The sequence below is a fragment of the Mustela nivalis genome (genome assembly GCF_964662115.1).
Source record: "Mustela nivalis genome assembly, chromosome: 5".
NCBI classification, from domain to species: Eukaryota; Metazoa; Chordata; class Mammalia; order Carnivora; family Mustelidae; genus Mustela; species Mustela nivalis.
The window spans coordinates 34,366,791-34,655,148 of NC_139024.1; the positions used below are offsets into that span (position 1 = coordinate 34,366,791).

General features: G+C 35.0%; 1 protein-coding gene and 1 pseudogene across 7 annotated transcripts; one reads left to right on the plus strand and one right to left on the minus strand.

Moving 5' to 3' along the window:
• Window positions 1–4,475: 4,475 nt before the first annotated feature.
• On the minus strand, window positions 4,476–203,616 carry FUT9 (fucosyltransferase 9). Of its 6 annotated transcripts, none has more exons than XM_082732121.1 (4): window positions 203,471–203,616; window positions 202,831–203,120; window positions 98,360–98,448; window positions 4,476–7,291 (listed from the first exon to the last, which is right to left on the minus strand). In XM_082732121.1, the coding sequence occupies exon 4, from the start codon at window positions 7,281–7,283 to the stop codon at window positions 6,204–6,206; it is 1,080 nt and encodes a 359-aa protein (XP_082588247.1). In that variant the 5' UTR covers window positions 7,284–7,291; window positions 98,360–98,448; window positions 202,831–203,120; window positions 203,471–203,616; the 3' UTR covers window positions 4,476–6,203. The 6 variants fall into 6 exon arrangements, with proteins under 6 accessions (XP_082588247.1, XP_082588246.1, XP_082588248.1 ...); XM_082732120.1 differs by having other exon boundaries at window positions 203,375–203,616; XM_082732122.1 differs by lacking the exons at window positions 202,831–203,120; window positions 203,471–203,616 and adding an exon at window positions 99,390–99,426.
• Window positions 203,617–234,273: 30,657 nt separating this feature from the next.
• On the plus strand, window positions 234,274–234,773 carry LOC309864420 (large ribosomal subunit protein uL23 pseudogene; annotated as a pseudogene). Its single transcript has one exon. The product of its transcript is annotated as a large ribosomal subunit protein uL23 pseudogene (transcript).
• The last annotated feature ends 53,585 nt before the right edge of the window (window positions 234,774–288,358 follow it).

Here is a 288,358-nt window from a genome sequence, read left to right on the forward strand (position 1 = left end):
TGGCTGTAAAGGATCTTAGTAATTGGATAGTCCAATTTTCGTGTTGCAAAATACAAACATACATTTAGAACCCCAAAAGAGAATGAGAGATATTTTTTCAAGGTATATAAACTTTTCTTTTCCTAGTAATACCTCCAGGCCAAGAATTGAACAGGTCTTTTGTGTCGACTGCTGGTTCCCAGAGATAGCTCCACATTAGTGTAATCTAAGGTGTCTTTAGAATTGTTGGTCTCTGGGTCCCATTTCAAACCATTCAGATCAGATCTCTGGAGATGGAGTTTGGGAGTCCACAATTTTAAATCCTCTCCAAGGGATCCACACATCTAGACCTGAGAAATACTGCTATAAACCAACCACAACTTAAAAGAAGATTTGGACACTGTAGATAATCTGCCCCAAATTGAGGGATTAGTTAGCCAGCACCATGCTCATGCATGAAATAATTAGGCAAATAAAATATCTTGGCTCTTAAGGTAGAGAAACACTTTACTGACATATCCAGGACGATCCCAAGTGAATTAAAGACATTAGCTTCTATCAGTTCAGAATACACTTCATTTTAGAGGTGGTTATGACACAGACCTCAAACCTGACAGCACATCAGAACTATCTGGGGAAATTTTTAAAATACAGATTCCAGCTCCCATTTCAGACCCAGAGAATCAGAAACTGCATATTATTAATATTTTTCCAAATGATTCTTACACAGCCGGGAAATTCCAAAGACATGTGCGTGTTCAAGAACCACTGGCTAAATTAGGATGGTTTATCAACTACAACATGAAACAGACTAACTTAGGAAGTATATTAAAAGCATGTTTTTTTTTTTCTCTTTTTTTGTACTTGTTCAGAGAGAATTGCCTGAGCAGGGTCAAGGAATCAGTATTATTCATAAATACCTCTGGTGATTCCGGGTCTGGCGACCCAGGTTTCAGGCTTTTCAGTTACCTTGACAAAGACAGCTGACATTGGAGAGAATTTTTTTTTTTAATTTTTTACAATATTTTCAAAGTAGATCAAATGAAAAACATATGGTAACTATGAATTAAGAATAACTAAATTGTTTGGATATATTCAATCTGGTTTACTCAAATGAGGCTCCTTGTTTCATTGTCACCTGGGGATTTGCAGTGTGCCTCCACTGCTTCCTTGAAACTTTTGCATTGATAAAAAAAAGTTTTAGATTATTGTAATAAGAATGTGGATGATATAGAAAAATCAATAATATTTTAAAATAATGCTCATTATATGGTTGGTTTTCTGTAGGCAATTAAGGTCTCCGTGAGTCATGAGTATATGAATTACAAAAGGTGAGGTAGAAAATGAAGGGGAAGGAGTTAAAGGAATAAGTTCAGTTAATTGAGCACTTGCTATATTCTAAGCACAGGGTTAGGTTCTTTCCACATATTAGTTGAAATTATCTGTTTTACACTTTAAAAGTCTATTCAGAGAAGTAAGAGGGACATCCATTTGAAATATTGACCTTCAAAAAATGATATGGTCATTGGAATTTCATTTGCAAATACACGCATATTGTCAGTTTAGATCTTAGATGAGAGAGTAACAACTCCAGAAGGAGCCTTGCAAACAAGGTCCGGAGAGGTTAGCTGGATTTCTGAAAATGAGTTTGTTAAACCAATAACCCAGCCGAGCATTGTCTGGTTTAGCTGACTCTCTCTCATTTTTGTTCTGTTAACTGCTCTGTATAATGCTTATGAATATGGATGCATTCAATATGAATTACTGAGAGGGAGAACACTTTGGATTGTAGTTGAGCTTACCCATTTGCAAAATGCTACAAAATCTTTAGATGAGAGGCATCTAGAAAAAAGTATCATCTTAACTGACTGATGTTTGCAGTACAAAGGAGTGCAGTTAGGTGAGAAAGAAACTGCATTTTCCTCCGTGCACAGTTTGGTAATAAATATGTGCCCTTCACAGTGCTCGCACTTTATATTCTCCTCAAATACTAATTGTCTTTCCTATTAGAAACAATTGGTATTCATATTTGAATAGAATGTTAACAAGTTCTAAATCCTTTAAAATCTTTCTTGAAATGTTACTTCTTTTGGGTTGCTAGGATGCAGGAAGATTGGAAGGACATAAAGACTTCCTTTGCATCCAGTCAGTAAATTGACCAAAGAAATAAATATAAAATATAATCTCTAACTGGTACCAATAAGCTAGAACTGTTATCACACTTTAATAAAATTCTGCATGACCTCCAATGCAATTTCTTTATTCACTGAACAAATATTTATTGAGATCCCTCTCTGTGATAGGCACCGTGCTTATCTTTAAGATGCTGAAATTTTTATATTTAACAGTTCAATTGTAATTAATTTGTTAAGAAGCTCCCCTAAATGAGATCAGAGTTCAAGGGGACTCAAAGGTATGGTTAAGGTCATAATGTCACAAGGTCATAATGTAAGGACCTAAACCTTGTTTTGGTAACATTACTTCATGCGAAGACATTTTCTAGACAAAGGCAAAGGCATTACCTTAAGACTCATGGAATCTAGTTTGAAAATAGGCAATCAAAAAGATATCAATTGTATAATTTCCTATTCTTACCATATTTAACCTCCAATTGGAGGCAAGAATTTAAAGCCTCAGCAAATAATTCCTAAATATTCTGTCACTTTATACATCAAGTGCTCCGAGCTTTCTAAGCCCTCACAACAGAAAGCATTTCTGCACATTCTAGGATTATCAAGACATGTAGTAAGTGCAAAATTTTAAGCTGACATTGGTTTCCCACTAAGATAATTTTTTTCCAGTCTCTACTTCTAAAATTTATGGCTGTCATATAATATGACTGTCATGTCTTTTTTTTTTTTTTTAAGGAGTTTAATACTGTTGGATATGGAGAATTCAGTATATATTCTTACAAAGAAGACTTGTAATAATATTTATATATTCTTACTAGTAAGGCCTATAATAATTAACATTTAATATTCAGACTATTAAAGATTTTTTAAAAATGGAACAAAACTTTTTAAGTTGTCTATTCTGTTTTTATATCCACAGTTTATCCCCTGGCATAATTATTTGTTTTTATAACCAAAAGCAAGCTAATTTTGTTGACTCCATATCTTTCACCAGGAGATATCCTTTAAAAGAATTGCAATTCATGGTATTTATTAATGGAGTGCCTCAGAACCATACACCATCTTTGAGGGTCACATTTCACTTAAAGTGTAGTCAAAATCCATTTCCTTCTGCTAAAGCTCATCTCCTAAAATATTTAAAACAGAAAGAATGCTAACAATTTGATGTTTTATTTACTATATACTTTTTTCAAAAGTCAAAGTGCTTCCACATAGAGTGTACCATTCCTTAGGCCTTAACTAGACCAATAAGGCATTCACATTTTTATGAATTGAGACATACTTCTATGGTTACATGAGAATACAATGAAAAATAACATAGCATTGAGAGATAGGGCACCCTTATATTCAGTCTTGGGTATGTCACTAGTTGTGTGTGTGTGTGTGTGTGTGTGTGAACATATTTCTTGAATAAAGGTTATCTCTGGATCTGGTTAATCCGTAAGTAGATCAAGGGATTGGTTTGTAAACATTGCTATAATACCATCTAGCCCTAAAACTTACAAATAAATACTCCCAGAACTGATGGGCTAAGTTGACTCATTCATTTTGGCACTTCAAATTCAGAAAAGTTATTCTTCTGGGACCTGGTAATGGGTTTTTAATATATAGATGTGTCAGTTAGTGACATAGTATTATTGCCTTGGCTTGAGTCATATTATCAGCATGTGATTATACTCAGTCTAAAAAAGGGACCAAATTCATATTTGGCAAGAGAGGTGATGCCCCCAGGTTTCTTAGTTCTTTGAAATCATGGGCGCCCACCACAGCCAAGATGGGTTGTCAAGACACTGAATGCTTCGCTACTTTTGAGGAAAGCAGGTGCTTTCTAAACATGTTAGCCATGCAAACTGTTTAGAACTCTACGCTTTTTGTAGATGACAAAAGGATGACAAAGTCTGTGTAAATGTATGAATTAGACTTTTTAACCTGATGAAATAAATGTAGGTGAGATTTGTCTTTATCTACGAGGGCATCCACACAGACACACCACTTCTTGATGCGATGTGTTAGAAGACATAATATGGAGGGGACCTACATCAGGTCAAATGAGTGAACAAAGTTTGCAGCTCAGAAATATGTCAAATCCCTGAGCAACGGGGGAAATAAGCTCTCTTCTTTTCATTGAATCAACAGTGCCTCATATAAACTCCATCGAGAGGAGTATGTGCATTAACACAGACTCAGAGAAAGCTTTCATGTACCTCTCCACTTAACTGTAAGCTCCTGTAGGGCAGTGACAGGAACTTGTTCGTCTTTATCTCTGGTTAGGGCATTGCCTGACACAAAATGCCTGCTCGACATGGGAAAAGAAATGAACCTGAGGATCAAACAGGGGGATCAAACCTGAGGATCTGGCCATCTCATGCCAGAATCTTCCACTGGTCCACTCCTCCTAGAGCTCCAGAGAGCTCATTCCCACACAAGGCAGTCTGGGGCAATGGACATATGTCTTACTGAACTCAAGTTTGTCTCTATCTAACTTCCATTTGATGTAGAAGATGGTGGATTTGTATTCTAATAATGTTAACATGTAACAGGACTATTAGAATATGTCACAATTAGATCCAAAAAGATGTCATCAGAACACTCCAGTTCTTCTGATGGGTTTTTGGCCTGAATGGAATAGTCATTAAAGATTCTTTTGGGACATGTTTTTCTTGAAGAATCCTTAACATCCCATCTTTTTTCACCTACTAATCTCTGCTTATCTCCAGCTCTTAACCTTACAAAGGAAAATTGTTTTGTACAACTGTAGGTTCAGGGATGAATCTTCCAAGAACTTAGTGTAATGGCAAGTTTATTTTGGTTCTGTAAAGCTCTGAGGGCCATGGTCACAAGTGCTATATATGAATAATTATGAAAATGAAATAAAGAACATCATCTCCAGTTAATATTTCTACGCTAGAACTGTCACTTTCTTGAAGCAAACAAAAATTTTCCCATGATTTTCACTGACATTCATTTCTTCATTCAATAAATGTGCATTGAGATCATACTCTGGGTTAGAACTGTGTATTTTCTATAGATCCCCACTTTATTGTGTTTGATATCTTCTGCATAACACCTTAATGATAATTTTATTTCGGTTCTTGTAATGTGAGAGCAAACCTTTAAAATGTTTTGTCTATTTATTTGTCCACATGGTAAAATGAAACTTTTAAATATTGGGGCTTGGAAAAAATATTTAAAATTTTATGTTATTCAAGATTATACATAAATGTACCGCTTGTAAATATGATTTGTACCTATACACATTCTTTTCCTTTGTTATTTGAGGAAATTATTTGTTTTATTATAATAGTAAGTATAAGGATTGGTAAGAGAACTATCCTAGATATTCTTATGTATTGTCAGGATTATTTCCCAAGTTCTACAAATCCCCCCAAGTTGGATATTTAGAAATACTTGAATAATTTCACTTAAGATCTTGAGAACCAGTGGTTTCATTTGTAAGACTGCTTAATGAAAATTAATGAAAAGTCTAATACCTTCCTGAAAAAAACAGTTCAGCTTCACTATCTTTTTTATTCACTACATGAATAATTCTCCCTTCACAAAAAATGTGGTAAGCAGGTAAAAAGTATATCTAATAGAGACAGTTACACACTTTGTTCACTTTGAAGTCAAAGAGGTTAGAACTCTGTTAAAAATACCTTTCCTTTGTTATATTATGCAAACTTGGAACTAGAGATCATGGTATTTAGTGAAAATATTTCATATTTTAAGATGCGCATTGTCATCTCCCAAATAGCTTGAATAGCTGACCAATGTAGAAACAACAATCATATCATGAATGTACATTATAAACAACTACCAAAATGTGAAAAACAATGTTTACAAATGGTAGCAAAGAATAAATTAATTTTCAGTGCACATAATTAGGTATATACAGGATAATTTAAAACCAAAGGGAGTGATTGCTAGTGCTGAGCTCTCAGAAATCTCCATCAAAGTGTACATGTTACCCAAGAGAGAGTGATAAAAATAAATTGTGACACAAAAGCAGAATGTTGTCTCTCTTCTTATCCTCAAAACTTGGATGATAGCTCATCAAAATAATTTTTCCAAGTGTGCAAATGATGGAAAACTTTAATTCCAAAACCATTTCTCTAAATTACCAACAGATTTATATTCTTGATGCCTTTTCACGTGATCACAAGCCAAGCATGCATGTGATTCCCAAAATCGTGGGAGATTCACTGTGAAATCCTTCCTCCAGTTAAAGTAACTAAGGTATAACTTATTGTTTTTGTCAACTTCTTTCAGATACTTCGCTAGCTCACTGGGAGAGTTATAATCTTCCACATGAATGAATGAATCTGCTGGAATATAATTCTCATAATTTTCCCTAGATGGCCCCAGAACAACAGGTACAGAGCCAGCTAAAAAAGCGTTATAGAGCTTTTCTGTGATGTAATCTTTGTGGATTGAGTTTTCAAAAGAAAGATAGAATTTGCAAGTAGATATGGTAGGAATCAAATTTTTATCATTCACATACTCTCCAAATGCTTGCCCATACGTATGGATTTCAATGCTTTTGCTTAGCTCATTGTAATACTTGACCCTGGCATGCTCAGGGTTCCAGTTACTTACAACCCAGCACACTAACTTCTCTTTGCTTGGCACTTCAAACACGAAGGGGTTTGTGCTCACCGTCAAGAAGCCGTAAGGCACTTGAATATCTGAGTCGCGGCGGTAAGTCAGAGTCAAGTTGAACAGGTGCTCAATGCCACTTTTTTGGGGCGTGTGAGTTGGTGATTCCAAATTCATCCAAATCCATTTCTGGAAGGGTGGCCTAGCCTGCTGAGGTAAGTTAGTCAGATCCCAACTGATGTCTCGGTGATGGATCAGAACTGCGTGAGATTTGTTGTACAGAGAACGGTCCGTTGTGAGATGGCATCCTTGGATGTTGAACATTGCTTGGCAAGATGTAAGGTCAAAGGTCTGCCCAAATGGCCACACCCAAATCAGGATAGTAGTTTCATTAAAATAATCAGTTTTGGTGGAGAAGAAGTTTTTCATTTTCAGCACTGAGCTGGCTGACTCCATTGGACTGAAGATCCAGCTGTTGGTAGGCTTGATGTAAATGAGCAGACAGGCCATGAAGCAGCCCAGGATAATGCAGACGATTAAAAATGGGCGGAGAATACCTTTGGATGCTGATGTCATAATTTTTTCTGTGAAAGAGAACGATGGAGGTAGGTAGAGGTAGTGATGAAAAGCTAACCATAAATACAATGTGAGGTTAACGGGTGATACATTTCAAAATATACTTAATCACAAAACCAGATGCATTTTCCTTTTTTAGTGTTACTAAACCATTAGAGAAATGGAGCTTTTATTAAGCCAAGAAACTGCCTTCAAAGGAACTTTCCCTTGAACTCCATAAATAATGCATCAGAATTTGTTAGAAGTCTGCCTGCATATTTTGAAGCCGGGTTACATCTGTTTTCAATGCCACCCTTACCTGTTATTTTATTTGTTTCTAGGAAGCTGGCACAAAGACTGGCATCACCAAGGCTATGACTAAAATTTTTTGTACTTTGAAACCACATCAGATCTGAGAACATTCCTTAGTTTATATGACTATTATTAATTATATATAATCACTATAATTATTTACTCGTGCATTTTTGAGATTGTAATATAACTTTGCAGTTCAGATGGAATTCAGTAGAAAACCAAAATTTTTAAAGAAAAACTTTTGTTTTGGTTTTTTGATATAAGCTCATCTTTACTGCCAAAAATGCATCACAAGGGGTCTCTTATAAGAAATGGCAGCTCTTGGTTTGATATCTGTTATTTTGTTTTGCTTTTAAGTAAGTACACGGGTGCAAAAATTTGAGAAATTAAAATCTCTTTTTTAATTTTTAATATTTATTTTTCTTACAATTTTTCTTATTTACTTTTAATAATCTGTTAGTACACCCAAGATCTACTAGGTTGCGATAATAAAATGCTATAGTGGCATTAGGAAAACATTCTCACATGGTATCAGGGCATTAAAAAAAGTTTTTCTTAGCACTAAAATGATATTAGTATAATAAAAATAAATGGATTCTCAAAAGAAAAGAATTGTGTTTCATGGAGGACAAAATTGATCTTGTGAATTATAGGAGATTGCAGCTAAAAAGATGAATTAAGGCTTTTTGATTTTTTTTTTAATGGAAGAGTCTTCAAGGTTTTTTCCTCTTTGACATTCATGTCTTCTTATGAATATGAACACAAAGATAAAATATGTAATATGTTTGCAAAACTGTCTTTTGATCAAATTCTTACTGATCCTCTGAAATTCATGATTCTTTTCACCAAAATAATGTGGTCTATTATTTCAGATTCATTAAAATATTTTGAAGTCTTGATCAAAAGCTAGTGTACAAACATGAGCAGTTTCCTTCCAGAAAAAAAAGGGAGAAATTGTTCTTTATTTAATTACCTAAATTTATGTGAACATTTAAAAAAATCACTTTTTTTTTTTTGCTGTTATGCAGCTTTTCTTAAAGCATATGACATATTCTATGTAGTTCCCTTGATTTTATGAATCCAAAGATTCTGGATATTATATCCTGGAGAACTCCCAGAAGAGAATTATTGGAATCAAGGACTGAGACTTACCATCAAATTTAGCTTCAGCCCCATCCAGTCAATAACAAAAGGAAAATAAAAGAAGTGTCTACCAAATATGTTCAGAAACTATTAATCAACTCCTGAGCTACGGAGAAAATAGAAAGGAATATGAAAGAAATCTTAGCTGTTTAGAACTAAATGACATTGTTGACTCTACATGTGAGATTTTGTGGCATGTGTCTAAAACAGTACTTTATTTAAAGGAAATTTACAGGTTTGCACAGTTTGCGGTAAGTTAGTTAACAAAATTGCCAACTGAACAAGCTGGACAGAGAACAATGGCCAAAGCTAAAGGAATAAGAAGTAAAAAATTAAGATAAGGATTGAAATCATTGAAATTGAGAGCAGAAATTAGAGAAGACTAATAATACCGCATGTAACTATGTGAAGTGATGAATTAACTAAACTTATAGTAGTAATAATTTTGTAATATCGACATATATCAAATCAGTATGTTGTACCGCTTACACTAATGTAATATTACATGTGAAATATAACTCAATAAAACTAAAAAAAATCCAGAGACAAACTTCACACAAGAATAATCATGAAAAAAGAAAATTAATTTTTTTAAAGAAATTCAGTTTAAATATAAAAAAAGAGCAGATGATTATGCAACAGAAAAAAATAAGAAATGACTATATGGAGTAATTTTATGTTCATGAATTTGAGAAACTGATGAAATGGATGGTTATATATCTGTACAAATAGAAAAAGGCCAATTTTAATGAGAATTTCTTATTAAACAAATAGCAGTTAGTGAAGTGGAATTGATAAATGATATTGAAAACAAACAGTAGACCTAGGTGGCTTTGTAGGAGTGATATCAATTGTTCAATAAATAGTGAATATTATTGTCACTTTTTAAAAAATCCAGAAAACAAAAAAAAGCTTAACTCATAACATGAAGTCAATTATTAACCTATTACTAAAAGGAAATATAAAAAGTTTAAAAAGGTCTATTTCACTTATGAACACAGATACAAACATTGAGCAATAAAGAAAATTAAAATATATTATGACATAATTCAAGAGTAGGCTTATGTAGGTTCATGTACATTTGATCTTACTTTATAAATTTGACTGGTTGGATAATCTATTTCTACACTCTGAGAAAAGTTACTGGAAAGATCTCTCTCTTTTTTTTTTTTTTTTTAATTTTATTTATTTGTCATAGAGAGAAGCGAGAGCAAGCACAGACAGACAGAGTGGCAGGCAGGGGCAGAGGGAGAAGCAGGCTCCCCACTAAGCAAGGAGCCCGATGTGGGACGCTGGGATCATGACCAGAGCTGAAGGCAGCCTCTTAACCAACTGAGCCACCCAGGCGTCCCGGAAGATCTCTTTTTTAATGGAGTAATAATACTAACCTGTAATATACATGATTTGAGCAATGAAGTGTTTTTCTCCTGTAAGACCAATGTTTAATGGTATTTCGAAATGTTTTCATTGATAGGGTGCCGGGGTGGCTCAGTCAGGTAAGCATGTGACTCTTGATTTCAGCTCAGGTCATGATCTCATGGTTGCGATGTTGAGCCCTGCGTTGAGCTCCACACTGTGTCTGGAGCCCCGTCAAGATTCTCTATCTCCCTCTTTATCTCTCCTTCTGCCCCTTCCTCCACTCATTTGCACTCTCTCTCCCTTTCTCAAAAGAACAAGGGAAAAAAGAGAGACAGAGAGGGAGAGAGAGAGAGAACTGTTCTCATTGAAAAAGTTCCCTTAAATCCTTTTTGAATTGAAATGCAATGTCAGTAACTAAATAAATAATGTCAATTCATTGCAATAAGTTATAGCTTAAATAGCCCCTGTTCAGTAAATGCTCATTCTCAGCTAGGTCCTGTGCAGAGCACTTTGCATACACCATTTCCTTTAATCCTCATAGAACTTCTATAAAGAAAGTCTTTTATCACCTTTGATGAAAAAAACTGAAGTCTGGGGTGCCTGGGTGGTTCAGTTGGTTAAATGTTTGCTTTTGGCTCAGGTTATGATCCCAGGGTCCTGGGATTAAGCCCCAGATCCGGGTCCCTGCTCAATGGGGAGTCTGCTTCTCCCTCTGACCCTCTGACCCTTCCACTGCTCATGTTCCCTCTCAGACAAATAAATAAAATCTTAAAAAATAAAAAGAAAAAACTGAGGATCAGAGATATATGCAACTAGCTTAACCATTGAGTTGTGCTCTTTCTTGCCTTCTACAATCTTCTTTGAACAAGTAATACAAGCCTCAGTTGTCTATTTAGGTGCATTTGACACTTCTGGTTTTATTGTTTTGGTTTCTCTGGCCTCCACCCTTTATAATTGAGGATTACTTATCCATGCATTAAATTTTGAGCAATTTCCTTTAACAAGAATACCTGACACTTATACTTTCTAGTGTCAAACATTGATTTTAGCACTTACGTTAACACACACACACACACACACACACACACACCCATGTATTACCTCATTGGAATCCTATTTTATTGATAAAGAAACCGGCTTCTAATGGTTAAGAAATTTGCCCAGGGTTACCCAGTTCAGAAGTGGCAGAGCACACTTTCAAACAAACCCAGGTCATTGGTTCTAGTTTGAGTCATGAACACTACATTTTATGTTCACTGATTCTCCAGGCTGCAGCTAGAGAACCAATAACCAGAATGTAAGCCCTATGAAGGCCTTTGTTTCTTCACCGCTTAATCCTCATCACCAGAATACAGTAGGTGTTTAATAAATGCTATATATGTTGCATGAATGAGTGGGTGGATTGCCTAGTCCCTACCCTGTGCAAGGTAAAATGCTAGGTAACTAGATAAGCAAAAATAAGCCAAGTGTGAGTGAAGAAATAGATACTTAGTTGCTTTCTTTGTGCATTTAACATGTATACTTTCAGAAAATAACTACCATCACAGTTGGCATACAGATATTTCTACCACTAAATGAGCAAAATCCCCTAGCTTTGTCATGTGTCAAAGTTGGAATCTATCTAGTATACTTTAATTTAATAACTCCTCTTTTTGGCCAAATGAGGGGATGGGGGAAGGTCACTAGGCAAGAAACAATGTTCCTTTCACTGCAGGCCTCTCAGTTTTTCTGCTTCCTGGACATTTTGTATTGAGGTTCTTTTTTGTTAACTCTCCGCACACCTCTCCTCTCAGCTTTTCATTGCTGTCGGGGTCCATTTCTGAACAAAAGGGGCAGTTACTCAGTAACCCATGCTTTGTATAGAAACTGTCACGAAAGTTTGCCTCTTGGAGCCTAATTGACATCCCCTTGACAGGAACCTTTAAACTTACTTCTCATAACTAAAATTCAGTTGGATATCCAACACATCTTGAACTGTTAATTGATACAACTTATTTTTAAAGCACCCATAGCCATGTAATTTTGCTCTCACTAGAGAGAGCAATAAATTTATAGCATAAAGCAAATTATAACCATAAATAGTATAATGAAAACTTCTCAATTATTTTTGATAGTCTTAAGTGCCATAAAAGAATATAAAGACATTAGTATTAATAATTAACAAAATCTTTTGTAAAAATGTAACTTGATGGGACTTGGTGTGCATACACTTCTGCTTTCCATTAAGAGACTCCCTTCAGTGTCACGCCTTAGGAATCTCCACTGAGAGTTAGAGAACAGAAGGGAGCCTGGAATAGAAAAGGTTCAAGCGCAATACTCTCATCATAAATATGCTTCAAGGAATTAGGGAGAAAAAATGTGAAACCAAAGTGATTAAGAGGCTTCTCTAAGGAATAGTAATTCTACTTTAAGGTTTTGGTCTGTGAGTGTGCACATGCATGTGTTGAATTCTTATTTTACACTGAAAGAAATGGGTATATTTAGAACAGAATTCAATACCTGCCTGAAACTTATAAGACAGAAGAGGACAGTTGGGCTTTAACTTGCCCCTTTAGACTTCACTTAAATAGCAGCCACCCCCTCATTCTTCAACCCACCTCTCTGGTTCACAGTAGCAGGCATGTGGGACTGGAAGAGAGTTTCCCTATGCCCTCTGGAGGTCTTGAGTCAACATGTTTGCCAATTGTTGTGTGGTACACCTCTTCTCTATTTGTTGTGTGGGTGCACAATGAGCGCATTCCTGAAATGGTAAGACTTTTCATCCATGTAAAGAAATAGAACTTTTGATCCACTTAGGGATCTTCAGATCAGTTCAGACCAGCCTCCAAGAGATGAATCATGGACAAATTAAGTGGATTAAAATTAGAAATATTTAAAGAAAATAAGTGATTGTCATTCATTGTGACTTTTTCCCTGTTACAATAAAATTTGTAAAGTGCTTTTGATAGTGGCTGGACCAGAGAAAGAACTATGTAAGTGTTTGCTATTATATTATTACTCTCTGTTGCAGTCAAGAATCTGAGCTTTCACCATAGCTGAATTTCTTTTGGAATAATAAATCCTTCTTATGTCTATGCAGATTATTACCATTTCTTACAAAAAACACACACACAATCTCCTCTAAGTTCAAAACATAACCCATTATTAATAAATTTTGGAGAAATATATAATATACAATTTCTAATGAATTTAAACATGGTCTTTCAATAATTCATGAAGTCACACTTTTTACTAAAAGTTACTCTATGAGCATATTATATTTAAAGGATTCTATAGCAGGTATTTGTTAGTTTATAGTGTCTGGATCAATCTTCCTTCTTCTGATAATACCACCCTAATTTCCTATTGGGCTATTACCTCTCCCTCCTGTATACAATCTTTGGGATTGCAGAGAATGTTATTTCCCCCTTTCCTAAACCACATTGGGCAGAAAATTCAGATCATGCAAACTCTGACTCTGGGACTTGGAAAGTTGAGTAGAAGGGTCAGGATGGAAAATGTTGGAGCTGATTAACCACAGTAGGGCTTCCTTATAAGATAATTATATAAACTCTACTACCTGCATCCAAGGATCTGCTTGGGATCCTGCCTTCCTGGGCTGGCCTCTTCAGCTATTGCTTCAGTTCGAAGAACTACTCTATAAACTTGCAATAATTTCCTTTTTGTCTGTTTCAGTTATAATTGTTTTTATTACTTGAAACAAGCAAATCCAAGCAAACAACCCTACAACAACCCACAACAAAATAAACCTAACCAAGGAAACAAACAAACAAAAACTCAACTAATTATCTCACCTCCTCTTTTTTTCTTCATGCAGGTTAGGAAGTGTATACCTAGAATCCTTCAAAATATGTCCATAATTATTTGGATTAAAAAAAAAAAAACAAAAAACTATAGGGGCACCTGGGTGGCTTAGTGGGTTAAAGCCTCTGCCTTCAGCTCAGGTCATGATCCCAGGGTCTTGGGATCGAGCCCCACATGGGGCTCTCTGCTCAGAGGGGGGCCTGCTTTCTCCTTTCTGCCTGCCTCTCTGCCTACTTGTGACCTTTGTCTTTCAAATAAATAAATGAAATAAAATAAAAACTCTATATAAATTCTCAAAACAGCAAACCTATCTCTTCATTTTATTTTAAGCTGTAGATGCCATCCAGAATTTAGGTATTTGGTGGTAGGTGGTATTTAACTGAGCTATTACTTATCTGTTTGTTCAGGCTCAAAGAACAATGGTGTTCCCCATATATTCATTATGAGGTTTGGTGTCATGATATCAATAGGATTCTGCAAAAGTCTTCTGAATCTTTCCCGGAATGTTCATATTTTGAATTGCCTACCTTTATTTATTTTTTGGGTTGTTTGTTTTTGTTATGATTTTGTTTTGCTCTCACTTCTTCCTATGACTTTTACAGTTAGATCCTTTCCAAGAATAAAAATGTCTTATACTTTCAATATCCTATACCAAATTATATTCTGCCTCAAGATTCTGTAAGACTTTATATATTCATCACTTCAGTTTCGAAAATTCCCTTGACACCTCACAATCCACTGAATCTTCCTCAGGGGCATTCCTGCTCTGAGTTCTCACTATTCTCCCCATTAGGTCCTGAGCCAAATGCCTCCTGTCTTTGGGAGAGATGCCATTTACTTTTTGGCAAGAAGACACTGGCTGATCTCTTGAATGCTATCAAATTTGTGTTCGCGAGCCTTTCTCAAAGACCTTTGGGAATTAGCTCTGGTATTTCCATGGGTGAGCCTCTTTTATTTCCTCCAAACACTGGAGCAGCTTCCACCAAAATATGCCACTTTTAATGATTGACTTTGCTTTTCCCGAATATTCCTCAGATTGTGCTCTAGCACACATAAAAATTCCCTGACTTATTTCTCCTTTGGGATATTACCTCTAAAATGCTCAGAAATGTCTCTCTTTGTTTCCCCCTTCTCATTTTTGTCTCACACATTGGTTTCCTTCAGTGTGCAAACTGCCAATGGTGGCTTTTCCTGCATGGCAAACTTCTTCATCTTAAGCAGGTTCTATATTCATTCTCTTTGAAATTTCTTTCCAATTCAGAAATTAACCTTTTTCAGTTTGATCTTTTATCTGCTTCTTTCTACTCATAATCACTTGTTTGCAATCGCTGTCTTTATTCATTTTAGATCTATTTGCCCGCCTTAGCTATAGCTAGAGCAATCAGATCTGACACTGAGCCAAGTGTAACTTGGCTCCTGTGCTACCTTCCCAGAGGGAATACCACAGACAGGGCCAGGGATGCTCTCTGGCAGCTACCTAGAACATGCTTTCTGGTGTTCCTTGAGGCTAGCATTCTTTCATAATTTGGCTGTCAACACCAGTGCTTTCTACTATTATTGTCAGGTATAGCCTGTAGCAGCAGCCAATGAAGGTCAAGGGAGCCTTAAAAACAACAACAACATGGTTTGTCTCCCTCCCAATCCCATCTTGTTTCATTGATTCTTCTCCTACCCACTTAAGCCCCCATGTTGCATCACCACTTCCTCATATCAGGGAGATCATATGATAGTTGTCTTTCTCTGCTTGACTTATTTCGCTAAGCATGAGGGTTGCTGGGGGGAGGGGGTTTGGGAGAAGGGGGTGGGATTATGGACATTGGGGAGAGTATGTGCTTTGGTGAGTGCTCTGTGAAGTGTGTAAACCTGGTGATTCACAGACCTGTACCCCTGGGGATAAAAATATATGTTTATAAAAAAAAAAAATTAAAAAAAATAAAAACAACAACAACAACAACAAAAACCCCCAAATCCTCAAACTCTCATTTTGAGCTGATGTATTACTATGTGTTTCCAACTCTGACGATGAGAATTTTTTCCTTCCAGATGACAAAGTAGAGTAGCTCGTTCCTGACATCTCCTGTCCTTCAAATCCACACCCCACCTAGTACTATTTATGCCTCCTATATAGTCCTTAGATTAGTTGACTTCTTTTTACTTCTCCAGGTCTGGCATCTGTCTCCTCTGTTATAGACTGCTACTCTCACTTTCTCAGTGGTACATCTGGCATTCGCTTTTGATGCATTCAGTTGATTCACAAGGCAGTAGACCAGTGGTTCTGAAAGTGTGGTCCCCAGAGGAGCCACATCATCAGCGTTGCTTCGGCTTGTAAGAAATGAGATTCTCCCACCGGAACCCAGAAATAAGGAATCAGAAACTGGGCTGCAGCCCAAGAATCTATCTTAAAAAGTCCTTTCAGTGATTCTGAAATATTGCATGTCCCTTCTGCATTTCCAGCATGGCCATGGTTGGCCTTCTTTCACTGAGGAAGTCACTGGACCAACTCTTCCCTCTCCCTGGAGCAATTTCCCTCCTGTCTCTGTTGATTTCCTCCTTTCTGCTCCACTGGCAGTAGATTCTGGAAGGATTCCTGACAACCTCCCGACACCCACCCCACTACATACACAGTAAACCAAAGGCCCCAAGTACACGTCTCATGGTTCTATCTGTCATTTTTACAAAGCACTTACCACAGTAACAAGGGTACCTATATTTATGTATTTGATTTGTGTTGTTGCCTCTGTTTGGTTGTAACTAGGCTCACATAATAGACATTGGGTTTTTTCCTCAGTATCCAATTTCTCGATCCTAGTCAGATGTATATATCCTTGCTTTCAACAAATGCTTTTTTGAGTGACCAAGTAGTTAGCAATTATTGAGCATTTGCAATGTTACAGGAACAAGGCTAAGATTTCAATAAATTTTATCATTTTATTTTCAGGAAAAAACCCCTTTTTTTGTGTATTTGAAAAACAAATACATCTCACTTTCTACATGCCAAGCATGATTCTAAGCACTTAAGAAATAATAATTATTTTAAATCCATAATGATGAGATATAATATACACTATAGTTACATTCATTTTATTGATGAGGAAACTGATGCACATTTATCCGTCCCATGTCACACCAGTAAGTGACAAATCAAGATGTGGACACTAGTGGCTTGGCTTTTTAATGTGTTGCTCTAAAAATACAAGTTAAGAATTGAGAATTCCAGCTTGCAATTGCAAAACTGTGAATTCTGTGAATTATAGGATAGAAAATTTATTTTATGACATATATTGCTCTGAGGTTCTTGTTCATTAGAACAAACTAGGTCACCAATACTTCATCTCTACTCTTTTCCTGGAAACCAATGACCAGAAACAGAATACTAGAAGTTTTAGATAATTCTCTTCCTGTCCCTGAGAGAGTGCAGAAGGGTGAATTAGCGCAGGAGAGAAGTCTAGCTTTGTTTTATTATCAGGCTGTTTATCAAGCAATTCCAGGAATACAAAGAATAATTGACACATTTGGAGTTGGTAATCACTGGCTTCTGATCATTGTATTCCTGATAGCTACATTCTCTTTGAGGTGAATCCTTATGTGCTTCTTTGTTGAGCCAGCTTTGAAAACTGACCTCAAAGAGCCACGTAGACTAAAAACAATAAAGGTAGAGAAAAAGAACCTCTATAAAAATTTCAGTTTTATCCCAGAGTTTGTGCACACAATGTCATCATTTAAAGATTTAAAAACATTTAAAAACATTTAAAGATTTTACATGTATTTAACCATTACTTAAGACAGAATAAAAATTTCTTTTCTCTAAGTTTTACATTCTAAATTCCGTTTCCCAGCAGACTACTACATAAGGTCTTTTTCTTTCGATGATTATGCTATGATTGTTTGACCTTCATCAGCCTTACTACCAATAATCTCTGCAAGGAGGTCCCTCAGTTGCTTTTGTAAATGACCTCGGGAGGGAGTTTCCTATGGACCCAAACTGGTCCAGCAGCAACAGTCCCCATCCATTCCGTTTGTCCATCTTCCTCCTTTGGCTACTACGGGTCTGACAATCCAACCAATGCAGCCGCAGCCTCGCTCTGCTCCTACCATCAAATGTGTGGGTTTACAACCTCAAAGCCGGCTGTCCCCTGACCCTTGTTTTATGTTCCTTGGCTCTTTCTTACACACTTTCTCCAACATTAAAATTCTTGCTTTTTAAGTCACAGAAACAAAAATGAAAGAAAAACAACACACCATCGTGCATATCAAAAGATGTTAACAGATACTAAAAAGAAGGTTGCCATAAAAAAAGAACATATCTACCTGTAGAAGTAAACACTATATTAGATGAGGCATTACCATGACAACGGTTTCTGGATCACACCAAATTTTACAGACTGATCATCTTTTGAACTCATGTGAAGCTAATTAGCACCAGCTTTACTGGGATTAAATAAAAACACATTGCTGTAGTTAGTGAGAAGATTCTGAAACTTCAAGTTAAATCTACAATAAGAGAATAGGCCAATAAGAATCAAAACACAAAGGATAAGCCACTAAGAAACCAACAGCCTAAGAGACACTCTGATAAAAGTGTGGCTAAAGAAATTTCAAGAAAGAAGAAAGTTCAATCAACTTGCAACTGAGTAATCTGAAAATGAACTGTTTGATTAAGATACTTAACAAAGATGATATTAGAAGAAAGGTAAGAAGGAGGAATTTAGAAGTAAAAGATGCAAGAGTGAAAAATCCTTAAATTTAAGATACAAACACTCCAGTCCTTGGGTGGGGGAAAGGGGAGGCGGGGAGGACTTCCACTGAATCACCATTACTGGGCCTGCCCCAGTGGCTTCTTTCTCCTCAGGGTCAGCTAACATTCCTATTGTGATTTCATTCCTAATAAATAATCTTTTGAATATTCAGTTCACCAAGTAGTTGAAGACTCAGAAGAAAGTACTGTATTTGGTGAACATAGTAGAGAAAATGAAAAGAAAGTAGATTAGTAGAGAATCGTCCTAGGTCCTCTTCTCCCACCACACAGGAAAAGACAGCTGTCTTGTCATGAAAGGCTGATTCCTCCTCCTTAACTCTGGAATCTAAGTAAGTCAAGTGACCTCATTATATTTATTATCTCTGATTTTTCCTAATCTTCAATTTCTCTGTCTCTGATGGTTGCTTTCCATTAGGATTTAAATATAATCATAGTTCTTGTCTTCTATTAAAGAACCTCCACTCTCCTAAATACTGCCCCTCTGTTTTCTCTATTCTCCACAGATAGCCACATTATTCATATACCTATCTAAGCCTCTGACTGGAAATTATTATTTATTCCTTCAACTCCTTTACCCAATATCTAGTCAATTATTACACTTAATCAATTGAAATGCTGTAGTGTTTATAAAGTCTCACTCACTTTCTCTATTGTTATGTCATGGTTTAGGCCTGCTTCACTTATTTCCTGGATTATTATAATGAACAACCAACTGTTTTCACTGGTAACAGTCTTATTTTCATACCATTTATAGTAAACACTGTGACTCGTTTTCTTCTTTTCAACTTCTCCCTTTCAAAAAAGTTTTGTTGTAAAGCAGTATTGGGGAGGAAAGCCTCAAAGCAGCTAGCCTATGATCCCTCCTTATTACCAGGGGGATGTTCTGGGGAGTGGCAGGTTAAGGAGGCAGGTGATCTGGCGTGGTGTTTTTGTAAACATGATAACTTGACCTTCAGGCCAACAGACGACTCACATTTGCTGGAAGGGAGAATTCTTATCTATGAAATACTTTCAGTAAGATGTTCTTGGTTTAGGATTGCTTATTGTAAATGAACCTAAACTTGGATGGATTTATGAGGCATGACTTCCTAGAGAGCATCACATAAGCTATAAAACTCTCTTAAGTATAAAATAAAGATGTCTTACAATTTTAATGCTCCCTACTCTGTGAGTGACACTGGGGACTTCTATTATTCTTGACCAGAGACCAGGTATGATGCAAAAAGGAGAGCTTATAGAGACTGCAAGGATATTTCAGACTTCTCCCTGACTCATGACTGATTGCGTCCTTAAAATATTGGCACTTTGATACAGGGCACAATTTCTGACAGAAATGAGTTTCTTATGGCAGTCTAATTCTTTGTATTAGTTTAATATTTGCTACACAATTTTGAAAATACACGAGTGCAATAAATGGAAGCAGTCTATAAACCAATTCACAGAAATAATAACAATATTTTGTGTGTCTTTCTACTCTATCATAGAGATCTATTTAGCTAACTATTCACCCTTCTAGTTTCAATTATCAAGTGTTTTTAAACAATAATGAGAACGAATAGATTCAAATATCTTTTTTCTTCTGGCTTTTTTTTTTTTTTTAACCTATCTTTAAGTTGTGATCATTTGCTCATATCATCAAGAAAAAAAACTTGATTTTTCTTGGAGGGGGTGAGGGGCAGAGGGAGAGGGAGAAAGAGAATCTTAAGAAGGTTCCATGCTAAGTGTGAAGCCTGATGTGGGACTCAACAGGGGGCTCAGTAGGGTGTTTGATGGAGGACTCAAGCTCACAACCCTGAGATCATGATCCAAGCCAAAATCAAGACTTGGACACTTAACTGACTGATCCACCCAGCGGGTCAGAAAAAAACTTGATTTTTAATGGTCAAATAACCTTTCATCATATGAATATACTGTTAATTAATTCACCACTCATTTATTTTTGGTCATAAATACCATTTTCACTTTTTTCTAATGTAATTGTTATCACGTTATATAATTTATACAGTGAATCTATGATTATGTTTCTGATTATCTCCCTAGGATTGCTTTATAGAAGGGGAAAATTGGATAAAAGAGCATGAACAATTTCAAAGCCATATATCCATTAAAAAGACATAAGAACACATGTATTTCCAGACATACTATTAACTTTTAAAGTATATGTGCTTAGTTTTCCAAATTACATTTACTGTGTAACTTGTTAAGTTGGAAGAACTTTTTTTTTTCTTTTTAAAGATTTATTTATTTGAGAGACAGAGCAAGCAAGAACAAGTTGGGAGGAGGGGTAGAGGCAGAAGCAGACTTCTTGGTAGTAGGAAGCCCAATGCAGCACTCAGTCCCAGGACCCCAAGATCATGACCTGAGCTGAAGGCAAAAGCTCAATAAACTGAGCCACCCAGGTGCCCTGAATTTTTTTTTTTTAATATTTTATTTATTTGAAAGAGAGAGAGAGAGCATGTGGGGGAATAGTAGGGGTCAGGAGGAAGGGGCAGAGGGAGAGGGAAAAACAGACTCCTCATTGAGCAAGGAGTCTGAGGTGGTTTCAATCCCAGAACCCCAAGATCAGGGCCTGAGTGGAAGGCAGACACTTAACCAACAGCCACCCAGGTACCCGTAAATTGGAAGAAATTTTTATTAGTTATATGTAATGATATGACAATATCTTTTCAATTACATATTTCAAAGTTTTTAGTAGGTTGCCCTTTGATTTACATTTGACATTTTTAACATACAAAGTTGTTAAATTTTAGGGGTGCCTGGGTGGCTCAGTGGGTTAAGCTTCTGCCTTTGGCTTAGGTCATGATCTCAGAGTCCTGAGATCGAGTCCCACATCAGACTCTGCTCAGAAGGGAGCCTGCTTCCCCCTCTCTCTCTGCCTGTTTCTCTCCTTACTTGTGATCTCTCTCTGTCAAATAAATAAATAAAATCTTAAAAAATAGAATTTATAAAAAAGCAAAGTTATTAAATTTTATACAGTCAAGTATATATCTCTTTCTCCCTTTGCTTCTGTTTGTATTTATACTTAGAAAGTATATCATAACTAAAGATCAGTCAAATCACTATGTTATTCTAGGATTTAATTGCTTATGTTAACTGAATATATAAGTGAATATATTTTTAAAATACCCAACCAATTATTCCCAACGATATTTATTGCATATTCTGTCCTTTGCACACTCTTTTATAGTAGTTTATTTATCAATTTCATGGGGCGCTTGGGTGGCTTAGTCAGTTAAGTATCCGACTCTTGATTTTGGGTCAGGTCATCGCCTTGGGGTTGGCGCCATGAGGTTGAGCCCCAAGTCATGTTCCGTGCTGGGTGTGGAGACTGTTTGTGATTGTATTTCTCCCTCTGCCCCTTCACACACCCTCTCTTGAAAAACCCAGACAAAACAATTCTAGGTTGCGTATATGTCTGGATTTATCTCAAGGGCATGTATTCCATTCCATTCATCTGTTGATTGCAGTGTTTATAGGATGCTTTAATATATTACTTTCCCCCATAATTACTTTCTTCAATTGTTTATCACTTGTTTATTCTTCCAGATAACAAAATTATTTTTGTCAAGTCCATCTCTTAATCTGATTAGTATATGGAAGAAATATCTCATTATTTTTATTTAAAGTATTTGAAATAATGGATACTGAATGTATTTATTCTTCTCAATGAAAATGTACTGTCATTATACTAAAATTGTTTATATCTCACACTAAAAGTTGGTGGTATCTTACATACATAGAATATTTATTTTTTCTGAGACATTTCATGTTTTTATTGTCCTTTGTTATTATATAAGGCATCTTCCCCCTTCCTATATGATTATTTCTGAACAAAACTAATAATTTTCACTTTTTTTATTTTATTGGAATACGGTACAGAAATCTTCATATTAATTTAAAAATGTTGTGCTTATTTTATTAAGTCTTTAAGATACACATATAAATCTTTTGTAAATAATAATGTTTTTCTTTACAATTTTCAGTAGGTGGTGGCTTGAAGTTTTTGGAATTCTGTTAAATAGGAATGATAATTGGCATCTATGGCACATTTTTACTTGTAAGAATTGTCTCACCTCTGGTTATGTGTCAGAGTACTATTTATTTATTTTATTTTTTGAAGATTTTATTTACTTATTTGAGAGAAAGAGAGAGCAAAGGAGAGAGAGCACAGACTTGGGGAAGGGGCAGAGGGTGAGCGAGAAGCAGACTTCCTCCTGAGCATTGAGTCCAACATAGGACATGATCCCAAGACCCTGAGATCATGACCTGACCCAAAGGAAGACACGTAACTGACTGAGCCACCCAGGCAACCCTAGAGTACCTTAAAAAAAAAAAAAAATTATTTGAGAGAGCGAGAGAGAGAGAAAGGGCACATATGCATGTGCATGCATGAGTGTGGTATGGGGCAGAGGGAGAGAATCTTCAAGCAGACTCCCTGCTGAGTGTGGGGAGTCCAGCACTGCGCTAGATCTCAAGATGCTGAGATCCTGACCGGGGCTGAAACCAAGTGTCTGGACACTCAACAGGTTGAGCCACCCAGGCACTGTGAAATATTATTCTTACATCAAGGAAATTGTTTTCTACTACACTTAATTCTTTGTTTCCTTGCTTTAATTAAATGTTTTTTCTTCTACTGTATGTGTCTATCGATAGGTCTTTGATGTGTTTTGCTGTTATTTTCTTAGCTAATCTTTCTTAGTTAATTCTTCCTTAAATTACTGCTTGACACTATTTTTCCATTAAAATTAGTGCTGCTATTGATTTGGGTATTTTTACACACATATCTAGAAATGATTATGTATTTTTTGTTATGGGGCCTTCTTAATTAGCTTTTGGTATTAAGGCTAGGATACCCACATAAAAAGTTAAATGAAATAAATACAAGCATTGTACAATTCCAAACAAAGTGTAAATGTGAAATAAATGTTAAACAATGTTATTTATTTTATGTAGCAGATAGTATTAGTGAAAAGATTTTGTAACACTAGGATTATCTTTCCTTGAGTTTGAATCCTGCTGTTGGTCCTGCTCCTTGTCTTTTTTATATTATTGTACTACATTATATTGGTAATATTTCCGATTTCTTTTATTCATGTATTTGAATTTTTGATATTACTTGAGTTAATTTCAATTATTTGTATTTTCCCAGAACTGTCCACAGCATTAAGATTTTCAAATATATTAACTTATTATTGCATATGGTACTTTAAAAAACATAGGAGCAGCAAAGTGACAATAGTAACCTCCTCTGATTTTGTTCTTATGTCACTTCCCTGGGTCTAGTTTTATTCACTTACCCTTAAAGGAATTGGATGCAGCATTACCTCCTGTTATGGACTGAATGTTTATGTTCTCCCCAAATTTCATATTTTAATGCCTTAATCCCTAGTGATTTTGGAGATGAAGCCTCTAAGGAATTAATACAGTTAAATTAGGTCATTAGGGTAGGATTCTAAACTGATAGGCTCAGCATTCCTAGAAGAGCACCTTGTTTTTCCCCTTGTCCCTGCAAACCCACAAGGTCATGCGAGCACAGAGCTAGAAGGTGGCCATCTGCAACCGATGGGGTGAGCTCTCACCAGACACCACCACATCTTAATCTTGGAATCGCAGCCTCCAGAACTGTGAGAAAATAAATTTCTGTTGTTTTAGCCACCCAGTGTGTGGCATTTTATTGTAGCAGCCCCTAGCAGACTAATGTACTTCCTCATCGAAGTGTTACTTCCACAGTACTCTTACTATGAATGTCTGTCACAGCTCTTACTTTATTGTCTTGCTCAAGAAATATTTCTTATATAAACGAAAGCAACAAAAATTCATATACTTCTTCCTGAAGGGATGAACTCACTATTCAGTTAACTGTGTATATGTTAATGGGGCTGATTATCTCTAGGTGTAATGATGTACATTACGTCATTTATATTCTGAAAAGCAAAGAAATAAATCCTGACTGTCTTCCCTTTGGTATCTGAGCCACCAGTAGATCTTCTCCAATAATATCTATTGGTCTCTCTCTAAACTTAAAATGGTTTAGAGTTACAAAGATAACAATATTCACTCATAATGTGTTCAACTGACTCAAACTTGTTTTTTACTTTGATGCTATATGAAATAAATGCTAGATTGTATCTTTAAAAATTATGAAAAAGAGGACCATCAACTGGCTTCTGGAAGATGCAGGACACATGGCACATGGTTCTGTGACTGAAAACATGTGCTCTGGACACAGAGTGCCCGATTTTCAATCCAGGATCTACCTTTGGCTCTGTATGAAATTCTCGGGCAACACCTTCAACTTCTCCAGGTCTCAGTTATTCATCTAAAAAATAAGAATACCTACCTGCCAGATTTGTGCACGTATGATTAATTGATACATGTAAACCATCTGGAACAGTCTTTGGTGCATAGAAAGTATTTGGCAATTATCAGCTGTGGTATTTACTACATATACATGTGTCCGGCTATCCAGTATTTCTCATTACTGGATATGAAACTGCCACATGTAGCAGTAGCGGGAATAAACTTTGCAGTTCGTCTGAGTCACAGAATTGCAGGAGATTTTACATGGAATAACCGAGTCACTTAACCACTGGTCACTTCTCAGAAAAAAAACAAAGTGGCATTTTGCAGCATGAATGTGTCACTACTTGTCATTGGTCACGATGCAAAAAGCAATTTGCTCCATTTTAATTTGATTTTGTTCCATCTTTTAGAGTAATTACCAGACAATTATTTTGTCATAAAATGTATGCTCAATAGGCAAATCTGGCTCCATGAGATTAAGAAACTCATTTTCTCTGATGTGCTTTGCCCCTCTTTGACCTTCAATTTCTGAAAACATATTTTTCAGGTGTTCTCTTCGGGAGTAAGTGATTTTTCAGTCATTTTCATTTTCTTAATTTTCATTGTTCTTATGTGTTGAAATTCCATTTTTTTTCTACAACCAGCAAACTAACTAACCCATGGTTTTGTATATAACAAATGCTCATAAAATATTTTTGAAGTTTTTATGTTTATGTGACACAATGTTATAAATGGATATTACAACAATATATGTAAGCTCCCTTAAGGAACTCACAAACCAGAAAAACAAGTAGCAAAAGAAGATAACAATCCTGCTCAATAATATACACTGTAAAAGATATTATCTTAATATGAAAGACTTCCTCCTCTGTGCTCCCATAGTTGCTGTGTATCTCCCTAACTGGACACTTGTATTATAATGAAGTCAAGGTTGATTTCCTTGTGTTCCTTCCATCTTAGACCCTAAGCTCCACAGAAGCATGAACCAAATTTATTCTGACATCCTATTATAGTTACCTAACACAGTCTCAGGTACATGGAAGGCGTAAGTTTCTTCTAAATGAGTAAGTGAATAAATGAATGAATGAATGAATGTTCAAGAAAATGTTATGAATTTATGGCTTTTTCTTTCTTTCTTTAGAGTGGAAAGAACAAATTTCCAAGGTCATATGCATTATGAGACGATGATACTCAAGCTCCCACTCTCTGGAAATTTCCAACCATAACAATTTCAGTGCTTTTAAGATAGTGGTTTTCTGCTCCTGTGGTATAAAAGAAGACTCGGATGCTTTAGAAATCCCGAAGCTAGGGAAACTGCAAAAGTTTTGTTTTGCTAAATGACAACTCTGTGAAATCTAAATATAAATGAGATCCTTAAAGCAAAAGAACACAGTATTTAAATGTGATTCCGTGAATTGCTGACAATACAGTTGATGGGAAGCAAATATAAGCAGCTTGAAGCCAAATCACCTGCTCTCAGAAGCAGTGAGAAGGGAGATGGAAGTTCTTTACTGCTTATTATATTAAATGATTAACATATTGATAGGGCTGGGAAACCCTTAGTACTATATTTCATGTTCTTTCTATTTATATTTCAGTTAAATAATAAATTGTATGGGAAATTGAGACTCAAGTAATTATTTCTAAAAATGATGGCATTATTCAAGGCCTGGAGTTAGAGTCTCCTTAATTAATGATTGTCAGGTGGTTGACAATGGAAATGTTTGCAAGACTTACATTGACTGAAGATGAGAAGATTTGTGAGCATTTGTGTTGAAGGCAATAGAAAATAATTAAGAAACAGTTTTTAGCTGGGAGGCGTCTTTGTGATAATTTAATCTGACAGCCTCATTTTATAGCTTGATAGCATTATGAAATAGATATGTAAAAGTCAAATTAGCACTAATACTACATATTTGTGACACAATAGGAACTTGAAGCCACATAGTTTGACTTCCAGTTCAAGACTTTTCATCATACAATGGCTCTTCTCTTCATGAAATGAAGAAACTGTGATAGTAATAATTCAAAATGAAAAAGAGTCCAAAATCAAATCACTGAGTGAATTAAAATGAAAATAATTCAAATAGAAATGTAAATTGAACAGGAAAGTCTTGCCTGGATATTGAATGGAACTAGTAGCTTGTCTTGGCCACACTGCTACACATTCTTTTACTGTCTCCTCCTTCAGGGCACTGCATCGTGTCCCAGACACCTGAACCCAGGGAGGTTGGGTAGAAAGGGAACCCAAGCCAAATTTATTCTTTAAAAAAAAATTTTTTTTTTTAAGATTTATGTATTTGAGAGAGAGAGAAAGAGAGAGAGAGAGAGATAGCTCCTGCATGCAGGAGTGGGGAAAGGGATAGAAGGAGAGGGAAAGAAAGAATCCCAAGCAGACTCTGGGCTCCAGGAGAGAACCTGATAGTTGGGGAGAGATCAACTGGGGGGTTCAATCTTATCATCCAGAGATCATGACCTGAGCTGAAACCAAAAGTCAGAGGCTTAACAGACAGCCACCAAGGTGCCCCCATAAGTTTGTTCTTAAGTCTGGTATTCTTTTAGTCCTTTTAAAGTTGGAGGATCCCTTATCCTGCCCCACACTATAAGAAAAAAAAGCTTGCCTATAAAGAATTGCTTCTGCTCTGGGTAAAGAAAGTTTCTGGTGGGTATGGTTCTAAGAGAGTATATATTTAATTAGTTAGTTAGTTAGTTGAAGATTTTATTTATTTGAGAGACAGAGAGTAGGTGTGTAAAAGAGACAGAAAGAGGGAGAAAGAGTGCATATGAGCAGTGGGGTGGGGGAGAGGGAGAGGAACAAGCAGACCCCCTAGTGGTAGCAGATAGCCAGGAAGCATGGCTCTGAGGCTGGAAAATACCAGACTGGAAGATGCTTCCCCTCTTTCTCTTGGATTTATCCAAGGTTTGGAGAAAAGCAGGGGAAAAGAGAGAATGCCAGAGAGAATAAACAATTTAACATAGAATGGATAAGGAAGATGTGGTCCATATACACTATGGAGTATTATGCCTCCATCAGAAAGGATGAATACCCAACTTTTGTAGCAACATGGATGGGACTGGAAGAGATTATGCTGAGTGAAATAAGTCAAGCAGAGAGAGTCAATTATCAAATGGTTTAACTTATTTTTGGAGCATATCAAATAGCATGGAGGACATGAGGAGTTAGAGAGGAGAAGGGAGTTGGGGGAAATTGGAAGGGGAGGTGAACCATGAGAGACTATGGACTCTGGAAAACAATCTGAGGGTTTTGAAGGAGCAGGAGATGGAAGGTTGGGTACCAGGTGGTGGGTATTATAGAGGGCACGGATTGCATGGAGCACTGGGTGTGGTGAAAAAATAATGAATACTGTTATACTGAAAATAAATAAAAAATAAATTAAAAACAAACAAACAAACAAAACAAAACAAAAAAACAATTTAACATGAACAAAAGAGACTGTTTCAATCAGGGGCTGGCAAATATATGCCCAGTGGCCAACTCTAACCATAGCCTGTTTTTGTAAAAAAATTTATTGGAAAACAGATACATGCATCTGTTTACATATTGTCTAAGGCCACTTTTGTGCTATAATGACACAGCTGAGTAGCAGTGGCAGAGACCTTTTGGCCCACAAAGCCTAAAATATTCACCAACTAGGCTTCTGTGGTAAGTTTGCAACTTCCTGGTTTAAAGCATCAGGTAGAACTCATTTTAAAGCATAATGTCTACTTATTTATTTATTTATTTTTCTTGATATGCGATGGCACAGGTAAAAAGCCCGAGTAGTTTTAAGCAACAAACTCCACACTTTATTGCTGGTTAAATCTACATGAAACTTCACAGTCAAGACATTTGTATGTAAATAACCATCACTATTAGCCACAGTATGGTTTAACTTACAGTAAGTTTTCTCTGCTTGCTTCAAAGTGACCATATTTCTTATAGAATTCTTAGCAGGCAATGTAGTATTGGCAATGTACTTAGTTGAGACAGAAGGTGGGAGTGAGGTAGCAAAGAAATGAAAAACAGTTTCTCACCTTTACTTAATAGAGGCAGAGCCTCTAGATGGGAAGGTGATGGAGCTGTGGCCTCAGAGAGGCACAGCTGTTTTTTCTGGTTGGTGAGCTCCTAGATTTGTCTCCTAAACTTTAGCTTTAGTGAAATGGGATCCTAAAAGGCATTTATTTAGCTTTAAATAGTCCCAGAAAGAGTCTCAATACCTTGCTGAGACATTTTCTCAAAGTCCAGTTTCAAGGAAAAAAGTCCTGCAATCTAGCTAATCTATGCCATTGTTACAGCAGAGCAACACAGTTGAATTAGTCCACCAGTGTATTTAGTGTAAGATCCCAAAACATTTCAGAGTCAACCTCCCCTCTGGAATAATGAATACTTTAAAATTTATAGTATTTTTTTTTAAGGTAGAAAGAAAGAAGAAAAAAAAAAAAACAAAACAAAACATGTGTATAAAATGGTTTGCATTCAGTTTCAAAAAAATTTTGCTTGGGATGTATTCTAGATAATTTGTCCAGGACTTCAGAACTGGGCATATATAAAAGCCCACGGGTTTTCTAGTCACAAATCATTTTCTGTGAATTCTTCCTATCTTCCCCATTCATTTTCATCTTTTTCAACCTCTATAACCTAGCCATGCTTCCTGTATTCACTTTACCATTTATTTATTTATTTTTTCCTGGTTTCAAATAAAGGCATAATGATGAAAGGGGAAACATAAGATTATGATGTATATATCTTGTTATTGTGGTAGTGGTCCGCCTTTTTTATTTGGGAACCCTTGTGTCTATTTCTTGCCAGGAGAAAAATCCTGGCAGATACTATCTTGTTTAACCTCTGCCTCCAAGTAATTTTATACCTAACCGGTGAAAGATGACTGTTCCATTTCAGTAGCCTTCTCCAGTGGAGCACTTTTTTTAGGTATAATTTACATCTTTCTTGTTGTAATTTGCAACCATTTAATTTGATTCTGTTGCCATGTAGATAGAAAACATCTGGTCAACCTTTTTACAAAGCTTTTTATATACTTGAAACTAGTTATTAACAACCCTCAGCTATCCTTTCTTTAATAGTAATCTAAGTTTCTTTAACATTTCTTCTTTGTATACAAAGCTGTGATTGTTAGGACACTAATTTGGATTGTTTCTTGGAATGGTGAAGAGTTTGCATTTATCCAATCACATTTCTTTTACTTCAATCCCTAATGTGTTGCTTGTGCACCTTTAAGTAGTGATCTACGACTTCAAAAGCAAGTGAGATTTTGGGCCACAGAATTCCATATTTTCTGTCTCAACCAGTGGAGGAAATCCCTCATTTAACAAGTCTTAATAAACACTTCCTGTGTTTTCCTCAGTCTTGAGTCACAGAATAAAATCTCACAGTTTTCTTTAGAAAAACTAAACAGCAATCCAAACAAATAAATTATTAGATACTTTGTTATGCAAATGATTTCTTAAAAGACATTTTTAATGACAACAATGTGACAATCACATTTTTTTAAAAACTTAAAACTCTTAGCAATGCCATCAGATGGTGTATCTCATTAAATAGTGTTAAAGAAAACAAAAGAAAATCTGTGGGATTTATATGTTAAATTATCATATTGTAAATATAAAAGACCAGGTGTTCCATCTTGACAAATTCATAACTTTGTAGGACAGACGCAAACATATTTTATCAGATAAAATATTCATCATTTTTTTCTTTTGTTTTTATTGAATAGATTTTAAATGAAGCAAGAACATAGTCAAGGAAATCTCTAGTGAACACAAAGACTTTGAGAGAAGGACAGCTCAATTCTCATCTCCCACCAAGAGAGAAATAAGATCATGTGGTCTTATGAGGTAGACTCAGTTCATTCAATAAATACAATGTTACTGACTAATCTTGAGTGCTATTCAAGTCGCTGTTGATACAACAGCTGAAGAAGACAGACAAGTTTTCTTGTCTCATGCAGCTAACATTTTAGTGGGGGCATGGCAGACAATATAATAAAAAGAAGGAAACAAGACAGTATCAATTAAAGTAACTATTTTTTTTTTTCTTTTGGAAGATTTTATTTACTTATTTGACAGAGAGAGAGAGAGAGAGAGAGCGCACAAGCAGGGGGGATGGGAAAGGGACAAGCAGGCTTCTCCCTGAGCCAGAAGGGAGGGTTTGATCCCAGGATCCTGGGATCATGACCTGAGTCAAAGGCAGTCGCTTAACCAACTAAGCCACCCAGGTTCCCCAAAAGTAAGTTGTTTGAAGAAAATAAAATACAGTAGTATAGAACGACTAGTGCTTACGTAAGTCAAATGATATGTATTTAAGAGGAGACCCGAATGACAAGCAAGAGCCAGTCCCTCAAATGATCTGGAGAAAAAGCAACATAGAGAAACTAAAGGAAACAGAAATATGCCCTTGTAACTGGACAAAATGCTGTGTGCTTTGCGAAGCTGTTCTTGTATTCTTTCCCACAAGGAGTGCATTTTTTGCCCCTCTCGATCAATTCAAATTCAAATCTCCCATTTTCTACAAATCCTCCCCCAGTTCCATAAAACCATCTATTTTGACTCCAGTCCTTAAGATTTTTTTTTTTAAATATTTCAGTGGTACTGGGAAACTTCATACCTAGTGATAGATTATATAAATGTTTGTGTCTCATATGTTTTCAGAATACATGGTTATCTTTGTGATGATGAGAATTGTGTCTCTTTATTTTGTCCTCCATAGTAACAATCCTACAGACAAGTGATATTGACTAAGGAAGAATCTTGAGGCTTGCTGAAGATTTACTAAGGCTTGCCACTTGACCCTGGAATTGTGATTTACTCTTTAGATCTTCTACCTCTAAAAAGGGTTTTATTTACAAAACAACAACCAAAAAAGGAATGCTTCTGGGATAATAACCATAGTAGCTTGCCCAATAGTGACGAAAGTACGTTAAATAAGAGTAAAGTAATCAGAACTGCTCTCGGATTAGGCACATTTTCTAATTTATCCTAGAGAATTAATCTTTGCTTAAAGGACATAAGCCTGATTCTTCACTTCTAGTTGTCAGTTCTTAGCCTTAATCTTTCAATGACTGTCCATTTTTATTCCCCCAAGTAAAAAGTGTCCTTTATTTATTGTCTTGACTTTTGGTAGCAATCTTTAAACATTACTAATACTATGCAGAACCCATACTGTTGAGATTCTAATTTTCAAGAAAGAGGGCAAAAGATTATAGGAGCTGTGGCGTTAATACACTGAACATGTTGTGGTGCCTGGCTGGCTTAGCTGGAAGAGCATGTGACTCTTGATCTTGGGGTCCTGTGTTTGAGCCCCACATTGGGTGTGGAGATTACATAAATAAGTAAAGCTTAGGGGCGCCTGGGTGGCTTAGTGGGTTAAAGCCTCTGCTTTCGGCTCAGGTCATGATCCCAGGGTCCTGGGTTCAAGCCCCACATTGGGCTCTCTGCTCAGCAGGGAGCCTGCTTCCCCCTGTCTCTCTGCCTACTTGTGATCTCTCTCTGTCAAATAAATAATAATAAAAAAAAAATCTTTAAAAAAATAAGTAAAGCTTAAAAAATTTTGAACATGTCTCAGTGATATAGTGCTGTTTTCCAAATAAATAATGATTTGAGACCAAATAAATAATGATTTGAAATTATTTTTAGACCCACACACAATCAGGAACAAATATTTTGGCAGTAAAAAAATGCATATAAAAATGCATATGGTAGTAAATGGCGGAGTCCATAAGAAAAATGTGAAAGGAAATCATTCATTCCAGTAAGTTCACTGATTTGAGGAGTTATTTTCTGCCTCTAGAATTATCAAATGACATTCAAACCAAAAATGGTCCTAAGTATTAGAAAATTTTTTATTCTGCTAGGTGTTTCAGGATAGAATCTCATGATGGCATTTCAGGTCACTTGCTTAATTTGAGAGTTGAGATGAATGGAGGAAAAGCAAGAATGGGCATCACTTGAGTTGATGAGAGCCCTTGAATATGGTAGAATGACAAAATTTTGCTATATGAAAGCTGTCGTTTAGATTTTTAAAGTACTTAGTGTTAAAGGTATCCCTATTCTGTTTTTACCTGGCTCCAGAAAAATGAAGGTCATGCAACTGAGATACAGAGAATGGCAACAGGAATAAGTCCCAAATGTGGAGCTTAAAAGGATCTAGACTGAATGAGAAAGAAGAGTGTGTCAGACAACTATTGTGCCCCACCTCACCCTGCTTTGAGTCCCACTTGTTGCTCCAACCTCTGTGGCAGGAGGTGACCATCTCCATGCATCCTTCCACCAGCCATGGCAGGTGCAACCCAACAGTGCCTTTCTCTGGGTCATAAGCCAACCACTTATTGCCTACAGACTTCTCAGATGCACTGAATGTGGAACATTCTTGGGAACCTGCAAAGCATTCAGAAGTGCTGGGCAGTTAAGATCTGAGGAGTCAACCTTGTCCCAATGGAAATAGGAACTGATGGATAAACGCTCTTGTCTCTCATCCCCTAGGGCAAACAGCCTTGACACACTTCATAAAGCTCTTCAGAATCTGTCAGTGCCATGGACTTGAGTGCCAGTCACCTGTTTGGTGGTCAACTTGATAATGCATCCTGAGATAAACTTCTTTGTCTTTCCTTTTTCACTTGTCCTCTTCTGTGCTCCTATTTCTTAGGATTAGATGTTCCTCAGAATTATTAGTCATCAAGTCTTTGTCTCTACTTTTAGGATCTACTTTCAGAAGGACTGAAACTAAAACAGTGGGGATTTAGGGGGAAGAAAGAAGAAAAGGGGCAGGGAAGTGAACCATGTATTGTCCCCCAAACAGTAGACTGTTAACTGATTTATATGCTAAATCAAGGCTATGGGTAATCCAGAGTAAGTGAGAAAGTTTTACAGATAACCATAATTGTTTTGAGTTTCTATTTGACTCGGAGCACAATCCCCAAATGTCCCATTCTCCAGGGTTTCAAATGTGTTGTCTGAATGGAGATCTAGGAAAAATATATTTCCTTCTAATCCCAGGACAGTAGCTCTTTGTCATTATTACATACTTTATGGAGTTTTATTAACTTACATAAAGAAAACCATAGGAAAACCATTATCTTCAACATCTAAGGCAATGATTCTAAGTGATAGTAATATTATTTTCTTATATTACTCCTATTTGATAGTATATTTGTGTAGGTTTGTATGTGTGTATGTGTAAGAGAGAAAGAGATTTTGTTTCAGTTTAACTTCTTTTAACTAGTTCATTGGCTATTCTGTTTTAAAGGAAAAAAGAAGACAGTTTGATTTTGATACAATGTAGTTCATGATCCTAACATTAAAATGTGGGTGTTTTCAGTTTATGGTTGTTATAAATCTCTGCTGTTGACATTAAATCTTATTTATAAGCTATTTAAACTTCTGCCAGAGGCAATCTGAAGGTTCTGCATTTATGAAATAAAACATTTAACTCTCATGAATCACAATATCAATTCAACCTACTGTGTACATTGTAAACTACTCATGCTCAATTCCTGTGAAATTTAACATCTCCGTAAGATTTGGGTGGAAACTCATTTTCCTGCATTACTTCATACCATTGACTTATAAATAAGAGAAAACTTAAATTGGCAAAGTGACTTTGAGCTTCTTGAGATGTTATTTATGCACATACATTTCCTTCTCTGATCAAAGCTTTTATCCTTGTTCTTTGAAATATTATATTTGTAATTTCATTAGACATTTCAAAACACATCAGAATGCAACCATTTTTCAGTATCTAATTTAGCTGAAACTGCAAATGAGTCCTATTTGTTTTCAGGGTTGGTTTTATTTCATTAAGTCAGAATTACTTGTTTTATAATTACATGTGGAAATAAATAGCCTTTTCACAAGCTAATGAAAAAAATCACTCACTCAACTTTATTCCAGATTTATCAGGCTGGCAGAATTTCAAGTAACCTTTCACTCATCTTTACCATAAGAAATTAATTTCTCTTTCTCAACACAATAAAAATGTTAATTGGAATTTTCCCTAATTAGTTAAAAGTCATAAAATTTTTGAAGAATGAAGGAGAAAGATTTGGTAAACACATAGCATTAGAAAGGAGATTTGGATATGACAGAAAAAAAATTTTATTTATAATGCCTACTCTTTTCAAAATAGTTCTTCAACTGAAAAATATCTAAAGAGAGAAATAAACTAAATTTGAAATGATTACGTACTTTTTAAATAAATAAAACCTTTTCCTGAGGGAAAAAGTCAAATTCTGGCTAAGAGCTATGATTTTGTTCCCTTTATTGAACTTAGCTTGCATTTATTGAGTAGGTACTCTATGTTAAGTTATGTATACTGTTTCACTGATAATGGTAATTATCCTCCATGATAATGGGATTATTTTACCATATATTGCTGAGGGTGAATTTAAAATGCAACCAAAACCATCAGCAGAGCTTAATTTGAAGTTAGAATTGTCATGATCACATTTGCTCCACATTCATCAGAATCTCCATGGGCAGTACGAAATTACATATCAGTTATTCATGTCTTGGTGGTCACAGTAATAAACATGGTGGGACACTCAGCTACTTCCTTTAGGACTTTGGCACTCACTCATTTTCCCAGTTGCTGGGCCTATTGGCTACTGGCAGTTCACAGTTGAGTCCCTTCATCGCGGAGTGCCTCTTCCAAATCTGCTCCTACATCACTGTCTCATCAAGGAGCCAGTACAAAGGCTCAAGCCCCTTGCCACGGTGAGCCCTCTGAAGGGCCATCCCATCTCCAGGGCTCCTTAGGATCATGTAAGGCCCCCTGGAGGGGCTTCTTGGCAGAGCTCCCCTCCCTTTATCCAATATTGCTTCCCTCACTCTTATATAGATGCTCCCTAAACACTCCCCAATACAGCTTTGTACACACTTTCTCTCAGTGGCTGTTTCTAAGGGACTGGAAAAAGACTGGCAACGGTTTTGGTTATCGCATGTGTTACAGAGTGAAACCACTCTAAAAAGTTATTTTTGTTTTGGTATATGGATTGATGGTGAATATTTTGAAAATTTCTCAGATTCAAGTGAAAGTTTCTATTGTATAGAGAAGAAAATTCTTGAGTCTTAGCCATGTATTTTAACTAAGCATCTGGAGACGTTTCAACCTTTTATGAGAAAAATATTGGTTTTGCCTAAAATCACCCTTTTTAGTACAATCTGTGGAAAGTAGGCAGTCGTGGTGTAAGGGCCAAAGAAAAAGCTAATTTTATTCCTAGGAGCAGGAATTCTAGTAGATACATAAATCAGACCATCTCTCTCTCTTTTTCTTAGAACATTTCAATGGCTCGCCAGTGCACTAATTTAAAAAAAGAAAAAAAAAATCCAATCTTCTTAAGATAGGTGTGAGATTTGGTCATTATCAGTTTCCCCAGCCCCATTTCGTGCCAGTCTCCCTTCCACTCCACATCCCAACCACACTGGTGTCCTCACTATTCCTTCAATGGGCAAAGTTATTGTCTTCCTAAGGGCTTTGCATTTCTTAGAATGTTCTCCACTTTTTCAGAGGGTTTGATTCTCGTTTTTCAGGTCACAATTTAGATGCCACCTCTACCAAGAGAACTATGTTGACACTATCTAAGCTAGCACTCCTCTCTGCAGGGACTTTCACTCATGTTTTCCTACTTATTTACATCATAGACATGATTACCATCTTGTTTATTAATTTGTTTACTTGTTTACTATCTTTTCCCTTTAAATAAAATGTGAACTTTGTGAAAAATGCACTTCATATTGTTTCTTGTAGTATCTCTAGCATAAATATTTACATAGTATTTATGGAGGATCTATTATTAAGAATCTTTATTAGAGATGGAACCATCATTTTGTGATGCTCTTAAAAATGCCATTCAATAAGATCCTTTATGAATTAAAAGCCCCTTCAGATTGACCCCTTGAGAACTTGAGAGCCAGACTTAAAAGCTTCTTACCTCTCAGTACTAACTTCCCCGTAATAAAGAGCTCATGAGTCACATCTCCAAAACTGTCAACAATGCGTTGCCCAGAAGTGTCCTACCAACAATCATGTGAGGCAATATAACATGGTAGCCAGGAGGAAAGGTTTTGACATAAAGTCAGATAGCTCTATCATTTATGAATAGCATGATCCTGGACAAGTTACTTGTATTCTAAGAGCTGGATTTTTCATCCGTAAAGCATGGAAAATAAAAGCATCCACCTCAAAGCCCTTCTGTTAGGATTAAATGAAATAACGTATGTATAGAAGTGAAAGCCAACAGATTTCTGCTACTTCTATTCAGACATAGCAGCGTTCATACCATTATACCCTTCCTGCCTGTTGCCAGAAGTGAGTTCTCCTTATTAAAGTCAATCTCTTGATTTGACAGTAAATCCTATTCCCTTTTGCCTAACCAAGAATTACTGAGTCCCTTTCTTTCATTATCATTAATTTTTGACTTCTGTAGCATTATTTCTATCACAAGGCTAAGAAGTTTCCCATCTTAAAACAAGTAATCAAACAAACCTCTTGATTCTGCTTCTGGGCCAGTGACTCCTCCATTGTTGTATTCTACTTTGCAGTAATACTTTCCAAACTAGTTGTCTATTTGTTCACTTTCTTCATGGTTTCTGCTCGTGTTCCATTAAGTACATTCCACTCAGGCATCTTCCTTTGCTACTTCATGAAATTGTTCTCCCATTTGCTAAACTCAGTGATGAATTCTAAGTCTTTATCTTACTTGTACTTTACTTAGAAGCAATATTTGATAAAATTGCTCTCTCCCTCAAGCAAAGAGTTTCCATTCTTGTATTAAATTACCACATTCCCGTAGTTTTTCTTCTTTATTAGTCATTTCTTCTCTGCTCCATTCTTGGTTACACCCATTCTTCCTAAGCACTCAAGATTCAAGTGTCCCAGAGCTCAGGACTTGTTTTTTTTTTTTATTTCCCACTGTTTAAGGAATTTTTTTAAAGCAAGAATTTTATAATCTAAATTACGTTTCCTTGCTCAGTTATCAATTCTGTTGTTTAAAACAGAAGTGACATTCTGGGCTATTCCACAGTAAAGAATTACAAAATTAAAGAAAGGAATGCTTTAAATTTTTTTACTTTGCTGAATACTCTTTTTCCCCGGGTCTATAAAACATGAATTTGTTTTTATATTTTACTATTTTTGTGTGTTTTCTTTGGTTGTTTTTAAATCAATAAGCAATCTAGGACTAGCATTATGTTTGCTAGACCTGGCATTTGCTCGAGGACTTGGTTTTTATAGGTTCTTTTTTTTTCACAACTATGTGTAAATTACTAAATGTATATATTTAGATGAGACCTCACCCTGAACTCTAAATTATTTCAAGCTGTTCTTGATCTTTCCATCTGGATAACCCGCATTATGTTTAATCTTGGTCTTTTACCAGTCTTGTTCTATCTGTTGCCTTTCCCATCTTACTTGATGGTAAACCCCTGTTTTCAAGTTGTGCAAGTTACAGCCTTTCAGAAGGAAATTCTGCTGACTCGAACTTACATATAGAATTTACTACTTCTCTCCATTTTCAAGGATACTTTTAAATGAAGTCATTGTCATTTTTCTTCTGGAATATTGGAATAGCCTTCTTCTTGCTTATATTTTTATGCCTCTTACAGTCTCCCAGAAGCCAGAGATTTAAATTATAAACCAGATCATTTCATGTTTCTGCTTAAACCTTTTCCATTGGCTCTCTGTGAAATTTATCTATCTATCCATCTATCTATCTGTCCACTGCAGTTCCTGGACAGTACTCCTAGGATTCTTGTAATTTCCTAAGTGATAAGAGCACTATGAATATCTTTTGTTCTAATGTTTGGTCTTTAACTGTAGTTCCCAACACAGAGCTCTTAAATCCCTTGGAATTTCCTGCTTGATTGGAGAATCTTTTGTTCTAATGAGGTGATTCTGGATGAATGCCTGTTTGGGAGCTGGTTTCCAGAAAGACTAACCCATGATTAGACATTTACAACTTTCACCCTCTACCTCCTACCCTACAGGAAGTGGAGAAAGGCTGGAAACTGAGTTAATGATCAATCATGCCTATGTAATGAAACTTCTATAAAGACCCCAAAGATACAGGGTTTGGGGAGCTTCCAAGTGGGTGAATATGTGCAAGTACTGGGAGATTGCTGTACTCAGTGAGAACAAGAAAGCTCCATGCTCTTTTCCACATACCTTGTCCTATGCATCTCTTCATTTGGCTGTTCATCTACATCCTTTATCATATCTTTTATTATATAATTAACTGGTGAACACAAGTAAGTGTTTCTTTGAATTTTGTGAGCTCTTCTGGCAAACAATCTAAACCAAGGAGGAGGAGGCCATAGGAATCCTCAAGCCAACCTCCAGGATAACCTGACGATGAATGACTTGGGATTGGCATCTGAAGTGGGGTGGGAAAAATCTTGTGGGAATGAGCTCTTCATCTTTGGGATCAGACACTTTCTCTAGGTAGACAGGGTCAGAATAATAAGTTGTAGGACATTCAGCTGGTGTCCTAGAGAATTGTTCGGTGTGAGGAACCCCCCCCCACCACATCTAATGTCGGGAGTGTTTTGAGTGTGGTAATAATGTGAGTAAAGGGAAAACACACAGGAATAGTGTAGGTTTTTTTTTTTTTTTCACGCTTCCATTTTATTTAGATAAAGTCTTATGATCCTACTGTTCCCTTCTTTACATCCCTGCTCATTACTGGCTTTATTGACTCCTACATATATTTGCTCTCAGGTTGCCTTAGGCATTGATTTAAGACCTTTCAAGATCTTTCCTTTTTATTTTAATTTTCAAAACTAGAGAATTTACAGTTGTTTATTAGGAATTAAGGATCACATCCAATAACTTCCAGTCCCAGATGTAGTCTTTAAATTCTTAATTATGTTGCCTCTCTCAAATTTAAAATAACCATTTTACATTTTCAGGATTTTTTTTTTCCAGGCTCAGTAATGAAAATATTTAAGCAGAAAGAAAAAAAAGTCACAAAATGTGTGGTTTGAAATATATAGATTAGGTTTCTGGCACTGGCTCAAATATCATATTTTAAAAACCAACAGTACAAGAATATATATATTTTTTTCAGTCAATGGTATTACAGGGCTACTTGTTCCTATTTACTGATAAAATTAAAACAAAAATTAAGAGCAAATGGGAAACCTTTAACTTTCACTTAAAAAAAAAAAGGTTGTTAAAAATGAATCATTATGGCTCCTATAGGTAACACAGAATACCATGCCAAACGTTTTTTTTTTTTTTAATTTTTTATTTTTTATAAACATATATTTTTATCCCCAGGGGTACAGGTCTGTGAATCGCCAGGTTTACACACTTCACAGCACTCACCAAAGCACATACCCTCCCCAATGTCCATAATCCCACCCCCCCTTCTCCCAACCCCCCTCCCCCCAGCAACCCTCAGTTTGTTTTGTGAGATTAAGAGTCACTTATGGTTTGTCTCCCTCCCAATCCCATCTTGTTTCATTGATTCTTCTCCTACCCACTTAAGCCCCCATGTTGCATCACCACTTCCTCATATCAGGGAGATCATATGATAGTTGTCTTTCTCTGCTTGACTTATTTCGCTAAGCATGATACGCTCTAGTTCCATCTGCAAATGGCAAGATTTCATTTCTTTTGATGGCTGCATAGTATTCCATTGTGTATATATAACACATCTTCTTTATCCATTTATCTGTTGATAGACATCTAGATTCTTTCCATAGTTTGGCTATTGTGGACATTGCTGCTATAAACATTCGGGTGCACATGCCCCTTCGGATCACTACATTTGTATCTTTAGGGTAAATAGCCAGTAATGCAATTGCTGGGTCATAGGGCAGTTATATTTTCAACATTTTGAGGAGCCTCCATCATGCCAAACGTTTTTAATTTTAATTTAATTTTATTATTTTATTTCATTTCATTTTAGTTTAGTTTTAAGATTTTATTTATTTATTTATTTGACAGAGAGACAGCAAGAGAGGGAACACAAGCAGTGGGGAGTGGGAGATGGAGAAGCAGGCTTCCTGCTGAGCAGGGAGCCCCATGTGGGGTTTGACTCCAGGACTCTGGGATCATGACCTGAGCCAAAGGCAGGCACTTAAATCAACTAAGCCACCCAGGTGCCCCCAACCTGTTTTTATAAGTCAAATGTAACATTATTCTGGAAAAATAAAAGACATTTAAAACCATTGTGTCATGCTAGTAAGATGATTTTTGAACTTAGAATGTATAGAATATGCCAACATTTCTATGCTTCCCTAGTCTAATGTTATATTTCATATTTAACTGCCAGTAGTATAATTACTCCAAAGATTTGATTCATTAAACCTGTCACTTACATGAAATTCTTTAAAATGAAAAGTATGAAAGATCTGATTTTTTTTATTGTTTCCAAAGCAAAGGAATTCTATGCTTTCTCTTTCTCTCAGTGTCTTTTTCTTTTTTACTTATTCTTTTTGATTTTATGCTTTTGAAATTAATCACCATGCATTTTTGAGGCATTTTTTTATGTACTTAAAATCACTAAAATTTTAGCTAATTAAAGTTTCTGACAGGTAAAGAATACAAAATTATATAAAGATAGCTTTAAATCCACATGTCACAGTCACTTGCAGATAATGTAAGTTTGGCTTTAGCTATGAATGGAAATATGAAAAATCTTTCAATCAGGGTGTGTCTTTTTACAAATGTTAGGGTATGACTGGGTCTCAATTCAGATTTTTGATCTCATTGCTAGGCTTAGGTAGAGATCACATCATATCTTGATACCATAGACTATTATTGTTCAACTCTTTAGTAATATCCTTCATTGTGGACTTTTCTGTCATCATTTAGTGATTATTCAAGTGAACCTGAGACAAAGATTTACTCTCTCACCCTAAAATATCTTACTTTATACTGACCCATTTTGTCTTGTGATTCTAGCTGTCTCATGAGATTTCTTTAGAGAATTTGTCTAGACCAGTTCTGTCTAATAGAACTTCCTGCAATGATGGAAATGTTCTATATCCATGCTGTCCCATATGGTAATCACTAGTGACACATGGTTATCGAATGCTTGAAATATGGCTAGTGTGACTGAGAAAAAGAATTTTAAATTTTTAAAATTTTATTTAAATTTATTTAGTTTACCTTAAGCTTAAGTAGTCACATGTAATAATTCTGGCTTCAGTTACAATATGTAGAGAACTTGGACACTGTCACTCCTGGCTTTAAAGCAAGGGGAAAGTTGAACAATTGAAAATCAATGACTTTCTGGACTCACGGAAGAATTAAGGTCAAAGAGCAAACCCGCTACCCCAAATCTAGAGAGACAGCTGAATTTTTGAGAATTGCAGCCCAGGTCTCCTTACCTGGAACTGAAGCTGCTGGCAGGGATACTTAGATGGTAACTTTCATGAACTGTTGAGCCCGAGTGTGGATTAGCCTGAGTGCCTAACTTGTAAGGGCTGCAGTCTTGGAAGACCACTACATTTTCTTGGGTTCTACCCCCATAAACGCTACCAGTTTTCCCAATGAAGAGCCAGTATCCCTCTCCTGATTCTGGTAGGGAAAGGAGGGAAAAAATAATTATGAGATATACTTAGGATAATCTTTATAACAAAGACTTTCTCTCCAAGAGAAAAGACTTTACCAGAGCCTTATCTGACCTGGAGGAGGTGTATTTTTCCAACAGCAGATGCTCTAACTTTCTTACATGACCTAAGAAGAAATAAAAAGCTAAGTAAGTCTCATGAAGGTCATAGCCTAGAGACATAAGGCCACTGAAAGACTTAGATTTAATCATAAGTTTACAGCATACATTTCCACCATCCACACCTTACCACTTTGCCAACAGGACTCTGGTATATAAACAGTGGATGCAGCTGAAAGAACTACAAGATGCAGGTTCTATACCAGGGAGAGTGCTCAGGGAACTCTAAAAGAAAACGTCTAAGAGAAAATGGAGCACAAAGACAGCAGTGGAGGCAAAACAAGGACACTAGCAGAGTGTGATGTCTCTGGTACCTACAGCTGTAACAATCATTAATCACAGCCCAACTGCAAGCTGGATTAATAGGAAATTTCCCACTGAAGTCCTATTTAGGGGCCCCTGGGTGGCTCAGTTGGTTAAGCGTCTGCCTTCAGCTGCCTGGGACCCGAGGATGAAGTCCCCCATCAGGATCCCTGCTCAGCTGGGAGTCCGCTTTTCCTTCTTCCTCTGCCTGCTGCTCCTCCTGTTTGTGCTCTGTCTCTCTGTCAAATAAATAAAATCTTTTTTTTTTTTAGTCTTATTTACCTCAGTTCTTATTAACTGACACATTGTTTCTAGTTTTTGACAAAAAATTATAATATATGCTGAGAGTCACCAGAAACACATCCTGAAGAGAAAAAAATAAGCATTAGAACCAAACTCAAATATGATACAGATTTTGGAGTAATCAGACAGAGAATTTAAAATAACTATGATTAATATGTTAAGGGCTCTATGGAAAAAAATAAATGACATGCAAGAATAGATGGGTAATTTAAGCAAAAAAAAAAAAAAAAAAAGAAAAGAAAAGAAAGAAAGCTCTAAGACAGGATCAGAAGGATTCAAAACCACTGTCACAGATATGAAATATGCCTTTGATGGGCTCATCAAGAGACTGGACATGGACAGGAAAGAATCAGTAATTTTAAACCCATGCATATCATTTTCAAATTGCAGAAAACTGAAGATGGAGATAAAAATCTTGAAAGGTGCCTGAGGAGATTAAAAAATACTTTATCTATAAAGAAACAAGAATAATAATTATAGTGACTTTTATCAGAAACCATGCAAGCATGAAGAGAGTGGAATGAAATATTTAATATAAAAAACCCCACCACCCTAGAATTCTAACTCAGAGAAATTTTCCTTTAAAGTGATAGAGAAATAAAGACTTTTCAGCTGAACAAAGACCAAGGCAATTCTTTGCAAGCAGACCTGTTCTCCAAGAAATGTGAAGTGTTTTCAGGGGTAAAGAAAATGATATTAGAAAGTTCGATCAAAAAAAAAAAAAAAAAGAAAAGAAAAAGAAAAAGAAACTTGGATCTACTTAAGGAAGACTGTCAGAGAAGGAATAAATGAAGGCAAAATAAAGTCTCCTATTTTGCTTATTCTTAATCTAAAAGATAACTGCTTAAAATAATAATAATGCATTAAGTGATTTTAGTGTATATATAAAGGAAATTAAGAAAAACTTAATTAAGAAATGAACTTAAGAAATTAAGAAATTAAGAATAATAATTAAGAATAACTGTGTCCTAATAGATTGAAGGGAGGGATTGGGAATTCTCTTAAAAGCTATGTTCAGGGGTCATCTGCGTGGCTCAGTTCATTGGGTCACCAACTCTTAGTGTCAGCTCAGGTCAGTTCAAGTTCTCATGGGTTGTGAGTGTGAGCCCTGTGCAGACCTCTGTGCTCAGCAGTGGTGGTGTGTGTATCCTGATTGAGGATTTTCTCCCTTTCCCCCACCCCCACACTTGCACACTTGCTCGCTCTCTCTCAAATAAATAAATAAATCTTAGAAAACAAAAACAACTATCTTTACTACACACCAAGTGATACAGTGGTATTTGAAAGTGAACTTAGATTGGTTAAAAATGTATATTGCAAACTCTAAAACAAACACTGAGGTTTTTTTTTTTAAGTATAATTGGTGGGGCACCTGGGTGGCTCAGTGGGTTGAAGCCTCTGCCTTTGGCTCAGGTCATGATCTCAGGGTCCTGGGATCGAGCCCCACATTGGGCTTTCCGCTCAGCAGGGAGCCTGCTTACTCCTCTCTCTCTGCCTGCCTCTCTGACTACTTGTGACCTCTCTCTGTCAAATGAATAAAAAATATCTTAAAAAAAAAGGTATAATTGGTATGCCAAGAGATGAAATAAAATCATAGAAGATGCTCAGTTAATACCACAGAAGGCAAAAAAAGAGGGAAAGAAAAAGAAACAAAGAACAAATGCAATGAACAGAAAACAGAAACACATAATGTATAAATTATTCCAGCTAGATCCATAATAATTTTAAATGTGTATGTTCTATATACATCATAAAAACACAATAAAAAAATGAGACCAATAAGATGTTGCTTACACAATCTTACTTTGAAATATAAAGATTCAGGTAGTTTAAAAGTAAAGGGATAAAAGAAATGCATACCGTGCTAGCAGTAACTAAAGAAGCCTGGAGTAGCTCTCTTAATTTCAGACACAGCATACTTCAGAATAAGACAGGTTATCAAGATAAAGGTGAACATTATATAATGACAAAGTGGTCAGTTCTCCAGAAGTCATAACAATCCTTACCATGTATTCATCTAACAATAAATTGTCAAAATACATGAGGTGATAATTGATGGAACTGTTGGGAGAAAAAGACTAACCTATGGAGTTGAAGACTCCAACCCTCTTGCTTCAGTAATGGATAGACCAAGAAGGTAGAAAATCAGTAAGAATGTAATTGATCTGAATAGCCATAAATAGTCACCTGTGGCTAGAGGGTGCCATATTGAACAGTGTAGCCCTGGCCTCTTGCTAATCACAATGTGGTTTTTGGACTAGCAGTATTGTTTTGTCTTGGAGTTTTTTAGAAATACAGGATCTCAGGCCACAGCCAGAACTACTAATTCAGAATTTTCATCACTAGCAAAACAGCCAGGTGATTGGTATGTATATTAAAGTTTGAAGAGCACTGCGATTGACTATCAGAAAAACTAAACGCTCTCCATGATTAGACTAGTATATCTATTATTACTCATCTTCCCACTCTGATCATTAGCACTGTCTACTGGTAACTATCATCAGATCATATTTAGAAATAGGAAATAGTTAGAGCATGGTGGTATTGTCATCCTCTGGAAACTTAAGTCAACACAACTTTACTTCTAAGGGCAATCCAATGCAAGGTTCTAAAAGTATTTCTGCCCCAAACGAACTACAGCTGTGCCTACAGTAGATTATGAGCAGACTTTACATATGTTCTTCATGCTCAAATCATAATATTTTGTATGTGATAATACCTCCGATATATGGAGTGTATTTTCTGGATAATTACACAAATCCCAAGTGATTTCAGAGTCTGAGAAGAGTCACAGTTGTGGTCATGGAGAACAGGAATTGTAATAAAAACAGGCATCAGTTTATAAGAGATTATGCATTAGATAGAGAAATGTAGAAGAGTAGATGCCCCAAATAATATTCACATGTGACATCAATGAATAATTGCCCAGACCAAAAAAAAAAAAATCGTATTTTAATTTTTATTTATTTTAAAGTTTTTAAGATTTCATTTATTTATTTGTCAGATAGAAAGAGAAAGAGAGAGAGCACAAGCAGGGGGGAAGCAAGCAAATGGAAAAGCAGACTCCACTCTGAGCAGGGAGCCCTACGCAGGACTTGAACCCAGGACCCTGGGATCATGACCTGAGCCAAAGGCAGACACTTAACCAACTGAGCCACTGAGATGTCCCCCCAAAGTGATATTTTTATAGTAAGCAGTTATAAAAATCCCCTCAGTGAGAAGAACCAAGAAAAAAACAGTCCTAAGATAAAGAATAGAGGAAAAAAAGAAAAAAAAATTGTGGCATTTGTGCCCCTCACTAATAGATATAATATAGGAAAGAACAGTCCCTGAAAATCTTTGGTGAAAGAAGCAGAGTAAGTCTTATTAGTTCCTTTGTCTCAAAGCACATCGCTGCCTTCAGACAGCCACACTAAGGCTGCTCTGCTAGCCGACCCCTGGGCCGTGTGCAGCACCGTAGTGTATCAAGCACCCAGCCTGTTCCCTCAGCACCTCAGGGCAGCAAACTCTTCAGAGACACCATAGGATTCCAAATTTTTGCCAAAGATTTTTTTCCCCAAAGATATTGATAACAAAATAACCATGAGCCTATGCTCGTGGTTCTATGGTGGCTTTTGTAGTCTACACTGAGACTTCCTTTAGATGCTTGGTTATGCCAGCCGAGAAACCATCAGCAGATCATGAAAACACAGAATGAGACCTCACTTCTAAATATAGTGCCCCTAACTCGTAGTACAATGCCGAAGTATCCAGTCTGGAAAGAACTCTTTAAACATTCTACCCTCGCAAAAATTTATGAGTCAACTGTTGTAAGTTTAAGCAGAAAGACTGGTTGGTACTTGAAAATGCGAATATTTTTGTCTTCAAAAAATACATTTATTGACTGAAAACATTTCATCATCGTGGATGTTTGACATATTTTACCTGGGGTGTAGTGGATATAAGCAAATGATGAAAGATGAAGATATTTTTTTCTAACTGGTATGGCAAGTTACTTGTGCCCCAAATAAAAGATTCTGTTAGCAGGATACTCCTGTTTCAGTTCGGTAAGGCCATTCTTTTGCCACGTCAACTGGCGAGCGTGTCTGCAGGAAACAATGCTAGTGCTTTGTGATATTTCAGAATCTTGATATATGACCTCATTGTTCCACCTGTATACCTAGATGTCACTGAGAATACATAATTTTACTACAAAAGATATTTAATGGGAAAAGAACACATCATGCAGACAATATACAAAACTTTAGAACATTAACACACAATCTTCAAACGCTGCTTGTACCTGGGATTCTGTTTGATTCAAGTACTAAGAAAAGTCTGGAGAATCTTGGGATTTCTGGGTGTCAAGAGAACTGTCTCTTTTATGATTTTAAAAAAAGAACAAACTTCATATAAAAATGCAGAATTTCAATCATTGAAACACATAAAAAGAACCAAATGAACATTTGGTTGAACTGAAAATATACTGTCTGAAATTAAGAACTCATTTGATGTGTTTAGGAGTAGATTGATGGGAGGAATAAGAAACTCAGGAAATCTAGCACAAATTCTTGGAATGTTCAATGTCCTTTCTTCATATTCCCATGGCGAAAGGCATAGGGGAGTAGTCACACTTTCTTAGAGATATCTGGCATTCATTCTATTCATAATACATAGTCACATGGTCTACAAAATGTGGTTTTTATTTAATGGAAAATGAGAATGATGGGAGAGCTACATATGTGAAGCTATCTCTAGTTCCTATAAATATTTGTGTGGTCCATGAGTATTCATATCCACATTCAGGCAGTCACCTGCAGTACTGAAACTATTCACTACTCATTCCAAATAAATGAAATCCAGACTGTCTATGTCTGTGTCTGTGTGTATGTCCATGTCCATATCTGTATCCAAAGTCAGATCCATATCCACATCTATATCTTTGTATTCTAGGTATAGATCTCTCTGTAGCTATATCCATATCTAAGTCTCTACATCTGTATCTATAGCTAGAAAGCCTCTTCCTTGAGTACGGTCTTTCTTGTGCCAATCATTATTTCTACTCTGATGTTACAGAATTAAATTAATCCATATTTTCCTTTACTAAAGGACTGTAGCCTTTTTAATTTACCCTACAGAAGTATATGGAAGTTATGTGTGATTATAATTTGCCTTTCCATAATCATAATTTAGGAAAATATTCAGTCTTTTATTTTCTTTTTCTTTTCCTTCCTTCCTCCCTTCCTCTCTTCCTTTCCTAACCCACTTTTCTCCATCCCTCCTTTCTTTCCTTTTTTCTTTCTTTCTCCTTCTTCTTCTATCCCCTTCTTTTTTTTTTTTTTTAAGATTTTATTTATTTATTTTACAGACAGAGATCATAAGTAGGCAGAGAGGCAGGCAGAGAGAGAGAGGGAAGCAGGCTCCCTGCTGAGCAGAGAGCCCCATGTGGGGCTTGATCCCAGAACCCTGGGATCATGACCTGAGCCGAAAGCAGAGGCTTTAACCCACTGAGCCACCCAGGCGCCCCTATCCCCTTCTTTTATGCATATGCACACACATCACTCCTGATCATTATTAATTTTTCATCATCATTATATTTATTTCTGCCACATTCAGTAAATAATAAACATCAGTATGATAGCATTTGTAATGCAAATGTATTTATAAACAGATCCGCATTTTCATTTTCCCATGCTATCACCAAAATCCATTTCCATAATTAATTAAGATCTAACTGTATATGATGATAAAATTATTCAAAATCTTCAATATATATTAATAGGTTGTTTTTCCCACATTTTTGGACAGACATGAGGGAATTTGGTGAATCATCAAGTTGGACAAAGTTTTATTACTATATGTAAACAATTTAATAAATAATGCCTTGACAGTGTATAGCATTGTATAGCTTTTAATAAAATTTTATAGGCATTTTTCCAATTACTGTGCCACTTATGTCACTAGATTGATCTAGGTGACTATTAGCCAAATCAGGTAAACAAAACCCTTCTTATTCAACTAGAAACACAGTCAGTGATAGAAATTAAAGCTACTTATTCTGCAAACCCAGAAAACATGACTGTAGCATCTTTCACCAGCACAAATAACCTAGTTGCCGAACGGTTTGGAAAACCCAGAACCTCATGCAAAGTACCCCCCTCACTCCTAATCCCAATTCTTCATAGAGCCAAAATCCCATAATTGACAGAGATTCCAGAATTCCCAATTTTAATTTCAGTATGCCGAAGACCTAAATTCATGGTGTCCACACCATTTTAAGCTTTAATCTATATTTTATTTTATTTAAAAATTTTTTTAAATTTTATTTATTTATTTGACAGAGAGAGAGAGAGATCATAAGCAGGCAGAAAGGCAGACAGAGAGAGAGGAGGAAGCAGGCTCCCCACTGAGCAGAGAGCCCAATGCAGGGCTCGATCCCAGGACCCTGGGATCATGACCTGAGCCAAAGACAGAGGCTTAACCCACTGAGCCACACAGGCGCCCCAATCTACATTTTAAATTGGAAAACACAGAGCAGTATTTTTAAAGCATCAGTCACAAAGCTTGTATGTAACTACAAGGTTTCCAGATTTTCTACCTTTCTATAATTTTATCTGATATTCAACCTAATTCATTTTTTCTTTTTATATAACATAAATTTAAACCAGTGAGAAAATATATCCAATGACAATAAGAAGTACCTGATGTTGTAACAAAAAGTATGTATGTTTAACTTTATCACTAAGAAAGAATGAATTAGTGATACAGTTCATCAAGAGTATTCATTACTTCTAACATTAAACTGATAAGCATGTAAGAAATCCTGTTGATACAAGGCTCACTTATGAAATTAGAACACTGGATTCATCCATTCATTTATTCAACAGATCCTGGCTTCCCATTGGGTCCTAGATTAAAGTACTATTCTAGGGACTAAGATGATGGAGACATGAATAGAATTTGGATCCTGACTTCAGTAGAAGATAGTTTAAGGTACAAAGAATAATGTGAAATACCATGGGAAACTTTATATAGTATAAGAGAACAAGTGAAACAGATTTAGTCAGTGTAATTACCCTGGCTCTGAAAACCTGTGTTGGGAGACATTTCTATAAATTACACTGTTTTAAATCATCTTACAGACCAAATGCATTTGGTCTTATACAACCCATCTTAAATCCTAATTTCTCATGTCTTACTCCATGCTATGATTTTTGGAAGGGAGTTCTAGAGAAGAGTTTCTTTTAGTAATTTTTTTCCTCCTTGGCTCAACTTAAGAATTAGTACATCATTGCTCCAAGTGCAAGGCCAGGGACAGCAGATATTCTATGAGGAAATGCTTAAAAAGAAATTTTACAAATGATGCTCAAGTTCTGAGGATGCAAGCCTCATTGGCTGATACAGGATGAAGGAGAGGGAGCTTAAATTTTAATCACTAATAGTACAGAATGAAGTCATGGACATTTGGGGTGAAGATGAGTCAGCAAAACTAATGCCATGGAAACAGAAGAAGTGGTTAGAGATTCTTTACATCTCCTCAGAATATTTGATCCTCAAAAGAACATGGTAAAAAACAAACAAACAAACAAACAAAAAAACATGGCAAGTTCGTTGTCTGAAGACTGGTCCCTAGAGTCACAAAAGGAATGATGAAGGAATTAGAGAACAATTTCATTTGCCTTGTTGCAAATGGTTTCTACTTGAGAAATTAGTAACTCCCCTTGCCAGGTCATGAATTCAAATAGATTAATATTTGATATCTATAACATATATATTTTAATTTATACAATGTTTACTGCCACAATTTTATACATTTATACAGTGGAGGAAACCCTTCTCTCCAGCATGTCCATTATGATATGAGGACAATTAAGGGCTATTAAGATATCACCTTGTTTTGAAAATATATATTAAAAATAGAGTCAGCAAGAGTGTGTCTTATTGTTTATTTAAAACATGACACATGAAATATAAAGTTAAGGCAAATAGCATTGTGAAAATTATGGTAAACACTAATCATATACTTTTCAAACAGCAGGTTGCAAAAATATAATTTAAGAGTCACATTGTGTGTTCTATTAGTAATACTTTAAGACTGGATAATGAAATTAATATAAATGAAATTTCAGATTTTTTTTTTAAACATTTTTTTTTTTTAAGAAATTTCAGATTTAGAGAGAAAAATAATTGCATTTGCCAGAAATATATTCCTTTCATTTACAATATACCATTATGGAACAATCTCTTTGTTTCTTTAAGGAGCTTTTCTCTAAAGAGAGGACAGTCATGAATTTTGAAGACAAGTGATCTTTGGGTAATCAAAGAGAAAAATGTAAGGCAAGGTTGTTCTTTAATAATATGTTATAATATCATATAGTATATATTATATATATAATATATAATATAACATAATAATATGTTAAAATATCAAAATATAATTTTAGGCCTGAGTAGTTTTTTCTAAGAAGTGGATTAGTTTCCTGTTTTGGAAAACATGTATATTAAAAATAGGTTATATAATATTTTGAATTCCTTAGTTGAATTAGCTTTATAGTCTTCACTGACATTTCTGAGATATGACTGTTTAAATTCTTCTACATCGTTTTAAAAAATTTATTAAAGATTTTATTTAATTTTTTTGTCAGAGAGAGTGAGAGTGAGCAGAAGCAGGGGGAGTGGGTGACACAGCAGGCAGGGGGAGAAGCGGGTTCCCCACTGAGCAAGGAAGGAACCCAATGCAGACTCAATCACAGGACTCTGGGATTATAATGTAATTCAAAGGCAGACGCTTAAATGACTGAGCCAACCAGGCATCCTCCTTCTACATTGTTTTTGTTTAATTTAAAGAGTTTTAAAATCTTGGTTCATTTTTTAAATGTCATTATTTGTCTAGAATTATTCTAAGCTAGAACTTTCCTCATAATTAACTTAAGCATCCCCAAATCTTGGAGAATTGTTTATTCTGATTCAATGCACGTTCCCCAAATAGTTTTATTGGGCAATCTCTTTTAAGAGAAAAACACAAAAATAAATTCATCCAAATAATAGAAAGATCATAAAAAGATCCACATACCTTACATTTTACCATATTTAACATTTATTTAACACATTTTGAGGAGCCCAAGGCCCTTTTCTGTGATATTTTCAGTGATTTTGGTAACAGACTTCTGAGTACTGTGGACAAAAGAATTGTCACATCCATTTCACAATTATATGAGGAAGTAAAGGTAAAAGTAGCAATAACATATAGAATCAAAGAAGAAATAGAAATAATCAGATTTTTTTTTTTTTTGAAATAATCAGATCTTATTTAGCCTTCTTAGCTAGTCTTGATTTCATAATATCTTTCTCTAGGCCTAGGCATAGTTAATGAAATTCCTTTAGGGATAAGGTTCTACATAGAAACTCCCTTTCCTGAAACAATAAACTAACCCAACTTTAATGAGAACTGAAGGAAAAAAAAAAAGAATATTTCAAACTAGCATTTTCTGTCATTATTTTATTTAATGGAAACATATTTCATTTCCTTTGTTATAGGCAGTCACAATTTACACATTCAAGATCCAAATTATAACCACAGTAAAAAGGACATATTCTATTTATATTTTATAAGAATTGGGCTTATGGTGAGATGAAATGAAAAGAGCTATAGTGTTTAAAACAGACAAAAAAACACAAACGAACAAATAACCACAACAAAACAAGCCAGAATATTCCCAAGGCTCCTTGGGGAAAAGGTGAGCTAATAACAATGAAATGAGAAAGGTAACATTGTGATGGGTATGCTGGCTCAGAGATTTGATCCTCAAAGTATCTGCAGGTTGGAAGGAAAATTACCAGTCCTGTACCAGTGTAAAAATTTAAAAACCTTCTAGTACTATTACCTATTTGCCTAGTGAAAAAAAAAATACATCAGCCTCATCAAGGATGAGTAGCAACCGAGTGATGATTACCTTCTGTGAAATCAGCTCTCCTCATTGCAACCACAAAACCCTAAATTAAAAATTTGGAAGAGACAGTTTGGCTTTATAGTCTCCAAAGGGATACAGTTATATACAACAACAACAGTAAAAACAAAAGTAACCAGTCACAGGAGAAAATCTTAGATCAGAAATAGAATGTACATAGCAAAGGCATGTTATGAAATTAATTGTTTCAACATTTAGGCACTTATTTATTTATTCCTTTGTTTAAAAAAAGATTTTATTTATTATTTGACAGAGAGAGACACACTGAGAGAGGGAACACAAGCAGGGGGAGTGGGAGAGGGAGAAACAAGTTCCCTACTGAGCAGGGAGCAAAATATGGGGCTCAATCCCAGGACCCCGGGATCATGACCTGAGTGGAAGGCAGACGCCTAATGACTGAGCCACCCAGGCACCCCTAATTTTATTTTATTTTTTTTTAAGAGGGAGAGAGAGAGAGCACATGAGCAGGGTGAGAGAGGGTCAGAGGGAGAAATGAGAAAGGTAATATTGTGATGGGTATGCTGGCTCAGAGATTTGATCCTCAAAGTATCTGCAGGTTGGAAGGAAAATTTAATATGCTTTAATACGCTCCATGCCCAGTGTAGAGCCAGACCCGGTATTCTATCTCATGACCCTGAGATCATGACCTGAGCCGAAATTATGAGTGGGACACTTAATTGAACCAGCCATCCAAGGCACTCCAACTAGGTATTTAATAGTACAAAAAGCAAACAACTTTTTGTATCACTTTGCTAAGGTTGCCATGATAAAATGCTGTACACTTGATGGCTTAAACAACAGAAATTTATTTTATCACAGTTCTAGAGGCTGGAAGTCCAAGCTTCAAGTGCTGATAGGGTTGGGTTCTTCTCAAAGATCTCTCCTTGGCTTGCATATGGTTACATTCTTGCTGCCTCTTCACATGGTCTTTCATTTGTGGATGTCATGGGTGTTTCTTCCTCTTCTTCTTTTCTAAGATTTATTTTTAAGTAGTTTTTGGACCCAAGGTCAAGTCTCAAACTGACAACACCAAGATCAAGAGCTGCATGTTCTACTGACTAAGTCATCCAGGTGTCCCTTTTCTTCTTATGAGGACACTAGTCCTAGTGGATTAGGGCCACAAACTAGTAGCCTCATTTTAACTTAATCACCTCTTTAAGGACCGTATGTCCAAATATGGTTATATCTGAGGTACTAGATAAAGTAATTATGGGACTTTATAAATTTGAGGGGAGGACTCAATTCAGGCCATAACATAATCCCTCTACCCCAAGACAAGAGAGTGCTTTCATAATAAATCATTCAACACTAAACCGTTTTCCCCTCCTAACTCCCAATTACTAACTTTCTTGATTTCAAAGAAATTCAGAAATCAGGTTTAAAAACTTTATAAACTTGCTAAAAGCATTAAAAAAAAAAAAAAAAGCAGGTGCTATAAGAAAGTAAACCACAACTGCTATAGAATGGAGATGTTCTGCACTCTGCTGATTGTGGGCCATTTTTTAATACAACACAGAGAATGCTTTTGGGATTTAAAGAACATATGGAAATGTTGAGAAAGAATGGTTCTTCAGCATGCAATACACCTTCCCATACTGCACACAACAGTCAAGCCCTCTGTAGGGTTGACTGACCTCAGGAGAGAATTTCCATGAAGTCCAACTCAGTGTCAACCTCTGTTTTCCAATGTGCATAGACAAGATTTGTACAGTCACAGTGATTGGTTCAGAAGTGAACACATCAACTAATTGGGCCCAAGGAGAATGAAGTGTCCAAATTTCTATTTGGACAATGTACTGTGTGGAGGTGATGCCTACAATGGCATGTAGACATTTTGCAATCATGGGGAAAGTAAGTCTAAGAATGAAGATTTTCCTGGAAGAAAAAAAGAGCTGGTGGAGTTGTAAAGAAACTAAATTAGACTTGATCAGACTGTACCCAGAGCTCCTATTTCTGGACTCCTAAATTATGTAAGCTAATAAATTTCTTTTACTTTTTAAGAAAGCATAAGGTATGTCTCCTATTATTTACAACCCAAACTATCTTTATTAATATACCTTATAATTTCCAACGAATGACCCAAGTACTATTTGTTTGCCTTGAAAAAAGTATTGTTGTAATCCAAGAAAAACTATCATTTTAAAAAGTAAAATTTGGCCAGATAATTGTGGCTGAATAGACAATTAAGGATTCTAGGACTGAAAGTTCAGTATTCACAGAAATAACCACTTGGGTAAATGATTTTATTATCCCCCCATATTTCTTTCATTTTTGCTCCAAGATGCATGTGAATGTTAGTAAGATAATAACTATAAAATACTGATTTCTGATTTAGAGAGCAATATAAAGTATATCATTAGATATACAAGCAAGTCTGGTACAAAATGAGATTAACCATTGGATTGAAATCATCTATTCAACTCATTCCCATTTGTCATGCTGAAAACTAGTTGTGAAATGAGGTTAATGAGGTAGAAACACACAGTCTGATAATCAAATCTAGAAACAAAAGATACATGTAGGAGTTATCCCTCCAGGAAAATTAAAAATTCAGCCATTTCCCACAAAAACAGACACATAGATCAGTAGAACAGAATAGAGAGCCCAGAAATAGACCCTCAACTCTATGGTCAACTAATCTTCGACAAAGCAGGAAAGAATGTCCAATGGAAAAAAGATAGCCTCTTCAATAAATGGTGTTGGGAAAATTGGATAGCCACATGCAGAAAAATGAAATTGGTCCATTTCCTTACACCAAACATGAAAATAGACTCAAAATGGATGAAGGACCTCAATGTGAGAAAGGAATCCATCAAAATCCTTGAGGAGAACACAGGCAGCAACCTCTTTGACCTCAGCCGCAGCAATATCTTCCTAGAAATATTGCCAAAGGCAGGGGAAGCAAGGGCAAAAATGAACTATTGGGATTTCATCAAGATCAAAAGCTTTTGCACAGCAAAGGAAACAGTTAACAAAACCAAAAGACAACTGACAGAATGGGAGAAGATGTTTGCAAATGACATATCAAATAAAGGGCTAGTGTCCAAAATCTATACAGAACTTAGCAAACTCAACACCCAAAGAACAAATAATCCAATCAAGAAATGGGCAGAAGACATGAACAGACATGTCTGCAAAGAAGACATCCAGGTGGCCAACAGACACATGAAAAAGTGCTCCATATCACTCGGCATCAGGGAAATACAAATCAAAACCACAATGAGATATCACCTCACACCAGTCAGAATGGCTATAATTAACAAGTCAGGAAATGACATCTGTTGGTGAGGATGCTGAGAAAGGGGAACCCTCCTACACTGTTGGTGGGAATGCAAGCTGGTGCAACCACTCTGGAAAACAGCATGGAGGTTCCTCGAAATGTTGAAAATTGAGCTACCCTATGACCCAACAATTGCACTACTGGGTATTTACCCTAAAGATACAAATGTAGTGATCCGAAGGGGCACGTGCACCCAAATGTTTATAGCAGCAATGTCTACAATAGCCAAACTATGGAAAGAACCTAGATGTCCATAACCAGAAGATGTGTTATATACACACAATGGAATACTATGCAGCCATCAAAAGAAATGAAATCTTGCCATTTGTGATGACGTGGATGGAACTAGAGGGTGAAATAAGTCAATCGGAGAAAGACAACTATCATATGATCTCCCTGATATGAGGAAGGGGAGATGCAACATGGGTGGTTAAGAGGGTAGGAGAAGAATAAATGAAACAAGATGGGATTGGGAGGGAGACAAACCATAAATGACTTCTAATCTCACAAAACAAACTGAGGGTTGCTGGGGGGAGGCGGCTTGAGAGAGGGGGTTGGGGGTATGGACATTGGGGAGGATATGTGGTAAGGTGAGTGCTGTGAAGTGTGTAAACGTGTCAATTCACAGACCTTACCCCTGGGGATAAAAATATATTATATGTTTATAAAAAATTAAAAAAAAAATCGGCCATTTCCTCTAGGATCAAGATGGGTTGCTGGCCATTCCTGGCAGAAGAAATATTTCTGAAAGAGGCAGGAAATTAATTCTATGGCACATAAAAATAAAGACATTCTATTTTTTTTTTTTTAATGACAGTAGTGATTCTCGGATTCATAATTGAAAACCATAAAGAAACAGAAAAAGTGAGATTCAAGACATAATGATAAATGACCTCAGGAGTTGAGATAGTATTTCCCACAGTCTCATTTAATAAGTTACTATTTCTTTCTTGTTTGAGTGAAGAGCTGTGCAGTGAAGATCTTAGTAGTGATGGTCATTATCCACATGGAGACAACTTTCTAGTATAAATTGTACTTTCTTAGCTTAATTCTGTCTCATTTCTTTTTTCAGGATATTTCTCAATTTTGTACTTAGAAAGGTATTTGGAAAGTATTTACAACTCTTACTTTGTCTACTTACAGGGAACCCTACACACTTTTTAAAAAAATGATAAATCAGTTTTTCTAGTTCCCCAAAATATAGATAAATGCAAGCCATCTGACAATGCCTAATGTCCTGCTGTGATTTAAAGAAGCAAAAACAGGGAGAAATAAAGCAGTGGCTCTGACATGATACAGAGCACATTCTGGATAAGTTGAGAGCAATTAATTCTCAGATGGTCTGACTTGATGGTCTTTAAAAATTGTTTACAGGTATTTATAGAATTTAGATTCTTGAAAATTTATCCCACAATTACATACAACAGTTAAATGCTTTTCCACCAGCTTTATTGGGCTATAATGGACATCTAACACTATGGACATTTAAGGTATACCCCATAATGATTTGATTTATATGTAGATATTGCAAAATAATTACTAAAGAGAGGTTAGTTAACATGTCCATCAGTTTACATAGTCACAATTTGTGTGTGTGTAAGTATGGTGAGAACTTTTAAGATTTTCACGATTAGCAACTTTCAAATATACAATATAGTCAAATATTTTTGTAAGCACTCCAGTTTGATAACTGGGGAAAAAATGTTGGGCTTGATTTAAGGCACTATACTTTCTTTACTAATGAGAACTAATAACTTCTCCATTATAATAGCTATAATTGCTATGCCCTTTATTGCTATTCCTAACTAGATTGCTATAGTGTCCCTGGAAGATACCCAGATGAAGTTTGCCTATCCTCTGGGAGGCAAAGCCCAGCTTTCACTAAACTTCACATGTGGGAATGAAAACACTTTTCATATTATGCTTTTCAGGTATTGCTTTTAATACATTTTAGCAACATTCTTCTGAAAGGCAATAATTCTCCATTTACAACTCTATCAACCGACTGGGCAGTAATATTCAGTTGTTTGATCTTGGCAGAACATTCATTGGCAAAAACACAACAAATCATTGTCTAAAAGGACAGTACCTAGTACTCAGCATTCTGTGACCCTAAGGAGATCAGCGCGTAGATCAGTGTCAGTGCAATCCCTTCATCTTAAATGCTAGTGGTTAGATAGAAGATTGCATCAGGATATTTTATGAAAGTACAATTATCTAGAGCTGTCTGGTCCAATCCCATTGACCCGTGTATTCAAGAACAGCTGTATAGACCAGGACCTAGGCCTCCAAGGATGAACAAAACAGATACAGCCCTAGCCGTCCCCACCTCCGGCCCAGAGAGAGACTGGGAGTAAAATGAGCACTCAGACTCTCCGTGGGGAGTGCCACCAGAGTGCCAGATGCCTGTGGGATGGACATCTATGGTTTAAATCTAGGTCATTATTCAAATCTGAATCTCAGGGATCAGGTCTGGACTGAACTTATAGACCTGAGTGACACCAGCATATATGGTGTGTAATAAGCAAAACCATGACCAAGGAGGAGATAGCCCATAGAAGAGCCAGTGTCCAAGGACAAAATCCTGGGTCATGCCAGCCTTTAAAAGATAGACCCTTTCCTAGGCTTTTTCAGATCATGCTGACCTCCCTCTAAGTAAAGATGGGAACAATTTCAATGGCACTAAATATATCTCTAAAATGTTTTCTATAGACTCTGGCATCAAGTGGACCTGTGAATAAGAGACTGTCCTCTGATCTCTGTTTGAGTGCTTCTCAACTTCAGTTTTCTAATTTGTTACTTGTCTTTATTCAAGATTGCCATTGTTTTCTACCTCAAATGATGAGCTTGAGATATCCTTGGATAATGAGGAGTAGGCTCTGGTGATTAAAAATAGTTTCAAAGCTCACAGTGAGGTCCTGATTATGTAACTTCCATTGTATTAGATGGTTGCTTCCTGGAGAAATCAAAGGATGAATTATTCCTTAGGTCCAAAAAAATCCTAGCTGGAACTCAAAGCTCATGAAAGATGAGGAGAGTGAATCTGTATATAATAAAACTCTGTTCACAGTTCTGGGAAACAGGTCTCTTGAGGATGTAGGGGAGTTTTGTTCTGTTCTGCATACCTTTGTCAAGTGACTTAGCTGTGGTCCTGCTGTGAGACCTTTTCCAGGGCACTGCAGCAAAGAGGAAGGCAAGACTGATGTCTTTACCTGATCAAATCTTTAAGGGAGGTTAGTCTTCTTAAAGTATGTCTGGATTTGATCTGATAATGGACAAACAATTTCACTTTACCTTAGGCAGCAAAGACAAGAAAAAGTATAATTTCTCACATTCTCTTTGATAGATTTTCTTCTCTTTCTGTTAAAATGAGATTTTCTTTTTCAGACATTGTAGTATGGGGAAAAAGTCCAAATTTCTATTATCAATACTCCACAATGGCCTGATCCATGGAGTAAGTCTCAGCCTGAAGTAGAAGTTACCCTAAGGATGACTTGCTATCAAGTTTATTCAAAGCAGTTAAGCTTCAAGAAAAGCAGGGCTCTCTTCCCTTTCCTGTAGTCTAAATTTAACATCAATTTTAGCCTTCGAATGGCTTTAGGTTAAAACATTTTGTTGCGGTTAGCAAGTGTGCTAACTTTGGTAATCCTACATCCAAGATATCAATTAGCATTCTATTTGGTATCTGAGAATCTAAATTACAGAATCACACCTTTCCTTTTTGTAGCCACACTGATAACGATAATTAGAAAGCTGGTATCAGTGGCATAGCTCAAACCTCAAGATGAATTAAATACTTTGCTATTATAAAATTTCAAAACCTAAAACAGGAGCAAAGTGGGGGTTGTTAGAATGTGATCTTGCCTCTACCCGCAATCCTAGGGAATTATGTATATCTTTTATTATCATTATTGTTACCAATAATGGCCAGCTGCATGCAGCTCAAGTACAGAGAGGTGGTAATTGTTCACAGATCTGGGATATTCCAGAAAGAGGTAGTCTTTCTATTGTGCATTACTGCCGCAGGTGGAAGACAGATCGATTTTCAAGGGCACATGAATTAAGTGCTACCGCTGTGCTGTTGAGCTGACATCACCTCCTTCAATCCAACTTCCACACTGCTGCCAGAATAAATCTCCTGTTCTGTCATTCCCTGTCTTAAAATCCTCCGTGCCTCGTCCAATGTGATAACTGTAGACCATGTCAGGCTTCCAAGGACCTCCGCTCTCTAGTGCCTCATAGCCCCCTGCTCTGCTAACACCCTGGGAGGCTCGGTGAAGCATACATACAGTCTCCCACCACCCTCACCCCTAGCTTTTCCTCACAAGACTCTCTATATATTTGGAAGCTGGTTCCTCCTGACCTCCCAGCCCCGAGTCCCACACTTTAAAGTCCAGGCCTACCACCGATGCTATTTTCTTTACAATGACTTCCTGATCTCGGATTGCATCTTCTGAATGTTCATGGTATTTTATCAGAAAGTCTCTAATTTGTGCCATTTTCTCTCCTGTCTTGTAATTATTGGATATGCCATATCTCTCCTAAAAAGAACAAGGTCCAGGTAGGCAGAAATTATCTTTTGCCCTAGAAGTATAACGCTTTAAAATTCAGGCAAAGAAAGATGTGCTTTGGATGGGACTCAGAGCTGTGTTTTTTCCTAGCAATGTCCATATTTCAGCAAGGTTCATTTTCATTTCTGCTGATGACTGTGACTAATTACGTTTTGCTTGATGTTGATACTCTAGACCTGATTGGAGGAAATCGAGTATCTGTAATTTAGTGAAAGAAGAGTGCTTTTTTAGCAAGGGTTGTTCTGAGAAGGCATTTGTTTTAGGCATTAAAATATTTAACCATTTTGGGTTGAAAGCATCATGGGATAGTTTTTAAGTCAATATTTTAATTTTATTTTCAAAATGTTCCATTGTGGTTTTTAATACTCTTATTGTCGGTCTTAAACTCTATTACATGTCATCTAATTAGCAATCATGTTCCTCATTAAAACAAACACACGCACTCTGGTGGTGGTAGAAGAACTAAATTCAATTTAACAATCTATACTGACTGTGTAAGGAGATTGTAGGGAATTATATAATGAAAGCAGTCTATTTGCTCAACTAGCTCAAAATCTAACAGTCCAAATTTTAAGGCACAGTCACAAAAAAGCAGTTGGAGAACATTTTTGGGGGGATTCATATGTACATATAGAATCAGAATAAAGACATCAGATTTGTTTAAATATTCACTTATTATACCACTGTAGTGGTATAATAGTAGGGTTAGATATCTTTTTTGTTATTTTAACGTTTTTCTCCACCTTTTTGCAAAATATATAATTGGAGCAATATGTAGCTTGGACAATACAAAATCATTACAGTCTCCAAGACCTCTCCTGCCTTAAGAATATTTAACTGTTCTCAGAGGGTCAATGAAGTTGTCAAGAACCCAGGAACAAGTAGCCTTCTTAGCTTTTCTAATTGTGCCCTGTTATTTTTTCTGAAAGCAAACAGTAAAATTTGAAAAAGTCTGAACTTGTTCTTGATGTACTACAGAGCACTTATACTTTATCCAACTCATTGAGGAAACTTTTTTTTTTTTTTTTTTAGATTTTATTTATTTGACACAGAGAGAGAGATCACAAGTAGGCAGAGAGGCAGGCAGGGAGAGAGGGGGAAGCAGGGCTCTATCCCAAGACCCTGAGACCATGACCTGAGGTGAAGGCAGAGGCTTAACCCACTGAGCCACCCAGGAACCCCAAGGAAACTTTTTTGATGATTATTTATTCACGTTTTGATTATCTGGTTTTTGATGGTGGTTATTGACTGGCTTCCATCCTCTGAACTCTTCAGAGCTCTATGAGGCTCTTACAATCAAACAACTTTGGAGATAGGAGGGACTTGGTGATCCATCCAGCCCTAATTTCTCATTCTCCAGGGAAGAATCTGAGACCTAGAGTGGCTAATTGGCCGATGTCATTCAGTAATTTAGTAATTTACGATGACTAGAACCTAGACTTTCACATTTCTTGCTTAGTGATTGATTAGTCCACTATGAAAAGCAGTTAGGAAGAATTCTAGTTGTCATCAACCTTGTGAGGTCTATGGCAAGTTCAACATGATTTTTAATGAAGGACTGCCCTTTGATTAATTGCACATGAGCTGCTCAGCTTCAACACTTTTTCTTCCCAACATAAATGTTTCTTTGAAGGATTCTTTTTGTAGTTGTCTCTAAAACTAATTTTCCCTTCGGTGTTCTTCATCCCATGTTCAGTGGTTCTTTTACTTTATCTCTGATGTGAAACCATATCAAATGTACTTTTTTCCCCTAAAATATTAACTATATCTCAGCCCCTAAATATCTTTTATCTAGAATGGCTGTGATATCTTCAAAGAATTCCTGCAGATTAGTTATGCAAGCCTGAATCTATCATGGCTAGTATTCATCAAGTGATGCTTTAGTGCTCTGCATGAGATGATTGTCCCACCACCCCCCTGGGGTCTTCCTCATTTCAATTAGCACATGGATGAAGGATGGGGAGAGAAGAAATCTTCACTCTGGGTGCTCCTAGTGGCAAATATCCTCATTGCTTTTAGATCTATGAAGAAGTCTTACTTCTGTTTTTAAGATCTGCAATTATATGCTTCCCGAAACTTACCTTTTCTCAGAGAACACACTGACGTCTCTATTCTATATCGCACAGTTGCAGTTGCTTATCCTTTTCTTTTGCTTTAGAATAAAAATGAAGATAATAGCTATTGTACAAGTTGGGAGAAAAGATTGTGCTACTCTGATATTGGATAAGAAAAAAAGGGAGAGTGGCTTTATCTCTTATGTGAGAAGGTAATTGTGTTTATACTGATTGTTATTCTTTGGCCTGTGAATTCTTTGCACTCTATTTAATTTCTGGAAGAAAGGCATTTACGTGTAAGATATTTTATATTTCATTATGAAATAATAAGAGAGCTAAAGCAAGCTTGATCAAATTATAGCTATCCAAAGATAGAGAATTTTTAGTTCCAAACTACTGTTGTACAATAGGGCTTGTCAATTAACAGCAATAAAAGTGGCTGGAGCAGACCCATGAGCATAGTTAGCTGGCTCTTGGAAGCATTCTTTGCAATAAATTTAAAATTCACTTTATCATTTTATAATAAAAGAAAAACTTTCACCAAGTAGTAATGCTCTTTTTATGGTAACATGGAAAAGAATGAGAAGGTACATAAAATAGAAATATAAAGAAATCCCTTCAGCTTCTTTCTGCAACAAAATGGCATTACAGAATTAATTTATTCCTCTTTAAACATAGTTCCAAAGAGGTGAAGCTAAGAATATTTACCATATGACTGATGCATTAAGAGAATTTTTTTACTTTTATCGAATTAGACTATTTTTATGATGTTTAGATATTTAAATTGGATTATAAAGATATGACCCCTCATGTTTTCCTTTGCAGTTTCCAGATGTGTCATTTTTTGTGTTTAAAGGCACATTTTTTATTTGGTTTATGAAAGGTAACCAGCATCATTGATAAACAGTCAGTGTTGACTGCATTCTAGATAATAAATGAGATTAAAAGGGTTCTTGAGTGTCTACAAACCAGGAAAATGATAGGACAATTGGAATTGTTTTTGGAACTATGTTTATTTAAAACATATTTCTGAACCCTATATAGGAACCATGTTAGACCACTTAGGTGAGGGTACAAAGCTAGGTGGTCCACAGTAGACCCTGCCATTTATAAACTCACATCTAATGAAGTAAGGCAAGTTATTTCTTTTCTGCTCAAAACCGGTTTCTCCTGTCACTCTAATTAGAAATCAAATCTTTATGGTGTCCTAGTGACCTCGAAGACTTAACGGAAGAGGCACTTCCCACTCACATCCCATCCTTGTCACTGCTCTAACATGCTTTTTTAACATAAGCTTTCTTACTGTTGCTCCAGAAAGCCTGCCTCAGGGCTTTTGAACATCTGCCTAAAGGCTTTCTCAGATATATACAAGGGCAGCTCCTACACTTCCTTCATTCTAATCCAGAGTCAAACTCTCCTTAGTGAAACCTTCTTTGACCACCACCTCTAAAATCAAAAGCCATCCCCATACCTCATATATTCCTCCATATTTACCTTTCTTACCATTTATTATGACCCAACACATTATATACTGCGCTAATTTATTTATTACTTGCCCATTCTCAAATAGGTTACGAAATCTTTGATCTTGGGAAATTTTGTCTTCTACATTCCTTACAGTGTGCCTGAAAAGAAACACTGTCTGCCACACTGTAGATGCTCAGTAAATATCTGCCAAATGAATGAATAAATTATAAGACAAAGAGATTGTGTTCACTGATAACTATGGCATAATAAAGCAATTATAAATAGTATAAGCAGAAAATTGATATAGTCTTTAAATTGTGGAATTCTCCAGACCTGTGTTTTGGGATGGCCTTTGCAAGTGGAATTCTTTTAATCTATTGATTTTTCTGTACAATGGGTTTATGTGGTTAATAAACTACCTTCTTTCTCCCATAAATGTTAACAATAGAGTCCTATTATTTCTTTAGTTTTCTTTTTAATTTTAAAGAGAAACTAGGAATGTATCTATTCTCTTCTGTTAGTAATTATGAAAATACATCAATTGTTAAGAATAATTCCACTTTAAAATATGCAATGTTTGATAATAGATCTCAAATATGAAATTAATTTCTTCTTTTCTAATCAGCCTTCTCTTATTTGCAGTCTTAATAGCGGAAATAACAGATATCCATTGTGTTTTTAATCAAATTAGCAGGCAGATTTCCTCCTTTATTGCCCTTCTATAAAAATCTATTTAGCATAAAATAAGGATGCTGTAACATTTCCAGGCAATATTTGATTATGTACAGACTTAAACGCTTCCAATTCTAACCAATTATTGGAGGGTGCATCTAATTATATCTTCACTTCTAATTCAGCAATCTGTTTTTCCAGTTGTTTCAATCTGGCATATCACTCTTTTCTCCTATCAGCAGGAAAAAGAGATACAATAGACCTGCCTAGCATTGATCAAGCAATTTCCCTAAATGAATAACTGGTGTTCTTTATGAGCAACACTGGAAGCTGCAAACAAATATCATCACTCGTTCAACTAATCGGGGGAAAAATCACTAAGGAAGAAAAAGGATTTAAAAACTAACTTTCCACAAAGATGAGAGCCAGAGATGATGTAATAAAGAGGTTGCTGTTAATGAGTGTGTGCATGTGTGTGTACAAGGTGGGATAGCATAGACAGGTGAGAGTACTGAAGGGAACAGAGCTAAACAGGAGACCTAACTTGGACAGGAAGAACGCATTGATTCATAGGTACAGTTCACTGTTTATCTGGAGAACCTTACCTCTTCCCCCAGTAAGTTGAGGCTTTCTGAGACAGGTGCACAACCAGAGTACAGTATTGCCAAGGAGCAAAAGCAAAGCAGATAGGTGTAGAGGAGTGGGGAGAGGGAATATGCTTAAATTATTGCCCTCTGTCATATGGTCCCTTTCTGGTTTCTTTCTTTCTTTCTTTTTTAAAAAAATTACTTTTATTTTTTTTTCAATGTTCCAAAATTCATTGTTTATGCACCCTTCCTGGTTTCTAACAAGGCAATGTGATTCCCACTTATCTCCTTTGTTCAAAAAGACACATGACTTGGCTGTCCTGTCTAAAATTTCAATCCACCCACCAGATTCATGTCTTTATATTCTAAAAGAATCTTTTTGAACAAATAAGGGTAGTAAACAGTCACGAATGGCCCCGTGTTCAGCACTGACCTATACGAAGGATATGGTGTGCCTGAGGGTTGGAAATTGAGGCCTAGGGAAAGGGTGTTACAAAGCAAGAAGGAAGGTAGGAAGAATGGGAGGGAGGGAAAGGGAAGGAGGAGAGGAAGGAGGGGGTGGGGGAGAGAGGGAGGGAGGCAGGAGAGAACGAATGAAAGAACTGTGTGACTCACCTGCTTTGAAGAAAGCATCTCCTTCTCTAACCATTAATTTCTATCTTGTCAGGACCCTCATCACCCTTACTTTCTGGCCACACTTGACCTGTGCTTACTGTTTTCTTTCTTTTTTTTTTTTTTTTTTTTTAAAGATTTTATTTGTTTATTTGACAGACAGAGATCACAAGTAGGCAAAGAGACAGGCAGAGAGAGAAAGGAGGAAGCTGGCTCCTCGCTGAGCAGAGAGCCCCATGTGGGGCTCGATCCCAGGACCCTGGGATCATGACCCGAGCCGAAGGCAGAGGCTTTAACCCACTAAGCCACCCAGGCACCCCTGCTTACTGTTTTCTAAGCAGCTTCTGTTTCGTCATCTCTCTTCACTTTCCTCTCTCTGTCTGGAATGCCACATTTTAGGACCTCTCTGTGTTTGATGCCTGCACCGCCCACTCTCCACTGTTCCTATCTTACTGATCGAAATCCATTTGTCAAGCAGGTGTTTGTACGTGTACTTTCTTTCCTTGGACAAGAAGCCACTCAAGGCAAAGAGTTAGATTTTGTGTTCTTGTTTTTCCAGGAGCTCACCCACTGCCTGGCAAATACTGTACACTCAGGGAAGGCTTATTGAATGAATGCCTGTGAAGAAATCTCTCAACGTCCCCAAATTGTTCGCCTATTGCATAGACCAAATAACAGTGTAGGCAGTATTTGTGAGCGCTTCTGTGTCCCTCAGCACTGAGGGAAGAGGTTCGGTTCCATACGTCATTTCCTCTTCATAGCTAATTAAATGGCTTTCAGTACCTGCATTTGCCTGGCATGGAGCTTGGAACATAGGTGTAGAGAGGTTAAGGAACTTGTCCGAGGTCATGCAATTACAAAAAAATGCACAAAATCAGATCAGGAGGCAATGTAGTAGATGAGAATTCTTTCAGGTTATAATAGTGCTGGCGCCATTTCTAGCTGTGACATTGACTGTTTATGCCATTTAGGGGAGGACCTCAAACTTCACTTTATTCAATTTCCCTCTTTCTGAAATGCAGGCAAAATATCTGCTTTGTCAAAATCACAAGACTTCTATGAGGTGATATGACTTAATCCATGTGAAAATATTCTTTAAAATAATATGTTGCTATGATTCTAAGCTTATTATGATAAAAACTTGATAATTCTATGTGTTCTCCCCATAGCTATGCCCTTTCTTAGGTAAAAATAACACTAACAGGAAAATAATAACAATAATGAGAAACCTGCATTAGCACAATATACAGCCATAGAGTGCTAATATGTAAATACTATTCTCTACACATCGTATGTATATTTTAATGGGATTTTTGAGGATGCACAAATAAAATAATGTATCTGGATCCTTCAAGTAGCTTTTCTTTTCCGTAGCAAGACAACCTCTGATTGGGGATCAGATTCATTTGGTGATACTGTGTTCCTTAATGATGAACCTTTAAATAGCTCCTAATTCAAGTCTGTTTTAATTCTGATCATTTTCTCTCTGTAGCTCTCTGTAGATTTGGTCTTTTGCTCACTTTTGGCAAATTGCTTTTTCTCTCAGACTACTTTAGATTGGACACTAACATCGTCTAGCCCTTTACTGGTCATGTTCTTATTTATAACTTCATCATGTTTCCCTTTTTCTTATTTAGGGCCAGAAGGAAGATAATTTAAGTACTGCTACTGTCACAGATTTATCTTGCCTTTAGTACCACTTGTTATTATAAGTAGGAGCTGTACAAAGGAATTTAAGAACTAGAAACCTGCCTTAGGACTAGAAAATTCTACTGGGATCGATTTTCTGTGCCATCTTCCTATACTCGGTTTCATCTCTGAAATCACAAGTTTTTAAAAGAGTTTTATAGATTCTTAGACAAATTTATGAGTAGGATACGCATGTGTATCAGCTGTTTGTTTTACCCTTGACATTAAAATATCATTTCACATATAAACATGTATTAGTTAGATATGTTTGGGCTAATTAATCCCTGCAGAAGGGCTGGAATGTAAAGTAAAGGAGGGATACAGTTAGAATGGGAGAGGTATGCCCAGCAGACAAGGAGAATGGTTATATACTATAATAAACGTAACCAAGTTGTAGCCAGCTAAATCTCAGAGAAGACAATCAGTATCTGGAGAGGTACCAGTCAAGGACCAGTCTACCCCTGTCAAATTCCCCCAGGTTTCCTGGGTTCTCAGCTTGTAACACAATTCTAGAGCTCTCTCTGAAAACTCAGATACCATGATTCCACTCATATGTGGAATTTAAGAAACAAAACGAATGAGCAAAGGGAAAAAGAAGAGAGAGAGAGAGAGAGAGAGAAGAGAGAGAGAGAGAGAGAGAAGCAAACCAAGAAGAAACTCTTAACTATAAAGAACAAACTTGGGGTTACCAGAGGCGAGGTAGGCAGGCGGTGAACTAGGTGATGGGGATTAAGGACTGCACCTGTGATGAGCACCGGTGCTGTTTGGAAGTACTGAATTACTGTATTTTACACCTGAAACTGAAATTACACGGAATGTTAACTAACTGGAAAGTGTTTATTTTTTAAAGGTTTATTTATTTTTTGAGAGAGAGCTAGCGGGAGCCGGGGGGAGGGGCAGAAGGAGAGGCAGAGAGACAATCCCCAGCAGACTCTGAGCTGAGCACGGAGTCCAGCGGCGGGCTTGATCTCACAACCCTGACATCATGACCTGAGCCAAAACCAAGTATCTGATACTTAACTGACTGAGCCACTCAGGCACCCCTAACTAGCAGGAATTTAAATAAAATCATAGGAAAAAAAAATTTCTACCAAGCTATCTCCTTTGTCATAACACCTTGAAAAGGCAGGTGAGGTTTGTTACTAACTTCTTCATCTCATTTATTTCTAGACCTTCTTCAATCTGGCTTGAACTCCAGCCACTACTGAACTTCTCCCATTGAGGTCACTAATAACTGCCAAAATAGCAAATCCAGAGTTTTTTTTTTTTTCTTTTTTTTTTAACATAGTAGCTTTTTGATATTATTTATATACCATACAATTCTCGCTTTTGAAGTGTACCATTTAATGTTTTTTACTATACTTACGTTGAGCTCACATCATTATAATCAACTTTAAAAAGACATATACACTGAAACTATAAGAAAACTATAAGCCATTCAAAATGTAAATAAATAGAAAGATAGTTTATATTCATGAATTGGAAGGAATACTGTTAAAATGCCCATATTATCTAAAAAAATCTACAAATTCAATGCAATCCCTACCAAATTTCCAATGATATTTTTCACAGAAGTAGAAAAACAAATCCTAAAATGTGTATGGAGCCACAAAAGACCCAGAAAGCTAAAGCAACCTTGAGCAAGAGCAACAGGACTGGATGTATCATGCATCCTGATTTCAAACTGTATTACAAAGCTGTAATCAAAACAGTGTGGTATAGGTATGAAAACAGATAAACAGATCAATGGTAAAGACTATGGAGCCCAGAGGGGTGCATGGGTGGCTCAGTAGGTTTAAGAATATGGAGCCCATAAATATCCTACACATCTATGATCAACTTAGGACAAAAGAGACAAGAATATACAATGGGAAAAGGACACACTCTTCAATAAATTGTGCTGGGAAACCTGACTAGTCACATGCATGGATGATGAAACTGGGTCCCTTTCACACAAAGATGAAACCAAAAGAGAATAAATACTTGAGACCATAAAGCTCCTAAAGGAAAACAGGTGATAATCTCTTTAGCATTGGTTTAAACTCTGCTTTTTTTGGATCTGACACCAAAAAGCATAGGCGACAAAAACAAAAATAAACCAGTGGGACTATATCAAACTAAAAAACTTCTGTGCAGGGGCGCCTGGTTGGCTCAGATGGTTAAGCATCGACTCTCTGTTTTGACTCAGGTTATGATCTCATGGATCTAGCTTGAGCTCCAGGACAGGCTCTGTGCTCAGTAGGGAATCTGCTTGAAGAATCTCTCCCTCTGCCCCTCCCTTCACTTGTGCTCTCTCTGTCTCTTAAATAAATAAATAAATCTTGGGGGGGGGGGAAACTTCTGCACAGTAAAGAAAACCATGAACAAAATGAAAAGGAGGAAATATTTCAAATCATATTTCTAAGCAGGGATGAACAATAAAATATATAAAGAAACTCATACTCCCTCTTTTTTGATCCTCTACACTTAGGTTCCATGACTCTGCTCACTCTGTCTTTCTTCCTGTATACTTAGTCATCAAACTCTTTGTTTTTGTTGTGCTCTCCAGATTCCACAGTCTGACTATTGTCTCTTGACTGCCTTGATCAGTTTCCATGAATTTACCACCTATTTGCTATCTGCCCATGGCCTAGGTCTTTTCTTGAATTCTGCGGTTCTTCACCCAACTATATACTAGAAATCTCTCCCTTGATTTTCTATAGGTACCTCAAACTCGACTCATATGAAAACAGATTTTCCATTTTATCTCACTGAATGCTGATGCTCTTTTTATGTGCCTGATCCTAGTAAGTAACTCTAACATGCACTAAACACCCAAACCATAAACTTGAATCACTCTTGAATTCTAATCTCTGACACTCAGCCAATCTTCAAATCCTGCCATTTCTCTCTATTTTTAATCTTTCTACTTCTTTTCAGTATGATTGTAGCTACTTTTGCTCAGGTTGTTCTTGCTCTGATTTGAAGAAGTTTTCTAAATAGTTCTCTATTCATCCTTCACATTATTGTTACAGTGAACATTTTAAAAAGAAAATTTGGAAAAGTTCCAAACTTTTCAGGAAGGCATAGAAGATTCTTCATAATTTGGATGCTGTTTGCTTCCGCTGTCTTACTCCTACTGCTCTCAAAATATTGTTGGCAATCTTTCTAATCTTTCTACAAGATTTACCAGAACCTTTCATATGTTAATGAAAAGAAACTTAGAGGAGACTATGGCAGGCAACATTTCTGAAATTTATTTGATCATGGAACTCTTTTTCTTTTTTCATACAATAGTTAATAATCTCTTAGAACTAGTACTTTTCCAATATTTGGGAAAATAATCTATTAGCCTATATATTTTGTCTAGATCTTATTATCAGGATCAATACTGTTAAAGTATAAAAATCAATAAGAAAAAGACATTTTAGAAGAAACTAATCATTAAAGCATAGCTTCCATATTATGCTATAGATAACCTGTCACAAACATAATACTTTTGAGATAATTTGAAAAATCTCTTTAATTCTAACCAAAGAAATAAAAATAAACCCGTATTTGTCTAGATTTGGCAAAGAAAACTTGGCATTCTAAAAGACTGAAATGTTTTATTGTAATTATTACCCAATTCTAAGGTCAATATAGGATAGAAAACATTTCTTTCATCTTTCAAATGTAACTGCATTTCTGTTAAGATTTTAAGTATATAATGCATGGCATACCTTAAATATCTGAACACTAAAATGGCAGAATATGAATATCCTCAGTGATGAAAATAGCTTATAAAGCAAAAGTCTTATTGTCCAGCATATATACTGTTAATTTCCAGCCAGTAGGTGATTTGTTTAAACATGGAGATTAAATTGAATTTTGCGTTTTCCACACTGAGGGCAATCAATAACTGGTTAATGAATTTTTCTGGAAAAAAAATGACCTCTGCTTTAATGGTGTCTAATTATTGTGACACTTTTTCTCTGAGGCTTTTACCTGAACACTTCAAACTGTATGTAAGTATTCCTGAAAGAGAAACTTCTGCTTTAAAAGAGATAACACATGCTGAAGAAAGGATGGGGTTTCTTGATTAGTAGAATTCACTTACAGATTGTTGAAAATGTCTGAATATTAAAATGACAAGTGATATAAGAGGCAGACAGGAAGGGAAAAGATGCTTTGTTAAGGAAGTCAACTCAGTCCTGACTACTTCTATATTGCTGACAGACTATACACCAATATAATTTCAGGCTATTAAGTGTATCCTCAACCTTGTTGCTAGCCATCTGTGTTAATTGCTTTTGTGCATGCTCTCTCTCTCTCTCTCTCTCTCTGTTTTTTGCATTAGGAAGTGACATTTCAAATTTCACTTTCCTTATAAAATAAGTAAAGTGTTAAAAAAAGAACACATAGGTGTTTCAGTGCTGTTACAGAAGAATATTCTGTTGCATGGCTTTCTTTGGAAGCTATCATGTTGCATTATCTGCATGTGGATCCATTTTTATAAGACAACAGATGAAAAAAAAATAGAAGCACATGAAAGAAAGAGTAAAGGATAAAAATCAAGTAAAACCTCATCTTTGTTGAGATTATCCTTCCTCTTTCATTTAAAGATTCTTTCTCTAAAAGCCTTTTTCCCCAAAGATAGTAATACGTACTTCTGTACCGGAAAATTATCGCTGCCCTCTTTTTTTTTTTAATTAAGAGAGGACAGAGTTGATTCAAAACTGATAATGTCTATGCCTTTTGGTAGTTTATTACTGAAAGAGGAAATAAGAACGGAGACAAGTCTGGAGAATATCCATCAACAGAGTAAATTGAGAGGACGATTCAGTAGTTCAACAGATGAGCAGTCATTAGCACACAGAGACCCACCTTCTTCTTTTAGTTATCCCTGAGAGGCTCCATAGATCTCCTCACGTTATAGCTCCAGGTAGCCTGTTATATATAACATTTAAAATAAACTTTAAATATTTTTCTGCACTCACAGTTATGTTGCAAATATAGGACAGAGGGATTTTGTATACCCCAAATCCAGTTTCCCTATTGTTAATGTCTCATGTTACCATGATTCATTTGTCACAACTACTGAACCAATACGGACACATTATGATACACCAAACCCCATACTCCATTCAGATTTCTTTAAATTTTTATCTGTTAATTTTCTTCTGTTCCAAGGCCTCATCCAGGTTAATATATTAACATGTTCCATTAAATGCAATTCTTTGCAGTGACAGTCTCTTTGAAGTTTCCTTATTTTTTTTTTAAAGATTTTATTTATTTATTTATTTTTTTTAATTAATTTTTTATTTTTTATAAACATATATTTTTATCCCCAGGGGTACAGGTCTGTGAATCACCAGGTTTACACACTTCACAGCACTCATCCAAGCACATACCCTCCCCAATGTCCATAAACCCACCCTCTTCTCCCAAACCCCCTCCCCCCAGCAACCCTCAGTTTGTTTTGTGAGATTAAGAGTCACTTATGGTTTGTTTCCCTCCCAATCCCATCTTGTTTCATTGATTCTTCTCCTACCCACTTAAGCCCCCATGTTGCATCACCACTTCCTCATATCAGGTTGAAGTTTCCTTATTTTTAATGACCTTAAAGTATTGAGAAGTATTGGTCAGATATCTTGTGGAATATCTCTCAGTTTGGATTGTTTGAGATTATTCTCCTGGTTAGACTGAGGTTATGGGGTTTGGGTAGGAAGACCAAAGAGAGAGATGAAGTGCCATTTTTATCACATTTTACCAAAGATACATGCCACCAGCATGACTTCCCACTATTGCTAACATTCATCACCTGACTGAGGTAATATTTATCATGTTTCAACACTGTAAAGTTCTTCATGTTCACCATTTCCATCTGTAGTATTTGGGAAGAAATACTACATGGGGCTCACACCTAAGACGCTGGGGGTTAAGCCCCCTGTCTTTGAGGACAAAGTATTTACACAAATTATTTGGAATTTTTCTGTATGAAAAACTGTCTTTTCTCTCCCATTTATTTATTTGATCATTTATTCAGATAAATATTCACTGGTGAATATTCATTTTATACATTGGGTTACACTGTAATACTACAACATTTACTATGTTGATAAAATTATTCTATTTCACTTTACTCAAAATTGGCCACTACAAGTTCTTACAGTTGGTTCCTTTGATAGGCTCCCATTCTTTTATTTATTTATTTATTTTGAACAGTTCCTTACTTCTGGCAAATGAGATCCTTCAGGCTCATCTTGGGTATACCTTGCTCCAGCCCTGAAACCAGCCATTCCTTCAAAGAGCCCTGGTTCCACTTATCAGAGAACGGTATTAGAATCCCTTTACGTTTTTTTTTTTTTTTTCCTTTACGTTTTGAATGGAACAAGTATTGACTGAATGTTAGGGAATGAAAAGGAATCTGGAACTGATTTTTGTTAAGGAATACAACTGGCAAAATAAAACAAAACAAAACAGAACAAAAAAAATGTCCTTTGGCAAATGGTCTGAACACCACCATGTAAGATCACTATGTTGCCTCCCTCCCCACCCCAAATGAAAACACATGTGAAAGGAGAAATTTAGAACATGAAAACGATGAAAATAAAACTACCAAGTTTGAAGAAAAAAGTCACATCACATGCGGTCCATCCCTGCAGTACCTTACAATATGCCCTGAATTAATAAGTTCTTAATAAATATCTGTTGATTGATCTAAGATAGCCATGAATCTAAATTTTGGCTTGATGCCTACAGAAAAGGTAAATGTCAGAGGTTTATGAACTGTTGTGTTTCCATGTGCCCATATACTATTCTATTTTTTCAGTATGTGCTCTTTTTGCTGTAAAGATCAAGTCTGATTCACATCATATTAAAATTTTATATTCATAAGTCATGTTAAATTATTTGTGAAATGTGCTAATAGCTTTTGATTTGGAAGTATGATCATAGTCATTTCTTTTTTCCTATTGCTTTAAACCCCCACAATGTCTCCAACATCCTACCCATACAACTTCAAAATACTTAAATTTCTTTATAATTCTTTGGAGTTAAATTTTCCCTTTCTGAATGTAAAAAGCATTAGGATAATGTACAAGGGCTGTGGAGGAGATATTGCTAAGCATGACATCAATCTTTCAGCATCTGCAGACCACTTAATGGATACTTAGTATGCAAAATGACTGCCAATTTTAGGTACATTAAAATGTTTATCACAATTAAAATATAAAGATAAAATATGATAAGACATTATATAATCATTTCATAACTTCAAGAAGATACTGTTTATATCTGACTCAAGGATAAATTGGTTCTAATGCATTCTGTTTCTTAGTAAAATTAAATCTAAACTTTCAATTATTTCTATTAAGATTTACAGCAAGCATTCAGAAGCTTTGTTAAGTAGTTTTGAACGCTGATATATTTCTCCCTAAATCGAACTTCTGGTGCTTCATCAGATATTAAGTCAACATATTATGCTCAAAGCTAAAAGGTTAAATGATTCAACTCATTCAACTATTCAGAAGTCAAGGGTAAATGATTTTTTAATTTACTCTTTGGTGATATTTTACTCTGAAATGATTTCTTCATGATCTCATACTGCATATGGATGTGATTTTTAAATATGCTCAATGATATCCCATCCATTTATATCAATATATTAATAAAAATACATCGATATATTCCTCAGACAACTAGGAGATAAAGAAAATCATCAAATATTAGAAAAAGTCACTCTATAAGTGATCAGATCTTTTGCAGGATTCCATGTTGGTCTTAAGGGACTCTATTATGTTTACCTCAGATAAGTCATGCTTCTGTTAATGAATAAGTGGTTTTGTCTATGCTAGCCACTGTATGCATCACTGGGATTTGCTGCTTGAGGAAGTCACTTGAAATCACAGAAATGAAAGTATGGTTTGGGAAGAAAGGTTTGTTTCTTCATCCTCATTTCAAAATTACCTTTCTGTTCAACCACCAGCATACTGTCAAAGAGAAAAGTAGAGTTTTATGTTTGCTGTGCATACTTATACACTTATAATACACTTATACATACTTATACACTGTATACTCAGTGTCCATAATCTTTTCATATTTCCATGCTCATTATCTCTTTTGATGTTGAACTATGGTCAGAATTAATTAGATTGGCTGGCCAACTGGTCTCTGGCCGAAGGCAGTTTAAGTATTGGCATTAAGGTGAAGCCTCTGGCCATTTGCTTATTAAAACCCTTCCCTGGGGCACGATAACTGATGCTTATTCATCTCTAATCCCAGTAGAATATTGTCTGAGGCTACAATATTTTTCCAAAGAATAATAAGCAGTAACTAAAGAAATATCTCTTCTCTCCTAGCACAAATTTTTAGGGAACAAAATGTCCTTCATATATATGAACCATACACATGTTAACACTTGATTATCCCACACACATCTGAGTTTTTTGGTAACTATAGACAAAATTAAAAGATCAGCCAAAATACTCAGACAATAGTTTCCTATTGACACTGTCTGCAGTTCATATTATGGGGCATTCAGTAAAGTCATCTGACAAAGTGATTTTGCCAATAATGTGTTCTTTTTCTTTCCAAGCAGCATATAAGTTCTTAACTTTGCAACTGGTTTTACAAACTCCTCGGCAATTGCACATTTTGTCCCTTTTTGAAAATGCCATGAGATTTGAATGTGTCCTTTAGCTATTTGGCAAGATTCTACAGTAGACAATGCATTGGGGATTAGAACAACTGAATTGCTGTTGTCCCAAGAAATAGAATTTAGGATATTTATGAAAAATTAATTTAAAATTTCTGGAAATCCTAACAAAACTTAAGATGTATCTACCACAGAACATAGATAGTGTAGTGAAATAGTTACACACATGAATCAATTTGTATAGGTTATAATTCTAGCTTTAGGTGGACTTCTGTCAAGTTATTTGTCTGTATTAATCCTCAGTCACTCTGTTGGGTAAAATGACATTGATGATGGTACCCATCTTATAGGATTAATGTAATAAGTATATGAAGTCACATGTATATTATGTATTTTATCTGTAAAATGTTCTTACTGTGATTGTCACACTGCTTTCATACAATAATAGTTCTCTACATTTGAGAACTGAAGGAGAAGTATTCAGAGATGGACACAGGGTGTTTTGTATAAGGATAGAAGCATTGTTTGCAATCTCTAAATATTAGATATAAAGCAAATGTTTTTGAATAGGGGTTAAAAAATATGGTCCAAACAAAGGATAGAATACTACACAGTTAAAACAATACTGTCGACTTATATTTGTTGACATAAGAAATACACAAGATAGAGTCACAAGACAAAAGAAACTTATAAAATTCTCGGTATGGTGTGATCCCATTGACAGCAACAAAAAATTACTAGCTGTGGATATGCACAGAATATACCTTTAAAACCTCTACACCAAAATATTAACATAAATATTATTTTTATCTTTTGGTATTAGCTGCAGTTTTATAATGAGCATATGCTAATTTTATAATGAGAAAAAAATTTATTTTAAAATGCATTTTCCAATCTGTTTATATCTCTTCTCTTTACTTCTCTCTTTCAACTTTCTCCAAAACTTATATATCTGGTATTTTTTAAAAATTTATTTATTTATTTATTTATTTATGAGAGAGACAGCAAGCAAGCACAGGGAGAAGGGCAGAGGGAGAGAAGCAGGCTTCCCATTGAGCATGGAGCCTGTCACCGGGCTTCATCCCATGACCCTGAGATCATGACCTGAGTTGAAATCAAAAGTCATCGATGCTTAACTGACTGGGCCACCATGTGTCTGATAGTTTTTAAAAAACTTCTCAGTCTGTCTGGCATCTCGGTGGCTCAGTTGGTAAGCATCGGCCTTTGGCTCAGGTCATGATCCCAGAGTCCTGGGATCAAGCCGCCATCAGCCCCCTCCTCAGCGGGAAGCCTGCTTCTCCTTTCCCCACTTCACCTGCTTGTGTTCCTTCTCTTGCTGTCTCTGTCAAGTAAATAACTAAAATCTTAAAAAAATAAATAAAAACTTGTCAAACTCATATTTGCAGGAACTTCTCTATTTAGGAGTCATGAAAAGGGAAGCACTTAAATATATCTGTCTGAAATAATTTTAAAAATCACTCTTATTTAGTTCACCTATTAAAATTCTACAGTAAAAATGAAGTAAAGTAAAATTATAGCTGTCCAACATAGGACCGTAGAAACTTACAAATAAATAATACCTCTCAAGGATCAAAAAGCAAAATACTATTGTTTCTGCAAATAATTTTTAACAAGGTATGATCTATATAAGCATACAAAACTGGATAAAACAAAATAAAACACTATGTGGTCAGTCTGTAAATCAGTACTTTGTAATCCCTTCAGCACAGCTATAGAACTAATAGTTAAAAGTTGTTGAAAATGTATTACATGTGAGGTACTAAGTCCCATTTATAAATTACACAGATTAATTCTGTTAACTATCTTAGAAGAGAGGGGGTAGTTTTATCTTGATTTCATAGATGAGGATGTGGAGCCTAGTGTGGTTCAGTAACTTCGTTCAGGGTTCCTCAACTAGCAAGTTGTAGTGCTCAGGTCTGAACCTTACTGGTCTGCTTTTCCTGCTTAATAACTGAATTTTAAGAGACGCTTGTATTATTTAAAAAAATTAATTAAAAAATTGAATACTCAAGGGTTTGCAATGATTTCATTAGTATTTCCCTTTTTGGAGTTTTGTTTTATCCTTGTATTCTTCTTCTAGCTGCTTTCATAGTTATTTAAGCAAAGCACCACAGAAATGAAGGCACTATTTTGAACAAAGAATTGGGGTCTGAGTGTGGGAAAAGTTTCTTGAGAGATCTACCTCTCTGGTGTTATCATTTTGGGCAATGACATTTAAAGTTTTTGTGACTTACAGTGAGACACACATCCAATGTACATGCACACAAATGGTCTGTACTGTTCACATATATGCAAGAATATTAAAGAATGAAAAGTTGTCTGAATCAGACAAAACAATACGCTTCTTGATTATTTGTCTTGCATTTTTAGAACAAGAGATTGTAAATAGGACTTGCTCAGGATGATTGTTTCATAAAGTTTTTGAGAGAGATTATGGGAACTGATAAATTCTTCTTACATTTTGGAACAGTCTGTTAAAGTATCTCGAAACATACTATAAAGTATTTCCTCATATCACAAATGAATGTTTTGGGGCACCTGGCTCATTGGGTTAAGCATCTGCCTTTGGCTTAGGTCATGATCCCAGATTCCTGAGATGGAGTCCCATGTCTGACTCCCTACTCAGAGGAGAGCTTGCTTCTCCCTCTCCTTCTGCCCCTCCCCCTCCTTGTGTTCTCTCACTTTCTCTCTTTCAAATAAATAAATAAAATCTTTTAAAAAAATTATGTCCAAAAAAAGGGAGAGAGAGAGAGAAAAAAAAAGGATTGTGTCTAAATCACCAAAAGCAGAACATAACAAAACAAAATAAAGTTGAGTTAGCAGAAACAGCCAAAAAACAAAACAAAACAAAAAAAAACACGTGTCTCGGGTAGTACTGACAATCTTCCAAACTGCTACCCCTCCACCTTTACTACTAGTTCAGGGATAATTTTCAACATTTTTGTGAAGATATCAAAGATATTCTCCTATACCCATTTTCTATAATCTAATTCACCTCTATTAACTGAACCATGGTTCTGCTGTGGAATGTACACTGACTCAGGATAACCAGACTATAACATGTGGCTGAAACTGAAGAAGGTCACATTCTATTTCAGGTAAAGGAATCAACATTTTGCTCATTTTCAGGAGCAGCTTAGAGATGGTTGTTAGAAAAGAAACAGGAGATATGTTAAATTCTTTCAAACTTGATTTTTACTCAATTTTCCTGAATGATGTTGAATATTAAAAAAAAAAGTGTTTAGTAAAGAAGGACAGTTCTTATCCTAAATAAATTATTAGCTTTTGTAGGAAGAAAATATAGCAAATAACATAAAAAGGAAAAAAATTAATATTTGTTCTGTCATCAAATGATGCCAATGTAGAAGACATTCAGTTGGCTAATAAACACATGAAAGGATCATCATCAGGGAAATACAAATCAAAACCATGATGAGCTATCACCTCACACCTGTCAGGATGGCTAAAATCAACAACACAAGAAACAACAGGTGCAGAGAGGACCAGAGAAAAAGAAACGAGAGGATGCAGAAAAAGGGGAACCCTCCTATACTGTTGGTAGGAGTGCAAGCTGGTGCAGCCACTGTGAAAAACAGTATGGAGGTTCAAAAAAAGTAAAAAATAGAACTCCTCTTTAGGATGCAGTAATTGCACAAGTAGGTATTCACCCAAGGATAAGAAAATACAGATTTGAAGGGGTACAACCTAATGTTTATAGCAGCATTATCAACAATAGTCAAATTATGGAAAAAGCCCAAATGTCCCTTGACTGATGAATGAATAAAGAAGATATAGTGTTTGTGTGTATACATACACACAATGGAATATTACTCAGCCATCAAAAAGAATGAAATCTTTTTTTTTTTTTTTTAAGACTTACTTATTTATTTCACAGACAGAGATCACAGGTAGGCAGAGAGGCAGGCAGAGAGAGAGGGGGAAGCAGGCTTCCTGATGAACAGAGAGCCCAATGCAGGGCTCAATTCCAGGACCCTGGGATCATGACCTGAGCCAAAGGCACAGGCTTTAACCCACTGAGCCACCCAGGTGCCCCCAAAAGAATAAAATCTTGCTATTTGTAATGATATGGATGGAGCTAGTGTATAAATAAGTCAGTCAGAGAAAAACAAATACTATATGATATCACTCATATGTAGACTTTAAAAAAGGAAACAATGAATATATGGGAAGGAACGAGGAAAGGAAGAGAGGGAAATAAACCATAAGAGACTCTTAATAGTAGAAAACAAACTGAGGGTTGAGGAAGGGAGGTAGGTGGTGGGTGGTGGGTGAAGGATATTAAGAAGGACATTTTTTTATGATGAGCACTGGGTGTTGTATATAGGTGATGAATCACTGAATTCTATTCCAGAAATCAATATTGAACTGTATGTTAACTAAGTGAAACTTAAATAAAATAAACAAAATGATGCAAATGTTAGTGTGGAAAAACATACTATATCATGGGGAAATGGGAGATTTTGTAGTGAGTCAGGAGGGAATTACAATTAATGGCCAAATGGCATCATTTGCTTCTGCTCCATTTCATGCTGGGATTTAGGCAAGTCTCTAACCTCTCTGAAACTCATTCAGATGAGAAATGGAGACTGTATTACCATCTTCATAGGACTGTGATGATAGCCAAAAATAATTCTTGTAATTTACTGATATGTTTTAGGCAATCTGTAAGTTTTAGATCACTTCCTTTCCCCTGATTCCTTTTTATATAGTAGATAAATTCTTTGTTTGGGAATAGGTGAGAAACTTTCCATGTCATAGACTGGAGGAGAAAGATGACTACTTCTGGTTTCTGTACTATCTGAAACCAGAATGGGAATTCTGAATGGGAAACCTTTGCTCCATCTTGATTTCTTTGGGGGATTTGTGGATTGACTCCTAGAGGAATCATGGAATAGATGTGTGAAAGCTGGGATTCCCTGGCCAATCTAAGGTTACTAAACAAGCACATTCCTCCTCTAAAGGTGAGAAGCAGTAGAATGAGAAATAAGCTGTCTTGATAGAGCATCCTTTCCAGATAATTTGGAGCAAATGCCTGATTTCTCCTCTCAGTTAAAGAATTATGATTAACTTCAACAGTGATCTGAAACAAAGGATTTATTTGTGTGTAAGGGGGGGGGTATGACATCACCATACTTGTAGTCTGCACAACTTCACTAGTTACTGCAAGCAGTCACTTAAAATGTAGATATGGAAAAGAAGGAAAGAAAAAAGACATTGAAGTGAGGAAAATCAAGCCATCCTTTCAAGTGTTATTTGTGCAATGCTGGGTAGCTGAATTTTTGGAAATAGTCTTGATATGTTCTATTTTTGTTTTATTTTGTTTTAACTTTTCTTCACACAGGTGGTTGGTATGTAATTGAAACAACATCAGATTTAAGTTAGAAAAGAAGCAAAGTATAGCAGTTTGTAGTGATATTTTAGAATAAAAGAGAAAATAGGGATTCACAGAAGAACAAAAAAACACTAGCTGCTCATATTTATTAAGGGCTCCATGTAATCTAGGTACTGAGACTTGCACTAACATACATCATCACATCATCTCTTACAATTCTCAAATAAGGGCAATGAGGTTGGTGCTATTATTCAATCAGTTTTACAAGCAGAAATAATCACTATGTTATCTCAATACCTTGAAAAGAGACAGGGGAAACATGTTAAATTTCAAAGAACTTCTAAAATAGAAAATTCCAGAAATGGCTATAAAATAACAAGCAACAAGGTTACCTTGTCACAATGATAAGAAAGCCAAAGTTCCAAGAGTTTCTTCTGACTACGGAAGAGATAGTTTTTGAATGGGTTAGAAGGATAATGAACAACTGTTCTATCCTTATACTAAGTATGAAAACATGTATATGCAGTTCAGTTTAAATTATGTAGAAGAAAAATATTTTAGTGCCTCACCCTTATGGAAAAATAAGAATTATTTCCATACCATTTGAGAAGGAATATGTAGAGCCAGGTTGGATATTAGTAACGCAACAATTGAAGTGACTGAAAGTTTCACTCAGGTTCATTCATTGAAGGGAATCTACAACATTTCTTCCTCCATTTCTTCCCTTTTTTGCGAGGTATTTTCACAAAAGAATAGAGGTCTATTAAGTTTTTCAAGCAACCCATGGAGACTCAGAAATTGTGTTACTGAGCCACTTAAGGTGGATGGTAGGGAGGACATGTAATTGGTGGTGTATGCCACACATTTCTACTGAGACATTTGTATCCACCCCAGGTTCTATGTTCCTTCCATCTTATTTAATACAAGTGCTGAACCTACATGGGTACAGAGTAAGTCTCTTTAAATGTTTTATAAGATTACCCAACAAGATTTTCTCTTCCAGGAGAGAAAACCTAATTTTAATTTTTTTTATTCTTTGTTAAAAAAATATATTTTTCAAATACAAAGGTCAGAAATTGGCCTTCCAACAAACATGTTGATTGAGATTCTCACTACCTCTCCCACTCTGCAGTGTGGTATTATTGAGGAGGTTCTGATTTTTTTTTACCAAGTGATTCTAATTTACCAAAAATACTTGATTCTAGGCAAAGTTAGCCCTACCAGTATGATTAAAAAAATACATAACAAAAGCTTAATTGCAGAAAAAAGAGAAATATAAAAAATCAACTCTTGAGAACACTATTATTAATGAACTAATAATTCACCAATAAATTTTCTCTGAAAACATTTTACTATGTAGTGTCTATATTTGTCTAATTTATAAAAAGTGTATAAGTATTATAATAATGTATTTTGTTATTACAATTTAAACAATTCAGGAATATACAGTAAATATTAGCACCCAATCTAATTTTTCCACTTAACCCTCTCTCCTGTCCTAGAGATAACCACTTTTGTTTTGGTTTGGCATATATCCTTCTAGAATTTTTTCATTAACCTTATACATATTGGTATATTTCTATATGCATAGTACATGCATTTTTTTAGGTAACTGAGGTCATCATACTTATTTTTTTCTAAGACTTGCTTTTTGTACTGCATAGTTTTGATACCTGTTCTGTCTTTATATATTTATCAAGTTATTTTCAATGGTTGCTTAATATTGATTGGTAAGCATATACTATTATATATTTTAGCCTTCTTCTAATGATTGGCAATGAATATATGAACCATACAATATTAAACCAATGAAAAAATATCCCATAAAAGCACAGATATTGCATTTCCCTGCTTATTATTTAGTAAGATTGGACTTCACTTCCTTTATTTGTGGATCATTTTCGTTTCTGATTTTATGAAATGACTGTTCATATTTTATTTGCCCCTTTTATTGTGTTCTTCTTGTAATTTAATTAAAATTCTTTATAGGGCACTTTTCACATTTCACAAAATTAGGTCTTTGTCTAATATGATTTTGGCAAATACCTCCCAAATTTTTTAATTAAAAAGCATTTACTTTGTCTATAGTGTCTGTTGTTGTTACTTTAAAGATTTTGATAATTATGTAGTTGAGCCTATTACTTGCCTAATCCATTGATCTTCGATTTGTCTTATGAAGTCTTTTACAATTACTTGAAGAAAAACTAGTTTTTAGCAAAAGAAATTACTACCTCTCAGGCTAAATAATAATCTGAAACTATTCATAAAAATGGTGTTTTAAGAATTATTGTTTAGGTTAATAAGCATTGACCTTTAGATTTAAATTCTCTGTTCAACTATTTAATATTATTACAGATGATTGTTCATTTCTGTTTTAATCACCAGTTTATATTTCTCATTCACTGCCTGGCCATGTTCCAACAAGAAAGTTAAAGAGTACAGAAACGGCATTGCCTCTGTCTCCATGGAATTCATCTAGATCAAATAAACATGCTTATAAGAGCAAATAACATGAATTCAATGCAGATTGGAATTAGAAATGTGTGTATATAGAGACCACACTCAATTTCCTAGTTGAGAATAGAGTCAAGAGAACTCTTTGCTTTGAAATGCACTGAAACCTAACTCACTGTGTATAATTGACAATTTTCAATGTGTCCTGGATCTACAGAACAGCATCAGGGTGGTATGCATATAAATATTCTCTCCTTATTTCAGTGAGCACTTTCAAAAACTCAGAACTTTAGGGAAGCAAACAATAATGTTCAAAGGTTGCAGCACAGTTTTTATCTGTACCTGGGGGCAGAGACATGAGAGAAGCTTAAGCACTGGTGGAGATAGAAGAGGACAGACTATACTGACAACAGCATGGCATAGGAGGGAAAAGGAGCTTGAGCTCGGGTTAACCTTCACCCTGAAAAGCTTAAGTGCATTCCTGAGAGGGAGCACCACCTCTGTATGTTTACTCTCCCATCCTCCCTCTCTCCCTCCCCTCTTCACTACCTCCTCTTTCCTGCCCTTCTTTCTTCCCTACCTTCCTTCTTTCTCCCCTTCCTTTCCTTTTTCAAATCTCCTATAGCACTTCCATAGGTCACAGCCATGAGATTACAAAAGGGAATTAATGATATGAGAAACAAAGTAGCTATAACCTCAAACAGAATCTAACTCCAAAACATCTTTAGAGGAATTAACAGGAGCCTTTAAAGGGGGCTAGGTAGTGATGGGACACAATTCAAGTAATGGGCCAAGGACCATTTTAGTGAAAGGACACTGACTGAATGCAACTGTGACCCCTCAGATTTTCATAGTGCTCTAAGGATAAGAGTAAATATTCAGAGTACCTCAGTTCAGCTCTGCTCCCTCTTAAATATGTACATTTGGCCCAATGACTTCATCTTTCTGAGCTGCAATTCCCTTACATATATATTAGAAAGAATATTCACTCTCTGGTAGGTGATTGTAATGATTGAGCTCGCATATATACATAAATTAAGTACCAACACAATACCTTGTGTTGCCAAATGAAAAAAATGCTAACAGTTATTGTTATTATTATACTTATAAGTAGTTTTATAAGTCATTATCACACTTCAATTTGTCATCCTTACAATGAAGCTAAGATAGAGAATTATTACTCTTTCTAAATGAGTAAAATTAGATAAATTTTCCAATATCCTTACAGACAAAGACACTAGGCTTTTGACAATGGGTCTCCTGGGTCTTTTGGTTATACAATTCTGAGGAAGAGTCAATGCAGTAAGTGATGAGAAATGAACACAAATAAGAAGATGCATTTTTTATGTATTCCTCCTGGGTAGAGTCAGTGTGCTAGGTACTTCTTATATGTGATTTTATCACATCACCATAGCCATCCTGTGTACTCAAATTCACATTTTCCAGATAAAGAAATATGCATAGAACTTAATGACTCACATAAGGTCACAGCACCCAATAAATAGAAGAAATGGGAATTTCTTACTCTTCTGTTTGACCCCAGAGTACAAGCTCCTTTTAATGATATCAAGGTGGAATAGGCCATCTGTTGACTGTGAAGGAATAGGTTGTAGAAGAGTGGCAGAATGGAAGACAAAGGCATCATCTGCAATGAGCTACCCTGCACCTAACCTACGAAGATACTTCTCAGGAAAGGGAGAGAGACATAGAGAGAGAGAGAGAGAGAGAGAAAGAAAGAGAGAGAGAGAGAGACAGAGTGAGAGAATAAAATAAATCTTAGATCTTTTTGGAAAGGTCTGGCCCAGAAAAGGAAGAGATTTAGTTTTGCATGTTAGAACAGAAGGGGGTGGAAGAAAAAACAAGAGACTCCAATATTTCAGAATCTGAACATCAATTAAAGAAAGAAGTGTTCACAATTGTTAACAATGGAGAAGGAAATTTAGGAGGATGAGAGCCAAAAAGGGATTTTGGAACTGGCAGGGGCAACTTTCTGAGGGAAATGGAAACTATTCTACAGTGAAATACCAGAAAGTAACAGCGCAGTTTATATTAAAAAGGAGAGAGAAATGATACAAAAAACAAAACAGAGATCAGATACTCTGATCTTTCTTTGAAGAAAAGCAGCTCTGTGATCTAAAAAGGTTAATAAAAGACACTTATAACCCCCACCAAAATGTAAAATTTTATGGTTTTTTTTTTGATAGTGAAATAGGAAGTAAGTTTTCTTTGAGAACTTTTTATTAACTTATATAAACTTCCATCTGAGTTTCCCTTGTCTATTCAGTGGGTATTAACCTTCTCCATTTATGTCACTGTGTGATACTGATGTAGTACTTGTCAATCAGAAGACTGCATTAAGTGCAAACTTGTAGTTTTTTCCTAGTCTTCCTTACTGAGAGTGCTTCTTGACATCCTTCATCATTTTCCTCAGGAAATTTTTTCCCGATATGGTATTTCAAATACAGCTTGAGAATAAAATGCTCCCACACTCTTCAACAATGGCCGAGTTTCTGCAGCTGTGGTAGCAAGTAACTATCAGAACTGGTTTTGAGCCAGCTTAATCAGTTATTGACAGTTCTCAAAATCATATGAACTGATTTTACACAAATTTGATCAATTCATGGCAATGTACCTGGGTGAACACGCGTTTGCAAATGAACTAATTGGTAACAATCCTAAATTCTGAAAGTTGATCTGGAAAAAGACTCACTTTGAAGAATACACTTATGAAAGTCAGTTAATCAATGACATTCTTACCGAAGAAACCATGTTCCTACAAATAACAGCGATGCACTAATTCCTCTGGAAGCCTGCTAATCCCTGAATTCTACTTTAAACCCAAACCCTGTATAGTATCAGCAGACTTCTCTGCTCTGAGAAGTGTAGTTCTCCCTTCCTTAAGTTAGCAATAAATTCAGGAGTGTGGTGTTTTGTTTAAGATATTAAGGGTCAGTTTTCATCCTATCAGCAGCTGGATACTCTGAAAGTTAAAAATTTGTGCAAGACTTTTGGGAAGAATATAGAAAATCATGTCCTTATCCCCAATAGTTTAATTTCTAGAAATTTGCTCAGACACTGGGTAATCTTTGCTATACATTTTTGCATTTAATTCTTCCAACAATCTACAGTGTAAGTCCTATTTTTATTTCCATTTTGCATTTAATAAAAACAAAGCTTAGAAAGTTTGAGACCATTTTTCACAGCCATATACCTAGTTATACTCCAAATATCTAGAGACTGACTCTTAAGTCAGAATCTACTTCCTCCACAAGAGAAAATGATCCAAAATAAGGACAAAAATATTTGTTAAAAGTTTATACTAAACTGTTGTTTGTATATATGAAAACCCATGAACATCCAAATATCAAAGATAAGAAAAGAACTAAGTAGAAAGAAGTTGAAGAATATGCAAAAGTTGGAGAAGCATTTTATGCTCATGGAGCGGAAGAATTAAACACTGTTAAAATGTCTATACTGCCTAGAGCAATCTATATTTTCAATGCCATCCTGATCAAAATTCCACCATCATTTTTCAAAGAGCTGGAACAAACAGTCCTAAAATTTTTATGGAACCAGAAGAGACCCCAAATTGCTATGGAAATGTTGAAGAAGGAAAACGATACTGGGGGCATCACGTTGCCTGATTTCAAGCTTTATTACAAAACTGTGATCACTAAGACAGCATGGTACTGGCACAAAAACAGACACATAGACCAATAACAGAGTAGAGAGTCCAGATAGGAACCCTCGACTCTATGGTCAAATAATCTTCAACAAAGCAGGAAAAATTATACAGTGGAGAAAAGATAGTCTCTTCAATAAATGGTGCTGGGAAAATTGGACAACTATGTGTAAAAGAATGAAACTCAACAGATCTCTTATGCCATACACAAAGATAAACTCGAAATGGATAAAAGATCTCAACATGAGGCAGGAATCTATCAAAATCCTAGAGGAGAACATAGGCAGTAACCTCTTCTACATCAGCCACAGCAACTTCTTTCAAGATAGTTTCCAAAGGCAAAGGAAACAAAAGCAAAAATGAACTTTTGGAACTTCATCAAGATTTTCTGCACAGCAAAGGAAACAATCAATAAAAGAAAGAGACATGGAATAAGTGCCAATGACACTACAGAAAAGGGGGTGATATCCAAGATCTATAAAGAACTCCTCAAACTCAACACACACAAAACAGATAGTCACATCAAAAAATGGGCAAAGGACATGAACAGACACTTCTCCAAAGAAGACATACAAATAGCAAACAGACACATGAAAAAATGTTCATCATCATTAGCCATCAGGGAGATTCAAATTAAAACCACATTGAGATACCACCTTACACCAGTTAGAATGGCCAAAGTTAAGAAGACAGTAAACAACCTGTGTTGGGGAGGATGTGGAGAAAGGGGAACACTCTTATACTGTTGGTGGGAATGCAATATGATGCAGCCACATTTCAAATACAATGTGGAGATTCCTTAAGAAATTAAAAATAGAGCTACCATATGATCCTGTAATTGCACAACTGGGTATTTACCCCAAAGATACAGATGTAATGAAAAGGGCCATCTTTATCCCAATGTTCATAGCAGTAGTGGCCACAGTCACCAAACTATTGAAAGAACCAAGATGACCTTCAACAGATGAACAGATAAGGAAGATGTGGTCTATATATACAATGGAATATTATGCCATCAGAGTATTATCCATTGGAAAGGATGACTACCCAACCTTTGTATCAACATAGACAGGACTGAAAAAGATTATGTTGAGTGAAATAAGTCAAGCAGAGAGTGTCAATTATCATATGGTTTCACTTACTTGTGGAGCATAAGGAATAACATGGAAAACTTTGGGATATGGAGAGGAGAAGTGAGTTGGGGGAAATCAAGGGGGAGACAAACCATGAGAGACTGTGACTCTGAGAAACAAACCAAGGGTTTTGGAGGGGAGAAGATGGTTTAGATGAGCCTGGTGGTATTATGGAGGGAATGTATTGCATGGAGCACTGACTGTGGTGCATAAACAATGAATTTTGGAACACTGAAAAAAAAATAAAAGTAATTTTTAAAAAAGAAAAGAACTAAGTAAACAGTCATTATAAGGATACCTATAAAATAATTATTATGTATGTTAAAGTGGTTAGGATTTGGGGTTGAGCCCAAAATCGAAACACAAAATTATAATTATACCACGTAAAATTATGTGTAAATATGAATTGGGAATAAAAAGAAACATAGACTAATAACTATGGGGTGGTTGGATTCTGGGTGAAATACATTTTTATTGAATTTTTTAAAATAATATTGTTTAAATATTTATGTAATAACAAAAGTAACCTATCTATAAATTGTGGTTTCTATATTTGAAGTTCCTAGCCAACCTTCCCATATTCTATGGAAATTCCAATGTCCCAAAAGATTTTCTGAGAATTACAAGGTTCTTATCAACTCCTGATTATTTAGTTCTCTCACTTCATACCTCAGAAATTTAAAAATTCTACTCATGTCTTATTTGCCATAAATGAGGCATAGTAAGCAGGTGTTTCTGAAGTTTTAGATGGAGAGGTGTTATACTATAGCAGAGTATGAAAGTTAATATTGAAGACACATCATCACTCTCCTAAAACTCTTTGGGCCATCCAACACATTGTTCATCTTCTCCTCCCTGAAGATTTACTGATGAATTCCCCTCACTTTGTCATGGACAGCAGCTCTCCATTTTCAACCTCTGCTCTGAACATAATGAAGATTTGATATTGTGCATCCATAAAACCAAGGGAGCATATGCCTGCAGCAATACAGATTTATTTTGAGACATATCATGATATTCCAACAAAGGAATGGAGAAATCACTATATTCACTTTTTTTGGTATAAATGACATTGATTTAAAGTCACAAATTTTAAATTAACATCTTACTTTTTCAAGTACAAAAATAATATGAATTTGAAAAAGTTCTGAGACATAAAAAAATGAAAGATCAATTTCTTGATAGGAAGATATACTGAAAAGAAGAGAAAACCAAATAGAGATAGTTGAAAACAATTAAAATTGGACTGGAAAATCTATAGAATGGCAATTTATTTATTTATTTACTTTTTAAAATATTTTATTTATTTATTTTTCAGAGAGAGAGAGAGAGAAAAAACAAGCAGGCAGAGGCAGAGAGAGAAGCAGTCTCCCTGCTGAGCAAGAAGCCTGATGCGGGACTTGATTCCAGGACCATGGGATCATGACCTGAGCCGAAGGCAGCGGCTAACCCACTCAGCCACCCAGGATCCCTAGAGTGGTAATTTATTTTATAAGAATAGCTAGAAATCTCACAGGGCTACTACGCATGGTTTTAAATAAAAGTTTAGGTTATGTTTATCTCTTCCTACTTCTTCTAAGCACTTACTTACATAAATATTCACACCACATTATTTTTTCCTAGAGGACTTGGTTCACTGTAAAGTGTTTTCTGTTCATAGTGTAGCTACAGGGAAATCATTGTCACTAAAAATAAAATTTTAAGACCAACTTGACAATAATAAATTCTGACTTTCCAAACATCTTTGTCTACTAATTCTTCCCCTAGAGCATATAATTTGAAGTATAGTCTTAGAGCTGCTTATATCTACATATTCAAAATAAAGATATATCATTAAAGGGATAAGGAAAGAATGTAAAGTAGCCATTATTATAGGTACAGTCTTCCATAGGCACTGATCTGACCATACTACTAAGGTAAAATATGGACTTTTTTGGAGTAACCAAAATAAAGCAGTAAGTTTTCCTGGGCACAGAAGGTGCAAGTATTGTATCCTCAGTTTTCTCCAAATTATTATTATTATCCAAGTTCTGTGGAATTCTCTATCAACTACTTTCCCAATTCCCTTTAACATGTTTTCTACCTTTGGATAAAATATTATTTGTTGTATGGGAGATACCAGGGAACCATAATAGAGCAGTTGTCTGTCTTTCCATCCATCCATCTTCCACCATCCCTCCATGAGTGCATCTGGCTATCTATAGTCTACCCTACATCTGCTAGAATCATATAAGTGTTTGCATATAGAATGGTCAACACAAACACCAGGACTCTGGAGCCAATCACACCTATGGTTCCACTCATGCTACCCCGGTTACTCTCTGACATCTTAAGCTTAGTTTCCTTGAATGAAAAATGTGCTCTATGGTATTTTATTTAAAATTCAACACTATAAATATTTTTAAGCACACATTATTCACCAAACAGTACAGTAGGAAGGCTTAGTACAAAAGAGAGAGGTCTTATTAAAAAAACCTTTCCGAATAACTTCTTGAACAATAAAAACAAAAATGCAATAGGCTTTTATGATGGTAGAAGGAGTTCAGATTAGAAAAAAGAAAACATTGAGAGCTCTAAGCATTCAGATATGGTAGAAGCAGATTTGTAATCTTCTTTTCAATGTATATTTATGTATTCTAAGAGCTACCAAATGGGATTTACACAGAGGATGGATTAGTTTGATTTTGCACATGTCTTCTGTACCTAGTATACTATTATTTGAAGGTATAGGTTTTTTTTTTTTTCCTACCAATGTATCTTCTTTTATTGTTTGTCATCCTCTTTTATTCAAGAGCTTTTCAAATAGCCTAATAAAGTATTTTCAAATTACCTAATAAAACAAGTTCCCTTAGAAGTTGGTATTGTGATTGGAAAGCAATAGGGAGAAAGCTTGATTTATTGACAAGTGAGAGTATGCTATAAATTTTTCCCATATTAAAACTGCCTATGGATTATCAGATCACTCCGAGAAACTGCAGCATATAGGGATAGCGATGTAAAGACTAAAGGCAAGGATCTAAAATACTAAAATACTAAAGGCAGGGATCACAATGTCCATGCGTAGGTCTGCTTTGCTTCATAAAATTTATTTCTTCTGAAATACTATGTATAAACTGAACAGAATTGTAGCAGGGAAGATTGTTATCTAAGAAAAGTCATAATAAATGCTTTTGTGAGACAAATGATTATGTTATAATTAATTTTATAATTATTATTTATAATAAAAAATCATTTTCAGTTAACCTATTTTGTGATTTTTTTTTCTTTGGTTCTCATTCACTAGATTTCCTTAGAGTGAAAGCATACTTTTATATAATATAAATAAATTAGCAATAGTGATTTCCAAGCTAGTAATCTAGATTGGATTTTGAAGTTCAACAGAAAATAGATATTTCAGGTGGAATTTTTTGCTTTAAATGTGAATAATATTTTTTCTTTTAGTGGTGTACAATTTGTTAAAATTTGTTTTAAATTAAGGAAAAGAGCTTGGATATCTCTAAAGTTAAGAAAAACAAGAATATACTCTAACAAATAAGAATATGTCCATATAGTGATACAAAGGAGAAGGATTCAGAGGTAAGCCAGGTGTGCTGTACAAAGATGTTCAACCCTTCACAACCTGCCTGCTTCTAGGCAAGTCACTTAGCCTGGCAGAGACTTCCTTCTTTTCCCGTTTATAACTAAAGAATGTTATTTGAATTTCCTACTTTGCATACTCACTGTAAGGCTGAAATGTCATGTGTGTATAAAGAAACCTTTAAACTTAAAAACAATAAGGGGATTTTGGTCTTGTGATACAATACTATTTTATTAGATAAGGTAAACAAGCCTTTAAGTATTCCATTTTAAAAAGGCACAATAGTTATTTTGGCCATTTATGGATTTTCTATGTCCAAACATATGTCCATTTATACAGTAAAAACTATAGCCAGCTATAATGACCGTCAAGTTGCTATGCCTATGTGAACAGTAAGGCTGCATTGCCAAATAATATGGAGTCAAGGGCCAAATTTAATTTTAATTAAATTTCATTATAAATTATAAATTAAAACAACCATTATTTTGGACAGTTTGGTAAGTAATATGAATTGTTAAAAATATGAATACATTGAAAAACTCATAATTCTCAAATTTTAAGTAATGAAAGAATACTTTTATGGCAAATAAGGAGAAGGGGTTCTTAATAACTTAGAGTACATACACAAAAATGGCAAGATGTGCTTATTGCTAGGGTAGAAAGGATTAGATTGCATTAGAGAAGACTCTTTCTAAAAGTAGATTTATCATTGACCAAGTATTAAAAACTTATAATTCATATTCAAAGATCTTTATAATAGTAATTTATAATAATGATTTATAGGCATGTAAAAAATCTATATGTATATGTAATAGAAGTATTACTAATATATCTATAAATAATATAACAACTTATAGAAAAGTTGCCAGGATGTACAGAGAACTCCTTTCACCAGCTTGTTCCACTATCAAAAATGATGGTACATTTGTCAAAGCAAAGAACATTGGCAAAATAGTATTAATTAGGCTACAGGTTTTATTCAGATTTCACCAGTTTTCCCACTGATGCCTCTTTTCTGTTTAAAGACCAAATCCAGGGTGCCACATTGCATTAAGTCATAATGTCTCATCTCTCTAGCTGTGTTTCTCAGTCTTTCATGATCTTGAAACTTGTGAAGAATACTGATAACATATTTTGTAGCACATGCTTCTATTTGACTTTGCCTCATATTTCTTTCAAGATTACAATGGAGCTCTGGGTTTGTGGAAAGAATAGAACAGAAATGAAGTGTACTCATAAAATCACAGGAGAGTACAGGAGGTCATCATAACTTATTTTGGAGATGTTAAGCTTGATCACTCAATGAAAGTGGTATCTGCCACATTTCTCCATGGAAAAAATACCTTTGCCCCACACTTCTATACTCTCTGAGGCATGGAGTCTAGCTCACACTCAAAGGAAGAGGAATTAAGCTTTGCCTCCTAGGAGGTGGGTGAGGTGTTTATGTATATTATTTGGAATTCTTCTGTAAAGATGATTTTTACTTTCTCTGTTATTTTTCTTTCTCTTTAACCATTTATTTGTATCAGTGTGAATTCATCAATATTTATTTCAGTTGCTAGGTTATAGCCTAATAGAATCATTATTTTCTTGCACAAAGGGCAGCCACTTTTGGTCACTGGGAACTCTTTTTGGTTGGCTCCCATGTCCTTTTGACATGCCCTAATGACTTTTTTGGCACTTTTTTACTTTCTGACACTAGAAGTTACTTGAGTTTTAACTACATTTTTCCTTCCATATTTCTCAAATCAGCCATTTTTCCTGATGGCCTGGATTCCTTTTTTTTTTTTTTTTTTAAATTTTAAGGTTTTATTCATTTGAGAGAGAGAGCAAGAGAGCAAGCATATACAGGGGGAGGTGCTGGGGGACAGGAACATGTAGACTACAGTACTCCAGGATTATGACCTGAGCTGAAGTCAGACACTTAACCAGCTGAGCCACCAAAGTGCCCCTGGGTTCCTTTTTTAAATTGGAGAATGGTATTTAGTAACTAAAATCTGGGCATAAGATGTGTTCATTGCTTCTGTGGTGTTACTACTTCTAGGACTTTTCAGTAGGTAGAGCTAATAAATAGTATGTATGTATACCCATGTATGCGCACATATCCATATTTATTTTTGTATCTATTAATAGGTATATTAAAATAAAAATAGTTCATATTATATCTATGTCTCTAACCTAGCACTACAAGGTTAATTTTAGCTATTTCCCTTTGATTATTTAAACTTCTTTCACTGACAATGAGGAACCTAGTTTCTATTATCAACAATTTATTTATTTATGTGTCCCACCCTAATATACATTTAAAGTGGTTACATAATTACTCACCTGTACTCATGTTGGGGAAGAATTATCAAAGAGTGTACAATGTCTATGTACAGTTATTTTCTCTTCAGCATTATTCATTTTAGTCTTTGTCCTATCAAAAGACTGTTTCCCTAAGTTACTTAGGCTAGATCATTTTCCCCATGGAAAAACTTTTGTAATTTGGTTAGATTCATTTGTCACAGTCAATATCCAATTGTTTTCTTATTTTTAGCTTGCATACTATACAGCTCACTCTGTGGTGTACAGTTCTATAGGTTTTAATGAGTGCATAGTCACTCATCCAGAATTGCAGTATCATGCAGAACAGTTCTATTACCCCCCAAAACATCCTCACACTATCACTTTATAGTCAACTCTTTCATATCTCCCAAACCCTGACAACCACTGATATGTTTCTTGTTTCTAAATTTTTCTTTTTCTAGTATATATATATAATCAATAGTATTCGGTCATTTGGTTCTTTCTTCTTTCACTTAGCAAAATACATTTAACATTCATCCAAGATATTGCATAAATCCACAATTCTTTCTTTTTTATAGTTCAGTTGTATTTCACAGTATAGATATACTATAGTTTGTTCATCCATTTGCCAATTGAAGAACATTTTGGTTATTTTGATGTCTTAGCAATTACAGATAAAATTTCTATAAATATTCATAATATAGAATTCTGTGTAAAAATAATTTGAAATTCACTTGGTAATATAGGAATGGGATTGCTGAATCATATGGTTAAGTGTATATTTAGGTTTACAAAAACACTGGCACACAATTTTCCAAAGTTCTGGTACCACTTTAAAATCCTATCAGCAATGAATGAGAGTCCCCGGGGCTCTGCAAGCTCACTGGCATTTAGCATTGCCAGATTTTTAAAATTTTTTTAATTCATTTTAATATGTGTCTAGTGGTTTCTAACTGTGGTTTTAATTTGCATCCCCGTAATGACAAATGATGTTGAACATCTTCCCATACGTTTATTGGCCATTCATACATCTTTTTAGTGGAATTCAGATCTTTTACCCATTTTTAAATTGGGTTGTTTCTTTCCTTTTTGTTAAGTTCTAGGATTTCTTTATAATTTCTGAATACAAATCCTTTATCAGATATGTGGTTTATAAGTCTGAAGCTTCCATTTTCATTTTTAAACAGTGTATTTGATGGAGATATCTTTAAGAATTTTACTTGTTGCTTTTGACTCATTCATTGTAATGGGAAGGGCTGTGATCAGCTAATTCATTTAGTTACAACAGGGCATTTACACTGAAGCAAATTTAAAACAAATTCCAATGTGCATTACAGTTAAGGTTTAGACCTTGTATATTTTCTTATCTATAATTTCTCATGGATAGGATGAGAGTGGTTAAAATTTCATTTTAAGTCAGAACTGAGGATTTGACATGTTTTTCTCATTAAAATTTTGAAGTAATACACTTCATTGGCGTGTTCTGACATCAACCTACAAAATTCATTAGGTGGCAGAATTATGGCTTTATGTCTACAGTTCTTTGCACAAGAGCTGTCCAACATAGTGGGTATTAACCACATGGAACTGTCAAGTACTTAAAAGGTGGCAAGTGTGACTGAGGAAATCACTTTGAATTTTAGTTAATTTAAATTTAAAAAGTGATATTCAATTTAGTTATTGGAATACTTCAAGTATGTGTAGGGCAACGTGGCTTTGTGAATCTACTTTTTTCCAACTATGAATTTTATGAAATCTAAGTATAGACCAAGAATATCCAATAAAAATGTAATATTCTGATTGATATGTCCTATAAGTACAACCAGCATTTCAAAGACTTAGTGTGAAAAAAAGGACATAAAAGATCTCAATATTTTTTACATCAATCACATTAGTGATTTTATTTTGAACATATATGGTTAATAGAATATATTATTAAATCCCATTTACCTGCTTCTTTCTTCTCTTAAAAAATGTGGCCACAAGAAACATTTAAATTACATGTTTGGCTCACATTTTATCTTTATCAATTAGCACTACTTTAGAACCATGTAATGTGTATTAAATTATATTTTGTGTCAAAAAGCATTCAGTGTTCTGAAATGACATGCTAATAATGTATCTACCATCACTACAGCCTCCACAGTATAATCAGTCACACCTCATTCTCCTGCCTTTGTAGAGAAAGATCAAGGATCACTAAGTTCCAAGTCACTTGTGGCAGATGTTAGATGCTCAGATAGGGACCCCAACAAGGAAAGAGAAGGGAGAACGGATAGCAAGATGCAGGATGAATATTGCAGGTCTGGCTTTATCAAGTGTTGTCAAAGAACAGTATCACCTGATGGCTTAACCATGCCATAAATTTTGGGGACACTTTCAATTACTGAAGGGCTCTAGTTCTGGCTTATTTTCTCGTGCGCAAAAGTATTGTGCTACCTCCTTTTCTTCCCACTCCTGTGAGTTAGTACTTTCAGCTTAGTACTGATCTCAAAAACAGCACAGTATTCTAGTCTTTCATTCCCTTCTTTGCTTTCTGGCAATGTGAAATTAATAGTAAGAGTTTCCTTTACCACGTAAAGATGAGTTTTCTTCTTTTTATGTAATTTATTAAAGAAACTACACACACACACACACACACACACACACACACATGATTTAGTAGTGTAAGTATTGTCTTCCAAAACTAAAATCATTTTTGAAAAAGTAACTAATAAAGAAATGGGCCTGACCTTAAAATGATATTACACATTACATTTTTATAAAGATGATTTCAAGATTTTAGTATTTCAACATAAAATTTTGCAGGTCCAATATTTTTTTTAATTATAGAAAATTAAAAATAGTATGCAGATATTACGGTATTAGGTAAAATATTTATTAAAAATATAACTAAACCTCAAAAGTGTATTACTCTACTGCAATAGATAATTATATTAAGCTTTAACTTTGATACAACACAGAATAGCTCTTCATATAAGATAAACTTCTACAAGTTTTCTATACTTTGGGTGAGTTTTAGTGTATAATAATTCTGAAACAATCTAGGTTATGTACAAGTTCTAATTGAACACATTTCTCTCACAATCAAGCCAGCATCAAAGTAAATATATACTTACAATACAGAGATCATATCATGGGAAGCACATACGTAGTTGTTAAGCTACTCCACTGTATTATAAAATTCTTGAATTATTGCATTCTAAGCCTGTTAGGAAAGAAAGGGGGAAAAAAGTATGTTAATTAAATGTACTGGGTGTACTATATAGGCAGTTAAATAACCAAAAGAAAACTAAAAAGAAAATCATATACTTCTCATAGATCTTTCTCTATATACTTTAGTGCCTTTTGTTTATATACATTTATTATTTAAGTTTTAGAAAAATGCTATTGAACCATGTAAGTCATTTGAATATGTAACAAGAGAAATATTATTTTTTTAAAGATTTTATTTATTTATTTATCTTAGAGAGAGCAAGAGCATTAAGTATGAGCAGTTAAGAGCAAGTGGAGGGAACGCAGGGGAAGGGACAGAGAGTGAAGGGGAGGGACAAGCAGACTCCGCACTGAGTGAGTCAGCCAGGGCTCTATCTCACAATCCTGACATCATGACATGAGCTGAAATCGAGAGTTGGATGCTTAACTGACTTGAGTCACTGAGGTAACCCATAAAAGAAATATTATTAAAAAGAATGAATGCTATAACTGAAACTCTGAGGAAATACTATATCTTGTTAACCAAGGTAGATTTCATCATCTCTATTTTTTATGTTTTCCACCTACAGAATACGTTGTATATGTAGCACAAAAACAAAACAAAACAAAAATTAAAAAAGAGGTTACTGAATGATCTGAATGTTTCTAATTATCTGGATGCTTAACAAACCAAAGACCAAATAATTAGATGATTTGTCCAAATATTTTTGAATTTTCATGTTGATATATGCCAGCTGCTATGGTCTGAATTTTTGCATTCTCCCCCAATTTATGTGTTGAAATCCTTTTTTTTTTTTCCCAAATTTTAAGTATGCTTCAAATCCAATGCGGGACTCCAACTCACGACCAAGAGTCACAGCCAGGCAGGCATCTGCAAATGTTAAAATCCTAATGCCCATGATGATGGTACTGAGGGGTGAATAGCATTAGTACCTTTATAAAGAGGACCCAGACAGTGTCCTTGCCCTCTTCACCACATGAGGACACAGTGAAAAGATGTCCATTCGTGAACCAGGAAGCTCTCATCCTAGCTGCCAGCACCACAATCCTGGACTTCTCTGCCTCTAGAACTGGGGAAAATAAATTTCTGCTGTTTATCAGCTACCTAGTCTGCGATACTTTGTTACAGCAGCTCAAATGGACTGAGCCCACAAACATGATTGGCTATAAAAGGCAGGCAAATGCTTTCAAGCCTTATTGAATTTTTTTATTCTATAATGAACGAAGATTCTATTTAATACAAAGTGGGAAGCTGACCCACTGACATTACCCCAACCAAGAGCAAATCTAGTGGAACTATGGAGGAGTTTAAAGTCAAATAAAGAGAGGATTTAGTTTTTCTTTAACTGTGTGGTACGAATGTATTCCCTGTCAAAAACGTCTTTTTGCTGTAGAACTGAGCTTTTCAAACTTAGAGATTAGTAAGTGGTTGTTAGGAATTCCATACCCAGTACATGTACACACACGTCTACACACATGTACACACACCCACACATGCATGTGCTGTGGAGTGCACACACATGTACGCACACATGCCCATCTTGTCCTCATTGTAGGTCTCCCAAATTCCTAATCCATTTTTTCTTCCTGAAGTCAGTAGATTTTAAAGCAAATTTCAGTCAAATTTTTTTCTGGATACACACATAACATTGGCTGATGTTTAATAGAAAAAATGATTTTCCCCCTAATCTGGTATTCTCCTTCCCAATTGGCACTTTAATATTGGATTCAAATCCATTAAAGGTAATAAAAATATAGAGTACTGAACTGGCATTTTTGTCTTGTCTTTAATCTTAACTATTCCTTCTTGAAGTTGTAAAATAGATGAATAGCTTCCCTATATTTTGTAACAACTGTTGAAGATTTTTTAGGTGTGTTTGATTAACATTTAACCATCACAGCAATATTTTAAGGTAGGTTTTATTATCCTCATTTTACTGGGTTTTGATAATTCAAACAAATCATCTATATAAGAAGCTGGAAGGTGTAACTGGGGTCAAATTCAGCCCTAATTTAAAAGTGTGTACTCAAAAATGTCTTCACTTGTACATGGTTTCCTGGACTCTGTTTAAAAGATAATTCTGCCTAGATATCTACTTTTAATAGTATTTGAATACCAATTTGGAAAAAATGAATGAAATATTTAGTAAGGTAGATCAATGTTCTGTGTTGAAACCATATATATCTTGGGTTTAGAGTTGTTAGATGAGCAAAACCAAACGCAATTATTGCATATAACATATGTAATGCATTGGTTTTAAATCTTGACATAAAGGATCAACACAGTTAATAAATTAAGAAAAAATAGAGAAGGGACATTTGTATCTATCTCAACTGGTTCCAGACTTTTATGACACTAGAGCATCTGTGCCATTTTTTTTTTTAATGATTTTTCTGCCTCAGCATCAAATGCCATTCTTGCTTTGTTCTTACCATCCAAATCTTTTCTGATGCTTTCAAAATTATCTTTGCTGGCAAGTCAGCAAAATTAAACATTTAAAATCCTACCTTGATTGAGAGCAAATGATGAGAATCAACAAATGGACTGAGTTATCTACTTGGAAACTCAGATTTGGATATGTTGTGTATTTGTGTGTATGCATGTGTGTATTTCCCAAATTATAGCTACGATTTAATTAGCTGAATAAATAACACTTACATTATGGAGTTATTCTTATCATTTTTGTTGATAAATTTTTATCTAAATAAAGTTTTCTTTTCTTTTTTTCTTTTTCTTTTTCTTTTTTAATTACCTGCAGGGAAACAATTGTACTGTTCCATTCTCTACATTTCTGTCTAAGTCAGTCATGTGATGATATACGTTTTTCTCTTTTGCTTTCCTATATACTTGTCTTTCCTTCTAGGGCAGTCAAGTCATCTGCTTGATATGGGATAGAGGTAGGTAAGATAAGACCCTCAGTGTTTGTCTTTTTTTTTTTTTTAAGATTTTATTTCTTTGTCAGAGAGAGAGAGGGAGAGAGAGCGAGCACAGGCAGATAGAATGGCAGGCAGAGGCAGAGGGAGAAGCAGGCTCCCTGCCGAGCAAGGAGCCCAATGTGGGACTGGATCCCAGGACGCTGGGATCATGACCTGGGCCTAAGGCAGCTGCTTAACCAACTGAGCCACCTAGGTGTCCCAGTGTTTGTCATTTAAAGGGTCATTTTGTCATAGGACTTAAAGTCAGGCAATCTTGAAAAAGAAAGGTTTTTTTTTTTTTTTTTCTTAAAGATTTTATTTATTTACTTACTTGAGAGAGAAAGAGAGAGAGAGGACGAGTAAGCAGGGGGAGGGGCAGAGGGGGAAGGGAGAGAGCGGGGGTGGGGGGAAAGAATGTTTAGCCAGAGCCCTTCATGGGGCCCCATCCCACAACCTGGAGATCATGACCTGACTGAAAACAAGAGCTGGGCACTTAACAGACTGAACCTCCCAAGTGCCCAGAAAAAGAGAGGATTTCTAAATTCCTTTAGTTCTCCTTTATATAGAAAGACTAGACCTCGTGGATTAATCTATTATTTGGAGTCTGGCCCAGATCCAGAAGCTTGGTAACTGAAGGATGAAACATTAAAATGGTTCATTGATTTTTACTTTTCATCTTGATGTTTGTTAGTGAGCATAAATGGTTATGTTTGCATATAATTTTATACAAAAGCATTTGAAATCATATAGAAATGACAAGAGGAAGAAAGCCTTATTTGTTTATTCCTTTGGCAAAGGCAAAAGAGATGGAGAGAAAGAAGAGCTGAGTGGAAGAGGAAAGTGACTGTTTTCTCCACCCAGCTGCTTGAGGTCAGTCCCAGGGAGAGTAGCTTTAGGAAGGAACTCTCAGTGTTTTTGCTTATGCTTTTGGGAAGAGATTACTGTGCCGAGTAATCCCATACCAACATGTGGTGACCCAGTAGTGTCACGAGGGCCGCTTAGCTGGAACAGGCCCAGTTTACAATCCCAACTCTCCCTAGGTTACTTATGACATGGAAGATGAGCTGAGAAAAAAAAAAAAAAAAAAGAACAAAAAAAAATACAACAAAACAGGCCTATGGGGAGCAAAATGACTTAGGCACAGAGGTTTGTAAGGTTTTCTGCTTTAACCAAGTGTTGGAAGAGGGAAGCATCAATTTATGTGACATCAGAGACTGATGGACCCAAATACCAAGACTGAATTCATAGGGCCATTAGGCACACAAAGCTGAGAAATAAGTGACTATGAGAAACGGCAACCACAGGGTGGCCTATAGCAAGGGACTGAACTGCCATCCTGAGAAGAGGCAGTTAGAGAAGGTAAGCCACACAGAAGAGGTCACATCTGAGCAATGGTAAGGGCATAGCCTCATCTTCACGATAGAGCATTAGGAGGAGAGGGAACACTGGGTACAAAGGGCCAGGAAAGGAACAAGTACAACATGTTCAAGGAGGAAAAAAATCCCAGCATGCTTGTGGTGTAGTAATCCAGGGCACAGTATGGTAGGGGGTAAGGGTGGGGGTTTGTGGGGGAGGGGAGGAAGGACTGAGGCATATAGCGGCTGGGTGATGTTGGGTCCCACAAGCCACAATAAAGTCCCACAATAAAGTCCCAGACTTTATTCACGGTACAGTAGAGATACCGAGGTTTTGACCAGGGGACCCTATGACTTGATGAAAATTTTAAAATTTTCATTTCAGATATTCTGTAAAACATTTAGCAGAGAGGCTAGCCCAGAAGCAGCAGCCTGACTAAAGGCGACCGTAGCAGTTGAGCTGAGAGATGATGGTGATTGTAAGTTTAGCGGCAGTGACAGCGGAGAGAAGTGTTTGGATTTGGGATATATCTGAATAAAGTATAACATCCTATCCATTCATTTCACCATTTCACAAATACAAATGCATCTGTGAGCCATCATGATAGGGTGGGCTATGTTTCTTTCCTTAGCAAAGGGTCAATTTGAAAAATAAAAATTACGTAGATATTTATGTAAGTCAGTCATTTTGAGTAAAATTTACCAAAAGGTAAAAATATGGAGACATTTGCTTTATATAGTGAAAAAAAATATGTTGAGCCAATTGATTAAAGACAGTATAAATGATTAAGAAAAGTACTGTATTATTTTCATAAATGAAAGAATAAAGAAATAGACAAAAGGAGCATTACTTTTCTCAGAAAGAAGAATACTCTCGAGGACTCCGATGATGTTGTTAGAAACATCTCAGATATATTTGAAATTGAATTTCACTAATAAGTTTCTGAATTCACCAAATGTGATGAAAGGACATTGAATTTTGAATAAATAAAGATAATCCCTTCATGCAGTTTATAGTAATAAGTGAGATTTGCAGAAGAGGTTACTGAGCTAATTCCTGTGGCTATACTTTAAACAGAATTTTATGACTTCAGAATTGCTAGACTGTGTCCTCAAGCCTTCTTTAGTTCAACATACATTTCTAAAAATGCATTCTGTCTAACATCTGCTAGGTGATATGGCTAAAAGGGTGGCCAAAATACTCTCCTGTCCTTGAAGAGTTCATAGTGAAGAGGAGGGAAGGAAGAAAGAGAAATGACGAAATCGGTACTAAATGTCTGGCTAGGGGCACGTATACAGCAGCGTTCAACATTAACTTAGAGAAGCTTGATCGTGTAAAGTGAACGTTGAATGGCGGGGGGCAGGGGCACTGTGCAGGATGAGCACAGATAAAGAATACGGAGATATTAAAGGTTGGGACTAAAAACTAATCTGGCCCCAGCGGAGCAGAGACATAGGCAGTGTGATGAAGCACAAGCAGGAGGCAGCAGAAAGGAGCAAGGGCCAGCTGCTGGAGGGGCTCACGCTAAAACCTTGAACCTCATTAACACAAATAATAACACCCCCTCGTAATAAAAGAGTGCGCACTATGAAACAGGCACAATTTTAAGGTTTTATATATATAATCTCAGTCTATCAATAAGCCTATGAGATACTATTCCAGTTGCCGAGAAGAGGAATATGAAGCAGAGAGGTTAAGCCATTGACCCAAGGTCACCCAGCTTGGAAACAGTGTAGCTAGACTGCAACAAAAGCAGACTGATTCCAGAGTCCTACTCTTGGTCAGGCAGGTATGTCTGGTGAGATCAGTGTTCGATAGTTTAGCTGCAAAAGGCTTGTTGCTTGTTTGTTTTGCATAATTTACAGGGAAAAGGAGTACTTTTTTTTCTCCCAGTACAAAATGTTGGTTTGCTCTTTAAATTGAGTGGAAATGGGAATAAGAATCCTGAAATTAAAAGCACAAAGTGAGTGAGGAGGGAAAGGGAAGGAAAGAAATGACGTTTCTTGAGCATTTTGCTTACTGTGTGGCTGGAGGGTGAATGTTCACCTTCCTTGGTCTGTAGATACCTGTGTAAAGCTGGGGAAAGGAGTGATTATGGGAGAGGTATATGCTTTGTGCTCGCTTCTACAACTCCTTAGATATTTTCATGGTCTGAATTCTTTTGCAAGTTAGGCTTTCCTGTTGCTCCCTTCCCTTCCCTCTTATGTAGCTGGCTTTGATATCTGCCTTGGCCTTATTCCTTAGGGGAATATGATGCGGAGCTGTGTGAACAGCACGAAACCGAATTGGTGTTCAGGAAGAGAGCTAGCCCTGAGTGTTTCGAATTCTTCTACTTCCTTAGCTGCTGTAGGAAAAAAGGATTAGTAGCATTTAGGACCATTAATAACCATCAGTGTCTTGAGGACTTAAAATATATTTATGTTTGGATACAGGCTAGTAATTGCTATCATAGAAGATATTGGAAATTAGTTCATATTTTATACATGTATTTTATCCATAGAGTATTTTTTTAAAATATTTTATTTATTTAACAAAGAGATCACAAGTAGGCAGAGAGGCAGGCAGAGAGAGAGGAGGAAGCAGGCTCCCTGTTGAGCAGAGAGCCCGATGTGGGGCTCCATCCCAGGACCCTAAGATCTTGACCTGAGCCAAAGGCAGAGGCTTTAACCCACTGAGCCACCCAGGCGCCCCATCCATAGAGCATTTTTAACACACACTTTTTGAGGATGGGAGGGAGAGTTGCTTTGTTCTTTTAAAACCTATAAAACCCTTCAGGGCAAACTATTGAGCCTCTCCCACCTGGGGCTTGAAATATTACTGTAAATCTCATTGTGTATTCATCCCGGAACATTTGTTTTACTCAAAGATTCGGGAAAAAGAAATTTGTTCTAAAATAAATATCACAAGTACAGTGCAGAATGCACATAAATTTTAAAAAATACTTATTTATTTAACCAAGTGTTTATTGAATCTCTACTGTGATAGATGGTGCTCTGGTTATTGGGATTAAAGCAGTTATTTCCAGATATTTATATTATGCTGGTTTGTGAGAAAAGGATATAGTATGTTTTAACATGTGTATGGGGAATTTCTTTTTTAATAGTTTCATTGAGAAATAATAAACATACATCACTGTATTAGCTTAAGGTGTACATCACGAAGATTTAATTTACATATATGGTGAAATGATTCCCACAAAAGGTTCAGCTAACATCTATCATATCATATAGATAGAATTAAAAAAGAGAAGAAAAACAAATTCCTTGTGATGAGACCTCTTAGGATTTACTTTCTTAACCACTTTCTGATATACATCATACAGCAGTGCTATCAACAGTCATCAGATTGCACATACATCCTAGTACTGATGTATCATTCCTTTTTTAATTGAAGTACAGTTGACATACAATATTGTATTAGTTTCAGGTGTACAAAAGAGTGATTCTCGACATTCATATACATTACAAAAAGCTCACTGTGGAAGATGTAGTTGCCGTCTGCCACCTTACAAATTTATTTTAATATTATGGACTGCATTCCCTATGCTATACTTTATACCCCCATACTTATTATCTTATATTTGGAAGTTTGTAACTTTTGACAGCTTCTCTCCCATTCTTCCTATCCCAACATCCTCCTTTGATGACCATAAGTCTCATCTCTTTTCTCGACTTGGTTTTTTGTTTTGTTTTATTTTGTTTAGATTTCACATGTAAGGAAGATGATTCATATAATATTTCTCTTTCTCTGTCAGACTTATTTCACTTAGCGTAAAGTCTTCAAGATTCGCTCGTCTTGTTGCAAATAGTGGGATTTCTTTCTTTCTTTTTTTTTTTTTTATGGCGGAAGAATATTTATAGCTCAGAATTTCTTTATCCATTCATGGACACTTAGGTTGTTTTCATGTCTTGGTTAGTGTAAATAATGCTGCTATGACCACGAAGATGCAGATATGTTTTTGCTTCCTTTGGATGTATTCCCAGAAGTGGAATTCTGAAGTCATATGGTAGTTCCATTTTTAATCTTTTGAAAATCCTCCATACTATTTTCCATAGTGGCTGTACCAGTTTATAACCCATCAGCAGTTCACAGGTTTCCCTTTACTCCACATCCACTCCAGCACTCATCTTTTTGATGATGCCCCTTCAAACAGGTGTGAAGTGATATCTCATCGTGGTTTTAATTTGCATTTTCCTAGTAACTAGGGATGCTGAGCATCTTTTCATGTACCTGTTGGCCTTTCATATATCTTCTTTGGAAAAACGTCTATTCAGTCCCTTGCCAATCTTTAATTGGGTTATTGTTTTTGTTTTTTTGTTTTTCCCCCTAGAGTTGTGTAAGTACTTTATATATTTTGGACATTAACTGCTTATCACATATGTAGTTTGGAAATATTTTTCCCCATTCCATAGGTTGTCTTTTCTTTTGCCATTCAAAGACTTTTTAGTTTGATGTAGTCCCATTTGCTTACTTATTATTTTGGTAGTTACAGTGTCATATTCAAAAGATCATTTCCAAGATTCATGTCAGGGTGCTTTATTCCTGTTTTCTTCTAGGAGTTTCATGGTTCCGTTTATGACATTTAAGTCTTTAATTCAGTTCAAGTTTTTTCTAAGTTTTTATTTAAATTCTAGTTAGTTACCATACATGTGATATTAGTTTCAAATGTACCCTATAGTGATTCAGCACTTCCATATATCACCCAGTGCTCATCAGAAGTGCTCTCCTTAATCCCCATCACCTTTTTCACCCACCCCCCATCCACCTCCCCTCTGGTAGCCATCAGTTTGCTTTCTAGAGTTAAGGGTCCATTTCTTGGTTTACCTTTCTTTCTTTTTTTTCCCCTTTGCTCATTTGTTATTTCTTAAATTCCACATATGAGTGAAATCTTTCTTTGACTGACTTATTTCATTTAGCATACTACCTCTCTCTAGCTCCATTTATGTCATTGCTAAAGGCAAGATTTCATTCTTTTTTTTTTTTTTTTAATGGCTATGTAATTTCTAGCTAATTTTGTCAGTGGTGTAATATAGGGGTCCATTTCATTCTTTTCATGTGTGTGTCCAGCACCAGTTATTGAAGACACTGTCTTTTCTCGATTGAGTTTTCTTGTTTCCCTTGTCAGATATTAGTTGACTGTATATGTTTTGGTTTACTTCTGAGCTCTCAGTTCTGTTCCATTGGTCTGTCTGTTTTGATTACTATAACTTTATAGTATAGCTTGAAATCATGAAGCATGATGCCTCCTTCTTTGTTCTTCTTTCTCAGAGTTTCTTTGGCTAGTTAGGATCTTTTATGGTTCCATATAAATTTTAGGAGTGTTTTGTATATTTTTTTAAAAAATGCTATTGGAAAATTGATTGGGATTGTATTAATCTATAAATGACTTTTTGTAGTATTGGCATTTTAACAATATAAATTCTTCTAATCCATGAACACAAGATACCTTCCCATTTATATGTTTTTTTTTTTTAATCTCTTTTACCAGTGTTTTATAGTTTTCAGTGTATAGGTCTTTCAAATCCTTGGTTAAATTTATTCCTAAGTATTCTATTGTTTTTGATGTTATTGCAAATGGGATTTGTTTGTTGATTTTTCAGAAAATTTATTGTTAATTTGTGGAAATGCTACTGACTTTCATTTGTTAATTTTGTATCCTACAACTTTATTGAATTGTTGATTAGATCTAACACTTTTTGGTCACGTCTTTAAAATTTTCTATATATAAGATCATATCATCCTCAAAAAGACAATTTTACTGCCTCTTTACTAATTCTGATATCTTTTGTTTCTTTCTTTCTTCCTTTTTTTTTTTTTTTTTTTTTTCCATTAGGACTTCCCAATACCATATTGAATAGGAAAGGAATAGTGACAATGAGTATTTTTGCCTTGTTCTGATCTTAGAAGAAGACATTTCAATCTTTTACCATTGAATATGATGTTAGCTGTGGGCTTTTATTATATGGCATTTATCAGGTTGAGATATGTTCCTTCTGTGACCAATTTGTTGGGTTTTTATCATAAATGAATGTTAAATTTTGTCAAATGCTTTTTCTGCATCCATTGATGTGCTAGAATTCTTTTCTTTCATTTTGTTAATGTAGTGAATCACACTTATTGATTCAGGTATGTTGAAACATCCTTGCATCCCATGGATAAATCTCATTTGATCATGCTGAATGATCCCATTAATGTGCTGCTGGATTTAGTGTCCTTTTATGGTTTTGGTATAAGGATAATGCTGGCATTGTAAAATGAGTTTGGGAGTATTCCCTTCTCTTTGATTTTTTTGAAAGAATTTGGGAAGGGTTGGTATTAATTCTCCTTTAAATGTTTGGTAAAATTTACCAGTGAAGCCATCTGGTTCTAGGTTTTTCTTTGTTAGGAAATTGTGGATTGCTGATTTAATCTCCTTACTAGTAACTGGTCTATTCAGATTTTCTATTGCTATGGGAAATATTACCATGGAATTTAATTTATGAATATTTTGGCTTCATAAATTAGACAAATAAAGTATGAATGTTTTGATGTAGACCAGGAATTAGCAAATTGTGCACTAAAGAAGTAGGTGGTAAATACTTTAAGCATTACAGTCCAAAAGGTAAAGTCAAGGATTTCTATAGGTTCTCATTTATTGTATAGTTTCTGTCATAATTCCTCAATTCTGCTGTTGTAGTGTGAAAGCAGATAAATAATACATAAACAGATAGCTGTGACTATGTTCCAGTAAACTCTTATTTACAAATATTAGCAACAGGTCAGATTTGGCCCATGAACCATATTTGCTACCTTCCGGTTTAGACCATAATGAACTTTTTAAAAAAAATTTTACTGAGAGAGATGGATCTAAAAATGGTGATATTTTTCACATCTTTTAATTGAATCAATAAAGTTTAAGCACTTAATTTCCTGATTTCTCTAGCTCTGCTGGGAGGTGTGGGGGGGCAGTTCTTAAGGGTTCTTAAGTTGGGGGGAGGCAATGAGAGATAAGTGCTGACTTGTGATGTGACAGGCCAAGACAAGACAGGCCAGTTGGTAGCCCAGTGGCTGTCATGAATAGGATGAGCATGGGCTGAGCTCCAGCGGCTGCTCCCAAAAAGCAAGTGCACTTCTTGCTTGTTCAGATGGTGTTTTGATTTCTGATCCTACTTGTTAAAACCCTCCCTGGAAGAAGAATCTCGAAATGGGAGATATGAACTAAAATCAGGATAAAGATTGCATGGATACTTATATCCATATCCTCAGTCACACTCATCTAGAAAGAGATACCTGACTGGGACCAAAGATGGGAGACATGCCAGGGACAGATGGCTAGTGACACTGGATCTTTTCTTCTTTGTCTATGACAATAATGAAAAAAAAAATGGACACTTTCCTTTATAAACCGGTGTTGTAAGAATGTTAGTGAGATTCAGCCAGGTAGGCAGAATAAGGGAGGGTTTTTGATAAGCCATCTTTGTCCTCTGCACGGACACCTTTCTCCCCCCAGTTCTTCTGACAAAATCAGTGAAAGCATTGAGAAAATAGAAGGAAAATAGTAAAGAAGGGAAGGAAAACAGAAGAGAAGCAGGGGCATAGGAGGAGAGAGAAGGACGAAGCAAAGAGAAGTCTGTGAATATTTTTCCTGGGATCCAAGCATGCTGCCTGCCCTCTTTGGCCAGACTCCCAGAACTCTGGGGACATTGGGAGGTGGTTCAGGCTTTCTCTCTTATGTCCTTTGGATGAATTCTTTTGGAAGTAGTTGACAGCCATTGAACAGGTTCTCCCAGTGTACTGCAAAGCCTAGAGATCACCAGTATTGAAGAGGTTAGGATCCACTGGTCTGTCCCCTTTAATCCTGGGTTCTTAAACATTAATAAGCATAAGAATCATCTGAATAGAGTATTAAAATAGATTCATGAACTAGCTTTCTAGAGATATTGATAAATAGGTTTGTGGTAGGGACCAGAATTTCCACATACAAGAAGCCCTCTACTTCGCAGTAGTATTTGGTGTGTATGTTTGGGGAGCCACACCGTAAAAAGTCACAGCTACATCACTTCCAGATGTTATGCAGTTAGTTAGGCATTAACAAGGAGGGATAAAGCAGATGCTGGCTACATCCTTCAACACTCCCCACCCCAACGGTTAATAGCCACACCTTCAGAGCTATCTCTTAGGGCTAACAGAACAGGAAAGGTCTAGCCAGAGAGCTGGCTGAAAAGCCACGAGGGGTCTCCCACGAGTGGAACACGTACAAGAGAAACAACTTGCCCTTAAGTCCACTACAAAAGCTTCTTAGAAACTCAGAAACTCAGAAATATACATTACATAAATAAATACAATTATAACAGAATGTATCATGGATAGGCACATGTGCAAAAAACCCCAAAATGTTATATAACCACCAGATGTCAGTCACAAATGCCAATACAATCCAAATTTACATGTAGGCTTAGAGAGGATGCAGCTAGAGCTTCTCAGAGCCACTGCCACTCTTGCACCAGCACTTTCAGTCTTGAAAGGGTGATATATTTATCTACTTCTCTACTCGTTAAACTCTAGCTCCCCATTCCAGTCTTGGATTTCCAGTTCTTTGGTGCATCTGGAAAAAAACTGGAGCAACCCATCAACACAGAGTGTTCAAAACAGTTGAATAAAAGGCACCATAGGAACTCATCTGATTACTTAAATATTAAATTTTTTTCTTGAGTATAAATTAATTACATCAGAATAAATGTTTCACTATAAATTTTAATTATAAAACTTAAGTTGTAGCTTTTTAATTCAGACCAAAGCCTCTTGGAATATCAATAATCAAAATAATAACATTTAGCATAATATTTTTTGTAATCAACAGAGAAGAAAAGCTAAACCTAACAAAAATATGAATGGATATTTTATACCATGGCAACTTAATTTAGAGTAATGTATTTCCTTTTTTCTAAAGTTGTATTAAAACTGATGAAAGAGTCTTAAAAATCAGAATTTCTTGTTAAATTCTGATTCTTTTTTTTAATATTTTATTTATTCAGTAGACAGACAGAGATCACAAGTAGGCAGAGAAGTAGGCAGAGAGAGGAGGAAGCAGGCTCCCTGCTGAGCAGAGAGCCAGATATGGGGTCAATCCCAGGACCATAGGAGCCACCCAGGTGCCCCTTAAATTCGGATTCTTAAACTAATAATGTTCTGAGAAAGAAAAAGAATCCATTCCAATTATAGCTGCAATTGCTACATTAAATAAAATCATTCTGGCTATGTATTCATTGCATGTGATTTATGAATAAATAAAATTATTTAAAAAAGGAAATACATTTATTGTTCAGGGTATAGGCCAATTTTATGACAAAGTTGTACTCTGAAAAGCATTTTGCATATAGGGAAAAGAATTTTGTTTTAAAATGCATTCATTTCTTTTTGAATAATTTTAAAACTTGAATTTCAGGATTTTAATGGCCTAAGTAAAGTTATCACATCCTTTGTCCTTACCCCACTCAGGGATAAGCCTTTCAGGATTGTGAATGACTAGTTACTGTACCAAGCAAGCACAGAAGAATCCAGTTTATCTGACTTAAGCTTTTCAAAGACTCTTTTGGTTTGTTTCTATTTCTTCTATTCATCTACACTTAGGAAGTATTTTGGAAGAAAAGAAATCCAGGCCTCCCCAAATCATTTATATTTGTGTAGCTTTCTGTTGCCAAAATTTCTGCCTGAATATCCATTATGTTTTCCATACATGAAATCTAAATCCACAATCACATGAAAAAAATAAAGTATAAAGCCATTATTCATATAATTTGATCCAAAGAAAATATTTAAATAGTTATCATAAAAGCAAAAAAAACATTGTTAAAGGAAAAAAAAATTAGATGTACAGCTTAAGTTTTCTGCATAGTATCTCCTCTTCATTTTGTACCTGGTCTACTCTCTTATTCATTATGTTCTAGTCACTTCTCAAAGTGCTGTCCCATCTCAATATGTAATCTCTATTGGCTTGTTTGGAATGTCAAATATTCTAGTGTAGCTGGATGTGTGGGAGGAATATAAGCTTAAACTACTCTCTCTAGTGCAATGTGAAGATGATTTTCCCTTTAAATTTGGCATAATGGGAGAAAACATAATTTCTATGTGCTATTTGATGTGGGTATCAAACCCAACTACATTTCTAAGATTCAATTCAAATTCAGTGAGCCATATGTAATTATAAACCAAGTTATACATTTAAGGTTATCCCCATATTCAACTCTAAGTTAAATGTGATTTGGTTGTAGCAAAGTGTGTCTCAAATGTAGACTCATACACCACTTGGAACAGCTTTGAGAGAAAGAATTTATTACTCTTCTTGAAGAGAAGCACCTGACCATGAAACTCATATTGGCTACAAATAACCCAAAGCAATGATAGGTTCTAGGAATTGCATAAAAGGAAAAAGAAGCATGTATCAAAAAAGTATTCTAGTAAGGAGATAACATCATTTGGTTTATTCTGTTTAATGAATGGTTTTGACCACATAATCATTTAAAAAAAAAAAAACTTAGATTAATTCAGTGCTTTATTTATACATAAAGTTTTTCTGATATATAGTTCTTTACTTTGGCATTCTAATGAATGTGATTATGATATATTTCATCCTTTAAAGATAAACTGTTCATTACCATATGTCGTTTTCAAGAAATAAACAATGATCTTTGCAAGAACACCATTACCTACTTTTATGTATTGATGTAATATTAGGGAATATCTGCATATGATTGGATAAATCAGGGTATTTTCATTATGTTTTATTGAAATATCCACCAATTACGTTTTGAGGCTTAACATACAATTTGCCACCCACACAAGCACTCACATGCCCCCCACCCCATACCATAGCAAACAAACTGAAATAACTATGAATTAGGTCAGATATACTTTTTTATTTTTATTTTTTATTCTTATTTTTTTAAGATTTTATTTATTTATTTGACAGACAGAGATCACAAGTAGGCAGAGAGGCAGGCAGAGAGAGAGGGGAGGAAGTAGGCTCCCTGCTGAGCAGAGAGCCCAATGTGGGGCTCGATCTCAGGACCCTGGGATCATGACCTGAGCTGAAGGCAGAGGCTTTAACCCACTGAACCACCCAGGTGTCCTCAGATATACTTTTAAATACACAATTTCTTTATCATACGCTAAAAAGATGAATTCCTGGAGATACTACCTGGTAGAAAAGGAGAATGGGGAAGGAGAAAATACTGTTTCTCTGCTCTCCAAATGAAGCAAAAAACCTGTGATCTCCTTAAGGAAATGATTGGTCATGTAACAAAATGTATATTTTTATTTTATATATTTATTTATTATTCTTGAAGATCTTTTGGTAAAATAGAACACATATATTCATGAACAGGAAAAGATTACTTAGAGATTTATAAACTTAAAATTTTTCAGGATTAAGAACACTCATTAAAATTAAACATTTAGATATGAAACAGTAATATTTAAGAATGGCCATTTGGTTGCAATTACAATTATATATTGAGTAGCAACCCCAATGACATCTTTATCTATGTTAACTTCCACTTTCATTCAAACAGCAAGTCTTAATTCTAATTTTTAATAAATGTTCCACCCCCCCTTCAATCCTATTTTCATTGCCACAACCAAGAACTTCTTCACTTACACAAGGGCAATTACAGTTTTCATACCTTCTGTGTTGTCACCAATAAAGCATTCTAAAACACTGATAGGTATACTCAGGTTTAACTCAGACCATTCCATGCTTTAGAAATTTTCAGTAGTTCCTCACTGCCAGAAGCTGAAGTCCAAACAATTTAACATGGAAAGAAAGGTCTTCAAATTTTAACTGTCATCTTCATTTCTGGGCTTATCTGTCATGACTCCTTACTCTATCCCAGTCACACAGAGCTGTATCTCATTTCTTAATTACATTATATCTTTAGATGGCTTTCAGAGCTCTTGCCCACATTTTCAGTTTTGCTTAGAATATCCTTTAAAACTTGTGAAGTTATGCTCATCCCCAAATGCACAACTCAAAACTTCCCCATTTTATAAAACTTCATTATTGAATCCTCTAAGCTTCCATAGCATTATTTCACAATCAAGTCAAAGTATTTCTCTTACTTTATCTCGTTTTAATAAGTGAATTCTCAATATTTTGTTTCTCCATTAGATTATGATTTTTTAGGGCATTGACTATATTATTTATGTTGTATTCTTGAAGCCTATAAATCACCTTAACCATAGTATTTGTTCAATATAAATATTTATTAGTGTTTTTAATTCAAAATTATAATTTCTTTAAAGAAATTTTATAAGATGGTAAGAAACTACAAACATGGTCAAATTCTTATGTGCTCATTGCTATTAAAAACATTCTCAGGGCGCCTGGGTGGCTCAGTGGGTTAAAGACTCTGCCTTCGGCTCAGTCATGATCCCAGGGTCCTGGGATCAAGCCCCACATCAGGCTCTCTGCTGGGCAGGGAACCTGCTTTCTCCTCTCTCTGACTGCTCTCTGCCTACTTGTAATCTCTGTCTGTCAAATAAATAAATAAAATCTTTAAAAAAAAATTCTCCTAAATTTCCTTGGAAATATTATTTTTCCATGTTTATGTAAGTGGATAAGATGAGTTTTAAAAATCACTTTACCCCTTTGGTAGTGGATTACAAATGAACTGAACAATTTCCACCCTACTTTAGCATTTGCAGAATGAACAAATAAATATAAGAGGATCTATTGGTATTCCATTGACCTTTTTGGTGCAGACCTCATAAGAATCTCAAGGGCTAGCTTAGAGTTCAATTAATAAAGATTACACATAAGGAACAAGGTCACCTTGTTCTCCCTCCACTGAGTTTTTCAGTCTGTAGTAGATACTAATTACTCAACCAGTGTGGATATTTTATCTGTAAGCATCTTCTTATATACATTGATTTTAGAAAAAATGGATCTGTGTCTGGCCATCAAAAGGCAGTCATAAGATAAGGGTATTTTATTTTCTATATACTCAAATAAATGTATTAGTATCAGGCAAAGAACAGAAAATTTTAAATTTATATACCTGAGTGTATAAACATTTAGAGACATTGTGATTTTGTTGCATTTATCATTTTCCTATGATTTGGAAGGAGAAACTCCAAATATCAAGTCTATGAGTGGAAATGTTGGCAACTGTTCTCTGAGAGGTGTTAATGAGATACTGTTTTTGACATTTTAAGAAGGAATACAAAAGATGCAATATAAAAGGAAAAAAAGGGAAATAACCATAACATATACAGTTTTAGCTTTAAAAAGATGAAATTATCTTTCTGTAATAAAACCAAGTCACATATTCCATATGTGCACAAATTTAAATTAGCAAGAATGTTCTAAGTGAGGCACAAAGAGGTGAAGTGGCTCATCTATTCCCATGAATTGTTGTGAATTATTTTTAGTGATTTACATCCTAGAATAAGCCCAGAGAAAACTGCAAACTTTGTATAGGACTCTACATTCTGAGGTAACATGAGAAAAATCTTTATTCTTAACAGTTGGGCAAATATTTACTGAATAACTACTATTCACAAGCTTCTGAGAATGCAGAGATACAGGGAGCACAGACTCATTGTTCAGGGACTTAACAATACTTGGGAAGAACAGATACAAATGAAATTTGGTGTACTGTGGCAAAGACTATGATAGGGACCTGCAGAAAATCTCATGAGAATACAAAGAAGGTATGTATCTTTGAATGTCAATGAAGGATTTCACAGATGACGTCATGCCTCATCTGAATCATCTAGATTTCAACAAAGCACTTGAAATAATTCCTAATATCTTTGTGGCTAAGATAAGCATATATGGATAGTATTAATGTGTAATTTGTTCAATTTTTAGTTGATATATATTTCCAACCAAACAATACTAGTGAATATCTTTGTGTCAAACTGCAGGAGGCCTCTGATTTCTATTACTGCACTTTTCTTTGCATCATTTTTAAATCAACTATTTGATGACATGATATTATTTGATATACTTAATAAATTTGGAGATAAACTTAAATGGGGAATTCGAGCTACTATGTCATATAACTTATAAAGAGTTTCATAGATTAGGATACTAGGTTGAAATTGACAAGGGAATTAAATAGTAAAAATATAGAGTTAAGGTTAAACGTCCAGGGGCGCCTGGGTGGCTCAGTGGGTTAAAGCCTCTGCTTTCGGCTCAGGTCATGATCCCAGGGTCCTGGGATCGAGCCCCGCATCGGGCTGTCTGCTCTGCGGAGAGCCTGCTTCCTCCTCCTCTCTCTCTCTGCCTGCCTCTCTGCCTACTTGTGATCTCTGTCTGTCAAATAAATAAATTAAAAAATCTTTAAAAAAAAAAAAAAAAAAAAAAAAAAGGTTAAACGTCCACTGAGGAAGTAGAAACATGTAATGAATTTAGCTTAATAGACTTTTTGGTAACCAAGATCTAGAATTTATCTAAGTGAAAGATCATCATGGCTCATGTGTGATGGCAACATTGCCTGGAACATTAATGAAATCTAGCATTGTAAGTAGAACTATATAGTCCAAGTTTGGTGTGGGATAAGACATTTAGTTTGGTATTATAAGTGATACAAAGTGGAAAATTACCAGAGGACTGTGATTTAAAAATTATAGGTTTTAAAAATCATGCTTTACAGGGTCGCCTGGGTGGCACAGTCATGAAGTAGATACCTGAGCCACAGACTGCCTTAGGCTCAGGTCTTGATCCCAGGGTCCTGGGAGAGCCCAGCATCGGGCTCCCTGCTCAGTGGGAAGGAACCCTGTTTCTCTCTCTCCCAATTCCCTTGCTTGTGTTCCCTCTTTTGCTCTCTCTCTCTCTCTCTCTCTCTCTCTGTGTCAAATAAATAAATAAAATCTTTAAAAAAATAATAAAAATAAAAATCATGCTTTATAAATAAAAAGTAAACAAAATGAAAGGTGTTTTGAAAAAGAGCTCTCAGGGGCAGTAATGTGTGCCTAAAATAACCAATTATCCATTCTATTCATTCATTCATTCAATCTAGAAGTCTTATTTTTTCTTTGTGTTTTCTATTTCTCTGTGCTAGATTCGTGCTGGAAATAGGAAATGAATTCGACAAATAGCTAGCCCCTAGGTCCTCTTATTCTAGTACAGTATGTCTGATTTATAAACCAAGCCTATAGACAGTACTTTGAAGTTTGTGCTCCTCCAGAAATGGTATGAATGATTACGTCACTGGATTTTTACATGGAGAATTCTATTAAAAGAAACGGTACTTTAAAAATATTTAAGAGACTGCCTATGTGACTCAATTGGTTAAACGTCTGCCTTTGAGGTCATGATTGCAGGATCCTGGGATAGAGCCCTGCATCTGGCTCCTTGTTCTTCTGGGAGTCCGCTTCTCCCTTTGCCCCTCCCCCAGGTCATGCTCGCACTTTCTTTCTCTCCAAAATAAATAAATAAATAAATAAAAAGTCAGTGATGAAATACAAAATGAGAATACATTATGAAGGATACTGTACCTGGGAAGAAATATGAATCTTTTTTTTTTTTTAAACCTCAGAAGGAAGTACAGTGTTACCTAATTTCCTATGATTCCTTTTCATTGGAAGGTTTATTTCTGTTAGTTGCTGATTATCTTTTTTAATTTTTATTCTTTTTAAGATTTTATTTATTTGGAGAGACAGAGAGCGAGCGAGAGAGAGATGATAAAGAGAAAGAGGGCACAAACGGAGAGGGGCAGTGGGAAACGGAGAAGCAGACTTCAACAAACTACACAATAATACATATTATTATACTAATATTGTATTACTGCTGAGCAGGGAGCCTGACAGATGGCAGGCTCAGATCATGACCTGAGCTGAAGGCAGGCGCTTAACCAACTGACCCACCCAGGTGCCCTGTTGAATATCCTTTTTTAAAGACGATTTTTTATACAAAATTCCTTCATAGAGTAGGAAATTAGATTATATTTTATCCTAAGGATCTTAATTTTTATTGCATTTGTTTTGTAATATTCACTGAAAGTTGTTATCAGCTTTCACCCTCCCACTCCTCTATATCACAAACGAACTAAAAGATGTCTTGGCCTATAATCTCTCTTCTATAAATTTTACTCACTAACTCATTCACTCCTGCACCAAATATCTTTTTAAACTATCTTTTATGCAGTGGTATGCAGGTAAATATTTAATAACTAGCTCTCGGGGAAAAGATTCGATTTGTGGTGTTTGGTGAATTCCACAGTGTAAATACTTTCACTAAGGCCAATTTCAAGTTACCAAAGTATGTCACTGAAAGCAGAGTGCAAAGAGAGGCACACAGGGCTCTCTCAAGCTATGATGCTGCTCTGTGATCACATCAGTGCTTGCATGATCCTAACACTGTACTAAGTACCAGGTTATGAAGATGACTAAAACTGTTCTGCTCTCAAGGAAGTCTCCTTCTACTAAGGAAGAAGAGGATGTACTACCTGACACTACTCATCTATTCTCCTCTGTAAGTTACATATTGGTTAAGCATGTGCATACTAGATGCTGACCTGCATCCTCTAACCCTGGGTTTGACCTTGGATTCCTTCAGCAAATTGTTTCCTATTTATCATGTGCTTCACAGTACATGTTCCATGTCTTGTGCATAGAAGATACTCAATAAATGGTTGGTAAATCTAACGGATGAAATTGTTGAAAAGAGCTGTCATAATGCATTTATTCACTCTCCGTTAAACAGCTGTTTAAAATAATATTTTGGTAACTCACTTTTTACGGATCCTTATTCACTTAATATCTTTGAGGCCTCTTTTATTTTTTTCCTTGGAAAGAATAATTATAGGCTCATAAATAAAATAGACACAAAGAAAGGCATATTTCAGCCTTAGTCTTTGCTGTAGAGATCTTTTCTGTTTTATACATCTTAATTTGTAATCCATAATTTATGAACTCACCTATGCAATTTCTTAACATACATTTATGTGTTTATTGCCAGGACTGGCATATCCCTACTACTTGTCTGGAACATGCTTTATTCAATCCCTATGGTTCTGGACAATGTGGCCAATCATAATATCCATTCCCTCTCATGCAGGGAGAGATACCCAATCTGCATCCAATGGTAGTAGTCACATGGGAAAGACAAATGAGAGCAAGGAATAATCCACAGAAAGAAACATTTTTCAGGGAGATCACACTCCAATAAACACATTTTATGGGGCGCCTGGGTGGCTCAGTGGGTTAAGCTGCTGCCTTAGGCTCAGGTCATGATCTTGGGGTCCTGGGATCGAGTCCCACATCTGAGCTTTCTGCTCAGAGGGAGCCTGCTTCCCTCTCTCTCTGCCTGCCTCTCTGTCTACTTGTGATTTCTCTCTGTCAAATGGATAAATAAAATCTTTAAAAAAAACACATTTTATGAAGAAAAAGTGACTTTATCAATTCACTCACCAATTTAATAAATATTTGGTAAGCACCTTTAATGTGTAAGAATTGTAGTAAGTCCTGGGGGATACACTGCTTAGAAAACAAGATACAGTCTCTGATTTTATGTGGAGGAGGAGAGATATTAATTGTACAACCTCATAAAAAAATGAGAAATAATTAGTATGGTGCCCAGAGGGAAGTAATAGTATGGAATATTTTAAGAATAAAATGTGTCTCCTGAATAAATGAGGAATGGGATAAGGGATGAAAGCTAAACAGGAATTATGTAAAGAGGAGGAGTAAGGCTCGGATAACCCAAAAAGAAGAAATAACATGCAAAGAGCCTATAGTGAGTCGTAGCAGGACACAGTCAAGTGTGTGAAAGAAGCCAGGCAAGGCTGGAGCACACACAGCTAGGAGAAGTGTAGTATTTGAGAATTCTAGAAATGTTGGCAGAAATCAGATCATATAGAGCTTTAAGATCTATAGCAAAGATTTTGGTATTCATTTTAAAGTTATGAGAAGCCACCAGAATAGCCACTGCAATTTACATTTTTATGCTCCTGCTTTAAATAAATATAACCAGAAACCCGATAACTATATTTTTGTTCATTTTTAAATTGTGGTATCAAAGATAACTTTACTGGTGCACTCAACACTGTTTCATTATATTTTCATGAAGACGTAGATAGATCTAGTTCTTTCATTTTATCTGCCATTTAGAACTATATTATAAGAATATTTGGAACCTCTTAGATGATTACAAGTTTCTCTTTGATCTGTTAAATGGTAAATGTGTCAATCAGTTTTTTACTGTTAAAATATCATTGTATTTTAGGATATATGTACCTAGCTATAATGTATTTTTTAATCAAACTGGTTATAATGTAATATCTTATCAAAAATCATCTCTGTATTATGTTTATAGTAGCACTAAAATTTGCATTTTTCAAACTGTCTTGATCTGATTTAGGCCCAAGGTTATACTCACAATATAAAATTAGTAAGAAAACTTTATTTCTCAAAGTATTGTCTCCCTCAAAAATTCTTAAAGATTTTAAATATTTTAAAATTCTGTCTTATAAAACAATCCTATCTTGGTGTTGTCCCTCCCTACATGCTTTTTATTGGGAAAATTCTCGAACTGATAGAAATGTTGAAGCATTATTACAAAGAATATTTGTACACCCTTCAACTAGCTTCATTGTTTAACATTTTGCCATATTTATTTTCTCACTCTTTCAATTCTCACTCATCTGTTCTTTTCATTCTCTCTCCTCTCAGTCTCTCTTTTTAACACAAAAGCATATTTCAGGTATGATACCTCTTAGCTAAATATTTCAGTTTAATTATCTTAAGCAAAAGAGTATCTAATATGACAACAGTGCCATTATCATACCTCAAAAATGCAATAATAATGGCATGTCATATATTATGACTTTCATGTATAAAGTTATTTCAATTGCTTCCAAAATATATTTAAAATTAATTTTTTTTTGAGCTGGGGTACAATCAGAGTTCATGCTATTGGCTATTATCACTGTGTAGTCTTCTTTAATCTAAAATTATCCCACTGACTTTGGGGTCTTTAGTTATTTGCTTTATTTCACAAAATCAAAGTTTTTGAAGAGAATGCAGAAACCTATTTCATAAAATTACCCATGTTCTGTATTGAATTTCTCACAGTTAAGCTGAGGTTGAACATTTATGGCAAAACTACATAGGTAATGCTCTACATTTCTTATTGCATTGTACTGGGAGTCAAATAATGTTAGGTTGTCTTTAATTGACAAAGCTATGTCTTACCACATGGCTAAGATGATGCTGTGGATGTATATTGTCCCCTGGTTACTTCTCTTTGTTGGCAAGGTACTGTTTTAATACACGTTATTGGATAGAAAAACATTTGTGCCTCTGGTAATATACTGAAAACTCAGCTCAATTTCCCATCTTGTCTAGGATAAGACCTTGTCTCTGCTGTTAAAAACTCAGACCACTGTTGTACTTTTGGTCTAACTGCAGGAATATGGACCAGATTAATCTTCGAGACTGAAACAACAACAAGAAAAGGAAAGCAAAAAAAATACATCAAACAGCAGTTTAGACATCAGATTATCAGGAAGCACAGGACAGTGTTCCCTGAGAGAGGATAAGAAAATAAGCCCCACAACTTTGCGCAGGTTCCTACCAGGCGAAAAGTTGCAGACTGCAGCATGAGGAGGGGGAACCCAAGTGGACATGGTGGACTTCCTCAGTTAAGGAGTCAGATTTACGAGTTCAAGGGAGCCAATAAGCTAGAATTCTCAGGTATGAATTACTGAAAGGAAAGGATTTCACAGCAAATATCTGGAAATTAGCAGAAGGTCCCCTCAGTTGACTATAAATGAGCAAATATGTATGAGGAAACTCCCCATGGTGGGAAGAAGAACCACCCAAAAAGAAGAGAGGAACAATTTCATATATGGTCACAAATAGTTTGTGTTCCATCAGACAGAATGGGAAAACATCTCATAAATAATGAGGTATTGTGAAGAGTATTCAAAAAAGCACTGGGAACAAAATTAGTACCTGAATAAAAGCTGTTCTGGTCTCATCTAACAAAATCTGAAAGCAAACCTCAAAAGGAAAAAAAGTTAAACAGTTTTCAAATAACTTAGATGTCCTCCAGAATAAAGCTCAACAATGTTTATAGACAAGCAAAGCTATTCAGTATCCAACAAAGCAAAAATTTATAATACTTGGCATCTAATTAAAAAAAAAAAAGCGTGTGAGGAAGCAGGAAAAGATGATGTTCCATATGTTTAATTAAGATAAGAACATAACTAAGCATTTTAGAAACATGGAAGATTTTTTAAAGGACTCATATCTAACTTCTAGAGGCAAAACTTTAATTTTTGATATTAAAAAAATACACTAAATGGAATAAACCACAGATTAGGTACCACAGAAGACTGATGGTGGAATTGAAGCTATAACAATGGAAACTATTTAGGATAGAACAGAGAAAAATGGGACGCCTGGGTGGCTCAGTTGGTTAAGCGGCTGCCTTCGGCTCAGGTCATGATCCCAGCGTCCTGGGATAGAGTCCCACATCGGGCTCCTTGCTTGGCAGGGAGCCTGCTTCTCCCTCTGCCTCTGCCTGCCACTCTGTCTGCCTGTGCTTGCTCTCGCTTCTCTCTCTATGACAAATAAATAAATTAAAAAAAAAAAAAAGAACAGAGAAAAATGAGCAAGTCATCAGTAGCTCTGATAAACTTTAAGCCATCTAATATACATGTAGTAGGAGTCCCAAAAGGAGGAAGAGACAGAAAAAAAATTTGAAGAAATTTGAATGAAAACTTCTCAAAGGTGATGAAAGCAATAAATCTAGAAGACCAAGAAGTCCAATGAACACTAAGCACAAAAAAATATGAAGAAAATTGTATCAAGATATATCACAATGAAATTTCTCAAAAATGAAGATTTTAAAAGCAAAGAAATAGACATATCATGTATAAAAATGAAAATAAGAATTACAGCAGATTTTTCATTGGAAACAATAAAAACCCAACAACAGTGGAGAAACTCTTTAAAGTACCAAACCCCAAAATCTTATACTTAGAAAGAAATATCTTTGAGTAATCAAGACAAAATAAAGATTATCTTAAAATCTTAAAAGCTATAACCTCCACCAACAACATCTTTATTATAAAGTATAATAAAGGAATGGCTTCAACAGGAAAAAAGAAAAAAGATCCCAGATGAAAACTTAAATCTATACAAAAGTATGAAGAGCATCAGAAATAATAAACATATAGATAAATAAAAAATAATTATCTATTAATTTTAATCTCTACAAAAAGACATTCGCTGGTTAAAGCCAAAACAAAAACAACATATTGTGGACGTATATGGGGAAATAAAATGTATCATAACAACAGCGCAATAGTTTGTGGGAGAAAAACAGAAGTCTACAGTTGTAATGTTCTCATACTATATATAAAGTGATATAACATTACTTGAAAGTGGATTTTGATAAGTTAAAAGCATACACTATAGGGGAGCCTGGGTGGCTCAGTGGGTTAAGCCTCTGCCCTCAGCTCAGGTCATGATCCCAGGGTCCTGGGATCGAGCCCCGCATCGGGCTTTCTGCTCTGCAGGGAGCCTGCTTTCTCCTCTCTCTGCCTGCCTCTCTGCCTACTTGTGATCTCTGTCTGTCAAATAAATAAATAAAATCTTTAAAAAAAAAAAAAAAAAAAAAAAAAAGCATACACTATAAATTTTAGCTAATAAGCCAAAGAATTTTAGCTAATAAGCCAAGACAAAAATAAATGACAAAATATATTCAAATAATGCAAAAGAGTGCAAACCTTTAACTTTAGCTTCTGAGTTTATGAGAGTGGCATTTTTTTCCATCAAGGAATGAGGGCTAGATTTTCAAAATAGGTATTACAGGAATAACAAAAACTAAGAATTGATCTTCTTCCACATGCATAATTGTCTGGCTCCTTTCTGATCACCATGTGTTGAGAAGGCCTGTGTCCCTCTGCCAGTTATATGGGAGGTGCAGGTGCTAACCAAAAATTGGCAGGCTGCACACTCCTGAATTGCAGGAAACCTATATTCTGTGACAACGGGATCCTGCTGCTACCATGTGCCTTTTAATACCTGAATGCAGTCAGTCTGTTCTTTTTTGTGAGGGCTAAAAAGAGAGGCCAAGAAGAGGAAAGTATCAATTGAGAAAATGCAAGTGTTCTTGATAGATGAAGATTTCTTAGTTTGAGATTAAAGGTTAGAAACAATGTCAAGAACTCAGTGATTAAAAGGAGTTTCTCATTAAAAAAAATAAGTTAGGTTCCTAGTTTATGCTAATTCCAAAATTAAACTCCAGATGGATTATATTTCCTAATTATGAAAGGCAAAACCATACAGTCAATGGAAGAAAACATAGGAGGATATCTTTCTGACCTTAAAATGGAGAAATATTTATTAAACAAATTACATTAGCACAACTAAAGGTAAGAAACAAAAAAGAAAAAAAAAACTTGATTGATTCTCTATGCGAAAATTAAGGATTTCTGTTCTAAGACAAGTTAATAGGTGACAAATTGAGGGAGAATAATTTCTAATCTGACACCCAATGGACATTTATAGTAGAAAAGAAACAAAAACAGTGAATCCCAAATTAAAAGAAGGGAAGCAAACAATTATGTGGAGATAAATGAAAATGAAAGGAACACTGAATATGTCAAATTCCAAAAATAGAAATTTTGAAAATACTAACTATTGTCAAGGATGTATTGATGAGGGAGCAGGAGGCTGACTGAGGACAAAGCAAAAGCTGGCACCCTGCACCCCCTCTCCACCCACTCCCCTTGGTAATGTGTGTGACATTCCTCGGGCACCCCTGATTGCCATAAGTGAGAAACAAACAGTTAACTTGCAGAAATTACAATCCTACAAGACAGGAGTCTCCCTTGGTTTACAAATGTCGTAGAGATCTACAAACAAAGAAGTTACCTTATCAATAGCACAATTTCCAGAGGCAAATAACTCAGTTCCTCAAGCCCTAATGTCTCCCTCCCCACCATAAACAAAAGTGGAGGAGGCTGAGGTAGAAGGGAATGTAAATAGTGTTAAACCTCTTCTAAATCTAAATCTCACTAACAAATATGCTTGATAGCAGGATTGTGACATCCCACCAAAAATCTCCCAACTATCTTGATGTTAATGGCTGGCCTAAAAACAGCATTGATCAAGCCACAAGGGCAAGGGCAAGGCAGTTGTAATTTGTAGGCCGCTGGTATCCTGGCACCTTGTAGGCCCTCTTAAACATATGAAAGTTCCATTGAAACCTTCCTTCCCCTCCCCTTCCCCCAACCGCAAGGTACATAACCTGCCATCCCTCACAACCTGGGGCAGCAGCCCTTCATGCCCATCATGCCCACAGGTCCTGTCCCGGTGCTTTAATAAACCACCATTTTGCACCAAAGATGTCTCAAGAATTCTTTCTTGGTCATTGGCTCCAGACCTCAGCCCACCGAACCTCACCTAGAACTTCATCAGTATGAAGAGAGGTACCTTTTTTGCTCTCTGGAGAAGAGACTGGTATATTAAGCCTACACATGCAACCTGTGATTCAGAAGACTCTGTTCCTGGGTTTGCCCAAGTTCTGATTCATGCTGCTTTTCCAGAGTAATTATTAATAATGCCCTTTTCCACTCTCAAAGTTATGTCAGTATGGACAATAAGTTGTCCAATGACTGTCCTACTAATGACTAAGCTATTCAGTACCTGAGCTTCTGAAGGAAACTCCCACAGGTCTGTGAGAGGATATGTATGAATACATCCATCACAGTGTTGTCTGTGGTAGTCGAAAACTGAAGGCAACCTTGATGTCCATTTCTAGGTGAATGACTAAAAGATGTTTAAAGACTGCAAGCCACGAAAATACTAGCAATTAGAAACATTAGCCTGCTATGTATTGTGAAGGTAGAATTTATTTACAGTTGTACTGTAATTTGTTAAAAGCTGAGTATTAGAGTGGTCAGTCCCAAATGGGTGTGCAATAAAATTACCTTTGCATCCTACAAAAAATATTCACTCACCTTAAAATCCAGCTAAGGTCAAGCTTTGAAAAGTTTATTGATAAACTCTGAGAAATTAAGAAAAACATTTTCTTTTTTTTTGTTTGTTTTAAAAAGATTTTATTTATTTATTTGACAGAGAGAAATCACAAGTAGGCAGAGAGGCAGGAGGCAGAGATAGAGAGAGGGAAGCAGGCTCCCTGCTGAGCAGAGAGCCAGATACAGGGCTCTGAGATCATGACCTGAGCCGAAGGTAGAGGCTTAACCCACTGAGCCACCCAGGCACCTCAAGATAAACATTTTCAACTGACAAAGATGGTTAGGGGAAAAACAATTTTTGGCTTTAGTTCTTTATCCAAAAATCCTTTCTTCATCAGAAAGCTAGGTCTCATTTTAAAAAAGTACATAACACTTCTGAAATATACCAGATGGTCTTTCCAGGAAATTTAGGTTTTTTTATTTTTTTATTTTTTTATTTTTTTGCCAAAATTCTCTGGGGAATCAACCCAAACTTATTTTGGACGTAAAAAAAAAAAAAATGGGAAGATATGATCTTCTATACAGCCCAATTTTTAGTGTGATTAAACACTTTAGTGTCTTATTTAAAATACTTTCAATGTTGCTACGTAATTTTTGGAAAAACAATCCCATCATCATGGGTAGAATTAAGAGGCCAAAGTCTTCACTACTTATCTATTGAATTGACAAGTACATACTGAAAGGTTAGAACTTAATTTTGGGAGTTATATAATGGCATGCGAGAACTAATGTTTTCTCAAATTACTATTGCTCATCTCTGCTATGCTTAGCACATGGTAGACACTCCAGAAATAGTAGCCGAAAGAGTGCATGTATGAAAGTAAGAAGATGTTTCAGCTAAGTGAGAGAAAAATTAGTACATTACCTAATAGATTACTTAAAATATATGAGGAGTTATTTTGCCAAAAGAAGTCGAATTTGTTTTTTGGAGATCCGGTGATCAGGGCTCCAGTCAATGATGGTGACTCAAGAGAAGTAGAAGTTAACTCAGTATAAAGAACTCTTATATAATTAGAGCTTCTTTGAAAATGGAATGGAAACTTGAGGAGAGAGTGTGCTGCCTGATAATGAAGGGGTTCAAGCGGTAGTCCTGTGGTCACTCCACAAAGATGAAAGAGAAGCCACCAGAACACTGGATGAGAAGTAGAGCTAGGTGACCTGTCATCAACACAATTAGGCTGCCCTGTGTTCAAAGGTCCACTCTAAGTGATGTTTTCTGCATCTAGAAACCAGAAGAGAATAAACAAATGGTCATCAGTTTCTTTTATATCACCTGCTACCCAAAAAGATTATCTTTTTGTTTGTAATTCCATGATTTTGGCCTATCCTGGTTAATTAATAAACAAAATGATTTATGGCAAGGCAAAGCCCTCGTGTGGACTTATGCATTCTGAAATATTAGCGATATATGGGACTCACATATTAATTTATTCTACAATTTCTTATTCAATAGTTTTTTAAAATGCCCACTTTACTTTAGACCCTGGTGATACAATATTGACCAGAAGAGACAAAATTTCTGCTCTCAGCTGAGTTTTGGTGAGAGAAAGCAGGTAGCAGCACATCAAAAGACAAATAGAAAAATTTCAGAATGTAGTAAGTGAGGAGAATGGACAGTAAGGAGACCAAAGTGGAAACACTGAAACCAGCTAAGAAATTTTGGAAGATCTCTTATTTTTAGCACTTTGGTAGACTAAATAACCAGGAAAAAAAGACCCTCCTTGTTAATGCGACCAAGAACATTAACTGTCTACAAACAAACAAACAAACAAACAATGTAGGGAGGTAAAATATGTAGAAGTCTGTTTGAAGAAAATTATAAAGCTTTATTAAAAGACATGAAAAATATCATAAATAAATGGAGAGTTATACCATGTTATTGAATAAGGATAAATATATTAAGGATGTAATCTTTCCCAAATTGGATTACAGATTCACTATAATTTTCTTTAAACTTAAAGGATTTTTTTAAGAAAACCAAAAACTATTTAAAATGTATATAGATGAATAAAGGGACAAGAATAGCCAAGACTCTTTAGAGGAAGCATCAGGTGAAGAAACTTGCTATACAAAACACCAAGACATATTATTATAAAGTCTTAGCTATATAATTAAGGCAGTGTGGTATTTGGGATAGAAATAGCCAACAGAAAAAAATAATCTAAAAATAGATCCACACATGTATGGATACTTGATCTATTATGTTAGCAGTCAATGGGAAAGAACAGACTGCTTAAGGAAAAATGTTAGAATCTGACTAACTGTTCAAAAGGAAAAATAAAATTAAATCCCTACATATGCCATTTCACAAGGATTGTCCTAAGAGATATTAAAATTTAAATGTGTATGGTAAAACTTTAAAAGTTTTAGAAGACGATATAGAAGAATATCCGTAAGAATCAAAGTTTGGAAATATTCTTTTAAGGAAGCTCAAAAGAAATCAAGATCCCAAAGAAAAATACTAATGTTTGACTGAATTACAGTGATTTTTACTATCAGAAGATAGCATAAAACTAGCAAAAGGATAAGACTAGAATTGAAAGAAAATATTTATAAAATACAAATGTCAAATTTCTACAAATCAATAATTATAAGACCATCAACAACACAAAAAGTTTAAATGACCAAATATGTTTGAGATAAGAGGAAACATGAATGGTCATAAATACAAGAAAGATGTTCAACCACATTAGTAATCAGGAAAATGCTAATTGTAACTTACAAACGGATATCTCCTTACACTCTTTACACCCTTCAGATGGGTAGAAATTTAAAAAATAGACCTAATAATGAGCACTGATGAGGTAGTAGAGCAGCAGTAATTCTCATCCACTGTCACAGGAGAGTAAATCAGCACAGTTAAATGGTTTGGCTTAATCCACTGTATTTGAATATTCAAAAACTTCAGGACTTAGTTCCTACACTCTAGGTATGTACTTTGGAGAAACCCCACGGCATACTTATAATAGATTTATGTCTATTATGTAGCGGCATTGTTTTTAATGAAAAATTATAAAAATAAAACATCAAGAAAAATCTGAAAACCATTCAAATCTTCACACAAATTGTAATCAATATGTGAATTGTGAGATACCAAAACAATTGCCTAGTGTAAAGCAGTAAAATTGCATGAACTACAAATGTATATAGCAATATAGACAAATATCCCAAACAAGATATTGAAAGAAAGAAGGTTTTGCAGAAGAATATGTACCATACAACTCAATTTGTGAAAAGTTCAAAAACAAAACTAAACCATGTATTATCTAGGATGAATATATATAAAAAGGAAAAAAAATATAAAAAGCCAGAAATTATGAGCATATGATTTAGGGTACTAGTTACCTGTGGGAAAAATAGTGGACAAATTGATCAGTAAGGACATTCAAGGTAATAAATTCCTATGTTCTATTTCTGAAGTTGCATGTTAATTGACAAGTATTTCTTAAATATATATATATATATATATGTATATATATATATATATACACACACACATATATATATTTTATATTTCTTTAATGAAATACTCCATGGATATGAACACAAAATAAAAATAAATGACTGTAGTTGGATTAGAATTCTAGCAATGAGGATAGAGAGAATGAACATATTTGATGCATCTTTTGGTTTTACTGTTGATAAGATTTTATGACAAGTACATACAAAATGAGTTAAAAAGTGGTATCAAGGAAGAATCTCAAATTTGGGACTTGAAAAAACAGTACATATTCCCACTGGTCATTCAGATGAGGAACATGTTTACCATAGAAATAAGATTTCTGATCTGGACATGCCATTTTTGAGATGTGTAATATACATATCCAAGATGTTAAGCTGACTGTTAATTACATGAGACAAGATTTATCTGGGCTGGTGATACAAATTTAAGAGTCAAGGGCATATGAATGGCATTCGTATTAAACAGTGGAACTAGATTCAATCTTCAGGGAAGAGAGTGGATTTTAAAAGAAGGCAATGTGTGAACAAGATTTGGCCACTCTAACTATTCAAGTTTGAATATATGAAATATGTTCATTTTAATAGTCATTGAAACACAAACCATGAGAGACTGTGGACTCTGAGAAATAAACTGAGGGTTTTGTAGGGAGGGGTGGGATGGGGTGGGGTGAGCCTGGTGATAGGTATTATGGAGGACACATATTGCATGGAGCACTGGATGTGGTGCATAAACAATGAATTTTGGAACGATGAGAAAAAATAAAAATAAGTAAATACTTTATTTGGGGCAATCTTAATTTTCTCAATACAGTGATTTATTTGCAATAATTTACCTTAAATTTATTTTTGGAATAGGCAAAGTACACATATATTTAATAAATAAGCAAATGAATTGTTTATTTTTGTTTCACTTCAGTCCAATATTCTTTCACTGAATTGGTTTTAGGCCTAGAAAAGAGCAACTGAAAATTTCATTTTATTGATCTCCTCACTGTTCTTAAGTAAGGTCTCCAAAAATGAGTCCCAGATTCTACAGGAGTATTAAGGAAGTTATTTGTAAGTACACTTAAATATTCTCCTATAAATAACAATTTTTCAAAAATTAATGTCATAATTCCAGCTTTTATTTTAGAAGTATAATTAAGTTCTATTTATGAGAATTACTAACAAATAGATCACAATAACCAGCATAAATAAAGGTTAAATATTTGTTCCATGAAGATTTTATTCATCATGGTTTGTTTAGATACAATTCTAAAAATAATTTAAGAGCATAAATACATGCAAATTTGTGTTTCTTTTGATGTTTAATAGCCTAGATTTATTCTAATTCTTTTTTTTATAATTTTTTATTTTTTTATTAACATAATGTATTATTAACTCCAGGGATACATGTCTGTGAATTGCCAGGTTTATATACTTCATAGCACTCACCATAGGATTTATTCTAATTCTTAAAGTACAACATTAACATTGACAAATACACTGTTGTAAAGGTGGAGAGGCTTTTTGGTGAAAATCGTGACTTGATTTTCCATTTTTTATAGCTCAATCCATTTTTGTTTTCCCACAATGACCTTTCATTTTTTCAGAGTTCACTAAATTTAGCAACTAGTTTTTCCTAAAATATTCAAATACATCTTGTCATTCTTATTATGCTGATGGACTTCCATAGTAAACTTCCTCACCCCTCATAGTAACTTCTTATCTTAGGACAGTTTTTAGTCCCTTCACACAAGTTATGGACTGACATTCCAGTTCTGGTTATCTTCCATTTTTGCTGAGTTCATATTTTTACAATAGAAATACACTGTATAATGACAGAATTTGTCATCTTAGATATCCTCAGCAACATTTGTCTATATATTAGAAGGCAAACTGATTGTACTATTATCTTGAAAATGAATGAAGAAATATTCTATTATAATGTGGATTTATCTCATGTACTTACTTTCTCTTCTTCCATTAACCTCACAAAAATGATTTCAAAGGAATAAAAAGTTCTAAATACTCAAACACAAGGAGTATTTAAACAGAAGGAAAACAGAAGAAACAGGGAAATAGAGATTATCAGCAGCTGAGAGATTTCAATAATTTCAGAAGAAACCAGAAGATAATTGGAAGAGTAAGAACTGACTTAACTTCACAGAGGAAGCTTCCATCTAAATGACAGAACAAAGAATAAATGAGAAGAAGCTTGTATCTGTAGTACCTGGAAAGCTCAGTATTTGGAAGCACAGGGTATTTTGGAAATTTGAAGTTATTGAAGACAGATAGTTGAAAGAATGTATGTAGATTTAATGTTTTCTAGTCCCCCTTCTCCACTCTTAAAATCAAGGTGACTACCAACAAGGAAAACAAACCAAATGCATATTTTCAAAAGAAATAAAACCACAGGGGTGCCTGGGTGGCTCATTTGGTTGAGTGTTGGACGTTTGGTTTTGGCTCAGGTCATGATCTCAGGGTCATGGGATCAAGCCCCAACCAGCCTCCATGCTCAGCACAGAGTCTGCTTGAGGTTCTCTCTCTCCCTCTGTCCATGCCCCCACTCATGTTCTCTCTCTAATAAATAAATAAATTACTTTTTTTTTTTTTTAAACCACAATGCCTCTGAACATCGGAACAAAAACAAAGCAAAACAGTGAAGAAATGAGGTGAGGATCAGGGTTAAAATATAGGGATGCTATTGAGGGGTCTGAAATTGTAGTGTTGGGATCCATTGATCCCAGGCCTCCTGTCCCAGGGATATGGCTCCCATGAAGTAGACTGAGGGAACTTCTTCACAGAGAAGCTGAATAGTTAAGGGTAGGGAACAGAATCTAAATATTGATGTCTTTCAATGAAAAGACCACCTACTTGATTACTCATACCCAACAAATTCTATCCATACACTAAGAACTTTGTCTTTGGTCAGCCTTACTTACAAATATGAATGAATAACTAAGGATCATGGGACATTTGGTTAGCCTCTAATATGAAGAAAAACAAAGTAAGCCCACTGGAAAAAAGATCATGGGATAAAAAGTATGGTGACTATCTCAGAATTATAAAAGAAGATGTATCTATGAAAAACAAAACAAAACAAAACAAAAAACAAATGTTGTAAATCTAGAGCAGCCAAAGAGCAAGAAAAAGGTCTTGGAAATATTTCCAAAATTAAACTTCCAATAGAAACTTTGGAAAACAAATTTACAGGAGTCTCTCAGAATAAAGAATAAAAATAAAAAAAAAAAAAGTAGGAATGGAAAAAAAAGAGTCAATTCTGAAGGTCCAGCATTGATTCAAAAGCATCCCAAAAATCGAGCAAAAAGGAAATAATTTAACAATTATTTTGAAAACAATAAAATAACTAGGGACATGATTGCAGGCATTCACTGAATCCCTAAGATGATAATATTATAAAGAAATTAAAACAAATGTACATTGTCTTGAAATTTCAAAACCTTAAGGATAAAGAGTAAATAATAAACACTAGAAATGGGGTGTGAAGCAGATCACATAAAAGGAAACAGAAAAAAAGAACTGCTTCTGAATTCTTAACAATGAGCACTGGATATCAAGAGACATTAAAATACAAGGGGAAATGACTGTCAGCAGGGATTTCTACAGTCAAATAATCTAATAATTTTATTAGATGAGTCTGATGGGGAAAAACAGGTAGTAAGAAAATTTACAATAATTAGAGTTTGTAATATCAGTAGTTCAGGTAAAAGGGACGTGTGTATGTGTATGGAGTTGTAAGAATCCTGATGTCATTTACTATAACATAGAGTAAAAAATTAATGTAAACATTGATTAATTCATTGCAACATAAGGAAATTGTACTACAACTGTGTCTGATATTGTATATTTGTGAGTATTGCATCTCTGGGCTACCAGTCTAGGGAAAGATAAGGCCTGGGGAGGGAATTATAGTTTTCTTTACAAGACTTGTATTATTCAATGGTTTTATGCTGTGTTAGCATATTGCTTGTATCAAAATTTTACAAATTAATAAAATTCAGAATGAAGAGAAGCATTAGTGAACTAATAATTAAGATTTTCTTATTATGGTCTATTTGTTTATATGAATACAAACCTGACAAAGTGTTCCAATTTGTGAAGCAAGGTCAACAATATTTGCTGCTGAGCACTTCATGTGGTTGCTTTGAGAACTAAATAACTACTATTACAAGCACTTCAGCTGTCCCAGAGGAAATAATAACCCAAACACAAAACAACGTTATAACATGCCTATTCTAAATTTTCGTTTTATTAGGAGTTAAGTATTTATATTTTCATATGCCAAACAGTATAAACCATTGTTAATAATTTAAGCATTTATCTTAAACTTATGAAGCCAATGCCATGGATGTGTGTCAGTTGCAGCAGTTCAATTTTCTTTTCTTTTTTTCTTTTTTTTTAAAGATTATTTATTTATTTATTTGACACAGAGAGAGAGATCACAAGTAGGCAGAGGGGCAGGTAGAGAGAGAGGGGGAAACAGGTTCCCTGCTGAGCAGAGAGCCCAATGCAGGGCTTGATCCCGGAACCCTGAGATCCAGGTCCCATCAGCAGTTCAATTTTCAAGTAAAAACATGGAAGATCCATTTGCCAGTTCTATCCCAAGTGAAGTCCTAAATACAGGTACCCCCTGACACTATATGAAAGCTTGCTTTATGCCACTTTGCTTTTATGAAAGACACACTAGCATTTGTTTTCCCGAACCAAAAGAAATCTGAAGAGGATTTTTGCATTTATGGAAGAGTAATTGCTTCTTTGGTTTATGCCATTTTGGCTTACAAAAGTTTTCATAGGAACACATCTTTTTTTTTTTTTTAAATTAAGATTTATTTATTTATTTGAGAGAGAGAGAGAACAAATGGGAGGAAGCACAAAGGAGAGGGAGAGAGAGAACATCAAGCAGTCTCCCTACTGACAGTGGAGTTCCACTGTGGGGCTCAATCCTAGGACTTTGAGAGCATGAACCGAGCTGAAATCAACAGTCTGATCCTTAACCAACTGAGTCACCCAGGAACCCTATCTACTATCCATCCTTCCAATAGGCATAGCTAAAAAACACAATTTTAGGTGAAAACCCAACGTATGTCCATATTTGCCTCCTTGCTGAAGAAAAACTAATTTATATTCGCAGGGTAGGAATAAATTAATTCCACAGTCACTTAAAAGCCCACAGGTAATTTTCCAGATTACCAGTAATACTGTGTATTAAGTGAACCTGCTATCCTTGACATTTTATAAAGATATTTTAATAATTGTTGGTTTTTCCTCTTTTAGACCCTAATTGTCTCCCCACAAATAGCCTTTTTTTTCCTATATTTTTCCTATATTTACTGGAATCTGAACATCAACTTAAAAATAATAGCACTTGGAGAAATTGTAAGCCTTCTGTCCTTGGTACCTGCTCCTGATGGAGGGAACTGAAAATCTGTGCTGTTTCTGAATCCCACTGAAGTGTGATCTACCACAGAACTGGCTGTCTTGAGTCACAACTCACTTCAGACCACCTTCCCAGACATTTCATTATTTATAGTAAATAATAGGCCAGTGACAAAGTGTGAATAGCATAGCTTGTGTAAGTATCCTTTCCTGGTATGTTTTAAGAGGTTGAAGAACAAAGGCTGCTCTAACAACAGACTATTTGGGGCTATAAATATTTGTTAATACCTACTGCAAAACATGTAGGAGGAGAAAAGAAATGTCATTCTCTTAATTAACTCAATGCACATATTAAACTTTAGAATCCTATAGGAATCTTTCATTGAGATACTGTCAAATCAGTCAGTGGACTTATATTAAAATGAAATTCACGGAATCAGCTAACTGACATTGATTCAACTGATGAAGCAACAGACTGAGTAAGATTGGCAGTTTGAAAAGTCTAAAGGTTTAAAATGTGTTTTGGTTCCATTAGATTCACTTATACATTTAGATTACAAGAATATTCTAGGCTTCACAATATATGACTCACTAATTCTTTCAAAATCTAATGAAATGAAATTATCAAAAGTTAAGAAAATAAAAACTATAAATATATAAAAAATATATAATCCTATATATATATAGGACTTGAGTTTTCATATTTGCCAAACTCCTTCTGCAAGAAAGAAAACTCATATATTTATTTACCAAAAAAGTGGGATTTATTTCTGAAGCACAGAATTTCCATCATTTTCCTCCTAAATGCTAAATATGAAAGAAAAATTTAAGATGTGAGGATTTTCATGCTCTCTTAAGTTTTCTTCGCATCAAATCCTGGTCAATGACGTTGTCACTTGTTAGTTGTGTATCCAAGGAGAACATGCAATCTTGATTTTTTCCTGCTGTTTAAAATTTTCACCATCATTAGTTTCAAACTTGGCTCCTGAATACAGCCCAATTTTTTTGTTGTGTTTCTGATTTATGTGATGTAGTAGCTTTTTGCTAGTGCTGAGTCTTCTTCATGGGACAGATTACATATATATGTATATGCATATACATATATATATATTTTACATATATATACACACTGTCTAGAACTAAAATCTAATCTATGATTATATTTTATATGGTTTTAATATTTGATTTAATTACATGAGCAAATTTTTAGTGGTGAAAATAATATTCTTCTAAGAAATATGGTTATGAGGGTTGACTACATTATTTTTAAATACCGTGTTTTTGACCTCCAATATTGAAAAGAACGAGAGGCTCTTTCTGAAATGTTTTTTCAGGAAATCCGCATGGAGTACTAGGTGAGATCAATTAGATCCCATTTGTTTTACAAAGAAGAAAAGTGACATGCCAGAAGGTTAATTTTAGTTTCTTCCAAGAGACATAATTGAACAAAAATCTGACTCTTAACTAGATATCGATAAACTAGGCATTTTGGGGAGATTCATGTTCACAACTCAGTTTTTCTTTCACTCTACCATTTGCCTTCTTTCCAAGAAATGATTGATTTTAAATGCTATGTTTGTATTTTAACAAACCAAAGAAAACAGATATCATCATGTTCTGTGTAAACTGTAGTGCTAATGGTCCCTCTGCTGCTGCCAGGCAGGCAGCATTCTCAGGGCTGGGGACAGTGTGAATGTTGTGTGGTACAAGATACATTTTATGCAAAAAACCAACTACTGCAAATATTCACCGAGATAATAGAATAATAAGCTCTCAGAGCTGGAAGGGACTCGGAACAATTTGGGCAAATTGTTTGCAATGTTTACACAAGTAAAGATTCTTTCATTATTTCAACCACAAATTCCAAATTTCGTAGGATTTAAAATCAGTGAACAAGCTGTAATGTAGACTGTTTTTTTTCTTTAATAGAAATAATCATAAGGAGTTTTAATTTAGTTTGAAGAACTCCATCACTACCTTGGAGAGCCCGTGTTGGGAATGAATGAATTAGCTTCATTGTCTCACTCTACCTATGATAGAAGTTGTACCTGTAGTGCATGAGGGTTGTTCAAGGTTACAAAGAGAGTAGCCCTGGAGAGAGTTTATAAGCAGGACGGATTTGGGAAAGCATCAGCTATGATCCTTCATTTGCACTTCTTCCTCACCATGTCCTCTTTAATGTTGGTGGATCTGACTGTCCATTCTAGCGCCTGCTTCTTGCGCTGTGCAAAACTTTTAATTAACAGTTACATACTGTTGATGCTCAATCCATTTCCCTAATCCGACCTCACTCTTGATATTCAGACCCACATTTCTTACATTGAATACTACCCATGCATGGGATACTAGGTTTTTAGTTGACTTGTATGTGTATCTGCAATACCATCCTTCCTCTGTTCAATACTTTTCAAGAAGCAATACAAATACCATCTTCTGTGAAATGTCTCCTGATTTCCATCTTTCAACCATGTCCAGGAAAAGAAAGTGTTCTTTCCTGTGTTTATGTTAGTAGGTATAATATTAGTCTTTGTGGGGTGCCTGGGTGGCTCAGTGAGTTAGGCCTCTGCCTTTGGCTCAGCTCATGATCTCAGGATCTTGGGATGGAGCCCCGCATCAGCAGGGAGCCTGCTTCCCCCTCTCTCTGCCTGCCTCTCTGCCTACTTGCTTTCTCTCTCTGTGTCAAATAAATAACTAAAATCTTAAAAAAAAAAAAAAAAGAAGTTACAACATTTGTCTTCTTTTCTAATTGTTTGTTCATTTGTGTCTCTCTAACCAGATGGAAAGACTCCAAAAGGTAAGAAGAGTCTATTGTTCACCTTTGTAATTGCAGAGCCTACCACCATCTGGCTTCACTGTGCCTGCCAGATACAGGTTTATGTGTGATGTGTAATTATGTTCTGCTCATCACACTAAAATATCTGTTTTCCAGTTTTAGATGACTTCAGAGTAACCATAAATTTTATTTAGCTACATTTGTGCATTTCTTATGTACAGCAAAATATTTTCATTAAAATATAGTATAAAATAACAATTTCAGAAAAATCTTTTCTTTCACCACTGAGCAGGCCATTGAATTTCATTTTTCAGAGAAAAAATGTGGCCCTTTTATGATAAATTATGACAAACAAAAGACATTACAGAAATAACTATGTTAATACCATTTTGAAGTACATACCAAGCTTACGGAAAATTGAGGGAAGGACCACTGATTTTCAACATGATCTTCTCTGTTAATTTTTTTAAAGATTGAAATTTTGGGTACATTGAGAAATAACTCTTGTTTTTCAGTATATTCAACAAGGATATATCTATAAGACAATCTACTAGATGGCTGCAGGAAGTAACAGGTGTAAGATACAACTTTCTACATTGTCAGGTGAATTTAATGAACATCTCACATGCTTGCAACTAATTGTTAATAAGCCCTGATTTCTTAGAAAAGATATATTAGAAAGAAAGAGGAAGTATATGGTAGTCGTTCTGAGTTTGGGATTTGCAGTCAGTTGAGTTTGAATCTTTACTCTGCCAATTGCAGCGATGTGACCTTGGGCAAGTTAATTAACCTCTCTAAACCCTAGCTTCTCATTAAAAATGAAGTTTATAATTGAATCTGCTTTATAAAGTCATCGAAATGATTAAGTAGAATAATGCATGGAGAGGATTTTGTGCCACAGTTATATAGTAACAATAAATGAAACTATTATTGTTGCTGTAATTGTGAAGTGGCTGGTATTGGAATTATGGTAACTGAAATTAAAGAATGGAAGGGACTTTAATGATATCTTAAAAAAAACAAATCCCTTTTATTTTTACTGTTGAGAAAACTAAAGTTTAGAACAACTCTAAGTCTTGCTCAAGTCTGTTTATGCAGCCATGGTTAAACTGTCAAAGCTTCCATGTGTCTGGAATTGTAGCCCAGTGCTTTTGATACTTTCCAGTAAAATGAGTACTATACTTCATTTTCTACATAATTGATTTTCCATAAACAAAACTGTTTTCACTTCCAGATTATTTTCTTGTGATCTTTCATTTGATTGAAGAAAATTAATAATCATGATATTTGGGCAAATGTGTGAGAATTGTTTTGAATGCTTAAATTCACATCTTGTTTTTCATCTACTTTCTCAAAATTCCCACATTCCAAAACACACAATCTCCTGTCAACCAACTAGAACCAATCCCACCTGAGGTAGTTTGCTTCCAGAGACAGATGCACATGCATCCTCATGAAGGGTACTGTTCTGGGACTTGTTCCTCTAGAGCCACACCCGTTACCTTCAGTTCCTCTTACAGACACATCAACTGTCAGAATTTGACCACTGGTTCTGATTTTGAAGACTCTTCTACCACCTTTCAAACATCTTACCTACTTTAAATTGGTTCATAAAATACAAAAGTATATCTCAAAGAATTTTTAATCTATGTGTATGAACTACTTTAATTGACTGGCATTGTTTCAGATCATTTTTTGTCAAGTAATTTTGGAAAATGCTTACATTTGTTTTAGTCAGGAGAGTAGTATTAAACAAATATACTGAATTTAAGTGAGCAGGCTAATAGCTATCTGACAAACCTCTAATTACATACATTTCAATTTTTCTGTTTAGATCATTGTCTTAACAAAGCAATGCATAAATCAGATCCTCCCGTAAAAGTGGTTGAAATATCTATGATATATTACATATATCTTAGTTTAAATCCAATTGCTTATATATTTCTGCATCTAGCTTTTTACTCAAAATTTTATCATGATTCCCATGTAATTTTGATTTTAATGCCTGTATAAATTTGCATAATATGGATTGCCATAATTTACTTTTCTTGTTTTGTATGGCATTTAGATTGCTTCCAGGACTTTGCTATTATAAATAATGTTTCAAGAAGTGCTGTATACTTAAATAAATGGTTTTTTAAAATTTCAATTTCCTTAAAATAGCTTTATAGAAATATAATTACAAAGACAAAGAACATTAACATCTAAAGCATATTATTATTTTTTCAAATATAACAGGATAAGTGGCCCTTATATATCTGTTAATCAAAAAAAGAAAAGAATATTTCTCATTGTGCTTTTTATTTATATGAATTTCATTATTAATAAAGTTAAATATTCTTTATTCCATTAGCTATTACGTTTCTAAATTAATGAATATAATTATGAACTGTGCTCACTGAGATTCTTTATATTTAATTGTTTTCTGAGTTTTAATTATTTTTTAATGTGCTTTAATAATATGTTCTGTCTAGCTATTTACTCATCTTTCTTCAAATCACTTTACCAAAGGTTGTTTGGTTATATGAATTTGGGATAGATTTTTAAATTTCCTGAAGTTATCCTACTGAGTTTTTGATTGAAATTAAGTTAAATATAAAAACAAATCTGATATCAAACATTTTTTCCCAATCTTCCCATTCAAGAATATGTTTATTCATTCCATTAACCCAAACAAAATATTATAGTTATCATTTATTTCTTTTTAAGGTGATTCTTAGTGATCATATTTCTCATTTGTTTCCTTAAACGAAGTCATTTTTCTACTATAATTTCTAATTGCTTATTACTTGCGAATATGAATTCTTCTTTTTTTGCTTATATCCAGACAGTTTATTTGACTCAAAAAATTCACTTTTTTCCCCTTTGTAAGTTTTCCACATATGAGTGTTTTCTTTCCTTAGCCCATAGACAAAATTTGCTGACTCATATACCCTTACAATATGTGAATAATAATATGGAACAAATTTAGATAGCACATAATTCATTTTAATAGAAAAATCTGCCTAAAATTATATTTTTACCAGAACATAGTCTTCCTCATTTCTCCACTAATAACAGCCCACTAAAATCTAAACTGTGTACCTAATATCGCTTAAAGTACTTTTATTCTAATATTTATTTTCAGTGTATTCACATGCCAAACAATGTGAGAGGAACAGATGGAAATAGCTTGCTATGTCACCAGTGACTTCCCAGTTATCAAATTAGTTAATTACTTCATTCATAAAAATCATTTGTTGAATCCCAATGAGCACTCTTCAGGTTTCTTCATCTTTTGGGGGGTGGGTGTCCTATCTATTTGCTTATCTCACTCATCTTTCTACATTTTTCCATTGTATCTCTTACTGATCTTCAGGGTACTATGATGGCTCATCTACCCATTGCTTAAATATTAGTATTTCCATGAAGGTTGATTTGTTTTTCATGATTCCTACCTTCCTTTCTTTTTTATATTTTCCCCTTGGGCAACCCAAGCTATTTCATAGCCTCAAATGTGACCTGTATGGGGATGACTTCCAAATAGATATACTAGATTTCATCTTATTCCAGAACTGCATTTCTAATGGCCTACTTGTCATTTCTAACTTAGAGGCTTAAATAAAATGTTTGATCAGTCCAAATTGGAACTATCTTTTCCTCAAAATCATTGTTTTGTTTGGAATTCTTTATTTTGGACAATGGCATCATGATAGTGATAATAATGATGTTCTATGGTTATTATAGTGATATAATAATATTAATAATATTATCAAGAGGAAACACTTACTCAACATTTACCATATTCCAGGCACCATTTTAAGAGTACTGCATTTATTAATTCATTAATCTTCACAACAATCTGATGAGGTAAAAACAATTAGTATACCTGTTTTACAAATAAAAAAAAATTGGGCATAGAAAGTTTGAGTAAAATGCCCAAGGTCACACTGATAAAATAAAAAAAAAAAAGTGAAACCGGCTTTAAAGTCTTAATACAAAGTCTGTTTTTATTTATTTATTATTTATTTATATTTAAACCACAATTCTCTGCTTCTGACCTGAAAACATCAGTGTAATCCTTAAGTCATTCCTTCATCTTATATTATTAAATAATTTACCAAGGTCTGTCAATTTGGTCCTCTTATATGTTCTTAGTCAATGCCCTTCTCATCACCTCTACTACCACTTTGTTTTTTCAAGCAACCACCGACTCTTAAAGAGTGGCAGAGACTTAGCATCTCTAATATCCTATTAGTTCCATGATGCATGTAACATAGGCATGATCCAATCATGCCTATGTTTAAAATCTTTCCATAGGATAAAATTCAAATCCTTGGCAAAGTACACAAGGCCTTCTGTATTCTAAAGTTGTTTTCTTTTTTAAAAAATGATTTTGTTTATTTGACAGAGAAAGAAAGAGAGAGGGAGAATACAAGTAAGGGGAGCAGGAGATGGAGAAGCAGGCTCCACACTGAGCAGGGAGACTGATGTGGGACTCAGATTCCAGGACCCTGAGATCATGACCAGAGCCAAAGGCAGACGCTTAACTAACTGAGCCCCCCAGGCACCCCAAGTTGTTTTCTATTTTCGGACATTTTTCACCTGCTCCTCTACCCTACCACAAACACATGCTCACAGCTGTACTGAATTATGTGTGCACATATATACATTTATCCACAGCTTAATGGAAAAATATACATACATATACATATATATCCATAACCATTGGGCTAGGAATTTCTCAATGGAAAGATTATATAGTATTCATCTATGTATCTATATATTTTTTTACCTTTACAATATATAATATCCCACACATGACAGATATTCAATAAGTTTTGGTTGGATGGATGATTGAATGAAGGACGGATGCAATGAAGGAAGAACTTAAAAACTTTAGGTAATCATATTTTATGGTCCATGATATTCATTAATCCAGATCAGCCTCTCTTACACTTGAAAGAGGATGAGTGTGCAAGATGCAGGGATTGGGCAATTCTGGAGTATGTACATTATACTCAACCATCTTGAATACTTACAACATAGAAGAAGAATATATTTATTTTTCTTTTTTTCCAAAGATTTTATGTATTTATTTCACAGAGAGACACGCCAGAGAGGGAACACAAGTAGAGGGAGTTGGGAGGAGAGAGAGAAGCAGGCTTCCCCCTGAGCAGGAAGCCCAATGTGGGGCTCCATCCCAGGACCCCATGATCATGACCTGGGCCAAAGGCAGACACTCTAAGTAATGCCATCATAAAGTAGTTCTAGAAATAAAGTATATATACTTATACTTGTATTAGTTATATACATATGTCTCCATGCGTTCTCAGCTTTTAACGACTGGGTGCTTGCTTTCCAGTTGAGGAAGCTGGCTTATGGAAGTGAAATGAATACAAATTCACCGTCATGGTTAGAATGTAGAAGAGCTTGTTAAATTAAGAGAATGGTGGCCTCTTTTTATAGTAATTTAAGATCGGTGATGGGTATGAATGACTGCAGATGATAATAAAGTGGTGAGTATCAAATGACACTGTGATTCAACAGGCCATACATGTCAAGGACAAGAGGTGTGAAGCGATCACTCTGCTTGTTAGAATCTTTATACTAATACTAAAATAATTTTGAGTATATTTCTCTTCAGTTATAGCCTTTTATAGGAATTTCTACCCTACGGATCCTTTGAACATGCATTTTAATGTGAATCTTACTAATCCACTTTTAGGTAATAGATGAGGGCATAAGAAAATTCTAAGTAGAAAGAAAAAGAAACTAAAACTAAGCCAAACTAACTAATATTCTTAATTATTTTCTTTCTATAAGGTACTTATCAGAATAAACAAAGTCATGACTCAAAAAACAAGGTTATATAACTCTAAATAAGGCAGTAGTGACCCAAGTCATTTAACTGCACAAACATCTGGCAGGTGAAATGACAGCATCTAAATCATACAACAGCTATGAAGAGAAAAATAAAATTTTTGGACTAGAACAGTTGGTTGATAAATGTATCCGACTTTTCTTCAATGCTTACTTTTGATAAATGGACAGACTTTGCTATGACTTTGCCTTGACATTTATCTCACAGTCAGTGGCCATTATCTTGTGACAACAATCCTATTTCTCTCTGTTATTTTGCAGCTTATAATTGTTAAGTCTTCTCGCTAAAGATTTCCGATCCATTTTGTAATTTATGACATACAGGACCAAACTTTAAAATAAAGTATTTTAGGCATATGGTTTATGACTAAAACTAAAATATAATAGGTGCTGTTGTTTTTTTTAAGATTTTATTTATTTATTTGACAGAGGGAGACACAGAGAGAGAGGGAACACAAGCAGGGAGAGTGGGAGAAGTAGAAGAGGGCTTGCTGCAGTGCGGGGAATCGGATGTGGGGCCCCATCCCAGGACCCTGGGATCAGGACCTGAGCCGAAGGCAGACACTTAACGACTGAGCCACCCAGGAACCCCTTGTCACTGTTATTTATAAACATACACAAAGGAAAAAATATTGTGGAAAGAAAAGCAAATATTAACATTTTTAAAAATTCAAATTCATTTAAATTCTATATAAATTCCTGAAAAAGTTTTTAGAGTTGGAGCTCAAAGAGGCCCAACAATATTTTTCTCATTAACATACTGGTCACATCCTAGATGGAGTAGCCACCATTGCCAATTCCTTAGAGTACTGAGCAAGTTGCCAGGAATATGTAAGCTTTGGCATTGCCCTCACTAAACATATTTTTTCCTTCCCCACATTTTCCTGCTCTTGTGGCAATAGGAATCTTCCCAGAGCACACTAGAAATGACAAAATTGCAAGGCAAACTAAGAGAGCATTTTGTTTTGTTTTGTTTTAATAGTTCATTTTACAACATTTAATCTGAACAACTAGATAATGAATTGTACTAAGAACACCTGGACTAGGCCTCTATGACTGTCCAATTTAATTGCTCAATTTTTAGATGAGGAAACCAAAGCCCAGGACATTTTCATAGCTTTCTCAAATCTACTTAGATATAAGGAAAGTAAAAACACTCCTGTGATAATAATCTTTTCCCAAACACCTAATCCAGTATTCTTTCTACTGATCATTTTTCTTAGAAGTTACATGGAATACTTACTAAAAATATATTCTTGATTCTTACTCCCAATCTGGGGTGAGGCCAAGAAATCTACATTTTTATTATCTAGGAGATTCTGAGGTCTAGGGCATTCTGATGTAGCCAATCTAAGAACATATTTTGAGAAGTATTGATTGTTCCATGCCCACCTTTCTTCATAAATATAAAATAATCTTCCTTATTGCTTTAGTTGCACAGAGATATCTCAGTGGTGGGATTTCTTAGCCATTCAGCTTTAGGAATATCTGATGCAGACTGAAATGGAGAGGAGATAGATGTGTGTGTGTGTGTGTGTGTGTGTGTGTGTGTGTGTGTGTGAGTGTTGAGGTGAAAACTAAAGATGAAGAATGCCTTTGATAGGAACTTGGTCACAAATAAGCTGAAAGATTCATAGAGACTAAATCAAACTGATTCAAGAGCTAGACATTTTTGTATATTAGAACTACTTTCACATACATATTTTTTGGAATGTGGATAAGTATGTGTGCTGGGATCCAAAGAAAGGCTACTTCCAAGAGGAGACCTTGTGCCAACTTCTATCGGAGGTGAAAAGACTTCTAAAAGCTCCTTATTCTAATGATGCCATCCATCTCCTCATTTTTTCATTGCTGTCCTTACTGTGCACTTGCAGGATGGTAATATCTTATTCGGATGTTGCCAGTATGAGATGATCAATCCTCAAAAGAAACATTCATCACTTTCCACTTGAACCTGTACAATGCTCTCTGTGAACCCCCATTCAGCACACATCCCCAGCAGACAGGTGATTCAGCAGTAGTCAGCTCTTAGATAACTTGTTTCCCAGAGACCTATGAGACCATAGGTCAAATGCCATGGTAATCACATTAATAGTGAGGTATAGAATGAGTTCCCTGTCACAGACAACTGATATGGACCACCAACTTCTTCAATAGTGGATAACTTGAGCTAACAAAAGTATGAAGTAATTGTTCCACTTTGATGCCAGTATTTCTGGATCTCTACACTGAAATCTATTGTGCACTTTGGCAGTAATTGTGCCATTATAAATTGTAAATGGATCCAGATAGGCAACAACTCTAAAAACTCTGATAATGTAACCAACAGTTTGCTAGTTTAAACATTCAAGTTATACCATTATCTCACTTTGAGGATCTTCCAGTGAGCTGAAATAACAACAAGAAATACTTAACTGGGCTTAATTACATAGATTGCTTTTCCCCATCAGTTACTTGTCAGCCTGAATCTACATGGCAGCTCTTTTTTTATGTCCTAGTCTCAAAGGAATTGGCTGAGGTCTTTTGGTGCATCTACCTTGCACATAGACTATTGATGACATCGGCAGGATTATTCTCCAAATTCTCTCTCCAAAAGTAAACTTATTGCTCCCCATTTTGTATACCCCTGGGTCCATAATTTCATTCATCTGCAGCCCTGTGATGCTTCATTGCCTTTATTTGACTCACCCAGGAATGGGGCATTTAGGTTATGAAATATCTGTATTTGATACCACAGAAAGTCAGACCAGAAAATTTCCCTGTTTCTCATCCTCCATAATTCCATAGAGTCCAGGTTCATTGTCATAATCCTAAATGAGGAATATCCTTGCTAAGAGAATTCCGTAGATAAGGTCTCTTTTCTCTTGAGTCATATTGGTTCATTTATGAAAACATCCAGTTTCAGCTTTTTCTAAGGAGATTATACCAAATAGTCTGCTGCCCACCTCATCCCACAGCATCCTCATTTCTGCTTTCACAATGAGAGTGAATGGATCATAGGCCAGCTACTTTAACTCTTTCCTCCCCAATATTAAAAGAGACAAATTAACCAAAGGCACTTAGAACACTATCATAACACTATTATAACTATGGCACAACTATAGCTTAAATTATTAAATTAATTCAGCCACTCCATGGAAATGATTAAGATCAAGTTAACTTCTAGAGTATAGATCATGTAAAACAGAATAATAACTCTGGCTTGCTAGATAATCCACAGGGCTCCTGTTTTCTATAATTTGACAGTGGCACTAGCTCACTTTTCTTCTTAGTTTCCTGGGAAGAAGTATTCTGGGAAGATGCTTATAATAAAACAGGGGAAGCAAAGAGCCTTCTGAATTTGCTCATAATTAAATATGATTAAATCATAAGTGTTCAAGAAGAGAGGATTGCAACATAAATAACATTAACGATGTAGAGTAGTGAGATACTGTAAGAGTGAAGAACATAAACTCAAGGCATACATTGGAAGTTACACAGCATGCAAGAAAAAGATCTCAGAATCATATAGTGCAAGTCTGTTTCACAAAATAAAAATAGAAAGTAAAAAAACTAGATACATGGGAAACTAGGAATGCTAAAAATATCTAGAGCAGAGATGGCTTAATTATCTCTAGGATAATATATGGCACGATTATTAGGATTTACCAATCTACAGAGAAAATAAAGTTTAAGAAGTGTCATGGGACTTAGAGAACAATAAATAATAAATTCATTCTTGCCAGAAATTGTGGTTAAATACTAGAATGACCTACTAAAATGTGTTGTAGCATCTACTTCAACACCACCCTTATAAAGTAGATTAAAATTCATGTACCACAATAGGTAAATTCTAAAATGAGACCCAAAGCAGTATGTCCTTTCCAATTCACATAGCTCTGTGATAAAATCCCAGGGGATTATTAGAGAACTGAAAGTTTAAAACTAGTTATTGTTTATGGACTTCTATAACAATTTTGTCAAACCAAAGCAAATCAAAACAAGTGAAAACTTATTTAATTTGTTTTAACTCTGTTTCAGTGTAAGGTCTTTCTTATTAATTGAATTCTGTGATTTATGTGCAATAAGTGCCCAGCTAGTAATTTTTCTGTAGCTGTTGAGAGTACTGTAAGTTCCAAATAATCTTCAATAGGAATAAGACAATCAGGATTTCCTTAAATAGCTAATTTATTTTTTCAATATTATATTAAAATTAATGATGTTAGGAGCACCTAATTCAAAATAATCTTTGTGTATTTAATAGTTCTAAGTGCTTTATGTTGTATAATTAAATTTAAATTAATATGCAAATGTTATTGATGAAATACTCTTTGGTACTTAAAATGAATTTAACTAGCTGTTCATAGCCTGTGGAATACCCTGGGATTAGACAGTTATTGAATTAAAGAGTTTATTTCCAAGAAAAGGCCCTCCATAAGTGAGTTTGCATCTGTTCAATTTGACACTAAACAGTTTTAATTCAGGTCAGGACCATTTCTTGTGTTTAAACAATTGAGTGAGAACAAGATAAAATTTTGTCAGATTCTGCTTTCACTAAATGAGATCTACTAACAAAGAAATTATGTTATTGTTCTGTTTAAATAATAAACACAATGTGTTTTTATGTATATCTTTTAGTATTAAAGTTACTGAAGTTTAGTATTAAAGTTCAGCATATGATTATAGAGATATGTAAGATTATAAAATGAATACTGAAATATCTTGGAGCATATTTACCTCAAAGCTTACTCCAGCCATGTTGCCATGATGTGGAATATTTTGGTAACTCCATTTTAGGAACTGTTTTTAGAGATCGGATATGACTCAAAAAAGAAAATCAGTCTCATTGCTTTATTTTCACACTTTGGAAAAAAAAAAAAGAGGTAACATTTTTCCATACGGAGGAGATATTGTGGGGCAGGCTGAGAAATCAATCCACATACAAAATTCAAGTAAGAATCAGAAATCAGTGGTTTTCCAAGGTAACACTGGTTAGAAATAAACGTCAGAGTGAAAGGTAATGTAATGTGATAGACAGGTGATTTAGATGATTTTTAAACTCCTTTCCAATCTTAAGATTCTGTTGTTACTGTTATTTTTTTTTCCTGATTCAGAATTCTGTCATACTCCACCGTATCAGTTATTCCTCATGACTAGACACCTATGTGCTAAGTGACCATTACTCCTCTGCAGCACCTACATGGTCCAAAGTGAAGTCATTACTCCAAAGCAGAATGCTGCCAGCCTGCTCGTCTGTGCATGTGCAGGTGTGTGTGTGTGTGTGCAGGTGGGGAGTCTAACATTATTCTCTGACTTTCAGCAAATTGACTCAGTTGTGATGGAGGCACAGAAATGAATTTAGAGAAAGTTGGCATCAAATAAAGCTGCCCCAAAACAAAAACAAAAACAAAACCATCGAACTATTTAGAGAAGATGGCCTGTAACCAATCTGTCTACTAAAAACACAATATATCATACCACATTTAGCAGAAAGCACATTCTCCTTTAGCGTGATAAACACTCAACTCTTTCCATTTTAGACCTCAACCTCCAGTGTCCTCGACACACATTTGTTTTTATATCAAAATTCTTCAAATATTCAGGATTTTCATATATCTTTACTAAGAAATACATTTAGAAAGATACTAAAATTTCATATTATGTGTTTGATTAAGCTAAAATCTGTTCCTATATTTTTCATGTAAATACAACTGCCTCTACTGTTATTATAAGTAATATATAAGTTTGTTTAATGTATCATTAGTCACAATATGAAAGAGTGGAACACTTTTATAGTAAAGTTTAATTATTTTGCCTTTTCCACCCATGTTCAAAATTCAGTTTGGAAAGTGTACAGAATTCTACTGAACAAGGGTGATTAATATAACTAATATTATCACATCACTGTGTACCAGGCAAAGCATTCAAGACACAAAATAACAAGAGGTAAAACTGCCAGGTTTTTCATTTGCCTCCTCCAAGTAACAACATTGCTAATGCTAAACACACATTACCAAGGGGTACTACTGCTTGGTCTCACTACATTAAACATTTATAAATTCATTACTTACTACTTCAAACATTCATTTATATTTTCTTACATGGAATTATTATGCATTTAGCTTTTATTCATTTAAAAAAGTTCCACTGCATTAGGTCTTCAAAGGGATTTCCAAAGTGTTCAATTACTTCTTCTAACTGTGGCTTTTTCTTTTTCTTGGAAAAAAGCCAGGTTCCCAGTCTTTGCACTTTCACTCTTACTCTCTTCATCCACTTGTTTCAGGGGTTGTGAAAAGAGGTTTTCTTTCATGACTGCCTCAACAGTGAGGGTTCCTTTCTAGCTTTAAAAAATTCAAGCTTAAAAAAAATTTAAACTGGCATCTTTATAATGCTGTAGCTTTTGCTCAGTGAGGAATCAAACCCTCTGAACAATGAATGCTTGTCTAAAGCAACTATTCACAGAAGGTACTGCCTTCTGGGGAATGAGAAAAGTTTCTACCTACTGACAAACGGGAGTAGCATAACAGAACAGAACTGAACCCAGTGCAAAGTGCCTCATGTTCCCAGTGCTGAAATAACGGAGATCAGTTACAGCCCCTCTGCTACAGACCCATTCTAAAAAGAACGCTAAGGAATATCAAACAAGATCAAGCACAGTCCAGATGAGATCATGTGAATTCCTTTTACATGTCTTTGATTTACAGATTTTTTAAAATGTTTGGAGAGGCTAGAGGCTTATCCACATGTGTGAACTAAAACTTGATGACTGAACTCTGTGAGCGCCTGAGAGACAAACGGAATAAATCCTGAGAAAACTGTCTAGTATACATAAATAGCTTTACCAGTCACTTCAAAATTTAGTTCTATATCATTTAGACCATAAGATCTTTCAAAGGCCCCTGAAAGAAATACGGACCTAATGAATCTTGTTTGTGTCATCTCTCTCACAGTGTATTAGCCCCTCTTATCCTGTGAAGGACATAAACCTATTAGAAAGAAATTGAAAAAGAAATGTTTTGCTTTATCTGTCTCACTGGAAGAGTGAGCCATCATGTCTGTTGGTTTGTACCTACGTGAGAAAATATTTCAATTTCTTCATCCTGTTCCTGATTCTATTGGTGAACAAAGGGGACAGGGCATGGAGAAGTTGACAGGGCTGGTGTACTTTCAGTTTCTGAGTTCTCCTGTCTGCTCCGTCCCTCCTCCCCCTTCTCATTTCAGTCCCTCCCTAGTGCTGCACAGGTGGGGCTGCAGTGGTCTATGGAGACCTTAAACTGGATTTACAAAGAAAGGGATTGAGGGAATTTGGGCGAGGCAGGGTGGCAGCAGACATGAGACAAGAGAGGACTGGGGTGGGGATGTGGAGAGACAAATGGAAGCTTTCAGAGAAGAGACATGAGAAATTTTAGAGTAAGTTGGTACTTTATATTCCTTCCCATCCCATCTTATCCTAGACTTCACTGTGAGTAAGTGGTCAAGTTAGACTAGGAAATGTTGAGGTCTTTTCTATTTGAGCACAAACACATCAAATTTCTTGGATGTATCTTGAACAGACATCCAGTGCACAAAGGATACATTATTATTTTCCTTGAATGTGAAGCTGGAGAAGCTACTTTCTGGTTAATTCTATTCCTTGAAAAGAAGAAAGTTATCTGATGATCTTATATGTGGTCCCTTAAGTACCTATATGGAAAGTGGGGAAGGTGAAACCTTTACTTTAGATTCTTTCCATACTTTTCCTTACATTAAATTATATGTATTTGTAGAAGTAACTTTTGATTTCTCTCCCTCTCTCTCCTGAAGATTTCCTCCCCTAGAGTCTAATGGCATGTACGGTAATTACAGTTTTCTTACAGACAGCATGAGATGTAAGGGAGGCTGGGTACGGACAGTCTTCGTAGATTGCTGAATACACCTGATTTATCCAGAGTGGTGCTGCCTCTTTTGATGTTTCACACTCAGTTTTCTCCAAAACACCATTCCATGTATATACTTCTTTTCATCCTGTGCTTCCATTAACTTTCTGTTAATGCAAAAATTGTGGCAAAGAAATTCTGTTCTGCAAAAATTGTGGCAAAGAATTTCCCCAATTCAGCCTTTGGAAGGAAGAGACTTCAATCCAGTTTTAGGGGCTTGAGAAAGAGCAATTGAGAGCTTTTCAAATATATGTTTATAAAATCAACAAGTGTAAATTTTGCCCATTATTGCTGCTGAGATTGTTGAGTTTCTTGGAAGTGAGTGGCAATATTATTGCTTCAGCAATTCAGTTTTTATCTTTCTGTCTGTTACTTTATTATTCAGGAAATGGGTGTGGAACGTGTGGTTTGTAGAGGCTTCTTTCTCTGTCTTTCAGAATGATCTGGTTTACTGCTCTTTAGCACTTCCTAATATTAGATGAAAAATGAAAGAAGTGAACACAAACTAAAATAGTTTACCACTTTTCTAACATTTTAAACATTAGAAAAAGAGAAGGTTGATAATAAAAACTAAAATGCAATTCTCGTATATCCAAGCATTCTTTTATCATTATTTCCATAAATAATCAAGAAGTATGTAGACTATAACTATGTGAGATATAATTACTATATTAAATGGTTAATTAGAAGAGTTTGGGTTTTCAGATAATAGTTATATTTTCTTACATTAAGTTGTTTTCTTTTCTACTAGTAATACTTTAGAATTTAATCACTGATATTCATGCAAAAGAGGTCTTACAACTCACACTTTTTATTAAGAACTATTAATCTAAGCTACATGAACAATTAATAAAAGCAAACTAAAAGCTGGTATGCATGTTCATAGGGTTGATTCTCCATCTGCTATTTTAATGTTCTAGTCAAAGAAAAACAAAATTTCTAGATCTCATACATACCAGCTTTGACATAGAGGTTAACCAAATTCTATCCTTTCCTGCTCCCTTCCAATGAGAAGCAAGGATATGCAGGTATTTGAGAATTTTAAAGCAGATTGATCATTGTTTCAGTCTCAGGCAAGACAGGTTCCAAGGCAAAAAGTATTAAAGGGGGCACAAATTATCTTATATAACAGCACAGAATAAAGGTATAATAGGCATGAAACTTTAAGAACTGGCAGAGACCAACATATCTAAAAGAGAAATTCTTTTAAAAAAATAGAACTTAAACCAAATATAAATAGAACTAAAATGCAAACATTCAACATATTTACTTCAAATAATATTTTAATATTTTGATCTGAAGTTGACAAAATTGAAATAGAAATATAAACACTGTTTAGTCAACTTCATGCCATGAACTACAAGGGATTTTTTTCCCTAAATACTTGTTATTTATGTAGTTGAAAACAGACCACACCATAGGGAAAATCTAAATAAATATAAAAGCAGAAATTGCACATACTATAATTTTTGACTAAGATGTATTAAAATTAGATATTAACCTAAGTTTGAACAAGAAAAAAGAAAAGAAAAAAAAATAAAACCTCAAACAACTATTAACTACAGCTTTAAATCATTATCCTTCATTAATGGGTCAAAGAAAAAATTAAAAAGATCATCACATCTATTTATAAGTTAATGAGCATATGTATACTACACATCAACATTATATGACTACAGTTACATTCAAAGGAAATTTCTAACATTATATGTCTTCACTATTAAATAGGAATGAAAATAAGTTCATTACTGCCCTAAGCAGACCATTCACATTTCGTAAACAAAGGAATCATATTAATAAGACAAGGAGCATCATTTTTGACACAATATAAAGCAATTTAAGGAAGTCTTGAAAACACTGAAACACTGAAACACAAAGACAAAAACATGTCCAAGATCAAAAGACAGTATGTGGCTGGAATCTTCCATGTTCTAATAGACATATTTCTGCCTAAGTCTCTTCTGGTATGCTCTGTGGTTCATGTGTTATTCACTTGTTAATTTTCTTAAATTACTAAACTGTATTGTCATATATGTCCTTTATCTAAAATGCTGATAGTTGTGAAATTTTTTATTATATGTTTTTCATCAGACTGTAAATTCTTCAAAAGTAAAAAGTTTTTTGTTTTGTTTTGTTTTTTCTTTGTTCTTTTTGGGTTTTTTTTTGTCTGTTTGTTTTAAATCTTTGTAGTCTAAAGATCTAACAGGATGCTTAGGCCAGAATATTACTCAAAAGTTGTTGACAGAATGAATGGATGAATGAATAAGTGAATTCTGTAGGGCAGATCTCAAGTGAATTAGTATGTGGACTTGGTCTTGAACTGTAGGAACTGATAAAGTATAAAGAGTTGCTAGGCTGTATGGCTCATAAAGGCCAAGACCATGTCTATCTCTTCTGTATTTGTTATAACCCCTGCAATTAGTGTAACACTTAGCCCAGAATAAGGCCTAAGTAAAGAAGAGTTGATTTACTGAGTGAATGAATTAGTTTGACCATTCATCCTCCAAAATAAAGACAAGACCTCTAGCCTTCACAGCTACAATCACTTGATGAAGTGCACCCTGAAACAGCCAAAGAATTAGTCTTCTTGCTACTGCACTCACCACAGCAACATTATGTTGTGACACCTTGTGATAATCTTGTGATTTATGTAGCAATATTAGACATATCTAAGAATGAGAAATAAATTTGATTAGTCTGATTCACTAATTATATATCTTATATTGTATTATGTTTACAAATAATACAGTTTCACACTTTCCCTGGAACTATAATTTTAGATTAGAAATAAATAAATATCATGTATAACTTATACTACTGGTTTATACAATCAAATATTGAATAGCTTTCCAAGAGAACTTTGCAAAATTGATAATAAATATGTAGCATGTGATATTTTGGCTGGTGCTGAAGTGATTTATTTAAATGTGTCTGTTAACAAATGTATTTTCCTCAGTTTAAATGGTTCAGGATTTTCTTCTTTTTTCATTTTTACTAGTGAGTAGAAAAACTTCCTTTTTCCATCTAATGTAGTTATTGGTCAACAGGACTTTGGATATATAGTTGATCTATGAGCAATGCACATGTTAAGGGCTCTGACTTTCATGGAGTCAAAAATTCATATTTTTAACTTTTGGCTCCCCCAAAACTTAACTACTAATAGTCTAGAGTTGACTAGAAGCCTTACCAACACAGTCAATTAAAAAAAAAAAAAAAAAAGATTGTGGGGAGGGAGACAAGATGGTGGAAGAGTAGGGCATCTCATTTCATCTGGTCCCTTGAATTTAGCTAGATAACTATAAAATCATTCTAATACTGATGAATTCAACCTCAGATGTTAGAAAACAATTGCTGGAATTCTACAAATAGAAAAGTGGCCACTTACTGCAAGGTATGAGGTGCAGACAAGTGAATCTGAGGGGATATATAGGAAGATAAGGGGTGGGGTGATAGACCCTCCATAAACCAGCTACTGGAAAGTGATATAGCCCTGGAGAGCAAAATCTGAACTTTTAGAAGTTTTCTCTATTGGGGGATATTCCTGACTGAAGGGTTCTCAGGTGGTGAAGCAGGGCAGAATCCTAGGTGGGACAGTGTGATCTCAGGATCCCTGGAGTCACAAAAAGAACAGGGGAACCTGAGCCAGCAGAATTCCCAAGCATTGGAGCAAGGAAAACTGTCTATGGTCAGTGAGCCCAGGAGTGGGCTTTCAGCCAGTTTGCCATAAACCCAGAAACTGGCAGGACTGGTCAATTGCTCTCTGTGCAGGGATCTTGCAAAGCACAGATATGTAGTGATCCTTCTCCTTCCCCTATGAGAATCGACTTATATGAGCACCATAGGAGTCTGTAAAGTCTGGCCTCACACAAAAGTGAACACTGCTTTTCCCTGAGGGCTTATGAAAAAAAGGGGAACTTCCAAAAAGAGAGGTTTTATGAAAGCTTTCGGGGAACAAAAGTCACATGGAGCAATAGAAGGAGCTTACACTGAGCCCTGCCTCCTGGAAAGGGGTGGTACAACTCCGCCCAGGCAATGACACCTGAGAATCAGTGCAGCAGGCCACTCCCACAGAAGACCAGCTGGTACATCAGGTGAATACCAAGTTTTTGGAGCACATATGACTCCAAAAACTCTAGCTCAAGGGGAAAATAGTATATAAAATTTGACTTTTTTCCTCAAGATGTTTTTATCTTTCAGTTTACAATTTTCCTTTTCTTCTTTTTCTTTTTTCCTTTTCAACTAGTTTCTTATTTTAGCAACTCTTTAAGTCTTTTTTTAAATTTCATTTTAACATTTACAATTTATAGATATATTCTTTATTTTTGGCTTCCTCCTACTGTATTCAATTTTACATATATAAGTTTTGCTTTTTTTTTACAATTTTAGGATTTAGTGTCTTCTAACCAACAGACCAAAATACACCTAGGACCAAGTGGATCAGCCTGTTTCGTTCACTTGGGAGATTATAGTTTCTTTTCCTCCATCACCCCTTTTTTTCTCCTCTTTCTTTTCTTTTTTGGTTTCTGACATTTTTTAATTTGTCTAGTGTGTATTTCACTTGAGTCATGCTTGATATTTTTAATCTTGTTCTCTCTTTTACTCATTCTTCTCTGGGCACAATGACTAGAAGGAGGAATTCACAACAGAAGAAGGAACTAGAGGTAATACTTCCTGTCACAGATCTAATCAACATGGATATAAATCAAATGTCAGTGCTGGAATTCAGGACAATGATTATAAAGTTACTAGCTGGGTTTAAAAAAAATCATTAAAGACACTAGAGAATCTCTTGTTTAGAAATAAAATATAATTAGGCCAAAAATAAAAATACTTTAACTGAGATGGGGTCTAAAAACGCATGCTTTAAAAGCTAGGATAAATGAAGCAGTAGAGTGACATAGAAGACAAGGTGATGGAAAGGAAGGAAGCTGAGGAAAAGAGAGAAAAACAACTAATCGACCATGAAGGGAGATTTTAAGAAATCAGCAATGCTGAATTATTGGGGTCCCAGAGGAAGAAGAAAGAGAGAGAGAGAGAGAGAGAGAGAGATAAGGTATATTTGAGCAAATCATAGCTGAGAAGTTCTTTAATCTGGGAAGGAATCAGGCATTCATGTCCAGGAGGTAGAGAGAACTGCCCTCAAAATCAATGAAAATAGATCCACACCCTGACATATAATAGTGAAGTTTGCAAATTTCAGAGATAAAGAGAAAATCCTGAAAGCAGTTTGAGGCAAGAGTTCCTTAACCTACAATGGTAGAAACATTAGACTGGCAGCAGCCCTATCCACAGAAACCTGGCAGGCCAGAAAGGGCTGGCATTATATATTCAGGATATTGAATGGGAAAAAACATGTGGCCAAGAATACTTTACAAGGCTGTCATTCAAATGGAAGAAGAGATAAAGAGCTTCCAGGACAAACAGAAACTAAAATAATTTGTGATCTCCAAATAGCCCTACAAGAAATATTAAAAGGGGTTCTTTAAGCAAGGAGACAGCCCAAAAGTAACACAGATCAGAAATAAATGGAGAAAATCTACAGAAACGTACTTTACAGGTGGACATACAATGGCACTAATTCCTATCTTTCAATAGTTACTATGAAAGTAAATGGGCTAAATGCTCCAATCAAAAAACACTGTATCAGAGTGGATAAAAAAGCCAGATCCATCTAATGCTGACTACAAGAGACTCATTTATACCTAAAAACATCTCCATATTGAAAGTGAGGGGGTACAGAGCCATTTATCATGCTAGTGGGCATCAAAAGAAAGATGGGGTAGCAATCCTTACATGAGACAAATTAGATTTTAAAACAAAGACTGTAGGAAGGGTTGAAGAGGGGTGATATCATACTTGAAGGGTATCTGCAAAAAGAAGATCTAACAATTATAAATATCTATGTTCCTAACTTGGGAGCAGCCAATCATATAAACCAATTAGTAACAAAATTAAACAAACACATTGATAATAATACAAAAATTGTAGGGGACTTCAACACCCTCATTCACAGCAGTGGACAGATCATCTAAGCACAAGTTTAACAAGGAAATGAGGCCTTTGAATAACACACTGTACTAGATGGACTTCATAGATATATACAAGCATCATATCCTAAAGCAACAGAGTACATATTCTCGATTTTACATGAAGCATTCTCCAGAATAGATCACATACTGGGTCACAAAATCAGATCTCAACTGGCACTAAAAGACTGGGATTATTCACTGCGTATATTCAGACCACAGTGTTTTGAAACTTGAACATTTGGAAGGAAATCAAACACTTGGAGGTTAAAGAGCATCCTAATAAAGAATGAATGGGTCAACAAGGAAATTAAAGAAAAATTTTAAAGAATTCATGGAAACAAATGAAGGTGAAAACACAATGATTCAAAACCTTTGGGATACAGCAAAGGTGGTCCTAAGAGGGAACGTGCTAAAGCAATACAAGTCTTTCTCAAAGAATTAGAAAAGTCTCGAATCCACAATCTAACCTTACACCTAAAGGAGCTGGAGAAAGAACAGTAAAGAAACCCTAAACCAAGCAAAGAAATGAAATAATAAATATTAGAGCAGAAATCAATGAACTAGAAACCAAAAGAACAGTAGAAGAGGTCACGAAACTAGAAGCTGGTTCTTTGAAAGGATTGATAAGATTGATAAACCCTTAGCTAGACTTATCAAAAAGAAGAGAAAAAGGACCCAAATTAAAATCATGAATAAGAGAAGAGAGATCAAGACCAACACCAAGGAAATACAAACAATTTTAAGAACATACTATGAGCAATTATATGCCAACAAATTAGGCAATCTGGAAGAAACAGGAACTTATAAACTAAAAAAACTGAAACAGGAAAAAATAGAAAACCTGAACAGACTCATAAACAGCAAGGAAATTGAAGAAATCATCAAAAATCTCCCAACAAGCTAGTCCAGGGCTGTATAGCTCCCCAGGGGAATTCTACCAAACATTAAAAGAAGAACCAAATCCTACTCTTCTGAAGCTGTTTCGAAAAACAGAAATGGAAGAAAAACTTCCAAACTCATTCTATGAAGCAAGCATTACCTCGATCCCCAAACCAGATAAAGACCCCACCAAAAAAGGAGTATTACAGATAAGTATCTCTGATGAACATGGATTCAAACATCCTCACCAAGATACTAGCCAATAGGATCCAGTAGTACATTGAAAGGATTATTCACCATGACCAAGCAGGATTTATTCCTGGGTTACAAGGGTGGTTCAACATTCACAAATCAATCAACATGATATATCACATTAATAAAAGAAAGGACAAGAACCATATGATCCTCTCAACTGATGCAGAAAGAGCATCTGACAAAACACAACATCCTTTCTTGATTAAAACTCTCCCCAGTGTAGGTATAAAGGGAACATACCTCAAAACCATAAAAGCCATCTATGGAAAGCCCACAGTGAATATCATTCTCAATGAGGAAAAACTGAGAGCTTCTCTGTTAAGGTCAGGAACATGACAGGGATACCCACTCTCACTGCTGTTGTTCAACATAGTATTATATCAGCCTTAGCAATCAGACAACAAAAAGAAATAAAAGGCATTCGAATTGGCAAAGTCAAACTCTCACTTTACACAAATGACATGATACTTTATGTGGAAAACCCAAAATACCCGAAAATTGCTAGAACTTATATAGGAATTTGGCAACATGGCAGGATATAAAAATCAATGCACAGAAACCAGTTGCATTTTTATACAGTAACAATAAGACAGAAGAAAGAGAAATTAAGGAATCAACCCAACTTACAATTGCACCAAAACCCATAAGATACATAGGAATAAACCTAACCAAAAACATAAAGGATCTATAATCTAAAAACTACAGAATACTTCTTGAAGAAGACACACACACACACACACACACAAATGGAAAAAATAGTCCATATTCCTGGATTAGAAGAATAAATATTGTTACAATGTCTATGCTAGGGGCGCCTGGGTGGCTCAGTGGGTTAAGGCCTCTGCCTTGCGCTCGGGTCATGATATCAGGATCCTGGGATCGAGCCCCGTGTCGGGGTCTCTGCTCTGCAGGGAGCCTGCTTCCCCCTCTCTCTCTGCCTGCCTCTCTGCCTACTTGTGATCTCTGCCTGTCAAATAAATAAATAACATCTTAAAAAAAAAAAAAGTCTATGCTATCCAGAGCAATCGTCACATTCAAAGCAATCCCTACCAAAATACCATTGACATTTTTCATAGAACTGGAACAAATAATTATAACATTTGTATGAGACCAGAAAAGACTCCAAATAGCCAAAGGAATGTTTAAAAAGAAAACCAAAGTTAGTGTCATCAAAATGTCGGACTTCAAGCTTTATTACAAAGCTGTCATCATTAAGACAGTATGGTACTGGCACAAAAACAGACATATAAATCAATGGAACAGAAGAAAGAACCCAGAAATGGACCCTCAACTCTATGGTCAACTAATCTTTGACAAAGCAGGAAAAAAATATCCAATGGAAAAAGGACAGTCTAAATAAATGGTGCTAAGAAAATAGGACAGCCACATGGCAGAAGAATTAAATTGTACCATTTTCTTACACCATACAAAGATAAATTGAAAACGGGTTAGAGAGCTAAATGTGAGAGAGGAATCCATCAAAATCCTAGAGGAGAAATTGGGCTGCCACTCTTGTGACCTCAGCCACAGCTAGACACATCTCCAAAGGCAAGGGAAACAAAAACAAAAGGACCTATTGGGACTTCATCAAGATAAAAAGCTTCTGCACAGCAAAAGAAACAATAAAAGTAAAAAACGACTTACTGAATGGGGAAGATATTTGCAAATGACATATCAGATAAAGGGCTAGTATCCAAAATCTATAAAGAGCTTATTAACCTCAACACCCCAAAACCAAATAAGTGAGTCAAGAAATGGGTAGAAGACATGAAGAGACATTTCCCCAAAGAAGAAATACAAATGGCCAGCAGACACATGAAAAAATGCTCCACATCACTTGGTATCAGGGAAATACATCAAAACCATTAAAAGATACCACCTCAGACTGCCAGAATGGCTAAAACTAGCAGACAGGAAAAATACATTGTGGTGAGGAAGGGGAACCCTTTTACACTGTTGGTGGGAATGCAAGTTGGTACAGTTACTCTGGAAAACAGTATGGAGTTTCCTTAAAAAGTTAAAAATAGAGCTACCCTATAACCCAGCAGTTGCACTATTAGGTATTTACCCCAATGATACAAATGTATTGATCCAAAGAGGCACTGTACTCCAATGCTTATAGTGGCAATGTCCACAATAGGCAGACTGCGGAAAGAGCTAAGATGTCTATCGACAGATGAATGGGTAAAGAAAATGTTGTGTGTGTGTGTGTGTGTGTGTGTGTGTGTGTGTGTAGTTTGTGTATAAATATAATGGAATACTATTCAGTCATCAGAAAAGATGAATACTTACAATTTACCTTGACATGGATGGAATTGAATGGTGTTATGCTGAGTGAAATAAATCAGTCAGAGAAAGACAATTATAGTATGGTTTCACTCATATGTGGAGTATAAGAATAGCCCAGAGGATCATAAGGGAAGAGAGGGAAAACTGAAGGGAAAGTCATCAGAGAGGGAGAAAAGCCATGAGAGACTCTTAATTATAAGAAACAAACTGTGGGTTGCAGGAGGGGTGGTGGGTAGGAAGATGGGGTAACTGGATGATGGGCATTAAGGAGGACTTGTGATGTGAGCAGTGCTAGATGTTATACACAACTGATGAATCAATGAACAATACATCCGAAACTAATGATGTAATATATGTTGGCTAATTGAACTTTAAAAATGTTTTATTTATATGTATTATATTGTATTCTTATGATGAAGTAAGCTAGAGAAATGAAAATATTACTATTAAGAAAATCATAAGGAAAAGGAAAATATTTATACTCCTGTACTGTATTTATCAAAAAAATTGTGTGTACATGTAGATGTGTGCAGTTCAAACCATGTTGTTTAATAGCCAACTGTAATAGCTTTAAAGTTTCTAAACTACAAAAGCAACTAAAATGAACAAATGGTTGGGAAAAAATGCATTGCTTTAATGCTTCTTAGACATGCAAAATCTCCAAAATCTAGTATAATCCTAAGGACTAAATAAAATAAATTAATTTTATGGAGATATTAACTTTGGAGTTATTTTGATGTCTTTTAGATCCATGTAGAAATTAATCTTCCATGGACCAAGGAAAAATCTTGCTAATTAATTTGTCTTGGTGCTTGGTTTCAAAAGAATTTAAAAAATTACTTTGCTGTTGGTAAATTTTCAATGAAGGCTGAGCTTTGTGATGTGCTTGCCTGGGTGGTGACTGAGTGAAGACACAGCTTTCAAGACTTTATTTTTATAGTTTTAATTTTTTTTGATCTCATTAAATATTAACTTGCTCTCTAACTTTTCTCCAAATATTCCTCTCTGCATACCATTTCCACGAAGAAAAGTTCACAAGTATTTTCTTCCTCAGAGATTCTTTCTTAATGTTTCAGGAAGTATCTTATATATTAAAAAAGCAGAAGACTCTCATTTTTCGTATAGTGTTAGAACTAGGCATCCATCATCTCCCTAACATCTTTCAGACTGTTGGCGACTAAGTGGTCATAGTAAATTCAGCTTGGTTCCGTTTGGAAAATCCTTTGATGTTCTCCTTCTTGCTCCCATTTCCTTTGTGCGACAACACATGAAATTTGGCTGTCCTAATTTCTTTTTGCTTCTTTCTTGATTTAACCAATTGGAAGTTGAGGAAAAGGAAATGTGTTTAGTAATAGTAAGTGCCAAACACTTGGAAACCTTGATAAGTTTTCCAAAAAGCTCTGAGGTGAAAGAGTAAGGGAATAACCCTCAAAGAATGCTGCAGAAAACAAATATGACTGGGAGAAAGAGGGACAAATGTGGCTAGACTTTCCATTTCTCTTTAGGAACTCTTTCCAATACAACCACACTTTTCAAAAGGTTCTGGAATGCCAACAGTACTTACGAAAAGGTATTCAGTGGGTCTGGATGCTTGCTTTTCCCCATCAGAATTCTAATCTAAGGAAAAATCATGTGTTTAATACATAATATTGATTTTCAAATTTTAATTAACTAATTTTACTATTATTTTATTATTTATAAAAGAATTTCACACAAATCATGTAAAAGTATCTAGACTGTCAAAAGTTGATTCTTCAAAAATCATTTATGACTATTTCATAGGCTAGAAATGTAAAAGAGACATGGCAGTTATATGTCCCTCTATCATTCATAATTGAATTCAAAGACTCTGAGATAGTATTTTTAATCAGTTCCTTACTGAAACAATTATCTTCACAACTAAAATACAACAATGAGATATCCTTTAGATCAGTGCTACACAAAGTCTGGTAGTATGGTATGCAAACTTTTTGTTCCAGACGACCATTGAGATAAGTTGAAAAAGAGAGAATAGGCATTTACATACTTTCAGAGCAATTTAATATGACCAAAATATTCAAGTAAGGAGTTTTGTGTTTGTTTTATGGAAGGATCAATTGGTGATAGACAGGAAGAATAAACTCTTCCTTTTAAGAAAGCTTCAAAGCACAGGGCTAGATAATGAAGAATAGTTCCTCATGACTAGAACACTAAAACACAAATCTGAACATGGGTTGCATTTTTGGGGGGATTGCAGTTTTAATTGACAGTAATGATGGTAAAAGAGCATTGTTTCTATTAGAAATAAAAAATAGTGGTTTGAAAATCTAAAAATATTGAATTTTACATCATGTTGGGTTGGGCTAAACACTGGGACAGCTGCATGGGCTTTTGACCTGTGCAGTTACACAGGACTCTGCTCTCAGAAGGCCCCGTACTTGGTTTCTTGGTTTATTGCTCTTTGGTTGCTGCCTTGAAATACTTAATAACTTTATTTTTGAACTTGTATGTTGTAAGTGAAATTCAATTTTAATTATGACAAGAGAGTGTGCATATAAGCAGAGGAGATACATGCAACATGTGTGGCCACCAGTTCTTGCCGTCCTGTTTGCATGTCGCCTTCCTGATACCTTGTGGGCACAGAATTCTGATGAACCCACAATGTGGGAATTCAAGGAGACTCAAAGTGAATTCAAGGTAAAAGGACGTGGCACAGACAACACCAGGTGGCCATGCTTTCCATTTGAACCCAAACTTTCTTTGATTATAAATAGAAGCCAATGTTATTCTAAAAAACACAACCAAGGAATCCTATCATATTCCTCTTATTTCTGTTACTTCTTCCCTGTTATCAGCAAACCATTTACACTACAAAATGCATATAAGAAAAGGTAGAGAGATAGGGCAACCCAAAGTTTCTTTCCTTTTCAGTTCTTCCTTATTCATGAGTAAACTGAGAGTAGAGAGCATTTGTCAAATGTGTACATATCAAGAAGTAAAATAAAAACACTTGAAATAATTTTTCACAGAATTTCCATTATTCTATTTTAACAATGGAATATTTATGAGCTATGAACTATGAATTATAACTTTGGGTGATTTTACAGGCAAATTAATTGTTCTGATATTTGCATTGGGACTGGCATTGCATAATACAAAGATGAATAATAAAACTTATGCTAATAATTTAAAATTTTAATTGTCTTTACTTAGAACATTGACTAGCACATAATAATGCCATGACATGTGAGAGAAACTGTAGAAAAAAAAGGAAAAGAAATTATATTTAATACTTTTAATGATATATTTTTCCTGCTTTTTGAGCAAGAGCCTCCAAGACATGTTTATTTTGCACTGGGTCCCACAAATTATGTAGATGACCCAGGTGTCATCTACATAATTTAATCTAAGTACTGCACATCTAAACAGGATGTGCAGTACTTAGACTAAATTGGTGTCATTTGCTATAATCCAGCCTATATGGTTGTATAAGCTTCAGGATGATTAATTCAACAATTTTAAACAGGTTTCACTACTATAGGAGTTTCCTAAAGCTTTTAACAGGGCAATGTACACTGTGAAGAACAGCAGAGGGTATGAGATATGCTGCATATCCTTCCTCATTTGAGTCCTGAGCCATTTTCTCAGTATTTCCAGAGATAAATATTTCTCTGGACATATTGGGCAATTCTACCTCTATCACCAATTAGTTCTGCAAGTCACTTAACTTCTTCAACTGTCCGTTTCTCCTGCAAATAGGATGCCCAATTTAATATTTGTTATAAAGATAAAATCTTTGAACATGTGCAAAATACCTAGCAGGTTTTCAATTTAATTACTGCATTTTCCCAAGTCTGCCATTGCTCTGTGGGAACAATATAATTAATTTTGCACCATGAATCTTCTAAAAATTTTTGGTAATCTTGTTCACCAATAACCAGAAGAAAACATAGAATATTTCATAAAAAGAGGCCATTCTTGAAAATTGCCTGGCATGTATTAAGTGCTTAATGTACATGACAGAAATGAGTGAATAAAACAGTGATAAACCCAAATAAAAAGTATCTCAAGTACAGCCAGGGCTTCCTCCATTAGGCAAATTACTTCATTTCTTACTTTTTTCATTTTAAAAACAAAAGGTCACACCTGCCTTGTGGAATTACTGTGAGGAATAAATGACATATAGCATTTCCGTACAGTGTCTGATATATAATAACTGTTCAGTCTATGTTACCTATGTTGAGAATTTTACTCTTTCCCCAAGATTTTATTATAATCCAAGTCTCTGGTTCTCTCTTTTCTGTGAATGAAAACAGAGAGATACTCAAGGAATTCAACCCCCCCCCCACCCCCAAAATAGTAAGTGTAACAGAGATTAATAAAAAAAATTCAAAAGTATTTTCTAATTCATGTTTTTCATTCCAAAACTTTAAAAAGTTGGGGCCAATGTCTGGTAGATCTTCTGTTTATTTTCACTGTATCAAAAAAAGGACACGTGTTAAAATTCCTTCCTTTTCAAATTTTATTTCTGATAGTTTCCCTTGGGTGTTGACTTGAAACAGAATGGCCTCATATGAGATGTGGAAGAAATAAGAAGGAGCTGTTTACTGACTTACTGTAACTCCTTTATTAGACTGGGTTACATAAATTGAGTATAAATATTTTTAATATGCAATTTAAATACTGAATTTTATCAGTGAGTAGCATATATTTTGGTATATAGGTGATTGGCATCCCAAGAGACTGAATATTACTACTAGCTTGTGTAATTCTTAGAAATATGCTACAGAATAGAGAAGCCTGGGAACTAAGGATTCCAAAGAACAGCAACAAGAAGACTTATAAAGAAGAAATTATTTTCTGAGACTCCTTATGCCCTCAACTTCTTGTCCATTACTTTCCATTTGAGACCAGCCAATCTCTTATTTCAAGAATACCCCTTCCTTAATTGCTTTCTTGTCTTTGCATAATTATAATTATTATCTATTTAAAATCTACTATATGTCAAGAACTGTTCTAGGAAAGTTATGTGTACTAACTCACAACAAAACTATTAAAAAATGTACTTTTATTATAATGTCCATCCTAGATGAAAGGAAAATGAAGCACAGTAAGATTAAAAAAATTGTTGAAGGTGATCCAGTAGAAAGTAGCAGAATGAAGACTCAGCCAGGCAATCTGACACAGGTTCCCTGCTCTTCATCACTTGGCTTTACTGCTTCTACATCATACTCACTGGAAAAGTAAACACTGAATAAGGTCCGATTGCACTTGGTCAGTTCCCTGTCCTATTTCCCATGTCAAGCACTCAGGAGGTATTCAGAAATATTCATTGAATGAGTAAATATATGCTATTAGAATCTCCAGTGCAGATCTTTCCATTTGTTTGCTTGTTTTTAACTTTAGTTCCATGGGATTATGCACATTTTCACCTGCATTTAACATAAGTTTCACAGCAACCTTTGGTCAGTATGTCAACCATCCAATCTTCTCTCTTCTCATCCCAGTCTTCACTAATGTCACTGCCATTTATCCCTGTACCCAAGTGAGAAGCTTGGGAGTAGCTTTTTTCTCTTTTCTATCCCTGGTTCCTCTTTGGCAATCCCTCCTAACCATATTACACAGCAAAACCTTCTTCTCACTCTAACTTTTCCATTGAGAACTCTGTCTTTTCCTTCTTGAATAATGGTGGCAGCTATGAACACATTTTTGTAGGATTTATCTCTCAAAGACTCTGGTCATTCTACCTACCCACCACAGTAGGCAGAAGTACAAAGATGTCTAGGTGTTAATCCCCAGAACCTGTGAATATATTATCTGGTTGGCAAAAGAGACTTTTTAGATATGATTAAGATAAAGACCTTAAGATCAGTGATATCTTGGATTTTCTGGTGGGCCAAAAGTATTCACATGGGTCTCTAAAAATGGATAAAATTGTCCTCATTGTGGTCAGAGGAAGATACCGCTACAGAAGAATCAGAGAAATATAATTTTGCTGATTCTGAAGATGGAGGAAGGAAGCCATGAGGCAAGGGATGCAGATAGCCTCTGGAAGACTGAAAAAGCAAGCAAACAGACTCTTCCTGGAGATCTCAGAGAGGAAAAGAGCTCTGCTGTCACCTTGATTTTAACTCATGGAGGCCTGCGCTGGTCTTCAGACTTAGAGAACCATAATGCAATAAATTTTTGTTGTTTTAAGCCATTAAATTTGTGGCAATTTGTTACAGCAGCATGGAAAACAAATGCAGCCTATATAATCCTCCAGTGGGTCTAAAGAGATTTCAGGATTTCTTTCTTAATGTCTCTGGTGTGTGGCTTGAGTGCCCTCACATAGTACCCATGGCATTCTTCTCTCACAAACCTTGTTCTACTTTCATATTGGTGTAGAGTTTCAGGGGAGGGGCAGAAAGGGCTCCTTTTCTACTATAAGTGAGAAATACTTTTCCTTTCTGAAGTTAAATCACAAAATCCATATGAAAAGAATGCAATTAGCTATCTCAGAGACTAAATAAAAATGTGGAGGTTTAAGACTAGGGACACTTGGGAAATACAATTCGCATCAAAATAGTGTGTTTGTAGTCTCAAACAGGAAAAAAAAAGATATGATTGCAATTCAGTAAATGGAAATTGTAAGAATTTTTCTTTAGTGTTGAAAACATATTTTGTGACTAAATGTGCACCTAGAAGCAGAGGCAAATACAGTGTAATGTGAATGGCACTTTAACATCATTGGCTTCCTCACTTGCATGCCCTTTGTAAAGCTCTGAGAGAGGATTATACATTCCAGTAAAATTTGCATAAGTGAGATATTCCCACTGCAATCCGTTAAGAACACTATTCTTACCATTTCTCCAACGCATTTTTCTTCCTGCTGGGTGGCACTGGAAGGACATATTGTATTTGTCATTTTCTATTTTTAAAGAAGGCCCCCAAACTGTGTAAGATTCAGGCCACAAAAAACGTGGATCCCTCCTTGCTTAGTGAAAAGTAAAGATCAAATAAGAGTTTGGATTTGCCATTAAAACACAGGATGTAGCCTCTTTCCTGCTTCAGAAACAAGGTTTTCTAGTCACTGGTGGAGAGAAAACATTATTAAAGATATGTTCTTTAAGTCACTTAAGTCAAAATACGTGATTAGTCCCCCTCATTTTGATAACTTTTTTTTTTTAATGTAGCAATCCCTTAAAGGGGGGACACAATTATTTTTGGATAATGTTTCCAGGTTGACCCCAAATGGTACGTAAGATATCTCATTGTAAGATAATCCTTGGGAATTGTGGAACAAATGTACATGTATAATAGACAAAGCATATATATTTATTAATCACTTGTCACCATGAAGCCAAGATTCATAAGGATTTAGCAGTGAAGAAAATGGGCTCTCCTTTCTAATAGACAAATGAACAGATAAATGTATCACTGTCAGTAGTGTTGAACATCTTTACATTCGGTTAAAAAGGCAGGCTTCTTTGAAACAGTGACATATGAGCAGAAGCTTAAGAAAAGAGGGAGACATTTCTGCAGAGATCTCTGCATGAGAAGTTTAAGGCAGAGGGAACATAAAATGCAAAGCCTTAGACAGAGTTGAGCTATATGGAGTTATAGATCCATTTTTTTCAGACTATGGTCTGTGACCAATTTTTGGGGTTTAAAATCAATTTGATAAGTTGCGACAATTTTTAAATATGAATTATAAAAGGATAAAATACAAAAATCAGAGTGCATTGCATATTTCAGGGATACATATTTCATAAAATGGTGTTTGTGTGTGGTGCACGTATGTATGGTTGTGCAGAGGCATATAGATCATGACATAAAATGTATATTTTCTATAAGTCCCAATGAAGAGTTTGAAAGACATTATTGTACAGTTTATCAAGGGATCTGAATATTATTCCATATATAATGAGACAGGAATGAAAGTTTGAAATTATACACACACACACGCAATGAAAGAATGAGCTGCTCAAAAGCAAAAGCTGGATCCACTGATCCACTCTAATTTATTTAGCAAGATCAGATTTATGTATTTAGAAAGCTGAAAATCAGATTCTAGGTCATGGTGTATTTTACATGAGGAGGACATTTGGAAGTTCAAGTAGCCATCCACACCCATCCTGCTTAGAAAAGCCTTGGGCAAACTAAAAAGAAGGTACCCCCTTGGAAAGGACAGATTCCAAAAGAAGATTCCCTCCTCTGAGGTTCAGTGGCATGGCAATAATCTCACCAGGGGGACCAGACTACACAGCTTAGCAGGTGGCTTTCACCCCCAATTTTCCCCATAACTGAATAGCTTTCACCTTGCAGGGACTACACAACCATATGTAGGATCCTTGGACATCCCCTTCGATATCCTTGGACATTCCAACAGTATTTGCTGTCTTGGATGGTAACTGCTCACTTGTCAGTCCTTAGGATTTTGAGGCAATATCAGTACCTAGTACAGTGTTTGGTTTAAAATTATGCTCAAAAATGAGGGGAGGAATTGGATTTAACTACCTAGGAATCAACAAAATTAATATATTAGATGTGGACGCCAGAAACCACACATAGGCTGACACGGAACAACCTAAAATAAAGACAAATAGAAGAACATCTGAAGATCAGGGAGAATTCTATCTTATACCCTCAAAGTTCCTTTTAGCCTCAACTACTTCAACTTACACTCGCTTCTTGATTTTTGCTCTTGCTTTTTCCTATTATCCATTTTCTTTCTTTTAGTTTGAGTGCTGTTGGTGGCTGACATATCCACAAGGCACTTTGTTTTAGCATGATTTGCTTTTGCTTTCCAATTTTCATGTCCTGGTTTGTCTCCGGACTATGACAATCAATCAGCTGGTTTAGCCAAACTCATCCCACTGAAAAATCCGTGTGCCACATGTCCAACTCCCTGAGTCCTGACATTCTCCCCTACAGAGAGCCCGGCCCATTTCACCCCTTTTGTGTTATCCAATTTAGATTGACTTCCTAAATAAGTCAAGCAGAGAAAGACAACTATCATAGGATCTCCCTGATAGGAGGAAGTGGTGATGCAACATGGGGGCTTAAGTGGGTAGGAGAAGAATAAATGAAACAAGATGGGATTGGGAGGGAGACAAACCATAAGTGACTCTTAATCTCACAAAACAAACTGAGGGTTGCTGGGGGGAGGGGGTTTGGGAGAAGGGGATGGGATTATGGACATTGGGGAGGGTATGTGCTTTGGTGAGTGCTGTGAAGTGTGTAAACCTGGTGATTCACAGACCTGTACCCCTGGGGATAAAAATATATGTTTATAAAAAATAAAAAAAAATTAATTAATTAGATTGACTTCCTATATTGTGCCTTCATTTATCAAACGAAATTAGTGATTTGGCATTTCAAGCATTTTGAAATATTCATATGCAGGCAGAACATGTAAGACTACATATCAGCAGTAATTAATGTTAAAATAAACAGGGTAAATTTACTTATTCTAACATTGTCATTTTATTTAATTAAAATAATTAATTTATACAGTACTTTCAAACCTAGCATAGTAAACATATTACTTAAAATTCATATGAATAATTAATATAGTAATTAGAAAACTGTAAAGACTATTTCTAAATAAAATATTTTTATCATAAAGACTTAGCACAGATTGTGACACTAAATAAGACGATTTTAGCTGTGTTTAAGTTAGGCAAATAAACTGAACAAATTACTGACCAAGGTGCCAGTGCCTAATCCAAGACTTTCAATTACTACTTGTTTGCTAGTTGAGAGGGTGTCAAATATGCAAATATCAAACAATATTTAAGAAGAAATGTATCACATGTTTCATTCAGCTTTACTGTTGGAAAATAAAGTTTGTTTATTTTTGTTTAGTTTTTACTCTAGTTTATCAGGCATGATTGAGCTTTTCAAAAGATATGGATTTTTGGAATATCTCCATTCAAATCTAAGTAATTATAAATGCAAATGGGCCTGTTAAATAAGGTCTGTCTCTTTGTGCCAGTGAAAGTTAAATGACTAAGTTCAAAAAATTCAATGAGGAATCAGAGTCAGCTTTAAGGACAATTATTTCGGTCATGCTGACTTAACTTGGTCTTTGCTCAAGGAGTCATTCTTTCAATTTTGAATGAATTGTAGATAATGGAAAAAATCACCCAGAAGAAAGGAGTTTGTACACATATGCATTAATTTTCTTTTGAATGTGAGACATGTACACAAATTATACAAAGTGTGGTGTCTATGGTCTATGACACTTTCATTCCTCCTTCTTCCTCACATTCTGATATAAGTAAAATTACAGTCATAGGTGTTTTTGTGTTTTTTTTTTTTAATTCAGATATTACTTTTCAAGGTGCAAGCCTGAGCTAAAGTGACATTAAAACAGTCAAAAGCAAAAGGAGTCACAGAAAAGATTTATTTCAAGATGACAAGACAAAAATTTCAACCCATGTAGACTGGCAATCCTTGATCAGATTAGCAAAAAGAATGTTGTGTTTTTTAAAATATTATTTTAATGACATTGATATCTGTAATCTCTTTTTTATTTAAAAATGTTCTTGCAGCTTCCCCATCTTATTCTCTTAAAACAAAGTCTTTTGGATATAACAGAGTCAAGTATCACAATAGGAGCCCTAAAAGACCTGAAATTATGAAAAGGCATAGTGGGAGCCTTCTTTCCAACTGTTAAAAAAGAATATGCTAGTCAAGCAACATTACTCACTCAATCAATTCTGCTTTTGAATAACTAATAATCATAATTTTGTTAATTTTCTTAAATTAAAGTTTAATATATAAGATTTCATCATTAATTAAGTTGTGACAGAAATCAGGAGTTCCCAGATTTGGAAATTGTGTGGACCAGAAAAAATTCAAATAAAATAGCATTGACATTTTCTTTCCCAGTAAAAATAAAACAAACAAACAAACAAACAAACAACCAAAATAAACCTATTAAGCTATCATCTATTGTTATTATAATTTATTAAGAACAATGTCATTTGACATCAATTATGAGTTATAGCCTTAGAATAAAGAACAAGCCTATGAGTTATTCAAATTAGATTTATGAAAGTTCACTACTTTTTAAGTGTTTTTTTTTTTTATTTTTTTTTGGCTATACCCATAAAAATGTAGTCAAGGATCTCATTTGTCCAGAGACTGATGTTTGATAAGTACTATGATAGACTACTTTTTTGTTTTGTTTTGTTTGTTCTTTTTACTTAAATTCTAGTTAGTCAACATACAGTGCAATATTGGTTTCTGGAGTAGAATTCAGTGATTCACCCAGTGCTGACCATAACAAGCGCCCTCTCTAATGCCCATCGCCCATATAAAGACTTCTAAAATGCTGAGTGCAAATTTTATTCGTACGCAGGGAGCTTAATAAATTAAGTCTTAATTATTACCTGCTCTAGGCTCTGGCTTCTGTATGTATGAAATGAGCATACTAATTGGTCCATGTGGTAAGAATTCATGGGTTAATATACCTGAAATCTTTAATGCAGGATCTCTTACACACAGTAGGTGCTCAATAAATGTAAATTATTGTTCTTACTGACAAAGTAGTGTTTAGGGCCTCATTATATCTAACTAAGATTTGATTCACCTCTAAAATATCCATCTCTCAGATCCAAATCAAGTATCTCAAAAGGAAAAAAAGAACCATAAACAGATAATAAACTTCAGTGTATGAGATGCATGATAAATTGTACACGTGAGATATACTGATGTCTGTAACTTACTTAGCATATAAAAAAAATTAGAAGATATAGATGGATATCTAAGCACAGAGCAAATGTGATAAATGCTAGTTGTAGAATCTAGGTAGTGGGCATATGTAAAAACCTTTCAAATTTTCTGTGTATTTCACATTTCTCAAAATAAAATAAAAAAAGGTTAAACACTGAAACAATCTTAAAATTCTTAGCACCTATTAATTAAAATAAGAAGCTGTCAGATGCAGGCATTGTTCCTAACACCTACCTAGGCATTCCAAAATTATATCTAAGGGTAGGATTTCTGCTGTTTTGCCTCCAGGTTCAAAATTACTAGCTGTGATAGTGCTTCCACAAGCATGTTTGCCCTGACGTGCACTTCCACCGTGTGTCGGAGGCTGTGGGAGGCCCTGCTGCCTGCAAGCTTAACCTGGCATCTAGTTTTGACTCACTGGATCAGGCTGAACCTAGAGACGTGTGAGGGCAAGTGTGAGCAGACTCTGGGAATGACTAAGAGTTGCAAACTGGTCCCTAGTCTGCAGTCAAGTTTTTGAAAAGTAGCACTGATACAATTTGATGGTAATTTTCAGGACAAACAGGGCATTAGTTGCAAAAACGTGAAAAACAATAAAAATGCATTGATCACATAACTTGCCACAAAACCCCTGGTATGGTACAGTTATATTTCGTGTTAAAAAATGTATATATGTGTGTTGTGTGTGTGCATGTACACATACATACATATAAATACACACACACACACACACACACACATATATATATATATATATATTTATTTATTTATTTATATCTTGGACTTCTTATGGTTCTTTAGAACTATAAATTTTTTTTTAAGATTTTATTTGTTTATTTGACAGAGATCACAAGTAGGCAGAGAGGCAGGCAGAGAGAGGAGGAAGCAAGCTCCCTGCAGAGCAGAGAACCAGATGTGGGGGCTCAATCCCAGCACTCTGGGATCATGACCTGAGCCCAAGGCAGAGGCTTTACCCACTGAGACACCCAGGCATCCCTATAAAATGTTTTTTAAGTATAAATATTTTTTATAAATGTTGTTATTTTTCATAATTCTTACATTCTCTTCATAATCTCAGCACTAAATTTTTGTTTGTTTTTGTTTGTTCCTCAACGGTTTGAGACATCTGCAGTGATTGAAACCTAAAGAGTAAGCAATTATCATATGATCTCTCTAATATGAGGAATTTGAGAGGCAGAGCGAGAGGGTTGTGGGAAGACGGGAGAGGAAAAAAATGAAACAAGATGGAACCGGGGAGGGAGACAAAGCCTAAGAAACTTTTATTCTCAGGAAACAAAATAAGGTTTGCTGGGGAGGGGACTAGAGGGGAGGGTTATGGACATTGGAGAGAGTATGTGTTATGGTGAGTGCTGTGAATTATGTAAGACTGAGCATTCAGAGACCTGTACCCTTGAAGCATATAATACATTATATGTTAATTTTAAAAAACTAAAAACAAAACAAGATAAAAAACAAAACTCAGTGTGAAGTCAGAGCCAGTCATGGTAAAAATTAATGTCATGCCACCAGATAAGAATTTTCATTTTATTTTAGAAATTAAGGGAAAATATTTCCTTATTAAAAAAACAATCCAATTAGGAAAAAAAGAAAAACTGAGGTCAATCATGTAAATATTTGTCATTCTATAGAAAGTTTCTAGGTATTGTGGTTTTATGTCTTCCTATGGATGCCAACTATTTTTTGGTTTTGAGTAGGACATCAAAATACGAAATAAATCTATATAGTTATATCTTCCCTAGGCACAGATAACTAAGTAAAGAACAATTTCAAGCAAAAATAATTCTGCATTAATCACATGGATGTTTCTAGCAAACCTTTCCTTTTCTGAATTATCCAGATAATAACTGCCATTCTTTTTTGTTTCTATATAAATATAATTTCAGAGAGAGAACTGTTCTTTAATAATATTTTTCCACAATAGAATTAGGTCATAAGAAAAGACTCATCAGGATTATTATGAGATAATCGTGATGACTACAGTGTGCTATAGATTGCTTAGGTTCTACACAGAGTTTAAAAAAAAAACATAGGTCAGAAGAAATCTGGAGCCAGACATGCCCTTAGAAATGTGCTTTTAGGAATGAGAAGACAAATGTTCAGGGCAGTTAAAAGATGGACCTCTTAAGTCCATCACAGAGCCAGCTAAGTGGCAGAGTCAGTTGGTCCCAGTGCTTTTTCCCCAGCCCCACTGCCAATACCTCTTTGTAGGGTTGCTATTCTTTTGCTATGCAGAAACACGACTTTGGAAAGAAAACCATATGGAAAATATTATCTTAATATGGGTAGGTGTCTGTTTATATTCAGGGACTAGTAACAAGATTATATTTGATTTTGAATTATTTATACAAGATTTATGCAATTTACATACAGATTACAAATCATATATTCTACAAAGCACCATAGGGGAGAACTAGAAAATCCTTCACCCTAATTTTTGTGGCTCGAGAACACTTAAAATTCAGTACACCAAATATCTATTTTATGTCAGACACTTTGGTGGCTGCTTTATGGTATACACAAACCCTACCTTCAAGGAGTTGGCCGTCGACTAGATGAAGAAGATACTGTAAAACACAAAGTGGTGTTTTCTCAGGTTGGTCAGAGAAGTGAAAACTGGAGATAGCCATAGGCATAAATGGCAGGCAAAGAAGAAACACTTCAGTTCAAAACCTGAGAATTCTGATAGCTTGATTTCTCTTCCTGTCTCACCATCTCGCTACACCTTTGATAGATTAACACAAACAAACAAAAATGATAGAGTTCCAGTATGAAAACAAAACAAAACAAAACTACTGTAACATCAACCCCAACCAACCTAACCCCCTTCTGGTCTTGTTTTGAATGTCACTACCATGCCCAAACTGGGGAATCCTCAGAGATTGCTCCTTGACTTTCAATCCTCACACTGCATCATTCAGGTTCCAATACTACTGCTTCCAAAAGGGGCATTTTTACATGGACTCGCCTCCAACTACACTGCACCATTTTTTGCCACCTTCATCTCTTTCATGTGGACTACTGTATCTGGGCTTACCCTTTCCAAACCTCTTCCCCTGTTTCCCAGGATCCTACAGAAGAGGAGTCATCACGTACAAAATAAAATTTAAGCTCAATTATCTGTCACTAAAGGTATTTTGTGATCTGATCTTTATTTGTATCAGCCTACCTCCCACCACTTCCTTTCCTTCTCAACTATCAACTTTATTCTCCAAAGGTACTGAATACTTGTAATTCCAGGAACACGCCATGATTTTGTACTGCTGTGCCTTTTCACTTGTGGAATACCAGCTGCTAGGCAATGCTTTATTTAGACCACGTGACTGCACAAGTGAGCTGATGAATAAATAAATGAATTTATTGTTATCTTTCTTGGTTGAAATTTTTCAGAGCCTCAAATAGTTTGTGTTTTGTTCTCCTAAATGGCCCTTAAATAGATGGATCATTTAAACAACTATGTACTCACACTATGTTACACACCAGAATAACAAAGATAAATCATTTATAATATCTGCTTAACAACACATGTGGCACACAATATTCAGAAAAAGTTAGAAATTAAAAATATTTTATTTAAGGTCATAGTATATAATGATGCATTACTTATTGGAATCTGGTATGTAATAGGAATCTGATAAATATTTGAACTAAGAAGGAAAGAAAGCAGAGAGGTAAGCAAATAAGCAAAAAGAAAAAGAAGGAAAGATACAGGGAAATTGTTTGAATTTTAAAAATCCAAGAAATATCTTTTCACATATTTTTTTAACCCAAGAAATCTTTGTACAGACAATATTTTATAGGAAAACCCAATATGTAAGAGAAATATATTATTCTTTCCATTGGTTCTTCAAATATATGTTGATCATTTGCTTGAACTACAAAAAAATGTCAGTCATTTGCTTGGACTGTGTTAGAGACATAGCAAAGAACAAGATCTGTGTCCTCTTGGAGCTTTACTTCTAGCAGTGAAGATAAGAAATAAATGACAAGAAAAATTTTCAAATGGTGTAAACAATATGAAAATGACAGAATAGGATATTATGATTGAGAATGATGGGCAGGTAGCTTGGCTATTTTTGAAACGGTGATAGAGACAGCCTCTGGGAGGAAGAGACAATGTTTGAGATGAGAGCTGGATAGTTGAAGAAGAATCTGGATAAGGAAAACACCACATGCCCAGGTCCTTTAGAGGGAATGAACTTGTCAAGGTCAAGAAATTAGATGAATTTTAGAAAACCACCATTTTATTCAGCAATTCTGCGTCTGGATATCTATCCAAGGGAAATGAAAAGAGGATATTGAAGAGATATTTGCATTCTCATGTTCAATGTAGCATTATTCCACAGAGCATTCATTATTGCATAGAGCCAAAATATGGAAATAACATGTGTCCATAATTGTATTAATAGATAAACAAATTGTGATATTTATATACACACATTTATACACACACACACAAACACAATGGAAGGAAGTCATACCATTTGTGACAATACAGATGGGACCTTAAGGGTATTCTGTTTAGTGAAATAAGCCAGGTAGAGAAAGACAAATGTTGCATGGTATTACTTATATGTAAATTTTTAAAAAAAAAATTAAAACTCCTAGAAACAGAGTAGAAAAGTGGTTGCCAGAGTAAGAGAGGTAGGAGAAATAGGGAGAGGTTGGTTAAAGGGTACAAACTTTTAACTATAAGGTGAATGAGGACTGAGGATGTAATTTAAAACATGGCGACTATAGTTGCATTGTATTACATAATTTAAATTGCTAAGAAAATAGAATTTCAACATTCTTGATAAAATAAAATAAAATATAAATATTGAGGTGATAGACGTGTTAACTAGAGTGTAAGAATTCTTTCACAAAGTATGGGTACATGAAATCACCACAATTCATACTTTAAGTATCTTCCAGACTTATTTGTCAATTAGACCTCAATAAAGCTGAACAAACAAAAACACCCAAATATTTCCCGAGCACCTACTATGTGCTCATCACCAAGCTTAATGATAGGGATACAAAGATGAAAAACATACTTCTTTTCTTAGACATTATACAATGTAGAAAAAAAGAAATATATTAACATAATTTTAGAATAATACATTAAGTGTAAAGGTAGAGATATTGAAAGATTAGGGTGAGGTTCAATTATCCTAAACAGGTGATTGGGGGAAAATTTCCTGAAAGAGGTAACACCTGAGTTTTGAGTTAACTGACCAGGCCAAAAAGAGTGCTCCATGTTCAAAGAAAATATAAGCTGAAGAAGAGACAAGCTTTTAAATAGATGGGTGCAAAAGAGGTCTTTTAAGGTAGTATTACTAAAAATAAGAACTAAGTAGAAAATAACATTTGGGACATAAACAAGCTACAGAGCAAGATATTTCAAGGCCATTTCAAGATGTTCAAACAGTATCCTCAGGTCAATTAAAAACCATTGATGAATGCTGAAGAGCAGACCGGACCTAGTCAGATTTGCATTTTAAATAGAGCTCTGGCAGCTGGTGGGGAACATCTTGGACATATTTTTACCCAGCTACTATTCTGGAAGAAAATTGCTTTTCTAGAAATGCCAAACCTCTTTTGAATTCTTTAAACACCTTTTAGGCAACTATTTAGCATAGATTTTAAGGGGGTTAATATTTTTCTTATAATCTCTGACATTTTTCTTTTTCAAATTAAGTTTATAGTTTAAGTGCATAATAGCAAAAACGAAGAATAAAAAGAGGTTTGTGGTTTGCCTTGTTAGCCAGACATTCTGCTAACAGAAAACTGAGGTGTCCTTGGTTTTCTAATAATACTCGTGTCTTAGCTCCCAAGATAGCAGTGAATTCATCTGACTCAGATGTGACAGGGGATACTCTCTGATGAGTAGCTGCAATATTTTTGCATATTTCTGTGAAAATCTTTACTCCTCTGACTCAATTCCATAATTGGAAATTGAATGGAATGCCATACCTTCTGAAAAATCTTATGATTATAAATATTGCATTTGTTTTATGAGGATGCCCATTGTCATGTACATCTTTTTGACCTTTGGTCACTGAAGCATTGGTCCCTGTTTAAGGCAGCACACACCTAGGGTGAGGATGCAGGTCTCATATGTATGTTTCAAGTGTTTGTATGAAGCTCTAATTAGTCATCCTGTCTGAAACTTCTAATACCTTTAAAACCATGGCCCAGCTTAAAGTCTTGGCCAATACTGATATGCAGGTTTCTCTGATATTATAAATACATTTTTAAACTACTGTCTCATTCACCTCAGCTATTACCTATTACTGGAGTAATTCTTTTAAGAATCTGTACTGCCAATTTGGGATAACTGGCTAATGAAAGCAATACCATTTGTGAGTATACTTCTCTGTAGAGAAGATTCAACGTTGTTTTCTTTTTGAACAAGTAATAATTGATTATTTTCACACTAGAGACTAATTATTGAGCACTTGCATATTGTTAACGAGATAGAAATAAAGATAAGTTGAGAGGTTAATCTTTAAATTCCGCCTTTGTGGTCTCTACTCTCCTCCTTTTTTTTTAAATTGTAGGATTTTTAATTAATTAATTAATTGATTGATTGATTTTAATTGGCAGACAGCGATCACAAGCAGGCAGAGAGGCAGGCGGGGGATGGGGGGCAGGCTCCCTGCGGAGCAGAAAGCCCAAAGCAATGCCAGGCTTGATTCCAGGACCCTGGGACCATGACCTGAGCCTAAGGCAGAGGCTTTAACCCATTGAGCCACCCAGGTGCCCCGTCTACTCTCCTCCTCCTAGCATTTGTTGTTATTCCCCAGCTTCTTCCATATCAAAGTCACTGTATATCATTGATACTATTAGTTTCTCTTCTAATCTAGGCCAAGGCCAAGGATGTTTTGCCCTAGAAGAAAGAAAAATTTAAAAACCCAATACCTCATTTTTAAGAGTATGTTCATATTCATTTGTTTATTTGTCCCTTCATTATTTCATTCATTTACTGAATTATTAAACCTCCTTTTTCTCTAATCAAAGCTTGAAAGACATATCTACTACCATTAAAAGCCCGAGTTAGGCACCAGAAACCTGAATGCAAGTCCTAAATTTGTGACTAATTGTGTAAGCTAGATAATTCAGGTTCCTTAGACCTTAGTTTACTCGTCTAAAATTGGAGCAGATTAAATTGGTAGTCACTTATCTTAATTAGGTCATAAGTCTCTTGCAGAATCTCATAACTATGAACTCTCCAGAAAAGAAAAAAATGTTCATATCCACATACATTAAAAAAAAAATTGCATTTGATTTCTTGGGACCCATGGAATCCTAAAAACCTATGTATGAATGCTTGGGAGATTCTTAGGCTCCTGGTTATGAAACACAGAAGTAAATGGTCTCTATCTTCAGCGTTCCAAAGAGCCTTGCTATTCAAAGTGTGGTTCAGAGTAGCAGTTCACCCAGGAGTTGGCTAAAAATCTCAGGTCCTGTCTCAGACCTAACTGCATAAGAATTTGCATTTTTAGTGATTCATATGGACACTAAAGTTTGAGAGGCACAGCTATCACATTTGGTTTAAATACACTTCATGTAAATGCAGAAAGGATAATAATGGTGGTTATTAAAACGGTTTAGAGGTGCTTTCCTTTCCCATGTCTCCTTGATGATGACTGCAAATACAGACAAGCCACAGCAGGGTTTTTAATCATGGACTCAGATCCATGAGTAAAGTGAAGAGCCTTTCAGTTAAGGGTCCTTAAATCTCTGGATTTTGTTTTATTCATGGAAGAAATATTTCTTTACATTATGTTATGATGTCTGTGTTAATGATAATCATGATTCGATATTTAGGATATTTGGGGAAGCTATCACTACTAATGGCCGCATTGACAAAATGGGAAAAACAAAACCAAAAAGTTAATTTGGTTATAGAAAAGTAATTCTAATGGCAGTCATTTATGTGAGCCACTTAGCATATATGCATAATAATCATACAGTGTAATAATGATTATCCAACCCATTGATGGATTCAATATATCAGATTAACTTTGCTATAGGTTTTATTTAATCACAGAAGCAAAGCTCAGAGATACATTTAGTCTTCATAATTTGTTATTCTTGCAACATGGGAATCTGCTCAGAATCTTTTAAAATCAGGTCACAAAGAAGTTTAAAAAGACTGTTAAAGGGGTGCCTGGGTGGCTCAGTGGGTTAAGCCGCTGCCTTTGGCTCAGGTCATCATCTCAGAGTCCTGGGATGGAGCCCTGTATTGGGCTCTCAGCGGGGAGCCTGCTTCCTCCTCTTTCTCTGTCTGCTTGTGATCTCTCTCTCTGTCAAATAAATAAATAAAATTAAAAAAAAAAAGACTGTTCAAGATGAAATCAGTGTTTTATATTAAGCTACTTAATGCTTACATAGGATCTCTATTCTGAAGTGTACATATTCTGGTTCAAAAAACATATAAAAGAAATGTAAAGCCATAAGTATTCATTTGCAGATATCAGACTGAACAGTTTTATTATATCTACCTTAAATTAAGGCAAATTTTGAAGTTCTCCTGGGTGGATGCCACATTAGTCTTCAAAACGGGGAACTCCTGGGGCATGTGGGGGGCTCAGTAGGTCAAGCAGCTGCCTTCAGCTCAGATCATGATCTCAGGGTCCTGGGATGGAGCCCTGCATTGGGCTCCCTGCTCAGCAGGGAGCCTGCTTCTACCTCTCCCTCTCAACCTCCTCCCTGTTTGGGCTTTCTCTCTCTGTCTCAAATAAATAAATAAAATCTTAAATAACAACAACAATAGCAGCAACAACAACAAACCCCTGAAAACAAACAAACAAACTCTGTGAACTCCTGTATTTCAAAAATGAATTCTAAAAATGGAATAACTAAATGTATTAGAAGTATGAAAGATATAGGGATTAAAGGATAAGAAGAAACCAAATAAGGTAAAGAGAAAATAAGGTTATATGTGACATGGGAGGTAGATATAAAATGAACAGAGTAAGGATCTTCATGCACAACTGCAGAATGGCATATACTGAGCAAAAAAAAAAATAAGGTTACAAAATCAGATGTTTTTAAAGTGTCTATGCATCTTTTGTTATACCAATAACAGTCATCCAATAATGCTCTATAATTAAACCAGTATCTCTCTCCTTCTCCCTCTGTCCTATCTTGAATGTGTTTATAGTAGTAGTGTTTCTTGGGTTCCAGAAAGTGTATAACATATTAAAGAGATGGTACACCATTGTATTTCCAACAAAGATTCCTTTAGTAGCTCTGTGGCCTCATGTGAGCTAATTGAGTTGATGGTTACTCATCCTTCTCTAATCAGAACTTTTAGAAAACTGTAGCTCATTTGTCTATGCCTTCTTATTTGTGTCATTTGCTTATCTTCTCTTACCTAAGCCACATGAGTAATGGGCAGTTACTGCCAAAATAGCTATTTCTTAAAAGTTGAAAAAGCAAGAAAAATAAGGCTAATTTCACTTCCTTCATCTCTAGTTAAGAGCTTTTGATAACTTTCTTTGCACCTATTAAACAAGTATTCTGGGTTCGATACAAAGGCAAAGTCTGGGTCCAGGGCAGCAAGGATGAAAGTACATAGGTGACAGTTTCCCAACCACAGAACTCAACTGCCTCAGTGAATAATAAGAGCCAGACAAAGAACCAATCTGTTCTGTTGCATCTCAAATTGATTTATGTCAGTTTATTCGTTTGCCATGTTAGAGCATTTCTCTTGCTCTGAAACATACACATGCTAATTGAATAGACATTTGTTGAATAAAGACAATAATTCAAGCCAATGATAGGGCATGCACTGTTCTTCCATGCTATAGTCCATTTAGGTAATGATTTATTATTTATTTTTTCTACCTTTTTTGCTCTGCAGATTTGATTTTATATTGGATATCATTTCCTAGATAAAACATGGACTATATAAGTGGGTAACAGAGTTTTATAGAGCCTAACCATACTATCACTTACAATTATCTTTTAATAAGAGTTATAATAATGATGTACTCCTCTACTACTTTTAATAGTTATGATGATATATTTCAACCCATACCCACGTAGATACAGAGATTGCTTTTACTCCTTGGCCTGCTTCATTCTGAGGGCTGATGTGCTTGAGAAAAAAACTAAAGGACAGGAAGAATCCACAAAAAATCAAGAACTCAGCAAGAAATAAGAAAATACTGGGGTGCCTGGGTGGCTAGGTTGCTTAGGTGTCTGACTGTTGATTTCAGCTCAGGTCGTGATATCGGGGTTGTGAAATCGAGTCCTCATGGGTGTCTGCACTGGGCATGGAGCCTGCTTAAGTTTCTCTCTCTCCACCTCAAAAAAATACAATACAATGCAATACAATGAAAGAAAATACTGTAAAAATGCTAGAACCAGAAATCAAAATTACCCTGCTCTTTATAGGGTTTATCTTTGTCTTCTCATCTGCCCTAAGGTTTTCTCTTTCTAGTTGAAAGTCTTTGTATTTGTCTTTATAGCAAATTTAGGCACTGAGGTTTTCTGAGTTTAGAATATTTAAAGGAGTTAGACATGGATATGTGTGTGTCTATGCATTCGTGTATATATTGACCTAAGTGTATGTTTATATGTAAATGTATTTACAAGTGTATGCATGCGTACTGCATTTGCTTGCATGTATATTTGTATATATACTTACATATTTGGCAGTTTGTGTTTGTATGCACATAAATATGTATACACATGTGTGTAGTTGAGTATCTATATGTGTGTTTATATTTGGGATATCAGAGGGCAAACAAATTTGAAGAAGTAAATAGTTCATCTGTATAAATGTTTGGTTTAAAAAAATGTGCTTTCTAATATATTCTAGCCTGGTTCATGTCAGTAAACTTTTTGTGTGTTTCAGAAGAATAATTTTAGGATGAAGAGAATTTGACTTTGGATAGTTTTCCAGGGATTTAGACAATTTAAGTTATTAATTGTGACTTGCACGTTTTCTGGACCCCACTATATCAATTGAATGAGGAGTCATTTTCTTTTACAAGCAGTTTTTATTTCATCTACAGATTGCTATGCCCCGTTTTAGAGATGGCTCGGTCCCGCCAACCAAAAATATGCAACTTTTCAATAGAAGGCCATTGTTTAGTAGCTTTAATTAGTGATCAAGAGGTTTTCAGTAAGTCTTAAAGGTTAGGTCATGTAAGCTAAAAAGTGTTACCATTATTTTTTCTTCCATGATATTCAACATAATATATTAGAAATTATAGAACAAAGTTTAGCAATGGTTATAAAACCCCTCATAATAAATGGGTTTTCAATATTTTTCATACTCTTACTTGCAGAGTGGCTTACTTTTTTTAAACTTCTTTTTGTCTGCACAAGGTATAATTAATTATGCAGAATTTCAAATCCCAATGTAGAGAGCTGAAAACCACATGGTAATTGTTCTTAGTAGTTGGATTCTTTTCCTGGTTAGCAGCATAGAAACTTCTTTCTGGGAATCACTAAATTGTCGTGCTGTGCTGAACAGGATGCAAATCTGGCCTGAAGTTTTCTTACAATTGCTATAAAAATATGTACTGTTCATCTACTCCTCAGGTTGTCATTAGGAATAAAAGCGTATTATCTCAGTAGGATGCTGTTATCTCTCCAGTTACATGATCTGCCTACAGACAGTGCCTGGCTTAAATCAGGAAACTGAAATACTATGAGACCACATGGACATGGAGGTAATAATGAAATGATTCCCAGTTTTCACACCTGCTTTGAAATAGGTGATTCTGAGTGGAGGAAAAATGGGCAAATCTTATTGCCTGTTTTTACATATAGAAAATTATAGTAAATTTCTTCCTGCTACATTTATTTTTAACATATTTTTCACAGAATCTTTTCAACTAAGTATCAAGGACACATTCAGATATTTAATATACAATATACAATCATAGCTGAGCATCTAATTCCTTCTTTCCTTTCTTATTTTTTCCCCTAGTACTTATCATCTTTCTAGTTGCACCTTACTTTGCTACAAACTTAAATGCATTATGAGAGAAAAAAATACTGACAGAGCAGGGTAAGAGACATGAAGTAAAGCAAGATCATTTATAAGTTAAGTAATATAATTTAAAAATATAGACCATAAACCTCTTTATAGTTATCAGGGACATAAACTTAACTCTGGACTTCCTAGAAACCATTGAAAGACAGAATTGCTCATTCAATATGGTCAGTAATAAAATCAGTATGACCCCTCTGAAAAAGTATGAGAAATATTTCTCTTGCAGATCATCATAGCTAACACTGTGTGATGTAGTGAACTGGATTTTTAAATAATATCTTTGTTTTAAATGCAACAATATGTTCTATGGAGTTCAACGTAGACTGAAAACACAATGGTAAAGCATAGTTCTGTGAGATCAGTTCTGGAAGAGGTGAGAACAATGTCCTTCTGATGCACAGGTTTCAAATTTACAATGTCTAAAGGCAGGATTGGAAAGTGAAAAACCATAGGCCAAGTTTGGGCATAGATTTATTGCACTTGTCTAATTATTTTTATTTCATTAGTTGTATAATACCTAGGGATCAATGCCTCTCAAACTAATTGCAGTGAAGCACTAGTTTTGTTTTTAAATATCCTATCCTTCATGAATCAGTTTTGTAAAGATTAATTACAAATGCATTACTAGAAAAAAAGAAATTAAAAAAATTTAAAAATGCAAGCCTATATTTTCTTTTGTTAGAGTGAACAGATAAATGAATTCAAACTTGTGATAAAATTCTCTAAATGCTTCCTCTCAGTTACTATATTTCTCATGGGCCCATAAAAAACACTTTGCAAAACAGTCTGGACCTGCAAAACATGCTTTGAGTAGCACCTTTGTCTCCAGGATGCCAATCAATTACTTTCATTACTCCACTTTCCCCTGTGACCTTGTGTCTTACCCAGACCCACTTTACTCATTTACATTGTGGGCTTAGCAACTAGGATTGGCTAAAATTTTGGACCCTGGGGCAATAGTCAATTCTCCAAAAAGTGCTAATTCACATAACTAAGCTTTGAATGAATACTAGATGAAGTGGGATCAAAGTTATACTTCCTGTCAAGTTACTGGGTGCAAATATTCTGTAGTACCATCTAAGGATACACTATCTGTTAAATAAGTATGAACAGTTGGTAGGGATAGATAATCTTTTAAAGGGCCATATTGTTGTGCGAGGTTTTATTCTTAGAAGCCAGCTACCCTAACTCTGGATGGAGGTATAGTTTGACCTATTATAAAGGTCAAATGAAATAACGTGTATCAACACTTTGGAATAATGCAAAATGTATTTGTACAAATCAGGTTATTGTTTGCATACATGTACAATGTTCAAATGGCAAAGAATTAATAATAAGTGAAATAACCATTATCGTACTATGCATAATTTTTGAGGTATCATTGACATACACCCTACTTTTACATGGATTACAAAGTCCCCAATATATTGTCTTTATTGTATTTCACACAGTCAATTATCTTCCAGAACAATTAAAACTTTTAAAAATCTTTGATATTTAACTTTGATATTTAACTTTGTTAAATATCAAAGCTCTGAAGCTCTTCATGTTTTTACTGAAGCTCTTCATGTTTTTATGTAGGTCCATGTTTCTGTCTGGTATTTTACTGTACCACATGAAGAACTTTTTTTAATTTTTTTTTTTTAATTTATTTAACAGACAGAGATCACACAGAGGCAGAGAGGTAGGCAGAGAGAGGAGGGAGCAGCCTCCCTGCTGAGCAGAGAACCCCGATACAGGGCTCTATCCCAGGACCCTGGGATCATGACCTGAGCCGAAGGCAGAGGCTTTAACCCACTAAGCCACCCAGGTGCCCCAGAACATTTTTTTTTTTTAAGATTTTATTTATTTATTTGACAGACAGAAATCACAAGTAGACGGAGAGGCAGGCAGAGAAAGAGGAGGAAGCAGGCTCCCCACTGAGCAGAGAGCCCGATGTGGGACTCGATCCCAGGACGCTGGGATCATGACCTGAGCCGAAGGCAGCGGCTTAACCCACTGAGCCACCCAGGCGCCCCCATTTTTTAAATATATGTGTACTTTGTTTGTATAGTTATCTTGTTTGGAGTTTTCTCTACTTCTTGGATATGTAATTTGATGACTTTCATTATTTTTAAAAATTTTCAGGAAAAATCATGCCTGCTTTTATAAAGAAAGTTTCTTTTATGTCTTCAAATATTTCTTTCGCATTGTTCCCTCTCTCACTCGCAGTCTCTTTTATTCTAGAATTGCATATATAGTACACCATTTGGTATTGTCTCAGAACTCTTGGATCTTCTATTGTCATTTTTTTGTTGTTGTTTTTGTCTTCCTCTTACTCTTTTTGTCTCTGTTATTGATTGTTTGGTTTTTGTATTTCTTTTCAGTTTGGCTAATATTTAACGACCTGTCTTCAAGTTTACAGATTTTTTTTTCTGTGAGAGAAACTGAGTCAATTGATAAGTACATTGAAGGAATCTGTGATCTGTTATAACACTTTTTTTTTTACGTTTTTTGAATGAATTTTATTTACTGAGCTGTAAACATTATACAAATCAGCATTTATCAAAGAAAGGTATTAAGCATAATACATTGTGTTTCTCTTTAGAATAAGCATAAGATGTGTGCATCTTTTTAAATGTTTACAGTGCCAAAATTCTACCATTTACTCAAAATTTCTTCTATCCATAAAGTGTGATATTTAAATAGATAACCATGCTGGTACACTGATTCTACATTTTGAAGCTGTTTTAAAAAGAAATTACTTTTAATTCTAGCATCTTCATTTGAATCTTTCCTATAGCTTTCATTTTTATGCTAAAATTCTCCATCTGTTAATGCATATTTTTCACCTGTTCCACTAGGCCCTTTCATGCATTAACACTAGTTATATTAAAGCTCTTGTCTGATAATTCCAACACTGGGCCATCTTTAAATCTGGCTTTCTTCATTGCTTCGACTCTAGACAATGGGTTCTTTTTGACTTGCATTTTTGTATACCTTGTCATTTCTTATTAAATGCCAAAAATCAGGTGTGAAACAGTTGAAACCAATGAAAATTATTTATACCTGGACAGAGCTCGTGCCTCTTCTATGCTAAGCCTATTAGTTTGGGACATTGAACTTATCCAATTAGGAGTTGAAGTTCAGTGAACCAAAGACTTCGACGTCCACTATAACTGCTTAGGATGGAAGCTGGGCTTTGGAGGGGGTTTTGTGCTTTACCTACAGTGGTGGCCAATCTTCTACTCCACACATACTTTAATGAGGGAAGCTTCATCTTGTCTTCTATCTTGCTTCTAATATTCCTGATAAGCACTTGAGGGAGGTCCATATGAAGGCATTGGTGAACGAGTTCAAAATCTCCTCGTGTCAGGGGTTACAGAGGTCCTATGTTGTCATCTAGCGCACATTTAGCTTTTATCAATTTGTTACAATTTTAGCTGACTTCTTTTTAGCCATTTGTATGGTGACCAGGTGTTCTTTTGTTCTCTGCCACATATGACATCATCCCTATGACCTAGTTTACCATGGAAGGATCTACTCATGGGTTTGCAAATCTGGATATTTGCTTGCATCATAAACTCAGCTTTCTGATGGGCTTAAGAAAAGTTACAATTTTGTAGTTACTGGGCTTTTTTTTTTTTTTAATATTGTTAGAGTAGGATATATACTTTTCCAAGTATATATAATCTTCAGCTAAGGTAGAACAAGAATCCTTCTCTTATGGGTTTTAATTCTTGGGGAAAAGTTTTATACCACAGAATTAATAATTCTAATAATTAAAGATTAGAATTAAAGTACAAATAATAATAAAAATTAAAGTACAGAGTTTATTTTCCACATGCCTACTTAATATTGTCATAAAAACTATGATTCTAATTAGTTCTTCAGTGCTCATTATATGCTGCTTCCTGCATTACTGAATACTATTCTGAAAAATACAAAATTCTCCTAGTGGCTGGAGGAATGAATGTCACTTGATAATTATTTAATTGGAAAGTACACTTGTTTCATTTGTTACAAGCTGAAATGATTATGTCTTTTCAAATTATTAAGTATGGAGAAAACGTAACATTTATTGAATGAGAATTTATAGTGCCAATCAGTCTACATTCACAATAATTATGCGACATTTTTAGATAATGGGAAAAAGAATGTAAGAGAGACTAAGAAATTTGACTTTGGTCTCTTAGCTAGTAAATAGTCAGATGGAATATAAAACCAGTTATGTCTGATTATAGATATATGCTTTTCCTCTATAATGCAGTATTTCCATAGAGCCTCACTTATAGCATAGGCAAATATTTGTTTTTATTAGTCTATAACTTGCTTTCTTTGTCCCTCTCCTCTCCACGTTATTTTCAGGTTCTTCTATTGTTCAATATCTTCATATTTTCCTTTGTTTGTTCAAGCTTGCCACTGTCATGCTTCAAATAACCTACAGTCATTTACTGACTTTCCAAGCTTCCCATTAAACCTTATCTATCTTGGGGTACCTGGGTGGCTCAGTGGGTTAAAGCCTCTGCCTTCGGCTCAGGTCATGATCCCAGAGTCCTGGGATCGAGCCCCTACTTGTGATCTGTCAAATAAATAAATAAAAATCTTAAAAAAAAAAACCTCATCTGTCTTTTATTTAATTCCTTCCAACCTATTTATTTTCCTAAATAACATATATATTTCATTGATTCCAAAGTATTCACTAATGTAACAAGGCAATATAGAGACAAGACAGTCACCTAAGACCGGTTTACTATGAGAAAAAAGATATTGGTTAATCAAAATTCAGTAATTTAGCATTTTTAAATTTCCAAAATGGCTCTGGAACAAAACCAGAACATCACAGCCCCTGAATTGAAATGAAGTTGCAGTCAGCCCATGTACAACCAACACACATAGAAGAAGAACCACAGAGCTCGTCATTTCTCATTTGATTCTTCAAGTTCATGGTCCAGAAGGCAGCTGTCCCTTAGAGAAAGGCTTTATGTTTTTTGTTTTTATAACACGAGTAATCAATAGGATACAAAATAAACTGAAAAACTGGAGAAAAAAGGCAAGGGAGAAGTGCACCAGACTTTAGGATTGGCAGTATTGGTTATAACAATAGTGATCAGGGTGGGGCAGTGACAGAAAATGGGAAAGCAGGCGGGCATGAGCAGCAGATATCTGAACATCAGAGAAAAAAAAACTCTGTGACAGAGAAACAAAAAAAGAGCATCTGTGCATCAGGGCATAGGGTGAAAGGAGGTATGCTCTTCATGAGTCTAACCCTTTGATAAAGGGGAAAAATCAAGGCTTTGAAATTTCTAACTGAGCATTTAAAAGAGAAATCAGCCCTGGATAATATAATCAATGACACCTAAACTTTGATAATTCAGCAAGGGCTTGCATTATATTTTGTGATGCTCCCATCAATTTCTAAAGACATATAAACTACAAAATTTTAAAGTTTCATAATAAATATGAAATAATTTTAAATGTTTCAGGATGTCATAAAACTAAGAAGAAGCACCAGAATTTGGATGTTGAACATGGCTATAACTAAATCAATGGCCAGGCATCCCTGCGTGGCTTGGTCCTTTAGCATCTGCCTTCAGCTCAGGTCATGATCCCCGGGTCCTAGGAGAGCCCAGCATTGGGCTACCTGCTCAGAGGGAAGCTGCTTCTCCCTCTTCCACTTCCCCTGCTTGTGTTCCCTTTCTCTCTATGTCTCTGTCTGTCAAACGAATAAATAAAATCTTTAAAAAAAATAAGTAAAATACAAACCAATGACCATTAAGAACTCTTAAAGATTATTCCAGCTCAAATACTCTACACACCTTCTATTCAATTAGGACTTATGGGAGGTAACTCTCTAAAATATCCAGTGGTAAGTTCAATGTTAATGGACGTTGTTACCTTTTGTCCACCTCCATAAATACTGACCCACCATGCATCAACTGGGAAACAAGACACTAGGGTTTCGAAGGTTAATAAGCAACCAACTTCAGAGTAATACAGTGGGAGAAATGCATATAAATATATCATGCCAAATGTAAAGTCATAATATGGTACAGATAAGCCTGGGCATTATACCAACACAGGGAAAGGCATGTGTCTCACCCTCGGGTAGAGCAGATGCATATTAGAGAAAATGAAAACCACGCTTTCATGGTTTCATGTAGAAACAGTCTACAATTAAACAAAATAAAATAGCAACGAGCCTTTTTCCTCTGATTATTTGAAAAAATTTAGGTACCCCTTAAACTTTTTAAAGTATTAGACAGGCATTAAGGCTATGGGAAAACATCCATATACATGATTTTCATTTAAGGTTTTTTATTTACAATCTACTATAATTACATAAAATAGACATTTCTTATATCCTGTAGTTTGGGCTCAAGTTTTCAACTTCCTAACATAGAAATTCTCGGTTCTTTAATCTGTTTTATACTTTTTAACTACCTCGTCTATAGACCATAGCTGATATAATTAGGAGCAGCTAATTAAGAGTCTGATGTTGCACTTTAAGTACAACATATTTGTTTTAAAAGTTACTTTCTTAGTTTCTATCTTATTGAGAGATTCATTACTGTCAGGTTGTACCTGTTTAAAGCACTCCATCATTATGAAGTAGCAAGGATGAACATATGCCATACCACATATGAAGAGCTTATCCAAATAGGCATTTGTTGAAATCTTCTGTCATTGTTAGGAGACAATTTCCCAAGGGTCTCTCATATTTCTGAATACATTATGAAAGAAACTCTGACTGCTTTTGTTCTGAAATATTTTTAAAAGATGTTTGTAAAGCAAATAACCTTGGAAGATAGAACTAGCATCTCCTTCTAAAGTAAAGGGAGGCATACTTATCCATTATAAAAGATTTGCACTCCTTGAGTTCAGGATCCCTTTTTTGTAGTATTTAAGTATCATCTAGTCTGCTCTGTGATGCTTGTAGAAACTAGGGCTTAGGGAAGCACTTCAAAAAAGGTGAAACTCTTGCTACTGCTATTGCTGTGAATAATAAATTGTCCATCTCTGACCCTAATGTCTTCTGCTAGCATCCATGAATCTGTGGCAGGTTCTCATGCCAGTTTGAAATTAAAGCAGCATCTCAAACTGTTCGGGGGTTTTGATAATTCTGCTAATAAGGATGGGATGTTGACAGAGACATGGCTTTCTTTCTTGAAAAGGAAGGATGAGGGCCTTGCAGGTCAACTAATGGGATCTGAGGGAGGCCTATGGGAATCAGTAGCAAATTATATAGTGATCTAGGCAATAATGGTCCTCTACTGTTTTGTCTGTGAATTAAGGAGCTTGGGTAAGCTAAGTAACAGGAAATAGGTAAAATACAGATGGCAAAATGATATATATCTATATCTATATAGATATAGATAATACACACATATATATGATTATATATTATATATTATTATATATTATATATATTATTTTATTATATATTATATTATATACATACACATATATGTGTGTGTATATAAATATATATATAAAATGTTATGTTAGTCACCATACAGTATGTCATTAATTTTTGATGCAAGGTATCAAGATTCATTGCTTGTGTATAACACCCAGTGCTCCATGTAATACATGCGCTCTTTAACACCCATCACGAGGCTAACTCATCCCCCATCGCCCTTCCCTCTAAAATCCTCAGTTTGTTTCTCAGAGTCCATAGTCTTTCATCCTCCGATTCCCCCCTTCATTTTCTCCTTCCTTCTCTTAATATCCTCCATGCTATTCCTTATGTTCCACAAGTAAGAGAAACCATATGATAACTGATTTCTCTACTTGACTTATTTCAATCAGACATAATCTCCTTCAGTCCCATCCATATTGATGCAAAAGCTGGGTATTTCACCCTTTCTGATGGCTTAGTAATATTCCATTCTATATATGGACCACATCTTCTTTATCCATTCATCATTGAAAGGCATCTTAATTCTTTCCACAGTTTGGCTATTGTGCCCATTGCTGCTATGAACATTGGGGTACATATGGCCCTTCTTTTCACTACATCTATATCTTTGGGGTAAATGCCCAATATCTCCAAAGGCAAATGAAACAATAGCCAAAATGAACTTTTGGGACTTCATCAAAGTGTTGTTCTGTTGTTAATTCTCCTCTAGGTGGAAGGACTTCCTTGCCAATCTGGTGGCCAGCCTCTGATCTGTGGCACAAGTTACAATTAATACTAAGATTTGCACTGGACAGGCAGAAGGTTGCTTCCTATTTCAGACAACAGAGGGATTCACACACATATTGTGTATAAAACGGAGAATTCCATAACATGACCCAGATGAATCATTAGAACTTTGGTTCACACGTGAAAGAAGCAGGCATAGAGAACATTGTTTATTGAGGAATAATAGCAAGTAATAAATTGTCTTGTGGCTATATGTCTCCTGTATTCTATCATGTCAAATATATCCATTTAGAAGTAATGTAAAATTGCTCAAAGGTTTTTTGTTTGTTCGTTTGTTTTTTTTTTTAGAATTTTTTTTTTAAGATTTTATTTATTTATCAGAGAGAGAGAGGGGGAGAGAGCAAGCACAGGCAGACAGAATGGCAGGCAGAGGCAGAGGGAGAAGCAGGCTCCCTGCTGAGCAAGGAGCCTGATGTGGGACTCAATCCCAGGACGCTGGGATCATGACCTGAGCCGAAGGTAGCTGCTTAACCAACTGAGCCACCCAGGCGCCCCTGTTTGTTTGTTTTGTTTGTTTTGTTTATCGTGTGTTCCGGTTGTTATAAGGGAGTTTTAGCCTTCTTGGCGGGATTTGGCAGAGACAGAAAAACTCCTTTGGGAAACCACAAATGAGGCTTTGACGAGTATCTGAATTCTTACTGCCTTTGATTGAGTTTAGAATTCTGGTGAAGTTGATCTATGGGAGAATTAGAAAGAGACACAAAGGAGAAAGAAAGAAAAAAAGAAAGAGAGGGGGAGAGGGAGGGAGGAAGGGAGGAAGGAAAGGAAGGAAGGAAAGAAAAGGAAAGGAAATGAGGAAAGGAAGGGGGGGTGGAGAAAAGAAAGAAGAAAGAAAGAGAAAGTGACCTAAGCAAATCTAGATAAATACTTGAGGTCACCACCACTGTGCAGGAAAACTCCCTCAGCTCTGATGTTAAAATCATTAAAAACTTATTATGTGTTATCTGGACAATGGGGCAACTAATTTCCCAAATTAATAAGAAGTCTTTAAAGAAAGTCACCACTGTGTGAGCCAAGACTGAGTCAACCAGAGGTTGACTGGCAAAATAACAATGTGCCTACGGTTTCTGAGTTCAGGGTTTTCTAAGGCTGAAATAGACGATGGCCGCCATGAGGGCCTTGCTCCTCCACATACAAAGTATTGGAAGGGCCAAAAATACTCAAAATTCATTTGGTTACCATGGGCCATTTCATACCACTTGAGACTAAAAGTACAAATGAAGTCTCTCTCCTTTCCTGCTCCCTGATTTGTCTCTTTCCCTCTACTTTGACCTATCCTTTAAATAGAAACATAATTAGAGGCCAAGGCATCTCTATCCCCAACAGAGATCAAAGGATATATGCACCTACCTGAGTATGCTAGGAAACTTCAAATGGAAGGGGGGATCAAACTTATATAGATGTGTTGGATATGAATCCTCATGTCACTTTCTCATCTGGATTTATAGAACACTCAGGTTTAGTTAATGGCATTAAGGTAAAGTTCACAATGGAAAAGGCAAGCTAACTTGACCTTGTGGATAGAATTTGGGACCAATTATATGTACTATTTTTATTGTTTCTACCTTTGACTGTATGATAAAAATTAATGTGTTCTATGCTTATATTTCATCATCCACAGCACCTAAGAAGATTGTCACAATTGGGAAAGGCCACATACAGAGAAGTATTAATGGAACATATAAATCATTTTCTAGTTTTCTTTGTGTTTCTTCCCAGATAGTCCAACATATAAAAGCCCAGGAAGGCAAAAGGAAATCACAGCCCTGTTTACAGACCTGAAGGCAACATGGGTAGTAAGAGATGCAGTATCTTAACACAACAGCTCAATATGGATAATAAAAAGACAGGATTGGAAGCTTAGAATGGATTATCACCAACTGCTCATGTAACTGAATCCATTGCACAGACTAAACATTTGGGGTGCATGGGTGACTCAGTTGTTAAGCGTCTGCCTTCGGCTCAGGTCATGATCCCAGAGTCCTGGGACTGAGCCCCGCGTTGGGCTCTCTGCTCAGCGGGAAGCCTGCATCTCTCCCACCCTCCCCTGTTTGTGTTCCTGCTCTCACTGTGTCTCTGTCACAACATAAAGAAAATCTTTAAGAAAAACTTGCTATATTACACTGGACTGTAACAATGATTTCTTTCTATCCCGCTGACTCCTGAAGACAATGATCAACTCATATTCATGCGTCATGACAATGAATATATATTCGCAGTAATTCCCCACGTGCCAACAGGTTTTCTCCAGGGGTAGCTAAACTCTTCTGCCATTTGCCATCAGCAGGTGAGCAGTAAAAGTGCCTCCACCCTTTACTGTACAAAGTTGAACTCCGTAATGCTATCCTGTCTATGACAAAGTCCATTATCAACGTCTTGACTGTGATATCATCACATATACTAAAGTAGTATATGTGAGAACTCAGGGTTCTGCTTGTCGAATAAAGTTTCTTGGGACTCTAAGGGCAGATTTGTAATATCCAATCCCTCTGACTGTCAAAGAAAAACATCTATCTATTCAACTTCAGCCAATAAGAAAGGTGCTCAGAATCTTACTAGAATCTATGGGTATTAGAGATAGTATGTACCTCACTTGGACATTCTACTTAGACTTTCATATCAGTTAATCCAAAAATTGGCATCCTTTGAGGCCCAAACCCATGAGTATCTGTGTTGGAAGTTGCAGGTAGGTTGCAGGAAACTCTCTACATTTGGGGTCCTACATTGCTAATAAATCTGTGAGATACAGGTCTCTGTGAGTAAAAACATTGCTGACAGGGCCTCTGGAAAAGGCAGACAGCTTCTTCCTGCAGCTCCCCCTTGAGGTTTTGGACTGGTCACCTCTCCGACATGGAAGGAACATATCATTTTGGGGTGAGTCAACGTAGCACAGTGACTAACACTGTGAGAAAGGGTTCTGTAGACCTCATTTATCAAATGGAAATGGGATATTCAAGCTCTCAGCTTGCCTGGCTCCTGTGGCATCTCAGTTTTACATAAAAAAATGGCTTTCCCAAACTGTTACAAGGGTCCTAAATTTAACTCTGCTGAATCTGCCATCCCCTGCCAGACAGCTCTGACCATGATTTGATCTATATTCCCTTTTCCCCTTAATCTTAGCAAAGAAATGTATTAGAAATAGCAGGGGATGGTCCCAGCTTCTGCATTTCCTATGTAAATACCTGTCAACACCTCTGACTATTTTTTTCCACTTCCATTTCTGTAGGTATTGCTTAGCCACTCAGTGGGGTAGCCAAATGCCACCAGGCTATTGACATGGACAAATAGAACAAGTTAGAATGACTGCTGTCAAAACAAGGTCTAGGATCAATTATTCATGCTTAGTAAAATCTCAGACCCTTCATCTGTCTTGAAAGTCAGCAGGAACTGGCTATTGAAATAGCCAGTTGTCTCCTACAGTCAAAGCATAAAGCCATCATTATCACGAACAGCCCCGTGTCCCTTTGTATCATACAGTCATACTTGCTCAATAAATGTTCATTATTAGAAAAAAAAAATGTTCATTATTAGAGTAAGTAAATTATATAAATTTAAAATTACCTCTTTGAATTTAAACATATTTTGCTAAAGCTATTTGTAAACTTTTATTGTTTAATCAATATTACATGTATTGTTCACTTGTCTCCACCATTTCTTCACTCTTTTGTACATTTCCCTTGGAATATTCCTTGAAGATTTAAGTTTCTTAAAAGACAAATTTGATATTTCAAATTTATGTTAAAAGTATATACTTAGTTACATTTACTTTAAAAAATTACCTATGACTTATGAAGATGGGATCAACCATTGGTTTCATTAGTATGGGACTATCTGTATTAGTTCATAATAACAGGTTCCTGCATTATCAAAACAAAAATCTTCATCAGAGTTAAAATTAATATGGAAAGTATGGAAACATAAGCTTTTTTAAGGACACAGATTATTTTTATGCCAAGATTTAGTCATGGCAAAACTCCATCAATTTTGGCGAGGCACATTAGAACTAAGTTCTAGTCTTTTTGATTTTTTCTTTGGACATCCTTGCTCAGTAACATGGTGGCTGCCTTAGATTATGGCTAGCTGGTGTCCTATTGCTTTTTTTGTTTGTTTGTTCTTATTTGTCTCTCCACTTATATTGTAAGCTGCTTGAGGTCAGAACTTACATGACATTCATCCTGTGTCTGAAGTCACTTCAGTTCTTGCCATGTAGTAGTCCCTCAATAAGAGGGGGCTGAATTAAATTCCAAAGAAATTAGGTTATGGGAGCCTTATAAACATAGTGATTCTTTCAGTTAAATCTATCTCTTATGGGGCGCCTGGGTGGCTCAGTGGGTTAAATCCTCTGCCTTCAGCTCAGTTCATGATCCCAGGGTCCTGGGATTAAGCCCCACCTTGGGCTCTCTGCTCAGCAGGGAGCCTCCTTCCCCCCCTTCTCTCTGCCTGCCTCTCTGCCTACTTGTGATCTCTGTCTGTCAAATAATTAAATAAAATCTTTTAAAAAAATCTATCTCTTAGTTGGTTTAAAGAAGACAATGATCAACTCATATTCATGTGTCATGACAATGAATATATATTTGCAGTAATTTTTCCTAAGCCAAGGCTTTCCCCTCAGCTTTTGAACCAGACACACAGCAGTCTGAAGTCACAGATTCCCCTAACTTCAATCAACCCAGGCACAATTAGACAATACTGTATTCTTCCAGATAACGTAACTGAGAAGTCAATCTATATTACCATGTTGCTCTTCCTAGGTGAGATGGCCCTGATAAGCAAACATCACCAAGAATATATTTGAAAGTTTATCTTTTACCCATAAAGATGATTGTTCCCCATTGACTGAGTCATTCACTTTCGCTGATCTATCTGGCCATCAGTGAAGAGAATTCTCAAAGTGCCAGGATTTTCAATTATAGACTTGGAACTTTGTGAAACAAATTTATCTTCCCTGACCACCTGAGCCATTCACAGGCTACAGTGACAAATAAAACAAAACAAAAACAAAAAGTTTGTGTGTGGATGCATAATCTTTCTCTGTGATAACAAAAAGGCTGAATATACAGAGATAAATCTGTAAGTCCATTTCCCCTGTTTTACTTATGGAAGCCAAAATCTGTTTTTAGGAATATTTTTCAATGACCTATCTATTAAAAGGTAAAATGAAAATGTCCAGGACATACAATTACCATGAAAGAAACCTATATGGGTGAAAATTTATGATGAAAATTAAGCAAAAATATTAAAATATGTTAAGGTAAACCAGTAACAGTTAAGTTTTCAAAACATTTCCCAAGCTTTAACCTGAAGCTGAAAATGATTGAGCAGCAAAATATTACTTTTAACTATGATGGTGACAGGACCGGGCATTTCCTAAAGAAGCACAGACTTTTATTTCATTTAATTTCAGCTTTCTTTGATACTCAAGCTGATTTTTCCCTTATTACCTTCTTAAAATAAAATAAGAAGGAAAACTGATTTTTATTTTATAGAAAGACATATAACATGGTGTAAAAGACCTGAATTCTAATTCTGTTTCTATTAACTATTTAAGAACCTTGGGTAAGATATAGTAAAATGATGGGAAGGGAATGCTCTCTACATCCTCTAATCAATATTTAGATTCTGTGATTCCTTCTATTAAGAACGCCAAACATTCTATTTGCAGCTACATGAATAAAAGTGAATCTCACTTAGTCACATGCAAAACCACAGAATCTAAATATTTCTTTTCTGCAAGAATTTCAATTGTTAAATTGATCTTATGAAAGGATCGCTTTGAAAGCACTATTAAACTTCGGTTAATCATCATGCTAGCATTGAAATATTAATTTTGCTTATTTGTTCTTTGAGAATTTGTTGTTAAATATCTCTTCTCTGATGGAATGGGGTAGAAAATATAGCCATTGTAAACATTGATATAATAATTTGATATTTACAAATAAAATATGAGAATTATTTTGAATTCATAAAACTTGAGGCATTTAATAAAATACAGATCCTTGTGAATTGTGAATAAAAATGCAAAAATCCATAAAAATTGAATAATACACCAAGAAACATAAATAGAAAAATATGTGAGATATAAATTAAGCTATGAAAGTATTTTATGTAGTTATCCATCAATTGAATCTTCTTGCCTTCATAAAACACTAAAGCACCTGGCTCTTTATTTAATATTGTAATTTTAGTTGTGTGTGAATATGTGTTTTCCTTCTTTCAAGGTTTTTTAAAAAAAATTTGCCTAGAATTTTATTTAGGTCAATTAGTTTACATAAAACAGTTTGCCTATAATCTGTAGATTTTACTGAATAAAATAAGTGAGTCACTTCATTTAAAAAATATTTTTATTGCTATAATTAAAGAAATATTTCTTAAAATCAAAGTTGGAAAAAAGCTGTTATCCCAAATACCAAAATAATAGAACTTGTATTTAGTTACCTGAACTTGAGTAAAGAATTTAAGCAAGTATCCATTGTTTTTCATCCTTTATCTCTCCCTTCTTGCCTGCCTTCTCTTCTTTAGCACACCACTCCCCAACACCACCACACACAAGCCAAAATATGGTTTCACATAATAGGTTTCAACTAATGCAGTCTATTAGTGAAATAATCTATATCATTTCCACATTTTAAAATTTCTCTTTACCATTGTAAACATTTAATATAGACCCATCCTGTCCTCTAGGTGGCACATCTTCTAGTAAGCATTATAAGACATGACTTAATGATATTCAAAGATATGCCATTCAAATATTGGTATGCCTTGTCTCCGCAAGCATTACATTTAGCTATTTTTCACAATGACAATGACATTAAATTTAGGTAGATCTCGAGTTCCAGTTTATCAAGAGTTCTTAACCAGAATTCCTGTCATAATATGGCATATTAATTATTTGCATTTTCACAGACCATTTTAATTCTGAGACCATTCTATTTTAATTGAGACCATTTTAATATTGCCATGTATACACGCATACATCCTCACAAAAGGTATGCCGAGATTTCTGACACTGTCTAGAATTTGACATTAATTAGAATTATGTTAGCCTGTATCACTTGTACTTATCATTTACACAATTATGGGCAATAGTTGATCAAAGTTAGCATTGCTCCTTACTTTGCTTTTTGTTCAATTGGGATGTATCTTTTCCAATACAGATTCATTGGTGTTGGACACATTGCATACAGTAAGCATCCACTGTTACCCAAAGAGTAAAAGGATTTAGAGAAAAATAAATGACCTTTTGATTCAGTACATAATTCTTACCTACCATCTATCCACCTCAGATGAACACATGTGCATATGTGCAATAATCTTAAGTTTAAATACTTGGTTTTGAATAGTCAAGCATTAAGTTTTAACAACTAAAATTTCTAAATTTAGAAAACCAACAATAAAGTCATTACTCATAGCTTCTTCTAACTTTAGATGCAGCTCTCCATGCTTACTTAAAACCATCCCTTGCCAGTGACTTGCTCACTGCATTTTTGCCTATGTCACAAGAAAAGAGCAATAAAGGCTCAGATCCAGTTTGAGTTAAAACAAAATTTAAAAAAATCTTGACATTGAGTAAGGCAAGATTTTAAGGCAATCCTCACTAGATAAATTCTCTAAATAATTGCTCAACTTTCCCTTTCTATTTCTTGTGTAGGCAGAGACTTGCTAGTTTAAGGTGAGGAAAAATGCATCTCTCTGCATCAACTGCGAGAGTAACAAAGCCAATTTAATTTTTATTTCTTCAAAATTAGTTAAAATTATAATAATATTACCAGGAAATTTATATTCATATATCACATACTCAAATGGGACACCTTTTAAAGTTTTGACATTTATTTCTGAATACTTTTATCTGCATGAATTCGAGCACAAGCCCTATGACCAATGGTTCTGTAGGGTAAAATATGCTGAAATTAATATGTTTTCATCACTTCTTTAAAAAAACTAAATCATAAATTGTGTGTGAGTAGTTTTGTTTTTTAAGATTTCAATACAGAGGGAATTGGGAATACAAATTTTAGTACTTAGGTGATCTGTCCCCAGGCTCACTCATTCCTTTACCTCCCTTGCATTCACTGAAAACAACTCCCGGTTATCTCTCAAGCCAAGTAGAAATACTAAAACGTTAAACATGGTTTCAGAAGGAAAAGGCAGCTGCCCTAAGAAAACTTCTACAGAAAGACTGTCTGGATGATAAGATACTACACAACAGCACTCAGATCCTACAGGAGCTATTTCGGACGCGTTTTCTGATCCCACTATATCTTTTTCTTAGCCATTAAACCTAAAGAAAAATAAGGGCTTTGGCTTCTTGCAAATTCAAAGAAGATTTTAAAGAATGAGTTTGGTGCCACTCTCCTCTCCTCTCCTCTCAAGGAAAAGCTTCTTATCCTCAAGAGTTGCTGAGCTTTAGATAGTGCTATTGGGACGAAGATTCATCACAGAGTCAGGTGCATGGTTCTCAACCTGGAACCAAGACCTTTTCCAGAGAAAACAGGTAAAATAGGGGCGATCCGTGTGTCAGCTAAGGAGCCTTCAAAACGGAATAGAATAAATCTGAGCAGCATAAAAATGTGTGCCCTTTAAAACAAACAATAACTAAAAGTTTAGTCGCAAAAGGTTTGGGGTGTGTGCTGTGTGTGTATGTGTGTATGTGTGTGTGCGTGTGTGTGTGTGTTTTGTTGTTTTGTCTTGACTTTCTGGTTTCATGCTTGATCCTACCCTAAACAACCCAGGTGCTGAGAAACACACAAAGTAACTGCACACGAGCCTGGATCACAGCGTGTCTGTGCCAGTTTCCTGAGGTGACTGTCAGAAAAGCAGACAGAAGAGAGGCACCATCGCGTGGAGGGAATGAGGTCAGAATTCGCCGGGTGGACCACTGGCTCTGCGAAGGAAGACCGCGGGACAGAGGGGCTCGCAAGCCAGGCTTTGTAAAAGGAGGGAGGGAGGGTCAGGGGCGGACTTGGGGGAGAAGGCTTTGTCGGCGCGAGACCGGGTGACGGGTGGCAGATGGGGGGCGTTTGCCAGCTGACAGAAGCGGGAAATCAGAAGAGAGAAACGCGGGGACTATGAAGCCAGAGAAGACCCCGTTTGGGGTGACGGGAGGGTCAGAACCAGCCACTGCCACTGCTAGGGTGGGTGGTCGGCAGCTCGAAGGTGAGGCGGGACCGCGAGGTGCAGGCAGCGGTCCCCGGCAGGGAGGGAGAGGGGTTCAGGTTGCCAGCAGGTAGAGTTGATATCAAACAGCCCCTCGGGGACCACGGAGCAGCGTCCTCACGGGACCCCCAGCCTCGAGGTGGAGCAATCACAGCAGGTGGTTTGTGGTACCCTAAAGCTAGGGATTTTCACTCAGCGCCCAGCCTGGGTGCCCGACCCCCGCGCTCTCCAGGCTACTCACCGGTCCCGGGTGGAAAGCGCCATCCGGGCGCGCGCGAGGGCTGCGCAGCGCAGGCGGCAGGCAGGGCCGTGCGGCGGTGGCGGCGCTGTCTTAGCCGCGGGACTGGAGCCTGGGGACACCGAGGAGGCGACAGCGGCGGCGGGGGCGCAGGGAGCTGCGGGCTGGGAGGGCTGTGGATCCGGAGCTGCCGCGCCGTGCGCGCTCTCTGCCCATCTCCGGCTCCGCTGAAGTGGCTACTGCTGCTGCCGCTGGAGGGGAGGGAGCCGAGGGGGAGGGGAGGAGGCACGCGGCTGGGAGGGAGGGAGGGAAAGAGGGGAGGGTGGGGAAAAGCGAGGGGAGAAGGGGAGATGATCACCCGGAGTGGAGAGGAGGAGGGGAGGGAGGCGCGCACGAGCTCAGCAAAGGTTCCCACCAGAAGAGCTCGGGGAGGAGAAATGCATGATGAGGAGATGGGTCACTCCCCGCCCCCCACCTCCCCTCCGCTCCTTCCCCCTTCGCGCCCTTTCCTTGGGCTCTTCCTCGCGCAGCTCAGGCTGGCGGTTACCCAGGCTCGGCTGGAGCAGAGGCTTCAGCGCGCTGGTGAGAGTGCTGAGCCCTAGAGGCGGCCGCGACAGCTCTCGGCGCCACCGGCCTGAGGCACCTGTGTGCGCGCACACACCGCCACCGGCTCCACTGCCGCGGTATTCCGTCGGGATCGGCGGGCCGTCGCTGTCCCTCTCTCCCCTTTCTGGTCAGATTATGATCTTGCATGTGCATCCATGACATCTGTGTCGTGCCCCGACTGCGGTTTGCTTCCTGGGCGCTCTTTGACACAGGGTGTCCGGCCAGAAGGCGCCGGCGGGGAGCTCAATGCAGGCAACCATCGCCGGCTCCTTGGAGCTGTTTCGTGGTTAAGGGTGGTGATGTACGCTTGCCGCCGGGGTTGACTAGCTAACGAGGTTAAAAAAGAAGAAAGGAAGGAAGAAAAAAAAAGAAAAGAAAGAAAGAAAGAAAGAAAAGAAATCTTATGACCTGCTTGCCTGGAGTCCTGTTCTCCGTGATCTAGGAAGGTTTAAGAGTAAAGGGCGCACAGGCAGTTCATTATCTTCTGCCTTGGTTTTCCTCCCTTTCCCTAACGTCCTAAAACACCAGGACAAGACTTGGCACGTTTAGTCGAAATATTTCTCAACCTTTTTATTGCAGAGCATTTTGTTTTTACCCAAATTTACCTAGTGTTGGCCTCTCTTTCCCATTGTAGATTTTCTTTGCTTTGTTAGAATGTGAGTCAGTCTTGTTTATTTGTAAACTGCAAAGACTCGTATGAAAATAGATACTGTAGTTAGCGCCTTGTACATTCACAAGATCCAAGGGGTGAGAATCCACACATTTAGTAAGTATAAAACAATCGGGACATTGTTGACTGATTTCCATGAACCATAATTTTGTTTCATAATCTTCACATGGTGGTTGAGGGTAAGCAGAAAGCAAAGTAAATTTTGTGTGTAAAAGAGACGACTAGAAAAGAAAAAGTCTAGTACAACTCTCCTCAAATAACATAACATTTGAAGTGATCGAATTACTCCCCATGAGCACACTGGAGACAGTTTTTGATAGTGTGTGTGTGCCTAATTATAATAGTCTTTCAGTTACTGAGTCCTTTTTTAAAAGCCTAAATGATCTTATCCTTTAGTATAAGTAAATTAAACATACTCTTTTACCTAAATATGTCTTATGTAACAAATGTACTCATATTATTAAAATACTCTCAGTTGTATATGCAGTATGTAGAAACATTTTTAATGCAGTAAGGCACACACCCAAATTGATGAAAAACCTCTAGCTCTTCACATATAAATTTACATGAGAAAAAACAAAATGTTGGTAATAACGTATTACTAGATGGTCTGGATATCGCTAACTTTCTAGAATCTTTCCTGTGGAGCACATCTGCCACTGAAAATATTTGGTTTCGCATCTACCCAATAATCTGAATGAGAGAGGCACCTCCTCATTAAGGAAACAACAGATATCAAACTCCTTAATACACCTCAGCTTTAAAAGGCATGTGTTACTGTCTCCAGATGCTCAGTGTTGCACCATGCAAATTCACCATATGCTCTTCTTTCAAAGAAGACCATAGGAAGAAAATAGTGGGTGAGGACCTTTACCTTATTTGACTTTAAGAGTTTTCAGTAGTGTCTGTATTACAGACATGAGCTGTAAAATTTTCAAATCCTGGTGGCTACTTAGGCAGGGAGTGATGATCAGAAATTGAATCTCCATTTTTCATCCTTGTTTAAGATATTCCTTACCCATCTTCTGCTAAGGTAATTCACCTTTGAGAATTTTTGTTATTTTCCTCCTACATTTGATTATGAAACTGTAATAACAGTATCTGTATAGTCTCATTTTATGGTTGGAAAAAGACAAAAAACCATGGAAACGAAAATGCCTTAAAGCCATGCAAAGAGAAGGGATGACATTTAGAGCACAGCAAGACAAGTATTTAACTCATCCCTAACCACTTGGCCCACCAGAGACAAGAATAGGTGCAAAAAGTTGGGATGGCATTCCAGTTCTCCTGCTGGAGGACTTGGTTATACAATTTAGATTCTCAGGCTGGGTGAAAACTTACCTGTCACCTCTACCACAGCATGTTCTCCCTTTTATATTCCTTTCCTCTCCTATATCCACAGTAGTGTTACACTCTGTTCTTCTTTACAACATGGGAAGCCAAATAAACAAATAAAATTAAAAACTTCATTTTAAACACTGACCTTTTACATTTACTTACTTGAAAACAAATACTTACATTGCAATTTTCTGAAATCAGAAATTTTGAAAACCCTATCTTTGAACAACTATTGCACTCTACCAGAAACTGGTTCTCGAAGGAAATACCATTCATCTATTTAATGAACACATGTGTTTAACAACCACTGCTTGCAGGCAGGCATCATTTTAGGCTCTGGGGATACCACAATGAAGAAAATTGGTGACTGAAAATTACCAATGGCTTTTTGAAGCTTAAAGTCAGATGATCCAATAGAAGTGCTTTATCACTAGGAAAGATGTTTATGATTATGATGATGGTAAATTTCAAGCCCAAAGAAGAAATATTTATTAATTAAATTGTAGGCATTAACAAGATTAGGCATAAAGGAATACACATTATTCAGCTTTGCTTATAGACATTTCTTACATTCGTTTTTGAAAAAAGTGAGAAAGAGGGGCTAGGGGAACAACAACAACAAAAAAAAAATTTGTTGTAGTAAAGGGAAATAATAGAATTTTTTCAGGCCAGTGAACATTTTCATGAGCCTTAACTTTGAGAAGTCAACATCTGCTTTTATTGGTGGGGAAAATAGACAGTAATATATGTATTTGAGGTTGTGGAGACTTCTGAAAAATTATATATGTACCATGTAATACATATAATTAGTACTGATGACTACATGGACAGATTCTAGAATAAGGGTGATGACAAAAATCAGCAATTTTCCCTTTCTCTTTCTGAAGAACATACCGAAACAACAAGGAGAATTAAAACAACAACAACAAAAATCTGCAAGTTCTAATTTCAGCAAAATCAGGAGATAGATAATCTGCAGTTTTCAAAATGTGTGTACAAGATGCCCAAACTGCTGAGATCAACCAGAACTTGAAGAAGAGGAAGTAAGGAGAAGAATAGCCAATAGTGAGACCAATGTTAACTAATCTTAGAAAGCTTGATAAAAATATCATTCCTGAAAGTGAGAGTTTAACTCTGAAGTGCAAAAGCTTTTTCTCTTGTTCTCTTGGTCGCCAACAATGGATTGAGAAGCTGAAACTAGGCTACAGCTGAGAAAGGAAGAAATGAAATGTGGCTAGTGTAGACAGGGCTCACTTGTGGCTAATCTCGCAAAAGCCAAGAAATGTATGCTTCCTGGTGGGGAATTGCTCGTCTTGGCTTACCAAACTTATGCATCTTTTTTACAGAAATCAGTGTGGGAACTGGAGTGAGTGGGACTGATGATAAAGAGCCCTCTTGTGTATGTCCTGTGGGAAGAAATGTAGGACTACACACAGATAAAACAGAGGAGTGATATTTGCAAAAAGCTGTCTATCTCTTCAGCAGCAGAGAAGCAGAACATTTGTAAATCTCAGATGGCTATTTTCCCTTCTTTTCTTCTCAGTAAACTAGAGGAGAAAAATTTAACTCAGTTAATTATGGTAATAAAAAAAAGAACGGGCATAGTATCAATACAAAAATAATATAGGAAAAGATTTACAGAGGAGCATCAAAGTGTAACAATTGTTGGAGAATACATACCATAACAGTGTTGCCATGGAGAAGTTGAAAAATTTGTCCTAACATTTTGCCATGAATTTTCATAAGGGCACCATGAAGGAATTTCTTCTGTGAATGAAAACTATAAGACACGATTACGAGAACCTGGGAATGGTTGAGAAGACAATAGGAGCTGATGACCCAAAACTGGCAAAACTTGGGAAAGAAGTGGAGCTAAAAATAAAACCATTACAAACAGAGAATGAAATTGGAAGAATTACAAGGTAAGATATACAGTGAGGTAAACATAGTAAGGGAGAAACGACAAAGGGTGGTAGAGTGAACTGGAAATGGAAATGAACAGGATAAGAGAGACTATGAAAGATGGAGAAGATTAGCAAACATAATCCACCACATACATAATTAGAGACACTGAAGAAGAAAAATAAGTACCAGAAAAGAACAAATATTTGAATATATTAAAGAAAGCATTCTTAAATGAACTAAGAGCTGCAATTTCATTTTTTTTCTTTTTTCAAGTTTTTTCTTAAATTCTAGTTAGTTAACATACAGTCTAATATTGGTTTCAGGAGTAGAAGTTAGTAATTCATCACTTACATACAACACCCAATGCTCATCACTAGTGCCCTCCTTAATCCCCATCACCTATTTAGCAATCACCCCCTCCCCCATCTCCCTTCCAGCAACCTCAGTTTGTTCTCTATAGGTAAGAGTCTGTTTCATGGTTTGCCTCCTTTTTTTCTTTCTTTCTTTTTAAAGGGACACCTGTCAGTAAAACATGCAATTCTTGGTCCCCACTGTGAACCTGGAGCTTACTTAAAAATGAAAATAAGAATAAAGTGATAATAATAAAAGGCAATTTTATTTTTTTATTAACATATAATGTATTATTTGCCCCAGAGGTACAGGTCTGTGAATTGTCAGGCTTACACACTTCACAGCAGTCATCATAGCACATAACCTCCCCAATGCCCATAGCCTAACCATCTTCTCGGCGATTTCGTTTTTAAAGGACACAATGATTACTAGGAAAATTGCCCCATAATTGTCACCATCAAGATATATCCTAGCGTAATGTCAAGATTTTTTTTTTAAGATTTTATTTATTTGACAGAAAGAGAGACAAGAGAGGGAACACAAGCAGGGGGAATGGGAGAGGGGGAAGCAGGCTTCCCTCTGGGCAGGGAACCTATGTGGGGCTCAGTCCTAGGACCCTGGGATCATGACCTGAGCTGAAGGCAGACACTTAATGACTGAGCCACCCAGGTGCCCCAAGAATTTAAATATAATAAAAATCTTTTAGGCATGCAGCCAAAAACAATCAGTAACTTAGAAAGAAAATACGGAGTGGCCTCAGAATTCTTCACTGCAACATTCATAGCAGAATAGAGTTAGTATCAGTGGAGGAAAGTCTACCAGATACCAGAGAAAATAAGTGAGAGCTAAGGATTTTTTTCCATTTAGCCAAATAGTCCTTCAAATGTAACAGGTACATGCAGTTTTGAACATGCAAGAACTAAGGGAATATTATTCATATTAACTTGTTTTCAGAATACAAAATAGAATTTAACTTTCTAGGAGATAAATTGAAGAGATATCCTGGCTCAAGGACTGATTGTCCAGCACTAAATTTATTTACTCAAGGATCTGAAATGTGAGAATATGAGAATTAAAACAAAATAGTAGAATATAAATCTCATAAACCCTGACAATATAGAAATTATATATCTACACAAAATTGGAATAGAAGGGCAAAAGAAGATGGGATTTGAAGGCATTGAATGTTTAATGATCAGGAGTCAAAGGAAAGCACTTAAACAAGTAGTCCAACATATTTAACAATACAAAGATAAACTATAATCAAGGTAATATTAACCAAGCTAAAATTAACAAGTCAGAAAATGACAGGTGTTGGCGAGGATGCAGAGAAAGGGGAACATTCCTACACTGTTGGTGGGAATGCAAGCTGGTGCAGCCACTTTTGGAAAACAGTACAGAGGTTCCTCAAGAAGTTGAAAATAGAACTACGCTATGACCCAGCAATTGCACTACTGGATATTTACCCCAAAGATACAAATGTAGTGATCTGAAGGGGCACATGCACCCCAATGTTTATAGCAGCAATGTCTACAATAGCCAAACTATGGAAAGAGCCTAGATGGTCATCAACAGACGAATGGATAAAGAAGATGTGATTGATTTATATATATATATATATATATATATATATATATATATATATATTCATCATATATATATATGATGAATATCATGCATCCCATCAAAAAACCAAAATCTTGCCATTTGCAACAATGTGGATGGAACTAGAGGCTATTATGCTAAGTGAAATAGGTCAATCAGAGAAAGATAATTATCATGTGATCTCACTGATATGAGGAACTTGAGAAACAAGATGGAAGATCATAGGAGAAGGGAGGGAAAAATGAAACAAGACAAAATCAGAGAGGGAGACAAACCATAAGACATTCTTAATCTCAGGAAATAAACTGAGGGTTGCTGGAGTGAAAAAGGGTGTGAGGGATGGGGTGGCAGGGTAAGGGACATTGGGGAGGAAATGTGCTATGGTGAGCACTGTGAACTGTGTAAGACTGATGAATCACAGACCTGCACCTCTGAAACAAATAATACATTATATATTAATAATAAAGAAAGATAATGTTAAACAATTTATGTAGTGGAAGAGGAAGACAGAAACAAGAAATACTAATTTTTATTATTATTTATTTTAGAAAACTAATAAATACAGTCTATAAAAAAGAGAAATTCAGTTAACCTATAAAGGAATGATTACAAAAGTAACAAAGAACAAAACAAAAACCGTAAATATTGAGAATACACACATAGAAAATTAGACCTCAGAGTGAAGAAGCTTTATAAAGTTAAAAAATAAAAATATAACACAAAACAATATAACAGAAAACATACCCTTCATATAACAAATGTAAATAGAGTTATTTCCCTTTTCTATAATGAAAATAGGATTTTTAGATTGCATCACAAACAAAATAGAATTTTGGGTTTTATATCTATAACAAGAAAACTCTGAATGTTTAAAAAATAAGGATAGACAAACATACAATGCAAAGGCATGCAAAAAATAAGCAGAAATTAGAGGTGCCTGGGTGGCTCAGTGGGTTAACGCCTCTGCCTTCGGCTCAGGTCATGATCCCAGGGTCCTGGGATCCAGCCCCTCATGGGGCTCTCTGCTCAGCAGGGAGCCTGCTTCCCTTCCTCTCTCTCTGCCTGCCTCTCTGCCTATCTGTGGTCTCTGTCTGTCAAATAAATAAGTAAAAATCTAAAAAAAAAAAAAAAAGCAGGAATTGCAATCATAATCAAAAACAAGGTGTCATACAAAAGCATGTTAAACAAAATGAAGAAGAATATTTTATGATTATAGTAATAGGCATCTTCCTATGCATGCAAAAAATTATGAATATCTATATTTCAAATAATATAACATCAGCATTGTTACATCAGATATTATGGTATCTGCAAGAAGATAGCATGAAGCTTACTATTGGTAGGAATCTTAATACTTTTAATTCATGAGAGTTCACAAGTACAGATAATATATGAAGTTTTAAAGATTAAGGATCCTATACTTTTACAGATAATCTTATTCAAAAGCATTGTTGGAAAATCTTAAACTATGAACAAATAAACCATAACAACACATGAAAACAACATGATGTCATCACCACGAGTGTGTGTTTTATCCAAGAAGGTAAGGAATTTTCTATACTAGAAAAACTATTAACATATTTCATTCCTTTCCTCATCTATAAATGGAAATAAAACATCATTACCCACTTTATGGAAATTTTTACAATTATTTAAAGAGTTATGGCATACAAAATCTTTAACAAGAATGCTTAGGAATACAGTGAGCCCTTCATAAATGTTATCTGTTGTGTTTATTGGCTTTCATAAGATATTAAAATATGACTATGCTTGTGATAGTAATAGAATTCTTATTTTCATTTTCTTGAATAATAAATGTCTGTGTGAATTTATTAATGCTGTGTTCTCATCTTTTGTCCTTTTCCTCAAGGTTTTCATAATTATTTTTGGTCCTCTCTTCTTGTTGTACAATTATTAAAGTCCTGGTGAACATTAAAATCAATTTACAAATTCTGTGATTACTGCAAATGATCTACTTAAACATAATTTTTAATATAATAGTACTCTATGAGTACATTCTCTCTCTCTTCTGATAGATTATATTTTATAGCAGTTTTAAATTCACAGCAAAATTAAGCAGAAGGTACAGAGTTTTCATATATCCCTTGTCCCTCCTACATGCCATCTCCCCCACTATCTGCCTACATTCTCTGCCAGAGTGGTTCACTTGTTCTAACGGAGGAACTTAATTAATACATCATCACCCAAAATCTATAGTTTACACTAGGATGCACTCTTAGGGTATTGTACATTGTATAGGTTTTGACAAATGTATAATGGTGGATCTATGTACATGTATATGCATATGTATATGTGTGTATATATACATACATATATATATATATATATATCCACCATTAGAGTATCATGCAGAATAGTTTCAGTGCCCTAAAATCCTTTGTGCTCCATCTATTTATTCCTTCCTCTCTCCAACACTTAGTAATATGCATTTAAAATTCTTCTATGTCTTATAATATCACTAAAAGAGAGTAAAATACCTAGGAATAAACTTAACCAAGGAAGTGGTTATGTAGAAGATATGTACTCTGGGGACGCCTGGGTGGCTCAGTTGGTTAAGCAGTTGCCTTCGGCTCAGGTCATGATTCCAGCGTCCTGGGATCGAGTCCCACATCAGGCTCCTTGCTCAGCGAGGAGCCTGCTTCTCCCTCTGCCTCTGCTGCCACTCTGCCTGCCTGTGCTCACTCTCTCTCTCTCTCTGGCAAATAAATAAATAAAATCTTAAAAAAAAAAAAAAGAAGATATGTACTCTGAAAACTATGAAGCATGGATAAAAGGAGTTAAAGATGACTAAACAAGTGAAAAAAAAATTCCACGCTCATGGATTAGAATAACCAATATTGTTGGGGCGCCTGGGTGGTTCAGTGGTTGAAGCCTCTGCCTTCGGCTCACGTCATGATCTCAGGGTCCTGGGGTCAGTCCCGCCTCGGGCTCTCTGCTCAGCAGGGAGCCTGCTTCCCTCTCTCTCTGCTTGCCTCTCTGCCTACTCTCTCTCTGTCAAATAAGTAAATAAAATCTTAAAAAAAAGATAATTTTAGAATAACCAAAATTGTTAATGTTCATACTACCCAAAACAATCCACAGATTTAATGCAATCCCATCAAACACTAACAGCATTTTTCACAAAGCCAGAACAAATAATACTAAAATTTGTATGGAACTATAAAAGACCCTGACTAGTCAAAGCAATCTTGAGAACAAAGAAGAACAAAGCTGGAGATATCACAACCCCAGATTTCAAGATACACTATAAAGCTGTAGTCATCGAAAAGGTACGGTGCTGGCACAAAAACAGACACACTGATTGGTGGAACAGAATAAAGAATCCAGAAATAAACATGCTTATATGGTTAATTAATCTATGACAAAGATGCCAAGAATATACAATGGAGAAAGGACAGTCTATTCAACAAATGGTGCTGGGAAAACCAGACAACCACATGCAAAACAATGAAACTGGACCACTTTCTTACACTGCACACAAAAATAAACTTAAAATGGATTAAAGATCTAAATGCGAGACCTGAAGCCATAAAACTCCTAAAAGAAAACAGGCAGTAATTTCTCTGTTGACCATAGAAACATTTTTCTGGGGAAATAAAAGCAAAAATAAACTACTGGGACTACACCAAGATAAAAAGTTTTAGCACAATGAGGAAACTGTTGACATAACAAAAGGCAATCTATTGAATAGAAGAAAACTTTTTCTTTTTCTCTTTTTTAAAATTTTATATATTTATTTGATAAAGAGAGAGCACAAGCAGGGGAACAGCAGAGGAAGAGGGAGAAGAAGGCTCTCTGCTCTGTAGGAAGAAGCCCCATGTGGGGCTGGATCCCAGGACCCTGAGATCATGACCTGAGCCAAAGGCAGATTTTTAACCAATTGAGTCACTTAGGTACCCTGAAAGAAGACACTTTCAAATAATGTATCTAGGATAAGGAGTTAATATCCAAAATATATAGAGAACTTGTACAACTCAATACCAAGAAAACAAATAGTCCAATTAAAAATGGACAGAAGACCTGAGTAGACATTTTTTTTTTTCTTTCAAAAAAGGCATACGGATGACTACAGACACATGAAAAGACACTTGGCATCACTAATCATCAGGGAAATACAGATCAAAACCACAAGGAGATATCACCTTACACCTGTCAGAATGGTTAGAATCAAAAAGATGAGAAATAACAAGTGTTAGCAAGATTGTGAGAAAAAAAGATGGTTGTGCATTGTTGGTGGGAATGCAAATTGGAGCAATCACTGTGAGAAACAGTTTAGAATTTCTTCAAAAAATTAAAAATAGAAATACTATATGATCCAGTAACTCAACTATTGAATACTTATTCCCCCAAAATGAAAACACTAATTCGAAAAGATATATGCACCCCTATGTTTATTGCAATATCATTTATAATAGCCAAGATATGGAAGATACCAAAACACCCATCAGTAGATTAATGGATAAAGAAATTATGGTTTATATATATATTCAATTTATACATATATATTCAATTTTTATCATACTACTGTTTTCAGTTTTTGCTGAGGGAATCTGTTGGCAATACTTTCTAAATACACATTTTTTCTAAATATATTAATATATATATTCAAGAACAAAGATAAAACAAATATCTTTCAGACATGCAAGACTCACTGAAATTACATGTATAGAGTTTACATATAAAATTTACATACATCATATATTTATATCATATATATCATATATTTATATATAACAATATATGTAACTGTATCATATATTTGTATAGAGTATGTAACTATATATATAATAGTTTATATATAATTTATATATTTTTATACATTATTAAGAATTTATATATTATATAATACAGTTTATAATCTATACCATATACATTATTATTATGCATAACATAAACTATATTATATATTTTACACGTATAATTTCAATGGGCCATGTATATCTGAAAGGATATTTGCTTTGTCTTTGTTCTTGAATTATTAAAAACAAAGTTATTATAATTTATAATTCTAGATTCACCATTATATTTCCTCAGAATGTTAAAGGCATTGATCTATTGTTTCTCTGTTTCCAATATTATTGGTAGGAAATCCTTTTTTTTTTTATTTTATTTTATTTATTTATTTACTCGAAAGGCAGAGATCACAAGCAGGCAGAGAAGCAGGCAGAGAGAGAGAGAGGAGGAAGCAGGCTGTCTGCCAAGCAGAGAGCCCGATGCAGGGCTCGATCCCAGGACCCTGGGATCATGACCTGAGCTGAGGGCAGAGGCTTTAACCCACTGAGCCACCCAGGCACCCTTGGTAGGAAATCTAATGCAATGTCTTTAGGCAGTCTTTTTGTTCTCACTGTATACTTTTAGGAATATGTTTATTTATATTATCCTCAGAAATGTAGTTTGTGTTTTATACTCTTTGATACTTGGTGGGCTTTTTCCATCTAAAAACTGGGTCTAGAAAATCATTACCAGTAATTAAAATACTTTCCTATTTTTCCATCTTTTTTGAGCTATTAGACAAATATGAAGACAGACAGCATAATCTTAATATAGCATATATGGTTCCTCAGTCCTTGCATACTTCCATCTGAGACTGGCTCCATGATTGATTCACAATTCATTTGAATGTGGCCCTCAGAAAGTCTTTTATGTTAATGTTTAAAGACATTCTTTTACAGAACTAGAGGAATGGATTGTGCAGTTCTAACTTGTCAGGAGTACTTGGTACAAAAACCAAGATTGAAAATGTGCCCAAGTTTCATTGTTGAGGTCCAGAGTTTTCACTACAATAATTGGTTGCTTAGCAGGATATGCCTAGGTGACCAGACCCATAAGAGCCTCAGACCCTGAAGACTTGAGATGATTTTCTGAAGCAGAGACATTACATCCTATGGTTCCCAGCTAGAGAGAAAGCACTTCCTGGGCAGAGACATAGCAGGGCTCAAAAGACTGCACCTGATCTCTCTAGACTCCATCCAATGCATATATTTTTCTTACTACTTCTAGTTTTTGTATCCTTTTGTTGCAATAAACCTTAATCATGAGTAAAACTTGCTTGAAATTCTGTGAATCAAGCTTGTGTAGTACTGAGTTCTCTAAACAACAAATTTTGAGACATTTAAATCCCCCTTTTTTTTTTGCTAACATTTGAAATGATTCCTTAATTTTTTCATTTACTAATTTTCCATGTATATAAATATAGTCTTCTATTTATCTTACCTATTGAGGGTTTTTTGCTATTGTTATTTATTTTAATAATTACATTTTCCTTTTACAAAATCTTGATTTGTTTCTTTGCAAAATTTCTGGTTCTTTGTACAGTTGCCTCTTCTTGATTCACAGCCACTTGTTCTTTCATAACCTGCCATTCTAGCTTCATAGGTATGATTGCATATCTTATATCTGTGTAGACAGTACATATGTGTATTTAAAACTTTTTATTCAGATTGTGATATTACCATTTCTATAAGAATAAGTTCTTCTTTCATTAAGAATGTTGTCTCTTTTCATCTGTTGGCCATTTTCTGATAGGTGTGCCATTGTCTTCTGCTGGAATATAGCTGTATGTATGTATGTTTGCTTTTATCTATGGTATAACAATTATTTGGCAGGGAGAGAGGTGATGACGTTATGACCATGCCATTCCTGGCTACACAGTGTGGCAATGTTTTACCCTTGACTTTGGAGGGGAGAAGTCAGGAGGAAGGAATAGTGGTTCCATTTGGGCACAAATGCCGTGCATTAGGTGATATCTCAGCCACTAAAAGAGTTGGGTAACCCTTGCTTACAGCTGTATTTAAATTTATATTTCTCATTCATGTAAATTTTTCTCTTTCTTTTGTTTTTACATTGTTTCACCAGAGATCACATAATGCATATTAATTTATGTTTATTTAGATTCTTCTTGATCTCTAGGGATATATTGAAGCTATTCAAATACCTCTATGTACATCTCATTCACCAAATTCCCATTTAAAATTTTTTGTTGTTGTTGTTCAGTTCTTGCTTGCCCCAAATTGTATCACTTCCTCAGGCAGATTTGATGTGAACCGTTACTGTTACCTCTGATTGTTTTTCACAAATACCCTGGGGAGAAGATTCTTCCTATTATGCTAGTGTGAGTGCCCAGTCAGGTCAAATAAAGAAATCTCTGTTGACGAGAACATTTTGAGGTATTTATCATACAAATCAAATGTTAAAAATTTTCTGGCATGGGATTGTTTGCAGAGTTCATATCTACCTCCTCTAGTAGTTGCTAGGCTTCTGTTTTTTGAGGCTGAAATGGTTACAAAACTGTTGGTTTTAAGGTTACTGCAAAGCTGGAGAGAGGGGAATTAAAAAGGAAGAAGTTAAAATGTGGCAAAACTGTTCTTAGATTCAACCATTTTTGTTCTTTAATGACTGCTCCTCAGATTGTTGCAAATTTTGGCTAATTTCTAAAGTTCTTAAACAGCTGATTTTTGCAATTTTTACTGCACTTTCTTTGTTTTGTTTGTTTGTTTGGTTTTTTTTTTTTTTTTTTTGGAAGAGATTTTCCATGGTCCTTATTCTGCATTATTGTAACCCCTGGCTCCAACTCCCTGCCCCACAGATTGTTTCTTTTTATTTTGGTTTGGATGAGCCAAATTCTATGCTTATACCTAATGGCAAGTGCACAAAATTCCATCCTACCATTTTCCAGAAGAATAACTGGCTTTGTTTGGTGAATGGTTTAATAAATACTAACCACTACAATGAGTATGTTAGACATTATTTGAAAAATAAGTTTGGTCTACTATATTTCAAATTGCTTTTTTGTGCTAACTCCTATCAATACAATTATCTTATTGTCAGATTTGTTTAGAAATATCATGCTTCTAATCAGAAAACAACTTGTAGTTTCTAACCAATAGCCAGCAAACATCTCTACTTTTAATATATTTTTATGTACATTTAGTTATAATATTGAAATTAGACAATAGATATTAAAAAGATCTATTATACCATATTGTTATATTTAAATTTGTTTTCTCTCTTTGCACAATTCTTACATCATTATAAGTACATTTAAGTCTGAATCTTGTCTGATATTATAGAGAGAATAGGGTGTATATATTCTAGTAATGCATTTACTGATTTACTTAGAAAGTGGTTCTTAATTAAAAAATAGGCATGATGTAATTCTCATAATCAATGGAATCATATACATATGTTCAAATATACACATGGAAATAGCAAAAGAGTCTCTATTTCAATATTTGAAAAAATGTAAAACAACTTCACTGAAAAACTAATGTGTTTATTGTATATAGCAAATTGGGATAGGTTGATTTTTATTATAGCTTCTTTATACACACAAACACATATCTATCTATGTGTTTGTAAATATATCTATATATCTATAGATATTTACATATCTATTTGAATGAAACATTTGAAAGAAACATTTATAGAACTGTTGAAACACCTTCATAAAATCTCAGGCTTCCAAAAACAGAAACATGAGTCCTGAGACCATTTTTCTTATGTATTCCTCAAAGTGAATGCATAGCCATGGGTATAAATATGGGAACACAGAAAAAAAAATAAGCAAGACAAAGTTCAAATATACTGAAATCAAAAGTAGATAGTGAGGCAGCAGTGATAGAAATGATCATTCAAATGGCATCTCTGTAAATATTACCCAGTCCTCAAAGGTAGTACTAACAACTCTTTTTTCTTGTGTTCTTATATTACTTTTTTCCCAACTCTTCCTACCAACCCCTGCTTTACCTGTTGTATAAATAAGTTGCCATTTCGTTATGAGATTGTGAAGACTGCAGAGGAAAAACTAATTTCCAGGCATATTTTTAATTTCCCTAATAAATAGCAAAGGAAATACTCTTCAAATATTTGCAGAATGAAACAATAAATGAATATGCAGTTGAAAAAAATAATCAAGTAAACTTTTGTAAGAAATTGAGTATTTATAAAGATTATTTTACATCTATTAAACTGGTTCTTAAAATTATAAATAATTTTTCCTGTGAATTACCTACTTTTCCTATGTCATTGAGAGTGATGTTTTTGAAAAACATTGTCATTTATAGGTACAATATTTGTAGGGTGGGGGTTGGACTTACAGGTGGAGATGTTAATGACCTCATATTAATTACAATTCCAAATTAATAGCAAAAAATGTAGTTTGTGTTTTTGACAAAGTAAAATGAGAAATTCACAGGAAAAATAAGTTTTCAATAACTAAATATCTTTAAAGTCAGGGAAATATTATTATTATAAAAGGAAAGTATGGACAAAATAAAGGAAAAAGTAAAATTAAATGATGTTATCTCTAAGGCCCTTATAAATTATGAATACTTATTTTATGTCTTCTATATTAAATGAAGAGCAGGTCTAATTTAAATCTGTATTTAGTAGAACTTTTGAGTAGCTGAATTCCATAGGATTTGGGAAAAGGGGACTAGAAGAAAAAATTTTGTCTTCTTCTAGAAGATCAGGAATTGACTAATTTAACAATGAAGTTTAAAGTACAAGAAACTGGTAATGAGGATGGAGTGGATGGACTATAATATGGTTTGAATAGGCGGACAGTGCTGGATTTCCTACATTATGGAAATATCAAACCCATACATTAAGACAAATGCTTGAGCAATTTCATTTAGGCCTTATCAGACTTTATTATAACAATAACAGTAACAATTTATAATTTTCTGAGTTTCCTTTATATTACTGGTGCTCTGATAAACATTTACTATCTTTTTAAATTTTTACCAATATCTTAGGAAGTTGCCATTGAAGAATAATTCTTGTCTTTTATTTACAGTTTTCTTTCCCTCTGAATATCTACTCTTTCCAGGAGAGAACAATATTGGAGGAAATGTTGTTGATCTCACTTCCATCCTACCTTTTCACTCACTTCTCATGGAAAAAGGAAAAGTATTTCTGAGTACTGAAACTAGAAGAACCCAGCACATGTAGGATACAGTCTCTCGGGGGGCCTGTGCATAATGCATATTCCTATATTGTTCTGTATGGAAAATGCTAAAAGTGTCCAACTTTTTTGCCTGGATGGAGAAAGAGTAATAAAGTACCTAATTTTTACTTTAGAACTTAATCAGTGTTATCTGATCTAGATTACTAAGATTAAAATGGATATTCGGACATCTAACTTCATACTCTGGGTGTGCTTTTTATTTGGATATAAACTTAAGTAATAAATACATGTAGCTATATTTTGGAGTTGGAAAAACTGAGTCTCAGAAAGATTAAGCCATAGTTAAGATCATACAACTTATAAATGGTGAGTTCAGGTTTAAAATACTCCTTGTTTTCAAATATTATTTGTAATCCATCCACTCTCACCCCCTATCCGGAGGCCAATCCCAATGGAGAGAAAATTGGGGAATTTGACTATATAACATATGCCAATATATACTTTATTGTAAAATTGCCATTTTTGGATGTATGAAATAAAACTGCCATAGTTAAGATCATACAACTTATAAATGGTGAGTTCAGGTTTAAAATACTCCTTGTTTTCAAATATTATTTGTAATCCATCCACTCTCACCCCCTATCCTGAGGCCAATCCCAATGGAGAGAAAATTGGGGAATTTGACTATATAACATATGCCAATATATACTTTATTGTAAAATTGCCATTTTTAGGATGTATGAAATAAAACTGCAACTATTGTAAAAGAAAAGAGAGACTAGATTAGAAAGAATTATATGCACGTGGTGTTTTTAGTCCAGATGAAAATGTAAGTAGTTTAGTTAGCTTGGGTGGCCCATTATGCTACATAATAAAGTCATGTACATATACCATGTGTAGGCTAGATGGTCTGATTTTTTAAGAAATAAACTGAATTTCATAGTTTTGAGTCATATTTGTCTTAACGATATTTATTCTTCCAATCCAGGAGCATGGAACATTTTTCCATTTCTTTGTGTCTTCCTCAATTTCTTTCATGAGTACTTTATAGTTTTCTGAGTATAGATTCTGGGTCTCTTTGGTTAGGTTTATTCCTAGGTATCTTATGGTTTGGGGTGCAATTGTAAATGGGATTGACTCCTTAATTTCTCTTTCTTCTGTCTTGTTGGTGTAGAGAAATGCAACTGATTTCTGTGCATTGATTTTATATCCTGACACTTTACTGAATTCCTGTACAAGTTCTAGCAGTTTTGGAGTGGAGTCTTTTGGGTTTTCCACATATAGTATCATATCATCTGCGAAGAGTGATAATTTGACTTCTTCTTTGCCGATTTGGATGCCTTTAATTTCCTTTTGTACGTAATTTAGCTGAGAGAGTCTTACATGGAATTGCAACCCTTAGTCTTTCTTTGGGAATCAACCTGGTCTCTCTCCACTGCAGAATCTATAAGGAATGCAGCTAAATGGCATCTAGACAGGGTGCAAGGCAGCAAATATTACAGTTTGTAAGATATAGAAAGGGACTAAGACCAGTATCCTTTTGAAAGGGGTAATGTGTGTCTGACCTGAAGAAAGGGGCAAAAACATTGGATGATGAGGACAAAATTGAGAGTGAGGGAAGCAAAGGGAGTATTAGAAGAGAGTGAGAGATTAGTGCGGCAAGGTTATTTATTAGTAAATAAAGACGACATAATAACTCCATGAAGTCCAGTTTCATTTTTTTCCCCACATTTGTCCCTACCTAGTCAGGGAATTAACAAGGCCCCTTTGCCCAGGAGGGGAGCATAATAATAGTGGTGGTTTTTCTGGTTTTCAGAGATATCTGAATACTTAATCTGTACTTAAATCACATCACAATTCTTAGACTGTACTTAAACTGCAAAATTCTGACTAAATCTTCAAGTATCCTATCCTTGTTGACCTTGAGGTAAGTACAATTACTATCCAGTTTATAGATGAAGAAACTAAGGTTAAAAAATTATTAAATAACTTGTCTAAGGTCACATAGCCAGTAAATTGCCTGGGCCCAGGATTCAAATCTTGGGACAGCTTAATCCCAAATACTATATTATTAACCACTATATACTGTTTTGCCAGGAAAAAATAAATTACAGGGAGAAAATACAGGTCTTTTCATCTGGAAGTTCTGAGTGGAGGAAAATTATTTCAAAGATTGAAGTGGGAGGTGACTTTTTTCTTGCCACCACCAATTTCTCACCATTTTCTGGGATCTTGCATGTCCCAAATCGAAAGAGTAGGAAACAACCCAACAATATAACTGATATGGAGTTTTTAAAAATCAAGCTTGTATGTGGGGCTTAAAATTATTTATAAAAATTATAAAGCAATGTAACATTCATGAAATACTATTATGGAAAACTTAAATTTGTTACATTACTAACAAAGGGCATATTGTGGTAAAACATCCTCTACCATATACATATTGAGGACTTTCTCTGCCTTTGGAGATAGCTTGAGCTCATTACATTAGATAGACCACAATTTTCTATCCTTCCCCCCTGCACCATATTGACATATCAATTTGAATTCTTTACTGAAAAAGAATGTAAATTTCAGTGCACTCCAGCGATGGAGAGACATATGCTGTTATTGCAATAAATATAATTCAAAATTTAGGCAAATCATTGTATTATATTTACACTATTATTTAAAGAATGATCATCTTCTATAGCTTATATATTTCCACTTTTTCTTAAGTTATGAACTTTATAGATGATTTTCAGTGGTGGATTAATGATCTAGTTCCCACATAGTATATGAGATATTGAGGGTTAGATTTAGTGTACCTCCAGAAGTTGGTGCCAATGTCAGAAGAGTGTTTCCTTCAAATTGCATGCAGTTATAATCTGTAAAAAATAAAATTACTACCTTCAAAAGTAACATTCTGAAATATGATTTGTGATTGTATTGGTGATGAGAATTCTGTTTTTCTGACATCTTATTGAGTACACTAAAATGCCATTAGTGAATTGATGACCCAATTAATTGTTACGTGTCACCAATAGAACTGTGGTGCTTAAAAGGGATATAAATATTTTAAAAAGAAAAACAGTATGAATTTCTTTTACAAAATCTTGTAGAGCAGCAAAGGCAGATGTCACAATCCTACCCAGCATAAGCAAAAAGGAAATACTGGGGAAATTTATAATTGAAGGGACAATAAGATGAATCATGAAAGCATGCTATCCCCTCACAATCTTTTATCCTTCCTTGGGGAGTCATGCAGGAGTAAGACTACAGGGAAATTGTAAAGGACACTGTGGTCTAGAAAAGGGTCTCCACCACCCTTTTATTCTAACTTTTTTAGGACTCCTATGAGAGTCCAAGCCTCTTAAGTGCTTGGTGAGGGGGTAGAAAAGTAGTGAATTAGCTGCTATGTATGCATCCAAAGATTTGGAACATTATTCAAAATGTTAACATGGCAATGACAATATCTGGAAACCCTATGGGTGACTGACACTTTTGCAGTCCATTCCACTAGAGTGAAGAGGAGGTTTTAAAGACTTATTTATTTATGTCGGGGGAGGGGTAGAGGGAGAAGGAGAGAGAATCTAGAGCAGACTCTTCACTGAGCATAGAACCTGACAGGGGTCTGAGTTCATGACCTGAGCTGAAACCAAGAGTTAGACACTCAGCCAACTGAGCCACCCAGGCACCCCGAAGAGGAGTGTTTTTCTTTTAGATCTTCCTACTTAAGGTAGTGTCTATTAATTCCACATTTGGGAATATATTAGCACATGTATACATATACATGGATATCTAAATAGATGGGGAAGAGAAACAAATCATTCATGCAGAAAAATTCCAAACATTCTATGTGATACTCTGCCCTCAAAGACAGAGAGCAGAACTTCTTACTCTTATGGGTAGACTGATTTTGACTGCCTTCCAATGAATACAGTCAGAAACAGGGAAAAATAGAGAAACTTTACAGTAGAGAAGTCTGGCAGTCACTACTTCTGCCAGGTGATCAAGGTCAACATTGGCAGAAGAATCGTATTGATTGCTTGTAGCCATGCTATAATGTGATGAAAATGGCACTCTATCTCTGTGACCTTTCTATCTCAAACCTATACTCAAGTCTAACTATGAGAAAAATGTAAGACAAACTCCAAAAAAGAGGTGTCTTATAAAATACCTGGCCAGTATTCCTCAAAACAGTCACTGTCACTAAAAACAAGAAAATCCTGATAAATTGTTGAAGTCAAAAGAAACTATGGAAATATGATAACTAGCAGTATCATGGATAAGATATGGAACAGAAAAGAGATGTTGAGTAAAAGCTAAGAAAATGTGAGTAAACAATGGGCTATAGTTCATAATAATGTATCAGTATTGACTCATTAATTATAACAAATATACCATACTAATGTAATAGTTTAATTATGGGAGAAACTGGGAGTTTGTATACTGGAAATTTACTCTATCTTAATTTTTTGTGTGTGTAAATTTAAAACTGTTCTAGGGAGGACAGTTTTAGATTTTCCTCTTGTCTTCTAAAATCAAGTATTTTTGTCAACTTTTGTGTTGCTTTATCTCCTTCAAATTCTCTTCTCCTTTTTACCTTAACTCTTCAAAGGGGTGCTTTGGTATATGGGGGATATGAGGAATGCTAACATTAAGGAAGAAAAGTCAAAAAAAGAGTTGAAGGATATCAGAGAATGCATAACTCTGCTAGGCCTAGTTGGGATTGGCAGAAAAACATGGGCAGAAACAATTTTTCTCCAATGATGAAAGGCTTAAAATGAAAAAGATCAAAGAGACATTATACCTGACACTTGCTAATTCATACTACTTATTTCATTGAAATCAACACACAGTTTCTCTTCAAAGAGTGTGATATTTATTCTATTTCTTATTCTTTAGAGAATAAAGAGTTGATGAAAGAAGCAAAAATAATCTGTTCTTCATGAAAAATGGCAGAAGCTTTCAAATGATTTTGTAGTTTTCTCTGATGAAAAAGAATTTTAAATATCAATGTAGTAATATATATTATAAATAATTTACATATAATATGAGTGTATATATATATATATATATATATTTTTTTTTTTTTTTTTGATCAGGAAAATTTGGTGACATTCAACCAAGTGATGATGCCAATAGCTAAAATCTCACTCTTGGAATCCATTAAAGGATATGTTGAAGATTTGATTTGTTAAGTGAAAAGAGATTTGAGAACAAAGGAAAAAAACTAAAAAAATAATTGATTTCTTACACTGTAGTTTAAACTTACCTAACAAAGTGATGTGATTAAAAACAAATTGACCCCTAAATAGAACCTGAACTGTTTTTCTGCATCTATACAAGTGGCTGCAAAGTAGCCTGCAGAAAGAAAAAAGAGTGACCTCTCTGCATAGGCATCACACTTTCTTCAAAAATAAAATGTGATGCAAAAAACTTCAGTTCATCCCTCACACTACAAAACTGGTGGGTCAAGGGCTGTGAACCTGCTAAAGCCTCAAACAGATAACTGAACAATTAAACTTTCATAATCCAGTTTTAACAATTCTAAATGTCTCCATTCTTTGCCAGGAAAGTAACAGTGAGCGGACTGCTTTTTTCCAACTACTTTACTCGCTCTGCTTTGCTTGACTACCTCTTTTACTCAATGGTCATGAAAAATTTATCAGTGTTGTTTCAAAGAATTCTCTTAGAATCAAAACAGACAAATTGGATGGTGATCATTAAACTAATTTAGGAGAAGTAAAATGTCACTGATTGTCTCTTTATTTAATATTTAAGCTTTACTTTTTCATTTTTATATTTTCTGTTTTGTAAATTAGTGTTCTGTCTTTATTATTTTTATGTAAATATATATTTAAAATATATTTTAACAGTTTCATATTCTACTTCCTATAAAAATTCTTTATTTCTTCAATTAATGATACTTCCACCAACTTTAAAAATCTAACCTTGAGATTTGGGGAAGAACTTCTAAAATTATAGTTTATAGTCCAAAGATATAGTTATTTATTTCCACAAAGTCTAGAAACTTTTGTTTGTTTGTTTCCAAAATAATTAATATACAGCTATGTGAAGAATTCTCAATTCTTGATTAAATTCATAAACAGGAATAAAAGTTTTCACTTAAGATAAAAATGTCAATGTTGCCACAGATATTAAATTCAATGCTATGATTATTTTGGCCTTGTCACTACTGATAAATTATAATTTTTCAAAATTGTAGTAAAATATGTAGCAAATTTTTAAAAATATTTTATTTATTTATTTGAGAGAGAGTAAGCGAGCACAAGCAGGGGGGAGGGCAAAGAGTGAGGGAGAAGCAGACTCCTCCTGAGCAGGGAACCTGACAAGTGGCTCAATCCCAGGGCCCCAGAATTGTGACCGGAGCCGAAGGTAGGCACCCAACTTACTGAGTTACCCAGGTGTGTATTTTAACCATTTTTAAGTGTACAGTTCAGTGGCATTAATCATATTCACAATGTTGTACGACCATCATCACTATCCAAAACATTTTCATTAACTCAAATAGAAATTCCATAACCATTAAACAGGAACTAACTCTCCTTACCTCCTACTCCCCAGCTCCTGGTCACCTCTAATATTTCTGTTTCTATTAAGTTACCTCTTTTGGATATTTCATGTAAATGGAATCACAGAATATTTGTCCTTTTATGTCTGGCTTATTTCATTCAGCATATCATTTTATCCATGTTGTAGCACATATCAGAAATACATTCCTTTTTATGGATGGATAATATTCCATTGTATGTATATAACACATTTAATTGCAATTCTTGAAAAGAAAACACTTCTGAATTTGTGAAATGTAGAAATTCTTTCTGTTAGGGTGAAAGTTAGTGATAAATATTAAGAATATATTGTAAACTTTTTCTTTAAAAAAAAAAACCTTTGGTGGAAATTATAGCCTAACAAAATCCAGATTATGAAATACCATATCTGGATTTTCACTGTATTTTAATTTTGCACTGCCTTTTCCCTTATTGTTTTTTCTTAAAACAAAACAAACCCTAGTAACTCAGTGAGATTAACTAGAACAAGGAAAGTTATATACTTCCTCTTCCCTGAATTTAAGCTTTCTATGATATGACAAATATTTGTAGACTATACATAACTCTTATATCTGACAACAATACAAAATTTCTACTCAAGATGAATCATAAAATTTCAAAAAGATCTATCATTGTACACAGCTCAGTATATCAATGAAATTGAGAGAACTGAAGAAAATACACTTCTAGGACTGATCATGGATTGTGCTATTGATGGTGCCAGTTGTTTTTTTACTACAGTAAGTTTGTTACTAAGAATGAATTTTATTACAAAAATGTAGTTTCAGCCAGGTGTCTGAAGCTTGGAGTGTATTTTCCAATGACATAATATTTGGGAAAGCTAGTTAGACTTCCTATCTATCCTGCTAATGAATAATGTAGCTAAATCTAAAAACTCCAGGTAAAGTATTTTTATTCGTGATTTTGAAACAATTTTCTTTCCATTTGTCCCATCTAAGACTTCACTACCCTTGCCACCAGCATATCTTATTCTTGCAAGGAAGCGGACTATCACCTGGAAATGTCATAGAAACAGGGTTTCACTGGCAGGCTAGATGGAGAAATAATGACTGAAACTGGACTTTTTACTCAATTTACATTCAGCAATCATCATTTATAGGTATTCTACTGTGCTAAGAGGTATAGAAAATATAAAGACAAATGAGACACAGACCGTGACTTCAAGGACCTTAGAGTTGAAGGAGCACAGAAGAGCTTAGGATTCCTCTGAAAAAAGACTTGATACAGAAAACAGGTTAAACAAGTATCACATAATAGTGTATGACTATATTGAGCATATCTGTTAGAGGAGCCATGGAACATTCATACAGCAAGGAACAGTAAAGATGGACCTTGAATAATTTAGGAACTAGAAAATCAGAGTTGGGCATTTGGCCCCCATGGGCAGGAACATTGTGTCAGTAGTTACACATGGAAGGTTTTGAAGTAGGGCATAGCTTCTCAGTTCCTAATTCTGGAAGATATTAGAGAATTGAAAATGAAAATTAGAAAGCATCCCCTGGATTCATGCTGTCTTGCCAGTGCTTGTGACTGTGACAGGCCTGTGCACATGATTTTGATGAGAAATTAAAGCTAGATTTGGAATGACAGGAATTTTTTCTCTACCTGAACTTCAGTTTGATTGAATTCAACAGTGAACAGTGGGATAAATATCTATTCTAACAAAACGTTCCCTACTTTTCTTATTAAAAATTAAAGAAGTCATGTTTTCTACATAAAAACTAAATACTAATAGGAAAAAAGGGAAAATATTTACAAGTCTAAGTTTTAATAAACTATGTCAATATAAGAACAACCATTCAGTCTTCTTTTGTTGAACAATATAGCCATGAAAAAGTAAGAATATAAAAAATAATTTGCAAGTTTTGCAGCTGGGGAAGGGCCAATACTATTCTATAAACTCTGAAAATTTTCTCTTAGCTATATTAAAGATGAGACCTTCTGGAATAAGTCTCCAGGCACTGAAGGAAGATACACATATTTTTTTGGAAAGATAAAATAAGACCACAAGTAGTCCTATTTTGAAAAAAATTAAAGCCAGAGAAAAATGTAGGTGATAGGAGAGAGAGCTAGAGACTTTAGGTTTATGGCTGGGTAGACTGACTGTGAACAGACAGCAAAACTTCAGTGCCTTAAAATACAAAAGTTTATTGATCTCTCATCTAATAGTCCTGGAATACTATTCATACTGATAGCTGAGCATGCTCTATACAGACAGCTGTCTGACTGATGGCTACTCCAGTCAGTATCTTTAACACCATGGCCACCAGGGGCATTAACAACTCCAGAAGTGAGGGGTACAGAAGGAGGATTGTTCATGGAAGGTTTATAGGGGCCAATCTTAATAGTGGTACACATTACTTCTTTTTACAGTCTGTTCATTAAAACAATTATGTATCTACACCCCGTTGAACAGGAGACTGAGAACTGCTGTTTCTGAAAAAGCAACAGACGCATTTATTTGCTTATGCCTCTGATGCATAGATCACTATCTGCCATAGAGATTATTCGAACTTTGGTACCATTTATTATTTAATCATGGCAATACTAAAGAAAAACTCTGGGTGGACTAATATTTTATACTTTATATTGCATAACTTCTTTGCAGAAAATGCACATTAGTAGTATAATAACATTTTAAAAATCACTGAGGTGAAAAGTCACCCTAAATGTCATGATCCTGAGTACATCCACTCAGTATTTGCCTGACGTGGAGATGTCATTTCAGATCTATCATCCATCTATCAATATTGCTTCCTTAAATGTGTCAAAATTTTTAAGTTAAAGATTCTAGTTGTCTTCAGTGGTGTCAAAAATCATTATTTTAAATAGAAATTGATTTCTTTTAAGATACCAGAGAGTTTACAGACTCACTGGGAATGCTGGAATACCAGGTTTTGATGTTATGGTTTCCTACTGGTTACTTAAAAAGCTATTTTTATAGCCTGGGTAGCTAGCCATCTACTAAGCTCTATCATAAGTTTGAAGAGTTTTTCAATTTTTGCATGCTTTTAAGATAGGCAATCATATCTGCAATACTGATATTTATCTCTTCCTTTCTAATACTTATATCTTTTCAAATTTCTTTGCCTCTGCTATCACTATTTTAACCAGAAATACTAATTAATACATACTTTTTCAGGACCTCTCTAAATAAAACAGATAAACACCTGATGACACTTGTAGGCATAAAACTTATTTTAAGTAAAATATTTGATAATGGGAATTATTATTGGCCATAAATATTTTGCTGTTCCTGTTTGCTTAGGGAGTTTCTTTTATGATACCTGTAAGAGAGAATCAGGGGTTCTAGGATTCTAATATGAAACTGCCATGTAATTAGACTAAATGTCTATGTAAAAATAACTTTTATTACAGCAAAATTACTTCAAGTATAGATTAATAAAGAGAATATAAAACTCACTGACTTAATTGTACAGAATGATCTGATAACTATGTGTCTATATTCATACACACACCCATACATACACGCATTTTTAAAAACTAGATCATATGGTCATTTTGCATATGTTACTTAATAGTAATTCAAAATTATATTCTTTTAAATTTTTTATTTAAATTCAATTAATTAACATATAATGTATTATTAATTTCAGAGGAAGAGTTTAGTGATTCATTAGTTGCATATAACACCCAGTGCTCATTACATCGTGTCATCCTTAATGCCTGTCACCCAGTTACCCCCCCCAACACTCCCCAGCAACCCTCAGTTTGTTTCCTATAGTTGAGAGTCTCTTATGGTTTGTCTCCCTCTCTGATTTCATCTTATTTTATTTTCCTTCCCCTTCCTCTATGATCCTCTGTTTTGTTTCTTAAATTTCACATATAAGTGAAATCATATGACACTTGGATTTCTCTGATTGACTTATTTCGCTTAGCATAACTTCTAGATCTATCCATGCTGCTGCAGATGGTAAGATTTCATTCTTTAATGGCTAATATTCCATTATATATATGTGTATACCACATCATCTTTATCCACTCATGTGTTGTTGGAGATCTGGGCTCTTTCTGTAGTTTGGCTATCGTGGACACTGCTGCTACAATTATCAGGGTGCAGGTGCCCCTTCGGATCAATACGTTTGTATCTTTTGGATAGATATCTGGTAGTGCAATTGCTGGGTTGTAGGGCAGCTCTATTTTTCACTTTCTGAGGAACTTCCATACTGTTTTCCCGAGTGGCTGTATCAGCTTGCATTCCCGTCAGAGCACAAGAGTGTTCCTCTTTCTCCACATCCTCGCCAACATTTATTGTTTCTTGACTTGTTAATTTTAGCTGTTCTGACTGGTGTGAGGTGATGTCTCATTGCAGTTTTGATTTGTATTTCCCTGATGCTGAGTGATGTGGAGTATTTTTTTCATTTGTCTGTTGGCCATTTGTATGTCTTCTTCGGAGAAATGTCTGTTCATGTCTTCTTCCCACTGCTTGACTAAGTTATTTGTTTCAAAATTATATTCCTATTTCAATGAATCATAGCATTTCATTGCAAAAAAAAAGCTACAATGTATTTATTTACTCCAGAAAGGCTTTAACTCCAAATACAAGCTGATGATGGTACCTGATGTCTGTACACCTAAATATCATTTTATTTTACATTTTTATGTATCAGTTTTTTAAAATTTAATAATCTTCTGGCTTGAAATCCTTTAAAAACTGAAATTCTATTTTATTTAGAGTATTACCAAGCATTTTATTACAGATCAAAAATATTATTTTAAATCACTATATGTTTATATTTTGTCATGTTGACCAATTAGCAAGTAAGTACAATTTTTTTCCCTTTATTTTGAATTTCATTGGCTTACAAGCAAAATAGTTAAACTAAATAATAAATTTTAAATTCACTTAGTCTCTTGAAGAGTAATGATGCACAAAGGAAAGATTAATCAGAATAAGAACAGTTGTCAAAAAATTGTATTATACTCCCATAGCATATAACTTCTGTAGAACTTTGTGAAAATTTTCCATTGTTATGTTACATCTTTATGAGAGAACATCAATTATTGTTTGCTAGAGAATGTCAATTAATAACAGAAGTCTACCTTTGTTTTTAATTTTTTAGGTAGTATTGAAACAATTCTAGTTAGAACTCAAAGTTCTGAGTCAAACTGGGTGGTGTAGGCTGAATTTATGTGGCCAAATGAAAGAACATTCAGCAGCAAGAGTAGAGATTTTATGTATATGTGCGTGTTGTATGTTTTAAAATGTCAGAATTTGTAATGTGTTTTGAACCAAAGGTTTCAACAGTCCCTCTTCAGGGCCAATGGAAAGTCTTAGTTATACTAACTTTGACTTAAGTAAGTATTTTAAGTACAATAAATCAAACAGAACTTTAAAATTGTTGTTCTGTGTAGAGTTTATAATAACAAAAGACTTTTAAAAAACAACTGAAAAAATCCTCAAAATCATACATTTTAGAAACTTTAGAGGTGTATTAAGTGAAATATATAAACATATTTCCAATTTACCATATACATTAACATTTTAGAACTTTGTCTTCCAAATACACACACAATAAGAATGTACTAAATCTACTGTTTCATAATGTATTATTTTCACTTGATTTAAGAACATCTTTTGATACAATTAAATTTCTTTGAATCATGATTTTTGATAGTTTAATGACTGAGCCACCCAGGCACCCTATGATTTTTGATAGCTATAGTTAGATCTATTTTGTGCTCTTTCTCATTATTTATATAACAATATTTTTCTAAAAATTTTTGTGTTTATAAAGAAAAAAGAATCGAAAGTCATGACAGCTTAAATTTTTGCATATGTTCTCAGTTATTTTCTCATGATATATTTCCAGAATTGGAGTTGTATAGAAAATTATTTAATAGAATTTTCAATATCAAAATTTTATTCAAAGTTAAGTTACACAGAATAAATTTATTGGATACTACACAATTAAATTAGAAATCAAAAACAAGTAGACAAAAAAAACCTACATATATTTGAAAATTAGGAAATTAAACACAAAATTACCTAAACTCAAGCTAAAATATATAACCCATGGGAGATTTTATATCTTATCTTTCTAAGAAGGAGATTGACAAAGGAAATGAATAAATAAATAAAAGCTAACAAAACCTCATAGTCTCATTTTAATTTCATGTAATCATTAAACAAAATAAATGCCATATATAAAGATAAATTAGAAAACCTCTGCCAGTCAGAGGCTAAATGAGGAAATGCGTGTTGTAATACTAAATCTGACTTTTTGGAGAACTGCTAATATTGCTGGTTTCATTTGTTTTGGACAAATACATTCTCAAAATCGAAGCAGGAATCAAATCATGTATCTCAGCTGAATGGGGCCATTCTGTGATATCCTATGGGCTAATTTGGAAATCATAGAGAAGCTATGCTCTATTGGCTGAACAAAATATATACATTTTTTAATGAGTATGTTCTTGACTTTGGCATATTAAAATGATTTCACTGACAATGATTTATTTTATGTTTTATTATTACAGGGGCTATGGCTAGCAGCCTTAAAAAAAAAATGAGAACTGATCTTTAGGATTCAAATAACCCAATTTGATGAGAGTCTCTCTTAACAGTCTGTGTAAACACTAAGACACATGTTTTCAGGACTTGAAAAACTGGCAAATAAGGCAAGCATAGTTCTTTCATGATCTGATTACATATGGTTTTATGATTTAGACAAATACTGATTTAGCTATAACAATGACTTTACTTTTTACTTGATTTTCCTTATGTTTTTCCTCTAATGAGGTTGAAATTATTACCTTGATTATAGTGATGGCTTCACAGGTGTAAGCACAAGTTCAAACCCATCAGTTAAGCAGGTTTTTTTGTGTGTGTATGTGAAGTAGTTTTTTGTATAACAATTATACTTCAATATAGCTGTTAATGAAATAGTAATATTTATATAATATATCTATAAGTTAGGAAAGGTAATCCATTGAAAAATAGCTGTTCACTTCATCTGTTCTCATTTATTCATTTTTTTCCTTTTATTAGTTATTATACATTCTGTGTTCTAGGTACAGAAGTAGGCTCTGAAGATGATGCTATGAAGGCACTGTATTTTGAAGGACCAGTTGTAGATTTTCATAATAATATAATGTGCTGTGTTTGGGTGCTGTAACTGTGAGGCAGTATTCTTAGTAGCTTCAGCTCTCCAATCATTTGGCAGGAATTCAAAGCTTGCTCCACATCTCTTCAAGTTAAATAGTTGCCCAAGACAAGCTTTTGCACTAGTTTCCTCATTTGTTAAATGACATTGATAACAATACGTACATTATAAGATTGTTCTGAGGAGTAACTTAGGTAACACCTGTATCTATAACTGTGATTGGCATAATTACTCATTGATATTAGCTATAGCTATACTTCATTGTTACTAAAGAATGATTGTGCTAAAAGGTCGAAGATGAAGATGTGACTTATGTAAGCTAGGAAGGGAAGAGGATCATAATTAAGTAAAAAGGAGGGAAATGGTACAGAGCAGAGAGGTGTGAAAAAGCCAAGCAGGTTGAGAGAACAATGACTTTTTATGTTGTCATTGATGTGAAATGATGAGAAATTTGGACTTTACATTTGAAGCTTTTAAGTCATTTAAGAAAAGAAGGAACCTGATTAGCTTTGGATGTGGGGAGGAGTTTGGGGGAAAAGGGGAAAAGGTATAAAAAGAGATGTGGAAAACAGATCTGAGTCTAGGCAAATGGGATTAGAGAGAATTGAGACTCCATCAGATTGTTTGGGCGAGACATTGAAAACAATCTAAAGCTTCAACATTAAAGACGTAGACAGAGGCATATGCCCACAAATTATTTAAGACATATATGTGATGAGAAGATGGAATTTAAGGCTGGCTCAGATTTCTAGTTTGTACAGCTGAGTAAATGGTAATGCTTTTAGCTAAGGCAGGGGACACAATGATGCTTATTATGATTTTTAATACTTATTTAGCTCTTAATTTGTGCCAGGCTCTGCTATAAATACTTTTTAATGTGTTAATTTATTTAATTCTCTCAACAATGTTACAAGAAAATGATATTATTTTCATTTTTTTCAAATATGAAAACTGTAGGACATGGAGAGAAAGTAACTTTTCCAGGATGTTATAGCTAGTGACCAGTACAGTGGGATAGCAAATGTGGGTGAAGAGTTGAAGAGACTGTCCCTTTGAGTTCCATGCGCATAGCTTCACTAGTCAGGAGAAGAACTAGCTTTGAAGAAGGAACTGGGAAATATCAAGATGCGTAAAGCATAGCCTTAGCAAAGGACTTCAAATAAAGACTTTGCTTATTCATTCTGCAACATTCCATACATTTACAGTGTCAACACAGCACCACTTTTCATTCATCATTTTAATCACTAATCAACTTGATCGTGTCTTTATTACAAATGTATACTACTTTCAACCAATGGCTGCCAACTCCATCAAAAATAACATAGGCTCCCTTTTAAGAAGATGGCGCCGAAAGCTAAGAAGGAAGCCCCTGCCCCTCCCAAAGCTGAAGCCAAAGCAAAGGCTTTGAAAGCCAAGAAAGCGGTGCTGAAAGGCGTCCACAGTCACACAAAAAAAGAAGATTCGCACATCACCAACGTTCAGAAGACCCAAGACTCTGCGTCTCCGAAGGCAGCCCAAATACCCTCAAAAGAACGCCCCCAGGAGAAACAAGCTTGATCACTATGCCATCATCAAGTTCCCCCTGACTACTGAGTCAGCCTTGAAGAAAATAGAAGACAACAACACACTTGTGTTCATTGTGGATGTCAAGGCCAACAAGCACCAGATCAAACAGGCTGTGAAGAAGCTCTATGACATTGATGTAGCCAAGGTCAACACCTTAATCAGGCCTGATGGAGAGAAGAAGGCATACGTTTGGCTGGCCCCTGACAATGATGCTTTGGATGTTGCCAACAAAATTGAGATCACCTAAACTGAGTCCAGCTGGCTAAATCTAAATACAGTTTTTTCATGATAAAAAAAACAAAACAAACGTAGGCTTAGTCTGGAATAACTTACTATTCATGAATATATATTTGCTCCTAGTGGTTGGACACCCTTTGATTCTGGATGTTCATATTTTCTATTATTCTGAGCTTTATTTTATCTCCTTATAAATGGAGACTTATTTAATTAGATATTTATTTATTAATGTAAACCTGGGTGATGAAAATTAAATATAATCCTAAACCTGTGTCTAAGGAAATTAGATCCTCTCAAAATTCCATTTTGGCTTACAATTATATATTTGTGTTAACTGCCTTTTTTTTTATCTATGTTAGAAAAAACTCTTATATGCTAATGAACAGCTCTGTCTCTACAATATTATTTGATCTATAGTATCAAGGGGCTTGTTACATATACCAAACTATAAAATGTTAGTATGTTATTTTACTTAACAAACAGCCACATATATGAAAGTAAACTCAAAGCCTAGGCAAATTTATAGGTCGGATGGGAATTCTACCTTTTCTGGTTATATAGCTCCCAAGAGTTTCAATTCAGTGATTACATTTTTTCTTCTGATGATACACAATTTTAGAACATCAGCAACATGAATACAAGCCTTGAAATTAATAGCTGTTTTCTCAAACGATGTGAAGGCAACATAACATATGACTATCTGGTTTTAAATTTAATAATTAAAGTGCTTATTACCAAATTGTGCTTTTAAAGTAGAACAGATAAAGAAAATAAAAATACAAGTTTGAATAGCTCTAATCCTAGGCCAGACTGCAAATGCATTCATTTATTAATGGTCTACTTGAATCTGGAGACTGGTAACCTTGCAGAGCCTATTAGCTTTCTCTCTCATCCTCCACAGAAGTCATGTCAAATCTCCATTCTCTCAAATCTGTGAAATCAGGGCCTTGCTCATTATCAGAAGATGAACTTGCCTCATAAGTAGTAGAGAAGTGAGAATCACATATATGGAACTACCTGGTCTTCCTTCTTTATTCTGACTAGTATTCAAGTGTCTCCTCCTATGGCCATTCTCTGAGTTGGCACTCCCTGCCTTCTCCTCTAGAAACTTGCTCATCCGTGTCTCCTTTCTCATCTGTCTCCACTCCCTCCCCTCCTAGTGACCCATTCCCAACATTTAAATCTGCTGGAGTCTTCCTAACGTATGAGTTTCCTCAGGTTGCTTTGACAAGAGTCCTATAGAGTGACTTAAACAACAGACATTTATTGTCTCACGGTTCTGGAGGCCAGAAGTCCTAAATCAAAGTGTCCACAGGGCCCTGTTCTCTCTGATATTTGCAGGGAAATCCTTTCTTGCTTATTCTCCAGTTTCTAGTGGTTTACCAACAGTTTGACTTGCAACTGCCCACCACCAATATCTGCCTTCATTGCCATATGATGTTGTCCCTGTATCTGTTTTCACATTGCTATCGTCTTCTTCTTCTTCTTCTTCTTCTTCTTCTTCTTCTTCTTCTTCTTCTTCTTCTTCTTCTTCTTCTTTTTCTTCTTCTTCTTCTAACTTTTTTAAAGATTTTATTTATTTGACAGACAGAGATCACAGGTAGGCAGAGAGGTAGGCAGAGAGAGGGGAAGGGAAACAGGCTCCCCACTGAGCAGAAAGCCGGACTTGGGGCTCCATCCCAGGACCCTGGGACCAGGACCCTAGCTGAAGGCAGAGGCTTTAAGCCACTGAGCCACCCAGCCTTACTGTCTTCTTATAAGGACATGTGTCGTATTGGGTTAGAGGATTACCCTATTCATTATAGTGTCATTTTAACTTTACCTGCAATTATCCTATTTTTGATGATGGCCATACTCTGAAATACCAGGGGTTAGAACTTCCAGCTTACCTTTTTTCGGGGGAGACACAATGAAGCCTGTAATATTATGTTAATAAAACACAATAACTAAATCAAATTTTAAAAGATTCTTTAATCATACTTCTTGTTTCAGTTACCACTTTTATCTTTTTACTCCTTTATAAACAAACTTTTGAAGGTTTTGCCAAAATTTTCTGCTCTTACTACCTTACCAATCCATTTACTCTTCATCATGCTTACAAAGAAAATTGGCTGTCCTTGTGTATGCGGGTGTGTAGGTGTACATTTGTCCTGATTAAGAAAAAATGTTCACTCAAACTGACAGTTCTATTTCTCAGTGGCAAGCAATAAATCAACATTCAATTTATATATAACAACAAAGCTATTATGTATTGAGCATTTATTGTTTCAGATATGCTGATAAATATATCATCTCATTTTATTTTCACCTTTCTAAATATAAAAGATGTAAGCAAATTTGATGTTCTTAGTCAACTTTGTTCCTGTGGGACTCTCCACTGGAAAACCTATTCTCCCTTGATTTGCCAATAAAATTAAGTTTCATAAAAATTACATTTCTAGGGGTACCTGTGTGGCTCAGTGGGTTAAGCCTCTTCTTTCAGTTCAGGTCATGATCTCAGAGTCCTGAGATAAACCCCCCCCCCCCCCCCCCCCCCCGCATTGGGCTCTCTGCTCCGCAGGGAGCCTGCTTCCCCCTTTCTCTCTGCCTGCCTCTCTTCCTACCTGTGATATCTGTCTCTGTCAAATAAATTTAAAAAATCTTTAAAAAATTGCATTTCAAAATTCTTATGACATCCAGATCGAGAGAAGTGTGGTAAATTCACCAAAATAATGTCACCCTGTGAAGTTTCATGGAACCAGCCTGCTGACCTTCACTTGGACTCAGTGGCTTTATTTTGAAAGTCTAAAATTTGTACAAACTTACTACTATGCATTTTATTCAAGCCACCTTTGCATTCACTGATACCATGGCAACAGTCTTCTAAATGTCCTTGCCTCTTATCTTACTTTTTTTTCTAATCCATATAATAATAATGTGAATAGATATTATTGAGACCACAGTATTAATACAGTCTCCTAGGCTTAACATTACATTAAGTCAATAAAAAAATTGAAAACCTTGTTTTTAAAGAGCTGGATAATATTGTATGCATATTTTATTCCACATTATTTTAAATTACTAAAAGCAAACTAATATCCAGGTTTAAAGGGGTTCTTAATTTGGGGTCTTTTGAAATCATTTGAAATCATTGAAATTATGTGTGAAACTACATATGTATATATTCCACTTTTTGTGTCCATAGATATCATCAGAAACCTCTAACCCTTCAGTTTCAGCAGGTAACCCAAGATTTATGATCATGAGCTTGGGAAATACTGTTAGAGCTTGACTTTAAATTTTTGATATTTCCAGTTAACTTCAGTTAACTTCCTGATTTTCTCACCTACTCCACACTTCTACTGGCATCAGGACCTACCTAGACCCTCTGTCTCTACACTTACCTTGAAAGAACCATCTCTATTTCTATTAAAAGTCAAAACTTCTTTTTATCTCTGGTTCCCCACTCTCACCAGTTTCCAGCGACTTCTTTCTGCAGTTCCTATTTCTTTCTTCTTTGTCATACTCCCCTCTCTTGAGGGTTTTTCTCAACAACATCGAACTATGCTCTACATCTCCTATCTTTGCTTTAAACTCAATCGGTATCTCTCTTCTTCCATTTCAAATCCCATTTTTGGGTCCTCTTTTACAACAACACTGCTTGAGAAAATTATCCTCCTTCACACAGAATTTTTCCACCTTTTAAAATTTCAAATATTATTCAAAATTCTCTAAATGAAAAGTCCTTACATTTACTATTTTATTGTGAAATACTCATAGTATATATGACATATTTATATTTTAAAGAGCAATAGTAAGGAAGAAATACTTATATCCCCACAAACAATTTTAATACTAAAACAATAATTTCAAAGCAACTTGAATATTTTTCCCTAATCCCCTGCTTTTCCTTTCCTTGAATGTTTTCTTGACCAATTTCTTGGTTTCTTTTTTATTTCTGTAGTTGCTTTCCTTTTAAGTATTAAAAAATACAACAAATGTGTAAGTTTATTAAATAAATGTATAGGCTTAATAATTATAAAACTAACCCATGAGCCACCAACTAAGTTCAAAATAGAACATTGTAAGCCCCCAAATGTTGCTAATATAGCTTTTTATGAAATTAGTAAGTTTTATTTTTTAAATAGTTTCAAGTATCTCTTCAAATTATTTAGATTCATATCTAAATATTTCATTTTAGGGGTGCCAATATAAATGACATTTGTTTCTAATTTCAAATTCCACTATTGATTGTTGTTATATAAGAAAAACAATTGACATGTGTATTTTAGCTTTGTATCCTACAACCTTGCTATATTTGCTTATGAAATCCAGGAGGTATTTTTTTGTATTTTGTATTTTGTTTTGTTTTGTTTTCGTCATTTCCTTCAGTCTCTGTAAATGGTAATGTCATCTGTAAAAAAAGATAATTTCATCCCAATATGTATACCTTTAGGTTCTGTTTCTTTTCCCATTGCATTAGTAAAGACTTCCAGTACTGTGTTGAAAAGGCATGGTGAGAAGGGACACCCTCACCTTGTTCTTTTTTTTTTTTTTTAAAGATTTATTTATTTATTTTGAGAGAAAGGAAGAGTGAGCAAGCAGGGAGAGGGGCAAGAGAGTGACAGAGTCTCAAGCAGACTCCTGATACAGACTTTAGGTCAACCCAGAGATCATGACCTAATCTGAAATCAAGAGTAAGATGCTTAGTCAACTGAACCAATCAGATGCTCCCCAATCAGCTTGTTTTTAATGTTAGTGTTTAAACTGAGTTTCTCATCATGCGGTTTGACATTAACTATAGGATCCCCACACACACACACTTTGGTGGACATTCTTTATCAAATTCAGAAAGATCCCCTCTATTTCTAGTTTGCTAAATGTTTTTAATATGAGTACGTGTTAGATTTGCCAAATGCTTTTCTACATCTATGGATAAGTACTTTTGATTTTCCTTCTTTAGTTCTTGATGTGCTGGGTTTTACTAACTAATTTTTGAATGAGACTGCCTTATATGCCTGGGATAAATCCTACTTAGTCATGGGGTATAATGCCTTTTGTATTCTGTTGGATTTGATTTGCTATTATTGTGTTGAAGATTTTTTTTCACTAAGGATCATAAAAGACACTGGTCTATGGTTTTCTTTTGTTATAATGTCTTTGTGTTATTTTGGTATTAGGCTAATCCTGAACCCATAGATTGAGCTAGAAAGTATTCTTTCTACTTCTGTATTCTGGAAGAGATTATAGAGAATTAGTATAATTTCTTCCATAAATGTTGGTATAAACATTTATAAACACCAGTGAACTCATTGGATCTGGTGCTTTTTGTTTAGAAAGTTATTAATTATTGGTTTAATTTCTTTAATAGAAAACAATCTATTTAGGTTGTCTATTTCTATTTTTTGAGTTTTGATAGATACTGTCTTTGAAAGAATTGGTCCAAGTCATATAGGTTTACAAATTTGTGGGCATAAAGTTCTTTTCATTTCCATGTGATCTGTAATGATGTATCCTTCTTAAAGCTCTGCTCTTAGTAATTTGTGTCCCCTCTCTCTCACAGTTAGCTTGGCTAGAGGATTATCAATTTGACAGATCTTTGCAAAGAACCAGCTTTTGGTTTTATTAATTTGTGTTATTGATTTTTGGTTTTCCATTTTATTGATTTCTGCTTTCTTTTTCTTTTCTTCTGTATACTTTGGATTTAATTTGCTCTTCTTTTTTTAGTTTCCTATGATGGAAATTTAGATAATTGATTTTAGATCTTTCTTCTTTTCAGACAAATACACTCTGTGTTATAAATTTCCATCTAAGCCCTGCTTTTAATGCATCCCAGAAATTTTGATGTTATGTTTTCATTTTCATTTAGTTAAAAATATATTTTAAAGATTTATTTATTTGGGAGAGAGAGAGAGAGAGGGAGAGGAAGAAAGAGATGGAGCAGTGAGGGACAGAGGGAGAAGAAGAGAGAATCCCAAGCAGACTCCCTGATGAGTACGGAGCCTGACATGGGGCTTGATCTCACCACCCTGAGATCATGACCTGAGCTGAAATGAAGAGTCCAATGCTCAACCAAATGAACCACTACCCATCCTAGTCAAAAATATTTTAAAATTTCTTTTATAACTTCTTTGGCCAATGTGTTATTTAGAAGTACATTGTTTAAACTTTACGTATTTTGAGGTTTTCCAGATATCTTTCTGTTATTGGTTTCTAGTTCAATTCCACTATAGCCAGAGAACAGATATTGTATAATTTCTCTTCTTTTAAACTTGTTAAGGTACATTTTATGGCCCAGATTGTTGTCTATTTGGTGAATGTTCCATGTGATCTTGAGAAGAATGTGTAATCTGCTACTGTTGGATGAAGTAGTCTATTGATGTCAATTATAGCCAGTTGATTGATGGTGCTGCTGAATTCAACTACGACCTTATTGATTTTCTGCCTCCTGGATCTGTCCATTTGTAATAGAGGGCTGTTGAAGTTTCCACCTATGAAAGTGAATTTATCTATTTTCTCTGCAGTTTTATCAGTTTTTCCCTTATATATTTTGATGTTCTGTTGTTAAGTACATACCCATTAAAAATGGTTATGTCTTCTTAGATTATTCACCCATCGTCATTTGTGGTGCCCTTTTTACTTCTAATAACTCTCTTTGCTCTGAAATCTGCTTTGTGTGAAATTAATGTAACTGCTTCCACTTTCTTCTGATTAGTGTTGGCATAACATAACTTTCTCTATCCCTGCGTTTTTAATCTATACATGTCTTTATATTTAAAATGGGTTTCTTATAACCAATATAATATTGGGTTTTGAATCATTCTGACAATCTCTGTCTTATACTTGTATTTAGACAGTTATTTAAAATGATAGTGATAGCTTTATTAATATGTGCCATATTTGTTACTGTTTTCTTTTTTTAAAGATTTTATTTATTTATTTGACAGACAGAGATCACAAGTAGATAGAGAAGCAGGCAGAGAGAGGGAGAGAGAGAGAAGCAGGCTCCCTGCTAAGCAGAGACCCTGATGCAGGACTTGATCCCAGGACCCTCAGATCATGACAGAGGTTTTAACCCACTGAGCCACCCAGGTGCACTTGTTACTGTTTTCTATTTGTTATGGTTTTCCATTTGTTGTCCTTGTTTATTAGTCTTGCTTTTCCATGTATTTTCTGCCTTTGTAGTTTTTAATTGGGCATTTTATATAATTCCATTTTCTTTCTTAACACAACAATCATGCATTTCAAAAAATTTTTTTAGAGAGGGTGAGAGGTGGGGGAGGAGGTGCAGAAGGAGAGGGAGAGAGAGTATCTTAAGTAGGGTTGACACGAAGCACAGAGCCTGATGTAAGGCTTGATCTTACATCCCTGAGATCATGACCTGAGCTAAAAACAAGAGTTGGATGCTTAACAGACTGTGCTGCTCAGGCACCCCAACAATCATCCTTTTTTATTTAACTTTTTTTTTGTTGTTATTATCCCAAAGACTGAAATATACAAGTAATCTGAATCCACATTCCAATAACACCATATCATTTCACAGGAAGTGTTATTAACTTATATTAATAAAATATTCCAAATATTTCTCTCCCACCTTTGTCTTTGTTGTCATTCATCTTGCTTATATATAAACAAACAAATATTTTTATACACTAACCATACATAGTCAATGCATTGTTGCTATTGGCATTTTGAACAAACTGCTACCTATTTAGTTAATTAAGCATAAGAAAAATAAAAAGTTTTCATTTACCCACACTTATTCCTTCTCTGATGCTCCCCCATTCTTTGTGTATACCTGATGTACCTGATGTATATAATTTTCTTCTTTCTGAAAAAATTTTAAAAACATATGTTGCAAGGCAGTATTACTGGCAACAAATTCCTTCAATTTTTGTTTGCCTAAAAAAGCATTTCTTCTTCAATTTTGAAGGGCAGTTTGCAGACTACAGAATTCAAGACGTTTTTTATTTTTTTCTTTTCAACATCTTAAATATTTCACTCTAACTCTTTCCTTGCTTACATTGGTTCTGAGATACTGGATATAATTTTATGTTTATTTCTCTGTCGGTAAGATATTATTTTTCTGAGTTTTTTTAAGATTTTTTTCTCTATCTTTGATATTCTGAAGTTTGAATGTGATTGCCTATGTGTAGATAGTTTTGTGATTTGTCCTGTTTGCTGTTCCCTGTGTTTCCTGGATATTTGCTTTGTTGTCTGACATTAATTTGGGAGAAATTTACATTATTGCTTCAAATATTGTCTCTTCTCTTTTTCTTTTCTTTCTTTCTTTTTTTTTCCTTTCTTTTCCTTTCCTTTCTCTTCTATTCTTTTCTTTTCTTTTCTTTTTCTTCACTTTCAGTATTTACATGTATGTTATACATTTTGACCTGGGCCTACAGTTCTTGGTGTTTGTTTGTTTTAGTCTTTTTTCTTTTTGCCTTTCAGTTTTAGAAGTTTCTATTGTCATACCTTTAAGTACAGAAACTTTTCTTCAGCTGTGTCTATCCTACTAACAAGGCTACCAAAGGCATTTTTCATTTCTGCCGTAGGGTTTTTGATCTCTATCATTTCTTTTTTATTCTTTCTTAGAATGTCTATCTCTCTGCTGTTCCTCCATTCTTGTGTAATGACTATTTTTTCTATTAAAGCCCTTGGTATGTTAATCATAGTTTTAAAAAATTCTTAGTCTCATAATTTCCAACATCCCTTCCATATCTGACTGTTTCTGATGCTTTTTCAGTATTTTCAAACTGTGATTTTGCCTTTTAGTATGTCTTGTAATTTTTTTCTTCATAGCTAGGTAAAAGGAACTCCTTTGAAACAAACAAACAAACAAACAAACACAAACTTTAGTAAAATGTTGGAAATGTGTAGGGGGAGAGAAAGGGTTCTGTAGAGTCTGATTAGGTCTCAGTCCTTTCATGTGCCTGTGCCCCTGGACTATAAACTTCATTAGTGCTTCTCAGTTTTATTTTCTCCTTATAACAGGATGACTAAATGAGACTAGAGTTGATTATTTTTCTTTCCATGGAGAGGTTAAGCTCCAATAAAACTCCAGGAAGTTGAGCTCTAGTAAAATAGTTTCTCTCAAGGGCAGGTTTGCTTATAAGAGAAGAGTACTCTCTTCTTCTCTTTTTCAAACTGATTAGTTTTCCCTTCCCCTGCATAAGTGGATTTTTCTCTGATTTTCATAGAGGATCTTGTTGAACTCCTGGATGTAAATTCACAAAAGCGTAAGGATTCCCCTATGACTGGGTCTCCCTGGAGTTTGTAACTCTCAGATTTTCCACACCAGGTTGCCAACAATTCATCAATTACGATTCAGATCTTCCTACTCCAGCAGTGGTTTTGTTAGAGATTTCTGCTTATGGATTTCTGTACCAGTAAGCTGTGATTCTTTGTGTTCACCTGCCCGTCTAATTCTCAGAGCAGCAGTTTGCCCTGTGACTACTCTGATGAATCTAGAAAAACTTGTTGATTTTTCAGTGTGTTTATCTATTGTTAAGATGGAGTGGTAACTTACAAATTCTTTACATGCTAGACTGAAGAATATGGAAATTTCCAACCATAGCTTTTTATGGTTAAGATTCATTTATGTTTACCTAATATTTACTCTTTTCATTTCTTGGTCTGTTTTTAAGCATTTTTATGTTTCCATCTGAAATAAGTTTCCTTCTGCTTAAATTAGTCCCTTTAGTTTTTCTTTTAGTATAGGACACAGGTGATATATTTTTCGATTTTCTCAGAAATTATTTTTATTTCATTTTCACTTTGAATATAGTTTTAGCTGGAGATAGAATCAAAGGTGAGAATTGTTTTCCTTTAGGGTTGTAATTATATTATTTTTTTTAAAAGCTTCTCAACTGTTTCTGTCACCTTTGTTAATTCTATATTAAATACAGTATAACTTCTTTTTTTCTGGCTGCTATTAAGATTTCCTTTTTGTTTTGATTTTTACTAGTCTTACTATGACATGCTTAAATGTGATTTTGTTTATATTTATCTTATTTGGTTTGCAGAGCTTTTTAAATTGATGGATTAAATTTCTTCATTAGTATGTAAAAATTTCAGTCACCGAATCTTTAAATATTGCCACTACTCCATTTGCTCTCTCTTCTCCTTCTGAATCTCCAATTACATATATTTTCTTTCTTTTGGAATAACTTCTGTGAAAATTTCCAAATATATGTGGTATTTGGTAGGTACTTTAGTCACTAATACATAGTTTAATAACATTGTCAGCAGAAAATAATCTATATGATTATAATGCTTTGCTATTTGTTGTCAATTATTGCTTATAATTTAAATACAGTTTTGTAAGTGATATATGTAGTATGCTAAAAATGTGTATATGGAAATTGCAAGGTATGGAGTTCTGTATATTTTCATTTGAATTTGTTTGTTTAAATCTCTTATAACATGCTGATTATTTCCATTCCTCAATTTATTTATTTTTGAGAGAGAAGTCTTACAATCTTCTGTTTTGATTTAAGATTTGTAATCATTTTCCTTGTAGTTCTATAAACTTCACATATATTTTAATGTTACATTACATGGAGAATACAAACGTAAAACAATGATGTTTTAATTCTATCATTTCTTCTATAAGTTGATATTCTTTTGTGATGTTGGACTTTTTCCTATTTATTGGAACTACTTACTATGAAATATAGTTCCTAATGGAAAAGATGATGTATGTTTACTTCTTTTATTTAGTTAACAATTTTACAGATCAATCAACGATTGATCAAATGTTGACCTATACATTTTTTTTCTGGCTTTATTGTTTTTGGGTACAAATTCTTGATCATTTCAAGATTATTTTATTTTATTGCAGTTATTCTTTTGGTACTCAACTGGTTGGAGAGGGATCCTTAAATCCGTTTGCTTGCTATTTTAATGTTACCCCATTAATTTTGAAGAGACATTGATTTCTGGCACAACAAAATGTCTAAGCATCACATAATACTTTTTTTTTCCCTTGACCAGGAATTAGACAATGCTTCAAGGAGCTCTTATTCCTGTTAATTTTTCCCAGATTTTTTTTCTTCATTTTTTTTCTATTTTCCTCAAGATACATATAAATTTTAAAGAAAACTAGATTATGTATATAACACACATAGATTTAGGTAACATACATAGATTTAGGTAAAGAGAATTCTGGTGTCATTTGATATTATAAAATGAGGACATTTACCCCCAAATTTAATCTATCAAATTAAATGTCTGCCTCTTAACTATAGATTAACTATAATGTAAATTTCATGTTACTGGACTTCTGGATGTTAAACTTGAGAAGCTCAAGATTATACAGAAAGTTAATCTAGTGATGAGATTAATTTTGCATCACTAAGCATCCTGACAGAAAAATAATAAGGATGTATACTAATAGCCTGTATTTATTTTTAATTATTTGTCTGACTGCTTTTATGTTTAATGTGCTGTTTCACATTTTGGAGAACTGAAAGGAACAAAAAAATCACATAACTAATTTTCTCACAATCATATATCTTGTGTTTTTATTAATATGGCATCCAACCTATTAATATTTTAAGAGCAACATCAGCTATTTCATAGAGACATTTTGTTAACTTTCCTCAAATAGAAACATATGTTCCATTTTTATTTTTTCATTAGATATTGGTTTTACTTTAAGTTTTACTTAAATTGTAGTTAGTTAACATACAGTGTCATTTTAATTTCAGGTGTACAACATAGTGATTGAGCATTTCCATACCAACCTGGTGCTCATCACAGAAAGTGCACTCCTTAATCCACGTCACCTATTTCACCCATTCTCTTGCCCACCTCCACGCGTAATCATCAGTTTGTTCTCTGTAGAGTGCATTTCTTGGTTTGCCTCTCTCACTCTTTTTTTTTTCTTTGCTCATTTGTTTTGTTTCTTAATCCCACATGTGAGTTAAATCATGTGGTATTTCTTATCATATGTCTTTCTCTGACTGACTTATTTCACTTCATATAACACTCTCTAGCTTCTCCGATGTTGTTGCAAATGGTAAGATTTCATTCTTTATATGGATGAGTAACGTTCATTGTATTTATGTACCACATCTCCCTTATCTATTCATCAGTCACATGAAAAGATGCTCAACATCACTGATCATCAGGGAAATGCAAATCAAAACTACAATGAAATATCACCTTGCACCTGTCAGAATGGCTAAAAATCTACAACACAAGAAACAACAGGTGTTGGCTACGATGTAGACAAAGGGGAAACCTCTTGCCCTGTGGGTAGGAATGCAAACTGATACCATCACTGTGGAAAACAGGTCACTGTGGAAAACAGTATGGTCGCTCCTCAAAAAGTTAAAAGTAAAACTACCCTACAATCTAGCAATTGCACTACTAGGTATTTACCCAAAGAATACAAAAACACTGACTCAAAGGGATACATACACCCCAAGTTTATAGCAACATTGCTAACAATAGCCAAATTATAGAAAAAGCTCAAGTGTTTAAATGTTCCATTTTTAGATTAGCAAAAACAATGAGTATCTGACTTGAATTTTAGATCCAAAATTGGGGAATTTCAAATTAAAATATTAAAATGCTGTGTTTTGAATTATTTGTGTATTGAACAAATTCCCCTTGAATATATGAAAGAATTTATTCCATTCTAAAGTTTTCCTCTAATCTAATCTTTTTAAAGCACTTGGAGTTATATATGTTTTCTTTATACCTGGGTTATTACCTATAATTTGCATTAATGTATTACATTTGCCTGTATTGTGCCTGCATAAAAACAAATGACAATACCTTAGCGTTTTGATTTCCTTTACAAAATTAGGACATGCTACAGGAATTAGTCATTATTTGCATTTAGCTAATGTGAAATAATAGGCTTATAATGAAGCTATTACTCTTCCTTAGGTCACAACTAAAATGCATTTTTTCTTTTCTAAGTAATCATTTCAGTGGCAATACTTGTTCTCCATTAGTCTGTGAGCTCACATTTAAACAAAAAAGTGATAATTAAAAGAGTCTTAAGTCTGGATTTTTGTCTTCTTAAAACACTCTTCTCTTTTAATCTCTGAATGTCTGTACAATTATGCATTGTGGAGTGCAGGAGGAACAAATTAGAAAAAGAAATATATATTCAGCAAGTAGTTAGGAATTATCACATGAAAGGTCCAAGGAAAGAAAAAGATTTTTAAAAGTGGTACAAAGTAAGAAAATCATACAATTAGCATCATATATGCATCCAAAAGCTCAATCTAAATTTGGACAGACCCCTCATTTTTCTCACTTTAGTATATGGGGCCATTTTCTTTCTTTTTCTTTTTTTTCAAGATTTTATTTATTTATTTGTCAGAGAGAGAGAGAGCACAAGCAACCAGAGTAGCAGGCAGAGGGAGAAGCATGTTCCCGGCTGTGTAGGAAATGTGATTTGGGACTCAGTCCCAACTGGGTTCATGACCTGAGCCCAAGGCAGACGCTACCAGCTTAGCCGCCCAGGCATCCCATGGCACCATTTTCTATCTGAAAGCCCATATAAGAAATTTGAAAAAGACCATTGATATGTCAGCCTCATTTACTCACTAATATGGGATAAATCACCAGATGCTGTTGGTTCTAAAGCTCTTCATCTTTCTGTTCCATATAAAGTTCAAATTCTTATTTTTTTCTACAGGAGAATGACTACAACACTTATAGCTGTAGCTTTGCTCGATTCAAGTCCGTTTCTGCTCTCTTTTCTATGATTTTTCTTTTACAGATTTATTTATTTATTTGAGAGAGAAAGAGTGAGAGAGAGCATGAGAGGGGAGAAGGTCAGAGGGAGAAGCAGACTGCCCGTGGAGCTGGGAGCCCCATATGGGGCTCCATGTCAGGACTCAGGGATCATGACTTGAGCCAAAGGCAATTGCTTAACCAACTGAGCCACCCAGGCACCTACTGTGATTTTTTTCTTTCTTGCTTGCTTTTTTCTTTTTCTTTTTTTTTTTTTAAAGGTTTTATTTATTTATTTGACAGAGATCACAAGTAGGCAGAGAGGCAGGCAGAGAGAGAGGGAGAGGGAAACAGACTCCTTGCTGAGCTGAGAGCCTGATGTGGGACTCAATCCCAGGACCTTGAGATCATGACCCGAGCTGAGGGCAGTGGCTTAACTCACTGAGCCACCCAGGCGCCCCATCTTTTTTTTCTTTTCTTTTCTTTTCTTTTCTTTTTAATAAAAAACTCTATTTTTTATTATTTTTTTAATAAAAAAACTCTATTCCTGTATTTCCCCTGCCTAAAATATTGCAGTGTTGCCCAAGACTTTGTAATGAGGAGTAATTCGAGTTTGCTCAGCTTTTCTCAACTGTATTAAATAGTTTGTGGTTTCCCACATACCTCTCCGCTTGAATGAAATGACCTCCCCTAAATACTCTCTACTACCAGCTACCTCCTACAAATCCTTCAAGAATTAGCTCATGTGCTGCCAGAAAGTTTAGATAGGAAATACTACTAAGTTCCCCCAGTATGTTGTATAATAACTACTGCTTCAGTTCTTGCAAATAAAATGGGAAACACAAGAGATAGGGTCCTTGTCCAGTGGTGAGAGACAGGAGGGAGAAATGAACAAATAAGTATAAAATAATCATGCCTTTTGATTAATATTCTGAAGGAAACAAACAGAATACTAAAATAAACACAATGATAGTGAAGGTGCAGACAGGTGATGTGCTTTGGATGGGATGGTCAGGAAGAGATGACATTTTAGCTGATATCTGAAAGATAAGAAAAGAGCCAGTCAAGCAAAGAGTTAAAATATATATATATATAATATGTTGAGAAGAGAGGAAAATCATGCATAAACCTTGAGTCCTGTTATTATCTGACAGCCTGCTTCCTCTGCACACTCTTTCTCCAGAGGGAGATAGACTGAGCTTTGGCAAGACATGGGCCATGTTTTCCTCTTTAGATTCCAAATCCCTAGCACACTGAATATTTTTAGAAGGTTCTACTAACTGAATTAATAATTTATTTTGGATACCCTTGTCGGTGTTGCTTGTTATTTTTTACATCTTTCCCCACATTCCACTCATTACATAGTCTGAAGAATGCTAGAGCATACTTTCTACCAGCATTTCACACACTATTCAGCTCTGGTATGCCCCAGCATTTCATGGTGGGCAGAAAGAACCTGTTTCAGCTGTGCAGTTTTCTCTGATTCATATTTAAGATTCTTATGAATTAAACCCATAGTTTCAAATTACTTAGTTTCATTTGATTAAGTGTGTAGCATTCCAGAAAGTATTGTCAAGATGTCTTTTGAATGTACAGCATCATATAGGGCTTTCTGTTTTAAAAGATTTAAGGGAAAATGGTTAATAAAACAATAAAGGAGTTCTCAGGTAGGAATTTTTTGGCTTGCCTACATTTTCAGCAAAAATTTATTATTTCACTTTAGATTTGACCTCAGTCTGCACAATGCTTACTTTAGTGATGACAAAAATGAGAAACACTGAAAAAAGGGGAAGAACAACAAATTTATTTTGGAAGCTGGAAAGCAGCAGATGGAGTGGTTGATCACTCACAAGGAAGCCAGATTCCAAGCCTGATTTGAGGAAAGCTTAAGACTACATAGTGTCTACTGGTTAATTCTTAAAAATTACCAAAAATGTCAAGGGCCATGTTAACAGAAATGAAGGGGGAGTCTAATGTGTGAAGGACTGGGTAAAAGCCATTTAGATGCATTGTCTCTAGATCCCTTTAAAAAAATCCTCTTTGGTAAACTGCCTCTTCTTCAACCAAGCAGGAATCTAAAAGTTTATGTTCTGAATCAAGTAAAATAGAGGAGATTGGTGGAAACAAGAAGGGAGAGATATGCCCAGAACAAAGGGATTAAATGGCAATCCTATACTCATTGACCAGTTCAAGATACCAGTCCTTCTCAGCTATTGTATTCCTAGGTCCTTGCTTTCTAAGTAGGAGACTTTCGAGGTCCCTGTTGGGAACCTGACCGGTACCTGAGGACAAGCTTGAAATTCTGATAGCACAGGCTCTCCCTATTTTGGTGAACCAAAATAGCTTCCCTTATGGAGATCAAAATAAACCAAGGCAGAGACTAAGCGAGGATATATCAAAGAGGAGATTTAATATAGGACACAAATAAGGAGAATTTCCAGTAAAATGATGAAGATCCCAGCCATGTCTCAGATTAGATTAGAGTAACTCAAGTGATAAACATGTTGAAGTATACCTTCAACAGCTTCCCCATGGCCACTGTGCTAGTATTACCCTGAGGGCATAATGCCCAGCTAGAACCTGATCCTGTACTTGGTTAATGCTCTGCTTTGACCAATCCAGGAAACTAAAGTTGGGCAATAGGGAGCTGAGAAGTAGAAAATTCAGAATTGCCCACTTGTTCTGAGCACAATTCTATTGGAAAATCCGAATATCTCCTTCTTATTTTAGCTTAGCAAGATGGTCCAAGTGGCATGACCCATATATTTTTTCATGACCCTTATGGCCTCACTCACTAGATTCCCCAGAAGATACTCTTTATACCCTAAGAAATTCTAAATCCCTATCAGCAGAGCTTCTCCTGGAAGTCTTGTCTAATAGTGACAGTGACTCTTTCTTGTTCATCTAGTTTTATGCCTGCTATTCAGGTTTTTAAAACTATATATTCCTTCCCAGATGGTAAAGTTTATATGGAAAAAGAAAATTATGAACACACAAACATTATTCTGGAGGGTGATAGTGATGTGATTTGGTAGCAATGCATAACCTCCAAGGGACCAATAGTATTTTACTTTTAACCTTGGTAGCAAGTCCCATGACGTTCAAATATTATTCCTTAGAAACGTACATATATATTTAATAGTTTTTTAAAACATATATGAGTGTCTTAGTCCATTTTGGTTGCTATAACAAAATTACCATAGACTGGGTGGCTTCAAAAACAAACATTTACTTCTCACAAGATCCAAGCTCAAGGTGCTGGCAGATTCAATGTCTGGTGAGGGCTCACTTCCTGATTCATAGATGACTCTTTTCTCATTGTACCTAACATAAAAGAGAACAAAAAGAGATCCCTGGGGTCTCTTTTATAAGGGCACTATCTCATTCATTATGGTTCCATCTTTAAGACCTAATTACCTCCCAAAGGCCTTATCTCCTAATACTACCACCTTTGAGGCGTAAGATTTCAACATACGAGTTTTGTGGGGGACGCATTCAATCCATGCCAATAATATATGAAACAATTATTTTATCAAAAGAATTTAGTATTAGAAAATATGAAGAAATAGGTCTATTTGTATGCTGCTGGTAAAATATCATGTTCAGATAATACTGGGCAAAAGTACATTGTACAAAGTTTTTCTATTTAAAATAATTAACAGGACAGTGTTTGGCCCTGACCACTGAGACACACTTTAAGGAATATACCTTAGATAAACTTCACATACGTGCATAAGTAAATATGCAGAAGTCTTTTTGTTGCTTTTGAAGTGGAAGGTTGTTGTTTATTTGAAATAGTAAGGTTTGATATCTAAATATTCATCAGTAGGAAATGGATAAATGCAATTGTTAAAATAAATCAACTAGATTACATGTTGGGTTGCAAAATGAAAGTCTTAGACTCATTTGCCCAGCATGATACCATTTATGCAGATCAACACATAATTAACTAATGTTAATTATGGCTTATAGATAATATATATGTACTAAAATAATTAAAAACACTGTCTTGCAGAATGCAGTCCAAGTTCATGATAGTCTTTGTCTGTGGAGAGGGAATAAGGTGACCAAGAATAAAAACAGGAAAATTTAATGTTATCTGTAAGGTTTGCTCCTTTTATATTAAAAAAAGAAATTAGGTAAATATGCCAAGGTGTTAACCTTTGTTACATCTTGGAGGTTTGCATTGGAGGTTTGCTGTGTGTATTTTGATACATTTTTGAAACAAGCAAATAAATTAAGAGGATCATCTAAAACTGAGAGTTAAAACATGAAAAGGGTCATTTTAGAAGCATGACAGAATGAGAGGGAAACTATGGTATAATGCTAAGCAAGCAATGCCAAAAAGTGCTAAACCTGAGAAGTAAAAAGGTAAAAAATACAGTATACACTTTGAGAGAATGTGCTCATTCTTGGTGGTCTAGACACTGATTTTAATGGAGTTGTTCCTAAAGTACAGAAGCTAACGGCCAGTGAGACAAATGTGAGGCTTTGAAATTAGACAGACTGATTTGAATTCTGCTCCAAATTGTTAGTTGTGATCTCAGCTGAATTTCTTCACTTCAAAGACTATACTTAACCTATATGTCACATGGGGATACAATCATGTTGCGGATGTGTGTGTTTTGTTGTTTGTTGTTTTTGTTTTTAGGTTAAAGCCAAGAAAATCCCCAGAGTTTAGTGAGTTCTAAGGACTTCAAGTTTCATGTTTTGTTGTTACTGTTTATTGTTCAAACTAAAAACCATTGATTTTCCTTTTACATAGTTAAATGCATATTATGTGAGTCACATTTATACTGATGCATCCAACAGTTACAAGACCTATAGAAGACAGAAGACTGTCCTTAATGCACAGTTCAAATGTATTTTTTTTTTCTTCACAAATGGCTCAAAGTATGTAGCATGGTTCAACATAATAGTCCTTTGTTGAAAGTCATCCATTTTTTTTTTCTGTGACATTGTATACTTTGATGACACAATGTATCAGGATGCCCACTATTGGTATCCCTCCTAAAACAATAGTCCCATCTGTGGTCCCTTTTATTATCACACAGACAAAGCAGTGTGCAACATTCAATAACTGGCTAACCAGCCGTAGTCTCTGCAATGCACTCATTCAGAGCTCCTAAGATGCACAGATGGATACATTGCTGTGATAATATTGGACTGTGTTTCTCTCAGATGAGCTGGAAAGTTGCCTTACTCATTGGAACCCAGAGAGCCATTCACTGTTATTCCATGTCTGCACTATTAGCTCATATTCCAGAACCAGCCTATGCTTTGGCCTGCAGTGTACAATAACTTGTGTTTTAGATGCAAGTTCCTGCTGTCACTTGGTTGAACAAAGTGTAACAAAAGAACAAATACAGCCTATTATAACTCCTTGTATGCAGTTGACTATGTTTATGACAATAACTAGTGAATTGCATTTTTAGCTCAACAGAAGTGATGACACAAATATAAAAATACAGAAGGCTGATTAGATTATTTATGGTTTAGGGAGCTGTTTATTTTAAATCAAGAAGACAACCAATGACAGCAATCCTGGACCACAAAATCCATTAATGTATTCTATACCAAAAAATACTAATATGTTAGCATATCTACCATAGCAAATGTAAATAGAGTTATAATATCATCTCACCTAACCATGTTAGAGTGTGAATCCATATAAATAAGCTTTACTGAATTTGGTTAAACAAAAAGTTTTCATATGGCACACATTAGTGTATTATGCCTTGTTAGTAAAATGCAGCCTCAGGTCAGATAGGCATGGTGGTCATTTAATTCTTTCTTTACTGAAATTATAAGGTCTAGAATATCATCTAGAGTATATGAAATGACAACTTACTCTCAGATAACAAAGCACAGTAATTCAGTCACGGTTTACTGAGAAAAACATACATGTGTTAAGAGATTATATGATAAGACATAAATTATCCCAGAGCAGAGATTTTCAAACTGTTCTCCTGAGTCTGGGGAGAAGTATGTTTGTCCTTGGAGTAGGCAGTTTTAACCACAGCAAGTCGAGACCAGAGGCAGTGATATTTTGGATTATATTTAAACTTTTATGTAAAGTCAGGGCATCATTGCTCAATAGTACCAAGCCACACAAAAAGTATTTTAGGTATAATTAACCTGGCACCCATTGCTCTATCTAATAAAGTACAAACAAATGGCAATACTCAGGGAAATTGGAAAACTGATGCAAGAATTTATATAATGCAAAAATTGCAAAAGAATGGCCATATTTTTCAAAAATAAAGTATAAAGGAGTAATAGTAGTAAGCAACATTTGTAGAGTGTTTATGACATGATACTGATGTATTAATTTTATATATATTAAATAATTTATTTATAGCAGTCAATAATAATCCTATAATCATAGCAATTGTACAATGATGATAATAATCCTATATTCTTACTAATCTTACAAATAAGGAATGTGAGGTACAGAAAGTTCAATTGACATACCGGTAGGCAGAAAGCACTAAGGCCAGGATTGGCTTTGGGGTCTCTATTTTTAATTATTACACCACTTGTATAAGACAAGGAGTGGAGTCCTGACATATCTTGAATATATCATGAACCTAAAATAGAACAATATTGTTTCAGAAACCTATGAGTTATATTGAATCAGGAGAATGAACTTTAATTTGATTTTACTTTTCCTATTAATTTCAAATTCAGTCTTTTTATATATATTTAAAGATATAAATATATAAATATATATAAATATATATAAATAATATAAATATATTTATATTATTTATTTAAATTTAAAGACAGATATTGTCTGTTTTCATTCTCCTGATTCAATGTAATTCATAGAGTTCTGAAACAAATATATATATTCAAATACATATATTTGAATATGTAATTCAAATATATTAAATTGTGAGAATTTAATATATGTAAAAAGACTGAATTTGAAATTAGTAGGGAAAGTAAAATCAAATACCAAATGAAATAGGTATGAACATGTATTTGAAAACAAAATTTTACTTTAATAGCTATTTCATCCTATAAAAATTACTCATATATTAAGATCTAAATATTTTTAAAAAGTAAAAGAAGCTGTAGAAGGGTATTTTTAGAATGTAGGGATAGGGAAAACTTCCTAAACAAAATGTCAAACAGAATATGTGGAGAAAAGATTAGAAGAATTCACTGCCCAGAACTTAAAATTCTTAATATATACCACAAACAAAGGTCAACACAGAATGGATGAATGTCCTTCCTCAGTTTAGATGCAGCAAACCACCAATACTCATAGTACACAGGAAGCTTTTATGAAAGCTTTTTTGACCCAACAAGAAAATGACAATAAAAAAATTGTCACGTGATAAACATATATATTTTACAGAAAATAAGTACAGATGACCAATATATACATTACTAAAAGTTTAAACTCACCAGTAATTTATAAAACCCAAATTAAATCAAAATGATACACAGCAATTGGATAAAACTTAAAGGGTTAATGTTTAGTATTAAAGAATTTATGGGCAAATAGAACTCACACTGTTGAAGGGAATGGTAGATTATTCAGATTTTTTGAGGGTGATTTGATGGCATCAAACAATATTTAAATTGCTTACATCTTTTGATCTAATAATTCTACTTCTGGAGACTGTGCCAACAGAAATGCTGGAACAAGCTTATAAAAATACAGGTATAAAAAAGGTTAATAACATATTATTTATAATATTGAAAAAATCAAAACTACTTAAATGCCCATCAATACCTGTAAAATGCTCTGATATTATTCAGAGGCATGAAATAGTAATATACAAGATGTAGTAAGTGAAAACACCCAGTTACAGAATAACAGATGTGGTCCCAGTTTTGTAAAAATAAAACTATATATGTTTAAGTAAAATAAAACATAAGCATATTTTTTTGAACACATTTCAGAGCATGTCGGAGACACCTGGCTCCTTTGTATAGAACAAAGATATGTTCTTAAATCATCTTATTTTGTATTTTATGTAGTTTTATACTTAAGCCATAGTCCCTATTCAGGTTTCATCAATTTCTCCCAAAATGTCCTTTATGGCTCTTTTTTTCTTGGTCCAGGATTCAACCCAGGATACTTAATACATTCAAGTAACCATATTTCTGCAGTCTCATTTAAGTGGGAAAATTTTTTTAGTTTTTCTTTGTGTTTCTTAACTATGACATTTTTTAAAAGTACAGGTCACTTATTTTGTAGAATTTCCCTCGCTTTGAGCTTGTCTGTCATTTGATTCAAGCTGCAACATTTTGGCAAGAATACCACTGCCCTTATGTTGGATCTAAAGTGCATCCCACCAAGACACACTTGGTGGTTTTGGTATTGTTGTTTCTTTCCAGTATTGGTGATGTTAATTTTGATTCACTCATTTTTCACCTATCATCAAATTCTATGGTTTCTCAGAGGTAACTAGCTCATAGTCTGTGGGAGATTCTTCTTCTTCTTCTTTTAAGATCTTATTTATTTGACAAACAGAGATCACAAGTAGGCAGAGAGGCCAGCAGAGAGAGGAGAAAGCAGAGATTCCAATGCGGGGTTGGGGGGTGGAGCTTGATCTGAGGACCCTGGGATCTTGACCTCAGCCAAAGGCAGAGGCTTTAACCCACTGAGCCACCCAGGCGTCCCCGTGGGAGCTTCTTAAGAAAGAGACTGTGACCTATATATATTTCTATGCCCTGGTACTGGCAGTCACACCATACCTATATTTACCATCCACCATACCTATGAACAATATACTTGTCTTGGTGTTAAGTAGTGAATTTTTTTTTATGGCATTATCTTATAGCTATGTTCTGTTTGAATTTGAAATCACTGCAAAAAATAAGGAAACTAAAGGATATCCCTGAAAATTTTAGAGATGTTGTTTCAGGCCACCTATTTCTGATGCTGAAAGTGATTTATTTGAATAACATTTCCAGTGGTACATAAAAACATTATATTTAATGTAATTACCCATGCATAGGTAAAAATTTCTTACTTGCTGGATTTGTCCCACTGCAGATAGTTATCAATGAGCAAAAAGAATTTCTTGTTTCTGAAATATGCCTTAGAGGATCCAATTTCCTATAATTATTGGTTAATACCTATTTACCTTATGCCAAAATAAAAGGTCAATTTTATCAAACAAGTGGAACCAAACAGACAACAAAAGCAATACATAAGCATTAAATAAAAATAATAAATAAGTCATTTAGCATTTTGTGGACAGAAATTGGGCTGATTAATTTTTAAACTTTTACATGATACTGATGTAATCATAAATACCACCCAGAAGTACTCTACATCTTTATAGGACTAAGGATCTTTTAGGTCCTTAAATTTTACAGAGGTTAGAAGCTTGATACTATCAAGTACAAAAGTAGGTTGCATTAAATCTTATTTGAGAAAAGCTATCTTCTTAAAGGATGGCTAACTTTAACTCAATTTCAATCAATATATCAGATGTAGCAAAGCCACTATGGAATACTACTTTTTTTTTTCCTGTCACTTAAATTTCTGTTTATGACCATAGCAACAGCACGATTTAGTGGTTAAGAATTTTTACTTTGGAGACAGACACAATTTGATTTTGGCCCTGTCATGTGCCAACTGTGCCATGCCTTATCACTTAATTATATATATGGATTGAACATATGCAGCATGAAGATAATACTGATAGCCCCCTATAGTACTACCACTAAGAAAACACCGATCCAGCCAGTTTGCTGAGCTTTTTGACCAAATCTCGCCCGCAGTGTTGGTATTCTGGGAATATTAAATACTTAGTTTTGCCAGTTTTGAAACAAGGAGATGCACAATGGTTAGAGGTCAGTTACAGTCTTTAGGAGGAAGAGATGGAGAATGATCTTTTGTTTACTTATGACCATATGAAGTTAGTTATATTTAGTTCTCAGTATGGGTTTGACATATAATTCCCTTTGTTCCTACAGAAAATGACTAGATTATAGGCCCCTGTAATTTTTTTTTCATTTTTTAAATAAAAATGTTTGATCATGGTAAAACTCTATAAACCTTACTTTTGTAGTGAAAATATAGGCAGGTAGCATTTTGTTCTTTAACCACTAGCAGCATTAATATTCTTTAACTGCTAGTACATCATGGGCACTAATCAATCAGAATTGACATCTGACCAATTAGTTACATAAGATACTGGTTCTTTCACACTATGGCATATATTGCCTATAGGCAAGAATAAAAGTTTTGTTTGCTATCGATATTTATCATCCCCATTGCTTTTTAGTACCACAACACAGGCTGTTCCAATATCTACCAGCTCCTCAACAGTAGGATAAGAAACTATGGGAAGTACACCTGAGTAAAATAAAATAGAAGTTAATGTATTTTTGTGTCATTACATATATTTATATCTTTAATTTTCTGTCTTTATGGATATTGAGATCATGTGGAAAACCATGGACTTCAAAATAGAAGAATGCCTTTCAACATTATACTTAAGTTTTACTTTTTTTTTTTAATCCCGTTTTCTTTCTGCTGAATGATAGACCTCCAAAATTACTACTTTTGCTTATGAGTTACTTGAGGCAGTTGAATCTGAATGAATAGATTCTGTTCAATAGTGTGGCTTGGAAGTTTGACTCAATTGACCACTTGTCTAGCAATGCACTGAGATTAAACACTCTAAACTTGAAGACTACATTAATCTCAAAATGGATTTGTCCTGAGAGAATTCTTGTTTCCTCTCATTTCTCTTCCCCCTGCTCAGTTTACTCAATGTAGGTATATGGTATTAGTATTCACCCATTTGCTCAGGCAAAAAGACTGAGTCATCCTGTTTTCTTTTTTTCCTTTTATACGCCACATCCAATCCAACAAAATTTCTGAAGGCTCTAATTCCACATCTGAATACATCGCACTAACTCTGCTACTAGAAGCTGAGTTCAAGAAAAATTATTTGTCAGTGGGACATAAGCAGTAACTTCTAGTCGGTCTACCTATTTAAACTTTTGTCTTTGGTCCAATCTCTGCAAAGAGTTCAAGTTAATATTCTGAGAACATTAAGCATATTATGCCACTCCTTTCCTTAGAAATAGTCAATAAATGCTGCTCATGTTCCACTTTGCAGGAGAGAGTGCTAGTTTGTTTCTATCATTCTGGAATGATTATTAATAGAATCTTTTTTCACTGTCAAAAGTGTCCTGGTTTGGATGACAAATTTATATTTACCATACTTCAGTGGTTTCCCATTGCAATTCAAGTCAAGTACAATATATCCCCATCCTTTTAGCCTAGAAGACCTGACCCAGTTGGCTTCTGCCTACTTCACTGATTTCATTTCCAGCCTCCCTTCTCTTCATTCGATAAATACCAGGAACAATGGTTTTGGAACATATTCAAATAGGATCAAAGTAGTCCTTACTTGGGGTCTTCTTGATTTTCCCTCTGCCTAGAATGCTTTTCCACTAGATTTTTACATGACTGGCTCCTCCTTCGAAAAGACCTCTTTAATCACTGTCTTTCTAATCATCAATCAATCTTTTTTCCAGAGCTTTGGTTTAAATTTTTATTGAATATATCCTATGTATTTGTTTAATAACTGTCATTTTAAATTTAATACATTTTATTTACCTTTTTGCTCTATATTTCTGTTTTTGAGTGTCGTTTACTAAAATGTGGTTATCAAAGGCAGTTGGAGCTTTATCTCTAGAGCTTAACCTTTAAACTGTTCTTAGCACAGAATAGCTATGCCACAAATATTTATTGATTATATGGATTAGTTGTAGATACTCAGAAGCATTAATATGGGATGACTTTAGTTTAGAAAGTTACTGCAGAATACACTGATGCTTTCTGATAATAATACCATTTACTTACATTCAGAATACACTGAAGCAAGTATTCCATGAATGATTCAATAAATTTTAAGCCATAAGAGAATATATTTGGAACTAAACAGAACCTGATAAAACTTTGCTAAAGATAAAAATGTGACAGTACTTCCTTTTAATAAATTTTAACTTAAATCTCTAGGCTAGTCATGGCTGTATGTTCATCTAGTATATAAAATACTGCTGGGATTGAATAAATCATATTCATTTTTCACTATCTTTTGATTCTTTTTTAAACTTTTATCAACTAACACTCAGAGAAGACAAAGTCAAGTTCTTGTAAATTGGGAACTTTACAAATAATCCTTAACCAAGTACATAGAATATATTCATTTCTGTTAACATATAATTTTTATTTTTCTTCAGCTTAATGAAATCCAAAGTACTTCTGGAAAACAGAGTTACAGACAAATTATGTGATGGAGTGAACATGAGAAACCAGAAGAATGGTTTCTTTTTTTCTCCTAATAATTTTATAGTTTTTTATTATTAATTTTTTAATAACACATAATATGTTACTTGTTTCAGGGGTATGGAAACCAATTCACTGGTTTCGTAAGCCAGATTTCTGCAACTTGGATAAAACACTTCACTGAAATCCATGACATGGCGGTTCTCTTTGCCTGAGCAGATGCAGCCTCAGTGTGTATATTGAAAATATCTACATACAGTCAGTGACCTTTGTGGAATAACTTTTGTAAAGTACTTACAAAGTGTCTGGCACAATTAATTTGAAGTTCTTTATTCTTTTCCTTGTTGCCTTCAGTTAAATTCAGTTCAACACATTTATAGGGAATCTGTCATGTTTTAGCCTGATGCTAAATGCTAGAGACTACAAAATGAAGAGAATTTTATTCCAGTCCTAAGGGATGGCTATTATTATAAACTTAACACTTAACATAACTCTGTGGACTATATATCTTATTGAAGAGACATCAGTGAAGTCTCATTCCCAGTCTTTAGCTAGGGAAAACATAGTACAGAACATTAAATCAACTTTTTTTCTAAAATTTCTTTTAGGTTTAAATCACAAGGCAGTCTTAATATTCATTTATTGATTAGTCCTTTATTATAACAAAGGACTAGATCAGAAAGATTGAAAAGAAGACAATAAAAAGCTAAATTATTCATAGTGAATGTTTTGTCTTAGTGGGCAGCCAACCATAAGCATGATTTTGAAGTCTGGAAATAATGGATTCTATGCAAAGCAGAAATTTTTATTGCTTGAGAAGTGAGAATAATCTAATCTGCTTGATGATTGAAGTTTTATCTATAGAGCTCCAAATAATAGGTTGAAAACATAAGGCAGTCATGCAGTTATTTCCTAAGATGTAGATTTTAACATTGTGGAAAGCAGCAATTTGGATACCTGACAAAACTTTAAAGACTCTGAAATTAAAATTGGAAACAACATTAGATATCTTCTATTCTAACAGATCATTTTGCAACCTACATAGCTTAATCACACTTTCCAAGATTCAATTTTTAAATAGTAATAGAGGTTTAGCTAGAACTCAAACACTAGCTGTTCATTGTTTTTAATTTTAATTTATCTATTTTTATCATTTCAAACTCACTTTTTAGGTTTATCTGTATTTGTACTGTCATATAGTCCTCACCTGCAGGTAAGAGGCTAAAATTCTTGGAAGGAAAGTTGTTGACTTTAATGAGATATGCATTTAACAGATATTAGTAGATAATTAGTGGCTGATTTATTCTTTAAATATCTTGGTTGTTTTAATTCTAAATGTATTGGGTACAAGGCATCTTATAGGTAGTAGAAGTATCTTCATTTCTTACAACATAGTGAATGTGTCAATAATGAGAAAAATAGGAACAAAACACCACATTTTCTCCAAATTGCTTTCTTTATCCCTAAATTCCAAGTCAAATTAGAATTTTATCTGTTGCTTTATGTTTTTCCTGATGAACCAGGAAGAAATTTATAACTAAGTTTTGTCAGTCCTCTTGCAGTGAGAATGGAAAAACCAATGCTACTCTCCTGATTTCAGTACTAAAACTATTGCTTTTCTGTTTAGTCCTGGATGCAACTCAGATATCCACGAAACAAAAGAAATATTACTCAGCCCTGATTTTGCAGAATTCAGGCCAACATAATGACAAGGAGGTCTATAGATGAAGAATGAAGGTATTAGCATGACACATCTAAAATACAGATTCTCTTCATTATATTCCAATATTGGATTAATAAACGAGGATGATAAGTGAAGGAGCAGAACATGTTTCCTTAAGAAGACCGAAATTCACAAAACAGAGTCAATAAAAGATGAGCCCACGGTTCCCTAATTTCAATTCAGTGATCCTTCCTTTAACTGGAATGAGAGGAAACCTTTTCCAGGAACTACAGATACAAAAACATTCATGCTGGTACTCAGCAAGCCAGTGATTCAATTCCAGGTGAGCTGAGGTGAGAAGCAGGACTAGGAAGGGAAGGTTTCTTCAAGACATTTAGGTCCTCAATCTGGTTCTCAGCTTTTTAATTTATTTTCTGAACTATATTCTAGTTACCAGTGGATGAGAATTTCCATTGATTCCCATTTTCTTCTTTCTTTTTGGTTCTTTTCTTGTTTTCTTCCTTTCCTTCCTTCTTTCTTTACCTTTTTTTCTGCCCTTGAAAATATATTATTTATTATATACATAAAATTCACCATTTTAATGATTTTTTTGGGGGTGTGCATTTCTGTAGCATTAAAAGAATCCACATGGCAGCACAATCATCCATCTTCACCATCACCAACATCTATCTCCAAAACTTCTTCACAATCCCCAGTAGGAACTCTGTACCCATTAAACACGTACTGTCCATCTCTTCTCCATGCCCCTGGGAATGATCATTGATCCCCATTTTCAATAACACATTGTTATCAGACTTCTGAATTCTAAAGTTTTGCTGATCTAGTTGATGCCAAATATTTTTTGTTATCATGTGTTCCATTTTTTCAATGCGATTGAGCACACTTTCATGAGTTCACTGGGGCCTTGTTTTCATTTTTGTGAAATAATTTAAAAGTGTATATATCAGATTTATTGAGATATAACTCATTATGATACAACTCATCTATTCAAGTATACAATTCAATTCAATGGTTCTGAGTATATTCAGAGTTGTGCAGCCAACATTCTGATCACTTTTAGAACATATTAATCACCCTAAAAGTAACTATACTCATTAACTAAAACTCCATGGTTCTTCCTATACCCCCAGCCCTAAACAATTACTAAACTGTATTTTGTCTCTAGAAGGTTTCCTATTCTGGACATTTCATATAAATACAATTTCATATAAATATATTTCATATAAATACAATTATAAAATATATGGTCTTTTGTGATGGGCTTCTTCATTTAGGATAAGGTTTTCAAGGTTCACCATGTAATAGTATATATCAGTACACCCTTGCTTTTTTCTGTAGAATTATATTCTATTGTATGGATATACTACACTTTGTTTACCTGTTGTTAATGCTTGTTATTATCTTGTCTTTTAAATTATATTCTCTAGTATTTCATTGTGGGTTTGATTTGAGTTGATTTGATTTGAGTTGTTCTTATTACTAATGGTGTTGAATTTTGAACAAAAGTATTTTACCTTGTAGGTGATAGTAACAAAAGTAAGAGAGTAGAAAAGTAAGGCAGGCAGGAAGAAATCCAATGGAGGATACATTATCAAGCAAATAGACACTGTGTGCAACTCGACTATTATATATAACATATATATAATATGTATATATATAACATTATTTTATAAACAAACTTTTTTCTGACATTTTGACCCCACAAATTAGACATCATCATCACTACTTTATTTAGACTTTTTTACAAAGACTTACCTATGTGATTAATGATTTTTGTTTTTGTTTTTCATGTTCAACCATCTCAGCCTTCTTTCTGGGATTATCTCTTATTCCTGAATGGCAATCTTTAGAATTTCCTTTATTGAAATTCCTTGGCAATAAATCTATATAAATATCGTTAGTATGGACTAATCTAAAAAGTTTTTATTTCATCCTGTCCGTGAAAGATATTTTTACTGAGTACATAATTTTAGGTAGACCTGCTATTTTCTCACAGTAGTTCAGAAAATATTTTACTATTCTCTGTATTTCATTATTGGTTTTGACAAGTCTATTATCATTATAATTGGTTCTTTTATGAATGATCCATCTTTTCTTCACTGCTATTTGTATGATCATTTGTTCCTTGTTTCTCCATTACTCTGTCATTAAAAAAATGCTATGGATAACATTATTGACTACTAATAATGAACACCTAATATGTACTAGACATTACACTAATCAATGTATTTCTTTTATATCATTAACTTTCACAACATCCTCACAAATTGTTATTAATAGAACCATTCTACAAATGAAGAATTGAGATGCAAAATGTTAAATTCTCAAGGCCATGCAACTGGAAATGGTGGAACAGTTATGAGACCTGAGTCTGCCTGATTCTAGAAGCTGCACTCTCAATCTTTAGGTGAATTTTTATCTGCCCTCTCATGCACTGCCTTTGAACCTCACCTGCTTAAAATAGGATAGGTATTTCTGAGATAATTTATGTGTGGTTCAATTAATATTCCTGCTAAGCTAAACTAAGAGTCATTTTAAAAAGCATGCTCTTAGAAATAGACTCAGGTGGAGACTGTCATAGAATTATGTTGTAGATAATTTGCCACTAGGATCTTACAACTGTTTTTGCAATTTAATTTTTTAGAAAGTGGAGAACTTATTTCTAAAAGCTGTTGTCATGGGCACTCAAGAGGGGACGTGATGTGATGAGTCCTGGATATTATATGCAACTGATGGATAAATCATTGAACACTATATCTGAAAATAATGATATACTATATGTTGGCTAATTGAATTTAAATAAGGAAACTGAAAGCTATTGTCATATATTTGCAAAATTCTTTGTTTATATGATTACATTTTTGCACTTTTCAGAGACTTAAGAGATGCTTTTTATTTTTTAAATTTTATTTTAGTGTGATGCAGCTTTACATTTTACATATTAAATTTATTGTCAATATTTTGTGGCATTATTAATAATTATTTATATGACTTCAGTAAACAATTTTATTTTATTTTTAAATAATATATATAAATGTATTACATTTATATATAAAGACATAATGGCTCTTAATCTTCAGATCATCAGAGATGTTTACCAATTTTGTGCTTAAATTATTATTTCTAACTTTGTCTGATTAATACATTTTTTTTCTAAAACTAGAAAAAACTTATTTGATTAGCTGGAAGAAATAAAATATAAAGGAAACGCAATGAAGTTTATTTTTTACACATATAAGTAGTGTGAAATCTATATCCGGTCTAATAAAAACAAATAAAAAACAAATAAAATCTATCTCCTGTCTAAGAAAATATGTATTCATCTTAGTAAAATAAAATATTTAAATTTATAGTTAGGACACCAGTCACCCTAAAGTATGAGTAACCAAAGACTAGTTATTCTACTTGTTTAACTTGTTTAGACACTTGCTTCCTCCAGAACTTCTGTATTTATTCTATATCTAGACTTCAAACATACTTACTATATAATGCAATTGTCTAGATCCATGTATCTTATCTTTCAAATCTTAACATTCAAATTCATTTAAAAGAAATCATATACTCTTGGAGCTTTGAAGAGACACAATTTACTTTCTGGAGGAATCTGTTACTGGTATCACTAAATATTCAATGGTTACATTTAATTAAATATTACAGTAGTCACAACTGTATCCCTGAGTATCTATTCTACCTAAAATGTATATAGCAAATAGACATTAGTCATTTTGAGTTCTCTTTGTCCAAAACACTTAACTGCTGAAAATTCTAGAAATATCTCTTATATTTTGTCTCTACCTTTACACCCATCGACTTCCTTAGTAAAGTCCCTCATTCTCTCTTGACTGCACTGTTGCCATAGCTTCTAATTAATCCCTACATGAGTCTTTCTACCATAACCCACCTACAATGCAAAATCCTATAATGTCTTCATAATAATCCTACATATAAAGATTTTAATGGCTCCATGTTAGCTCCTTATTAAGGTTATAATCATACTGCCTTTGCAATCTCACCTCAACATAACTCTCTATGGATCTGTGGATCTTTGAAGATATTTTTCTGAAGTATTCAGCAGGGAAATCAAGTTAAACATTTCCCGTTTCCTAGATATATCAAGGCTTTAACAATAGCTTGTCTTTTCACATTCTGTCTTTTCTTTCTGGTTATTTCATCATCTTCTTTACTTGAACAATTTTTATATCTCTTTCAAGAGCCAGCTCAAAATTTACCTTCTTAGTTATATTTCCATGGGCACTCCCAGATAGTTCACCATACTCTCCATGTTTCCAAAGCTCCTGGCACAAAGATTCATCACACAATGTGCTATATTTTGGTGCACTTAAACACTTACATATCTGTCTCTTCCACAAGTTTGTGAATTCTTTGAGGGCAGGAACCATGTCATATTCACCTTAATATTTTTTGTAGCAAATAGTTTTGTGAATAAATTAAGGAATAAAGAATGATCAGAGTTTCTTTGTAGTAGTTTTTGTTAGATAGAAATAGTAACTACTATGATCCTTCATGTCTTAAAGTGGCCACCTCTGGATACATTTTCAACATTAAAACTCTATTACTGGGCAATTCATGGGACAGAATAATGTGGGATGTATTTAATAATTGGGAAAGCTGGGTGTGGGGTATAATCTCTGGAGTTTGCTATTTTTCTGTAAATCTACAACTGTTCTCAAATAGAAATTTAATTAAAAAAAAAAAAACTCTATTACTTACAGAAGTGCCAAAAGTATAGGTTGACTATACTATCTCATGACATACTGACCTTTCCTATGATTGCTCATTTTTAACTTTATTGACTTTTAAAATGTTATTGTCTCTTTTTCCTTCTAGACTATAGACTATAGCAGCTATCATGTCTACCCAGTTTATAAGTGTATCTCTAGGATACACTTTGCACAGTGCTTGACAATCAATGTCATTGAATTCCTTTATTAAATAGTTAATGCGTTGACAGACAATGAATTCAGAGTCATGGATGGGTTCCATTCCCACCTCAAGAATTTCCTGGTTCTTATGATGCCACTTCCAGATTCTCTAAAATTCTATTATGTCACTTGTAAAATGAGGCAAAAATCTGTTTATGTGACAGATTTCCAGGTCTGGGAAGATCAAGGGAGAAAAGGATTATAAATATCTTAAAAACTGTACAAAATGAACAAATATGAAGTATTATTGGTCTTACAAAGAGCCAAGCTGCAGCACTAAAGGAAAGTTTAGTGCAAGTTAAGCTGGCGCTTTATGGTATAATAATAAATCATTCTTTTCAAAGCAGAAACTCTTGATAGACACATTTCAGGTACTGAACTTTAGGAGTGAAAAAGTTCAATTCAATATGATTTCTAGATAAATTGAGAAAACTGAAAAAGACTTAGATTGTTATGAATTGAATATTTTTGTCCCTCCAAATTTATATGTGGAAATCCTAACTGCACCCCTCCACACCCACCATGGAATTAAGACTAGGGGTCTTTGGGAGATAATTAAATCATGAGGGTGGAGCCTTCATGAATATGATTAGAGCCATTATAGATGAGACCCCGGAGAGCTCTCTGTCTCCCTTTCACCATGCAAGTACCCAGCAAGAAAATGATAATCTATGATTCAGGTTCTCACCAGACTCCAAATCTTTCTGTACCTTGATCTTGAATTTCTTAGACTCCGGAACTGTGAGAAATAAATGTTTGTTGTTTAAGCTACCCAATCTATGGTATTTTTGTGTAGCAACCTGAATGAACTAAGAAACAGATAAGTTGAGATAATAAAATGTGAATATTATGATTGATGAAGGTCAATTTTCGCCTGGATCTACAGCCCCTACTAAGCTTTCTTGATCTTTAAATTACCAAAGGAGTAGGCCTACAAGACTACCTTAATCATTTATCACACATAAGCAGAGAAAGCCTTATTCCCCAGGATAAGCTACTTCAAACAGGTCTCATAGAAGACTCATGAAGAGGCATAGCCTGGTCCCTTCTCTTAATCTCACCTACCATTTCTTTGAGCAGTAGGTGTAGGTAACAAAAGGACTGGATCCTTTTTTTTTTTTTTTTTTTTCCTTTCTTTTTCCCTGTTTTCCTTCTTGGGAGCAGAAACTTCTTGCTCTCATAGGGAAACATGAGAAATGGAGAAAAAGGACTGCCCACAACACTGCCCAACTATTTGCTCTCTTAACAGGACATCCTACTCCCACTTCAGTAGTTTCTACTCATTGTCAACCACTGAGGCTTTGTGGGTTTTTTAAAGCCAATTATTGTACAGTTTAAATTTTTGACACAAAAGGTTCTAATGTCATTGAGTCAAATATATTAATCAAAGTTAATGTGAAATTCCTCTGTTCCTCAAGTGGAAAATTCTTATTCTAATTTCCAACTCAAATAATGCCCAGCCATATGGTTTATTATGTAATGAATATTTGTGTCCCCTCAAATTCATTTATTGAATTCTTCATACCCAAATTGATGGTATTTAGAGATAGGATCTTTGGGAGCTCATGAAGAATGGGGTTTTCACAATGGGATTAGCGACGTTATAAGAAACACCAGAAAGCTTGCTCAGGCACTCTCTCTGCCATGTGAGAACACAACATGAAAGTGGCTGTAAGAAAGCCAGGACAAGAGCCCTCACTAGAACCCAACCATGCTGTTTAATATACCCAGTCTATAGTGTTTTGCTATGGCAGCCCAAGAAGACTAATATGTGGTCCACTATAGTTCTCTAGATCTTTTACAAAGATTTTAAAAAATAATGCAATTAATGTAACCTTAACATCAAACTGATGTTCTATAAAGTGATTCAAAGTTAAAAATCATAATGCCTTTCTCATGACCAAATATATAGGCAGAAAGTAAAATTCAAAAATGTAAACTTTTATCAAAAATGTAATCTTAAAAAAAAGTAATCTTTTATTTTTGTCAAAGTTCAAGATGTTAAGAACCTAACATTATTAAAACCTAAAGAAAAGTAAAAAGTTTTTGTTTTTTTTTTAAGATCTGGTATATATATATATATTGGAATGTTACTCAGCCATCAGAAAGAGTGAATACCTACCAGTTACACTAATGTGGATGGAACTGGAGGGTACTATGTTGAGTGAAATAAATCAATCACAAAAAGACAATTATCATATAGTTTCACACATATGCAGAATATAAAAAACTGTGCAGAAGATCATAGAGGAAGGGAAGGAAAACTGAATGGGAAGTCATCAGAGAGGGAGAAAAGCAATGAGAGACTCTTAACTACAGGAACAAACTGAGGGTTGCTGGAGGGGAGGTGGGTGAAGGGGTGGGGTGATTGGGTGATGGTCATTAAGGAGAACACGTGATGTGATGAGCACTGGATGTTATACGCAAATGATAAATTATTGAACACTGCATCTGAAACTAATTCTGTACTCTAATTTGGCCAATTGAATTTAAATAAAAATTAGTTAGTTTCTAATCAACTTTTAGTTCTTGGCCTTGGGTAGGGATCTTATTCAGATTCTCTATGCAGAGCAAGTGTAGATAAAACCAATCTCTCCAGAGAATCTTAGGTGTTTTACTTCTTCATAGAGCATGTAATACTATCATAAAGCTGGCCTTCAAATAGCAAAGTTAGCACAAGTTAATCTTGGCATCTAAAGAAATTATTATAGCAAAGATCATGTCCCAGGCTCTAGTTAAGATAAAAGGAGAATATCGAGAAAGGAAAGTAGATAGAGAAAAATCTGGCTTTTAGCCTCATCACAGTGCTGGTCAATTTGTCTTAGGTTTATAGAATGTATGATCTGTGAGATTAAATAAATTGGAAAAAGGTATGGCTACATATTTCTGTTAGTTTCCTATTGTTGCTGTAACAAATGACCAACAATTTCATGTCTTAAACCAACATAAATTTATTCTGTTATAATTCTGAAGGTCAGTAGTCTAAAATAAGTCAGCAGGACTGCATTCCTTCTGTAGGCTCTAGGAGAGAACTTGTTCCTTACCTTTTCCAGCTTTTAGAGCCCATCTGCTTTGCCTGACTCATCACTCACTTTCTTTCATTGTTACCTCTTCTCTGAGTCTGACCCTCCTATCTCCCTCTTATAAAGACCCTTGTGATTACACTGAGCCGATCCTGATAGATCCAGGAAAATTTCTTGCATTTAAAAAGGTTAAACTTGCGGTGCCTGGGTGGCTCAGTGGATTAAAGCCTCTGCCTTCAGCTCAGGTCATGATCACAGTAATCTGGGATCAAGCCCCGCATCAGGCTCTCTGCTTAGCAAGGAGCCTGCTTGCTCTTCTCTCCCTCTCTGCCTGTCTCTCTGCCTGCTTGTGAACTCTATCTGTCAAATAAATAAAAAAAAAAATAAATCAGAATAAAATAAAATAAAATAAAATGTTTAACTTTGTCACATCTGAAAAGTCCATTTTACCCTATACAATAATATATTCTGAGGTTTGGGGGAATTAGGACATAGACTTCTTCGGGGAGCCACTATTTTGCCTACCATAATATTTACCATCTAAGAAGAAAGAAAGAAAGAGAGAGAGAGAGAGAGAGAGAGAAAGAAAGGAAGGAAGGAAGGAAGGAAGGAAGGAAGGAAGGAAGAAAGAAAGATGCTAATACATAACTATCTCCCATTAAGTGTTTTTTGAAACATATCCACCTCCCAAAGAAACAAGAATTTTGCCCTTGTGGCATCCATTATCTAGAAGCCTTACTTGGCACTCCTTTTTAAATTCATCCTCTTAATTTCATTCTTTCCATTCTATTCTATTATTTACCTCTGTCTTTGATGTACAGCAATGCTGAGTTGAGCACCAGACACAAGAACACAGGCTGCACCCTCCTTGAGGAATACTCACCACCAGCTGAGTTTACCCTTGCTTTCTCCAAATTCCCAATATCTTGTTTCTGTCTCTACTTCAGCTAGTTCTAACAGCACCTTCCAGGACGTTTTCCGTCATTTGTATATTTCTATCATTCAGGGAACCATCATCATCAGCATGTGATGAGTTAAGGTACAGCTGATAAACCTGAAGATTGTGCTCACATGTGACTAGGGAGGACCAATATGTCAGCCATGTTTTCTCTAGACTTTTTTCATTCACTCATTATCTTTACCATTTTACAGGCCTTAAATAATTTTTATCACTTCATTGGTAGAATAGGATACCCATTTTTTTACTATTCTTTTATCTGCAGAACTGGACTATGACTCTGGTAAATGTTTCTGATTTTGGTCTTAAACTTCTTTCAAAATGACCTAACTGAAATTTTTAAAAGCCTCCCAACTTTCTCAATACGGTTACAAATTTTTACTGGATTTGAAGGTCTTTTTTCCCTTATCTTTGTTTTGGGACCCAGACTTCTTTTTCCTCAAAAGTATTCCATTAGATTTTATGTTATGAAGTCTCTGTTGGTAATACATAAGAAAGCAATGAATTCAAGTTCTCTAAAATGTAAATCCATTGAAATAAATCTTTGTCACCTTCACCTCCTTGAGATGGATAATACCACCTTGAAGGGCTTTCTTATGATATCAATATTGCAAAAAATCAATAAAAGTTAAGCAGGCTGTATTGAAATATTTGTATAGAAACTGTAAACCAATTTTCTCTCTGGATTTTCAGATGTTTATTTCAATTGTTACCTCCTATAACTGCACCACTTTAAGAAATCTCCAGGTTAAACCATTTATTGCAATTTATTAATCATGCTTCTTAGTGACAAAATGATTCATGCATAGCTGTTTCATCAAAATCGTTGCCTCAATCGCTGTATAAGCTATATATCATAATCATAGCTAGCTGTTGTGAAAATATTATCAACTATAAGGGGTCTTTTGAAAGTGAATGTAAAAGGATAAGTGCAATTACATCACTGGCATATGAAATGATAATTAAAATGTATTTACACTCTGAATCTTCATACTATTACATTGGTTTATAAAAATAAATTTAAAGAAACTATCTTGTCAATGTTTCTCATTTATGTTTCTGTATAAATGATGTAAAGAGTCATAAGCAAAAACAAAGGTAAGGAAATACTTTTCCATACAAACATAAGTAAATCTGTTTGAGAGATTTTGGGTAGATTACATATTTCCTTTATATACATTTTAATCACTATGAACATAATTACACTAATTTCAATAGATAAAGTTGAAAACTTCAAAGACATTCCAGTCAAAATTATCGTGGAATCTCAAACATTAATCAGTCACTTCCAACTCCAAACAAACAGCAATAATAGAAATATATGTTTAAATGTATTTAAAAGGCATAGTTACATATTGAAAGCAAGCTATAGATCTCTAAGAACTATGTATGTAACATAAAAAGTACAATTACTGAAGCTAAAGCTGTATCCCTACTGGGCTTTTGGGAATGGACATAGTAACATAGAAAAAGGTGGCTCAGAATTTTTTTTTTTTTTCTTTTCTGGGTTACTGGAATGGAAAATGGGCCACACATGTCAGGTGATGAGAACCAGGTTAAAGATGGAACCAGTGGCTTCCATTCTTCCATTCCTCCTGGCAAAGAATGCTGCAAAGAGCTGAAATTGCTGCCCAGGTCTAAGGTTTGAAATTCTCTCTGAAGAAGTGGAACTAGTAGATACAAATGCACAAACAGGACCTAAGCCAAGTTGGTAAATAGATCAGTGAAATCCACCTGACTGAGAGTCACAGTGATAATTGTTTCTAAGATGAGGCCTCAGAGAAGCTAGATAGGGGCTCTAAATGAGGAAGATAACTATTACTCAAGGTGAAATAAAATTCAAAGTTTTAAAGTATAAGAAGAAAAAGTAAATGTGATAGATGGGATAAAAGAGCCCCAAATTGAATAATTAAGGTAACTTATTCTTGAAGCAATATTAAAAGGTTTTAAAATAGGTATTTCTTTTATAATCCTGATGAGAATACAAAATGGTACAATTACCTTGAAAAACAACCTGAAGGAAATTATGCATCCATACCTCTATGACCCACAATTTCCATTCCTACATATTTATCCAAGATAAAGGAAGATATATGCTCAAAAATCTCATACAGAATGTTCACAGATTGATTTATAATAGTCCCAAACTCGAACCAACCCATGTAGGAATATGCATAAGCACACTGTGGCTAATTCATATTATTAGTATTATTTTATTTAAGATTTTATTTATTTATTTATTTATTTATTTAGAGCATGAGTAGAGGGAGGAGCAGAAGAGGGAGAGAGAGAATCTCAAGCAGACTTCATGCTGAGCTGGGAGTCTGACAAGGGAGCACAGAGCCCCATGCTGAGAGGACTCGATCTATGGACTTTAAGCTCATGCCTGAGCCAAAATCAAGAGTTCGACACTTACCTGACTGAGCCACTAAGGCACCCCAGTTAATTCTTATTATAAAATACCACTGTTCAGTATAAAAGAACAAACAACTAATACAATAACATGGATGGATGTCAAAATAATTTGCTGAGCGACCTAAGCCCGAAACAAAACAGCTACATACTGTATGATTCTACTTATGTATCAAGTATAGACAAGGGTGGTGCACCTGGGTGGCTTGGTCATTGAGCATCAATGGTCTCTGTCTAGGTCATGATCTCAGGGTTGTGAGACTGAGCTCTGTTGTCCTGCTCCATGCTCAGTAGGAAGTCTGCTTGAGATTCTCTCTCTGCCTCCCTCCCCTGCTCATTCACTCTTCTGCACCACCCCTGCTCTAAAATGAATTAAAAAGTCTCTAAAAAAAAATAGACAAGAGTGATCTGTTATGATAAAAATCTGACTGCACAATGGGGGGATTATCTGTCAAGGGACACAGTGGGACTCACAGGTGTGACTGTTGTCTTGATTAGACTAATGGTGACACATATGCACATTTGTCAAAATTCATTAAGTTTTCTCTTTTACTTTCTTTTCTTTTACTTTCAGTTTACTTATGTAAATTGTACTTCAATAGATAAAAAAGGTGATAATAAAATTAATAGCAACCATAAAGCAATAAAAAGAAACTATGCAATACATTAGGCAGATAGGAGTAAAGAAAAATGTAAGTATATAGTAGAACAAATTAGAAGTCATGGGGAAAAAAGCAAACAAGAAGACTAACTGAATGTTTAAAAATTATCAAACACATGAATGATAAAGTTGATGCAATACATTCTAAGGCAGACACGTCAAAAAAGGATTTTGTTACCTAGAATATTATGATGAAAAATTCATTCAAAATGTATCCAAAAATGATAGAGATAAATAAAATTCATACTTTGGTAAGAGATACGGAGAATAGTATGAAGGGATAATCAGGATTTCTAGAAGTTAGAAAGTGAGAGAACAGAGGCAGTCTCTATTCAAAAGCATAACATATACATTTTTCTGGATCTAAAGAAAGCCACGAGTCTCCAAATGCAAAGTATACCATACAGTTAAGCAGGATGAACAAAAATTCATACTTAAACCCAGGGTGTGAAATTGAATATTGTCATATAGGTAAAATATTACAAACTAATATTAAAAAAGGAAAAAATACCATAACAAAAGCTTCAATGTACCTTGAGAACAATGTTTGATTCACAATAATAGATCACAGATAATACTAGATCATTATCCTAAAAACAATCAACCAGTAATTCAGTACTCTCTTATTGAACAGTGAAGATAAAACAGAGATACTTTCACACATACAAAGACTAAGAGTTTCACTTACAAGGGTTTTTCTTGATCCAGAGGGAAGAAAGAAAAAGGTATCAGTGCTTAACACCACCACCATCAACAACAAATAATGCTCATTGGTAAATCTAATTTAGCAAGACTACATTATTTATAACAGGAAAAATGTGAAAGAATCTAATTGTTCATCAATAGAATAATGGTTAAATTATTGTATACTTATACTATAGTATACTATACAGCAGTGAAAATCTATGATCTGGAATAATGTATATAAACTTAGATGACTCTCACAAAGACAATAATGACTGAAAGAAAGTTGCAGAACACCTACATTAAAATACCATTTATCTAAAGTATAAAAGCTCTTATATAAACAAATTTAAAAGTTTATGTATAAAATTTAGAAGTTTATATATAAAAAGCTTATATATAAAAATAATATATAATGTTGTTCTGGAAGCTTTCAAATTTTATAAGAACACAACTTATAAATATGTAAATAAAATCACTAGTTACAAAAATATTTATTGTGCCAGACACATTTCTAGGTGTTTAGCAGTGCACTAATGATACAAAATACATGCTCATATAGAGCTAATATTCCCCTGGGAATGGTATGTGGGAAAAATTAGCATTGCCACTGTGAATATTTTGGAGTACAAAAGAAAAAGTGTAGAAAAAGGGATTCAAATTGATCTTTAACACTTTACTTATTAAGGTGGGGAGTAGAAACATGCTTTCTATTGATTCTCTTTTTCATTTAACGTTTCCTAATTATTTTTAAAATAGTTAAATGTGTATGAAGAAAATTTAAAGCTTAATTCTAAACAACACTGAAAATAGGTCATCCAATTTTTCTAATCTTTTCTGGAAAGAAACATCCTAAATAACTAAGTACAACATTTATCTTTCAACCAGGAAAGAAGAAATAAAAAGAATTTTAAAAAGTTTTTATCAGTACAACAACAAAATAAAGAAAAAAAACCTGAACATAAGAATGTCATGACACATAGAAACTAAGATATAAGATGAGAAAAATAAGTAATTAAAGTACACTTAAATAGATTCAATTCAAAAGACCTTATCAGACAGATTACAGTAACAAGAAAATTCAACTATTGCTTGTAAGATTTAAAAGGCATGGATGAATGGTGAAATAGCAGGCAAATGCTAACAAAAGAAAATGGATGTAGCAATAGTAATATTAGTCAAAAATAAGATTCAAGCAAAGCATTAATAGAAGTTAAATTCTATATTATTTGATCATGATTAAATAAATCACTAGAATTGACCTGTAAAGAAATTTGTATATATAAGTATATTATAGTATGTATAGATGCAAATATGAAAATATCTGTATATAATCTGTATATAATTTATTCTACATTTATTTATGCTACCTTTCTCAGAATTTAAAGTGATATTCTTAGTTACCTCCATTATTTTAAAGCCAACCTAAAGAGAAATTGTTCGTGTGTTTACAAATTACAAAACAAATAAAGCATAATGCTTTTGGAGAGCCATAGATAGCAAGGTACCACGAAGGTGCTTGGTAATCCTTGTATGCAAATATGAAACCTATGCAACTTAACTTGCAGCAAGTGTTTTTTGTTTTTTTTTTTTAAGATTTATTTATTTATTTATTTGACAGAGAGAGATGAGAGGCAGGCAGAGAGAGAGGAGGAAGCAGGCTCCCCGCTGAGCAGAGAGCCTGATGGGGGCTCGATCCCAGGACCCTGTGATCATGACCTGAGCCGAAGGCAGTGGCTTAACCCACTGGCAGCAAGTTTTTTAAAGGATAGCTTTTTCCTTTTTTCTTTCTTTTAATCCAGCTTCCTAACTGAAAGCAAATTATTCAGTCTCCCTAGACATAATGAAAATTTATTAGGGTGTGTGCTAGGCTGCTGTAATAAAAAATACTAGTAATCATTTAGATTTTTACATGATAAGATGAGAAAACATAAAAAAATAATCTTAGAAAAATGCATTCTGAAGTGTATTTTCTAAAGATTCCAAAAGGAAATTGAGAAAATGAATAGTGTAACTTTCTTTTCATCTTTTGAATGTTTGCATCAATTTTATAAGAATGATTCTACCTTAAAAATTCAAGACACATTCAAGTTATACATTATATTTTATGTTTACATAATGCCATTATTTAGGAAATATAAACGATATAAATACTGGTGCAATTATTCCCACATCATTATGAGAACTGAAGATATTTCAGATTACGGATGTGGAATCAAAGTTTAGGGAGATGTTGCGCGAAAGGGAGGTATATGCAAAATGACCTCCATAGGCCAAAGGAGATGTAAAACTAAACAAAAAAGCCAGCAAGTCCAGCTTCGCAAGACATGGTTTAAGGGGACTTACTTACAGACAGAAACATGTCTTGGGCAGTAGCAAGACTAGCAGATCTCTGCAATCCCACCTTCCTTAAGACCTGCTTTTATACCGCTAAAGCCTAGGAAGATACTTGAGACCAGCCCTGGGAGACTACCCTAGAGGAAAAGTTTGAGGTGTGTATCATAGTTGTAGCTCCAGAGCAGCTCAAGAATGTCATGCCCTTAGTGTGTACTTAGGGTCCGATTAAACAAAAGAAAGTATATATGTGTTGGGGGGGGGTAATTATATTCAAAAGGGTTTTAGGTCAAAAACTGCTCATCATGGTGGATTTGTCCAAGATGGCATCAGTCTGGTTCAGACAGAAGATGGGAAATTTATGGAGGGTTCTGTGTCTGAAATCAGACCCTTACATTCTATTGCTATGACTATTTTCCTGTACAGTGTTAAATCTTTTTAAGAAAGGTCAAATAGACAAGCTTGTATATCAATTGTAATTAGGAAGAAGACAAGTTCATATAACTAAAATATTTCATTTTGATTTTTTTTTGTTGTTTACTAAATATATGTATTATATCCTACTTTATATCACTAGGAAGTAGAACAATTTTCCCCAGGGTGTCTCAAGTTTGTTTTAAAGATTACATCTATTTAGTAATAAAGATGACTGGGTTTTGGAAAATTAGATTATAAATAAATTTTTAAAAATTCATTTTTGTTAAAAAATCATTTTTATTGTGATAAAAGTATTATTTCATGGTCAAAATAATCAATAAGGTACAAATATTTGATAAAAATGGGTAAAAGGATTTAGGTAATGGTAATACTAAATCAATAATTTTATTCAGAAAATACATTGAAATAGTGGGTGAAATTATCATTAGAGCTAGAGATTATTTAGTGCTAGTTATTAATATTGATGAAAAAATTTACTTTTAACTGATTGAATAAAGTAAAACAATATCCAAATTTGAGTGCACAGAGTTCTTATTAGGATCTCCCCTTGCCCCACACCTTATCATAATATCTAGGGTAAATAGAAAATGGGTTAGGAGAGAAAATGCTATTCTCAATAACATGCTGTAAAAGAGGTTTTTTAATGCTGCTTTCCAGGAAAAAGTTTGGCACAGCAAGTCTCCTATATTACCTAGAGGGACATGTGTAGACTATGTCACATCATTCTTGGGACCTCCTTTGTAGTATTCATTCACCAAAACACCACACTTTTTTCTTTTACCATTATGTTAAACCTTGAAGATTATTTTGTGAATGTGCTTTCAAGTTCCTTAAAACTTTAGTTCTTGACTCTCAGTCTACTTTTTACTAATTTCCTTGGGTGTCTTTATTGACTCTTAAGATTAACAATTATTCTTTTTAAAATTTTTATTCTTTTCTTTTATTTTTTTTAAATTTTTTATTTTTTATAAACATATATTTTTATCCCAAGGGGTTCAGGTCTGTGAATCACCAGGTTTACACACTTCACAGCACTCACCAAAGCACATACCCTCCCCAATGTCCATAACCCCACCCCCCTTCTCCCAAAACCCCTCCCCCCAGCAACCCTCAGTTTGTTTTGTGAGATTAAGAGTCACTTATGGTTTGTCTCCCTCCCAATCCCATCTTGTTTCATTGATTCTTCTCCTACCCACTAAGCCCTCATGTTGCATAACCACTTCCTCATATCAGGGAGATCATATGATAGTTGTCTTTCTCTGCTTGACTTATTTCGCTAAGCATGATACGCTCTAGTTCCATCCATGTTGTCACAAATGGCAAGATTTCATTTCTTTTGATGGCTGCATAGTATTCCATTGTGTATATATACCACATCTTCTTGATCCATTCATCTGCTGATGGACATCTAGGTTCTTTCCACAGTTTGGCTATTGTGGACATTGCTGCTATAAACATTCGGGTGCACGTGCCCCTTTGGATCACTACGTTTGTATCTTTAGGGTAAATACCCAGTAGTGCAATTGCTGGGTCATAGGGCAGTTCTATTTTCAACATTTTGGGAACCTCCATGCTGTTTTCCAGAGTGGCTGCACCAGCTTGCATTCCCACCAACAGTGTAGGAAGGTTCCCCTTTCTCCGCATCCTCACCAGCATCTGTCATTTCCTGACTTGTTGATTCTAGCCACTCTGACTGGTGTGAGGTGATATCTCATTATGGTTTTGATTTGTATTTCCCTGATGCCAAGTAATATGGAGTACTTTTTCATGTGTCTGTTGGCCATCTGGATGTCTTCTTTGCAGAAATGTCTGTCCATGTCCTCTGCCCATTTCTTGATTGGATTATTTGTTCTTTGGGTGTTGAGTTTGCTAAGTTCTTTATAGATTTTGGACACTAGTCCTTTATCTGATATGTCTTTTGCAAATATCTTCTCCCATTCTGTCAGTTGTCTTTTGATTTTGTTAACTGTTTCCTTTGCTGTGCAAAAGCTTTGATCTTGATGAAATCCCAATAGTTCATTTTGGCCCTTGCTTCCCTTGCCTTTGGCGATGTTCCTGGGAAGATGTTGCTGCGGCTGAGGTTGAAGAGGTTGCTGCCTGTGTTCTCCTCAAGGATTTTGATGGATTCCTTTCTCACATTGAGGTCCTTCATCCATTTTGAGTCTATTTTCGTGTGTGGTGTAAGGAAATGGTCATATTTCATTTTTCTGCATGTGGCTGTCCAATTTTCCCAACACCATTTGTTGAAGAGGCTGTCATTTTTCCATTGGACATTTTTTCCTTCTTTGTCAAAGATTAGTTGACCATAGATTTGAGGGTCTATTTCTGGGCTCTCTATTCTGTTCCATTGATCTATGTGTCTGTTTTTGTGCCAGTACCATGCTGTCTTGATGATGACAGCTTTGTAATAGAGCTTGAAGTCCGGAATTGTGATGCCACCAACTTTGGCTTTCTTTTTCAATATCCCTTTGGTTATTCGAGGTCTTCTCTGGTTCCATATAAATTTTAGAATTATTTGTTCCATTTCTTTGAAAAAGATGGATGGTACTTTGATAGGAATTGCATTAAATGTGTGGATTGCTTTAGGTAGCATAGACATTTTCACAATATTTATTCTTCCAATCCAGGAGCATGGAACATTTTTCCATTTCTATGTGTCTTCCTCAATTTCTTTCATGAGTACTTTATAGTTGTCTGAGTATAGATTCTGTGTCTCTTTGGTTAGGTTTATTCCTAGGTATCTTATGGTTTGGGGTGCAATTGTAAATGGGATTGACTCCTTAATTTCTCTTTCTTCTGTCTTGTTGTTGGTGTAGAGAAATGCAACTGATTTCTGTGCATTGATTTTATATCCTGACACTTTGCTGAATTCCTGTACAAGTTCTAGCAGTTTTGGAGTGGAGTCTTTTGGGTTTTCCACATATAGTATCATATCATCTGCGAAGAGTCATAAGTTGACTTCTGCTTTGCCGATTAGGATGCCTTTAATTTCCTTTTGTTGTCTGATTGCTGAGGCTAGGACTCCTAGTACTATGTTGAATAGCAGTGGTGATAATGGACATCCCTGCCATGTTCCTGACCTTAGCAGAAAAGCTTTCAGTTTTTCTCCATTGAGAATGATATTTGCGGTGGGTTTTTCATAGATGGCTTTGATGATATTGAGGTATGTGCCCTCTATCCCTACACTTTGAAGAGTTTTGATCAAGAAGGGATGCTGTACTTTGTCAAATGCTTTTTCAGGATCTATTGAGAGTATCATATGGTTCTTGTTCTTTCTTTTATTGATGTGTTGTATCACGTTAACTGATTCGTGGATGTTGAACCAAACTTGCAGCCCTGGAATAAATCCCACTTGGTGGTGGTGAATAATTCTTTTAATGTACTGTTGAATCCTATTGGCTAGTATTTTGGTGAGAATTTTCGCATCTGTGTTCATCAAGGATTTTGGTCTATAGCTCTCTTTTTTGATGGGATCCTTGTCTGGTTTTGGGATCAAGGTGATGCTGGCCTCATAAAATGAGTTTGGAAGTTTTCCTTCCATTTCTATTTTTTGGAACAATTTCAGGAGAATAGGAATTAGTTCTTCTTTAAATGTTTGGTAGAATTCCGGGGAAGCTGTCTGGCCCTGGGCTTTTGTTTGTTTGGAGATTTTTAATGACTGTTTCAATCTCCTTATTGGTTATGGGTCTGTTCAGGCTTTCTATTTCTTCCTGGTTCAGTTGTGGTAGTTTATATGTTTCTAGGAATGCAACCATTTCTTCCAGATTGTCAAATTTGTTGGCGTAGAGTTGCTCATAGTATGTTCTTATAATAGTTTGTATTTCTTTGGTGTTAGTTGTGATCTCTCCTCTTTCATTCATGATTTTATTTATTTGGGTCCTTTCTCTTTTCTTTTTGATAAGTCTGGCCAGGAGCTTATCAATTTTATTAATTCTTTAAGAAACAGCTCTTAGTTTCGTTGATTTGCTCTATCGTTTTGTTAGTTTCTATTTCATTGATTTCTGCTCTGATCTTTATGATTTCTCTTCTCCTGCTGGGCTTAGGGTTTCTTTCTTGTTCTTTCTCCAGCTCCTTTAGGTGTAGGGTTAGGTTGTGTACCTGAGACCTTTCTTGTTTCTTGAGAAAGGCTTGTTCCGCTATATATTTTCCTCTCATGACTGCCTTTGTTGTGTCCCATGGATTTTGAACTATTGTATTTTCATTATCATTTGTTTCCATGATTTTTTTCAATTCTTCTTTAATTTCCCAGTTGACCCATTCATTTTTTAGAAGGATGCTGTTTGGTCTCCATGTATTTGGGTTCTTTCCAAACTTCCTCTTGTGGTTGAGTTCTAGCTTCAGAGCATTATGGTCTGAAAATATGCAGGGAATGATCCCAATCTTTTGATACCAGTTGAGTCCTGATTTAGGACCGAGGATGTGATCTATTCTGGAGAATGTTCCATGTGTACTAGAGAAGAATGTGTATTCTGTTGCTTTGGGATGAAATGTTTTGAAAATATCTGTGATGTCCATCTGGTCTAGTGTGTCATTTAAAGCCTTTATTTCCTTGCTGATCTTTTGCTTGGATGATCTGTCCATTTCAGTGAGGGGAGTGTTAAAGTCCCCTACTATTATTGTATTATTGTTGATGTGTTTATTTGATTTTGTTATTAATTGGTTTATATAGTTGGCTGCTCCCACGTTGGGGGCATAGATATTTAAAATTGTTAGATCTTCTTGATGGACAGACCTTTTGAGTATGATATAGTGTCCTTCCTCATCTCTTATTATAGTCTTTGGCTTAAAATCTAATTGATCTGATATAAGTATTGCCACTCCTGCTTTCTTCTGATGTCCATAGCATGGTAAATTTTTTTCCACCCCCTCACTTTAAATCTGGAGGTGTCTTCAGGCTTAAAATGAGTTTCTTGGAGGCAACATATAGATGGGTTTTGTTTTTTTATCCATTCTGATACCCTGTGTCTTTTGAATGGGGCATTTAGCCCATTAACATTCAGGGTAACTATTGAGAGATATGAATTTAGTGCCATTGTATTGCCTGTAAGGTGACTGTTACTGTATATTGTCTCTGTTCCTTACTGATCTACCACTTGTAGGCTCTCTCTTTGCTTAGAGGACCCCTTTCAATATTTCCTATAGAGCTGGTTTGGTGTTTACAAATTCTTTCAGTTTTTGTTTGTCCTGGAAGTTTTAATCTCTCCTTCTATTTTCAATGATAGTTTAGCTGGATATAGTATTCTTGGCTGCACCTTTTTCTTGTTTAGTGCTCTGAAAATATCATGCCAGCTCTTTCTGGCCTGCCAGGTCTCTGTGGATAAGTCAGCTGCCAATCTAATATTTTTGTCATTGTATGTTACAGACTTCTTTTCCCGGGCTGCTTTCAGGATTTTCTCTTTGCCACTGAGACTTGTAAATTTTACTATTAGGTGACGGGGTGTGGGTCTATTCTTATTGATTTTGAGGGGCGTTCTCTGATCCTCCTGAATTTTGATGCTCATTCCCTTTGCCATATTGGGGAAATTCTCCCCAATAATTCTCTCCAGTATATCTTCTGATCCCCTCTCTCTTTCTTCTTCTTCTGGAATCCCAATTATTCTAATATTGTTTCCTTTTATGGTGGCACTTATCTCTCGAATTCTCCCCTCGTGGTCCAGTAGCTGTTTGTCCCTCTTTTGCTCAGCTTCTTTATTCTCTGTCATTTGGTCTTCTATATCACTAATTCTTTCTTCTGCCTCTTTTATCCTAGCAGTGAGTGCCTACATTTTTGATTGCACCTCATTAATAGCTTTTTTGATTTCAACTTGGTTAGATTTTAGTTCTTTTATTTCTCCAGAAAGGGCTTTTATATCTCCCGAGAGGGTTTCTCTAATATCTTCCATGCCTTTTTCGAGCCTGGCTAGAACCTCGAGAATTGTCATTCTGAACTCTAGATCTGACATATTACCAATGTCTGTATTGATTAGTTCCCTAGCCTTTGGTTCTGCCTCTTGTTCTTTTTTTTTGTGGTGAATTTTTCCGCCTTGTCATTTTGTCCAGATAAGAGTATATGAAGGAGCAAGTAAAATACTAAAAGGGTGGCAATAACCCCAGGAAAATATGCTTTAACCAAATCAGAAGAGATCCCAAATCGTGAGGGGGTAGAAAGGGGATAAAAAGAGATTCAAAAAGAAAGAAAAAAAAAGTAAAAAAAAAATAAATAAAAAATTAAAAAAAAGAAAACGAATAAAGAAAAATATAAAAAAGAAAAAATATATATATTAGATAAGCTGGTTAAAAAACGTTAAAAAAGAAAATGGTAAAAGTTAAAAAAATTTTTAGCAGAAGAAGAGAAAAAAAATGAAAAAGAAAAAACTTAAATTAACTGCAAGACTAAAAATATCACAGGGAGAAAGCCGTGAGTTCCGTGCTTTCTTTCTCTTCCTCTGGAATTCTGCTGCTCTCCTTGGTATTGAAACATCACTCCTTGGTAGGTGAACTTGGTCTTGGCTGGACTTCTGTTGATCTTCTGGGGGAGGGGCCTGGTGTAGTGATTCTCAAGTGTCTTTGCCCCAGGCAGAACTGTACTGCCCTTACCAGGATCTGGGCTGAATAATCTGCTAGGGTTTGCTTTCAGAAGCTTTTGTTCCCTGAGTGCTTTCCGTAGAATTCCGGAGGACGGGAAAACAAATGGTGGCCTCCTGGTCTCCGGCCCGGAGGAGCCGAGAGCCCAGGGCCCCACTACTCAGTGCGCCCTCAGAATTACTCCCGTCTGCCTGACCTTCGGCCGTGCTCAGAGCTCACTGAGCCCACCGAGCCTGCGACCGGTTCAAGGTAACCCTCAGCTGTGAGCTTACTGTCGGCTCTGTCTCTGTATCTCTGTAGCCGGTTTTCCTGTTCCAATACCCGTAAGCTCTGCGACACTCAGACACCCCCTATCCTTCTGTGACCCTGCGGGACCTGAGGCCACGCTGACTCTGTGTGTTCTTCACCCTGGTTTAGCCTCTGTAGCGATGTCCCTCAGCAGAACAGACTTTAAAAGTCCTGATTTTGTGCACCGTTGCTCCGCCGCTTGCCAGGAGCTGGCCTCTCCCCCCCGGGGTCTATCTTCCTGTCGCTTTGGATTCACTTCTCCGCTGGTCCTACCTTTCAGAAAGTGGTTGTTTTTCTGTTTCCAGAATTGCTGTTGTTCTTCTCTTAGATCTGCAGATGGATTTGCAGGTGTTTGCAATCTTTCAATAAGCTATCTAGCTGATCTCTTACTAGCTGATGTAGTCTCAGCCTGCTACTTCTCTGCCATCTTGACTCCAGAATTCATTGTTTATGTACCACACCCAGTGCTCCATGCAGTATGTGTCCTCCATAAAACAATTATTTTTAATTTTCATCTCTACATCTGATCTTTTACAATAAGTGGTTTCATATTTCCAGTTGCCTTAATAGTGTTTTACTTTGAGAATTAGCCAACTTCTGATAACTCACATTTATGTAACTGAGAAAAGACTTTAGTTCTTGCTAATGTGGCGGAATAGATAATCCCCAAATACTTTTGCTAGGAAGATATGGATAAATGATGGATAAAATGTAATTTCAAATTTAATTTTTTTAATTTTTCAGTTTTAAAATGTTAATTAAGTTAAAAAATAAAATTTAAATTAAATATGCATAGCTGGTTGACAAACAAAAAATTAGAAAAATGGGCCAAAGAGCAACAGAAATCTTAAAAATGGCTTAAAGTATGAAAAATTGGTTTGGTTTGCCACTCTTGGTTACCAAAGAGCTTAATTTTCATATGGAGGTAAGAAAAGATGCTTTGACTTTATATAAGGTTGGGAGTTAGAAGTGAAATCACAGGATGAACTAGGACTCTTGAAAGGCTGTATTGTCTGTGAAAGTGTGTACTTTCACAGAAGAAAGGAAAAAAATTTCTTCACCAACTGGGTTATACTGTCAGTGGAGGGGTAAGAGGAACTCCCCAGACAGTATGATGAACTTCGCTTACAGTGGTATTGATATTTATGTGAGGTCTAGTAACACTCAAGATGGTTAACTCAAGATGAGTTAATATTGGTTTAACCTCTGTACAGGCTATACACAAAGAAAAAGGAATATTAACTGGTAAAATGTAATAGTTGTGAAGGGTGAAACATATTAGTAAACTAGGACTAAAAGTGAATTTTCTTAACCACATACTGGTAATTACTCCAAGCCTACAGGAAAAATTATCTTGATTGCTAGAACAATGGATGCATTTCATTTAGTCAGTGTGGGAGGCAGAATTCTAAAATGACTCACAATGACCGTCAGTCTTATGTAATTGCTTCTCTTTTAAGTGTGGGTGGAACCCATCATTATGTCAAGATACCACTCCCATGATTATGTTAACTTCTTTAGCAAATCAAACAATATCCTTGGTGGTCCTTACCTAACCAGGAGACTCCTTTAAAAGCATAGTTTTCACCCACTAGTTGCAGAAAAGGAAATAAGAGAGATGCATTCTGGGCAAAAAAAAATCAGTCATTTGTATTGGGAACTACGTATGGGGCCACATGGGATGACACTGCAGGTGACCTCTAGAGGCTGAGAGTAGTTCCAGCAAGAGCTACTAGAACACTGGGCATCCCACTGCTGCATTCAAAGGGTATGACTGCTGCCAGGATCAGTCAACTTGGTAGATGCCAATCTCTCGGTGAAACTGCTCCTGGCTCACAACCCGGTATCAACCAGCTAAGACCCTGAGTTGATTTAGCAATTGAAGAGGAACTAACTTAAATTTAAATAGTCATACGTGGCTACTATAGCATATAGTCCAATTCTAAAGTAACACATCTTCATAATGGTAGGATTGCTTACACAGATAGTAAAAAGAACCAAAATGCAAACTATCAGAACTTCTCAGTTCTACAGATACTGCTATGTGTAGGATAAGGATACAAAAAATCAGTGGTGCTTCTATTCCCCAGTAAAAACCAAATAGAAATTGAAATTGTGAAAAGATCCGGCTAAAAATAACAACTGAAATTATGATTTGCATGTAAATCTAGCTAAATATAAAAGGAGTCTTTTATGTAGGATATTGTAAAAAGTTTTTATAGAATATGAAGACACGAATAAATAAATGCTGAGATACATTCTTTCATAAATGGGAAGCTTCAGTACCATAAATATGTCACATTCCCAAAATTAGTCCTTAAATTCAACATAATCTAATCAGAATTACAAAAAGGTCTTAGTAGATATCAATAAGTGATAATCCTCCTAATACTTAGGATATTATAAAAATAAAAGTATTATGGTAGTGCGAAAATAACAAATACTTTAGTGGGAAGAAAAATATCACCCAGAATAAAAGAAAACTTTCTATATTATAGAAGTGGCATTAAAATGGAGAAAATATTGAGTGTTTAATAAATGGATAATTGGTTAACCACACTGAAAAACAACAACAAAAAAATACCCTTAACTCACATAATGTATTATAAGTAAATTTCTGTTTAATTCCCAAATTTTAGAAGTAAATTAAAACAACAAAACAAGATAAACAAACAAATAACAAAAAAGTATTACTTCAAGACAAGAAAGAAACCCTTAGACAAAACAAAGTATAAACCCTATAATAACAGATTGATACATTTTGTATTAAAATTGAAAACTTGTGTATGACCAAAGATACCATAAACAAAGTCAATAAATCAATCACAGTGAATAAACCAGAGTGCATGAATGAAGCTTATTTTGCAAATATTTACATGGGTAACTGAAAATACTGAATTTAAACAAGTAAGCTATAAGTTGGAAACATTTAGATAAATCTCGAATGCCATAATCAATTCTTTCTGGAATCACAGAGATTCAATAAAGATACAAAAACACACAGACTATAAACATGAACCAACTTTAGTGTCTGCCCTTGATGATGGGGAGAAATAAATGGAATAAAAGGGGTTCAAAGTTTTCTGTATTTTATTGTTTTGAAAAAGAAGTATATAAACACATGTTGAAAAATTATAGTATTTGTTAAATCCATGCTTGAAACAAGTTGTGATATTAAAAATTCAGGGTGTTGTCTTGTCCCAGCTGTCCCCTCAGTTTATATAACACATCTTTCCTTGAATCCTTTAGTTATGATCTTGATTGACTGCTTGGTATTTTTGGTCTAATATTCTTTATTTTTATTGTTTTTTTGTCAATTTTTACATATAAGTCAGTTCTCACAAACTGTCTAATCTTTGTATTCCTTTCTGATAATCTACACTAGTCTCTCTTCAACTAGTGCTAGAATATTTTCTGTATTCAAGTAGTTTTTCTACCTCTGTCCTTCCTTTTAGGATTCAGGCTCTATGTGGCTTCCTTAGCATTTATCTCTTTAGTCACTTAAAGAAACATGATACCTCTGGTTGCTTATGGTCTTGAATTTAAACTCAGTGGCTTAGGCTATATTTTTCAGACGTTGCAAATTTGAATGCTATACATTATTCGCCTTTTATTTTCCAACAATTTCGCCCATATGAATTTCTCTCTCCCCTCTTTTTTTTTTTTTTTTGCCAAATCATGTC

Excerpts from the sequence above, each read along its gene's own strand:
- FUT9 (XM_082732121.1), bottom strand. The coding sequence starts at position 7,283 with ATGACATCAGCATCCAAAGGTATTCTCCGCCCATTTTTAATCGTCTGC.